This window comes from Carassius carassius, chromosome 15, assembly GCF_963082965.1.
Source record: "Carassius carassius chromosome 15, fCarCar2.1, whole genome shotgun sequence".
Lineage (NCBI taxonomy): Eukaryota > Metazoa > Chordata > Actinopteri > Cypriniformes > Cyprinidae > Carassius > Carassius carassius.
Genome location: NC_081769.1, coordinates 26,692,092 through 26,896,785, shown reverse-complemented (window position 1 = coordinate 26,896,785; position 204,694 = coordinate 26,692,092). Strand labels below are relative to the sequence as shown.

General features: G+C 38.3%; 6 protein-coding genes across 7 annotated transcripts in view; 2 read left to right on the top strand and 4 right to left on the bottom strand.

The window, feature by feature from the left end:
- The window catches only part of LOC132158730 (ER membrane protein complex subunit 2-like), a 47,679-nt gene extending 41,088 nt beyond the window's left edge, over positions 1-6,591 (bottom strand). The window contains exons 1-3 of the mRNA XM_059568274.1: positions 6,483-6,591; positions 5,250-5,363; positions 1,223-1,287 (exon numbers count right to left, since the gene is read on the bottom strand). Coding sequence (XP_059424257.1) covers positions 1,223-1,287; positions 5,250-5,363; positions 6,483-6,522 — 219 coding nt within the window. The 5' untranslated portion in view covers positions 6,523-6,591. The remainder of the gene's footprint in view (positions 1-1,222; positions 1,288-5,249; positions 5,364-6,482) is intronic.
- Positions 6,592-19,092: 12,501 nt separating this feature from the next.
- LOC132158726 (eukaryotic translation initiation factor 3 subunit E-A) lies at positions 19,093-71,508 on the top strand. The gene is made up of 13 exons (XM_059568271.1): positions 19,093-19,250; positions 19,945-20,062; positions 20,166-20,283; positions 32,238-32,280; positions 35,816-35,920; positions 46,283-46,408; positions 47,483-47,607; positions 51,725-51,851; positions 55,211-55,312; positions 63,983-64,092; positions 68,600-68,702; positions 69,444-69,578; positions 71,299-71,508. The coding sequence occupies exons 1-13, from the start codon at positions 19,161-19,163 to the stop codon at positions 71,335-71,337; spliced, it is 1,341 nt and encodes a 446-aa protein (XP_059424254.1). The 5' UTR covers positions 19,093-19,160; the 3' UTR covers positions 71,338-71,508.
- A 2,120-nt stretch (positions 71,509-73,628) lies between these two features.
- On the top strand, positions 73,629-139,863 carry LOC132158728 (R-spondin-2-like). Its single transcript, XM_059568272.1, has 6 exons — positions 73,629-74,365; positions 74,778-74,942; positions 96,817-97,005; positions 105,820-105,963; positions 106,856-107,044; positions 139,042-139,863. Exons 2-6 carry the CDS (start codon positions 74,840-74,842, stop codon positions 139,161-139,163), a joined length of 747 nt encoding a protein of 248 aa, XP_059424255.1. The 5' UTR covers positions 73,629-74,365; positions 74,778-74,839; the 3' UTR covers positions 139,164-139,863.
- Positions 139,864-170,665: 30,802 nt separating this feature from the next.
- Positions 170,666-172,533, bottom strand: LOC132157822 (uncharacterized). Its single transcript, XM_059567093.1, has 5 exons — positions 172,448-172,533; positions 172,251-172,366; positions 171,841-172,075; positions 171,433-171,542; positions 170,666-171,323 (listed from the first exon to the last, which is right to left on the bottom strand). The coding sequence occupies exons 1-5, from the start codon at positions 172,488-172,490 to the stop codon at positions 171,189-171,191; spliced, it is 639 nt and encodes a 212-aa protein (XP_059423076.1). The 5' UTR covers positions 172,491-172,533; the 3' UTR covers positions 170,666-171,188.
- Positions 172,534-174,862: 2,329 nt separating this feature from the next.
- On the bottom strand, positions 174,863-191,347 carry LOC132158725 (collagen alpha-2(XI) chain-like). Its single transcript, XM_059568270.1, has 25 exons — positions 191,162-191,347; positions 187,731-187,815; positions 187,552-187,617; positions 186,893-187,167; positions 185,774-185,827; positions 185,643-185,696; positions 185,494-185,547; positions 185,332-185,385; positions 185,141-185,194; positions 184,685-184,738; positions 181,412-181,465; positions 181,255-181,308; positions 181,097-181,141; positions 180,845-180,898; positions 180,653-180,706; positions 179,346-179,399; positions 177,848-177,919; positions 177,644-177,679; positions 177,476-177,520; positions 177,334-177,366; positions 176,895-177,041; positions 176,596-176,772; positions 176,411-176,501; positions 175,815-175,892; positions 174,863-175,738 (listed from the first exon to the last, which is right to left on the bottom strand). Exons 1-25 carry the CDS (start codon positions 191,180-191,182, stop codon positions 175,536-175,538), a joined length of 1,968 nt encoding a protein of 655 aa, XP_059424253.1. The 5' UTR covers positions 191,183-191,347; the 3' UTR covers positions 174,863-175,535.
- A 2,207-nt stretch (positions 191,348-193,554) lies between these two features.
- Positions 193,555-197,214, bottom strand: snrnp48 (small nuclear ribonucleoprotein 48 (U11/U12)). 2 transcript variants are annotated; one of them, XM_059568269.1, is made up of 9 exons: positions 196,984-197,214; positions 196,303-196,410; positions 196,160-196,220; positions 195,931-196,011; positions 195,192-195,371; positions 194,702-194,820; positions 194,418-194,518; positions 194,176-194,319; positions 193,555-193,732 (listed from the first exon to the last, which is right to left on the bottom strand). In XM_059568269.1, the coding sequence occupies exons 1-9, from the start codon at positions 197,131-197,133 to the stop codon at positions 193,669-193,671; spliced, it is 1,008 nt and encodes a 335-aa protein (XP_059424252.1). In that variant the 5' UTR covers positions 197,134-197,214; the 3' UTR covers positions 193,555-193,668. The 2 variants fall into 2 exon arrangements, with proteins under 2 accessions (XP_059424252.1, XP_059424251.1); XM_059568268.1 differs by having other exon boundaries at positions 194,702-194,823; positions 196,984-197,213.
- Positions 197,215-204,694: the final 7,480 nt, after the last annotated feature.

Below are 204,694 nucleotides of genomic sequence, written 5' to 3'. Positions count from 1 at the left end.
AATTAAAAGTTTATTTTATGAACAAATAATTTAAAGATTAGTGATTCAGAAAAAAAACATTATGATTTAAATTAAAAACATGCAAAAATAACTGAAAGAATATGTACATTTTTAATTTTAAAAGGTTAAACGAAGAATTAAATTTTGTAAAAAAAATCTACGCACTTTATAGGGAAAACATAAAAAATACTGAAACATTAAACATACAGTATGTCATAATTGTTTGCCCAAAGAAATAATTCATGTATTCTTTTGCACCACAGTTTGAGTGACTATGCAAAGCCTGCTGGATTACAGAGCACTTGAAAATTATACTACAACTCTCAAGGGTGATGAAATGTGGCTTCATACTATTTTTTTTTCATCCACAGCATTTAAAAACTTTATAGATCTACTCTAAAAAGTGTGATGTGACTAGTTTGACAAGACAATATTACAGCTAAGGTTTCTGCTGACCATAAAATGAAACAGGAACTTTCCTGCCCACGGGTGCCATGATAAACAGGTCGGCTTACAGCTGTGAGGGAAGACGTGAAAAATTGCAAGTGACGTGGGTGAGAATTCAGAGCACTACACAGCGGGATCCCACAATTCCACACTGGATACTATAAAAAGCAAAAGCAGTATGCTACTTTTACCAGTTCTTTCCCACTGAGATGAACAGGCCCCTGTTTTTTCACACACTGATGACTTGGTAAGGAATGGTTACTGTCAAATCCAATGTTTCCCTGGTTAAGATGGAAAGTTTGCTCTGTGGCTTAGCCCGGCAGACCAATCATGCTCACTGACGGTTTTTCCCGCTGTTTTCCTAGCCACTGGTAAAAACCTCTGAAACAGACTACTGTAAGTGTCTCAAGTCAACAAGGAGGATCCGGAACATCCCTGATTTTAATCTTAATCCATTTGTTGTTGTTTTTTGTTTTTTTTTATAAAACATGTGAAAAGTTGCATTTTCAACTGGCAAAAACTGCAATGATGTTTAACAACATACCGATTGTTCAGCTGGCGAAAACTCTTTTTGAAAAATAACTTTCAGTACACAAAAGCTCCATAAAACAGTTTTGAAAATTAAACAATCTAGGACATTTATACAGAGCTTACCATTGTAAAGTCTGTAAATCTATCCCTCACAGCCTTGTTTTTTTATCCACATTCAACATAGCATCTAACCTGAAAGTCTATAGACAAGAGAGAGCAAGAAAGTTACTTAAAGAAAACTCACCCAGGCCAGATCGTCACGACTGCAGTCCAGTGCCGCAATCATCACCTGCTCGTAAATTATCCAAACTGAACACAGGAGACAAACATAAAATGACACCATATTAGGAAGTCCATTTGTCATCATGGTAGCAAAGATGACAAATGAACATTGAGGCCATGTGAACTCTTTTCGAGCAAACTGTGTCATTTCTTCTCTGTATCATTAGAAAAGACAATCTTTAACATCCATCAGCAATATATTTTGTCTTCGTAAACTCCGGGTGTGGGCGAGCTGGCAGGTTTCATGGAAACGCTCAGGAAATTCACGCCACACCGCCAAACAAAACTAAGACGCCGAATTTTGACAAGAAAACCTCAGCGGATTCATCAGTTTTAAGTATTGGTTCAGTCAAACACCGCAAAGGGTGAGCGAATTTCACCCTCTATTCGTCATGACATGCGTTACGTGCTGAAGTTGCGCAGCTATCGTCGTCTCGGCCCTAGAAATGCGTCGTTACTTTGACAGATTACAGGAATTTTAAATTCCTACTATTAAATGCTTAAGTAATTTCCAAGATGGCAACGTTTAATGTTCAACTGGCAACCGTAACAAAGTGAGTGGCTTTAGCTGCTCTATTTTCAATAAAGAAAACTGATTAGGGGGCTTGGCTAATGGATCCAATTAATGAAATTAATGCTCCATGACAGACAAGTGTGTTTGGACAAGCATGCCCGAGTCTATCGGCTGAACGATTTCAAACGTGCTAATTGAGAAAGAACAATAAAATCCCACTGAACAAGAAAAAACTGATATGCCAAAACAAACAAACGCCTGGAGTTTTTTTGAGCTGTTTTTATGATTCCAAGTCTTGCTTTGATAATTACCATCTTGTTTCACAGCCAATTTCAGAGCTGGTTTCAATAAAAAACAAGCTGTGTAAAGTATTTACCCTGCTCTTTAAAGGACAGTATGAATCATAATCACAACAATATAAAATTAAAAAATAAGTTTCTGTAAAAGGACTACACACACTATGGATCTATGGACTAAATACACTTTACTATGCATCAGTAAAATACAACCCATCACACAGCAACTGCTCTTTGTCTGTGTAAAGGTGAAATTTGTGTGAAAAGTAGAAGAAGAAGAAGAAGAATTTCCCTGATCTTTGCTTCGTTTTTTCCATAATCAGATAACAGACCTAGAAATTCAAAAAAGATTTCTATAGCCATTAAAACAGTCATAATTTCTTTTGTTTGCTAGTATGAGCACGTCTTGCAGTAAATTCCTTATTGAGAGCTGTTTGGCAACTTACAGCTTGGATCTTTCATTGTTGTTTGCTAAGATTCCTCAAACAGTAGTGTTGTTCTCTTACGAAACAGCCTAAAGCTATTTAATAATAGTTATTTGAGATTACATGTGGTTTTAAAATAACAATATAAACGAAGGGGAAAAAAGGCCTAAATTCGATTTGTGTAGAAAAAGATCCCAATTTCTCCAATTGGTAAACCAAAATTGTCAACTATAGGAGTGAGTTTTAGAGCCAGTTTGAAGGATTGGATCACCTCTGAGATAATGATTTTAGCTGAAGAGAGTTTTGGCTTTAGTGGCTATGTTTGACAACACGATTGCAGAGACTTCATCTGCTTGTCTGGCTCACAAACCCATAACTGACCAAAGCAAATAAATATTAAGCCATCTGAAATGTTTCTGCTGTTACCACTATATCCTCATTTCAATGTCAAGAGAAAAGCTGAAAAGTCTTTTTGTTATCGGATCTTTAAGACTAGGGAAAGAAAAAAAGAATTGGTGCTCTTTTCCACCTTCTGCAATAGTCATATTCAAGCGGTCAGACACTCGACAAACAATACTTTTGTTAAAGAGAAAAATAAGCCATTATTCCATTAATGTATCCAAATTCTTCAGCCAAAAAAAAAAACTTTTAACGTTGAAATTTGGAATAAATTACTATTTTGAAAAGTCTTGCCTGAAGAAAAGAAGAAAAATAAAACGTTAACAGCTTCCACCACTGAAACCTATACTAGTCTTGTATTGAAGTTTATCTGTATATATTTCTGTTTAACCAAATTTTTTAGTTTTTAGTAGCAGTACTTTAAAGAGTGAATTTAGAAACAACTGCTCAGAGAGTGTTTTATCTCACATTTTAAAAGTAAACCCTTTCCGAGAAGTTCTTTAAATCACAGCCATCAAACCACTGCTTTTGTAACAAACTCAACACCTTTAATAAATTTCAAGACAATTACTGTCAGACTTCAGGGCCCGTATTCAAGTAAAATCTCAGTGTTGAGAGTTGCTCTTAGTAACAAAATTCTAAGAAAATTCATAGAAATGTGGGTGTTTCCTCTTAAAACTAAAGAAAAGATCCTAGTAAAGAAAAAGAAATTCAGAAAGCAACTTAACCCTTAAAAGAGGTCTTAAGGTCCAACATTGTTAGGAGTGTGGACGAGGACTTAGCAGTGGAGAAATTGGACTAATCATGAAGAGGGAGAAGAAATGTGTTGCACACAATGCATGACAGTGAGTTAACAAGATGCTACACATTAGTTTGTGCAGGGATCATGTCTGTGATCTTATTAGAGACAAACTAACATCTCCGATACCACGCAAAAATGCCATAACGCCAGAAACGGAAGTAAATCACTACATTAACATATTTGGCAACTTGAAAAATACAACTACGCAGCAGTGATGAATTGGGTCTGTCACAACCTTCTATAAGTGGTCACACAAACAATTATAGCACTTTCAGAACCTTATTTTGTCACTGTTGATTTCCTATAAAGTATGTTAAGTATGACAGCATGGTAAATAAAAAAAAAAGAATATACATATATAATGTGTGTGTGTGTGTGGGTGTGTGTTAGAACTTAGATTCTCTGCCCGAGCCCGAGCTCCGCCCGACCCATTTCCCGCCACCGTCCTCGGGCCGGGCCGGGTCGGGCCCTTGATAAAGCACGTCACGTTTCATGCGCAGCGTCTCGTCCACTCGCAATCTCGCATGCGTGACGCATCACACCTGCTGTGCGTGCTGTACTATTCAGTAGATTAAGTGCAACATGGAGCTTGAAGAAGCAAAGAAAAAAATTAAAACAGGAGAATTAACTTTGAGCAAGTTTGGAGGAAAATCGGAGGTATGGAAACATTTTAAACTAGTCGTGGGGAGTGACAACATATGTGTTGGCTTTGTCTCGTGCATTAAATGCGGCACGCATATATATATATATATATATATATATATATATATATATATATATATATATATATATATATTTATATATAAAACTGCGCAGCTCCCCCGTAGCCTAAATGATCTAGCACAGCAGCATCTGCGAAAAAAAAAATAATAATAATCTGGCGCCGCCCCTGGTTATAACGGCCCACATATTAAAAATGGTCGGGTTTAAATCGGGCTCGGGCTCATAATTACAGTGAACGTGTCGGGCCGGGCTCGGACACAACGTGCTCGGGTAGGGTCAGCCTTAATTTGTTGGGCCCGATCTAAGCTCTAGTGTGTGTGTGTGTGTGTGTGTGTGAGAGAGAGAGAGAGAGAGAGAGAGAGAGAGAGAGAGAGAAAGAGAGAAAGTACTGTACAACAGGAAAAATTACACCTGTAATTTCAAAATGAAGGCTTGATAGTTTACTCCTAAAAGCGCTCAGAGTTGCTTTCAGATTGGTCCTGAATCACTTTTAAGCTAAGAATCCTATTTAGAAAAATAGGAGCTCTCTGATAGGAATTCTTAGAATATAACCTCAATGTTTTGCGAGGACTATAATTGTTCCACACAATGAAATGTTATAGTTATTCAGCCTATTTATTTGTTAAATATCTGTCAGTTCTTCTACTGAAGGAATGCGCTTAGCATCCATATGTGCATAAAAAATGCATCTTATCATTGTCTGGCAGCCATCACCCCAAACCGGATCTAATTATAAAAGCCATTAAGTTTTTTAATAAACTGAGGCTAAAGGTTATTTGTGTTTTAAAACTTCTTATAACTTTGCTTTTGTGTACTGTAAATGTACTTACTGTCATCTCCCAGTTTAGATGCATGCTCATTAATCAGCTCTTCACCGACATCCACAATCTGCTCACTGTTCCTGTAATTCTCTTCTCTCCACTTACGGAGTTTGTCACGCATCTCTGAAATGCAATAAAGAAACACATTAGTCTTTGGCTGAAACTTTATCACCAATTTATTTTCATCATCAATTATTAATTGTGAATATACTTATATACGTACTTTCTATATTCATCTCCCTCATTGGTTTTAGTATCTTTAGTGCTCCATTAGATGGACATGTTTTCTGACTATCCTTAAATTAATCAAAACAAAACCTTTTAAGATAGTCTAGAGAAAATACAGCATCCTGATGATGACAGTATTTTCAAAAAAATACTTAAAACAAAAATACTACAAACAGATAAAAGGCCAAAAATATAATTTTTTTGAAAATATTTACAAAGAAAATAAATAAAAAATCACATCCAGTGGGTTTACAAATGCTTTTATGCTAAGTTAACTTTTCCCTCATTACAAATAAAATAGAAAGTAAGAAAAACAATAAGTAAAAAGTAATGTCACAATGTCATAGTATTTAAAAAAATACTACACAGCACAATTTGAGAAACGTTGTGACAAAAGAGTAAGTCATGCATCATTATATAATATATCATTGATGAATTCATCTAAATTAATTATTGACGGTTATTATATACCTCAGTGCACTGAATTAAGATGTCAGATTTATGGCAACAAAACAGTTTCATCATAAAAACAACGGGAAATGATTTTCATCTCAAGTGAACTGAATCATGATTCTTTATTGTCTGATTGATAGGTGAACAACATGATATTCAGGTGCATCAATATCACATCTGAAATGATCTTTGCAAATCCTCAAATCCACCATAAACAGATCAGAGAGTCACAATAAGATTTACATTAATAATTCGCTTACGTTTCAGCGTTACAATTTAGATAAATAACAAAATAATTAAATACAAACTGAACCTTTACATCTTATATGAACATACAATTATATTTTCTAGAATACAGGCTTTGCTACTAAGCTGTGCCTTCCTAAGCTAAATGGCTAACGTTACCAAAGATAGCATTTTGTCTTTAAAGAAAAGCGCAAAAGAATAGGGCACATATTTCGTAAATCTGTACAAAATGAATAACTCTGGTATCGGTAGTATTGCTATAGAAAGATACTTGGTATCTTAATAACCGCTGTTAACGAAAGCAAAGTAATTTACCTTCCCAGCTGACATCGTAGAGCTCCGATATAGACGACATGTTTTCCTAGTTCCGCCCCTTGTGAGCTGATTGGTGGATGACAGTGACGTCGTCAGTTAACGCTGTCAGAAGGGTCAATAAAGGGAAAAGGCAAAATCCAACCTTTTTTTTTCATACAATACCCAAAAAAGGAATTAAATTTTTTTAAAGATCTGCATTCAAGTATATAATATTTAGCCAAAATCACAAAGTAACTTAAGAGTAATTGAAACGTTTTAAGATCACTTCAACAGCAAAATATCTATGTACATACATACACTAATAAATAAATAATTAAATAAATAAAACTCAAAATATGGGGGGAATCAGTGATGTAAGTCAAACATCAGTTGCAATTAAATAATTTCATAATATCATTATCCTATTTAATTATTAATAATTAGAAAGGGTAAATAACAATAACAGTTCAATAATGTTTTTTTCTCTTGTTTTCTCGGTTTTAGCAAATAAATAATGCGGATTCAGTAGCCTAATAAAAGATACTTTATACTGAATTCATAAGGTTTAGTCTATTTTGTTATCATTGAAAGTGTTCATACTGTAGCATTTCTAAAGGTTATTGTGGTTTTATATGCTGTGTCTATTTTCTCTCTCTCTATGTGCTCAATTGGTCTCTAAGGAATTGTGGATCTGGCTCAGCGCGTGATTTACTCTGCTGTGTCTACCACACAGTGCACTCACCAAGTGGACTCAGCACATGCTTGTTTATAGTAGCACAACCTAAACTTGATGTCATTTGTGGCTGCTTGTACACTGTTTAACCAAGGTTTGTTTCCTAAAGGACACTGCTGGCATAGTGGTGTAAAAAGAGCACCTAGAAAATGCCATCCTCTCTACAAAACTTGTGCGGTTCATTGTGCTCTGACTCTGGTGACTTGTGGATTCGTAATTTCCAGGTCTCCTGGCAGTCACTTGATATGTGGATAAGGCTTTTTGCTGGAAAGCTACAACAACCGCATGAAAACAAGCCAGTGCTAGCTGTCCGGCAGTGCTGGGAAATAACTAAAAGGCAATACACTATACGGTTCAGGGGCTAAGTTAGTTAATACTTATATTATTCATTTATTCAGATAATTCATTTACAAATTCACAAAAACGATTTACCATTTCAAATCCCTAAATATTTATTGTTGTGTTTTATTCATATTTAGTATACATTTACCAGGTTTTCAAGTTTAAAACTGTCATCCTAATTGAGGTTGTTCATTCATTCAGAACCTCTCGTTGTTTTTGAATGAGCAAAAACACCTTTGTCTGACAGTTAAAGTCTCATTGTAATGCAAAAACCAACAGATCTTTCTTCCAAATTAAGGCATACAATCAAGTGAAACTGATTATCATAAAGAAAAAAATTTTAGGGTTCTTGGTTCAATCCATTGTTCACTCCAAAAGGGTGCTTTTATATGATCTCAGAACTCAGACTTGATGCACACGCAGGTTGCCAGATTGACAACTAACACTAAGAGTAACTAACAGGAACGAGTGCACTTGATGACGAATGAAATGAAATATGCTGTGTTTTCAGCCAACTGGCAACCTGGGGTGCCGAAATACAATTGTGAAATACACAATTGTGGGCGGGTTTCACAAACCAAAACATTCCGGCCTGAAACACACATTTTGAAAGGAGAAAAACTTACTGGAGCATTGTTTTTAAGATGAACAAGTATGTTAACTTATCATGTTTCTGAAATATCTGCAAACATATTGTGGTATTTTTATGCTTTAGTAGAGTCAAAATCTTACATACAGCACCTGTAAAGAAACATGCACTGTGAACAGTGCTTTTTTTTCCGACAAGTTAAAAGGGTGTTGGTTTCCACTACCATTGAGAATTTTTTTTTAGATTTGTTTTTGCCTTTTTTTGCCTTTATTATGATAGGACAGATCAGAGTTGACAGGAAGTGAAGTGGGAGAGAGACGCCCGTAGCACAACAGCGTTCTATGTCAGCACGCTGCCCACAAGACCATTGGTGCCGACACCATTGAAAATTTTTAACCAAAGTATGTTATAGACTTTTCATGAAGACCCTAAAGAGTAATGGGCATCCATTGTCCCCTTTAGGGGCCCACTGCTGACCTGCGTATAAGACCAGTTCACGTAGAAGACACTTCATGTTCACAGAGCTCTTTAAAGGCATCAGATTCATTTACAATTGGGTCTACGGGAAGTGAGGAAATATGGAAGCATATGGGTAACAATATTCAATTTGGAATGTAATATGCAAAAGGACAATGCAATATGTAAAATGGCAATGTATTTCTGTATTTACATTTACATTTTCTAATACATTTGTGCAACATTAAGTGCAAAATGAAAATGAAAATGAAATTACATAATTTTCATTTGCCATTTCATACACTAGTTTTAATATGTAAAATGAATACTAATTTTAACGCTTTGTAAGTTGCAAAATTAAAATGAAAATGTATTACAGAAATTATTAGATATGTGTAACATGTTCAAGCAAAAACTGTGGCAAAATTATCATTCAAATGCTATTTTTCTTAATTGCATTAACACTCACAGTCAAGAAACTTACGATTGCATTTTCATTCAGTGTCCCACAATGAATGTAGCAAAATTCAATGTGCACATTGAAAATGCATTCCGAGCCGATCACGTCTCTGCCCCCTCTCGCCACGTCAAAAGGAGATATAACTATTTGCACTGTATTTATCAGTGGGACAATATTCATACAATACTACAACAGCACGAATTATGTGCCCAGCTACATCTGTTTAAAATATTATGCTAATTAACAGTGAGCGGGGGTTTCAGACATTATAGTGCCGCACTGACTCTTATTCTGTCTGAAAGAATGAAAAGACCGAGCTGAAGGTGGAGCAATTCGACCAATCAGATGAAAGCAGCGTTTCAGCTCCGCCTACAAGTGCAAATGAAATATTGAAGCCACAAAACCGAAATGATCAAAAAGTACACTGAACAACTGTCTTGTCCATGTTCTCTCATGTCCTCTTCTTGAGTATTGAGTCTCTTGACCTTCTGCAAGCCCCGCCTTGTTCACGAAGTGATTGACGTGGCATGAGGGGGCGGAGATGTGATTGGCTCGGAATGCATTTTCAATGTGCACATTGAATTTTGCTACATTCATTGCGGGACACTGAATGAAAACGCAATCGTAAGTGTCTTGACTGTGAGTGTTAATGCAATTAAGAAAAATAGCATTTGAATGATAATTTTGCCACAGTTTTTGCTTGAACATGTTACACATATCTAATCATTTCTGTAATACATTTTCATTTTAATTTTGCCACTTATAAAGCGTTAAAATTAATATTAATTTTACATATAAGAACTAGTGTATGAAATGGCAAATGAAAATTATGTAATTTCATTTTCATTTTGCACCGAACGTTGCACAAATGTATTGGAAAATGTAAATGTAAATGTAAATACAGAAATGCATTGCCATTTTACATATAGCATTGTCCTTTTGCATATTACATTCCAAATTGAATATTGCTACCCATATGCTTCCATAAGGAAAAAGGTAGCACATGCTTTGTGTTTACTTTGGAGCTCGCTTTTGCCAGAAGTGTCACCATAAGGAGAGATCAATAGAAGCCATTTGAAAACCTAAATTGTGCTGCTTAACTACTGTGTACGTAGTTTTCTGTGCTTTTGTAGCACCACATGTGACATGAGGTAGACCTGTGTTTCCCCTTATATGCCTGCTTCCACAGAAAGAGGGCATTCACTGAAATACTCTGTTCAGACATTTTATTTTGATTTCTGACAAAAGTAGTCAAGGCTACTGATCTCTGACACAAGCAGTTATAAAGACGCAATTTGGAGCAATGGGTGAGGTGTTCTGTGGCTTTAAACAACCGCTGCGCTTTTCCAATCCTTTTTTCAAGGAATATCTCCCAATTACAGAAAATGAAGGCAGATGTCATTTACAACAGTATTTGCTTTGAAAGCAAATCTCGACCCCAGCCTGGCAGGATCGCTTTCAATCTTAGACAAATCATACACATGACTTCAGCTGTGTGCCTGCTTTGTTGTAATGGAGCTTCTTCCACGGCACCTTTGACCTCTAGACTCGGTCGTTGTGGCAAATTGTTGAGGCAAGTCGAATGACACACTGTTACTTAAGTAACACACTTTTAACAAATTGCTTTAAGTTATCAATTTCATAAACGTTCTACACAAATTGAATGCCTTTATTTACACGTTTCAATCAGTTTAATAATACATGCTTCATCTCATGTTTTGGTGATCATTTTACATGGCAAGCAAAGTGCAGTTCTGAAACATAAATAACATCACATTAAATTTTACAAGACAGCAAACACAGTCTTGGTACATAAAACATGACAAGGGTGACAATCATCAGATTTTTCAGTACAATTATTATTGTGACAAACTCATTAAGTGAATGAATCAATCAATCAATCAAACAAACAATCAATAATTGAGTGGTTATATTATTTATATAAATTACTCTTATATATATTTTGGGCTGACAATGATAATTATAATAACTGCTTATTTGATTTCTGAAAAGTCAGAAGGTGTTAGAAATGTTGTTAGAAATTTTTAATAATAAAAAAGAATAACATATATAAGCTTTACATTACTTTGCAAGTATTTTCTGAAATAAATACTTAAAATGTCTTTAAATGAAATTAATACTTTTACTTTACTTTTTAAATTTAAAATTTATACTTGGAAAAAAGGTTTTTAAATATTAAACATTGCGTGTGACAAGCTAGACGTATGTTAACATGAATGTGCTTGTAATCTTGGTTCGTAATATCTCCCCAGAACTTAGCGACACATTTACTGGCGATGTGATTGGAAAAAACAAAGGCCTGTTGAAAAGCTATTGCATTGTCTCTCTACACTCCAACATGTGCTCTAAAGCTGTAAAACCACAACCAAAGAGCACCTCATTTAAGCTGACAGCCTGGAAACCTTTTTCCTGTTGTGAAATACTTTTCAAGCTCACGACACTGCACATTATTCGCCGTCCTCAATTGGAACTCATTTCGTTTAGCAAAACACTTCCTGCGACCGAATGGGTCATGCCTCAGTTGTCCTCAATATGTGAGGGGCAATAGAGCATGACCCACAACTCACCCATGCACTGGCACTCCTTGGCCTCGGTTCGTAACATCTATAAAGATGTTTAGAATCTTACCATGCATCTGCTCGGCTTAGCAAATTACAGCCACATCAGACACTATACAGGACACCTACTGTAGCAACACCAATACAAAGGAATGACTGTTGTCACCAGTTCTGTAAACAGTAAGCACAATTACGAGAAACCGCTGGAAATACAGCTTGTTTTTATAGCACGTCTGTAATTTCCTCAGCTTTACTCTGGCGGTGAAGAGCAGCCGAAGCACAATGATTTCACAAGACCACTGCTTGATTCTCCACAGAAATAGGTCTTCCCAAAGCTTCAGTATCCAAAGTAGCGGTGGTCTGGCCCTTCTCTGCAATTGTTGCAATTGAAGACATCTATGTCCTCAGGGGTCAGCAATCATTTGAGGTTTTTGTTCACTAAAAAAATGCAAACTTAGCACCATTTCATTTTCATTTTTAGCTACTTCATATTTGCCTCATCCTTGCTATTTACCCAGGAAGGAAAATTTGTAACCAAATTTTGCTAAACATGTTTAATATAGATTAATCAATAGCTATCAATTTTTGCTCATTGAAAGTTTTATATATAAATAAATGAATAGCATTTTTGGTTTGGGGTGGATAAGACTTTTTAAAATGGTTTTGAAAGAAATCTCTTATGCTCACCAAGGCTCCATTGATTTCAGTTACCATGTGAAATATTGTAACTGCTTTCTATTTTAATATATTTTAAAATATTATTTATTCCTTTGATGGCAAAGCTGTATTTTCAGCTATTAATACCTAACTAATAATACCTAATAATCGGGATTAATGATATGCATGTATATTTAAGAAAAATAGGTTATGTTTATATATTGAATATATTTATTTATAATAAATAAAGTATGTGTGTGCATTTATATATACATACTAAGTATACACAGAAAACATATATAATGCAAACAAATATAATGCAAACAAAAACATTAAATTTTTATTAAATTAATCGCGATTAATCTTTTGACAGCATATATAAATATAGATAAGTGGAGGTTTCTTTCAATCACAGTTTCACACAAACACTCAAATGCATTTGCACGTCCAGAAAAACATTATTGGACACTCCACTTTCCCATTAAATCATTAAAACATTTAAAATGTAGTCTTGACTTGAATTCTCAGAGCAAGCAATTGTGTTCTGGCTGACATGTGCGATGCAGATGTTGTCTCACTGCGCTCGGTGCAATGGAAGGTTCTGTGTGAGTTTGCATTGTTTGCTCACCCCTTTGGCTCCTCAGATAACCCAAGTTCAATGGCATCAAATATGACAGTGCTGAAGTCAGCATCGGGCACGGGATAAGGGGCCTGGAATGGTAATTTATCACTAAACACGTCCAACGAGCGAGGTGATGCATATCTAAAAAACTAGGGGGGAAATCATTTGAATTCATATCACTGGTATTGAGGCCCTCAGCGAAGGTTTGACTTTGAGGTATCATGCATGGAGGCATTCATCTTTAGAGGCAATTGATTTGGATTCATTTGATATTGCAAAGAAAACCAGCTGGATGACTTGTCTGGCACTGTCTTCTACTTAATAAGGCAGCTATCAGTGGGGAATGGTTTTTCATGGAAAGTTTGGCACTGTTTTGCTATATCATCTTATTTCATTAGATAATTTTTTTTCTTCTATGAACATTATGAACTGCAGTGAGACACATTTTTTAAATAATCGTTGAGAAAAGGGCTGTCAATATTTCCTAACATGCTAATTTAGTGCAATTGAAGGAGCAATTCAAACTTGATTGAAAAGAATGACTAAAGTTGGGCTATTCAACTCCATGTTTTTAATCAATACCTTGCTTCTTTTGTGAAATTGCTTAACTTTCCCACTGACGTCTCAGACTGCAGCTTAACTCCTGACTAAAATAGTCACAAATGCAACAAAAACTTGCAAATCAGGTCACAAACAAAGAAACGAAACTACACAAAGTAACAAAAAAACGAACACATTGCAAGACTTGAGTCATGAAAAAAAATCATATGAACTTGAGTCAGCCAAAAAGGTTCACAAATTCAATCATTTCCGGTTATCCCTGATTTGAAGCGAACTTAGAACCGTTTCTGTTATATACTTTATGTATACGTTTAATTAAAGATACATATTCACACTCAGAATTATTCTCACAAAAATTCTTAAAAGTATATAACATATCATCTGGATCTAGACAGTGTTTACATTGTATTTAAAGGAATAGTTCACCCCAAAATTACTCACCCTCATGCTATTCCAAACCTGTAAGACCTTTGTTCATCTTTGGAACACAAATTATATAATTTTTGATGAAATCTGAGACATAGCTAGACAGCAAGGGTAAGTTCAAAAGTCTATGGAGGGTCAGAAAGCTCTCGGATTTCATCAAAAATATATTGTATCTTGAACACAAATTATAATCACAATATAAATTTGTGTTCCAAAGATGAACAAAGGTCTAATGGGTTTGGAACGACATGAGGGTGATTAATTAATGACATAATTTAAATTTTTAGGTGAACTATCACTTTAAATGTAGTCCAATGAGATATTTGTTAATCATCACCAGACAATTAAGAGAAACTAAAATGGCATGTTTACAGTGGATTTTATTTTTAACAAGCATCCAATCAAACTGCACTGTGTTCCTGGCATATTTTTCTTCTTATTCACAGTGTGGGCCATGGCTCCTCATTAAGACTACCTTCGTCTCTCCCAGGTTTATGTAGACTGTAGAGCGCCTGGCAGCAGCAGCCCACACAAAGGAACGGAGTAACCATCCAGACGTGGCTGTTCTGTGGACCACCCTCCAATCTTGCACCCCTTATGGAGTCAGATAAGTAACAACAGGGGGTCTCCTTGACACTGCACTTAACAATAGTTCCCTGCAGTTAATGAGATGCCTACAGTGTCCCATATTACACAAGAAAGTGGATTAAACCCAAGGCTGTTGTGTAGGCTATTTATATCACTTCCTTTATGTACTGTATCACCTATTTCTATCTATCTATCTATCTATCTATCTATCTATCTATCTATCTATCTATCTATCTATCTATCTATCTATCTATCTATCTATCTATCTATCTATCTATCTATCTATCTATCTATCTATCTATCTATTATAAAAAAGTATAATGGAATTTTTAACTTCCTTTCTTTCTTTCTTTCTTTCTTTCTTTCTTTCTTGTGAAGTTGTGTTCACTTGGTTGAACACAGTACCAGAGCTATTATACATGGCCACGTAAAACTGTAAACCTCTAGTGGTTTAAACTGTAATAGTAAAGTCTGATTCATTTAAAACAAAATGCAGAAGTCGCTTTTACTTACAATTCTTATGTAAGGTGCTGTTTTTTATTTTGAGGTTCATGATAGTTAAAGGAAGAAAGATGTACATTTGTGCGTGTGCACTTGGAGTGGAATACTTAATTTTGCAAGTTATTATTTCTGTGATCATACCCACCACTTTTCTCTGACGTGTCGTGGAGCATCCGCATAGTGTAGTTTCCAGACAGAAGAGTTGTAAAAAAGAAGCAACAACATCTGGGGCAATCAGAACTTTTCCTGCAAACATTTTACTGTCTACCACAGACATTTAAACCATTCATTTCCATCTACATAAATACTTTATGTCCAAAAACATCAAGGGAGATACTTTTGCAAATATATTAATTGAGTCCATTTTTTTTTTTTTTTTTACATCAAATTGATTTGCAGCACTTTGCAGGGAAATGTAGACCTTCATCCATGAGCTCATTCAACACTTCGTCAGTCAAATAAGGTTATAAAAATTTAGGTTAGATTTAGGCCTCCTTTTAAGAAACTGACTTTAAAGATCCAGACAGAGTTGGATTTACTAACTTCATCCAATTGCAAATGCAGAAAGGTCTCTCTTTTTCCGGAGCAATGGGTACGTTTCCCTCAAAGGAACATCAGCCATTTAATCACCTTAGCGCTCACAGTTTCCTGTGCATTAACAAAGCCACAATTTGGTATGATTCACTGTAAAACACAGTTCCTCTTTATAAATGGCTCTATTTGTGTTGAAATGACCTGTTAAGGAGGTATCAATGCCAAGAAAACTTTTTTTAGTGTCCGCTTGCGTTTGCATTGCGTAAATTATGGGTCACCAGCGTCACCTTGACTTGAAATCTGCAGCCTGCACTTCAAAGGTGTTTTGGTGGCATGTGTTAGTCACTGGTGGTTTTTTTTGTCAAGGTCTTTAACCACAAATATTAATAAGCAACGGTTTCACATGTTCTGGAGTATTAGCTAACGTGTCAATCTTCAGGAAATATTATTTCTCCATTTCCTCATGTGTCACAAATAGGTTGCTTCAAATCAGTAAGAACTCATATTATAATAGAAAGGTTTTGTATGAATTTAGCTTTTTTTCAAGTTTACCCGGACGTGCAAGAATACTAAAAAGTGAATTTTCACCTCGCTCGCTGTCTCTGACTCTTCTAGCCTCAGTCTTGTTTGGTGGAGCGGGTAAACGTGGATTTTCCAATGCTGTGCTCCAGGGTCTCCTTCATTAAAATGATTGGCTGGTTGAAACAGGAGAAACCAGAGCAATTTGGCCTCAGAATTAATTTTTCAAAAGTAGTCTTAATGTCAATTAGTATTCTATTGCGGTGTTTAACCTATTGCTCCTTCCTTTTCCAGCCGTCTTTGCCAGCATTGGACTCTTTCTGGAAGTCATTGCCTTATCAAGTTTACAAGCAAAATAAAATAAAAAAGGTTGATTTTGTTTGCTGATTTCAGCATATTGGTTGCGTTAACTCTAAAATATCTAATAAAATACTTTGCTGCAATCATCATTTTTTTAAATATAATAAAAATTTAAAACACCAAAAATGTCTCCAATTTAGAAAGACTTTATGAGCTAGCATCTTATGTTTATGTCACTTTCATATAAATAATTACACCTTGATCCCTGAAAAAGACATTGGAACACGTGTACTTTTTAAATGGGGACAGTGAGGAAAAATTATTCTACCTTAAGTGCTGAAGCATTTACAATCCCCGACATGGTGCCTATTTGCACAGTTAAACCAAACCACTTAGTAATAGCTGGTAATTTCCTTATGTTAAGCCATGGATGATAATTTCACAAGAATTTTCATGGATGCCTTCCCAAACCCGAGTGCCAGCTATAGGCTTGATGAGCCAAATTGTTGAAACAGTGAAAATAAATTTTCTCATTGAAAAATTTGAAACAAATAAGTAAAATAAGAGCATTAAATAAATGAGATCCTTGCTTTTCTTTTGGAAAAATAAATCCAAGGTTGTCACAGCGCATATGTGTGCATGCAAGAAACACATTATGAATGTTGAATTCTTTAGACAAAAGGAGTTTCTCATGAACTCTGGGAATGTATGGTGGGTGTGACTGCAAAAACTACTCAATACCAAAAATAATAAAAAATAAATAAATAATCAGATGATTAGTTTGCAGAGAAAACTATGTGCACACATAAAGACTGTAAAAATTGGCTCCTAGCTAAAGCAAGCGTGACATTTTTCCATGTTTCAAAGGGAGACATTAGAAACCATTTAAACCTTTTAACCTCAAAACCAACACAATGCCATGTCACAGAACGCTATTCAAAATCAGTGAAAAAGTTTTAAACGTTTAACTATAAAGTTCTCAAACATCTATAGGCTTGAACAAAGATGTCTTTAACTATACTTCTGTTATTTTCCTTCCAGACTCTAAGTACGCCTGGGGTGAACAGTTAAACAGAGTTGGCCAAAGTGACAGCTTTACATTTGTGACTCATTCCACAGTCAGGAGAAACGAAAGGTTCTATGCTACAAGAGGGAAATTGTTTTGGGATCCAGGACAGTGTCATGTGGTTGTCAAGTAAACATGGTGCTGGTGGAACCTATTATAGATGGACCATTTAGGAGCTGATATTGGCTCTTCTTTGCAGTGTATGGCCAACACATGGGCATCTTTATGAGACAGCTGTTGAAGTGAGGAGTAAAACCCGCTGGAAGCTCTTCTGCTCCTGTCTTCAATTTCTCAGCTGAGGTAGTCCCATATTGCATGATTATTTTGACAGTAATGTCACTGAGTGACTTTTTTCCTGTTGGACCTGTCTCTTGTTTTGATCTTGGAGTGAAGGTAGCTCTGAGTTCCAGAGAGAGGTCACTTTCGCCGGGCCCGCTGAACTCTCGCTGATACTTGTCTGCTGGAGGAATTTCAGTGGGTTCTGAAAGAGGCCCATTATTTCAGCAGGATTTTCAAAATTCAGCAAGTTTATTTGGCAAAGCATGACCTCTTTATAAATAAAATGTTTTATTGTATCAATTCTGCTGTCAGATTATAGAGTCTTGAAAGGTTTATAAGCATAGCTCCTATTTAACTTTATAAACAAATTTTAGAGTATTGCACACTTAGGAGAGACAAAGTTCTATTCTATTCTGTTCTATTCTTATTCTATTCAATTATATTCTATACATAGAGTACAGTTTAGTGAAATACCTATTTTATTATTTGTGTACAAGAATTAAACTTTTATTATATTTTTTAATGCATTCAAATGTTCAAATATTCTAGTGCAGAGTAGTCAAGTAAATGTTTTTAATAAGAATATATTTTATTCTTTACATTTTGGTCTGTTCTATTTTACAATATGTAATTATATTCAAATGTGTTCAACTTTATATTTATTAGTTTTATTTATCTTTATTCTTATATGTGCAGATTGAGTACATTTTATTATGTAAAATTGTATTCTGTTTTATTTGTTATCTTTATTATATTCTAGAGTCAGAAAATTAATTAGTGAAATTAATTTTATTTAAAAAAATATATATTTAATTCTTTACATTTATTCTGTTCTTTTCTGTTCTGCTCTATTTTACAATAGGGTACTTATTACACCTAATTATTTTCAAATTCTATTGTATTGTGTTTTATTTATCTCTATGCTATTCTATTAACACGGAGTAATAATGAATAATAAATGAATGAAGTAAATTTTATTCATTACATTACATTCTGTTTTATTACATTCTCTTTTACAATTATTGCAGTTATAAGTTATCTTTTGTTATTTATTCTATCATACTCTATTAGCAAATAGTCAGGTTTTACAAATAAAATTTTATTTTATTTAAATTTATTCTGTTCTGTTTTTCAATAGAGTATATTTTATATTATAAAACATAATTGTTTACATTACAACTTTATTTTGTTCTATTATTACTACTTATTTTAACTATTCTTTTCTAGAAATGTTGAGCACAGTTGAGTAAATGTTATAATTTAAACTATGGTATTCTGTTTTGCAAACTTTATTTTGTTACATTCTATTTGAGTAAACATCTTTCTAGAAAAAAATATTTATATTTAAAGCAGTATGTTTCCTCTGATACTGTGTGACACTTTCACGTGCACCTGCAGATACAGCCCATGGCGAGTTGGACTGTGTGAACGCACTATATTAAATAAAGTTTTTCCGGTTTTGAAGCGCGTCCTCTTCCGTTGTCAACATGGCGGAATACGATCTGACTACCAAAATCGCCCAGTTTTTGGACAGGCATCTCGTTTTCCCACTGCTGGAATTCCTCTCAGTAAAAGAGGTACAAGTGTATCTTACACTGGTATTTGAAAGCGTGCTATAACAATGTTTGAATCTAGAAGGCGGCAATGCTACTACCACGTGCGCGCGTTACTGTAATGTTAGCCACAATAGTGTTTCCGGTAGTGTGTAAATCATATAACTCATGATTTCAGTCTGTAATAAAATAATTACAGAGCCAACAAACTTTTAGCATGAATAATAGACAGTCTGTTTATAGTATAAATAACCTTTCTATTAGTTATTTGCTAGCCGTATGCTTTCTCAATACCCGGTAAGCTGCCTAACTAGACAGCATTAAAACTAAGTTAGCTAACGTTAGAGACAACTGGTCGATCTTTCACTTTGTTTGGCTTATTATTGTGTCGTTTATATTTATCTCATACATCCGTTTTTAATGGACGTGGAGCGGTTGGCTTTGTGGTGTCTTCGTTGTTTTAGGTTTCACAAAGATAAATAACGTTAATGGATTATTTCTGGCAAAGACAGACGAGGTTTTGTTGAAGTCTATAAATAACTTGGGACAGTCTTCATAGAACCAGTAATAATTGATAACAACCCAATATTTGTTATATGAGTGTGTATTTGTCAGCAAAAGTGTTCATGAATTTACATTGAAGTTACAGTATAGCCGTTACAGTTTGTTGCAACAAAGAACAGCATGTACTGATGATGTTTCTATCACTGTTTTCTAGATCTACAATGAGCACGAGCTCCTCCATGGAAAGCTGGATCTCCTCAGTGACACCAACATGGTGGACTTTGCCATGGATGTGTACAGGAATTTATTTCCTGACAAAGAAGTACCCAGCTGTGAGTGCATTAACTTCTAACGCTCTTCTGCAATTAAAGATGCCTAATGAGATGCATGGAGTTGAGATTTCATGAGATTTATTCCAATTTAAATCTTTTGCAGCCCTCAGAGGAAAGAGGACTGAAGTTGTGGCTCAGCTGAAACAACTGCAATCTGAGACTGAGCCCATTGTGAAAGTGTTTGAGGACCCAGAGACCACGAGGCAGATGCAGTCAACAAGGTAAATTTATTTAATTTTTGGTGACTAAGCCGTTAGATGTAAAATGTTACTGTGCTAATAAAACAAATGTAATCAATAAACCCTTTTTGCAAGCAATGAAATTGAGTTAAACAATGCTCTTTTGTGGCTCTTTTCTGTATCCAGACGTGTTTGACCAAACCAATAAAAGGTATTTAGTACACGCTTTAGGGTGTATCGTAGTTGTCTTGAAATTAAGCACCACCTTTCTGTACTTTATAGTAGATTATGTAGACCTTTACTAGTCTGCGGTTTTTACTGGAAGGCTGTGGATAATCTTTTAAATGTTATGACAGTAGTTTAGTCATTTTCTATTCCAAGCAACAGCTAAGATGGTACTTTACTTGTTTTCTTGTTCATCTAATGTAAGATGAACAGTGTTCAATTGCACAGTTTAGACAAGACAGTCCTCAGGGATGTGGGATGGAGCTCTGCTCGATGCTAGACGATACTCCAAACAGAACATTTGTGGCTCTTTTTCTGGAAGGTCGGGCTTAAGTGCCATTTAATTAAGTGGATGGCAGAACATCAGCGGGCATTTGTAATCACAATCGGTTTGTATTTGATTGAAATTGCCATGTGGATGAGTATATGGTTTCATTCTGCAAATTTCAGAAGAACAAAATGCTAGAGCATCCTGCGGTGAGTTTCATGGAGGCTACTTTTAGTTTTTTTTTTTCTGATGGTGACTTTGCAGTGATTCAAATATTTTGGTTAAACTCAGTCTTCATCCAGTGCTTGCTTTTCTTTGATGGATGTTCCTCATTTCTAGCCGCCGGCCAATCTAGATGTTTTAGGTTTTAATATCTGGTGTATTAGGGATTAGAGATGTTTTTATTTAATTAAAAGAATGTTGTTACACTGATCACTGTAGGCAGTAGAGATATTCTCAAATAGTCGTCTCCATTAGCAGTTGGAGGAATTTGCTGGATTAGTAACAGTGGATTCTTGTTGATTATGTTGGATTGAAAAGACATTGTTCTGCTCTCAATCAGTCGCCATCAAACCTAGACAGAAGAGACAGCATAGCATTGACTTAGTGGCCGGTTTATCCTCTGTATTTGATGTGATTTAGGCTTGATCTTGAGACTGCTATAGACTTAATGTCAAAGAGTTCAAATATTTGAAACTCTGCCGATGCTCTATGCCAGGGATTTCCAAGCTTTTTTTGTTAGCTGAACTTTGGCCTAAAATATTTACTTTAAGTACCTCTAAGATTTAAGTTAATATTTCAATCATTTAACAAGTCATCGACACATGCATGGCATGCCCGCGATTCTCTGATGTTGATTAATGGCCGCATGATATGCAGGTCAACAATTTTCATTCATTCTTCAAAATTTTTATGATTTAAGTGATTTAAATTTACATTAATTCATGAACCCAGAAAAACTAAATTAATATAATGAACAACTGAGCAAATTAAGGCATCATTCATATCCTTAGCACAAACCATATACAAAGTATACTCCAAAGTTTAACACTTGAGGTTGGGTGTTTGTTGAAATTAATTTAAAATTTGTTTGCCGTACCAATTAGTGGTCGACCGATATTGTTTTTTTTGTTGTTTTTTTTGACAGCCGATGCCGATATCTTGGAAAGCAGGGGGTCAATATATGTTTTTTTTTATTTTAAGAAATTTTAAATAATTTGATAATGGATTCAAAAATAAAAGTGTAAAATAAACAAAGTAAAAAAATAGACAAAGTATTTTTCACAAATAAATAAATATTTAATAAAAATATAATTTAAAAGGAAGGAAACACTATGACAATAACTAACAGGGCACTCAATATTCTGGGAATATTGTGTGCATTGGGAATCATATTTTTCAAATATATCCAGGGTAACATTATTTTACCTACAGCACACAAAGAAAATGACATGAATATGACAGTGGGCAAATGCATAAAGCAAAGCATAATTTGAAATCAAAAGTTCAAAGTTTAAAGCATTCAATTCACACGGACCAACCTTCACACAGAGGACATGTGATCATGCTGGATAAAAATGCACAGCTGGATTTGGCAAAGTTTACAAGTTTTGTGAAATTAAATGTTCATTAGCCATTCAAAGATTTGTTTAAATGATAAATGTGTATTTGTTTAATGCTGACAGGCAAACGAGAAAGTATTATAATGTTTGCCTCTCTATTACTAACAGTATAAAAGCAATCATTGTTGTCAATCATTGTTTTTGTATACATGAATGCCTTTGTTTAACCATTCTATCTGATTATAAGACAGACTTTTATCCATATTAGACAGAACTGTTAACTACGTCAGCGCTGCCATAATAAAAGTCCGGCATGCCGTCAAAATAAAAATCCCATCTCAAACACATTGGTCAAGCAGATAAGCTTATCGGCCGATGCCGATATTTGAAAAATGCCTGATATCAGTCTTGGCGATATATCGGTCGACCACTAGTACCAGTTGTCGCTTATTACTTGTTTTGTATCTCTGTTTTGTGTCTCTTTTCAGTGTGTGAAGATCTGTACTTAGTTATTGTTTAATTGCTCGCTTTGAGTAGCGCTAATACTGCACCGAGTTTCTATGTGTTTTATCAGGCTACCGCTGTGTGTTTGTGGTGTCTCTACAGTGAGAAATCTCAGTAGGTGGTATTGCCTTCCCTAGTAGACATTTTTAAAGACCAGTTTGCATTTCGTTTCTCCAAAACATGCTTTTATCACAGTTCAGGATTAAGTTTGTGGCGTTAGATCCAGGCGCAGTCTTAATTAACACACTCAAATGGATGTCTGCTCTTCATTAACGAGCGACTTTGAAGTTTACTTGTTCGATCTGAATATTTCGGGTTTCGGAGGGCATTTTTCTGTGTCTGGAGTTTCACAGGCCGAGACGACCACGAGGAAGTGCAGATCAGGACTAGTCTTTATTTGTTCTTTTATTTGTTAATAGCTGCTCGTGTGTGACTTGTTTCTTTTTTTTTAAACCTCGTCGTCGGATGTTTACTTGATCAGCTCTCTGACAATGACGCTCACGGAGCGGATGCTATAAGCAGGTGATCTCATGTTTGGAAATCTGTCAGGACCATTGTCCAGGAGTGTTAGGACATATGGAGTGGCGATGGATATTTTTTTTTTCCTCTAACAGACTGAGTGTGATGGATGGATGAGCTGCGCTGAATGGCTGAGGGCCGAGTTATCTCGCAGTTCCCTCAGCACCAATACATTGACCTCCATAGCAAAACCTGCCCGGTCTGTTCCTCATTTCAACCCAGACAGGAGGTGGTGAGAGCTGACGGAGTAAAGATGTAATGTCCTCTTCAGCAGACAGATAAACATGGATTGACTATTCAGGGCTCCAAACTGCGACTATAACGGTCGCATTTGCGACCATAAATTTTAAAATGCGAGTGAAGTTTTTGCTGAGGTCGCCACTGGCGACTAGGCCTATGTATTTACACTCAAAAAAATATTTAACCCCAAAAGTTAAAACTTACGTAATTCAATTAGATGTCAATTTTCAATCCAATTTAATCACATAAATCCAACGCAAAAGTTAACATTTGTTTAAGCTTCACCCTTTCATGTTCAGTTAACGTAAATGAATTAAATACATTTTATGAAAACTGATGAACTGTGATTTAAGCTTGTATAATACATAAACTTGACTCATTTTCAATAACTTATTGTTTCTTTGTTTTATAAAATCACCTTACCTTTTCTTAATTCTATTAAATAAATGGACAAAACATGTTACATTTTCAAACATTTATTGTTGTAATTGGCCCATGACGAAAGTAACATCCAATCTGGCCAAAAAAACCCAAAAAACATGAAAGCAGCACATACTGTAATGCAGTACTTAACAAATAAAAGCAACTGTTTTCTGCAGTTTCATGAATCCTTATAAACTAAATCATCCAGTGGTTATAACTCATGTTTGACTTTTTAGCTATGTGTGCCCACAACTAACAGGGATCAACAAGAAACCATTTTAACATCAAAGATTAATTTCACATTTTCAAGGTAATACTGTCATATTATTGCATTGTACAGTAAACAATGTGCTTTCTCCTGATCTATAACACGAAACAGAAATGTAAATGGTCCCTTCCCTTCCTAAATATTTGTTAAAATAATTAAATAACCAGGACCCTTTATACAATAAAATAAAATACAATAATAAAAAAAAAATTTAAACAAAAGGGAAAAAAGAAAAGCAAATATTTTACTTCACATGAATCAAGTTTTCAACACTTTTTAAATACATATAACAGGTTTCCACATTTCAGCATTTAGGCCATTACAATGTGTCCTACTCACTGCAGAGGGGTATGCTGCATACCAAAAGATCTTCTCAGCCATGCCTTCAAAAATGTCAAACCTTTGTTTTGATGGTGGAATAAGTAGCATTCCACTCTGTTTTCGCTCTCTGCAGCTGAATTTAAGCAGAACATGAAAAATTAGAAAGGACTACAACGAGGCTAAGAACTGTAACCCGAAACAGCCTCAACGCTACTGGAAAACGAGTTATCTAAAAAGTTGACTTCCTGGACTCAATAGCAATAGAAGTAACATCTCCTGTATCAAAAGTTTCAGAGCTACAGGAAGCAGGAAAGTGCAGTCTCTTGCATGCTGGAATTAGTGTCATCAGTTTGTAGAAACATTTATTTCAGGGCATTCTTGTCTAAATATTTTCAATGTTCCTCCAGTTGTTGGAAATATGTAGGCAACCAGTGAATGTCCTTTTCACAGAAACATTTTAATTTTAAGTGCTTGAACCTTTGGGGAAAGCTTGCTGCCCACAACTCCAACATCTCCAGACTCATCCTCAGCACCAGCACCTTCTTTGCAAATCACAAAAAGCCCCAGAGTGGTCTCAGAAATTTCTTTTTCTGCTTCTTCAGGGTTGCGGTCCTAAGGCCAAAAGTAAGTAAATAAATATTAAATATTTTAATAATAAATAAATAAATAAATAAAGAACACCTTTTCAGTTTCACTGAAATAATTGCAACATACAGGCTGGCAATGTAAGTTAGGTCCTTAAAAAGGGCATACGTATACAAACCTGGAATTCTTTGATGACTGGTGTCATGTCCTCACTGAGGTACACACATAGACTCTGGATGACAACCTCGTTTGATGTGTATGTCACCACACTGAAAATTTGACACAAAATTAAACAATCAGAAATGGCACTATAATAAAAACTTATTATAGTTTGATATTTTTTATTGCTTCTTAAGAAATTAAATGCAAAAAATACATGTATATAACAACACTTACTGTAATTGAGTGATTGCCCCAAACTGAAGACAATGTGGAATGATGTCACAATGATGAGGTCTCGGAAATAGTAAAGATGACATATAACTTCAGTTTTGTAATGAGAACTCTGCACTAAAAGAATGCATGATCAACTCAATGTACAAAATTAGTTGTAAATGGAAATCCTATAAACTTTTACAAAGAAATGAAACGAGTACAGTTTACAAAACGCATAAACATATTACAAAAAAAAACTATACATACCGTAAGTGAGTGATTGACTTTAATCAGATTCAATGTGGAATTATGTCACAACGAAGTCTCTGGAATATTAAAAACGACATGATTTGATTTTTATAATGAAAGTACAACTCAGCATGAAAAGAATGAATGTTCCACTTCATGGAAATTATTTTTTTTAACAGGACATCTTACAAAATGTTACATCCAACTTTCATATTATGTCGAGGATGTTTGTACAACGCTTTAGCGTAGTTGCAAAGTATATTTATAGAAAAGCAAAATGGAAGGTTACATAGAGATGGCTAATCTATTTAATATAAAGAAGAAAAAAAGAAAAGTCATAGGCAAGTAACGTTAATCTGCCTAAAAAGATGCACACAGTCGACCATATACCTTAAAATGGTCCAATTTGCATATATTTGATAACATATTACCGAGATCCTAACGTTAATGTTAACAGTCAACTTAACGTACATGTTCTAACATATTTGCAAAGTGAATGTAACTTACGTCTAACGTTAGATGACAGTTAAAAAAAACAAAAACAAAAAAAAAACACCTAATCTGCTTAAGTGCAAAAAATAAAAAGTAAAGTTAAATAAAATAAAAAAAAAACCAATGTAACGTTAGCCTTAGTAAGCCTACATAACGTTACTCAAACGGCATGGGCCGTAAGGTTTAAAATGATCAAGAAAAAGTTAGCAGTGAAGACCGAAAATATCTAACGTTAGTTCATTCGCTAAAAAGTGCAGTTGGCAGCTACGGTAAATCAAGATCGATCATATAATACAAAATTGTTTATATGTTAATGTCTACATCAATTATACATGAAGAAAATCTCTTACCTTTTATAATCTCCTCAACCGTTCTTCATTAATCTTCTCACCGCTGAATCACCGTCGTCACGCGCCCTCGCCGCCCTGGTCGAAATCCCGCCTTCAGGTTTTTTTGGGGGTTTTTTTTATGCGCATGCGCAACATTCACATTCGCGCTTTACTGCAACTAATTAGGCATTGTTTATGTAATTTGATCAGGTTGGTTTCAGATCCATTACGTTCATGTTGAGAAAGCGTAATTCAGAATAATAATTATTATTTTATACTTTTTTAAATATACTTTATTTAAATAGTTTACTTCATTTCAATTACTAGCAAGAATCATTTTTTTGAGTGTACTTGTTATATCTTAAAAAATTGCATGTAATGGCTTTTTTCTTGATTGTTTTGCATTCACATCTTTAATGTTCGCACATTGAGAGAATGCGCATCAAAGTTTTAGTGGGATAAAGAGTTTTAAACAGTCCTCATCTGCCGCGCAGCAGCGCTGACACACACCTGATAAACGCGCGAGAGAGAGAAATGATGGAGACTTGAAGAGAAAGTGCAGAAAAACAGCGTCTATTTCGTTCATAACTTGAACAAACTACAACAGGTAAAGCTGTCATCTGTGTGGATATTGCCAATATCATTAAAAGTTCTCGTTTATAATCATAAGGCTTCTTCTTAACAAGATCTCAGTCCATGCTGTGTTCTGGTAATGCATGAACTTCATTATTTGAAGTGCACTTGCCCTCCAGTAATCGCAAAAAGCTTTGTGCTTTGTTACTTTTTAATTTACAAAGTATCAGCTTTAAAATTATTCCAAATTCATAACAAAATTCAAACAATAAGTACAGTTTTGGTGCTCTTTAAGGGGCCGTTCACATATCGCGCCTAAAAACACGTGGAAAATGCTAGGCGTGCCGCTTTCTGATTTTTTTCCAAAAGCCTTCAGGCTCTTGCGCTCCTGAGGCGTCTGCCGTTGCTAAGCAACCATGACCTGCCCTCTCCATGAAGACGCGTAAATTTCAGCAAAGGATAAATGGATTTGCAGCACTAAAAATCGCTTGCAGTAGCTCTGTTACTAAATTTATTTAAAAATGGCTATCCATATACAGGTATGATCAGCTGTTCCTTCATATTGGCTAAGCTTTCAACGTTGGTACTGGAAAGGATGAAGCTTATTGGTTGGTTCTTGTCACGTGACCTGCGGTGCGCTTGCAGGATTCTGAAAAGTTGAGATGCTTTTAACTCGATGTGGTGCGGGCGCGCCCGGAAAGAAATGAGCGTGTCGCTTCCATTATGAGCGCGCACGCATACCGCGCGCCTACATTTGAAAAAACGAACTAGAGCGCGCAAAAGACGCGATATGTGAACGGAAGCGGCAGGCGCGATCGCGAGTTGTGCCTCAGTTCAAGCAGCACGTGAACCTATCATACCTTGCTCTTTAATACTAGAGTACATAATGAACATGAATTAACATCAAATGCTAGGCTATTTTATAAGAGATTCTACAGTACAACACTTTTGAACTGCGGAAAACGTGTAAAGCTTGTAAACATTGCAACGTAATATTAACCTCAGTAACCTTTCGGTGTCCATAAGCTCATCAGTCAGCTAGAAAAATAACTAAAGAGGAGCATTTTGCTATATTTATGAGCTATTGAATTTTAATATTTTTACTTAACCTGTTGGTCACATGATTCAACTCCTCCTATAAACTTTAATTTTACTAATTAAGAAAAACAGACTGAAAGTGTGAAAGACATGCACTCTTAAAAATAAAGGAGCTTAAAAGGTTCTTCACAGAACAATTTTGGTTCCACAAAGAACCATTCAGTCAAAGGCTCTTTGAAGAACAATCTCTTTCTGACCTTTTGATAATCTGTTATTGTCTTCAAATGTTTAAGGTTCTTTATGAAACCATTTAGACAGGAAAACAAGGTTCTTCTATGGTATCATGAAGCACCTTTATTTTTAAGAGAGTATGACAAAACTCTCATAGGACCCCAAACTATACTCAGAGGCCAAGTGATGCTTATGGTCCATGATATTGGTACAGATTTTGTGTAATAAACAACGCATGACTGTATATTTCAAGTTGGAAAAGACATTTAGCTCCCACTTTAAGTGAACCTTCATTCCCAGGTCATCTACAAGATGGATTAAAATGCTGATAAAGTCAAGAAAAGATGAGACATAAAAACGTCAGTATGATTAAAAAGTTAAAATGTAAAATAAATAATTTAAATAAAACGCATAAAACATGTTTATTCTGTGGCACCTAAAAAAATAATTTGGCACCTAAGTTTTTTTCTTATAGGAGCCAATGGCTCCTTACTCGATTTTTTTGTTTGGAGCCCTGCTATTAGTTTTTGGAGATACTAGGTAAGGGCTGAGGATATTGTTGGTTGAAAGCAGAAATGCTCCGTAAGGACAGTATACTGGGTCCTAATCAGGTTTGATGCAACAGTTTTTAGTGACAAGACAAGCGATTTAAAACCATCAGTGTTTTAATCAATAGGGCTGGTACGAATACCATTTTTTTTTTTTAGCTTCGAATCTTTGGTAGTTATCAAGACCGAGTATTCAAAGCATAGTAGGGAGGGGGATGAACATATTCTTCTCTCTAACACCAGCACGCCGCTGTAGAAAAATAAGTCAGAAAATTGCAGAAATGTATTGCTGCTGCTTGTAGCTAGTTAGGTCAGTAAAATCGGATTTACATGGAGAAGATAGTTTGTTGTATTGCTTATCGTTGTTAGGACACTTTTTAAGGAGGTGGCTTGTCTCCACCCAGAGTCCCAGCATCTGTCAGATGATAGTATAATGGAACAGAAGCAGTTCTGCAAGAGAACGCCTTTATAAACAGCCTTTGAACCTCCCCACAAATAAAATAAACGTGCAACCTCCTCTTTCTGTCTGGAGCACACAGTGACGCATGGCTTCGTTTGCCGAATTCTTCAGAGGCCGGCCACATTTGGCGGAGCTGGTCGTGTGGTGAGCGTGCTTACCAGCCCCCCATGCCGAGCATTTTACCAAAACTCATTGATACTTACAAGTAGAAGTAGATTCTCCATCTCACCTGGTGAGGAGACAGAATGTTTGTTTCATTTCTTCATTACCTTTCTCTCTTTCTTTAATTAGTGGCGTTTCCTAAATAATATTACTAAGGCTCATATTTAGGTTTATTGGTTTTTCTAAACCCCAGTATTAAATGTTGGTGTGTAACTTATCCCGCAAAGTTTGTGCTCCGGATATGAATGATACTTTGAATCACGAAGCTGGTTGAAAATTGTGTGGTATTACAAGTAATCAGAACAAAACAAAAAAAAAACTCGTATACTTTTATTGAAGAAGACCATTAGGCATATCCATTTTCTTTAATTTCTGGCATAAATAGAGGTGAGTTGAGATGTGTCAGGGAGTAATGGGAAGAGAGAGGGACAACGGGATAAGGAAATGTTTTGTGGCATTTTTAATCTTGTCGCCCATATGAGCACCATAGAGTGTTAGAGTAGTGCACATTACCACTAAGCCACAGCTTCAGTCTTTTTTTATATACAGGTGCTGGTCATATAATTAGAATATCATCAAAATGTTGATTTATTTCACTAATTCCTTTCAAAAAGTGAAACTTGTATATTATATTCATTCATTACACACAAACTGATATATTTCAAATGTTTATTCCTTTTAATTTAGATGATTATAACTGACAACTAAGGAAAATCCCAAATTCAGTATCTCAGAAAATTAGAATATATCTTAAGACCAATACAAAGAAAGGATCTTTAGATCCTTGACCAACTAAAAAGTATGAAAAGGAAAAGTATTCCTCTTCCCAATACCCCATAGATTTTCTATGTGGTTAAGGTCAGGAGAGATTGCTAGCCGATTAAGAACAGGGATACTATGGTCCTTAAACCAGGTACTCGAAGCTTTGGCACTGTGTGCATGTGTCCTGTTGGAAAATGAAATCTGCATCTCCATAAAGTTGGTCAGCAACAGGAAGCATGAAGTGCTCTAAAACCTTCGGGTATACGGCTGTGTTGACCTTGGACCTCAGAAAACACAGTGGACCAACACCAGCAGATGACATGGCACCCAAACCATCACTGACTGTGGAAACTTTACACTGGACCTCAAGCAACGTGGATTGTGTGCCTCTCCTCTCTTCCTCCAGACTCTGGGACCCTGATATCCAAAGGAAATGCAAAATTTACTTTCATCAGAGAACATAACTTTGGACCACTCAGCAGCAGTCCAGTCCTTTTTGAAGTGAGACGCTTCTGATGCTGTCTGTTGTTCAAGAGTGGCTTGACACAAGGAATGCGACAGCTGAAACCCATGTCTTGCATACGTGTATGCATAGTGGTTCTTGAAGCACTGACTCCAGCTGCAGTCCACTCTTTTTGAATCTCCCCCACATTTTTGAATGGGTTTTGTTTCACAATCCTCTCCAGGGTGCTGTTATCCCTATTGCTTGTAAACATTTTTTTTTTTTCTACCACATTTTCCTTTCCTTCGCCTGTCTATTAATGCACTTGGACACAGAGCCTTGTGAACAGCCAACCTCTTTTTCAATGACCTTTTGTGTCTTGCCCTCCTTGTGCAAGGTGTCAATGGTCGTCTTTTGGACAACTGTCAAGTCAGCAGTCTTCCCCATGATTGTGTAGCCTACAGAACTAGACTGAGAGACCATTTGAAGGCTTTGCAGGTGTTTTGAGTTAATTAGCTGATTAGAGTGTGGCACCAGGTGTCTTCAATATTGAACCTTTTCACAATATTCAAATTTTCTGAGATACTGAATTCGGGATTTTCCTTAGTTATAAACCTCAAAATTAAAAGAAATAAACATTTCAAATATATCAGTCTGTGTGTAATGAATGATTATAATATACAAATTTCACTTTTTGAATGTAATTAGTGAAATAAATCAACTTTGATATTCTAATTATATAACCAGGACATGTATACATACACGCACACACACACACACACACACAGAATATTTTACTGTCTGCATCAAGTTACACATCACATCAATGCAAATAGAAAGCATAATATATGTAGGTAAAGTGTCTAATGTTTCAAATAACTTTTATATAAACAAAATATGTGAAATGTTCTTTCATCATTCAATAACAGATGTATATATGTAAAAAATTTTTTATAAAAGATTAGGAAAAGGTGATCATACTATATTTTATATTTTAAATGATTAATAACTTCTTGCTGATAAATGGGTAAAACCTAGTTGTTTAAACTAGTGGCAGAGATGGTTTAAATTTAAAATGTGCAATTAGGGGCTGCTCTGTGATCCTTTAATATTTCAATGTCATGTAATGATTCTTGTTTTAATTATGTGCCAATCCAAAAATAAAATTAAAACCGTACACATTAAAATCTATGGAGAAAACAAAAAGAAAGCTGTTTAACTTTTCAATTATTTTTGAAACCCCCTTTTTGTTTTTGACCCAAATGTGTATATTTTTTAAAATAAAAAAAGGTGTTATTGAATATGATTTCCATTTTAAATAAGTTGTTCTGAAATAATTAACTATTTAAAAAAATAAGTGTTTCTTTCACTATTGTAACCTTAAGAAACCCTTGCTAACCCCAAAATGTTTGTCTTCCAGGGACGGGCGTATGCTGTTCGACTATCTGGCTGACAAGCATGGAGTAAGTACTTCTGCTGACTCTTCCACCCCTCTGAGGAGTTCTCATGACTCTTCTATGAACCCAGTGTTGTTTTGGGGGGCCAACAGGAGGGGCGGCCCTGAGCAGCAACACATTAAATGACTTCCCAAAACCTTAAGTCATTTTTGGGGATTTTATGGCTTGCAGAAATTTCTGTGGACATTTACATTCTGTGGCGAATTGTTCATAATAAACGGAACATCTCTGGACCCATGGGTATGGCCTCAAGAATGCTGGGGATTCTATATTTGAATTGACGACACTCCCACCCCAGCATTCTGAAAGTGACCTGAGGCCTGTCCTCAGTGCACCTTCACTGCATGGGCTGAGCCGTCTTTACGACACGATCCTCGCCTTAACAGCCCTCTTGTCGCCCGCCCCCAGGAAGGCACCTGTAGCCTTAATGACATCCGCACCACCACAGTTTACTGTGACCACACAGACATTTACTACACACACATACACACACAATGAGCTCTCTGTTCTGAGAAACTCTGCCAGCAAGTTTCCAAAGCGTGATCTACTGAACTGTCCATCAAACTGCTGGTACTCTCTGGTCAGTGCTTTTAGCTGAACTTGAGGATTGCAGTTTATTTTAAATGGTGAGACCATAATCTTGAGGTCACATGAGGTCATGTGTGGTCACAGTTTTCCTGACGATGTTCAGTGATAGTATATTGATCACTTTTAGGTAAAATAATACACCAAGCACCAAAATCACAGTCCATCAAAACATTTTTAATGTTTAAAATAATAGCTTATTTGATTTTTAAAGGAATAGACATGTTGTGCACAACAAGATGCGCTTTGACATACTGGATTTGAGAGCTATATTTGAGGGGAAGATTTTCAGCGAATAATAATTTAAAGATTTATTCAAAGGGAGGAATTCACTATGAATGAATTGAGGCCAGTGAAAATTAGATTAGTTATGAAAAAATACCATTAAAATATTTTAACTGGCTCCACACCCAGACATCATCTTGCAATTTATACGGTTGACTGTTGACAAGTATGATGCAAGACAACAATTCCATAAATGCAGTTATGCCCAAAATTCAAGATATTGGTGCAAAAAATGCCCCTTTATGCGAGCACTCTTTGTCCGAATATCATGAGTGCAAAGGTTTTTAATTTTTTTTTAATTTTATTTATTAATTTTTTTTTTACAGTTCAATAAGTTGATATTGCGTTATATTTTAAACACAGTATTGTGGTTTTGATGTGGTCAAAGTCATAGCAGAATTAGCGTGTCTGAGCAACACAGCAGTGTTTAGTTTCTGAATGAATCCACGTCTTGAGCAAATCAAGTGGACCAATGATTCATAAAGAGTTGTTTACATCATTCCTGAATGAATCAGCCTTGGAAGAATGACTCCTAAAGACATTTACCACCACCTGCTGGCAGATATAGTTTCTTATTTAGAGTATTATTTTATTAACAATAAATAAGTAAATAAAAACATTAAAGGGATAGTTTACCAAAAAAATTTGAATTCTGCCATTTACTCACCCTTGTTTCGTTTCAAACCTTTCTTTTGTGGAACATGAGGGTATTTTGAAGACTGTTGGTGACAAAGCTGTTTTGGTTAATGACTTTCATTGTATGAACAAAAAAAAATACTGAGATGTTTCTCAAAGTATCTTTTGTGTTCCATAGTTTGTGTTAAATGTGTAATACATTTTTATGTTGAATTAAATAATAATTTTTTTTTCTAAAGCTACAATTTGTAACAAAATATATCTTTAAAAAAAAATTTTGTGGGTATTTTCACAGTAACATTTATTTTACAATTAATTAGATTAATCGAAACATCATTTAAATAATTCGATGACAATTTTTTAATCGACTGACAGCCCTAATTAAAAAAAAAAAATTATTTTAAACTGAAATATTGTATGCATATTTGTGTATGTATTTATGTGTATTAGGGGTGTAACGGTACGTGTATTCGTACCGGACCATTTCGGTACAGGGCTTTCGGTACGGTGCACGTGTACCGAATGACCGAATGCAATATTTTGTATGCAGAACATAGGTACATTTTCGTGTTTCCAAACAAACATATTAAGTGGCGGAAGTCTCCGCGTTCAGCACAAATCCCGCCCTGCAGCTGATTCTAAGGCCGGTGACACACTGGCTGCGTGGCGTGAGCGCGGCGTTTCTGCTGCGTGTCAGTTGCGTGACGGCTGCTTCGCATTTTCTGTGTCTTTACACGCCACAATCGTGCCTGACGCGGCGCTGGCGCTGCTCCTTTTGTAGGTGACATAGAGGGAGGCCGCCGACAGACCAGGATCTTGTCTTCACGACAACAATATCTATACTTCATGTTGAGCTTAAATATAAAGCCTACTGATAAAGGACACCATCAACAGTATTGACGCCAAAATAGACTATGTTTGACAGGTGCAATATGCCAGTGTGTCACCGGCCTAAGGTTTTCAAAAGGCATCACGCGAGTGTGAACATCACTACAACTAGGAAAAAAACTATTGTAATTCAAATGCAGCTCCCGTCGGCATTTAAACAGACCTTTGCTCTTAATTCCGATAGGTCCAATGCAATAACGAAATCTGAGCAGGTCTAAAAACTGAAACTGTTGATGCTGCACTTTACACTTTGGAAAAGTTATATTTTTAAAATATGAGCAGGCCTACAAGCTGGGATTGGTAATGTAATCACAGTTATTAATTTATATTTTTCATAATATTTTATTATATGATATTGGTTTGAGACAGAGTATTTTATTTAGTGGAGAACTTTGCAGCAGTATTTTATTTTCTATTCTTTTATATATATTTATATATATATATATATGTATATATGTATTTGTTTTTTTTTTCTTTTTTTTAAAGTATTTAAAAATAAGTGTAAACAAATTGTTAAAAAAAGTTTATAGTAATAAACAACCTGCAGTTTAATGTTTGCATTTCTTTCCCTTACTGTAACGAAAATGAACCGAATCGTGACTTTAAAATCGAGGTACGCACCGAACCGTGATTTTTGCGTACCGTTACACCCTTAATGTGTATATTTATGTAAGTGTATATATTATAAATGTTTCTTTATTCACGAAGAAATAATTAAGGCCGGTGTTCATTCCATTTTATAAGTCAAAAATATAGTCACTTCGATCTTATTATTATTATTATTATTAAAATATAGTTTTCTTTTTGCATATGTATAATTGAGATGTGTATATATGTATGTATATGTATTAAAAAAAAAATTTGTAAAATATTTATCTTGTAAAATATTTAGACTATAAATTAATATTATATTTATAATACAATTTCTGGGATTATTCTCAGATTGATTATTTTCAAAAATGTTAAATTATTTTAATTGACTAATTGCTAACTTGTGTAAGCAAGTATAATGCTTCATATAAGTTTTATTTAATATATTAGAAATGTCCTTATCATGCTTCAATAACACATAAATGTGTGTTTTATTTATCACACACGTAGTGTAAACTGTTAATGTTTGCATTTTAACTTCTGGCTTTCCTTGCAGTTCCGCCAGGAGTATTTGGACACCCTGTACCGATACGCCAAGTTCCAGTACGAGTGTGGGAACTACTCAGGTGCAGCGGAGTACCTCTATTTCTTTAGAGTCCTGGTATGTGTCTTACCACACCCCTGTTTTTAACAGATGACAGAGTTGTGTTTCCTAGCATTCTCCTCTGGGACGTTCCCAGCGGGGCAATTTTCAAGAGCTTCTTTTCATCATGACACCCTTTCATTTTCTCTTTCGTAAATTGATGCCATTAAAGGCATTCTTGGTTAATAAGTTCTTGTCTAATGGAAAAACAGTTTTATTTTGATGGAGAGTTCCCCTGTGAGTGTTAATTAAGCCAAACGGTCGCCCTATTGAGAGTTTGAATTATTGTCTCTGCTTAATATGGTTCTGCAGCTTTTTTTAGTTTGAGACTCTGCCAAATCCCATGAGTTACGAGCATTACGTATGCACTTAGCATTGTTTTTCAAAATGATGCAGATGAAAAGTGGACATGACTCGCTCACAGGTAGATTTTCCCAAATTAGAATCCAAATCCTTTTATTATGAAATATTGTGTCATTTATCCATGTTATCCATCTGTTATGGCAAAACAGGCAGCTTTTTTTTTGCACTTGAGGCAATCCGAAGAACTAAAAGCTCCTGATCTGTAATTACTTCTCAAAAGTGCCATCCCATGGCTTGTTAAATTCCTTGCAAGTTTTGAATGCTGAAAAGAACCTCTTCAAGGACTTGGTTAAGAGTTGTTTCAGGACTGTGTTTAGTGGCGGCCTTCATATGCTTATGGGTTTACGGGCAGTGCTGCTCCCCATATATGATTGGTGGGCATTTTGTGGCCTAATCACTCTTGGTTTGACAGGATTCCCCAGTTTTTGCAAGGGTTAAAGGTTACACAGCTTGCTCTATATAATCCCAGTGCACCAAAAGCAGGCTTTTCAACAGAAGATGACTAAAATTTGTGTTCTTCCAACAGTCAAACCATTCTGAGTATTTTATTGAGCCAAAATCTTATTGGATAACAGGATATTAAGGCCACATACACAATGCATTTGAAAGCAGCCCTTTGAAGAATTTTTGTTTCCATTTTTTAGTCTTTAAATTACAATTTGAAAATGTAAAATATTTGATAATTTAGTTCTTATCTGTGAATAAATCAGGCATGTCATTTATTTTCATTAATCTCATTTGACATTTGTTATAATTGTCTGTTAACCAGCAGAACTGGCCAGTGACACAGAGGTTATGTTAAAATGATCAAATGACAGAAAAGTTTACTATTATTAAAACTATTATTATTATTAACAACAAATTAATTTGTATTTTTAATAATAAATGGATATAATATATCCATTTATTATTATTAACAACAAATTAATTTGTATTTTTAATAATAAATGGATATAATATATCCATATTTATGTATTTTGTATGTATTATATATTTCTGTATGTAAATTGGAAAGATTTTATGGGAAACATGCTTTTAAAATGAGCGCTTTAAATGTTAAAATTATATATATTTTTAATATTTCAATATTTTTGTTTCATTAATTGTTGACAGTTGTTGACATTTAACATGGATGAAAAATTTAAATTTAGTTTCTTTTTTGTGTGTGTGTGTGTGTGTGTGTGTGTGTGTGAGAGAGAGAGATGTATTTCAGGTATTCAGGTTGCATTTTTATTTTATTATTATTATTATTAATCGCTCATGAAATTTGTTATAAATGTACTTTAATTAACCAGCAAAAATGGCCAGTGGCACAGAAGTTTATATTACAATTATTGGATGACAAATGTTATATAGAAATATTTACAGTACGTGCAAATATACCTACATGCATTTTTATATTACAGCTAAAGCAAAACTAATCATTTTTATATATATATATATATATATATATATATATATATATATATATATATATATACATACAAAATATGGCACTTTAGACACCTTTTCTTATTTATTTTTCCTAATTTTTGTTTCATTAAGTGTTGACTGATGAATTGTTGACATTTAACATGGACGAGAAAAGTACATTTGAATTTTGGGTTTAATGTTTGTGTTTAACATCCCAAGATAGGGTTTTCCGCATGCTGGTTAGTTGTCGCCTGACGATCTCCTTGTCTGGGCAACATTTAAAAGGCTAAGTGAACAACCTTACCAAAAACAAAAAAAAAATATCCAAAATGATCTGATTTGAGCATACAAGAGTTGGTTGTTTTGTCTTGCAGTGTGAAACTAGCTAGCACTCACAAATACCTTCATCTTCCTCTAAGTTCCCTGTATCAGGATGACGACCCCTTTACCTTTTTTCTATGTTGTTGTTTGGATCAAGATGCACCGAGGACTTGGATTAAATAATTTTCACCAGTGGAATACTTTTGGAATCAGATAATACCAAAGTAGGTTTGTGGGGGAAGATAATTGCAGTTCACTGAGAGTACTGGCAGTATCCATGTTACACGTGCGTACTTCTTATTTCCTCTATAAACAAAGGGCTCATTGCTGGGACTCTGGTGTTTGTGGCTTCTCTCCCACTGCCTGTAGAAATGAGTGAAAGATGAACTTGTGGGGAAAAGCGGCCGGACGCTCAGGGCCCAGCGCAGTGCTGTCTAGCTAGTGGGGCGGGGGGCAAATGATGGCTGGGAATGAACAAATTGACCTGCTCCTTTCTCTCTGGCCGGAGTGTGTGGAGGTAGTCCAGTGTCTTAAAGAGAGGTGCCCATTGTCAAAGCTGCCCTGGGCCAAGAGTGTTGCTAGAGGCTCTATGCCTGGCTAAGTTATCAGACTCCCTTGACTGTTTCTCACGTAACCACATAGTCTGCCTTCTCACATGGAATGCACTCTCGTTTCTTCAGACCTGCTCTCACGTATGATTCACTCGGCCTACATTGTTGTTTAAAAAAAGGCTAAACATTTGCCAAGCGACAGTGAGGCGCTGTGGCGAAAAGTGACAAAAAAGAAACCCTTTATATAATTTGGAATAATCTTGGTTTTAGCATTTCAAAGGTGTGAGGAAGTCTGTGTTGTTTAGATTTGCAACATGTTTCTCATTTGCGAATGATTTGCAGCGTCAGTCACGCTGTTTGTTTGTTTGTGTCCCTGTGGTTTTCGTGGGAGCCGAGGGAAGGAACGGCCGACAAGCCTTGAATTACACCCTTCAGTTTTTGTCACACTTTTTTGCATATTCATTAGTATAGATGCTTAAAGGGATACTTTTGTATTGTCTTCATTTAGTCACCCTTATGTGGTTCCAAACCCATATGACTTCCTTTTTTTCTGCAGAACACAGAAAATATTTAGAAGAGTGTCTGTACAATGGAAGTCAGTGGGGCTTAAAACAAGACTAGACCTCATTGACTTTCATTGTGTGGCACTTGACTTTCTTAATGACACTGTGGCAATTTTCACACTACAGTTCAAAAGTTTTGGATTTTTGAACATTTTCTTTTTGAAAGTCTCTGCTCAACAAGGCTTCATTTATTTGATCAAAAATACAGCAAAACTGTAATATTGAGAAGTTATTACTATTTAAAATAGATTTTCTATTTAAATATGCATCTTTAATATTTTTCTTCAGTGTCACATGATCCTTCAGAAATCATTCTAATATGCTGATTTGGTGTAAGAAACAGTGGAAGTGGTTATAATTTTTTTCAGGATTACCTGATGAATAATAGAAAATGCTAAAGAACAGTATTTAAAAAAAAAAAAAAAAAAACTTTTGTAACATTATAAAAGTCTTTACTGTCAAATTTGATCCATTTAATGCATCCTTGCTGATGGCTTTTTTTCAGGAAATGATAAAAACAATAGTCTACTCATCATAGAAAAACCACATCATTGTTGCGAACATTTTGAGTAGATTAGAGCGTTCACGGGAACCAACCTTGTTTACGCCGTCACTGCTTGATCTAAATAAACCAAAATAGCTTCCAGAAATTCTCTCTGTCTATGTTTTGACGCAAACCGTTACCTTCTCATTTAAATTTCCAGATATTGAAACTCAATACCTTAAATTTTCATCAACATTGGAAAGGAGTTTGGAATAGCCATGATGTTAAAGTGGATTTAGTTGAGTTTTCTCACCAAATACCTGCCCCATTCTTTTCTTTTTACTTTTTGTCCACCCCGCTCAAGCCGGACCTCCCATTTCCTCAGACGGCTCCTAGCATGGGAGATGTTAGGCTCTAGAACTCCTCTAGCGTGGGAAACATAGCCATTTAACGAAGGAAGCCAGGCTTGCAAAATCCAGACTCGAGGTCCTGTTACAATGAGGGCCCGGTGCGAAAAGAGCAACTTATTCATATCATCTGTTAATGCAGGGATTGGATGTTGAGAATAAAGATTGAGTGTCCCATCGGATCCCCAGCACAGTAAATTTATTGTTGCTGGTCAGTCAGTGAAAATGTGCCCATTTCGGGAGGCAGTGGAAACTCAAGGTAACTTGTGGAAAAACCCAGGTATTGAAACTATTCTTGCATGGCCGCTGCTGAAAGCCAGTCAGTGTGCAGAAAGCTGCCATAATGACATGGAGCTTCGCCAAATGTAGGGACTTCCAGGAAAAAAAAAAAAAGGAAAATAACAAACACTTTTATAAATGAAACGTTGACCTTTATATTGGCAGAGAGGATGGCTTTTTCCCCGGTTGTCCCTCTGAGCTGATCTCTGAGAGTTTTTGGGCTTTGACTGTTATTTAGATGCATCCAACTTGGGAATTTTGATCAAAGTGCTCCAGTGTTGCAAGTGGAGATGTGGTTCCGTCTGTACAGTATGCATTATTTATTTTTTAAGTACTCCATACTACTGTGTGTCACTATGCAAATATCACAAGGGTATTTTTAACCTGCCATAAATTTACTGAGCCATTTTTTTTATTTGTTGATTTACCGGTATATAATATATACAGGTGCTGGTTATATATTTAGAATATAATCAAAAAGTTTATTTCACTAATTCCATTCAAAAAGTGAAACTTGTATATTATATCTATTTATTACACACAGAATGATATATTTCAAATGCTTATTTCTTTACATTTTGTTGATTATAACTGACAACTAAGAAAAATCCCAAATTCAGTATCTCATAAAATTAGAATATTACTTTAGACCAATACAAAGAAAGGATTTTTAGAAATCTTGGCCAACTGAAAAGTATGAACATGAAAAGTATGAGCATGTACAGCACTCAATACTTAGTTGGGGTTCCTTTTGCCTGAATAACTGCAGCAGTGCATGGAGTCGATCAGTATGTGGCACTTCTAAGGTGTTATGAGAGTTCAGGTTGCTCTGATAGTGGCCTTCAGCTCTTCTGCATTATTGGGTCTGGCATATCACATCCCAATACCCCATAGATTTTCTATGGGGTTTAGGTCAGGCGAGATTGCTAGCCGATTAAGAACAGGGATACCATGGTCCTTAAACCAGGTACTGGAAGCTTTGGCACTGTGTGCAGGTGTTAAGTCCTTTTGGAAAATGAAATCTGCATCTCCATAAATTTGGTCAGCAGCAGGAAGCATGAAGTGCTCTAAAACTTCCTGGTATACGGCTGTGTTGACCTTGGACCTCAGAAAACACAGTGGACCAACACCAGCAGATGACATTAGAGCTGAAGATCTTTGCCCGAACCCGATGGGACCCGACGGGTTCGGGCTTAATTTATATCATCTTACGCGGGCTCGGGTCGGGCTCGCGCTCCGGTTTGCGAGGTAAACGAGCGGTCATGTGATGTGTTTCGATTAGCGCGAGAAAAATGCGAAAATGTATGCCGAGTAGGTGTAACGGAGGCTTGCCTCTGGCGATTACGTTTTGGTTGCACCAGCAAATAAAGCAAAGTCTGAAGTGTGGAAAAGTTTTGACCATGTTTATAATGAGAATAATGAGTGAATAATGACACACCATCAGTGAGCGCAGGAACGAGCTGAAGACATCTACAGTGGATTCAATCATTTTGTACTTTTCGGGCTCGGGCCGAAACCTGTCGGGCTCGGGTCTTGTCGGGCCTAACTTTTAAGGCCCGATTACAGCTCTAGATGACATGGCACCCCAAACCATTACTGAATGTGGAAACTTTACACTGGACCTCAAGCAATGTGGATTGTGTGCCTCTCCTCTCTTCCTCCAGACTCTGGGACCCTGATTTCTAAAGGAAATGCAAAATTATTTTCATCAGAGAACATAACTTTGGACCACTCAGCAGCAGTCCAGTCCTTTATGTCTTTAGCCCAGGCGAGACGCTTCTGATGCTGTCTGTTGTTCAAGAGTGGCTTGACACAAGGAATCCTACAGCTGAAACCCATGTCTTGCATACGTCTGTGTGTAGTGGTTCTTGAAGCACTGACTCCAGTTGCAGTCCACTCTTTGTGAATCTCACCCACATTTTTGAATGGGTTTGGTTTCACAATTTTCCTTAGTTGTCAGTTATAATCATCCAAATTAAAAGAAATAAACATTTGAAATATATCAGTCTGTTTCTAATGAGTGAATATAATATACAAGTTTCACTTTTTGAATGGAATTAGTGAAAAAACCTTTTGATGATATTCTAATTGTATGACCAGCACCTGTGTATATGTACGTATTAGAGCCCGACCGATATGGATTTTTGGGGGCCGATGCCGATATTAACTCGAAAAGAGCCGATTTATAAGCCGATATTTTGATTTTAAAAATAATCTGGATATTAGACCCATTTCCTATAAACTGCACTTACACAACATTCAATAGCAAAATATCTGCCTGTTCTATGTATGTGGGCTGTATAAACCATTTTCCAGAAGGGATTATGTTAAAAAAAGCCTTAGATTACAGTCTCAATGACTAAACAATTGCACATCAAAAGTATATATTTTTTAATGATCAAAAAACAGTCTGGTTTTAAACATTTAACACTTTTACTTTCTTCCAGTTGAAGCTGGCTTTAACAGTCTGTGTGTGTACTGTAAATAAATTATAATACTAAAGTTAAAGTATTTGCAGAAGTAGTCCCACACTTTGCTGCTACAGCATTCACCTTTTTCAGCCATCTGTAGGCAGAAAGAGAGACAGAGAAAGAATAAGCATGTGTATTAATAATATCACCATGTATCATTACTCATGTCATCATTAGAATTATAATAATAAACTGGGATCTCCTACATAGGCAAAAATAAGAAATATATATACTTTTTTTATTTGTCAAGCAATAGGTATTACCTACTTACATTTAACAATATTATTTCAACATTTTCCTGTTATGTCTGTAAAGCTGCTTTGAAAAAATGTTTAAAAAAAAGCGCTTGTTCAGCTCACATTTATTTACATGTCCCCTCTGGTTTAATCATTTCTGACACACCTACTGTAGTTACTGTAACTACACTATATTTGCTCTCACAGAACATCGTCTTGCCTACTATTACCGGAAGATTACGGAATCAATTCGAAGTTGAATGGTTAACGTTAGTGTCATGAACACACCGCTGTCAATTTTGAGAAGAACCACCTTCAAACAAGTTAATAGCAAGCATTTAAGGGGCCTGCTTAAAAGGAAGCGTTAGCGTTAGAGTAACGTAACCAGCCTGAATTCACCAAATTGTTCTCTGGACCTGACGGTAGTCTCTTTTTTTCCTTGCTTCCCTCTTAATTCTCATCAGCAGGACTAGCGCTATCGCTCGCTTCTTACAACGGGACAGATACATGTTGGCTGCTAACCGAAAGGAGGAACAACAGACTATGAAAGAGCACCCGTTAAACGTTTTTAAAACTCCGCCTACGCCATAGCGCAGCGCAAATCGCGTTGTATCTGAAGGGCAACGCTGAACCCAGCGGCAAGCGCCGTGCATACCACGTCCTGTGTGAAAGGCCCAATTACACGGTCATTATGTGGGAAACACAACGCAATAGAATAAAAATAAGTTAAACGCTAACGTTATAGTGAGACCTCCTATTAACGTTCGCGCTCTTCCACTGATAAACATGGTATTAGCTTTGTGGCTAATCTAATATAGCAATGCATTAGCGGTTGTAAGTGATGTTACAGAATATTTAGAAGTGATAATGATAGGACCGTTAGCTAGAACTACCACACAGTTTTTATATACAGGGTATGAACTAAATCTACAATCATTTCACATGACGAACGACAGACTCACCGTCAAAACAGTATGTTACATCTCCGTGGCTTGGCTGCTCGCTTTCTTCTGTAGTGAATTTCTGGCGCTGTTGTTAACTCTGGAGCTGCAGAGCTCCCTCTGGTGGGCAAACTATGCAACACTCATAACATGAGTGAAGCATGAGACTCTGTTTCTCATGTTTCATCGGCCGTTATAAATGCCGATGCCGATTTAAATGCAATTAGCTTATATCGGCCGATAATATCGGCCAGCCGATATATCGGTCGGGCTCTAGTACGTATGAATGTATGTATATGTGTATATATATATATTTAATTATATAATAACTACTGCTATTATTATATACTAAATCTAAACTAACATATACTGCATTACAAATACTAATTGTATTGTATGTTTTTTGATACTTTATTGAATAGCCTTTTTTTAAGGTTATTTATTTAATAATGATGACAATAGCATTCTATAACATAATAATGATGACAAATAGTGGTTAATAATTAGTATAATTGTAATGTGATAATATTTTGTATTTGCAGTGCAGCAAAAAGCTGTTTTACATAAATTCTACTTTTTGTTGTATACTCTTGTATTGTTCAGGTTTCCTTGATGCTTTGCAGATAGCATCTTATTTATGGTTTTCTTTGTGGAACTTGCCAGACTTGTCATATATCCAATCATTCTCCCCATCCATATTTAATGATTAATGTACACGATGAGTGCTATGTTCGTTCACTCAGATTTTAGTGTATGCATGGCTGACTTCCTGGTTGTCTTTGTGCCGCTATGTCTGTCGTAGTTCATAATCACTCCACTTCCCATAAGCCTCTGGCTACAGCTCATCCCCCTTGTATTCATGAGCCCGCTTAGATACTTCAGTAGCTCGCTAATCTGCAACACATTATCTCCTCACTTTGTTTTTGTCTTTTTAGTCATAATTTAAAACAGCTTACTTTTCTTTGAAGCTGATTGTCTCTGCAGAGATGAACCAAATCTTGTTCATATTTCCATACAAGAAGCTGAGCGAGTATCTTTCAAGGGGTTCATAACACGATTCCGCAGGATGTTTTTCTTTTGCGCTAAATGTTCAGCAGATTATCACAATTACTAGTTAATCAAGTTATCAAAACATTATTTTCAAGGGCCTGTTTCTGCTTAGCAAGACTTAAGTTATTGGCTTCTGCTGTCAAAGGGTTTTCGTCAAGGTAGAAGTGACATTGGACCGTAGAAACTGTGTAGTCTCGTGAAAAATTAAATGCTTTTAATTATTTGTCCTTCTCAAATGGTTCTCATTAACTTCGTAAACATGGAACAATCCATCCTCACCCAGTTTTTGTGTTTAGTTTGTTCTTTGATTGGTTGAGTTTCTTTACCTAAAGTCTGGACCTCATTCTCTCACTCCTCCACGAGCAGACATTTTGATTAGCGTCCCGCCACTCCTGTCCTGTCCACATCTCGGGGCTGATCAAAGCTTACAGACATGTGTTAGGGCCAGTAACAGAGGCAGCAGCGGTAGCAGCAGCACACATCATTAAAGACCCTCACCAAAGGCAATCCACTAAGGTCAACGCAAGTTCACGTTAACTTTGGAGAGCTTCTCTTCCTCATTTTTTCGTGTTGAAGCTCCATTCCAGATATCAGAAAGACGGACTCTGTATATATAACACAAATTGTTAGACTTGAATTCATGTCTTCTGCTGTATTTCGAAAAGACATGTTCATGTTTCAGTAATTTGAAGCCTCTTGACGTGACCCTTCTTACCCTCGAGATAGCACTTAACCCCAGGCTAGTTAAACAGCACTTGTTTAACTTGCGTAATTATTTCCCAGCAATATCACAGACAAGTTGACCTTTAACCTCTAGCTCTTGTCTGAGGTCCTCTTTGACCTAACAACCCTAAAAACTTTTTTTTTTTTTTTTGTGTGTATGCGTTATAAAACATACAGACTAGAAATTTGACATGAATCATTCTGAATCATTAGTCAAATTTATGGTAGTTTTACTTAATTCTTGACATTACAAAATAGAAAATGAATGAATTGATTCATTTATTTATTGAGGTGATTTAGATGTGCCTACTAAAGTGAAATGCAGAAAGACAATGATCTCAAAAGACCAATTACCAAAGATGACATAATTTAATTTGTTTATCAGCTGTAAATAAAAAAGCTACTCCAGCCAAGAAAAGCTTAACCTTTAGCTGTGGGAAATGGTAGATGTCATAAATACAGTATTCAGAAGGTAATCAGTGTATTATTGTTATAGTGTGCAAGTTGATTCATTGTCTACCTTTGTTTACATTACAGTGGGTCAATGTGTTTTTCTCTGTTTGTCTGTGTTTGTGCAGGTCCCTGCCACGGACAGAAATGCGCTGAACTCTTTGTGGGGCAAGCTGGCCTCTGAGATCCTGATGCAGAACTGGGAAGCTGCCATGGAGGACCTCACCCGCCTGAGGGAGACTATCGATAACAATGTAATGCCCCGCCGCTCAGAATTCAATACCACACGCCGATTCCCTTACATAGGCCATAATATTGACCGCCTTGCGTTTCAGCACAGCTCCGCCGCTGTTGCTGTTCCTCCCCTCCTCTCCTCCATCTCCTCGATTCCTTCTCACCGCAACTCACAAGTCAAGCAAAACCTTAATTGCTGCGTTATGTCGGTGCAGCTTGATTTTTAATTGGAGGAACTGAGCTGGGAAAGAAGGGTTTGGCCTGGGGAGAAGTATAACATTAAAGTCTTTGGACATTGTAAATTTTTATTCTGAACTTTGATTTGTACAGAGTCTGGAAGGCAGCGGAAGCCAAGTGTTGGTTTTTTGGAGTCAGAAGTTCATCTTGTTATGATCAAGTCACGATCAAGATCAAGTCACGTTTTAAAGGGATAGTTCACACGAACATACAATATTTCATTAGTATTTACTTGTTATTATGAAATACTTTTATTCCACAAGGTTACTATTAAAAGTGACATTGCATAATGTTAGAAAAGATTTCTATTGCTGATAAATGCTGTTCTATTCATTAAAGGACCCGGGGATTTTTTTTTTTTTATCACTGTTTACGCAAAATATAAAGCAGAACTACTGGATTAATGGCTGCTTTGCTATTAAAGGAATAAATTACATTTGACTATATTAAAATAGAAAACCAGTTATTTTAAATTACAACAATAGTTCACATTAATACTTTTTTACTACATTTTTGATAAGATAAATGCGGTCTTGGTGAGCATAAGAGACTTTAATTGAATTGAATTTAAATTTTTTGCCTACAGCTATCATTCAAATTCAAAACAGCACATGAGCCGTTTGGACTGTTTTATGGCATTTTAATGGTGCCTTTAGAAACTTGAAATCTCAATTCCCAATTATTTGCAATTTCGTTAAGCACATTCAGTTCAAAATCTACTCGTTTTCCATAAAAAGTAACTCGTATAGGTTTGGAAAGACATGAGGCTTAATAAATGATGACAATCTTAATTTGGGGTTGAACTAGCCTTTTAATATTATGTTTAACACCATTTTTGTTTTTTGTTTTCTCTGCAGACTGTAAGTTCTCCTCTCCAGTCTCTCCAGCAAAGGACTTGGCTGATCCACTGGTCTCTCTTCGTGTTCTTCAACCACCCTAAAGGGAGAGACAACATCATCGAGCTTTTCCTCTACCAGCCGCAGTAAGCACCTACTGCAGCTGCTCGTTTTCCATCTGGGATTTGGTTTTGCTTTGGTTTGACCCTAATAAAAATGGATGAGGTAGGAAGAGAGCATGGGTCCAGGTTGGAAAGCCCACTGCAGTCAGCAAACAAAATTGCTGATGCTGGGCTCACCAGCCAGCCGCTCACAGACCCACTACCCCAGCGGTCAGTGCGAAAAGTGCCTGGCAGCTCGGACGAATGCTGACAATGACAAATGGGCTATTTAACTGACGGGTTCAGTGTTTTAAGTGATGGTGTCGAGTCAGGACAAGTCTGTCGATCTTTATTCAGTCATTTTCAAAACAAATTTTTCCAAACGGGAAAAAATAAGTTAATGAATTACCTCTGACCTTTATACATAATCAGGTGTAACTGTTCCATGAGGAAGAAGCAGTTTCCTTTTGAAACACCAATAGCGTGAATATAGTTTGTAGTTACAAATCCAAATTTAAATTTGATGGTCACAGAAACATGAAAATGTTATCAAACAGCATGGCAGAAGGTGTTGTGGGATTTTTTCACTTGTTTGCACGGAACATTGGATAACTTTTTTTTCTTTTCTCATTTCACCAGTTTTTACATTTTAGATTACCTTTGCAAATAACAATTAGTTTATTTAGTAATTAGTTAGTTAATCAAAATAATTAGTATTAAAAATAAATATCTATTAATCACACTCTGCATTATAACCCTATAAATTCACTTATAGCATCCTAAAAGATTGGTTTTATTTTTTTTATTTTATTTAATTTTATTAATATTTCAGTGTGTGTGTAAAAATAGTTTTAAATATAATAGTGATTATATAGGAACTATAATTTTTTTGTCATTTTCATATAATCTATTAATAATAAGTATATGTACATTTAAAAAAAAAAAATTATATAAAAATATAAATAACGAAAATAAGAGAAAAAGAAAGCGAAATGTTATTTTTAATATAATGATAATAAAATTATACATAAAAATATAACTTATATACATTGAAAGAAAAGATTAGAAAAAGAAAATAAAACTACTTGTTTGAAAATTTAAAAAATAACAGCTAATTTTGTTGCTGACCCGTCAAGGACTTTAACACATCATTAAAGGGCAACAAGGTTCAGTCCTGTAGTGAGCGCTTGAGTGCAAAGAACCTTTCAACGTTTTTTTTTTTAAGTTGGTTTACACCAGGTGCATAAGGTAGGAAACTTGATCTATTAAATAATTCTACATTCCATCTATTTTAAGGCCACACTTTTCCCCTAATGCTCTGTGGATCCTATTGCCTATACACTATTTAAAGACAAAATGGAATCTGCCTCGAAGATGTTGTTTTCCACCAGCACAGATGATTAAGGGTGACCAGACCAATAATTTCTCATTAGTACCTGACCATAGTGGGTGAAAAGACAGATTGAGGTGGCTTATTGTGCTGTCGCTAGCTGGAAAACCATATTTTGGTTTGGCTTTTTCCTTTTCATGACCACTGTGCTGTTTTAAGGGCCAATGACCTGTGGCCGTGAACCTAGTGTGAATGTTTGACCTGCCTTTGAGACAATTGGCTGGCTTAACAGCAGCCCTTTATACACCTGTAGGTGCTCATTATACAAAAACATTTGTTATGCTTCATTAAAACAGCTCCAAAAAGGTACTTGTAATTTGCGGTTGGGCTCGTCAGATCAGAGGTCTTTCGATGCTGGCAAGCCTTCGTTTCACTTCGTTTTTGTGTTGTTCTCTCACCCCTTCTGCTTTTATTTGCAGAGCTGTGGCCATGAAGAGCAATCAGACCCTATAAATCTGAATCTGAGTGTAATTTACTGCATTAGATACACTGTGTTTTCTGCACCACAACAGTATTGCGTTCTTGGAGGTTGATGCATTAATTGTCTTGTTTAAGTTGGAAAACGGCATCACGGTCTGTTTTTGACCCTGTGAAAAGACCTTTTGTCTTCTGTTCTTCTCCTTTTTGTTATTCTTGAAGTTTTGTTGGCAATTAGGCTGATGTCAATACCAGCCTGTACCAATGGCGTTCAGGTTCATTTCATAGTTGTTTGGCCATCGTTTGGAACATGGTATGTTCTCTCGGCCTGAAGATCGTTCACGATGTAGTTGTGCCATCGAGCAGACGGCCAAAACAAAAACAGAAACCAAACTTTTTTCAGTGCAGGAAAAATGATACCAAAGATTGGCTAACATATAATACGCTCCAACCAAGTCCAAGGGCAGTTCAGGAGAGAATATTGTCACAAGATGACCTATGATGTAGGTGCAAACAGGAAAGCTAATGCCGCCGAAACACTATCCCGGCCAGCACAGAGTGGATTCAAAGTTTCACTTGATTTACCTCTAATTCCCCTCCTCCCTCCAGATGCATCATGAAACTGGAACTTCACCGCTGTTCCTTCCTTTGCTTTGTTCCTAACTTTTTCTCTCCCTGCTCTCTCAGAAACCCCGAATTAGGGCTGCAACAACTAATTGATTGTAAGTTTATTGAAGAGCCTCCATTAGTGACAATACTTTAAGATGGTGAGAATTGATTTAAAAAATGTTTGGCTTTTTTTTTTTTTTTTTTACTTATACATTTACTTTAAAAAATTATTTAATTACACCGTTTAATGAATTATATTAAACAATTGTGTGATAAATTAACTAAAATGTTTTAAAAACATTTAACCCTTTAAAAATGTATTTATATCTTTTTTTTTTTTACTTGAAATAGAACAATGTTTATCAGTTATTGTTCATTTAATGAAAATAATTCAGCTAGAATTGCAATGTATTTTTTAGAAGGAGAACATTCTACTTGCTACTTATTAGCTGACAGTTACTTTGTGACGTTCCTTATTTAAAGTGCTCAAACAGAAAAGTACGCTGAGAGGGAGCGAGCGAGACATGATGCAGGCTGGACTCGAACTTGGGTCAACTGCACAATCAACACCTTAATCCATTATCAAAGTCATTTTTTAGTTGCAGCCTTATCCCAAATCCTCAGCTCCGCAAGGGGAATGTGACGCACTCAAATTAAGCTACTACTTCCTGTTTGCCCTCTTCCTCGCGAAGTCATTTAGCAACCGATTAAGCCGTAGCATGGCTTTGGTCGTAGCTGTCGGGCTAGGTTAGATAATGCCTTTTTTTTCCCCCAAAGCCCAGATATGGCATCATGACTCATGTGAGTGGTCTGGCCATTGCAGCCTCCCCGGGAGTGCGAGTAATCAGGAACACAGCATGAAGTGTTGTGGTTTGCCATGAAGTCAGACAACTACAAAGGGAGGAGAGACCGAAGGCTGCGCCAACTGGGATCATACGCTCCAAAGCCCACTGCCGTTTTTAGCTCCGACATCACAAGTGCCACAGGCCCCCTTGTCCCTTTAATTGTTTCGGCTAATTAAACCATCCGGCAGCCCTCCTCCTTTTCCTCCAAATGACATGTGTTTCTCTGTGCTGAACTGTAAGGGAGCTTAACAGCCTGGCCAAGGCAGAGCAGTGCCACTTCCTCCTTGAAATTTAATTTGGTCCTCGTATGGGGGATGAAGAGGGGGGTCAAAGATGTTTGTACAGATACCACAGGCGCGGAGGCCGTCCTCCAAATTGACTCGAAATGTTAAGTGCACTTTAACAGGAGCTCTCAGCCCTATGACAAGGCATCTGTTGTATGTTTTCTTTTTTCTTTTTTTTTGTCCGTCCAAATAAGAAAGCTCTTGCACGTCTGTAGAGAGGGAACTTTGTCTTGGGTTGCAATAGTAGTGCTATGTAGCTTTCATTCTTGCAGAAGCCCTCAGCTAGTTGACCTGAGACTGAAAAACAAGTCCCTGGTTGATAGTGTTTCACTTCTCTGCAGGCCTGTAGCTGGTGATCCGTGTCTAGAAAGGGGCTTTTCCTTTTCCCTTCCCTCCACAGTGGGACCAATGAACAGAGGAGCTTTCAACATGCTCTGTCTCTTGTTCTTCTGTTTATTGAGCATCTGCAAGTTCATTATATGAGAACTTACTGGAAATTGCTGTGAAAACCATGTCCCACCTTGACAAATTGCATCATGTGACTTTGTTTTCATGTAGAGATTGTAGCTGTCCTTCAGGCGTGTGACTATTGTTTTTGTATATTTTTCTGTTTACAGGTACCTCAATGCTATTCAGACCATGTGCCCACACATACTGCGCTACCTGACTACAGCCGTCATCACTAACAAGGATGTCCGCAAGCGTAGGCAGGTGCTAAAGGATCTGGTGAAAGTCATCCAGCAGGTATCAGACAGGACTTTGGTTCTTTATGTACTCCTTTGTTTTTCAGTCATTTTTTATTCCTCTCTTTTGAATGAATTAATCATTAACTCAAACATATGAATTGTTTTTAATTAACAAGTATAAATATTTTAATGTTTATAAAAGAAAAAACATTTATAATTATATATATATATATATTTATATATATATACAATATTTAATTTATCAAACACGCATATGTACACACACACACACACACACATATATATAAATAAATAAATTAAATAATAATAATCTATATATAACTATAAATATATTTTCTCTATTATTATTTTCATATATTAGTCTTTTTTTTATCGTTTTCATTTGATTTGACAGTATTTAGAATATTTTCAAAACCCAGCTCTAATTATATTACATTATTCTTTTATTTATATTTATTAGTTTTTTTATTAGTATTTTACAATTTATTAGTATTTTTTATTTTATTTTACAAACACAGTTAATGGAGAGTTCTTATACATGTATGCTAAATTTAAAAACATTTTATTTTTCTATTCATTCTACACGGTGTAAAATTTTAAAGGGATAGTTCACCCAGAAATGAAAATTCTGTCATTAATTACTCACCCTCGTGTCGTTTCAAACCTGTAAGCCCTTCATTCATATTTGGAACACAAATTAAGATATTTTTGATGGAATCTGAGAGCTCTCTGACCCTCCATAGATAGCAAGGATATTACCATGATCAACGCACAGAAACGTAGCAAGAACATCAGTAAAATAGCCCATGTGACATCAAGGGTTCAACCATAATTTTACGAAGCTTGATTACATTCTGTGCTACTCTTTCCTAAATGGTGGAAGACTGTAACATGGGGAGAGGAATTGCTGAATAAATTGTTGTTGTTTTTTTGCGCACAAAAAAAAAAAGTTCTTGTAGCTTCGTAAAATTAAAGTTGAACCCCTGATGTCACGTGGCTATGGAACAACATGAAGGTGAGTAATTAATGAAAGAGTTTTCCTTTTTAGGGTTGAACTATCCCTTTAAGCCTTTATCCTTTTATTTCAGTAAGAGCAATACTATTGGTCAGGTGGTGTCCTATTTCATAACTGTTTAGTTTTCTGTTGGTCTTCCCGCAGTCATCCACACTGGCCTTGCATCTACTGAAAGATGTTTTCAATGGGAGGTTACCCACACCAGACCAAACAACACTTTCTCTTGCTTGTTAAAAAAAGAGCATATTTTGATTTGAATTTAATGCATCCAGCACACTGCAGGGAATCTTATACCTCACTGCATCTGTGGAAATGAATTAATGAATGAATAAAGATGATGTGTATATTGGCCTGAAAATAAAAGCTCTGTTTATGTATGTGCCTTCTCAGGCCGTGTGAGTCTTGAACCCACTAGATTTGATGAATGGTGATGGACAGTCTGATTGTAGTGTTCCGATTTCTCCGTGCCCAACAACAGTAGCTTCTTCAGAGATCAATGACACTGAATTCCAAATAAGCGTGTCCCCACAGCCTTTGTGTAATCACTTAAACATGTGTTCTGAGGTGCTCACCATACTCCCTGCGCAAGTTTCCTCTCTCATGGTTACTTAAGCATCTGTGGTATTTAGATCCAGGGAAGACCCAGAGACTATCGCATATCCAAATCAGACTCATCCCATCAGGTCCTCTGCTAAAGGGACTATACTCAATCTTTCAGCTTTTTTGTTTACAGACATGGCGCATTAGGCTGAGGTTTTAGCTCATTATTATATGTAGCCAGGTTGTTAAAAGGATATTTGAACCAATAATTCAAGTTTTCTGATCTGCTCATTTTATATTGTTTGAAATTGAAACCAAGGGTTTCTTTCTACTTTATATTACTAAAGAATATTTTTTTTTAGAATGTAAAGGCTGTTATTTTTAATGTGAGTTAAAGGAACACTCCACTTTTTTTGAAAATAGTTTTTCATTTTTCAACTCCCCTAAAGTAAAGGTTGAGTTTGACCGTTTCCGAGTCCATTCAGCCGATCTCCGGGTCTGGTCTCCGATAGCACTTTTAGCTTAGCATATATCATTGAATTTTATTAGGCCGTTAGCATCTCGCTCAAAAATGACCAAAGAGTTTCTATATTTTTCCTATTTAAAACTTGACTTTTCTGTAGTTACATTGTGTACTAAGACCTATGGAAAATGAAAAGTAGCGATTTTCCAGGTCGATATGTGTAAAAACTAGACTCTTATTCCGGTGTAATAATCAAGGAACCAAAGCTTTTCATTTTCCGTCGGTCTTGGTATATGATGTAACTATAGAAAAGTGAAGTCATTAAATTTTGTCTTGGTTGTCCTAATTCTTTAATTACGAATTTATCCTTATTGCTAGAACGAATGAATGGTATTTCTTTTAGTGACACGATAGAATTAATCTGTTCTGAGGGAACGTTCAGCTGACAAAGGCATAGATGTCCTCATCTGTTTTTTTTTTGTTTTTTTTTTCACAATAAAGATATTAAAGTCTTTGAGAGCACTTGGGGTGATTCTCAGTTTGACAGAAATTGCCCAAAAAGGGGCGGTACTAAACACAACGTGACTCGACGCTGATTGGATTATTTAGAGGCAGCACAAACAGTCTAGAATTGTGAAAGCTAGTCTAACACTGTGGTTGAATGTAAAAGAGAAAAAAAATCCCTCTCTTTCCTTTGGTGGTGCGTTGCCCAATTGCCCTAATGCAGAAACCGCCATTGGGAAAAACATAGAAACTCATTGGTCATTTTTGAGCGAGATGCTAATGGTCTAATTAGATTCAATGATCTATGCTATGCTAAGCTAAAAGTGCTACCGCCAGACCCGGAGATCGGCTGAATGGATTCTTTTGATGCACATCTAGGAATACATTTTTTCTGTATTTTAGTTTTCATTCACATTTGTTGTTTCCATCCAGCATTTTTATTTGAAATAGCAAAATCTAAAATAAAATATGTGGATGAAATGCCAGGCTGCTGTCAGTTACAGAAAATATGCCATAAAGTTGTTTTACTGTTAAAAATAATTATCATTAAATTAGCCATATGTTACATACTTTAGGCAAATTAACTGTCTGCTTGTGCCAATTAAGAAAGTAGATGCAACAGTTTGGCAACAGCCACGTTCGCAACCACAAGATGAAAGCAGCAGTAATTTTGTTCTTGGAACAGCTAATATCAGCTCTGCGTGTAATGTTAAATTTTATTTGTTAATAAAACACTTACATGCATGTCAAGTAAATTTACAATGAGAAACAGGAACCCCAATTTAAGAACCAACAGTACAGGTGAAAAGAACATTTAATTGTATGTGAGCTTTCCCTTAAATTGCATTGTTTTTTTCTTTTATCATCTTTTTAGGAGTCGTACACCTACAAAGATCCCATCACAGAGTTTGTGGAGTGTCTATATGTGAACTTTGACTTTGATAGTGCTCAGAAGAAGCTGAGAGAGTGTGAGGCGGTAAGTTCCAGCTGTCTTTTCCTGTTACCTTTTTATTAGCTTGTTACTCAGCTTGTCCTTAAAAGCATGGCACACCCTCCTCTTTATAGGAACTTTGCAGATTGATTGTATCTTCTCTCATGTTCCTGTTTTCCCAAAAGCATAAGATTCATAACGTTTCATAACAGGTTCCATTAGCGAAAGCGTTTGAAGAGACTATCCTTCTCTTAAGACGTTGAGCTCATCCTTCACTACTTGTCTGGCCACAAAAAGCCTTTAGCTTTGTAATTTATGCAGATGATGTCTCGATTTCCCTAATGATGAGATGTGATGTCATCACAATGAGTCTCTGACCTCTGATTGGTCAGAGGCATCCTCTGAACTTTCCTAGAACTGGTGACAGTCTTAAGCGATGCTGTGTCATTTTACTCCAGCCACAAACAGCCTACCCTTCTGTTTCGGGCCCTGAAAGGGGTCTTAAAGCACAGCGGTCTCTACACGCCGCGGTGTCATGGCCAGCTATGGAAGTGGGCCCCTGAAAGAGCCTCTGACTCACCATTTGTCATGTTTTTATGAGAGCGGGTAATTGTCAGATCACTGGAATGGTTAACAAGAAGTGCTTTTGGTGAGCAGAGGCGGACAAGCACTGGAAAGAGCTTTCTGTGGTACAGACAAGCCAATGATCTGTATTTTTATTCCTGTTTATAAATGGCCTTCCATAATGGTCACTTCATCAGTTTTCACCCTTGCCCTGCTGTGTCATTCTATGTTTTCACAGTTAAACTACTGACTTTTATTGCCAACACGGCACCGACAAAAAAACAACAATAAAATGGAGTAACAAGATCTGTTTCAAAGGAATAGCTCACCTCAAAAAATTTCACTTGTCATTGTAATTGTACTTTTATTTTTGAGAGAGAGAGAGAGAGAAATTCTGAAGACTTGTAGTCGCTCTGTTCAATGCAGTATTCATTGAAATGAAACTGAAGCTTTTGAGTTTCAAAATGTCCAAGGCACTATTAAGATATCGCTCATGAGCCATATTCCAAATTTACATAATATTTACATTTATGCATTCAGCAGACAACAACTTAGTGCTTTCAGGCTATACATTTTCTATATATATGTGTGTGTGTGTGTGTGTGTGTGTGTGTGTGTGTGTGTGTGTGTGTGTGTGTGTGTGTATGTGTATGTATATATGTGTATATGTATGTATATGTGTATATGTATGTATATGTGTATATATGTATATGTATATGTATATATGTGTGTATATATGTGTGTGTATATGTGTGTGTGTGTGTGTGTGTGTGTATGTATGTATGTATGTTAGTGGTGGGACGTTATCAGCGTTAACGTGAGACTCTTATCGGGCGATAAAAAAAATATCGCCGTTAATCTATTCTCAAAGTTGGGTTGGGAGCTGGGTCTATACTAAGCAAGCTATGATGACTTCACCTTGATATTTTATATAACTGACTGGCTGAGGCCAGCCTAAAAATATGCTCAGGACAGTTGACGGGCCACTGCTGCGCATCGTCATGAAAGCTTATCTTTTTCACATGTTTTTAAGCCTTACCGCTTGTCGATTTAAACATTAGAGCATTCAAACACAAGACACGGAAAAGCTGAACAGAGTAGCTGGTTATTCGCGCGCTGTGTTCGGTGCGTACGAGAGAGATCGAGAGCCATGTATCACGGACCGCGACACTGAACCGAGCTCTCTTCTGCGAAGTTCTCCTCGAAGTCCCTCCTGCACCTGAACGAACAAATACAAATCGCAGTTTGAACAAACAAAAAGATGTGAAAGAGCCCTATTCAGTACTCGCGGTGTTCTGATGTTCAGGGCTCAAGCAGAGAAAGGAGTCTCAAAACACTTGAACATCGAATTTGCTTATTTTTGCTCTTGTGCCGACAAATACATACAAAATATGTCAAAATATCCACCTTGGAAATTATGCTCGAAAAAACTCAGTTATTTCTTAAGTGAAAGTAAACAGTTGAGGAAAAAATGGGATGTGTATTATATTGGATGCGTTCATCGTCTCTTAAAGTGACCGCGCCTAATTTAGCTACTGGCTGCTGTAATGTTAATCCAAGAAAATGAAAGTAAATCACTCACTGCTCTTGACTGAATTACTTTGTAGTTTTAACAGTCAAACCAAAAATTATTCAGACACCAGATATAATTTTTGATATATATAGCAAAACTGTAATGTGAGATGTTGAAGGTGTCTGAATAAATGTAGGTTTGATTGTATATTTCATTTTTACATTGAAGACTATCCAGTGCTATTTTACATTTAATTACTTGGTTTCTGTACCTTGACACCTACAAACTTGAAAAAAACTTAAACATTGGTCTGAAACAGGCGTAAGGTTGTTTGCACCTTGTGCAATGTGGAATTAGTTTACAGCTTTTTCAAGCACTTTGTGATGCATTTTGGAAACAGGAGATGAGCCCCGGTTTTTTTTTCTTTTTTTTTTTATATATATATTTTTTTTCACAGTACCTGTGTTCCCTGCGAATTGAACCCACAACCTTTTGCGCTGCTAACGCAATGCTCTACTACTGAGCCACAGGAACAAATATTTTTGTATTATTTTTTATTTTAATAAATCTGTGTCTGTAACCTTTCCCATAGTGAGCTGTCTGAGTCATCACTTTGGACGCATTCAGATCAGACTCACAAATTAATCTTTCAGAATAATTCACTGAAAAGATCCAACTCAAAAGAATGATTTGTTCATGAATCAGACATTCTTTTCTTGTTCTCATATATTTGGATAAGAAGGGTGGATGTGAAGATTTTATTCTATATTGCGTATTTGTATAACGATTAAAATTTTCCATCCATTTATCAGACAAAGCTATCATAACTTGGAATATGGTATATACAAGTAATAAAGACCATGCTTATGGTGCTTTTGCATGATCTTCTAATTTTAAAAGCATCAGTCTGTGCTCATCATCTTTACAATTTCTCCTTTTAAGTTCTGCATGAAGAAAAAAGCCAGACAGATTTGGAACCTAGTAATAGTAATTGTAATTTTTAATAAATTACTGTATGAAATATATATATTTTTTTTTCACAGTGTTTTTAGAAGATTTTAGAGCTGCTATTACAAAACACCAAATTCAGAATATGCTGTATATATTAAACCTTTTTTTTTTTTTTTTAAAGAGCTTTAATAAGGGTCGATGTTCTCTTTTCTTTACAATACATTGGTTTTATCATTACCATAGTCTAGGAATAGTGCAAAAACTTTTGCTACCATGTGATTACAGACGTCGTTGGCACAGCACCAAATTTTTTTTTCGCCATTCTGATCCTGGAAAACATTGCATGTTGACCTAAATGCATTTGGTACGACAAATTTGAAACGACAAAAAAATATTTTACTTTGAATGAGAACGTCTCAGTGTGATAAAAGACAGAAATGGCCTTCAGGCGCATTCTTGGTTGCAGTAAACACATTACATTACAAAGATTCATCCCAAGCGTAATTAGCTTGAGTGCCTTTAGCCTAGTGTGCACTTAAGTTGAAGCTCATTCCTGTTCTCTAAATGATTATGAATTCAAAAACCAGTTGCACTGCCCATTTTCTGCCATTGTCTTAAATAAAACAATCCAGTTTTGTTTAGCAACAAGCACCTCGTATGTTAAATAGCAGCATTTTATAAGAGAATGAAATAACCCAACTTAACATTGAAATGGGAACCTTCCTAAAATGCTGACATGATTTATAAACATTTACTTCTGTGAGCGTGCCCATTTGATCAGGCCAGCTGTTTTTCATTCTACGCGTTTATCATCAAGAAGCAGAGGAAAACGAGGCCCAAATCACCAGGAGTTGTGTTTTTTAGTGGGGGTCTCTGCAGGTCTAACTGATCGAGTCATTTGGGAGCTCTCTATTACACTTTGCATGCTTGGAGGCCAGGCTTTGTAAGGCTAACAGTAATTAGCACACCTGCATCTGTGAGATCTCGTGAGAGCCCTCCAGCTACTGGACCTCCAGAACCAGGCATATTCTACGAGAGCTTAGCCCAGACACTGCGTAAATGGTCACTAATTAGTACTGACCCTGATTATGAAAGCCTGAGGCATTATCGAGATCACAAGCTGCAAAAAAAAGTTAAACACTGTGGCATGTGAGCATAACTGGCTAGGCTCAGATGTATGTCAGCTCTAAATGCTCGCAAATTCACAGTCTGATTGAGTGGTGACTTAGAAAATCAGAGTTGCCCGTCTACAACAGCCCAAGGCTTTTCCTGTTAGACTGTTGAAGCCTTGCAAGTCATCAGTGTCTGCGCTCGACCGCCTTTACTTGTACAAAAACAAACTTCCTCTTACTGTCAAACAAATGGGAAAAAAAGACAAATGAGTGTAAATTTAAAATAAAGAAAATATTATTGAAAAGAGGTGCATGACCTCCAAAATTGTTCTCTCCCCCTCAGGAGTTCAAACAAAATATTATTTCTACAATTTATTTTTATTAATATATTTGTCTATTGACAATTTGTCACCATTTTAAATAAAAATATCACTTACGAGATTTAAATAGATCCAGAAAGAGAAATAAATTATAATTCAAGACCCCTAGAAAGCTTTTCTCTCTCATTTAACACATTTATTAGTCTTTAAATCATTCATATTTTTTTCAGTTTATATATATATATATTTATATACATATATAAATGTGTGCGTGTGTATGAACCTGATTTTTCAGCGTCCACTGCTCCAAGTATTTTGGTGTCACATGAGCCATCAAAAATTTGACGCTTAAGAAACATTTCTTATTGAGCAGTTCATACACTCTTAACAATTTGTTTTTGTGGAAACTATGATGCATATATTCTTTGATGAATAGAAAGTTCAGAATAATAGCATTTATTTGAAATGGAAATATTTTGTAACGTTATAAAAGTCTTAACTGTCACTTTTAATCGATTTAATATGGACAAAGTATTTTCTGAAAACTCATACTGACCCCAAACTAGATGTCTGAAACAACCTAAAATTACCCAAATGCAGCACCGTTGTTTACAAGCAGTTCTTTAGCATATCATCAGCACCCATGGCTCCAGAAGTTTTGCAGGCCGGTGATTTAATCTAACTGGACACGGTCCTGGATCTGTAGAGACTGACCGCATAAGTGTTCTGGGATTTTCTTCAAGCTGTGGATCATCACATTGCTTACTTTGCATCGTGATTACCTTATAATGCTTATCCAGTCAGATTTTGTAATTTTTCCTTCTTCACATGATCCATCTCAGCCATTTGAACAATGGTTTGGGCTCATAAAGTCTATGCTATGCATAAAAGACACAACCTTATATAGTCCTGTTAATTTTGTTTTTGTTTTTGAAGACTGAAAAAAAAGGTTACTCCTTTAAGATTCCAGTTAGCTGAAAGTGTTTTTTTTTTGTGCTACATTGAAATTGTCATAGACTTGTTCTTCCTCTTTTACAGGAAAACCTCGTCAGTAGTAATAGCACTTAAGCAAATAGTTATCAGCTTAAGATAAGATGTTGGCAATGATGAAATGTGTGTTAGCTGATAGGGCCATCGCCATGTAGCTGGGATTTCTTCAAGCAGAACCACAGAGATGGTAGCTTTCAAAGCCTAAGCAAACAAAGTGGGGGCTGTGAGCACCAATGCGCACACAAAGTTGCGGGAAGGGGGACAGCATGTGAACCGTGCAGGGACAGCGGGGGCTCACACATGTCTTTAGCCATGTGGAATGCACTGACTGTTTGCGTTTTGACTGCAAGGTAAAGTGCATACTATTTACAAAAATGTGCAAACAATAAAACCTGCACAAATAAGTGCAAACAAGCAAAATATGAATAAATGCAAAAGTGCAAACTATATACACAAATGTGCTAACAGACAACTTACTAAAAGATGCAAAAGTGCAAACTATATAAAGATAGTGCACAGAATTAAAAGGTGCAATGTTGTAGAAGTAGGCACAATTGTTTATTTTTTTCTGCTGCCACTCAAACAGGACCTTGGACACATCAAACATTGCCTGCGCCCTGTGCTCCTCCGGCACCCTTCGCAGCATGTCGGCAACAGTGTGCCCAAACCGGTCGCTCTCGTCATTTCCATGACTCAGTCTCTGTTGCAGCTCGACCCGCCGTTCCTCCAACTGAGCCTCCAACCGAGCAACTTGCATTTGGACCCAGTCCTCTTGTTCCTTCCTCTTCCTTTTCTGTGCCATCCTTGGACTGGGGCACTGAAGAGATGTCTGGGGGGACTGAAGCGATGTCTGGGGGGACTGAAGAGATGGCTGGGGGGACTGAAGAGATGGCTGGGGGGACTGAAGAGATGGCTGGGGGGACTGAAGAGATGGCTGGGGGGACGGTGGACATGCTAGTTGGTCGTTATTGGCTGAAGGTCTCACAACAGCCGAACCATTGGAGTTTGAGCTTGAATCGCTCCCATCCTGCGATTTATGAAAGAAATAGCAAATAGTGTAAGTTAGTCTTTTATATATAAAAGCTGATGCATCCAGTGTTAATTCACAGATAAACAGAGCTATGAATACTGCATATTCCTACATTGCAAATGCTACGTTGTTGCGTTTGTATTATCTGCAAGCCCAATATAATTACAATCTATTACATATAATATAAATACAATATAATTAAAACCCATTACACATGCTTTTTGTTTCCCAGGTATATTATTTTTGCACTAATCAATAACGTTACGGCGTGGTAGCATTGCTAGTTAAGTTAGCTAACCTAAAAACAACAGAGGTTCATAAAGGACGTGCATTATTTACCTTATCGTCAAAGTTTGACTCCGTAAGCCGGTGTTTCACATGAGGTGCCAGTCAAGACAGGAATAAATAAAACGCTGGGACTTTTTTCCCTCCTGGATCCCCGCTCCTTGTAGCGAGCTTTTTACGGAGGCGAATGTACTTGTCTCGACAGTTCTTCCATCTCTTCATACAATCCGCTACATCCAAACCGACGTTGGAGGAAATCTCTCTCCACGAATTCGCTGCCATCTGGCAGTCTTTGTATTCTGCAGAAGACGAGTCATACAGATGGCTGTATTTCCGCACTTCAACTAATCGCTCGGTCACTTGGTCCATTTCCATTTTCTTCACTGAACTTTCACATGAACTTCTGAATTTAAAAATGGCGGGCGGTGCAGAAGAACACGCCGGAAATGCGTAGCCGGAAATGCGATGCTACCAAGCCGACCAATCACAGATCTTGCGGTCCGCGTCGCCGCGACGCGTAGTTACATTTTTGAGGAGGTGCGCGTCAGTGTACGGCGAAGGGTACGACGTATGGTACACGTCAATGCGTATGCTACGCCGTACCTTCTACGCGCACCCGACGCAGAAGTATAAATTGGCCTTAAAGCACACCAGGTCTCTGCAGGATGTGGAGGTTAGTATGCGGTGATCAGAACTCAGCTGCTGAGCGTCTGAGATTGATAGTAGATGTTAGTTGAGACATTTGAAAGCAGTGGCAATGTAAATTGGTTCCACCGCACAGCCTGGTGCACCCTGCGGCAACGGGCAAGACAAATGGTGATAAGTCACAGCCAATGTGGTGAATTTGGTGGCTGGCTCTGTTCCTGCCATGTTTCATGTGGGGGCTGTGGTTTTCCAAGATCTGAGGTTAGAGTGCTGAGAATGACCCCCGTTTTTTTTTTTGCTTCCAGATACTTTTTTTTTTTTTACTGTGAGGAAATCATTAAACACCGTTGTTTATGTGTTAGCTATAGGCCTCGCCTGCATTCATTTCCATAATTTATCATATTTCTATTTTAATTTGCCTTGCTTTTGGCTTTTTCCCCATACTGTTATTCCCCAACCAGGTGCTATTACAGCGACCTCAGGATTAAGTGGAACTTTTTTTTATTTCAGTTCTGAGTTTATATAAACTTCCTGTACTGCTCATTGTCCCATTTAGCCAGACTTTTCTGTGTTCCAGCAAAGGTTGGGAACAAATGCTGCTTGTAAAACATGGACAATGAGTGCATTTACATATGTTTATGAAGAATTGGACACACGAACATTAACGTAAAAAAATCAGAATAGTCAGACATTTTATTTTATATTTTACAAATAAGATTTATATTTATGCTATTTAAGTTTGTCACAATATAAAACATGCACTACCTTTTTAAATATTATTTTATTCAGCAATGATGCATTTAACTGATCAAAAGTAACCGTAAAGACATTTACATTGTTACAAAAAAATTCAAGTACCGTAAATGCTATTCTTCTGAACTTTGTTCATCACAGAATCCTGAAAAAGTTGATCACAGAGTAATGGCTGCAGAAAATACAGATTTCTGATCACAGGAAATAAATACATTTGAAAATATTTAAAAATGTTAAAAATCACAAACAATTTTAAATTGGTAATATTTTACAATATTACTTTTAAACTTTATTTTTAATCAAATAAATGCAGTCTTGCTGAGCATAAGAAACTCATTTAAAAATATTACAAAATCATACAGTCACAACAACTTTTGAAATGAATTTTATGGAGCAAAAAGCCTTTATTTTTTTTAGCGGCTCATATTTTGGGGTCATAAAAAGTGAAAACGTTTGAAACGCAAATTTTTCCGAACTTGCATGCCTAATCAACATAGGATTGAATGCATTTTCATGCACAGTGTCTAATGTGAAGGTTTATATCTTTTAAAGGTGCTGGTGAATGATTTTTTCCTTGTGGCCTGCCTTGAGGACTTCATTGAAAATGCCCGCTTGTTCATCTTCGAGACCTTCTGCCGAATTCACCAGTGCATCAGTATAAGGTTAGCACTCTGATTTTGATGCAGTACAAAATAACTTTGCTGGATCATGTAACAAAACAGTGAAATACCATTTAAAGTGAACAAATTGATGATAAACTGTTGTCAGGAATGATCAAAAAAAAAAAAAAAAAGGTAGCAGGTCTGAAAATGTGTCCACAATGTGGGAACGCTTCCTGTTTCCTCTCTTCCATTCCCACTCCACTCTGATCAGTTTTTATTACCCAGTGTGCTGGAGGAAGCGTGTCCAGAGACCAGCTGCCAGCACCTCAATCTCACACATGGAGACACGCATTCAGAACCAGACATCCCAGGCACATCCACCCATCTGTTTTGGAGCATGTCTAAAGGGTCTACATATTGGCCCATCTTAATAGCTGCACCCCATCTGTGGATAATACAGCGGACTTTTGTCTTCCAAGCACCACTTACTCTGTTATTGTCTGTTGCGTTGTCACATCCTTGTTAGGACTGTAAAATAATGGCGCTTTGAGATTTTCATGCACGCTAATTCACTCATAGCGCAACCGAAGAGGAATATTCCTGCAGTTAAACAAATTATAGAGACTAGTTAAGGTATATTAACAGTGATTCACTTTGACCATTAATCCATATGGTTCAATTATCACTGACATAATGCATCTTCTGAATTCCTCATAGACACTCCGGTCTGCGTCCGGCTGAAATGTGGCAGGTGTTTTATTACCACTTTACTCTGGTTGCTCTTTTTTTTTTTTTATTGCCCCTTTTACGGTATTTATATGGCATCGTAGACTTCCAGGGAAGACACGCAATGGTTTCAGTCCCAAAGATTTTCCATTGGTGGAAAAGAAGTTCTCTGTATGGAAAGGGTGATTTGGGCGGGTGTCACTGGTTTCCCTCTGCCTGGTTCCTATTAGCCTTCCAGTGACGGAGTGCAGAGCAGAGAGGCCGCGTTGCCCTCCTGCCTGTTTAATGAGCTTTCATAACTAGTAGTCTTTGAGCATCTGTCCTGCATTGTTTTTCCTGCCATCACCTTTGCGCGCCAAGCAGAAAGCACTTGACGGCGAACTGGAGATATGCTAACAGGTTGCATCTACCTTGGGGGATTTATGACATCCTTTAAATCCCGAAGGGAACCATGTTCATGAATGCACACGCTCACCTGACACTATCATATACCACATTTGATGAAAGCCCTGTAATGGCCCTGTAATGTAAATTTTTTTTTTTTTTTTTTTTGCATTTTCTACAGTAGTGCACATGCATAGATGTAGCCATTCAGAATTTATTTCTCATCTAACCAGCCACCCGACGATCAAAAACCAGCCATCCCCAGGTTCTCACACTATTTCCATGCTTCATTGTACAGCCTAATTGCTTGCTTGCATTTTCTGAGCTGTATAAAACAGAGAAGGGCTGGAGTCAAGGTTGAAACATGGAATGTGATCAGGCTCTGTCCAAATCTCCAGTTGCAGATAGTCTGGAATTGATTTGGAGTCCTGGCTCTTTTTTGGCAGTCTCGTTGCAATTGAATCCATTTTCTTGTCAAAGGCGACAAAGGTAATGCTGAACTAGGAAACTCAATTGTGATTGCTGTTTATCTGTTCAAGTTAGTAGCTCAAAGGAGTCACCTGAAAGGCTGCATTTTCTCTGTTTAGGGGATTGGAAAACATCCCTTTAATTTATTAGTGCATGTCACTGGTACAGTACGCAAAAGTCCTCTGCGGCTAATTGTGGACTCGAATGAAATGAATGCCAATTTTGTAGCACTTTTGTTAAGTTTACAGTTGTTGGCATTGAATGAGGAAGCAGGATTTTTATTTCTGTTCTTGCCCTCAGCATACACCAAAAAAGACCACAACTACAAATGGCTTTATATATAAAAATGTCCGGAAAAGGCTCTATTTGAAATCCAGTTTTATGACTTTCACTTTTGATGGCCTTTGCATTTTTGTGTCTTGTCCTCAAAGACTTAAATTCCCAATTGTGCATTCATTGGCCCTGATGTGAGTAGTCTGTGAGCGCTTAATGAGAATTTTAGTTGAATGGCGTTTCCAATCTTGTCATCTGTAAATCATTGTGGTCTCTTACAGTCCACAGTAATTAATTTTGCAGTTGATTTGCAGGGCCACTGATATAGGAGGCATTGTTGTATTTCATCTGCATGTTTTTGTTTGTTTTCCTTCCTTTAAGGCCCTTTCACACAAAGAATGCTAACTATAAAGGTTAACTTTATTATCAAAAGATGTTAACATTCTGTTTATAACAAGCATTTAGGCTGTTTCATCGTCTGCTGCTTTAAAAAGTGTAGAAATGTTTTACTGTTTTTTTAAAACTTTTTAATATTAATAATCAAATCTATTAAGTGTATTTTATTTATATATTTTTATTTTACGTAATTTTATTAACATTTTTATAATAACTAATAAAAATAATAATAATAATGTTAATTCAGTTTACATCTCTACTGAAAACTCTGCATTTCTCTAAGAAAAACCAGCATGTCATTGAAACTACCAACATTTTCTTCTAAATGAAGAGAAGAGGATGTTTTAATGGGATAAGGGGAATCAGTTTTACCCCAAGCTATGAAGCAGGGGTCACTTCCAGTGATGTGAATCTCTTTGTCTTCATATGGAAATGTTTAACAGTGCATTTGTTTTGAGTCTACTGTGTTTAAAACTTCTGTAGTGCAGGTCAGCACTGTATCAATTCGCAGCTGACCTTTTAACAGTCTACGTCTCCTGGAGTGAGACCGCTTGGCCAAGTCCCACCGGCCTGGAATCAGAATTGGATAAATCACCTGCAAGGAGCTGGTACATGCAAGGGGTCGAAGTGAAAATGATCCTTACCCTCCACTCTCCACCCCCCAACCCCAGAGGACCAGGTTTAAGCCTGTGTAAAATGAGACTGCAGCGAGAGGAGTCAAGCTGCTTGGCTTAAACCGCCCTGTCAGGCACTTATGCTTGAGTGGCTCGTTCACCCAACCTCAATCTTTTCCATAATTACTTCTTTCAGCGTTTGTATATTTTTGGTTTCAGTTCAGACTTTCGTTCATATTAGTGGCAAGCTTATGAACGTACTACCTTTTCCCCCCTTTCTCATTTTAAAGCTGGATAGAATTAGATTAGCATGTGTGTAAGCCATTTCATTGCACCGAGGCTGTGGTTGACCTTGGTCTCTGGTTTAGCTTGTCCGGAGGGTCAGCTCCCTAAAGAGGAAACTCAATCTTATTTGTTTTGAGTCGATCTTTGACTTTGGCTTGACTGACATGTGTCATGATTTAATTAAACCAGTGAAATAATATTCGTTGCCTCTTGCGTCACTAGAGTAAAGCGGCACCAAGTTTGTTCAAGCTGTTTATTTATCATGCGATTCTCTCCTTAAACCAGTCATTTGGATTGATAATCAAGTCTTTGGCATTTTCATAGATTTTTCTGTGAAAGCTCGCAAGTCTGCTTCGTTTCAGACATGGTCTAGAACTCTAGGTCTGTGGGCCTGTAATGGTTGTACAGCTATCTAAACTTCCCAGTGTCTTAATTGGTTTCCTGTTCCTTTTCGGCTGTAATTGTTCATCAGCGTGCCGCATGCTTTGCGGAGTTCTTTGGGGCTGCCGAAGAGCTTGGATTTCATGTCCTTGCTTTAACCCCTGGATTCGACAGGCATTCCTTTTTCCCGTAGCGAGTGTCACCGCTTGATGTTGGACATGTGTTAACCATCACCAGCTTGGAACTCGTGATGTGACAACTAGCACATTCGTTGGCGGTTAGCTCTTAAATAATGAGCTTTATGACCAATCTAGCCTGTCACGCATCATTTTCTGAGGGTTTCATTGGGAGCAAAATGATATAAGCTGTCATCTCTGCCTGTCTCTAGACCCATGCTGTTGCCACGGTGGATGATTGAGTTAACCTTTCACTGTGAAAGCATATTCATTGTTTGGAAACCTGGTGTGTAGAACAGAACGGGACTGCACTTTCTCACTTGCATGAAATGAGCTTAGCCGAAAAGAAAGCCAGCTGCGGTAGAAGGATTGTGGATCAAAGAACAGAGCCCCTGCTGCCATCTTCCTCCCTAAAAGACACGTCTGTGAAGGAGACACCTGGCTTCATTTCTGGACAGTTTCTCTAAAATGTCAGGTGGATTGTCAGTAGAAGTCATGCAAGTCCATGCAATGTCCTTTTGTTCTTGCCTGCAAAGTTTCATCGCTACCTTGACTTCATACTAGCAAAAGCGCAATGATGTAATTGTACTCTGTTTTTATGGGTTTCTTAGTGAGATTAGAATCACAGACTTGATTACATAATGCAAGGCATTTGTCACTCTTGAACAGACATCTAAATGCTGAGCTATGACAGTAAACCCATTATCATCCAGCACTTTCGATCAGCACTTTAAACCTGCATGCACACACACACTCACTCTACAAGTTTGTTATACACCTCACAATTTTCACGTAATGCCATCAGTGTATATAATGTTCTCCCCTTACCCAAGTTTTGTCCTAATGGACTGTGTTGCCTCGCAGTATGCTGGCCGATAAGCTGAATATGACTCCCGAGGAGGCAGAAAGATGGATTGTCAACCTCATTCGTAATGCCAGGCTGGATGCCAAAATCGACTCCAAACTGGTGAGAGTCTCTCATATTTTATTTCACTCATTGTTTCTCTGCCTCCCTCCTCAGATAGCGAAACAATTGATAGGTGCTGCGTTAGTGTCCTTTAATTAGTCTGAAAATCAAATTCAGCCTCTTTTGTGCAGGGATTGTGTTCTGCTTTAAAACATAAAGGAGAGGCAATCAATTACGTCAGTTATTCTGCTCAGTGCTCGCTTACTCACCATATCCTTCATCGAGGGTAAGAGGACTGTCATTAATGTCCTGAAGGAGGGTCATTCTCAATATGGTGAAATATGTACTTTACTTTTTAGTCATGACATAGATTAATATTTAAGACCTATAGAAAGCATTCTATAATGGTTTTCTTTCTTTCTGCTTGATTAATATATATTCTTTGAAGTATAGAAATTTCAAAAGGATATTTCTTTTGTAATTTTATAAATGTTTTTTTTGTAATTTTTAATGTCGATGCTGGAAAAAAAAAAAAAAAACTTTTGAACAGTAGTGTCATTTAATATTCATGTCAAAGAAAAAATTTTTTTTGCAACTGACCCAGGACCTTGGTCATAACATCCTAACCAAGTAACATGACTTCTGATCTCAGAAATCACAGGACATTCTACTGGAGTGACAGAATTAGCTCCTTTGTGTTTGTGAGGAGGTTGTGAAAATGTGTCTGTGGCAACAGAAAAGAATTGGTATTCTCTTAAGTTTAGCTCTGAATCTCTCTTCCTCTCCTCTTTTCTTTGGCAGGGTCACGTGGTGATGGGCAACAACGCCATATCACCATATCAGCAGGTGATCGAGAAAACCAAGAGCCTTTCGTTCCGCAGCCAAATGCTGGCCATGAATATCGAGAAGAAGCAGACCCACGCAAACAGGAATGAGGTCAAAGCAGCAGAGCATCTCTCCTTTTATCTGATCTCATCTCTGTTTGTCTTGAGCCCTGTAGTTTACACACACAAATGATCTATTCAGAAGAATGTCGAGCGGCAGTCAGCCCAGAACTGTCTTTACACGGCGTAAACCAGTAAGAGCAAGTTTAACAGAGCAGGCGCTTTCATCATGTCGTTTTTCTTCAAAGGCCTAATGACAAGGTAGCAGAGCACAGCCATAAAGAAGAGGGTCTGAGTCCCATGACTCAGCGCTGCAGAGTAAATAACACTTGCACACAATCGCAGACACGTTCTGTGGAGTTCCCTGCGTTTAGGAGTCACCACAGATGTTTTGCTTGGGGTCCAGTCGGTCTTCGTTTGATCTTGGCCTTGCGCACTGATTGGCCCACGACAAACGTGACCTCGCTTTGTTTGAAATAGAGCGTTTAAAAATAACGGCCTTTAAATGTCTCGGTCCCTCAAAACACGTAATTTAACTGGCTCACTCACACAAAAACCACAATGGCAAAGGCCATAACACACAGTCCTGTATTTGGATGTGTTTGGCCAGACACAATTTAATTTAACATTTTCTCAGGAAAAACCCAAAGGAAAGGTGCGAATGTGAAATCGAACTTCTTGTACTTGCAAAATGACTGCAGTTTTTTTGTAGATCGTTTCAAGAGATTGTGGGCCAAAACCAGGCAACAAGCGCTTGCAGTTGCATTATTCCAAAGTCATTGTTTTAAAATAAATAAATAAACAGAAATGTAGCTAAATGGGACTACAGAGATTGTCAGGGAAAATAAGTGTAATCATGCTGAACACGAAAACCCATCTACTAACTAGTCTGCTTTTACAGCTTTGTTGTGTTTATAATCATGCTCTTGTAAACTAGTCTAACTCACTTTCTTTTTTTTTTTTTTTTTTTTTTTTAAATAAAGACCAAAAGAGTTTTCAGAAGAAGCTTTGTGATGGTGGTGACATTAAACTCAAAGTGTAGTTTTTTTTTATAGCTACTGTTTGTTTTGCGATTTTGTTTTTAGGCTTCAGGATTCATAATTTTTTTTTCAGTCATTGTTTTAATATTATCATGATGGACCAAACATCTAAGAATTATGAACTTTTGTTGGCCAGAGTTTATTTTATGCTATAATCCAAAGGCCAATGAAAAATCCTATTGGGTGTTTGTTGAGGGAGCCACAGTGATTATTTCTACCACTATTTATCTCACTTTTTTTTTTTTTTTTTTTTTTTTTTGTCTTGCAAAAAAAACTCAGAAACGTAAATATAGAGTGAGATCTTAATGGAGAATTACAAGATGTAAAATAAATTCTGAGAAAGAGTCAGAATTCTAAATGTTAAATGTCACAATTACGGGTCTATAACCCATAGTTCTGAGAAGAAAAGTCCCAACTGTGTGATATAAACTTGCAATTGTGAGGGAAAAGAGTCAGAATTGTGAGATGGTAAAATTCTGAATTTTTTTTTCTTTTTGTATTATTCTGTCAGAAGCAAAAAAAAAAAGACAATCAGAATTGCGAGAGAAGAAAACTTGCTATTTTTTTTTATTGCATGGTTGAAACGGGCTTCAGTAGTGATGCTAATTTCCTGGTTTGCCTACAAAAATACATCCATCACTGCACCACTCTATAGTATTCATCTGTAATGACCTCACATGCATTTGTGATGGGTAATAACATATTTTGGCTCTCTCTTTCCTCTCTATTTAGACTCCAAACTGGGCACCTCAGGATTCTGGCTTTTATTGAGTGGATCTTTGCGGAGCGTACACTTCAATCTAACCTTCCAGCATTCCCATACTGTGGCCGAACATCCTGTTTTCCCTCTCGTGTCCCTCACAGGAGCGAGACAGAGGCCTTATTTTTACACTTGGGTTTAATGCGTCTGGTATTAAATAAAGAAAAAACCTTACAAAACCATCTTCACCTCATGCATGCATTTTATTCCTGGACATTACGAATGGTGGTTGAGGGTTAAGTGTTGGTGATCTTTTGTGTAATAGATGAAGTTTTAATGTGCCCTGAGTCACTGAGTGGGATTGGGGGGTTTTGTGCTGCTGCACATGTATGCGCCGTAATGATGAATGAGTGTTTAGTCTGCTGCGTTTACGGCTCTGTTATGTAGCGGCCCACTCCGCTGCGGTGAAGAGGACACACAAAGGTGATCGTCCTCACTCTCATTGTCATTTTCGATGTTGCTCATCCTCTTTGTTGGGCATGTCAGATGTGCTAGACAATCAACATAATGCCTCCCCACCTTTCCCATCTCATCCCATCTTCTGCATGTGACACCTACAGTCTGCCGCTCAACATTTTTCTATTTCCATCCCTTGCTCGCAGATGCTGCAGGCTGGGATTCGAAGCCTTAATGTCTTAATGTCTGCTTTGGCCTCTCTATCAGCTGACATGTTTATGGGCCCTGTCTCTCTGGACGACTGAAGAGGGGGCTTGTAGCTGCCACAGCGCTCGGGCTCCCAGCCAGACATCTAAAACAACTGACGTCACCTTTACTTTCCCAGTGAGCGAGCGGCCGGGTGGGGAGGAAGGAGGGGGGTGGGCTAAAGTGATTGGTTAACCGGTCCTGTGCCATGACACATTACGAAAATAAAAACCTCCTAGCCCTTAATTATCACATTCACCTTAGGAGTGCTGTCTCAGATGTTGTTTTAGAAAGGCATCCAAACCAACAGCAGACGTGTGGCTGAAAAGGTTGTCCACCACAACGTCTGTCACTTCACTTAAAGTAAATAAACAAACACCCAAACGAAAAGGTCAACGTAGGTTTTGGTTAAAAGGGCTACATAATCTTTCCCGCTTTCACATTGTTCATTCCCTTTCCCTTACATGAAAAGGTTAAGACATTTGTTCAAAAACAGGACGCATAATTAAAATATACAGCGTATGTTCCATAATACATTTTTCTCTGGATTATTCCTCAAGTCCTGTTTTCCAAATTGCAAATGTATTTATTTTTTAGCAAGAGCAGGCCTAAATTTAGATCAGCTTTTCAGTAGTATGAAATCATTACAGTGTCTTTTCCAATGCATAAACTTCAAATTGGCAGGGAATCACTTCAGGTGCTTTAATTTTATATTCGGTTATAGTATGCACACAAATGTATCTGCAATACATGGCTATAACTAAGCTTAGACCATCAAGCAACCTGATACAGCTCAAGTATAAGGAAGGCAGGAGATTAAACACATCTTTAATAAGATTTATTTTAATGAAAAATTAAACTCTATTGTGTTTCACTGTTCGAGACAAATAGCCGTCATATAAATTAACATTGACTTTGGGAGAATTTCACTTTGATCTGAACATCAAAGAGCTCTGGAGGAGAGAGTGTCATCACTTAAGAAATGACAAATGTTTTTTTTTTTTCTTCTCTCTCTCTGAGGAGGGTAATGGACAGTCCGTGTAGACTGTATCAAACGTGTTTTTAAGGATATAAGCACTTTTCTGTGGTGTATATGAAGTGCTGTGTTTTGTAACACCTGTTTGTTATAAATTAGTGTATCTGTACCTGAATCAGGTGCTGCACACTTTGACCTCACCTGGAAGGCTTCTGGATAATTTGAGCCAAAAATAACGGGTGGAATAAGACATTTAAGACAGAGACAAAAAAAATTATATATAAATAAAAGATTAAGTGCCACACCTAGTGGTCAAGATGGGTAAAACATTTCTTGGATTTCAAGCAATTTACATCTATTTTGGCATAGAAGCTTCTAAAGGAAACTGCCTCGGCAATCATTCTTTTTGCATTTTAAATGGTTTTAAAACTTAAAATAATAGTAATGTCTTAAAAGCAAGCTGTTATGTTGGATCTGAAAAGCGACATTAAGTTGTATTAATGCTAATATATATAAAATAAATTGCAGTCTTTTTTTTTACTGAAACGTTTATTATAGCCCCAGTTATCATAAGAATACCCCTATTTTTTGCCTCTCACGTATGTATTAATGAATTTTCTGAATTTAGTTATCTGATTTTATCCCAGCTGATTAAAAAATTAAACCACTCTAAGTAGGTTTGCTGATCTTAGCAGATTTAAACTGGTATCCTGCCCGGGAAAGCTGGTGTCCAGCTGGTTTATTGAGTCACAAAGCTTGGCTTCTAGTTCCTACTAAAACCAGCAAAACCATGTTTAAGTTTTAGTACATTTTTCCCAACAGTATGAAACCAGTGAAATGCAGATTGCAGTTCAGGTACTTTATATACAGTACTTTAAGTTGTTTTTAATGTGATGCTATAATATGGTGTTGGGGTTGGGGTAAATATAAGATCAGTCCATAATACTATTATGTTTAAGCCAATGCACTAGGACCCCGGGGCTCATGAGTAGTGTATAGAGACAGAGGGAGAAATTCCATATGTCATCTTCTAAAACTTAAACAAGGAGGGAGGAAGGGGGACAAACAGCCCTCTCTTACCGAGGGGCTTCTGAAAGTGCTCCGAAAAGCCCCACAAGATCTTGGAGTCTCCACGTGACAGCAGCGCCTATATAGCATCAGCACCAGTAGAGTGATACTCCATCACCAGCCGAGCACTTCAGCATATGCCACAGTTACACACATATCCTCATGCACCTCAAGGCTTTATTCTAGAGCTTTTTCAGACTATTGCATCCATGTGTTTTCTCACTCTGTCTAGGGGACGAAGGGACTAAACTTTTCCTGCGAGAGGGATGCTGGATGTTCCAAGTCCGCTTTGGCAGTCGGAAGGAACTTGATGTATAGGCAAAGTTTCTGTCTTTTGGACTAGACCCGCGCAGGTATATTTCTTTCGCTTCTCGCATCTAACGTTACTGTTGGGGGCATCCACTGCGTCCCGTTCGCTTTTGTAGATTCGCCAATTTAAGTATATTTTATTTTCATTTTTTTATTTTAAATCTTTTTTTAATTAATTAGTTCGCTCGCAAACCACGTTGATCCATCAAGGTGTATTTGTAACTCAAAGAACCTCAAGTTATAAGCTTTCTCGCTCTCTCTCTCCATAGACAATAACGAGACACTTTTTAGAGTTTAAAAAGCGCGTTTCGCTCTCTAAAATGACATTAACCGGTGGTGAAAGATGGTGTTTTCTCTACCCCTCTAATGTGTGACACAACTGAGTCTACACTTCTCAACTCCCTGCTCCTCTGTGGAAAAATATACATATTGAAACCTCATATACGGACCTTGCAGGCTCGCGGCGAGTACCTTTGACGCTTTCTACCGTGAGTCGGGACAATCACACAGCCGCCCAGATGCAGTTTCGTCTGTTCTCATTCGCGCTGATCGTGTTGAACTGTGTGGACTACAGCCACTGTCAGACGCAGCAGTCTCACCGCTGGAGAAGAAACAAAAGAGGTGAGGAAACCCTGCATGTGACTTTGAAATATGCTTTATCAATGGTGTAATCAGTCATTTAGCTGACGCTTCCTCAAAGAGAGACTTACGGTCCGCGTATGACAGGGACTGTCCCACCTGGTGTTACGCTACCAAAGATTACCATGGTAACTGTAGTTCGCTTTCAGAACCTTTCTGTGATTTGACTATTTATTTATTTTTGATAGAAGCAATGGCAAACTTCCACTCTTTTACATCAGTATGAATTGCTAGTTATAACTCTAATACTCTGGCATAAAATGGTCTTTACCCTAGTATTTTTGTAGGATGAGGTTCGCTGTCTTGCTCAAGGATTCGGTGATGTTCCTCGGGGCACCGCAACTTCTCGAAGTTTTAGACTTCCACGTGTATGTTACCAAAATGTTAAAAATGAGATCCTTTAATGGGATTGACATAATTATGTGTTTTTAAGAATACACGCGTTGTTTTGTTAATTTTTGGCATGCATTAGTGAATCCGAGAGTGCGCTTTTCCCCTACACCTGAAGATTTTTAGGAAGTTTACCTAAATTGAAAATATCAGGGTTTGTTGTAACCTTCAAGAAGATACTTTTGCATTCGAATTGTGTTTCGGCGTCAGTTCCCGTCAGAGAATGCGCGGTGTGGTACCCTCATCCGTGAAGATTTTTATTTTAAAATTATCTTTCCTTCATTGGCATAGTGTTTAACTACATTACGCCTTTAATTTGTTATAAATAACGGCGCCTTGAACTATTCTCCAACTGAGATCGGTATAAAATGATTTAAAAACACAATTTATATTAGGAATGAAGCCTATACATGACATAAAAATGTGGACAGCTGTTTTTTCTAAAAAGTTTGTCAGTTTCCAGTCACATAGTTTCACACAGTAGGCTAATTATTTCTACATTCAAATTTAGCTAAATACAGAATTCCCGTTGGTCTGCAGATGTAACCATAGCAACAATACGCCGCACTAGTGCTTTCAGTTGAGTAGCTACGTCTGCTAAACATAGACAAAGTGTCTGCGTATAATTTTATAACTTTATCACTTTTTAATATATATTTTTTATCTTTCAAAGTTCTTAAGATATTAGACATTTGTGACCCTGGACCACAAAACAAGTCAAAAGGGTCAATTTGTCGAAAATTTAATTTATACATGATCTAAAAGCTGAATAAATAAGCTTTCCTGTGATGTAGGCTATGACCGTTTTTGGTCGAGAGACAACTATTTGAATATCTGGAATCTGAGGGTACAAAAAAGAAAAAAAAAGAAAGAAAAGAAAATCACCTTTAAAGTTGTCCAAATGAAGTTCTTAGCAATTCATAGGCTTATCACTAATCAAAAATTAGGTTTCTATATATGTATGGTAGGAAATGTACTAAATATATTAACTTAATATCTTTACTTAATATCCTTATGATTTTTGGCATACAATTAAAATCTATAATTTTAACCCAGACAAGTTTTTTTATTTATTTATTTATTTTTTATTATTTTTTTGTCTATTGCTAAAATCTACCCCAACAACTTAAAACTGGTTTTGTGGTCTAGGGTCACATTTGAATAAGTATGCTATAAAGACCTTGCGCAAATCCTGGAAAATTACTGACATTATTTTAAAAAGTCAACACCCGAAAACCCTGAAAGTCATTGAATTATTCGCACAGTTTACTAAAGCCTTGATTTTATAATGCCAGATCTCATTATGATTCGGTTAGGTTGGTGAGTTCACATGTCTTGTTTTTGAGAACATCAATGTACTGTGTGAATAATCTTAAAGATTCTGGAAAATTCATTCTCAAGTAGCTACTAACTGTTGATCAGGTGATCCTCACAGTGGGGTGCTGTCTGGTGGCCATTTGATGAATAGAGCTTTCCTTTTCCCTTTTCAAATGCACTGACCCTCCTTTTGCCCTAAGCCGCTTTTAATTGATCTCTCAGACAGAAATTGATTAAGCTTTGAACAACTGGTGCAAGTATAACAGTCCACTCTTAAGAGCAGCAGGGATTTAACCCATCAGTAAATATGAGGGTTGCCTTGCTTGGCCAATGCATGTGGACACAAGGGGGCTGAAAGTCAAACATTTCAAACTTCTCCATCCCTCCCCAAAGCCTCAAACCCTTGAACATTAGTCATTCATTGCATGTGACAGAACAACCGCCTCCCAATTGAACTTGAGCCCAAATAAAGACACTTGCTGACACCATGGCTGATATGCACTCTTAAATCCGCAGAGATGTAAATTGGGAGGCATTCATAGATTTAATCACATGCATGGTATGCCAGGGGAAACCTCTGCTCCCATCTGCAAATAATCAGCCAGAAACTGTAGTGAACCGGCACACAAGTTTTCAGCCCTAATTTTTTTCTACAAGATTTGCGATTTCAAATGCTATGTAATATAATTTTCTTAATAGGATCAAACTTGCTGGCAGAGGCAGACTAGTTAAGCATTTTCAGGGGGTTTGGGGGAGTTTAATGGGGAAAATAATGGCAAAAGTGCATCTGGAGGTGAGCGGGTCCTGTGTAGTGTATGTGTAAATGGTGATGCATTTGTAAAACATGCCTTGGAGGTGAAGTGAACTCGAACTTTCAGTTTGACCTGTGGACAGAAATGTGTGTGTGTTTTGTGTGGGCTGTTGTTGCAGAGAGTGACGTTTTGAAATGCCGCCAAGCTTTAGATTTGCTTCATTTCTATATTTATCATACTTACTGAGGGCTGCATCAGTGTTCAATTGAGTCTAAAATGCTGAAATGGTTTTCTTGCCCTCAGTATACTTGAGACAGCTTTATGTACAGTCTTTTCTGGCATGCTCATGTTCAATCTACAATCCCACATCACACCAGCGACACGGTCAATCCTCTTGAACTGTTTTACAAGACTTTGTCTTAACCGCCTCACCACTGTATTTATTCTCATCAGATACTCCATTAAAGCTGAGCAGGAACACATTAATTTTTCTTTTGTTTTTATTCATTGATGCTTACATTTCAGCCGTTTGCATTCGAACAGGCTTCCTCAGATGAATATAACAAAGCCAAAAGCAAGAAACGTATTAAATTTGCACCTCTACCCCCCATTCAGTGCTTTACAGATGGTAGTGAGTTTGCCATGATATCATTACTTAGCCTGGGGGTAATACTTTTCATTTTTATTTTCTGGCTAATGATGCCACCTGCTGACTACATAAAAACTGTTGGCACACATATACCAGCGCGGACCAGAGAACAAATTCAAACACATGACTTGCTTGTTTGACAAGCCGGAAGGGGTGTTAATGCTTTAGCCTCAGAGCTACTGCTCTGAAACATCAAAACGACTGTTTTAGTATGTATAGAAACATAGAATGTGGTCCTTTCTCAGTGCACAAGCCATTAACTTGCACTTTAAGTGAAATTCTGCATTACAGAAGGTTAAGAAGCTGCTAGCTCTGATGAATGGTCCGATTAAGCTCATGGTAATGTCTATTTCCAGAGAAACACAGTCATGGTAATCCAAGGGGAAGTCTCTTGAGGGTGAAGCGGAGGAGCTCAGTGATGGAGCTAAGCCTTTCCTCTCCTCCGCTTCACCCTCACGAGATTAGGGGGAAAGCACCTGTATTTTAACACTATCGAAACAGTTATATCTTAATCTGCTGGCAGAACACTGTGATCTGTCCCATTTTGCCTCATAAGTTGCATATAAATATTTAATAAAGTATGAAATATGAAGTATGAAATGCAAGATAATCAGTTTATATGGTTCACAACTGAGTAAACCCAAACATGTTCCTTTCTTTCCTTTCTGAAAAAAAAAAAAGAATTGGGAGGGGAAAGTAATAATTGTGATAAAGAAACACGAATATAGAATTGTGAGATGTAAACTCATAATTTAGATTAAAAAAATAATAATTGCAAGGAGAAAAGTCAGAAATCTGAGATTCTGAGTTAGCATCTCAGTTCTGACCTTTTCTACAGAATTGCGAGATATAAGCTTAGAATATATGGGACAAAATGTCACAATTACCTTTTTTATGTTATTAAAACGGGCTTCAATAGATGACAGAATTGTCATTTTTGGGTAAACTATGTCTTTGCTGCATGCCAAAAAACTGGCCTGAGTTTGAAACCGCAAGAGCAGAGTGTAGGATGTAAAAGAACTCTTTGTTTTACAGTGATTAGGTCAATAAAATTTGTTCGGGAAGACATAAAAAAAAAAGAGTAATGACAAAAAGAACTGTTTAGCTATGCTTTGTACAAATTTACCCAAGGTCCCAGGTTTATGGGTGTAAGTGTTAATGTTGGCCCTTGCCATGTTCATGCCACTTAATGTTCTGATGAAGTGTGTGACATGATGGGTGACTCCAGAGTCTCTTTATAAAAAAAAAAAAATAACAATGGCATTCTGCCTCTCTTTTTTTTTTTTTTTTTGGAAAATGTGACGTGGTTTCATTCTAATCTATAAATTAAGTGATGTTCTATGGAACTGACGTTAATTTAGTTTTGTCAAGTACATCCAGCTCTCTCACCCAGTCATTCATTCTCATAGTCAGGAGTGACTTTTTTTATTCCAGCAGGTTAGACGGAGTTGGTGGTGCTCTCTGTGTCCCTCTCCTGTCGCAACCCAGCCTTCCGTCCATCTGTGCCAAGATCGCTTTGGTGAATCTCTGAGTGTGCGTGAGAGAGGACATCATTAGAAGAAGAGTTTATACTGAGGGAGGGATGGATGGCATATTTGAGGAGATCAGTTAGAGATGGTTGGAGCACCATCACCTGAGACAGATTAAATCTTTTGGTGTTCTGAAGGAACAAATATATGATGAGACTTCCTTCTCTCTTTTTGTTTCTCACTTTCCCCTTTTCAAAATAAAAGTTATTTATTGCCATTGATGGTTCCATGAAGAGCTTTTAACATCCATTGAACCTTTTTATTGCAAGGTTGTTTTAGTGGAAATAGACTAATAGTTATAATGAATTAAGATAAAATGGTTCTTTAAGAACTATTCACTAATAGGTTCTTTGGGGAACTTAGATGGTTCTTTTATGGCATCACTGTGAAAACCCGTTTTGGAATCTTTTAAGAGTGTATCTGCACAATTTGGTGCTTGTTTATATAGATACAAGTGGGGCCACTTTTTTTCACTGGAAGTCTGATTGCATAGAAAAGTAATTAAAGACTGTCCATATCCTCTTTACGATTAACTATTCACTATTAACTCAATTAACTAATATAACATTAGTCACCAGGGTGCTGCCTCATGTTTCAAGCAGAGAACTGATGAGCACTGAATGCATGCAGCTGAGAACGGTTTTGTAACACTTTCCATGCCTTCATTCATCATGTAGCAACAGAGAAATACACATTTGTGCGTTTAAAAAAAAAGAAAAATTATTATCATTGTAACGTACACTTTTGGGATCCTCACCATTGGCCCCAATCGTTGTCATCAGAAGATCGCATATGTTGGCAAAGCTAAATGCCAAACAGATGGTTTCCTCTCGGGCTACAATTCACCACACTGTAAACGTTCATTTTCGGAAATGTGAAATAAAATAGACTTCTTATATAAATCTTATTATAATAAGCTCCATATTTCTCGATAGTGATTGAAAACTGTGGTGCCACAGACAAAAGGTCCAGTGTGCCTTTTAAATTCCAGGGAGATATTTTTTATATGTTCACCTCTGTTACTTTCTCAACAGCCAGCCCCCTGAAGTAATTTTACTTTAATGCATTTCCTATAAGGCTGCTAAATATGGAAAAGCCTGTTGAGTTTGATTATCTTGAGGTTATTAAGCAGTAAAACTGTTGAATACTGGACTTGTTTCCAAGATGTGAGCATATAACACAAGTTGTTTTAACATTAAACAAATGGTTTAAAATAGTAACTTGACTAATACAATGATACAACTAAATGGTATTGATGGTATTCCATTATATCAATTTGTCACCATTTTAGGATGGCATGTCCAGTTAAAAGTAGCCCCCTGCATTCTGTTCTGTTTCACCCTGTCTTTTTGGTTTTGAATGCAAAAACGTGTAATGTACATTTGCACATCTGTACCATATGTGTTATTCAAAAGCATTGCTTTTTACATCAAGTACTGGTTTTACTTGGTATCATCTGGACACTTGATGAAGTGAGACAAACATTGTGCATGTCATAGACATAGCCTAGTTTTGCCTGTTCTGCGACAGATATTCACTTTGTTCCAAAACCTAGTGAGCTTCCTCCATAGCCAGCATTTTAAGACATCAAAAGTACATTTCCAACTTGTCTTTTCTGAAAAATTTGGATCTTGATTATGCTTCCTTCTAATCTGACTATTTTTTTTGCCTGTTTTACATGTTTGTCCATCATGTAGAAGCCAATTTTAGAATGGATTTCAAAAAGAAAATTGATAAATATACTTGTATGGATACATTAATCCATTGTGTTGCATTAAAACGTAGTCAAATGTAGAGGTTTTTAACCAATTCCTGGCTTCTATTGAGCCTTCCAAATCACTGATCATGTGGAGGTTATGTTTTAGTTAGAATGCTGTTCTAGAACGTAGCTGCCTATGTAGATAAGTAGGCAGTGAGGAAGTACACTACATTTTGGAGCAGAGCTTGAACATAAAGAAACCTTGCTGGTCTTTTGCACTATGCACTTTCATATGAATCACCCACCCCTCCCATCCTGATCCAGCTATATGAGAAAGGACAGGAGAGCACAGACAGTGTAATGGAGTGTCAGTTGAGTGTCCCGGACATTTTGAAGAATTTAATTGGTGGTTCAAAGTGCTTTGGAAGGGTTGGAGAAATCGAACTGCCTTAAGTAGGCTCTTTGTGTTCCCAGGCCTTGCCAGGTTCTATTCTGTACTGCATTTATGTTCGTCCTTTGTGAGAACATCAGTCCGTGTGTGTGCAGTCCTTCTGTTGTACCTAGTCCGAATCGATAGCCAAGGCCTTGTTGTAACATGAGCTCTAGAGGCTTCCTCAGACAGAAACACACATACATATGCAGGCGTGTGAGGTCTGTCTCCTGCTCTGATGGATATTTACATCCACGCCTACACAAATCGTTGGAACAGCAACAAGGGGGAGCAATGGGCTGCCGTTTCCCCCTCCCCGTCCCACTAACACCCGACAGATGGACAGGCCTCCTCCATTCCCCTGCGCTTGATAGGACCTCTAATTACGCATCCACACCACATCAAAACAGCCATCCACACGCCTTGCTTTCAGTATGGTGCGGAAGTGAGCTGGTCAGGGGCAATAAAGCTACATCGCTCTCTTGTAATTTGTCCGTGAATTGAGCTTGGGTCTCGTCCCCTTTGCCCTGTCATTGTGCCCGTCTTCATTGTGGGTCTGGGTCGAGGACGTCTGGACTTTCTAAGAACTTGGAAGGGAGGTAGACACCCTGCCTGCTGCCTGCCTGCCTGTGGAACCCAGAAGCCCTGGTGTGGTTTTAATCAAGGCCAGGCATGGTAGTCATTATAATGCCCTGGCGCTAAGCTCATTGTCTTTCTTTGTCTCTCTCCCACACTTCCTCTCTTTCTATGAGGATTCAGCATGCATCTCAGATGTGAAGAGGTCCTTAAGGGTCACTAGCCATTGATGAGAAAGTGAGTGTCAGCGGTTTGTGAGCAGTAGCCAACATGTATCTGTAATCAGCGTATTTGTTTGCGTATTGAGTCATGAGTCATATGCAACCTCGCTTAATGCAACAAAACTAATCAAAAAGGTCTTCAAAAAACATTCTGTTCTCTATTATATAATAAGCTGTGTGCAATTTTTGCAATTGGAAATAGGAAATGAATGGGCGATTCTGTCAATCTTATGAATTTGTTATGGCTAGGAGTATAAAATGCTCAATTAACTTCATTACTATCATGCCGTCACTAACATGGTTTATAAGTTCTCTCTCACAGACTGAGGCATTTGTTCCCTGAAGAGAAAAAATAACCCATTACTTTTTATATATATACTTATATATATATAGAAGGTACACATTGAAATATGTCAGGAAAATATTTACTAAGCTTAGATTATACCGTTATTTTTTTATTTTATTTTTTTAACAAAGAAATTAAGTTTTAATCCTGGAAAATGTATAACAGTTCCACAAAAATATTAAGCAGCACAACTGTTCTTGAGCAGCAAATCAGCATATTAAAAAAATCCTTACCAACCCCAAATGGAGGGGTCTTATATCATTATTTTTTTTTTTAAATAAAATTTACATACTTGCAGTTAAATATGTAAGGAGTTCAATATTGACTTGAGTTAAAATCAGTGTATTATGATATACAGTTACATGGTAATATTTTATATATATATATATATATATATATATATATATATATATATATATATATATATATATGATTTCCGAATGACACATCAGAATCCAGTTTTTTTACGAACTGTGTGATAACAGGAAGATTCAGTCTAGCAGCAGTTATTGTAATCTGGTTTTTTGTGTTGTCTTTGGTGATGTTGGTTCGTGTGCACGCATGTTATGCAGTCTGGCATTGTGCCACCTAAATAGGAAACAACTGAGGGAGAAAAGCCCTGTTTTGTGCTTTGTAATCTGTTGCGCATAATTTGGGGAAATTCGCAAGCTTGAGTTATGATTTTAATGTGCATGTGGCCTTGAAACGCATTCCTCAGCCTCTTCAGTTTCAGAACACAGAGGACTTCAATTGTGGTGAGTTTATGCATTGTGCGACTTCAGTATGTCTCTATTTTTGTCCCTTTATTTTCCATTTGTCTTTAACTACCGACTGAGTAGTAGATATTTAGAGGGGGTCAGACCAGAGGCAGGAGAGAATGGTAAAGAAAAGGTTAGGGAGGAAGGGAAAGAGAAAGTATCCATGTACATTTCACAAATTCCTCCTTTTTAGATCCTCTCAGTTATCCACTTGTATTACATCTTGGCTGACTACAGCTGTGTATTATTTTATCTGAACCAGAGCCAGACCTCAGAAGCTCACCGTCTTCTCTTGTGTAAACAGCTGTCACGGAGAGGACGGTACATTGGAGGTATCCGCAGGCAGGGGTCACATGTAGTTTTCATGTTCATGTGCTAATAATGGATGTGGTGGCAACACTCCAGTAATAGACACTACTAGTTTGTCATTGTAATTAACATTCACAAGAGCCTGTTTTTGCACATTTTATTATTATTTATTTTTTATTTAGTCCGCAAATAATCTTAGAATATAGAAACATTTTGTCAAAAAAATTACTTTCTTTTAGTGAATGTTTAGGATATTTTACGAACAAAGCAATTTACTTAAATGAATTATACATTCTAAATAGCATGTCTAGTTCAAGTTCTTTTGTGTATTTGTTGAATTATCTGAATCGCCATTAAAATGTTTTGGGTTGGTAGGTTCTTTCATCATTTTTGCTAGAAGTCTCTTATCTGCTTACAAGGGCTGAAGTTACTTGAGCAAAAATACAATGAAAACAGTAATATTTTGAAATATTATTACATAACACAACTGCTTTCTATTTTAACATATTTCAAAATGTAATGTATTCTGTGATGCCAAAGCTGAATTTTCAGCGGCCATTATTCCAGTCTTCAGCATCACATGATTAATCAGAAGTCGTTTTAAATGCTTATTATTAAAACCATTATGCTGCTTAATATTTCTGTGGACACTGATCCATTTTTTCCTGGGATTTTTCTTTTTTTCTTTTTTTTTTTGATGAATAGAAAGTTCAAAGGAACATAATGTATTTGAAATAAGACATTTTGTAACATTATAAAAGTCTTTTATAAGTGACAGTGACAGATTTTTTTATCAATTCGGTATCTTAATAGAATAAAAGTACCGACTTCTTTCAAAAAAAAACAGTGTAAGTTGTAATATTATGTTAATGTTGTGTATGTAGTTCATTTATCTTTACAATGACTGCAATGTTGTCTTATCATTTTGTCAATAAACATTTTTAGCATAAAACTTTGCTGAGATCAAAACCGCTTTCTTGTCTCAAAGGAAAAGGAAGAAAGTTGCATGATGTGGCCAAGTGTTTATGGGAGTACGGGGCCGTACAGGGGCCGTATCTGAGATGTATCTGGCTGCCAGACAGGTCTGTTTTGGTAAGAGCAAGAAGAGGTTGAAGTTGAGTGATTATCATGGAGCTCTTTAGTGTAAGCTCTGCCCTGGGGAGCAGATGAGACGAGCGGCCATTACATAAAACACTGCCCTGGTGTTCATTTGTATCTGGAAGTGTTCTGGCATGTCCTCGCTTGCCAGGTTTTCACAGGGATTTGACAAATTTGTAACAATACACGCAGATTTTATACATTGTGCCACCCATGTGTGCAGGAAACCGCAACTGTAGAACCTGTTTTTGTTATTTTCAGGCTTACGCTGATCGTATACATGCCGTTTTTGAAGTCGATGGAATGGGTGTTGCGTGGTATCCTGTTGAATTTTTGCTTAATTAGCTCAGTAGAAGTTTTTGGAGGGTCTGCTGCAGCTATTTTTGGAGTAGAAGACTCAGTCTTGGGCATCAGGCTTTGAAGTCCCCTCTCAGTGGTTGGGACCATATGAGGTTCCTCTGCATGTTTCTGCCTGCCACCCCCGTGGTGCTCTCCACTTTTGACCCTATGGATCACTTCTGATCTGGCCTGGTAGGGAAGGGTTTACCCAGGGAGGTGGAGAAGAGGTCTCGTTAAAGGGTTAATGAGGTAATACCTTTCATGTTCCTAGCATAGCACAAATTCAGGCGTGAAGGCAAACAATAAAGTTTTAGAGGGAGGTCTTCTGGGTAGTGTGTCTGTATATGTATGTGTGGATGAGTTTTATGTGCATTCATAGGTTTAAACTTAGTTTAGAAGTGTTTACAGTTACTAATGCTCGAACAGAGATTCGAACAATACCTTGATTGTTAGTATTACATTTATCATGTAATTAATCTATGCTAAGAATGATTAATTGTGAATGATTCCTCAAACTATGTAGCTTAAGAAGAGGTGTGCTTTTAATTTTCCAAGCAATTCGACAATATTTTTGCTGACAGATAACAAAATGAAAGGAAACCCCAGAACTGACTTATATCTATCAGAATATAATTTAGATCGGTGGGTAGCAACCGCACAGCAAAACACCAAAACCCACCAATACCACTCATGTGCATTAGTTCTCAACATTTTTGACTCCAAGTCCAACAATATTTGAAGGAGTTTTAGAGTTTGGCATTTTTAGAACAACATATATTCTATGGTGTATTAAGAGTTTTATTACTTTTCTTTACTTATCCAAGTCTGGAAATCACTTTTAAAATTGAACTTCCTCATAAAGGTTCGGGGAACTGTGGGAATCCTGGTTCTTCAAATAATAAACAGTTACTGACAGGTACCCCTAGGGGCATCTAAGCCCTTAGTTGATAACTACTTCCTAAGTGTAGATTTTTCATCTAAAAACGAATGTTGTTCACATTCCTGTGTCAGTGGTGGTAAAATGCATCATGGGCAATGGGTTGTGGCTAGAAGGGATACAGCTCTGACCAGAAACTAACAACGAAATATAATTTTCTACCTGTTAGATTGTGTTTTATTAACATCTACACCTAGATTTTGCCCCTTTCACACTGCCAGTGATTTCCTGGAATCTGTGCGTGCGTTCACACACAACCCGTAAAGGTCCCGTCATGACACGTGACATCAGGATGTGATATGTAATGTATGAGTCGAAAACGCTAGGCATGTTAACTTTCACTTAAGCTGGCGAACAATCTCAGCTTCAGCGCGGATAGTGAGGAGCTAACTGACCTCTGCTTCATTACAGTTTGCACATATATTTTCATCACAAACGTTGATCTGCCTTCAAAACACCTGGTAAAAGAGTCGCACCATAACATGCGTCATTACTATGGCAAACCTTTTACGGCATTGGTTCTGGCTTTTGTTTACACAGAGCTCGTTCTGGGACTGAACCCGGCAATGTTACTAGGTCCCCAACCCTGGAAGGATCCTGGAATCAATCCCAGAACGTGTTTGCATTCACACAGAAGGTGATCCGGCATTTTTCCGGGACTAACGTGTAGTGTGAAAGGGGCTTAAGTCATACAGATTTGGAATGACATGAGAGTCAGTAAAAGACATAATCTATTTTTGGGTAAATCATCACTCTTGCATAACTTTGTATTGGATTGTAGGATTGCAGTGGTACTATTATAAAGTGGCATGAGATTGGATCACTGGCAGGTGTGGAAAAGGAGGGTCTTGTTAGGTCCACTAATGCTCAATGGTGTGAAAAAATCCCAAGCATGCTGATTCTCTGATCTTTGGCCGTGACGTTGCTCTTTCTCCATGCAGGGAACTCACAGCCAGCTCCTTAGCATGTGTGTAGAACAGCATGTGTGACTGAATTGCGGGATTCAGAACCCATTGTGCCACAGGTGTGAAAATTAGGTGTGAGGTTTATGTGTGATAAATTACCAACAGGTGTGCTAATTTTAACTGTTCCACTTCCCACCCTCTCCACCACCACCCTCCTGTCTTTGCTTCTGTACCACTTTCTTTACAATGCTATCTTTTGAAGCATAAATTAAAGAGTTTAATATAGATTAATTCATTTTAATAAATGTAAATATAATCATTAACTAATAATGATGCCAGTGGAAGAAGAAAATAATAAAATTTAAGTTTATATTCAAGATGCATTCTCTTTTTTTCCCGTTTTTTTTTTTTTGGTATATATCTTTTTTTTTTTCCTTTTCTCAGACCCACACCTCACCTCTTCTCTATAGGCCTGAGAACATAACAGAACATCTAACGCTGAGAAGAATTCATGGAGTGGAAAAAGTTGCCGACTTCAAATTCCATTCCAAAAAAATATTGAGCTGTGCAGAAACATACAGTACAACACATTTTCTCACACATAGCCCGTCATGACAGATTGCCTTTTGCAACTTACAGCACCTGCATATCTTTGGTCTACACATAAAGCAGTCTTTTTTTATGTTTACGAGGTGCATAACAGGCACAGTGCTATTTCATCTCTCATTCAAAACAACCATTGTTTCTTTGTGAGCTGAAGGCAGTTTCAAAGGGTGTCAGCACATGAACAACTTGTATTTTTACATTGTATTCTTTTTAACGGGAATTTTCAAATGGGATTTACAATATGGCAACTCTTTCATACTTAATTGCAGCTTACTTGAATTTAATGTGAATCACTTTTCACAACCCATTAATGTAAGTAGTAATGTAATGTAATTAATTGATTCCTTTTTTAAATCTGTTTCTTTAAACTCTTTTTCTCATGTATCATCTCTCGCAGGTTATGAACACCAAAATGTCAAGACTTTTAATCAAGTAAATGTATAAATGTTTTATCAATGAGGAAATGCTATAGCTGAGTTTAAGAGTAAGAGTTGAAATTATTGGCTACCTTAAATAACCATATTTATTACTACTTGAATGATTAAGACAAGTCAACAATAATCAGTCATGTGTGTGTGTGCTCTACAATCTATCTGCGGAATAAAAAGCCATGCCAGGGTATAAGTATACAAGTCAGCAGGTTTGCCCTCAGGTCCCCTGAATCCCTTTTCGTCCTGCACCAACTGCAAGCAAACACTAACACCAGTACCAGCTGCCCGAGCTTAAAAGGTATGTTTGGATATCAAGTCTACCAATACAATCGCAGTGATCCAATCAACAAACCAATCGGTGCTTGCCATGTCTCCCGGGCCTGTATCATTGGAACACTCTCACTAAGCTAATAAGCCAGTGCAGTGAAACAAATGTGTTTGCTCAGACACATGGTGCAGAATCATTATAAGTAATGGGATTGCCCTAAATTGTAAACATATGCATACAGTACAATCTGTTAAAGTAAACTGGAGGTGGGTGTGGGTGTGGGGGGGGGGGGGCATGGATGCCTAAATCCTGACTATTTCCAGCTGCAAAGTAGTCGGAGGTGAAGTCCAGCATATTTTCTGCTAAATTGGAAGAGAAATGTGCCTGTAGAGCAAAACGTACTCTTGCCATATACCACCATTCTGGCTCTGGTGTATTAATCTTCAGCTAAGTGTGATTTCCATACCCATGACCATGACAAATAAAGTCACATGCAACAAATGCGGGTGGATTGATGCAGTTTTCCATGTACTGTCTTCAACCATGTGGAACAATGTGGGGACTGGCACACTTTTAGTGGATGATCTGAAAGTTTTATTGCATACTCCCAGTTTCTTTTCCATTATAAGAGACAAGCGTTTCTGATTCTAAATGCATGGTTCACCCAAAAATACTTACCCTTATGTTGTTCCAGAGCCATATGGTTTTCTTCCTTCCACAAGTGGAGATTACAGTTGAATAGTGAATTGTGACTGAGACTGTCATTCAGTCTAACATCTCCTTTTGTGTTCCACTAAAGAAGGTTCATACAGGTTTGGAATGACACAATGAGTAAATAATGACAGAATTTCAAAATGAGTCAGGCGATGAAGACTGACTTCATTCCCAGTAATGTGAAGCTTATTGCTCAATAACAACTTTGAACTTTGAATGGTCTTAGTATATTGATCATATTTTATTACTTTGTGCTCTGATAGATTAGTGTGGTGGATTTTGATTGATGATTTTGATTGATTGTTAAAATATTTAATAATAATTTTTGCTAATTGAAATAAAGCTGAATTAAATAAAAATATAGATATTAGAAGAACCATAAACTGAAAATCAATTGTAGAAATTTTGTCTTGGCAACTACCTGAAGCAAAATTGAAGTTGAGTTGAAGTACTAAAATGACAACAGCTGAAAAAAAAGGAAGCTATATATATATATATAACCTAAATATTTATAGCCTAAATATTATAATATTTAGGCTATATATTTTTAATTAGTTTTATTTTTATATTTTCAGTTTTTATTTTTATTTTACTATTAATAATTGTATATGCTTTTGTATATATATATATAATATATATATAACCTAAATATTTATAGCCTAAATATTATAATATTTAGGCTATATATTTTTAATTAGTTTTATTTTTATATTTTCAGTTTTTATTTTTATTTTACTATTAATAATTGTATATGCTTTTGTCATTTATATATATATATATATATATATATATATATATATATATATATATATATATATATATATATATATATATATAAATGACAAATATATATATATATAAATATTTTGTCATTTATATATATAAAAACTGAAAATATAAAAATAAAACTAATTACAGATTTATAGCCTAAATATTATAATAATATATAAATAATACTAAAATAACACTGGTTTAAAAGTAAAGTGTGTAACTTTTTTTAAAATTACAAAAAAATAAATAAATAAAGTGCTTTCCCATGCGTTGAAGAGCATTGCGTTAGCAGTGCAAAAGGTCATGGGTTCGATTCCCGGGGAAACCACACTGGTAAAATATATATATATATATAGTACAGACCAAAAGTTTGGACACACCTTCTCATTCAAATAGTTTTCTTTATTTTCATGACTATGAAAATTGTAGGCACACTGAAGGCATCAAGGGCTATTTGACCAAGAAGGAGAGTGATGGGGTGCTGCGCCAGATGACCTGGCCTCCACAGTCACCGGACCTGAACCCAATCGAGATGGTTTAGGGATGAGCTGGACTGCAGACAGAAGGCAAAAGGGCCAACAAGTGCTAAGCATCTCTCGGGGAACTCCTTCAAGACTGTTGGAAGACCATTTCAGGTGACTACCTCTTGAAGCTCATCAAGAGAATGCCAAGAGTGTGCAAAGCAGTAATCAAAGCAAAAGGTGGCTACTATGAAGAACCTAGAATATGACATATTTTCAGTTGTTTCACACTTTTTTGTTATGTATATAATTCCACATGTGTTAATTCATAGTTTTGATGCCTTCAGTGTGAATCTACAATTTTCATAGTCATGAAAATAAAGAAAACTCTTTGAATGAGAAGGTGTGTCCAAACTTTTGGTCTATACTGTATATATATATACATATATATATATATATATATATATATATATATATATATATATATATATATATATATATATATATATATATATATATATATATATATATAACCTGAATGCACTGTAAGTCGTTTTGGGTAAAAGTGTCTGCTAAATGCATAAATGTAAGCAAGAGATTAATTCCTCTTGTTTATTTGAGTTGTCTGACATGTCAACTTATGGCTCAACAAATCATTAATTTAGCAATTTCAGTTGGTGCCTTCAACTATAAAACACCATTATAACAATGTCATGTAAATCATCTGTAAAACTTTGTGTAATATTAAGAAGAATCAGACTGTAAATGATCCCACTAATATTTAACTTAGTAGGAGTGTTATGCCATGTGCGAAGAGGTAAAGAGAATAATCTTCATATATTTGTCATACAATTCTCAATAGTTGGAAGAACATCAAATTAGCCACGATGTTGCAGATACTGTACAATGATTCTTCATGGTTTCCTCTTCCCCTTTCAGTGTTTTTTAACTTTTTACAGCTTTTGAATCTTGACAATATCATATGACGCATGATATCATCAAGATTTTAGAGACAGGGATGTCGTCATGAGATGATGTCAAAGGCTTTTGTTAGTGTGAGAAAGAGAGATCACTGGAAGTTGTTGGCAGTTTTTGTTTGAAGTGGGGGTTTGCCATTTCCTCCTGGCCCAAGGCGATGAACGTCATGGTTGTTTGAGAGTCTTTAAACATACCTTAGACAGTTTTTTTTTCCAGTTGGATCTCACTCATATTGCAATTACTGTTGATCAGGATTCAAAACAAAGCCAGCCAAAGCTGAATGAAGGCAAAAGACTCCAACAATGCCGTCATATGTTGTGTTATGAGCTTGTGATTCGCATGAATGAAGGACCAAGAATTTTGCGTTTACCTGAATGAGCCACAGTCTCCCCACAGAAACTGGGCACAGTGAAACTAGCACAGATAATTGTTGGCCAGATATTTCACTCCTTTCAAGTTACATTTCATTGCACTATTGTCCGCAGATTAATATTTGTCAGCAGATGGATGCCTTACCTGTCATTTGATGTTCTTGAGAGATGATGTCAACAGTGATGTGCTGATTATAAATGAGAGAGAAAAGTAAGTGCCCAGAAAAGTGTGGCTAACGATTAAGAGAATGAGGGAAAGAAATGAAAACACAGCTAAGAACAAAATAACATCTTCAAAAGAGGTAGACACTTCTTTTTGCTCCCCCAACAAGACAATCAAGACATTCACCTCTAATCCATTTGTACTGCTGCTTTTGTGTTCACTCATATAACCTCATGCTTGGCTGACAGAAATGGTGGAGACAGTATTACCAAACTTTTTGTTGGCTTGTTTACACAAAACAATGTCACACTATAGACAATTTGCAGAAATTGTGTTGTCTTCTAATCAGACTACAGTAAATTGGAGTTGTTTTAGTGTCGTTAGCACGGATGTTCAAAGAGGACAAGACCTTTGTGAAAACAGTTGTTTAGGTTGTAAATGGATCGTTTAATGCATGATGAAAGAAGGCACTTGCATATTTTGGTTTCATGAAACATTTGTCCTGCGCTCTCAGTGTAAACTCTTTCGCTTTGTTATGGGAAAGGGCAGTTCAAAGAGTGTACAGGTTGTCCGGTCAAATTGCATTTGCAACCTATTGTATAACTGAATATGGGTGTAAAGCTACATAATTTCATTTGATTATGAAATGTAATAGTCCATTATAATATACAATGTGTTACAAAGGCCATCTCATATTACTGTACCTACATGCACTAGCAACAGAGGTTGACAAGTGCTCCATTTAAATGAGGAAAGTTCTTGCTGCAGAGTTTGTATTTCAGCATTATTATTAATAATAATTGCATGCATCAGTTTCAGCAAAGTATGTTAACTGTTGTCATTTTCTTCCCAAGTTGTGATTTTGATTCTTATTTTTTACGTATATTGAAAATGTGCTTTTATTTAGCCTTGACCTATGATGATTATTTGTTAATTTACACATTTTAATGATCAGTTGTGTATATTAAGTTCAGTAAATTGTCTCCATCGATGTGCACATCTAATACGCATATCAACAGTCTTTTTAAATGAATAGTTCACCTAAACATTTTTTATTTACCCTTATTGTTTGAAACTTGTATGACTTTTGTTCCTCAGTGGAACACGAATTGAGATGTTTCTGCATTTTTTTGTGCGTACATTAAAAGTCAGTGAGGTCCAATGTTGTGAAAGAAAGGTTTACAGAAATGTCATTTTTTGAGTGAAGTATTCCTTTAACGTCTGTTTGTATTAGTTTGCTTAAGGGATACTATCCTTTCCTTTTATTAGATTATTAATAATGATACACAAATTGAAATTTGGATGAGAAATAGAGACTATGGGCCTGATGTATTATTTTAATTTAGGGGTTGATTTTCTGAAATGCTTAAACAAGAAATGTTCCTCTTTCTTAAAAAAAAAAAAATCAACAAGAAATAATTATTCTTTTGTTACATACATGCGTGCCAGCATAAGTTACCCCTCCGCAGGTTAACATGACAGACCTATGGTAAAGTTTAAAGCTCATGCTGATATAATTCTTGGAACAAAAAGCACTCTTAGCAGCCAAATTTGGCTTATCCACTGTAATTTACGTAGAACTCAAAATTCTGCCAAACCGACACACTTAGATAATTAGCATTCTAAAGTGTCTTAAAAACATAGCCAGAGATGTTGTTTACATGTATGAAAGCCACTGGGATCATTCCGTTTTTCTTGGATGACTTTTTTTAATTTAAACAACGAGAGCATAGATGCCACATAATAATTTTGACATAAGATTAATTTCTATTTAACTCAAGTTTAAGTATAAATAGAGTTGAATGCAGAATATGAATAGGGTCCAACTGAGGCACTGTCTCTTGTTTGTTTCCCCTCTTGGGTCCCAGTGTCTCTTTAAAACCCGATTTGATAGTGATATTGGAAAGCCATCATATTTTCTGGCTTAGAGCTTGAATTTGATCCCCTCTATGAATTGATGAAAATACGATGCGGAATGGAAGACTCCAGTCATAGCTTCAGGTATAAATCAGTTGGCGGTAAAAAGATTTCCGTAAAATGTGGAAGCACTGGGCCCTCGAGGGTGGCTCTTGGACACCCTTGCCCTAGACACACCAGATCCCAGCCTCCTTTTTGACATGCCTGTGGTCAGAGCTGGGAAAGCCGTCCTCAGACATGCTGCTGATCCAAAAATCTCAAATGAGGCAAAAAAACGTCTTGCGTCTCTTATTCTTTCCATTGATAATTGCTAGACCAGTGAGAGTGCAATCCCATCAATACAGGTCTGAATGTCATGCAATATAGTTGATAACAACCAAACACTAGGCAATGAGGGAAATGGCATGACCATGCCGGGCGATCGATGCGCTGATTTGATCATTCAAGGTCATGTTGACAGCAGTAGTTAAAGAAATCATTTAAGTGCCGCAAGGCTTTGCTGAAACAACTCCGACAGTGGGATAAAATAAATAACACCCCTATGATTAAGGAACAGGGGAAACGGTTTGTGATATTGCCATACCACCCTCAATTAGGGAAATTCAATAAGGGAAACACTGTGATCGTTCTCGGCTTTTTGAAGTTCCAACCTCACGCCAGTCCCAGTTTCCGCCCGATCTCTGCACTACGATCGCAATCAGGTCTGAAGTGTGTGGGCTGAGTCTGGGAGATTTTTACCAATTTACGGTGAATGTCATGTTTCTATAAACATGTTCAAACTGTATACCATATGTCTTTATGTGTGGTTTGGGAAAAAATGTGTCCAGATCATTTCCTCATCACAAAAACTCTGAGGTCATGTGGCATGAAATAAGCTACACAATAAAATTGTCTATTTTTTGTTACCATGAAAACAGCATGATACTACATACTATGTGTGTATATATATATTTCCTCTTGATGTACACATCCTAATCAGTTCTTGGGCTTTTTGTACAGACCAGATGATTGGCAATATTGCATTGTTACAATATAAATTTGATTGTGTGTGTAGCACAGTACTGCCTGTGTGACATATAGATAACATAAATGTTGTCTGGTGATTACAAACGTATTTTCATAATTTGTCATAACTGATTTTTTTTTTTTAAGAACTACCTTCCACTACAACAGATTAAAAAAATAAAATAATAATTCTATAAAACAGAATCAGGTTACTGCATGTCTGTCATCACATATTTAGGGCTCTGATCTTAAGCTGTCAAAACATTTTCAGGCCAGTTTGAAATAGAACATTAGCATTAAAGCATGATTAGCATTAAAGCATGATGTTGTGCATCATTATTCCCCCAAGTATATCATTAATACAGCTTAGACCACTAGGAAGGACCTCATTCACCTGAACATTGACATAAGCACGACAACATTTGAATTAAGTGAACAGGGAGCTGCCAGTGCTTACTGATTTTAAGGTGCATTCTGTGAATTTCTGGGGATCAAACTTTTTAGGACAATAAGACATTGACTAGAAATTCCTCAGTTAAGAACCAGATTGAGACAAAATGATAAAAATGAGAATGTTAAGAATAATTGTATGGAGAGTGTTTATAAATGACACTTATTACATGAAAAATCTTTTAGAAGCCATGCTATAATTGCATTCTCAATTATTTATTCAGACTGAAGAAAAAATGATGGGAAAAAAGGTAATGGGGAAAAAGGTCAGTGAAGTGCATGATATTTCATAAAGCATTGTGGTGGGTCGTCCAGTTCGGACTGTTACTCTATCTCAGTTTGTGATATTTAAAACTTGGCTTCAATCAATAGCAATGTCTTTGGTTTGCAGCTATTGTGTGCGCCCAAGGACATTTTCCTGTAAAGAGGACGCTAAGGAACTTACATTAAGAGACCTTTATTGTGAAACGGTATGGTCGTTACTGGCTCTTTTGTCTTCTACCAGCAACATGATCCCGCTCAGAGTCGATGCGGTTTTGGGCTTTCAGCGGCTGTCTGAACTACATACAGGAGTTGAGCATTGAATCAAATCACTGTGCTGCTCACATTGAAAATGGTTTCCTCTTCAAAAATGTCAGGCCTCTCTAGTGTCACAGTAATGACAGATTCTTTAGTCAGTGAAAGTTTTATGTGTCAATGAAAATGTCTGTGACAGTTCTTTAGCGGCACAAGTTTAACCGTTCAACAAAGCACTTTGCAGTTAGCTTGCTCTGTGGTGTAGTGGTTTACGGCTTAACGTAGCTGGTTTGGTTGCAAGACACAAGTCATGAGCTAATACCATGTTCCCTTGAGCAAGGCACTTAACCTCATTAAGTGTAAGTGTACAGTAAGTTGTTTTGGGGACTTACAGTACATTATGTGTATCCTTACTACAGTAGGTAAGGATTAGAGTTGACAATAGTCCTGTATTTAAGCAAACAATTTAATATTAAATTCATATGGGATGCAGTCTTCATGTATTTCAGCATCTTCCACCAAACTCTTAGAAAAGCTTCAGAATTTTTTTGCATTTGTATTGGTTTACTATTCAATACACATTTGCATACAGGTGTCAGTGTTTAACTATTGCATATTAGAATAAAAAACAGATTGCATGCAAGGGCAAATACAAACAATCTGACACTTTCTACTGTAAGTTATTAAAATGCATATATTTTACAACAAATGCGATGATGTCATTAAACTTGCATCTTAAATGCATGTTAGCACTTTATTTATTTTACGATATACACATAAATACTGCTGAATACACTATTTTATTTTTACTTTGTGATCAATTATCACCAATGTTTTACTGAAATAGCAAGTGACAAGTGGTAAAGAAATGAAGAGTGTTGGCAAGTCAAGATGTTACTTGGTGTTATTAGCTGGTAAAAGTATCTATTTTGTGTCTTGCTTCATTGCAGCTAGCTATGGAGCTTATCCCATCTGTAAAGGCTGCTCGGTGTGTTCCAAGGACAACGGGTGTATGAACTGCCAACCCAAGCTCTTCCTGTTCCTGAGGAGGGAGAGGATGAGGCAGTATGGCGAGTGTCTCCATGCCTGTCCGTCGGGCTACTATGGTGTGCGCGGGACAGAGATCAACATGTGCTCCAGTAAGATCCTACACTTTTCCTCTCACATACACACACTGGCTGTTTTGTAGATGCTAATGCACAGACATGCTGGTTTAGCATGGATTTGAGTGAGAGTTTAGCCTTATTCATGTGGTCACATACTGTGAATACTTTAAGTGAAGGAATACTGCCATGTATTTGATGTGTAAAACGCTTGTAGCTTGTAAATTTGTTTTGAGTGAACTGACAAATCTGTTAATTTGGAAAGTTATGACTTTCCATATTGACCTTTTCCCCCAGCATTTTCCATGCGCCATTAGTGGTTTAAAGGCTTTCTGACATACTTAGAGCATGTGAGTCCCTTAAAACAGCACTCTTCGCAAACTTACATTGCATTGTGAAAGCAACAATTAGGGACGTGCAAAACTACACATTTCCAAAATCAACTAGTCATTCATGCAACGGTTTCTGTTTCACAGAATCCTGATCAGACACACAAAGAGATGCCATATAACAATTAAATGTGCCAAACAACAGCATCCAGCAGTTCTAGTTGTATCATCTACGTTGTAACATTGTGTTGATGTGTAGTTTTTTTATGTGATTTCCCTAAATTAACACAGGAGGACAGATTTCATCAATTGTCTAGTTAGTTGTTGGATGTCACCCATGCTTAGAAACAATAGCAAAACAGAAAAACTAAATTCTTATATTTGTCTGCAAAGGGCAACATAATAGTCCTATTGGAATTATGTATCGCTTTCCTTCCATGCCTTGTATTTTATAACCTTATTTTAACATTTGCGCCAGGCCTGAGACACTCTGGACCTCTGAGGTTAAGTAAAAAGCCTGAGGTGTTGGCTTTGTGTTTTATGTGAAAACAAAACTCTAACTCTTGACAGACAGACTTAAAACCTCAGAGGACTGTGTCAGGACCTACAATACTAATAAACCCAGATGCTGTACAGAAACCCTTGTATAAAAATGAGTCCTTTCTCACTCAACAAACTCGATACAGATTTATCTGCCTATTTTATAAAAAGAGGAGGGGAAACATTTAAACGGCTCATTTACCATAAACTGGGTGTACCAGTCGAGGCTACTTAGCATTATGGAGTTTTCCCGTTCTCGACCGCTAATCAGATTCATCAACCTACATTTTGTAAGTTCTTCAGTGGTGGAGAAAGGAAAAAGGCATATTGTTTTCTGAGACTGTGTCCTCGAACCATTCTCTGTCCTGGGTGAATTTTGATTTTAAATTATACTGATATGTGGCCAGTTAATCTGGATTCCTTTCATGGAGAACTTCTTCCAGAACAAAACCTCACATTGTCACGTAGCATCAAATCTCAGCGCAAAGCCTACTTTGATGTGATCGCTGTTTCAGTCATGACTTTGTAATCCAGCTTCGCATTTGACCCTCCTCCTTAAGTTATGCTTTTTCTGTCGTCTTTGCTAATCTCTTCATGTCTGTCAGTCATAATGGAATGTTCTATCAGGGTTAGTGCAAGAACTAATCGTCGGGTCACTGGGAACAATTTCGAACACACGACAGCCAATAAAAGTCACTCCGTTTTCTTTCTTGTCCAGGTTTTCAGCGCAACCACACTCTTCCAAGAGCCTGGAACGGTGGATCACATTGGAGTTGACCATGTTTAAAAAAAAAAAAAAAACTGGCTCTGAAATCACTTAAGCAACAGCTGCTTATCATTAGACTTTAAGTGTGTGTTTGTGATCCTATCTTGTTTAAGAATGCTTTGCAGAATCGTTGGGCCTGAGTGAAAACAAAAGCAAAGAGGAGACAGGTTTGCACTACATCAGTGCAGACTCTTCCGCTGGAGCCGTGGGGTGGGGTCGCATGCTTTTGAAATCCTCTAACCAGATTGAATGCTCTGACCTACCTCTGGCAAGCATCATGTGCGTGACCCAAGCATCTCGAATGAGTAGAAGGAAGGCTGAACTTGTTTTTCTCTTCTTTTAGAGGATGTTCTGAACCTACATGGAGACCAAGCTTACTTTGTTGCCAAGCATACCTGCTTGTAAATTAAATTATACATTTTATATATTTAAATATATATTTATAAGTCTGTATAGTTGACTTAAAGGGATAGTTCACTCAAAAATTTACATTTTTACTCATGCTTACATTACATTACATTTACATTTATAAATTTAGCAGACACTTCTAACCAAAACAACTTTTCAACATTCAACTCTTTTTATTTTTTTTTACCTAACGTGTTCTCTTGGAAATCGAACCCACAATCTTTTGTGTTGCTAACTCAATGTGCTACCACTGAGCCACAGGAACACTGGGCTTATTTCAATGACTTTCTGTGGCCCCACTTAATATTAAGTGGCCTTAACTACTATGTACTTACATCAAAAATAAGTACAATGTACTTACTGTGTTCAGATTGTATTGCAAAACACTTTTGCTGCTATTGAGGTGGGATACAGGTAAGGTTAGGGACAGGTTTTGATGGTATGGGTAGGACTAAGGGTGGGTTAAAGTGTAAAGAATGGATCATCAGTGTAATTATAAATGTAATTACAGAAATTAATTACAGATGTTATTAGATGCAGGTATTTTTTATAATATAAAATATTTAAAGTACAATGTAAAAAACGTGTATGCACAAAATAAGTGCATTGCATCAAATGATTAATTTAAATGTAAGGATATAGTAGTTAAGGCCACTTAATATAGAATGGACCCAATGAAAGTCAATGGGGTAATTCATCACAGTATTTATTTATTTATTTATTTATTTTTTAGTTTCATAGCAGTGTTTTATTGTTAACTAAAACTATTCATATCATTTGTATAATTTAAATAAAGTTCAAATAAAATAAAATTTAAATATTACATGATAAACTTTAAAAACTAGAAATGTTGCCCTGGCAACTAACTGAAATAAGTTTTAGTGCCTAATTTTTCTAAAACTGAAATAATAAATAGAACAAATAATAAAAAAAGTAGTCGAACAATCCCTTTAAGAGCAGAATTTTTTTTAACATTTGGATATCAAGTAGTTTAACAACATCAATACAGAGTTTAGTAATACACGTAAATTTACAGTAAATTGCAATTAAATAAAACCAACTAATAAACAAGCGAAACACAATTATATAATTCATTAAAAACTGTAACAAAAAGCTGGATTATAGTTTTATTGCTACATTGAAAAAAAAATGAACATTTAAAACAGCAGGGAGTTTTAGTTTGTAAGAATGAACCATCCAAATGAAGCGACTTGCTTCATGGTGTTTTTTGAGAGAAACTTACTTGGAGAGCATGTTTAATCATTACCTGATTGTTTGACTGTTTGTGCAATTAAATATGACATAAATTAGTAGCCTCTCTGCTGTTGGTAAGTTGCTCCTAAACACTGCTGCAGCCTACCACTGAAGCTAACCAGATAAAAAGAGAGAGTGGGAAGGATGAAGGAGGAATAAATGATAGAAAAGAGACTCTGAATGTAGAGAGAAATTTTTTCCAGGTTGTCAAGTGAAAGCCCCCTTCCTCATCTATCTTGAACCCTCCTTTTCTCCTTTCAGATTTTAAGACTTTCAGTGTCACCACAAGTAAACCCCCACACTCTCTTGCTCGCAGATGCATAAGCAGATACATGAAAAGGTTCCAGACTGAGAATTAGGATAAAACTTGCAAGCAGAGACTAGTTTTAACCATAACCTTTACAGCAGCCATCAAGGTACTTACCAGCTTACTGATACTTCTCCTCATGGAGGCAGAGCTGGGAGTTTTAATGCTGACTTCATGACTTTATGAAATATCTTTCACGTGATTGATAGCCTATGTTAGTAAGCAGCCTTCTACTGAATAAAAGATATTGGCCCCAGATGACCTCCTGTTTGTCCGCATGTGAAGTTCCCTGTTCTCTCTTTACTCATATGGAAACCCTTTGTAGAGCTTTCTGATTGCCAATATCCTAGACGTGTAGTTCAAGTATCACAGTTCATCCAGGACTAGTATATGTGCCACATGAGAGCCCCCATGTCAAGGATAATTGTTTCATCCAATTTAATACTATGTTTTATCGTCCCTGGTGTTGTAAAATCTGTTCCTATTGTTCTGTTGTTGTAAGTATTCCCACTTTGTCACTATTTTAAATGGGCATTTCAGTAAGTCTGTTCGAAACCTTCCTAAGCTTCTGAGTTTTACGGGTAGTTTTGATAATCCAATGGGACTGAGGTGGACCTCAGCCACACGAAAGGACTTTAGCTGCCTAAATTGGTACCCAAATGTAGTAAAAGAATCAACGCAATTCCACAATATGTCTTTCCAATGAGGTAACGAGTCCTGTGCCGTCTGGGAAAGAATGGGCTGCAGTTAAAGCGATGTCATTTGGGACCTGCAAAAGAACAGTTGCCGTTGGCCTTTCTCTCACACCAGAGAATTCGATTTGCCAGACAGTGTAAGTGGTGCACCTATCCTTTTACCCAGAGAGTTTTATAGGTCAGTTTGGTCATCAAGAATTTAGACGGCTCTTGTAAAGTTGAATTTAATACACTGAACATTTATAGAGACTTTAATAGTTGTCATTTTTGTTATGATTATAGTGGTCTACAAAAAACAACAGTTTTTCGCCACACTTAAAATTAATGAACATCATAGCATTTAAAAACAAAACATCAAACCAAGTGACATCTGTAAGCAATTGATGTTAGACTTTTAGAATGACTTTCCAACCAATTGAACATTTAACTACTAATGTTTGTCAACCACAATATGTTTTTTTTATGTAAATGACTGTTATTTAGCCACTTAGTTTGATGGAATGACATGCTAATGCAGTAACATTTATATAAAAAAAGGTGGAATATGCCATTTTTGAGTTATCAGTGTCACTTAGCGGAACTACACAAATAAAGTTTGTTTTCAGACAACCTTTGCAAAAACACCCATTTTGCGTGAACAGGTGAATTACGCTATTTCCAAAAACATTAACAATACTTTTAACTTGAAGTATTGTTTACCTGTCGAGAAGAATCTTTGCAAGGTCAGTTGGATCAACTGAAACCCAAACATTCCATCTCATTCCTCCATCTTGTAAAAACTCTGCCATTTGTTTAGCCTTGTTTAACCCTGTTGTCTGTTACTATGTATTTTGGCAAGTCTTTGAATTTTGGCTTGCACTTCTGTAATAGAATCTGAATTTTTCACCGGCTAAACACCGGACTGAATGAAATGATTGCACAGACATTTTATGGTTCTGAGACTTCCAAAGAAGTCACACAGCTGGTGAAAACTGGTAAACTTACAGTTAAGTAAATAAATTTGTATGTAGCTTCCTCTCTTGCATGAAGCTGAAAATAGATGCTCCAAGCTCCTTAAGAAAAAACCCAGAGGGCTTGTTGTACCCACTGGCACAGCAAAATGACATTTTTGGGTGTGAGAAAGTCAACCACATGATGTGCTCACCATAAACAAAGCAGGTCAGATGGGACAGTCTCTTTCAGCGAGGCACTTTCAGTACGAGAAATGGAAAAATGTGGCCGGATTTAGCACTCCACAAGCATGGGCATCCCTTTTGCACCGCAGATGGCTGCCAAATACTATGCATTGGTTACTGTGACCTCAGGACCGGCTAACAAATTTACCCCTTGTTTACAAGGAACTGCCATACAGGATTAAAAGTAAATTTTTAGTAGAAAAAGAAGTTACCGTTACATGTTTAATTGCTTAAAAATGAAGTAAACTTTCAACAGCCCTGGCCAACGTGGTTCGCAGCCGCTTGAATATGACACAGGCTCGAATGTCCACAGTATAATTTGCTTTATTGTTTTTTTTGTTTCATCCAGACCACAGCAGAGAGGCATTCCTGCCACAAGTCTTTCAGGATTAGATCACCCCTAAAGCTTGATGATTCAACTCAACATGCACTTGACTTGAAAACCACACTGAAAGCCAAGTGGAAAAAAAGGACAAACATAAATCACAAGCAACAGTTTGCAGCAGAGTAGGCAATTTCAGCTTCCTCTAATGTCCTGTTTAGGCTTATTTTTGCCCTTCTTGCATTGGGTTTCATCAGATTCCCACCGCTTGTCCTTTTTCCCCATTTCTATACGAGAAGTGCTCTAATTATGTCCTATTAGTCTCTTGTTATCATGTAGGCCTTCAAAAGTGGCACCAAGGTTAATTCTATTGGAATAGAAGACCACCTTCATTGCATCTCACCTCAGTGGAAAAACTTTTTTTTTAGCACAGGGGTCTCAAACTGTATCTACAGATATAAAATGAATAAATTATTTTAAATAATTTCAAATTGTGTATCTTATGATTTGAAACCCCTGATCTAGACCTTCTCAATGATACAAATGAGGCTCTTGAACCCAAACTTCTATTTAGACACGTATAGCATTACTAATTTAGAGCGATTTTTGATATTGCAGCATCTGCACATGATCATGGATGACAAATGACATTTCACGACAAGTCAGTCCAGTCACTGTCTTGAGTCGTGTGCCAATAGTTGCTCTTTCACTTTTTTTCTCCTCAATTTCCTGTTGAAATAAGCGATCCAAAAGGTGATGACAGCCTTCCTTTGACTGCAATATATCAGGCGGAGGACAGAGGCGGCTTTTCTATTACAAAGCTCATTTATTAACTGTTGCTCCCTGTCATAGATTGGACATGTAGGGACACAGAGACTCTTAGAGCTCTGATTACTTTGGGAACAAAAGCGAGTGGATCCATCTGTGTGGCCTTCTTCTTCTCCTCAGACTCCACGCCAAGATCTCTACAGCACAGTGTAACTTGACCGGCCAGAGCACGTGTTTATCAAACAAAAGATGCAGTTCTGCCTTGGCTGATGTAAAGACAAGGGTGTTAAAGACAATGGCATGAAGAAGATGTACTTTTTATTTTATGTTTCAATGGCATGTTTTACATTCCTGCCCTGCAGCAAAACTACGAGACAACCTGGCTCATTTCTTTAATTTGTGTGTCTCATCAGTTCAGTCTTAGTGTGTTTTATATTTGTTGGAACCATGGCTTAGCAGTTAGAATGCGTGTGAACACGAGCAGTGGTGCTCACATGGGCACCAAAAGTTCGAGTCTAGTCTCCATATTAGGGTTAAGCAAAACAAGGCCTGTTTTTTTTTGTAAAGAAAAAAGGTATACCCTTTTAAAGAAAATCATATACATTTTCTTAGTAAAGAAAGACATTGTGAAATGTTAGTGAAGAAAAATATTAAATTTTTATTTAAAAAAAAACCAATAAAAGGAAAAATAATTAATAATAACAATGAAAACTAATAAAAATACTTAAAAAAATTAAGTGGGTCCAATTCCTGCATAATTTCTCCTGTGATTTCCTGTCATCTCTCTGCTAATAATTAAGTAATGAAATTTTACGGTTGAACCTATTGTGCATGTAATTAAGCTTAAGAAGAGTTGCTTGACATGCAGGACTAGAAATATTGGTTTTGAAATTTGCGAAAGGTAAAAAAATACCGTATCACAGTCATTGGCCTGGGAGTGATAAATGACGGTGAGTGTGGTTGTTGGACTGCGATATGTTTGTGTTATTTTCTCTTCATGAGATTGTTTGGACTGGTTAAAGAAAGCGTGAGAGACCAGAAAAAGTGGGCGGAGGCTTCAGGGGTTCAAAGTAAGAAGGACTCGTTTGTTGGGAAGGAATGTAGTTGTGGGGACAGGCTGGATTGCTGGAGATGGTCTAATTAGGGGGGTTTGATGGTGAGAACCTTCACAAAACCCAGAGAGGTTCAGAGATTAAAGCACATGCGTTATCTCTTTGTAATGTGCAAGATTTTTTCTTTTAAATGTATGCTTACCTGTTGACCGGTAAAAGTTACCAACTTTCCGCTAAAGATCCATGAACGGTGCCTTGATGTACCTGAGTGGAACCTGCAACCTGCTTCACATGGTCATAGATAGCTGTAATCTGAGTGCCTATCAGGCAATCTGGCCTCTGAAGAAGCTTTAAAGATGCGCCATAAATTAGACAGCTCTCAGTGGCTCCTTTTAATTATGCAGGCCAGCGCATCGCCCTGTTGGTGTATCTCATGTAATTTTGCTTTGCCTGACGTGCTATTTGCAGAGTCACAACTTGATGAAATGCTGGCATGCTGCCCTTGATATGCTGTGGCAAGGCGGGGCGTGGGAGGATCGGTGCGGCGGTATTGCCTCCTTCACAGTGTCCTGACCCCTCTTTTCCTTCCACCCAACTCTGATGTTAACACAGAAGAACTCCATCATGTTCCAGACTAAATCTGTTCACTTAGGCCTAGACTGTGGCCTTTTTAGATTTCAATGCCAATCGTGATTTTATGCAGAGGCTTTGCTGAAAATTTGCTCATATATCATCCTAATGATTAATGATTTTAAGGTTAGGTTTTTTTGCTGAGCAATTTCATGTTACCTTCTTGAAAAAAATTTAAAGAGTAAAGATTTTATATTAGTTATGCTTTTATGCCAATAAAGTATGCTACTGCTTGCTCAGTCAAGAGAGCGAATGAGAACAGAACTTTACTTCCAACTCTGTATTCTTGAATGCTTGGAGATTTTCTGCTTTCTTTTCTTTTCTGTGAAGGGGTCATGATGAGGTAATTTCTCATTCCGGATGTCATCACGTCTTTGGAGTTCTATGCAGCCCTAAAAACTCTCACACCCCACACTCCCTGGCTCAACATGCATGTCAGAGGAAGTTGCACTGGAATATTTCTCACTCCCTTAAAGAGAAAAGCTTCAAAAGGCATCAAAAATGCCTTTTCCCTAAACCATAAACCAAACGATCCCCTCCCCCACCTTTCAGGAGGTTTTGTCTGCTCACCCGACTGACGTCTGTCTCTCTTGTTTCTTCACAGGGTGCAGGATAGATAACTGTGAGGCCTGTTTCAGCAAAGAATTCTGCACAAAGTGCAAGCCTGGTTTTTACTTGCACAAGGGCCATTGCTTCGAAAAGTGTCCAGAGGGCTTTGCTCCTCTAGAGGACAATATGGAGTGTGGAGGTAAGTAAACCTTTTTATACAAGCCTACTAGAGAATCCAGATGAAAATGGTCATTAGTTGTTCCAAACTGGTTGTGACAAGTGGGGCGGGGCCGAGGGATGTGGGAACACGAGTGAGGCCGGTGGAGTGATTGGGAAATCGGCGACACCTGCGACCCACCACCGGTCTCGAGTCCCACATAGGAGATGGAAGGATATAAAACTGGAGCGACGACAGTGAAGGACGAGAGAGGACCAGGCCTGGGCTTTTAGTTGTGTTTTGGTTTTTATTTGAGCGCACCAGTCGTCCGCGAGGGGCTGGTGGACGGCTGGTGCGCTAAAATAATGTCCTTCACTGTCGTCGCTCCAGTTTTATATCCTTCCATCTCCTATGTGGGACTCAAGACCGGTGGTGGGTCGCAGGTGTCGCCGATTTCCCAATCACTCCACCAGCCTCACTCGTGTTCCCATATCCCTCGGCCCCGCCCCACTCGTCACACTGGTCATTATCATTAGATAGATCAACTTCACTACCAGTGACCAACTCGTCAAACCAATTAAAAAGGTAAAGCTGGCATTTGGGACATATAGTGTGTGATCAATTAGCAAATGGCTAGCTTGAAAGAGTTAATAACCTTTTCTGACCAGCTAGAACCAGTTACTAAGCTCCCAAACACAGCTATTATTTTAAGATCGATTTTAGACATTGTATGTCTCTAATATTCGGTTCTTCAGTCCACAGAAGAGATTTAAAATCTCCATTTTGTAACTTTAAACTTATCTGATTAAAGATATCGTTCATTGGGTCTAATATTACTGTATTGTATCTTATCATATCCAAACTTTCATAGCCTTTTTCAATGGTTTTCATTATCATCTATTTCTCTTAATTCTAGTTGTGTTTCATCCAATAGAGGGTTGTGAGGTGGGCCAGTGGAGTGAGTGGGGGACCTGCACCAGAAGAAACAAAACCTGTGGTTTCAAATGGGGTCTGGAAACCCGAACACGGCATATTGTGAAGAAGCCACCAAAGGACACAATACCATGTCCGACCATCGCCGAGTCCAGGAGATGCAAAATGGCTATGCGACATTGCAGAAAAGGTGAGTGTGTGTAATTGAACCAGCATATGTGCTCACGCCTTCAATACAAGCCCTTGTTTAAGAGACAAATCATCCATTCCATCTGCAAATCGTCAATTTCATGAGATTTCCAAACCTTCGCTTTAAAGAATGAAATAGCACTGCGGCCTTTTTGTCTGCGTCTCACCTGTTTAATATTGAGCTCTGTTTTTTTTTTGACTGAAAAGACGGCTGTCTAACCTCAACCCCTTGATTTGGGTTTTCAGTGTCGACTGGCATTTTCATTCATGATTTATTAGTATTTTTCCATGCTCACTTTAGCCAGCTCGCCTTAGGTTTTTTTTCTCTATATTTTCTTGAGAGCGTATGTGTTCTCTCACTTATTCTCCTCTCCTCCCAGTGGAATTCCTTAAAGTATGAAGTGCAGGTTTCCTCAATGGTACTCTGTTTCCTTTCTCTATAAGAGAGTTATTTGCGGTAGGTGGTGCATGTATTTTACCACTAAAACGAGAAGTCAAATCGGAGGGAAAATATTTTTTGAGTAAATAGAGCCAAGGAAACATATTTTATAAAGGGTTTAGTTTGAGAAGAGATGGGCCAAGTACTCGTGGAAATAATTACCGTATTCAGGTGGGCTTATCAGGGAAAACTCACCATGATAATTAATCGAGACGTTTCCTTGCAGCTTCTTTCGTTCTGCTCACCTGAATAAACTTAAATCTTTTGCGGTCACTGACTTATGATACTGTCACACCGAGTACACATGTAAATTCAATTTCGGAGGTCAGTAAAGGACAGCAAATTCACATTGAGAACGTTTTTTTGACTGATTATGGAAAGGTTCATTTTCAACACAGAGACTTGAGGCAATACAAAGTTGAACTTACTCAGTTTCCACTGTTTATTTAGGTACCTCAGTCTTGTACTATATCTACATTTCCATAAAGTCCACTTCAGTATCAGGGCACAGAAACTGAATTTTGTACTATGAGCTATTACCAGTTTTGAAAAGTGCATCGATAAAACAGAATCCATTCATCTTCACTCAAATCATTTGTAAGACTTAAAAAATGGCCTACATTTTTACATAGACACCCTGACAATTGCTTTGGAGAGGTGCTGATGGAGTGAATATGTTTCAGACATGTCACATGGCCCTTTTCCCCATCCAGTGGTTGTAGGTGGGGAAAGAAGGTTGGAAATAGTGATTTTCTGACACATCTTCCTTTTGTTCCCTATGTTGGCTCTTTCCACCGGAATTTTTCCCTCCCTAATTTAGCTCCCACTGACCTTTTCCAAGAGTATTTTATAGTCATTTTTAATTAAAAACTGGCATTGTGATTCATGGTTACTGGTCTCAGTTATCTCATCTGAGGTCAGTGAGCCATTGTTAAAGTCTTAACTGAACACTTTCAATTCAATTCAATTCAATTCAATTCAAGTTTATTTGTATAGCGCTTTTTACAATACAAATCGTTACAAGGCAACTTTACAGAAAATTATGTTTCTACAATATTTAGTAGTAGCTAGTAGTTTGTGCACGTTTGACAGGATTTTAGAAAAATAAAAATAATAATAATAATACAAGACGTAGTCAGCTAGATGATGAACTATCAATATTATTAATTAATAGTAATTATATGATGCAGTCACACATGTAGCAATAATTGTTAGTTCTGTTTGTTGATTCAAGGTTAGGATCATCTGGGGTTCTCTGAGGGTCAGCATTATCTCTTCTCAGGCGTTCTGGATCCAGACTGGAGCTTGTGTAAATCCTAGTTTGGCAAAACATAGAAACAAAATAGAGACATCATTAGCATAGCTGCTGATCCAACAAAGTAAAATTAGTTTAACCCAAGCTAAAGAATAAAAATGCAGATGCAACTACACTCACAATTTAAGAGATACATTATTCGAATGCTTGGCGAAAGAGATGCGTTTTTAATCTAGATTTAAACAGAGAGAGTGTGTCTGAACCCCGAACATTATCAGGAAGGCTATTCCAGAGTTTGGGAGCCAAATGTGAAAAAGCTCTACCTCCTTTAGTGGACTTTGCTATCCTAGGAACTACCAAAAGTCCAGCGTTTTGTGACCTTAGGGTGCGTGATGGGTTGTAGCGTGGTAGAAGGCTAGTTAGGTACGCAGGAGCTAAACCATTTAGGGCCTTATAGGTAAGTAATGATAATTTGTAACTGATACGGAACTTAATAGGTAGCCAGTGCAGAGACTGTAAAATTGGGGTAATAGGATCATATTTTCTTGACCTGGTAAGGACTCTAGCTGCTGCATTTTGGACTACCTGTAGCTTGTTAATTGACGAAGCAGGACAACCACCTAGAAGTTCATTACAATAGTCCAGTCTAGAGGTCATGAAAGCATGAACTAGCTTTTCTGCATCAGAAACAGATAACATGTTTCGTAGCTTGGCAATGTTTCTAAGATGGAAGAATGCAGTTTTTGTAACATTGGAAATATGATTTTCAAAAGACAAATTGCTGTCCAATATAACACCCAGATTTCTGACTGTAGAGGAAGTAACGATACATCCGTCTAGTTGCAGATTGTAATCTACAAGATTCTGTGTGGTGTTTTTTGGTCCAATTATTAATATCTCTGTCTTATCCGAATTTAATTGGAGAACATTATTTGTCATCCAATCTTTTACATTTTTAACACACTCTGTTAGCTTAGATAATTGAGAGGTTTCATCTGGTCTCGTTGAGATATATAGCTGAGTATCATCAGCATAACAGTGGAAGCTAATTCCGTATTTTCTAATAATATAACCAAGGGGCAACATGTATATTGAAAATAGAAGGGGACCTAGGACGGATCCTTGTGGCACTCCATATTTTACTGATGATAAATGAGATGACACCCCATTTAAGTAAACAAAATGGTAGCGATCGGACAGGTAGGATCTAAACCATCTTAGAGCCTGCCCTTGAATACCTGTACAGTTTTGTAATCGATCTATGAGTATGTCATGATCTATGGTGTCGAACGCAGCACTAAGATCAAGTAAGACTAGAAATGAGATGCAGCCTTGATCTGACGCAAGAAGCAGGTCATTTGTAATTTTAACTAGTGCACACTGAGTGAAGCTGTTCCTTTGTTATCTTTAGAAATCACTTTGCAAGTAAGCTTATGGAAGTCCTTCCTGGTAATATGGTCAGCATGAGTCACTAACAGAGTTTACCTCTTTGAGGAAATACTTACAATACATAGCATTTAAACTTACCAAGAAATGTTTAACGGCAAGTCATCACATGGTTCAATCAGTCAGTAACGATACTGACATAATACTTTCGATACAGATATCACTGAATATAATGGTAACTTGCAGTTCAGAATGTGAGTCATTTATCAGACTGATTCAAAGTGGTAGCTTATATTTTTGAACTATCGATTAAAAGAACTCCCTCTTTGATTCATTAAAAAAAACAAGCTAATGAGGATCATATATTTGTGAATTGGACTACCCTGATTGTGCATAATATTTTTTGTTCACTAAAAAGAACTGATTCATAAGAGTTCCGTGTTAGTGAATCAGGCTACTCTGGTCACACTATATGTTTTTGATTCATGAAAAAAAGCTGTTCAAAAGAATTGTTTGTTCATTAATTAAACTACACTGGTTGTGCAGCATGTTTATGATTCACTTAAACAGAATCTTAAAAGTAATTTGTTAATGAATCATGCTACCCTGGGGGCTGTTTCATAAAACGTACTCGGTTACTAAACGTAACCTCGGTTCTCTCTAGAAGAGCGAACGAGTACTGCGTCTTAGCTAAGACGCTACGGGAAAAGTCTCTTTTCACGAAATACTGAAGCAAAAAATTATCCTTAATTTTGTATTTTTGTAAAGCGCATTTGCAGCAGTACACAGCCATAGGCGAGACGGCTCGTTCGCTCATTGGCTTGTTCTGCGGCAACTGCACAGCCTATCGAGCGCGGGCTGATGCAACATCAGACCAATAAGGGCGCTTCGCGCCCTTCTTGCCACTTCCCGCCGAAACGGGTGTGGCCCAACCTATAAAAGGAGCTCGAAAAGGCTGACTCACCTGATTTATTTCATCGCCGAAGCGAACCAGAGTGAATCGTACGCACGGCAGAGAACGCAGTACTCGTTCGCTCTTCTAGAGAGAACCGAGGTTACGTTTAGTAACCGAGTACGTTCTCTTACGAGAGCTCTCTCGTACTGCGTCTTAGCTAAGACGCTACGGGAACCCGATGTAAAACGCCGTGCGCGCAGGGATCACACACCGATAAACCTGAAGCAACGCCCAGGATTTACAGTGCACAGTCACCTGAGGGACTCACAGAGAGTCCGGGACAGAAAAAAGGGGGAAAAACCCTCCGTCCCATATCTAGCAGCATCCGTAGATGCGGCAATATGACATCACACAGCCGAGGCAAGGCCTGACCAATGTGGCAATGCGGGTCTTACGCAATACTGCCCATATAACAGTCGGCAGCGCCTAGCGCTCATGAATTCAGAATTCCCCTCAGGGCCCTGATTCTTCTATACCGACAGCAGCCTTGCTTGCAAGGCGGGAACCTCCAGGTTATAGAACCTGATAAATGTAGACGGCGAGGCCCAACCCGCCGCCATACATATATCCTGCAAGGAGATCCCAGTAGACCACGCCCACGACGAGGCGACGCCTCTTGTGGAGTGTGCTCTGACGGCCAACGGGCACTGAAGGCCCCTGGAAGCGTAAGCTAACGCTATGGCGTCAACTATCCATCTGGATAGAGTCTGTCTCGAAACAGCCATTCCTTTGGAACGTCCACCGAACGAGACAAATAGCTGCTCCGTCTGCCGAGAGGCAGCAGAGCGAGACACATAAGCTCTTAAAACCCTGACAGGGCAAAGAAGACTCGAGTCTCCATCCTCCCCTGACACCGGCAGGGCAGACAGGGCAATAACCTGAGCCCGAAACGGTGTGTTGAGGGATTTCGGCACATAACCGTGCCTAGGTTTGAGTATGACCCTTGAGTCATTGGGCCCAAACTCCAAGCACGACTGGCTCACCGAGAGCGCGTGCAAATCACCCACACGCTTCACAGAAGCGAGAGCCAACAAGAATACTGTCTTGAACGACAGATGCTGAAGGCTAACCGATTGGATAGGCTCAAAAGGGGGACCCTTCAAGGCCTCCAAAACCGCCGCGAGGTCCCACATAGGGACTGACGGATGTCTGGGAGGATTCAGCCTCCTAGCTCCTCTGAGGAACCGGATGACTAAATCGTTCCTTCCTATTGACTGACCGGACGCCGTTTCAGAAAACGCCGCGATGGCCGCCACATAAACTTTGAGCGTGGATGGGGCTCTGCCCTTATCCAACAGCTCCTGTAGGAAGGAGAGGACCTCCGTCACCTCACAACTAAGGGGTGAATAACCTCGAGCTGTGCACCAGCTGGAGAACACCGACCACTTCGAGGCATACAGACGTCGTGTCGACGGAGCTCTAGCCTGAGTGATGGTATTTAGCACTCCCCCTGCGAGATCAGCGGGTAACCGTTGAGTGCCCATACATGGAGGGACCACAACTCCGGTCGAGGGTGCCAAATCGAGCCCCTGGCCTGCGAGAGGAGATCTCTCCTCAACGGTACCGGCCATGGGGCGACATCTGCTAATTGCATCAAATCTGGGAACCATGGATGGTTCTTCCAAAGAGGTGCCACAAGCAGTATTGAACATCTCGTTTCTCTCACCCGTTCTATCACCTGCGGAAGGAGGGAGACGGGAGGGAACGCATAAAGCGGGCAGCACGGCCATTTCCGTGACAGCGCGCTTTCGTTCTTGGAAAAGAATGTGGGGCAGTGAGCGTTTCCGTGGGACGCAAAGAGGTCCACCTCCGCCATGCCAAATCTCTCCCACAACAGCCGAACTGTTTGCGGGTGTAGAGACCATTCTCCCGTAGGGACATTGCCTCTGGACAGCCTGTCTGGACCCAGATTCTGCAGTCCAGGCACATGCACCGCTCTCAGCGAGCGCACGTTGCGTTGAGCCCAAATCAGGAGGCGTTCCGTCAGCCTGTACAGGTTTCGGGACCCGAGACCGCCCTGGCGATTTATGTAGGACACCACGGACATGTTGTCCGAACGGACTACGACGTGGTGATCCTTGATATGGGGACAAAAGCGCGTCAGCGCATTCTCCACTGCCAGCATTTCCAGGCAGTTGATATGATGGAGCTTTTCCCGTTCTGACCATAGGCCAAAGGACGGTCTGCCTTCGAGCAGCGCTCCCCATCCCGAAGTGGAGGCGTCCGTCGACACCATTTTCACACTCGGGGAAGTCCCCAGGCTTACACCTGATCGGTACCAGCCGTTCGCTGTCCAAGGTGCTAGAGCCGCAACACAGCTCTGATCGACCTTGAAATGCAGCCGGCCAGACGCCCACGCTCTGCGCGGCACCCGAGCCTTCAGCCAGAACTGCAGGGGGCGCATGCGGAGCAGGCCCAGCCGCAGAACCGGAGATGCTGAGGCCATGAAACCCAGCATCTTTTGACAGTGTTTGAGCGACACAGTCGCGCCACAGCGGAAAGAACTCGCTGCACGCTGAATGCCCATCGCGCGCTGTGGTGACAGCCGCGCCGTCATGGAACACGAGTTCAGAACTATACCCAGAAACAGGATCGTCTGACTGGGGTTCAGCGAACTCTTCACCCAATTGACACTGAGGCCGAGCTTCTCGAGGTGATCGAGTAAAACGGCTCTGTGGTCCATGAGCTCCGCTCATGATCGGGCCAGAACCAGCCAGTCGTCCAAATAATTCAGCACTCGTGTGCCTCTGAGTCTAAGAGGAGCGAGCGCTGCATCCATGCACCTCGTAAGCGTACGAGGAGCTACGGACAAGCCGAATGGCAGGACTGCAAACTGGTATGCCTGGCCCTCGAAGGCGAATCTCAAATATCGCCTGTGGTTTGACGCTATCTGTATTTGAAAATACGCGTCCTTCAGATCTATTGACATGAACCAGTCCCCTCTGCGAATCTGCGCGAGGAGCTTCCTGGTCGTGAACATTTTGAAACTGTGTTTCATCAATGCCCGTTCAGCTGTCTTAGATCCAGTATGGGCCGGAGACCCCCGTCTCTCTTGGGCACCAGAAAGTATCTGCTGTACAGCCCCCCCTCGCTTTGAGACACAGGCTCTACAGCCCCTTTGCTCAACAGTTTTGATATTTCGGCCCGAAGTATGTGTGCTACTTCTGTTTTGACCGTAGTTTCGACGCGCGCTGAAAAGCACGGTGGGCGTCGAGAAAACTGTAGCGAGTAGCCTCTCTTTATAATGCCTAGCACCCAATCCGAAACCCCTGGAAGCACTGACCATGCATCTGCATGAATGGCTAAGGGCTGGATGCGAAACGCGCTCTGTTGACTGGGCAACGGCGGCGCTCGAGTGTGCTGCGCATCTGAGGCGGGGAGCGCGCTGATCACAGCGGGCAGATCGCTCTTCCTCGACCCCGTTCCGGCGCTTAACCGACTGGAGGGAGGCTGAGCGGGTCCCGTGGGACTCGATATATCTGCGAGTAACCGTGGGCTGCATGTGTGCACTTTTACCACTTTCAACTCGCTGTCTGCCTGTGCAGAATGTACGTGCACGGGTCTCATTTTTACAGAAGCCCCGCGCCGTATGTGACATAGTGTATGTGGGCACTGGGAAGTGGGCACGTTTACTATGCGGCGCGCTCGACCGATCTGTGTCGATCTTATGTGCGCTAGCCCTGTGTGCAGGGCTGTGCTTACATGTGGAGATGGGCACTGGGTAGTGGGCATCGTCACTGCATTTATAGCACCATCGGCCGTGGCCGGACGAGCATGCACGGGTTTCGTTTTTACAGAAACCACATGACGTGTGTGACATAGTAATTGTGGGCACTGAGGGGTGGGCACGTTTACTATGCAGTGTGCGCGACCGACTTGAGTCGACATTATGGGCGCAGGCCCTGTGTGCAGGGCTATGCTTACATGTGGAGATGGGCACTGAGGAGTGGGCATCGTCACTACATTTATAGCACCATCGGCCGTGGCCGGACGAACGTGCACGGGTTTCGTTTTTACAGAAACCACATGACGCGTGTGACATAGTGATTGTGGGCACTGAGGAGTGGGCACGTCTACTATGTAGTGCGCGTGATCGACTTGAGTCGCTTTTATAGGCGCGAGCCCTGTGTGAAGGGCTGTGCTTATATGCGGAGATGGGCACTGAGCAGTGGGCATCGTCACTACATTTATAGCACCATCGGCCGTGGCCGGGACACCAGAAATTACACCTTTTTCGGGAAATATCTGGGTAGCCGTGATAACGGTTTTCGTGTGCAGGCAAGCGGGCAACCGTACAGGCTTGCGCATTGCAAACAACGCTGAAACAGTCACAATCTCTGGAAACTGAAACAGCGGCGCGCTTCGGTGACAGCCCGGCCGCAGCGGAACTCGTACACCGGCGCTTCGATGAAGCAGCCATCGTGTGTAGTGCCGACGCAGCGTCATGCAGCATGCGTAGATGGCTTTCCCAGGATGGCTTCGGGGCTCCCGGCCTCACCGTAATCCTCTGCCGCGGTCCCCGCGGCGCGGGGCGACGGCCAGTAGAGCGAGAACGGGGGTCTCGAGCTGCGTTGCTGAAGCTGTTGTGATAACGGCTTTTGTGTGCAGGCAAGCGGGCAACTGTGCAGGCTTGCGCATTGCAGAAAACGCTGAGACAGTCACAATTCCTGGAACTGAAACAGCGGCGCGCTTGGGTGAGAGCTCGGCCACAGCGGAACTCGTACACCTGCGCTTCGATGAAGCAGCCATCGTCAGTAGTGCCGACGCAGCGTCACACAGGAGGCTTTAGATGGCAACACCGCTTTTGCCGCCGTCCAGCAGAGGGCGGACAAAGGTGCGTCGCTATCGCCTGTTCCACCGGCGGAAGTGAGTGGTAGTTCCTGTTTTTAGCATCATCAGTGTGGAGAATGCTAGTGAGACAGACGAACGAGTTCGTGCTGAATATGGAGCGTTCCAAGCCTTCGCCACCTCTTCGTGAAGCTCAGGAAGAAATGAGGCGGGCTTTGAGAAGTACGCTCATCCGAAAGGGAAATACCATCCAGCCGGGAACGAGAGGGGGGGGCGCTGGTGCAAACCACTCGCGGCCGAGACACATCGCGGCCAACACGAGCATTCGCCCCGGCTCCTTCTCGATGTCAGCTCGTCTGCTGGGCTTCTGAGCAGAAGGCGCGAGATCCTCGGAGCTCGCCCAGCCATCACTGCCCGAAGCCAGCAGAGAGCGCGTGTCCTCTTCCCCCGACGCGGCCCTGAGATCGACTTCCTCGGACGACGCGCCGGCAAACAGCGGGCGCTGCCCACCGGGAAGCGATGCAGGGGGGGGCCGGTGAAGCAGGGCGAACCGGCGAGCTCGGTTGAGCTGAAGACGGTTCCGGAATCCGCTGGAAGCGATGCTTTTACGGCGCCTCAGCGCAGCGGAGAATGCAGGCTCAGAGAAAAAGGCCAGGCGAGTCCTCAGAGTCACCATGGCAACAGCTCGCAGTGGGGGCATCCGCCGTCAGCGAGCGAGCGCTGCATGATCTTCACCCAGGCAGGAGACACAGATGACGTACCGGTCTCCCTCGCTGAGTGGGGCTCTGACGAGCCGCAGGAAGGCATCTTAAAAAAGACGCGAGCTCTTTTACGAGTGTGTGTCGCAGGGCGAACACACACACACACATAAAGAACAGCTTGTATATAACAGGATTGAAAGGATATAGGCGCCGGATAGCGCAGCAGGAACGGCAATGGAAGGCGGCGATGCCAGCAGCTTCAGAATGGCTCGTCCTGCTGATGTGCTTTCTCAGACGGCGCTTGCTTCCTCCGTGATCCAGCGATGCGTGAGCTTCGCTGAAGAGATGAAAAATCAGGTGAGTCAGCCTTTTCGAGCTCCTTTTATAGGTTGGGCCACACCCGTTTCGGCGGGAAGTGGCAAGAAGGGCGCGAAGCGCCCTTATTGGTCTGATGTTGCATCAGCCCGCGCTCGATAGGCTGTGCAGTTGCCGCAGAACAAGCCAATGAGCGAACGAGCCGTCTCGCCTATGGCTGTGTACTGCTGCAAATGCGCTTTACAAAAATACAAAATTAAGGATAATTTTTTGCTTCAGTATTTCGTGAAAAGAGACTTTTCCCGTAGCGTCTTAGCTAAGACGCAGTACGAGAGAGCTCTCGTAAGAGAACTAGTTTACTATTTTTAATCTGACTACATTTTACCTGATAAGAGGAACACACATTTTAACTCATTTGAGACAGTAGCGCTGTATTAGCTAGCTTACACTTGATTTACAGTTACTGCTATGATAAAAAATACTCTTACGTAGGATAAAAATTCTACATGTCACATTTAATGTCCAACAAGAAATATTTTAGCAGAATGCATATTTTATTCACGCAGAAGCGCTCATTCACTCATGCCAGCTTCGCCCACTCCTGACAGCAAAATGGATATATTTGCATGACTAACATTTACAGATGAAAAATATACCTGTGACGTATCAGTTATGCACTGAGGAAAACACAATGTCTCAAATGTATTAAACAGCACAAATATTTGCTGTTTGCCATGGCCCTATACTCGACATTGAGGGCTGCTTAAGAATAGGCGTGCACATCAAATTATCTTGACTCATTGAATCTGGATCGAATTAGTGAGATTGTCGTTTATGAAACCACTTTAGTACCAATTGATTTGTTATGTTATTTCAAGTCAGGTTTTGGACTTGATTCCCTGTTTTTCTTTGCATCTTTTATGAAACAGCCCCACAGTCACCCTGTATGTTTTTGGTTCACGAAACAATCTGACTGTAAATCTGACTACACTGATCGTGTTGTATTTTGTGTTTAAGGCAGTGCACTAGAACTGGTGTTTAGGGACTACTAGTGAACTTACTAGAGAATTACTGCAAATTTCTATGGATATTGTATGATATTCTGTAGAAATAATGTTGTTGCAGTCATTCTCTTACATCTTAGTGTAGTTACTATATCAGAGAAATTACTGTGCATGATTGACCAGGAATTAGCCAAAGCCTCTAGATAAGAATAAGGGTGCTTGGTCTAGAGTCTTCATTAAACGAAAGGCCAGGATAACATAGCCCCCGACATTACACTGGATTCCAAAGACTTTGAGAATAAGTCCCTGAATGCTACCTAATATGACAGCTTTGCTCTGCAGTATAACAAATTACTTCCGTGAGACATAAATAGGATTACAGCTTGACTATAAACATGTACGCATGTGTAAGTTTATGTATGCCCTGCTGCCGTGCAAATTGTTTTACATAAGAGGAAAAATGAAGCAAAAGGTGACTGTGGGGGAGTGTGCTGGAATATGACCCAATTACCATAATGCACATAACATCAGATACTAGACACCCGCCTATGGAAATAGGTATAAGATTACGTAACAGCAGACCTTGCAGATTGCTATGGATTAGACATAGGCAGGAAATATAAAGAAGGTAAATAGAATCAGAGGAATTCTACATGTGAATGTATTTCTGGCATTGTTTATCTGATCATCCAGCTTCCATTTCTTTGAGCTTAAATGTCACTGGACATCATTTACAGACCTTTAGCCCTAGCTTGAACTTGATTCAGATGCGTCTTAAGAAAAGATGAAAACATCTGGGCACCAGTCATTTAAATTACTCACATGCACCAGTGCAACAATAAGTAGTACGCCCTTTTTTTCTGTAGATATTTACAGTTCCTTTAGATTGAGGGTTAGTATTACTTGAGAGCCTCAAGTATTACTAGGGTTGGGATAATTTGATTCATTGTGATTCTTTAATTAATGACTCTGTTAATATTCATGTTAACATTAGATAACGCAATAGCTAACATGGAATGAAAAAATATTTAACAACATTTATTAATATTATTTAATGTTAATTTTACATATACTAACACATTTTTTAACATTTCAGGTTGGTAAAAGTTACTTTAACTCAGGGCTGAAATCCTTGTGGGCAGTGCACCAACATGCAACGCTGTTGCACTACGGGCATCCCAAGTTTGAATCCCGACTTTAAGACCTTTCCCGATCCCAGCCCCCATCTCTCCCTCTGATCTGTTTAGAGGGACAAATGAAAGATCATTTGCAAAAGGCAAAAATGAAAATCTTAAAGAAAAAGTTACTTTAAAATGAAGATCATATAAATGTTTGAATTTTATGAAGGATATCATTTCAGATAAATAATTGTATATTTACATTTAGCAGACGCTTTAAATAATATTATGATAAATAATAATAATAATTATAATCATTGTTAGTTCATAATACATAATGTATTAAAACATGTTAATGAACTTGTACTATTACCAAAATAATAATATTAATTTAAAAACAGTTATTAATAAATATGATCAATAAATAGTATCATGCAGGGCACAACATTACAGATACAGTGATACAGTGTGTTTGTAACACAAACAAATTACTCTTATGAACCGGTTCTTTTAAATGAGGTTCGGGTAAATGTCTTTCAGTCATGTTCAACTCAAGAAATGTTTTGTTGAACTGAGGATAGTGAAACTTAAAGGTAGGGAAAGAGATTTTGTAGAGGCTAGTAATAGCAAGCTAGCTTTGAACGCATAAGATCTCACCCTCGCTGCAAATTACTAGTTCGGTTCATTTGGTCCGAACCAAGGGCAAACAATTATACATTGTAGCATTTTTCAGCTTTTTTGGTTCCTTTTCACACCACACTGATTGCTTTGGTCCGAATCAGTTGAAACGAACCAAAATGCAGTCATATGACAACATCCACATATCTCATTGGCCATGACGTATTTCCTAAACTGCTTTTCGATTGGTCAGAATTTACGTGCTGGAAAATTCCAACATAAGAGGAGAAGCCAGCAAACAACACGGAGACAACACAACTATGGAGAGACGACTGCGCGGGCTGGTTTTGTCCCTGGCCATAATCTATTACATTGTTTGTATACACCACAATATGCAAACAATACATTTCTATAATGAGGCGCGGATGCGGCTTGAAAACAACGTTCTAATGCACTGCAAACGGCGAGCGGGCATCGCTTGTAACTTCAAGAGGAGGCGTGCATTAATTCTTCTTCACTCTGACATGCTCATGGTCATCAGACCAAATTTCTATGAGGCTCCGCACCTCCTCACTACTCCAAGTTTGTCCACGAGCTGCCATGCTAAAGTGCAAACTGTCACAAACACTTCCTCATCCCATAATGCACAGCGCAGCTGACTACGGCAGCTGGTTTAGTCCAAAAATTATCAGTACTTTTTGCAGTTGGGTCTGTTCGAGGTCGGACCACGTTCTCACCACAAACGAACCGCTCCAGAGTTCGTTTGAAAGCGTACCGAGACCACCTCTTCAAGCAGGTCTCGGTACTTGGTTGGACCGCCTTTTGTGCGCACCCGAGTGTGATTGCTGCTTTCACACCTTCCCAAACGAACCGCACCAAAGGGGGAAACGAACTCGGGTACGTTTCAACCGAACTAAATGAGGCAGGAGTGAAAGCACCCTTAGTGAATATTATTGGAATGTTTTTTAACTAAATCACCTACACTGCCTTTAAATCAGTATTGTTGCTAACTATTGTTGATTATAACCAATGTTCACTTATCTACTTAGGATCTGAGAGTCGGTTGCCAAGCCGACGATCTCTCCCAATGCAGAACTGGAATTTACCAAGTGTGACATGTTCCTGTATCAACATCTTTGTTGATCCTGGAGCAACATTGTGATTAACCTATAAGATTTGAAGAACCATTTTATAGTTTATGTAATTACTTTTTTACTTTTAGGGATTACTTATGGTTAAGATTAGGTTTAGATGAAGGGATATGGTCAAGACTAAAATGTTTGATTAAAATGTTGATCCAGGGTCAACAAAATATGTTGACCTAGGAACACATCTAACTCAGCAAAATCAAGACGTGCCTCTCCCAGCAAGTTAGACAGCCTCTTTCTGGCAGCATGATGGGACTCCTCAGGGTGGTGTATAGAGTGGGCCATAAACACAATTTATTAATAGTCGCCCGGCTGTTTGTGAAATGAAGTGCCTGCTGAGCACCAGCTTGTACCTAACCCTGCCATGTCATCAAATCAACTGACTGACCAGGCACGCTAGAGAGAGAACAATGCTATTCTGTCATGAAAGTGCTCTGTAGAGTGATATTCCAGCAGGGAGCGTCTGTCAGTAGTATCGCTGTTCTGAGGATAGATATTTCTTCCTTCCTTGTGCAAAGGTTTTTCACAAAGCCCTCTTCCTTTCTGCAACCAAGTAGCAGCAGGTTCCTTAGTGTCAATTGTATTAAATGTTGTGTAAACAACTCAGACTATTATTGCCTCCAATCATCTCCTTAATCCTAGTAGTAATTTCCAAACATTGTATTTAGTCTGACATTAGTGTAATAATTTTGCTGTCCATGGCAAAGCAGCTTTTAGATCCTCAGACGGCTAGAAATGGTGTATTGAATGGCATATTGGCGCATTCATAACCACGTCTGTGCCACTTACAAGAGGCTCTATCAGTTAAATTGTTTTTACTTCAGGAACAAATGACACTGCTTAGCACAGTGATATGCATGCTTGACTTCTCGTAACGATTTTCTGTGGTTTCTAGATTCTATAGCTCAGGGCCAGAGAGCATTGCATAGTGTAATTGATTTCCCATTTCTGAAACAAGAGAAACATTTAGTTTTTCCTATATGCCCTTATATCTGTGACTGTTCCATGTCCTTCTTAGGTAACTGATGATCCTGTGTCATTTTTAAATGTAACACCTGCCATTTTGGCTTCTTGCAAAAGGTGAATTGAATTGAGAATGCCTTTAAATTTTTTAATTGAAGTAGCAAACAGGTGGCAAACAGTTTTGCAATTTGAACTTAAAATTAGATGTACTGTAAGCCTGTGTGATCCAAACTTTTATGACTTTCTTTTCCAGGTATCTTGAAAAATGTCTGTTTTTGTTCTCACCGTGGGGTCACTGGGGTCCAGAATTGTTTTGGACTAGAGGTCTGCATTCCCGCAGGAGTGCCGAGGCAACTGAATTGCTGAGTGTGGGGGGAAGATACTGATGTGTGAGCAGGAAGTGGGAAAATAAGTTACTTTTGGGACTCCCGATAAATATAAAGTTACCCAAATGTATTTTATGGGTCCCACTTTATATTAGGTGATCTTAACTACTTTGTACTTGTACTTAAATTAATAATTTGATACAATGCACTGCTTGTGTGCATACATGTTTTTACACTGTACTTATATTTAAAAAAATACCTGCATCTAATTAAATCTGTAATTAATTTCTGCATTTACATTTATAATTACACTGTTGTGTGATTACCATCCCTTACACTTTAACCCACCCTTAATCCTACCCATACCACCGAAACCTGTCCCTAACATTACCCATATCCCACCTCAATAGCAGCAAAAGTGTTTTGCAATACAATATGAACACAATAAGTACCTTACACTTATTTTTGATGTAAGTATATAGTAGTCAAGGTCACCAAATATAAAGTCAGACCATTTTAAGTTTTAAGGTTGAAAATTACTCATCAACTCCATAGCAAAAAAAAAGATAGTTTACAAGTGCAGGGTTGGATATTCTCAAAAGCACCTTACTTTTTCCAGCTGCGACAAATGCATCAAGATGAAGTCAGATGTTGATGTGTGTGGCTAAAAATAGCCTATGGACAGTGGTTTCAATTTCGTTTTCATACCGAAATGAAACTGAAAAAATCTGTGTCAGTCTCTACCAGCAGGATTTTGTGGGTTGGAGCAGGACAAAACAAAAAGTTTGTGAGTGGGAATGAAAAGAAATCAAATCTTTCTGGACCTGCAGACCTCTATTTTGGACCTTATTAACTTTCAATGTATGGACAAAAAGTCTAATAGGTTTGGAACGCATATGTTTTGGGTGAACTATACTTTTAATCTATTGTGTATGTTGTTTTGGTATTTGCACTGGCATCACAGGGCCTTAAAGGAACCATATTTCACCCCCTCCTGGCTTGAATCTTATACTCCCTTTAAACGTTGTGGAGAGATCAGTGACTGCAGAGGCACTGTTTGCCCTTCGGATGAGGATGGACGGACATCCAGCCACCAGTAGCACTGTGAAAGAACTCCACCCACACACCCCCCAAATCCTCTGCTTGTCAGTCCAGGCCAGTCTGGGAGCCAGATGGAGACTATGGTAAAGTGATGCCCACAGAGGAGTAATTGCCTTTAATCTGTTATTGAGGGAAGCAGGAGGAGACCCGCAGCAAGGCATGCCCCTCTGTGCCACAGAGAAAACACTGGTGGAGTATTGTTTTAATGTGTGCTCGGCTTTGCGCGGCGCTGGTGTGTTTTTGGTTAGTTAGCAGACTGAATTTGGGGGCTTGGCAGGATAACCTTGTCCTCCAAGCATTTTAATTACGCGCCATGATCTGACTCGGGGCCTGTGTTTAGTTTGGAAAATCCGAATCCATACTTGAACGTCTTTTGACTGTCAAACATTCCTGCTACAGATGCAAGCTTCCATAGACAACTAATTCACTTCTTATGTGAGTCTCTTACGCTCGTCCTGTGCCGAGTGCCCCTCCAAAACAAACAGCGGACGCCTCTCACCACTGCTGCTGAGCACGAGAGTGTGTGTTTGCACTTATTTATTTAATAACTGTCAGGCTGCTTGCGCTTCCCACTAAAACTTGGGCCTCTCACAGGAGAAAGTGATCCACAGATGACGACTCCTGATGAGATCCTGACTCGGTGTTGAAATTCAGGAATGATAAATGGTGAATTACATCTGGGTAATATTGCGGGCTATCATTGGATAGAGCAGAAGCGCAGTGTGCGCTGCTTTCCCAGGGCAAGTGGAGCTAACTAATTGGCTGGCTGTTGGGTGATTATCCGTGTCTTGCGCCCAGGTCTGTTGTGACTGGTGTGCCAATGGATTAATCTTTCTTTAATTAGCTGACTCCGCAGGACTGACACGGGAGCAGGAGGCCACTGTTTCGCAGCCAACATGCTTTTCTGCATTCATGCAGCAGCTCCATATATCCTCCCTCTATGTCCATTTGTACCCTTTTGGTCTTCTTTTTAAACCCTGCGTTGTGCCAATGCTAATGTTATTGGCTATGTATAATTAATTGCTCACTTCTTTCAGACCGTTTGTCATTTGTAGGTCACTTTGGATTGTAGTGTCTGCCTAAAGTAAATCTCCGACCGAAGATGAAGTGTTTGAGAATGAGTATCTGGTGTGAGGCCAACAGTGAATGCTATTTGTCAATAGTTATTGATCCTTAATGATTTGCATTGAATTATTTATAACAAGTTGTTGAGATATTGATATTCCAGTCTACTGATTGCAATTTTGTGTTGGCTTTTCTTATGGTGCTTGATTGCAAGAAAGAATTTTTGGCACTTTTATAATTTAAAATCACCCTTCTTTCTATTTTACCTGCCCCAAAGTGGCTTGAGCTATGATTTCATATTGATTAAGTGATAACATATAACTTTTGCATGAAAGCCAAAAAATAAAAAAATAACAGTGTCTTGACTTCTATAATATTATTATATTATTATAAATTTGACATCTACAAGGTATTACGACTTTGGAGAATAAGAAATAATCAAAGCAATCTGCCTAGCTAACTTGATAAGCACGTTTAGCTTGATTGTGAATCTCACTCTAAAATCTGCTGGATGTTTAGCACTGTGTTTACATTGAGAGGTACCCTCTTACTTGAAAGTTATATTGATTGCCCCCCTGACAGCTGAAAATTGCAGCCTTTAGAATGACAACTTTTTGTTCCCTACAGGAGAGATCAGGTCATTGAAGACTAAAAACCATGTAAAAGTAATAGCTGTCAGTCAGGGAGTGCATCAGTTGAAGCAACTTCTCACCTGCTTTACAGTGTGTGTCGCACACTCTGCCTAAATTCCTGTGGTCTCTGAGGAGTTCTGCCAGTGGTTAATCTTCCACAGGGAGCGAAAGTCATTACTAGTCCCTGGCCATCTTTTTCACTTTTTTATTTCTTCACAGTTACATTCCTTGTATGAGAATGCCCCAAAGTGCCCTACTCCCTGACCAAAATAAATATGGCCCGTCATTCTGTCAGCAACTGTCTTCAGAAAGCAATATTTGAAACACCCCAGGATCCCAACGACTTTTATATGTAGAATCCGTCGTCATACCACAGGCATGAACATTGAAAGTGGAGTCCAATAGAAGAAGGATTGGTGTGAGGGGGATCTATCCATCCATCTTTCTTTCTTTCTTTCTTTCTTTCTTTCTTTCTTTCTTTCTTTCTTTCTTTCTTTCTTTCTTTCTTTCTTTCTTTCTTTCTGTCTGTCTTTTACAGCAGTCAAAGTTAGCTTGTATTTGAAGATATTAAAAGTGTGATGTAATGATCACAAAATCACCCACCTAATATTACGGCGTCATTCTGACTTCTAAAAACTGATCAGAAATCATATTATTTATTTTGGCATAACATTCTTTCTTTTTCAAATACACGATAACTGAAAAATCACACAGTATAAATGGGCATTTCTTTCTTCCTTTCTTTCTCCTTTGAAAACCTAAGTCAGTCCATGTTTATTTTGCGATATACATTCTAGTTACCATGACTTTCAGCGGTTATTCTTTCTCATGATAGTATCATACGTTTATCATCACTCTAATTAGACTGCAATCATTCAGTGTTTGCAATTTGAATGTGGCCCTTCTGTCCTCCAGGCCTCTGCATAGCCCACTGCATGCCCTTCCGCAAGGCCCCACATATGCTTTCATCTTCACAGACACACACAACAGGCGTACACACATCACACATGACAGGCCACACACTTCCTCCACACAGCCTTCAATAAACATGTATTCATACATTCCCACACATAAGCGCTAATGTATAAGCTCCACTTTTGATAGTGTGTATGCTGAGGTTCCGTTTCATGTGCCCGCAATATCAGTGGGACCCTAGCAAGGCCTAGACCACCCCCTCTTCGGGGCTAGCTGGGAGCAGGGTATGACTTTCAACATCTGGTGCACAGTTGCACCAACTCAACCGCTAAAATCTTCTGTCCTCTCTCTCTCTCTCGGGCATTTTTATTGAGACATCACAGCTTGTAATCAGAGCCTCGCGATACTGAGGGAAGCTGTGGCTTCTGACCCGCTCACATTCAGAGGCTTGGACCAACGAAACAGACACCCAGAGAAAACAAAGTGTCGTTTGCTGCTAGATTCCTGTGTTTTTAGGTGTTTGGACATCCAAGCTTGCATACACACAGCAGGGTATAACCAAAAGAGACTGTGTCGATTTACAATTGTGTAAATGCACCAACATAAACACATGGGTTGTGCACTATTCAGAACTGAATTGAGATTCCAATTCAGTTCCAGAATTTGAATTAAAGTAACAAACTGGATGGCAAATGTATATTTAAAATGTAATGAAGTAGAGGTAATAATAATAAAAAAAGATTACATTTTTAACACAATTTTTTATTGATTGATTGATTGATTGATTGATTTGATTGGAGACTTTTACAACTTCAACTTAAATTTGTTTCAGGCAACATTTCTCATTTTTGTCTCTTAAGTTGTTTTTCAGCTGTATTTCAATAATTACAAATATTTTATTAATTTTATCTAGACTGACAGACAAACTAATCAGCTGAAAGGGAGCCAAAATGTCAACATTGAATTTCACCCAAACCTGGCTTTAAATTAAAAATCTACCCCAAATTTATAATAGTCTAAATGGTGCAGTTGCTCTTGGTAGAAACTCTAGTTTTCTTTTTGCTAAATTTATGCAGATTTTACTCGGTACTGTAATTTCAGTATAGTTGCTTTTACGACAATAAAATAAATCCTCAATGCCCCCCCCCCCCCCCCATTTTTAGCTGGTTTGTGTGCTCTCTCAATGTTTATCCAGTTCCCAAGACTCCGTGTCCCAGTGTTTATACTTAATACCTGGATGTAGAACAAATCCCTGCTACCTTCTAGTTACTTTTGGATCTTTTTCCTGACATGTTCCTGTTTTTCTTACCATTGCTGTGGTGTGAAACCCCTGACCTTGTTGGGCCTTGAAAGAGCTCAGCAGAAGTACTTTAACAGAACTGAGGGGAATTACTGACACCGGGGCATTTGAGTTGAGGAGGGCTCCGTAGGTAGATGATAAAAGCTGTCAGTTTCAGGTGAGTTGTTTTGGTTTGACAGGTACCTTTGCACCTAGATCCTCAAAATACACTTCACAGCCCCACAGGCGCAAGTACAGAACTCTTGTATGACTTTTTATAGTTAAGTCGTCTCGAAAGGATTCAAGCACCCCGTTTAGACAGATGAAAGCTCTTTGAAGGTAATTTTATGAATTGAGGACAGGCGAGCAAGTGTGATCCCCTTGACATCAAGTACTGTATTTCACAGAGGGTCTCTCCTCTCCTAAACACACGCTCACTCACTACTGTATCTAGTTTTAGGGTATAAGCCTGTCTGATTTGACACAGCCCGTTTGCCTCATGGGCATTTCCTCTTTATGTAGAAACCCACTTGGTTTCTTGAGACATGAGGCAGATTTCCTCTCTGTTCCCCATTGGAGATGGAGATTGAAGGCCTTGTTTCTGAACACATCATGCTGCCCAATTTCCTCTTACATCCTCCAGAAGGGCCCTTGGGGAACAAAAGAGTAAACAGATCTGAATGTGCCGGGTGTACAGCTCAGAAACCCATATGGCCCAGACAGAGCTACGACAAATACGTTCTCAGTTCAAGATGAAGTCTACAGGTTTGCTTTACAGTATGGATGCACCTCGGAGTGTATTTATATATGGAACAAATTATATTGTATGAGTTTAACATGGACTTAAGTTTGAAAAGTCCCAGTGGTGATGGCCCCAAATGTCTCCCATAAATTCACAAAATTCATTCATTCACATAAATTCACTCTCCTGCCAACTCAACTGCACATCATGGTGTAAAATAGTGTTACCTCTGCATCCATATGTACAGTACATGACAAAATCTGAGGCTTGGCCCCTATATAGGGAGGCTACAATGTTCTCATTTGCCATGACGCACACACTTACAGGCCATACTTCCCATCACCCAGAGCATTCACAGGAAATGCAGCTTCAGGAGTAAAATGGAAAACAAATGTTCCATCAAATAGTTTGTGTAATTGTAGTGTGACGAGGTCACATCCTTGGCAAAGCTGTTGAAATGTTTCTTCTTCCTCTCCATTTTCAGGGCAAACATGAAAATGTGCTTTTAAACATACATTAATTGTACAGTTAATCTTTGTGCCTTGCCGGAGCAAGCTCAAAGTGATGGATTCCAGGGACGAGATATTTTCCTGCTGGTTTGTAAGGCAGTGAAGACAGAAGCTTTAATCATAAGCTAATTCTAGCAACCACCTTTTTGGTACTATAAACAAAAGATGTTCTTAATACACTCCAAACATTCCGATGATGTTCATCATAAAATGCCTGAGCGTGTAATGCAACACATCAGTTATTTTCCTCTGACGATAGCTGAATTGATAAGAACCACCTCATTCCTCCGTTCTATCAGCACGAAACAGATGTTTACGTAAATCTGACAGATCAAAGTGCCGTGTTGAGGTTTAAATACACTTAAGTGTCTCCAGAAAAACTGAATACTTTTACTCTGGCTGTAGCCATCATTTGCCTTATCAGAAACTATGCATTTGAGAAATTGTAACATACGACACAAATTATGAATATGTGGTATCCCCTTGATGTTTTTTATCATCCTATTGCCATTTTCTCAGTGCTGGTTGGTAATAGAGTTGGATGCTCACTAAAATAGTGCAGAGGTTCTCTTTGATAAAGTTGTGGAAGCTTTTTATGTCACTCAACAGAAATGTAACATAACATTTAGGCAGTAATTAAATGAAACTAAAGCTAATTATGCCTCATTTACTGAGGGACACAAGACTACAGCTCTATGTACTTAGGCCCAGATGTAGGGGTGAGTCAGTCAGGCAGATAGGAGACCACAGAAGCTGTTTTGCAGCCTTCTCTATGGGTTTGTGGTGGCAGGAATATCAGCTTCTGTGTGTGGCATAGACGGCACCTGGCATCATTGGGATAACTCATAGTGGACACCACCATAGTGGACATTCATAGCTCCATGTATTAAGGTTTTTTTTTTTTTTTTTTTTGCTTTAATATTTAACAGATTTTTTTTACTTTATTCTATATATTTATTTATACGTAACACACATACACATTGGGCAATGGTTTTAGAAAATACACTTCAACATATATTCAACATATGTTCTCTGAAAAATTTTCTTCAATTGTTCCAGAATAAATTTCATCTATTTTTGGGATTCTTTGATAGTGTTACTAAAATCATCAAATAAAGGAATTGATCACACTTTTTTTTTTTTAACAGTGTATCATTTTAATAATTGTAATTTTAGTTTTATGTGTTTGTCATTTTTATTATTGTTAATAATAATATTATTGTTAGTTGTAGCAATTTTAGTATTCCGTTGTCTATTTTTTGTTTAATTTTTTCCAACTAATAGTTATATATTTTTTTATTTTATAAAATACTATTTTTAATAAAATACTATTTTAATAGGATTTAAATTACTGAAATCATCCTCATTTATTGATTAAATGCAGGCAAGATTAGAAGCCTTAACATAAATAAATAAATAATGTAAATAGAAAATACATTTTAAAATTCATCAGTCTTAACCCAGACTGAGCTTGACAACTTTGAATGCATTATTTGCATTACATTAAAAAATAATGTGTCCAGTCTATTCCAGTTCAGCTCTGGCCTATGCCCTGAAGACAGTCCAATATTAGCCACCAGATTAATCACTGCACCAGTCATGTGTGTTTGTTTTCGTGATAAAAATTATTATGTTTACGGACATCTTCAAAGAACCGACACGAGGCTCTCACCTGCTCCTGAATCTCTGTTGCTCAGAATTAAGACCGTAATGACCCGCCTAATCTCAACTTTAGCTTTGAGTTTGGAATGCATGTGTTTTAAATCATTCCTCCTGATAGTAAGCAGAGCTTCAGAGGGAGAGAGAGAGGAGGGGAGAGAGGTATGATCCAGAGTAACCTTGTTAGGCTAAGTGACACTGTGCAGAGCAGCTTCTTGTCAGCTGGTTAGCAAGATGGACTTCTACCTATAAAGTATCATCTTCTCAGGGCAGTGTTGTGGAAACTGCTTTAATTCTGTAACTTAAGCTGCATGCTAATCATAATTTAAAGTAGTTCAACTACACTTAAGTGTTTAGCTACACAATGAGCTGCTAATAAAAAGTCACTTACTGAATAAATCATTCTAGATGGAAGTATTTTTAAGTATGACATAAATTATAATTAAAATACTGTAACTGTATTTTACTTAAATTATTCTTCATGTTAATGTAACGATTTAGATGTTGGTGTTATCACCATACTATTTTATATTGAAATGGTTATTCAAATTATTATTTGTTATATGTATATGCATTTATCATTTGTTGAATTTTCATGAATTTATTCATTTATGAATGTATATGGCATTTAAGTACGTGTCTGTTGGAAAATAATAAACGAAAAGATAAAGTAAAAAAAAAAAAAAGAAAGAAAATAGCAATTTTATTTTAGATACAACAATATAGTGCAAAGAGGAAATAATATTTTGCAATAAAAAATTGCAGGAAATCATTCTGTAATTTGTTTGATATCTTTTTTATTATTTGTTTTTATATCTCCTAATATCTGATGAATAACTGCCGTTTTGATCACTATAAAACTTCTGAAAATTACAAAATTACGCCAGGAAATTAGTTCTCACCTTGGAACAAAAAGGCATAATCTATAATTACCTTCATTTATATAGAAACCAGCAGTTATTAGACCAGTAAAACTGGATTACAGCATTGATGAAAAACAGGGTTTAGCGCTGAAATGCTGTGTGTAAAACTGACTCAATGCTTTAGTGAATTCCCCTTCTGTGTTCTGCCAGGTTTCTGGATCTCCTTCCAGACACATTGTCCACGCTGTAAGTCAAGGGAAGCTGGCTGCAGCTACGCATCTCTTCACAGCATTATAAATGTGTGTGTTAGGAGGCCCTTAATGGCTGCTAATCCAATTTCTGCCACTGAAATCAAATCTTGCTGGCGCCAGTGGTCCTCTCCTTTACTCACAAATAATGACTTTGCCTTTGGTATCTTTGTGAAAATGATGGACCACCAAAACTGCAGCTTTATTTCATCTCTTACATCCATGAGTCCTCATACCCTGTTTTCCATTTTGCGTCTTTCCTCCTCATTCTCGCTTTATCTCTTGCCGCTTAGAGCAGGCGGTGGGAGGAGTGGATGAGATTAAGGAGCAGCAAAGAAGGCAATTATTAATTGTTGATCCCTTGAAAGATGAGAAGGTTCTGAACAGAAGAAGAGCCTTCGCAGAGAGGCCCATTTACCGCTCGCTTGTAATGCTTTCCTGAGGTCAGGCATCGATTTTCTTAAACCACATGCTGTGCTGATAAGATTAGGCCTTTTCGATTACTGAACTACTTGAGTCATGCAGATGAAGTCACTTTGGGTTGGATTTTAAGGCTGGATGGACATCCTTTCATTTGGTCACGCAGGTGACTGCCAGGACTAGATAGAATAGGTGGACTTTTTATGGATTTTGTCACTGTTCATTCAACTGTTCAACTGTTCATTGTTTTGGTTGGAAAGCTCTTTTATTTTTTTTAATTGTAGAAGCCTTTTACAATAACTTAAAACATAAGAGTAATGTTTTTGATAAGCTTCTACTAAATATAATGTAGAAACTTTAAAATACAAACTCAAATTTTCTATAAAGCTGCTTTGCAACAATTTGTATTGTGAAAAGCGCTATACAAATAAACTTGAATATAACTGAATATTACACAATATTTATTTATTTGTTTTATTATTATTATTTATAAGTGCATTTATTGTAAATATTTTAGTTTATTTAAATGATTATTGATTGACTGATTGATATTTTGGTATAGAATAATAAGTAATTTTACATTTATATATATATATATATATATATGTGTATATATATGTATATATGTATATATATATATGTATATGTATATATATGTATATATGTATATATATTAGTGGTGGGCCGTTATCGGCGTTAACGTGCTGCGTTAACTTGAGACTCTTATCTGGCGATAAAAACAAAATATCACCGTTAATCTATTCTCAAAGTTGGGTTGGGAGCTGGGTCTATACTAAGCAAGCTATGATGACTTCACCTTGATATTTTATATAACTGACTGGCTGAGGCCAGCCCAAAAATATGCTCAGGACAGTTGACGGGCCACTGCTGCGCATCGTCATGAAAGCTTATCTTTTTCACATGTTTTTAAGCCTTACCGCTTGTCGATTTAAACATCAAAGCATCCAAACCCAAGACGCGGAAAAGCTGAACTGAGTAGCTGGTTATTCGCGCGCTGTGTTCGGTGCGTACGAGAAAGAGAGCCGCGTATCACGGACAGCGACACTGAACCGAGCTCTCTTCTGCGAAGTTCTCCTCGAAGTCCCTCCTGCACCTGAACGAACAAATACAAATCGCAGTTTGAACAAACAAAAAGATGTGAAAGAGCCCAATTCAGTACTCGCGGTGTTCTGGTGTTCAGGGCTCACGCAGAGAAAGGCGTCTCAAAACACTTGAACATCGAATTTGCTTATTTTTGCTCTTGTGCCGACAAATACCGTACATACAAAATATGTCAAAATATCCACCTTGGAAATTATGCTCGAAAAAACTGTCAGTTATTTCTTAAGTGAAAGTAAACAGTTGAGGAAAAAAATGGGATGTGTATTATATTGGATGCGTTCATCGTCTTTTAAAGTGACCGCGCCTAATTTAGCTACTGGCTGCTGTAATGTTAATCCAAGAAAATCAAAATGAAAATCACTCACTGCTCTTGACTGAACTACTTTGTAGTTTTAACAGTCAAACCAAAAATTATTCAGACACCAGATATGATTTTTGATATATATAGCAAAACTGTAATAATGTGAGAAATGTTGAAGGTGTCTGAATAAATGTAGGTTTGATTGTATATTTCATTTTTACATTGAAGACTATCCAGTGCTGTTTTACATTTAATTATTTGGTTTCTGTACCTTGACACCTACAAACTTGAAAAAACTTAAACATTGTGTAAATAGCACAAATAAATAAAAATAAACGAACATACAAATTAAACAATTTCAAACAGGGCCCACTGGTACAACCTTCACCGGGTCCCCGCTGACCCTGCTCACGCCTGTTTCACGCATTCTCCGTCTGCAGTGCGTATGCAGTCCGTGTGCGTTACGTATGTGGTGCAGCATGGACTCGATGTGCTTTCACACAGGACGCGTTTGCAGTCCGCTACTCGGTACGTAAACGATCGCTGCGCTGCTGCAGACGCAACGCTCCTGGAACGCAACTGGAATCCGTTAACATGGGTGCGTAAAAAAATATGCAATGCATACGCACTGCAGACGGAGTATGTGTGAAACAGGCGTAAGGTTGTTTGCACCCTGTGCAATGTGGAATTAGTTTACATCTTTTTCAAGCACTTTGTGATGCATTTTGGAAACAGGAGATGAGCCCCTTTTCTAATCCACCACCTAGCTTGATAAACCCCTTCTCAGAGACTTACTGTTTGTCAATTTTATTTGGGTAGCACACATATTCTGAATGCCTTCGGCAGAATTCGAATGAGCCATTTATTTAATTAATTTAATTAACATTAATTTCAAGATCACAGTGAGATTAATCTAGATTAAAAAAATTTATCTATGCCCACCACTAGATTAACGCCCCTGACACCCCCGAAGAAGAAAAAAACACCAACTTGTATGTTTATGTTAGGCTACTCAGTCAGGCGCTCGCTCACTCAGTAGGCGCTGAAGGTGCGTTGCAAAATGGCCAATGCATTTAACAGACCAGAAATAGAAGATCCTCCAATAACCAACAGGTCTGGTGTTTGGGTGCACTTTGGATTCCCTGTAAGCTATAATGGTGATGGCAAGAGAGTGGTGGATAAAAAACAACGATAGGTCACATCTAGGGTACACCAGCGGGAATACAAAAAAAAAAAAAAAAAAACACCAGCGGGAATACTTGAAACGTCAACTCATTTACGCCGACATCACCTTAGTGTGTCAGTATCTGGGAAAAGACGGAAAATGGAGAAACATACACCCAACAAACTATCCCCGCAGCATTTAGACAGACATTTCCAACGGATTCAAACAGGGCAAAAGACATCACCACGGCGATTGGTAGGCTACATTTACATTATAGCCATGGATATGAGACCTTACTATTTACCATTCATTCTATCATCACCATTATAGCTTACAGGGAATCCAAAGTGCACCCAAACACCAGACCTGTTGGTTATTGGAGGATCTTCTATTTCTGGTCTGTTAAACGTATTAGCCATTTTGCAACGAGCCTTCAGCGCGTACTGAGTGAGCGAGCGCCTAGGTTTTAAGAACATGCTTAATGTAATTGAGCCCCGTTACAATATTCCTGCACGAGCCCATTTCAGACAGACCGTAATTCCTGCTTTGTTCCAAAAAACATAAGCCCTACAGAGAACCAATTGAGTAAAAACACACTCAATATAAAGAGTTATAGAGTTCCATATAAAAAGTTACATCTTTGTATTTGTTCATAACTAATATAACATTTTTTTTTTTTTTCTTTATAAGGAGCTGTTTTTGTTTTATACAGTATGCTGCTAAGAAAACACCATAGAGGATGGGTAAAGAATAGCTCCATCATTGTTCAATGTAAAAAAAAAAAAAATATACTTTGTTAGTTTTAATAAATAAAACGTTTTTTAAAAATCAAGGAAATTTATCTGCCAATTTTTTCTTTTTGCTGTATCTAAAACATACCGAACCGTACCGAACCGAACCGTGACACCAGTGTATTGTATCGAACCGAACCGTGAATTTTGTGAACCGTTACACCCCAAATATATATATATATAAAAATTTAATTTATCTTTTAAAATATTAATATTTACTTTACTAATTTGCACATAAAATCTTTATCCAAAGTGACTTATACTGCATTCAAGGTATATACCGGTTTGTTTTCAATTCATGCATTTCCTGGGAATTAAACCTATGGTGCTAGCTCCATAAGCACAAAATTAGAGATTTGCATTTTAAACTAACATTTATATGATATTGTACATTTATATAATAACATCGATATGTTATATTGATGGTTATTTTGATGGCACGCAGTGCAGCTAGAGCCAAGTAGAAGACTGAAAGGAGAGAATAATATGTCAAATCATGTGGTAAAGGAATTTGTGGTTGGGAGTGGAACGTCCACCCAAGCGGTATACCATGGGCTTCATTTCACATTGCCAGGTGTTTCAGCAGAAAACCAGGAGAAGAAAGAAAGTTATGAGGAAATCACGCAGACGTACAGTACAGAATGTGTTTCAACTTACACCTGTGTTCTCTTTTTCTTTGCTTTTCTTTCTTGACACTCATTCACTCAGGGGAAAACTCTCTCTTTTGTTGCCAAGGAGAGGTAATTAATTTTCCGTTCAGATATCGGAACAAGCGCACTGTTTCTGATTAGCACTAACTTGTTTATTTGTTTGAAGCTGAAAGTCATGTAAAACTGAGTGTCTTTTGGCAGATGCTTGTTTTATCTACAAAAGGAAAGCAATCAGTTTCAGAAAAATTAGTTTTTTTTTAATTCCACAAAAAAAAGAAAGAAAGAAAGAAAAATAAACCAATGTTTATAGATAAAAACCATTGCATATGGTTGCTTTCAGCTTTCCCAATCAGAGATGCTAAAAACACATCATTTTTTCCCCCCTCACGTTCCTCCGCTGTAATTCAAACTAGTGTTGTAGCACAACACAGCATAGTCTTGACCTCTGTGAACCTTGCTAATTGGACTTGGCAATTAATTTTAGATATTAGATCAAAACTGCAAACACGGACCTAATAAAAACAATCTTATGCTTGACATCAATTCAGGTTGGGACACATGACATAGTTGCAGACTTCTTGATATGATTTTCCATTTCAGGCATTGTTTTGACCTGCACAGACATAAGGCTTTCAGTTAGTTTTGGTTGCCCTCTAGCTGTTAGTTATGAAATGCAATAAAATTTCCATCAGCGATTTGAGCATCTGATGGGACGTGTAAATGAAAGCTATTACTTATAGGAACTTTTACTCGACCCTGTTTCATGAGACGGATTTCTGAAATAAAATTAGGGACATTTCTGGGTTCAACCATCAATTTTGATATGTAATCATGTATTAATTTTTTATTTTATTTTTTTAAAGGTGGACAACCATACTGTAGTACTATCACGATATATCAGTTTACGTTGTCAGACTACTTTAAATTACATTTATGAACTATAATGAGATTAATGATAATTTATTTAACTCAATGCTAGTTGAATAACAATGTTGCTAAATTGATAACGACTTCCATTTTTAAGTACACATTAAAAGCCAGGACATTCCTGAAGACACTTCCAGCCAGTAAAAGCCACCAAAAACTGGTACCCAGGTACCATCTGGTAACTTGTAACTTGCCCATTGACAAATATTTCCTACAATAGGCTTTTAAAAAAACCTGTCCTTTAATGTCATTTTGACTGATGTCTTTGGAACGATTTGATCAGCAATAGCCTGAAGTTTAGTTCTCTCCTACTTAATCACACTGCCCTCCACTACTATAAACAGAACTTAATGAGACAGGATATTGTTCTAATGGTTGGGAGGAAAACACACATGTGCTCTGGCCTGCAACACAGGTCTTTTTAATGTAGACCTCTGCTCTTTACTGCCATCAAACTGAGCCCCTAAATTGATCATATTGCAGACTATGTTTATAAAGCACACGGTCTTGAATCAAAATGGCCCTCTTGAAATGGAAAACGAAAAGAAATTGCCTGTGGTCATTATGGACTTGCATGTCGTGTCTGAGTAAATCCGTTATAGCTCACTTGAAGCAATTGGAAGCGACATTTATCGAAGAGGTTCAACGGCTTCGATGTTGCTGTTGTTTTTATGTGAGGCACATGGAGATTCGGTTCAGTGAAAACTGAGTAAAATGGACCCTAAGGGCTTTTCGAGGCGTTTCTGAAGGCATAACGAGCCGTTGTGTAAAGACAACATTTTTGCATTGTGCCAAATCGCAAGACCACAAGAAATCAGTCCTAAAATAGAACGATTGTATTAATTGCAGGAAATTGCTGGTGGAAGATTAAGCGAAATAGTTACATTTTTTTTCTCTCTCTCTCTCATGCCACCAAAAGAGAGCATTTTCTCAGGGTTGTTTCCACTTAAGAAAATCATTTTCTCAGAATTCACATCGTGGGGCTGGGAATGGCAATCGGGCAGCTGCGAGCGAGCCAAGCACTGGGACCGTGTTTGAGAGAGAGGCCCACTTGAGATAAAGTCACCACACATTATGCTGCCTTGCCTCATTTTGTGGTGCTAAATGGCCTGAACAAGTGCAATAATAAGACTGTGAGCCAGGCCTTGAAATACAACTATAGAAAGATTATTTTCTGCAGCCTGTATGTGAACCGTAGCACAGCTAGTGGAGAATGTGTGCCAGATTGGGATCCAGATACCACCCGGCATCCAAGTCTGACTCGTTTTTCCCCCTGCTGACAAATTTTCTGTGCCTCTCAGTCACACTTTCTCCTTTGAACGTTCACACACTCGCACACACACTCAATCATACGCACCTCGTTATCTTATTTGCCACTGTTGGATTTAGCAAGCCACCCTTCGTTGTGTGCGATATGCCACAATAGCTTTTCCCAGAATGCTTTGCCTGCGACACCTGGCTTGCATTAATTCTGGTCTGAGATGCCTGGCTGAGAAGTGAACGAGTGTTATGCACTTTGCTCCACTGTTTTTTGAGCTGGAGTGTGAGGAGGGGAGTAGGGGTGAGGAAAGGTTCATTTGGGTGGGGTTCTGCACGGAGAGCTACTGTCTTTTAAATCATAAAAATATCATTAACAGGCAGCTGAAGGTCTCTCTTGCTGTTTTAACCCTCTAAGAAACTCCAAGAAATGGTTAAGGGGAAGAATACATGTTCTTATTGAGTAAAGTAAAACATTATTTTACCTTACCTATTTTGTACCTCAGTCCACATCCCAATGTGCATACTGTCCATCCTAAATTCTATGTGATAGTAGTAATTTTCAATACTATTTAGGGGAGATAGGTTGGATAGTATGCACACTGAGACGCAGGGTCAGCCTCAAAAGTCTGTGGTCAGTAAGATTTTTGGATTTTTTTAAAGAAGCTAATACTTTTATTCAGCAATTTATGCATTAAATTGATCAAAAGTGACTGTAAAGACATTTCTAGGCCTAGTGTTTTTTTTTTAAAGTTCTGTTCATCATAAGAAATTTTTCTTGAGCACCAAATCAGCATATCAGAATGATTTCTGAAGGATCTTGTGACACTAAAAATTGCCATCAGAGGTATAAAGGACATTTTAAAGTATATTCAAATAGAAAACAGTTCCTTTAAATTGTAATAATGTTTTACAATATTATTGTATTTTACTGTATTTTTGATCAAATAAATACATTCTTGTTGACCATAAAGAGGCTTCTTTCAAAAACATTTAAAAACCTTACTGACCCCAAACTTGTTGTTAATGTGCATAATTTTGTTTTTAATGTAAGTTAGTTCCAATGTAAGTTTTAAGTTTAAAAGATGGTGTTTGCTTAATAATACAGAGGATGGGAATTTGATTAACCTGGCTTAATTATGTTCCTAATCGTGAATATTCTGCAACTGAAAACATATGATTTCTTAATTATTATTTCAAAATGGCTTATAGAAATGGATGTGACGTCACAATGGTTTCAGTGCTCATTACTTACAGCGTTTCTTGATTGTGTCTTGATCAGTCAAGACAAACAGTTTCAGGGAATAATTAGCTTTTTCTGTTTGTTTTGTTATAGGTGGTTCGGGGAAGGGCCCCCGGACCAAAGAACAAAAGAAGAAGTCCAACAAGCAGAGGCTGCGCTTCCGGGCTCAGAACCAACACAGTGACCACCTCGCCTCCCTTCGAGCCAGCCAGTAAAAAAGAAAAAAGAAAAAAGGAGCAAGAGACTTTTCGATGGAACAAAGACCACAAAGCTGCTAACCCATGCTCCACACACACCTACCCTGATGAAAACACACTCACGCAACCAAACGGGATTATTCATACTCATGTGGTCACACCGTGTCTCTGTGCCTCCTGCTGCTTCCCTCACCGGTGACACGTCCCCCCGACCCGTGACCCCACTGTGATATCATGGAACACTATAGCAGCTGTTCATAAAGCTCATATCTCATCCTATCTGAGGAGGAAGAAGAGAGAGACTGAGCTGGAAGCACGGAAAGCTTGGGCCTGGAGACCTGGAGGAGTAGAACGAGCACAGAGTGGCGAAAGGAGCAGATTAGAAACGTGATTGACTGATAATGATGCCCTGAAAAACAAGAGAGAGACTTATCTGTATTTATGTACAATTCCCACCATCTCCTTCCCTACGAAATCGAGGCAGAGTGTGTCATGTATTGCCTTTCTTGTCCAATAGGTATTTTGTTTTTCATAGCAATGTTGCAAACCATGCATAGTTGCAAAATTATTATTCTCAGCACAAGATGTTTACGTCCAGACCGCTTTATGCTTTGACTGTATATTGTGGGTAAGAATCTTAGTTGTTCAGCTAGCATGGCCACAAACTCATGTGTACATAGTTGGCGAGTTTATCTAATAACGGTAACATTGATGATAAATAAATTATATATATATATATATATATATATATATATATATATATATATATATATATATGTATATATATATATATATATATATATATTTAAAAAATACTGTATTTTCAGTATTGACACCTTCAGAGTTTAAATGTGTAAAGGGTTATAATACCAGCTACAGTTAAATGAATTTAAAAAGAACAAAAAGCTAAATAAAAAGCATAGCCTCCACATAGCTATTACATTTATATGGTATATATAATTGATTTATTTATTGATCTTTTTTATTATTATTATTTTTATGTTCGGTGAAAATGATGTCTCTGTACCTGATACTCCTCAGTGCTGAAGTATTTTTTCAACCACTTATAATGATACAAAATATCTCCAACAGTGGAAAGTGACTGTGTCTGATTTGCCAATAATGTCCTTCAGAAATCATTGTGTAAACCTGGTTTAGCATCTTGTACTTTGTTGATCACACATCCTGCAGCAGCTGAAGTATATCGTCAACTGATTGATAGTGTATATTGTGTGCTAATAAAACGCAGTTCATGTTGTACTTCATGGTGCCGTTGTATATTTTCAGAACTTCGCCAACCTCCCGTCAAGTCCCAAAGCTCTTTTACGTAACGTTTGTCATTTCACAGCACACCAACAGATATGGCCAATTGGCAGCAGAGAATGGGGCTCTTATTGGAATGTGACATCATTCTGAGCAGCTGTAAGTCTTTCTGACAGGTGCAAATGGCATCATTCTGTCTATCGCTACAGGCCCTGAAATCACTTCACAAAACCTCTTCGAAGGAAAATTAATAACAATTTTCTTCAGGTAGGTTCTGCCAAAATGGTTTAATTTGAGTCACGGACAATTAAACTAGTGCTATGTTCTGTATAATCATTGCCTCTAGAGAGAGAGAGAGAGAGAGAGAGAGAAAAAAGCAAACATCTTACATTTATCTTTCCATTTATCATTTATAAAATGTCAGACAGTAAACAAGATGCACCTGAAACCTAAAAAAAAGAATATTTCCAGAAGAGAATAAGCATTGCAAATGAATGAATATATAAATACATTTAGTTAATTTTAGAGTGGTTGAACTGCATAAATAAATGAATACATAAATAAATTGACTGTCTGAACATTTATATACAAAACGATCATAAAATATTTGCTAATTTTACAGGATGTAAGTGGGAGGGAAATTGGGGCATTTTATCCAACCTTGTTACATTTGCAAAAGAGAAATATGAAAGATCTTTTTGCAGTTACTTTAGGATTTTATGCTTTATCCTCTTAATTATTTTGAAAGAAAAAAAAGTGGGGAAGAAATGTTAAATGAATTATGAGACGAAAAAAAAAAAGCAGCCCATCTTTGAAGTAGTTTTATAAACCATGTAGTCAATGTACATGTAAAACTAACTATTTGAACACCCATCTGCTGTGGGTTACAAGCTAATGAACTGCACACAGATGTCACCTCAAGTATGGAATTACATTTGTTTCAATAATAATGAACGAAACTTTATAAAACTGAACGTAACTTTTTCAGAAACTATCAAAAATATGCCATTACAAAAGAAGAAAAACACTATGAAAACGAAAAAAATGAACTCAGTCGCACAAATTTAACAGGCTTTTCAAATATACTTCATTCTTTGTTAATGTTTTTCAAAGATTTGTTTTTGCTAATCGCAGATTCTGAATTCATTGCCACAGATTTCGCTTACGTTTCGCAGTTTTTCGTTTGGTGTTTTGACACAAACCTCTCGTGGGGGCGGGTTTAACAGTGATCTACTCTGATTGGATAGTGAGCTTTTGATGGACAGGTGCAAGTACAGACGCCACTCAGTGGCGCACATATTGGATAGCTCTCATGATTGTGATTTGTATTACTAAATATGTAAATAATATTTGACCTTCGATCGTCTCAGTCTGTAAAGATGAGCTCTTGTCCTTCAAGGCAGCCTGAAGTAAGCTTGTGTTACTGAATGACAATAATAACCCGCAACAAACTGTTGCACACTGTAACATGAAAAACTTGTATCGATGTTATTGGTTACTTCAGTAACACAAGCTTACTTCAAGCTGCCTTGAAGGACAAGAGGAGGAGGAAGACGATGCCGCTCCGTGTCTCCTGAGAGCTCATCTTTACTGAGACGATCGAAGGCCAGATATTATTTATATACTGTATTTAGTAACACAAGGCACGACGTATTGCATACAAATCACCGCGAGAGCTTTTTTTTCTTTTTCTATTTTTATTAATGCAGAGAACAAAAACATACAAAGGTATAAACATACATCACATAATATCCACCACAAAAAAAAAAAAAACATAAAGAATAAAAAGAGGGCCAAAATCTAAACAAAATTAAACAAGGAGATCAAAGGCAGAGCAAATCTAACTTTATAGCTTTCTTATTAGACACTGAGATTACATTCATATAGTTTTCCATTTCTTTTAGGAAAACAGAGAAGACAGAGAATTTGCATTTCTGAATGTGAAATTTGTTTAGGAAATTTCTTTAGTTAATAACAAAACGGTTATTTTCGTTTGTGGGGTCATAATACCCAAATATAATGTTTTTCATATGTACTGAGAAGCCTGGCAAAATCTTACACTTGACAAACACCAATATCATCCCAAAGTTTCTGAGTGTAGTGACATGACCAAAATAAGTGTACAGTTTCTTCAGAACTCGAACAAAAAGAGCATGTAAGATCAATGTCAAATTTAAATCTTTGTATACACTTCTTTACAGGGTAGAACCTGTGTATGAGCTTTATTAATGTCTTTCACTTTGTCTGTGAAAAAGTTTTTTTTTGCGGTAGAGACCAGATTTAATCACCGCGAGAACTTTCCAATATGCGCGCCACTGGGTGGCGTCTGTACTTCCCGGTCAGAGAGCACCTGTCCATCAAAAGCCCACTATCCAATCAGAGTAGATCACTGTTAAACCCGCCCCCACGAGAGGTTTGTGTCAAAACACCAAACGAAAAACTGCGAAACGTAAGGGAAATCTGTGGCAATGAATTTAGAAGCCATGATTAGCGAAAAAGAAACTTTGAAAAACATTAACAAAGAATGAAGCATATTTGAAGAGCCTGTTAAATTTGTGCGACTGAGTTCATTTTTTTCATTTTCATAGTGTTTTTCTTCTTTTGTAATGGCATATTTTTGATAGTTTCTGAAAAAGTTACGTTCAGTTTTATAAAGTTTCGTTCATTATTATTGAAACAAATGTAATTCCATACTCAAGGGCCACACAATCACCAGACCAAACTGTAAAATCATAGTCAAGAAAGTTGAACACTTAAGTGATTCATTAAAGATCAGGCCACCAGCAATACAACATTTTGCAACATAAGTTTCTCTGAATATTTAATGCCAACTACAGTTTATCACTCACCATCTTTCCAAATATCCGATTTGTGAGTTAGTCGTTCTTTTGAATCGAATCTTTTCAATACGAGTCAGTTCAATAGTCATTTGGCTAACAAAAGCATTATGAATGATTCACTTACTGATTGGACAGATCCAGTTGTCGAGTTCAACTCACTAACTCAAGATTCAACGTGACTAGAGCAAAATGATCATCATTAAAGGGTTAGTTCAGTCAAATATTAAAATTATGTCATTAATAACTTACCCTCATGTTGTTCCAAACCCGTAATACTTTTTTAATGTGGCTGACACTCCCTCTGAGTTCAAACAAACCAATATCCCGGAGTAATTAATTTACTCAAACAGTACACTGATTTTTTTTTTCTGATAAATGATAAAACATTGCCAACCAATCAGAATCAATCCTGCTGTAATGAGCTCGAGAATTTAAAGCAGCAGACGCGCGTCCGCTTAGAATACACAAACAATATCGTTCGCTGGTGTGGACGCTAATATCGTTATCTTTATAGTTATCTTTATAGTTATCGTTCTTGGTGTGAACGGGCCTTAAATCTAAAATATCTTAAACAGTGTTCCAAGGATAAACGGAGGTCTTACGAGTTTGGAACAACATGATGGTAAGTTATTTATGACATAATTTAGATTTTTGGGTGAACTATCCCTTTAAATAACATCTAACATCACTTTGTTCCTCACACAAACCTTTCATATGAATTTACTGGAATTAAACATGATACATACGCCATTTAGACAAATTGTATGATGCTTTTATGGAACTTTTGCGTCCTTTTTTAGGTTTGAGAAGCTCTCAACCGTAATGGGGGAAAACAGTTTCCTGTTGTGTTCCACAGAAGAAAATCCGGTTTGAAGCAACGTAAGGGTGAGTAAATTATAACTTTTTTTGGGGGGTAAACTTTTATAACCAGGACCAGAACACAAAGCACATGCTAATGTTATAGTTTCTAATGTCTGTCCACACATCAGACGTTTGTGTTGCCCTTTCCTCTTGCCAATTTGCAATTCTCTTTTCATCACAAAACCACTTCTGTAAACTATGCGGCAGCGCCTTATAGGCAGCGTATCATACTGTGGATGTCTGTATTTTCCTGGTGTGTGTCTGTGGTAAGAGGTTCTGGTTTAGTTGAGTCTGTTGCTTCCTTTTAATCTGACAGAGTGCGTTTTCATTAGCTCCATTTGGTTCTATTATTATGGCACACTTCAAAGACTGAACAAGTGGAACCACAAACAGGAAATGCTGTTTGTGAGGCCTGAGTGCTAGTGGTCCTCTCGTGCAGCACGATTTCGCTCTCATCACTCTGTCATGTACAGAGCGTTCTCAGCCTGAATGACACATTTGTTCCAAAGCAGATGCCGGAGATGGAAGTTATGAAATCGCATCGCCAGATTAATAACTTTGTCTGGGGCAATAAACCTTGAAATAATTAGCTGTTTTCAATTAACTGTGTAATGGTGCATTGGTTGCCCATCGAGGCAAAGGTAATCTGGGACCATTAGCCCTCTCAATGAAAATGACATCTCCTGTGGAGATGTATGCTACGATATTACAGGCCAACATTGTATGCCGGTGTAGAGTACAACTTTACCATATGTCAATGCCCAAAACTAAGAAAGTGAGATTTTATACAACAGTTCTTTCAGGTATTTCTTACAGTGAGTGTCGTGGCAGATGCTCAAATCCACTACAATTTTATAAATTTATTTTAAATATTTAAATAGTCTATTTTTATTTCACGGAATGTAGTTGTTTAGACTTCAAATATTGCGGTTTGTTAATAGAGATAACATTTATTTAAAAATGTGTTTAAAGAGATGTGAGAATCAGGGCGTCTCAATCTATTATTTGTTCCAGAGCAAATAGTTTTTTCTAAGGGCAAAATCTCTTAACATATTTTATATACATTTAATGCTGTATAGCAGAGCACTGCCTTGGTACTTTGGACTGAATTGTCTAGCAACTTTTTATGGTTGAAGTTTGTTGTTTAAGCAACGTTTTTGTATTAGTAACAAAGGCTTGGGCTCAGATGTTAAACTGTCTGTTTAGGGGTTTTAAAGACACTCCGTTATTGTTTCTTGTGTATTTACACACTCGTGGCGTCGAACTGTTGTTAAATTCAATATCACACTCATAGCAGTGTGATACGGATGTATATCAGCATACCGCCTATACAGCCATGCCGATATACAGCCATATTGCATGTGAGCATGTGATATTGCTCACACACACACACACACACACACACACACACACACACACACACACACACACACACATATATATATATATATATATTGCAGTGGGTGTAAATGGAACCTCAAGATTTTAAAAGTCCTTTGGGTGGGTGATGTAATATCAGGTAATGATGCCATTTTTTAGAGGCCTGAAGTTTTAAGAGGCATCATTGTGTTCATTCAGTAATGGTTTTGAAAGACTGTGTCTGTCTGTCACAGGGAAACATATAGCTCTATCTATCTATTCTGCATATTGTGCATGTGAATTATGTCATTTTGGTGTTTTGATTCATTATAGGGTTCTATCAGAATTTGAGAAATCCTCTTTTATGCTTCTGTCACTGGATGGGTCTAGCCCAATGTTCACTTTCAGCCTTTGAGTCATGAGGGAGTAAAATAATATTTATGGCCTAATTTTTGAGCCTGGTCATCTTGGTTTCATTATGGCAGGTGCAGCGGTGGAAATGGGCTTGATATGATTCCCGCTGGAAGGAGAATTTCTTGGCAGGTCTGGCATGGGATATGATATTATTATGGGGCATAGAATATTATTTTTAGCGTCTTTTCTCTCGCTGTGGCTAGTTTCCTTGCAAGTGACCAGTACACCACCACTCTAAGTCAGCTGTTTTATTTCAGTCAGACAACCGCACAAGACCTTGTGTCTTCCGCTGAAGCATTGAGGTCTCGTAATCACATGAGAGGTCAAAGCAGTGAGTCGACCGCACCGTCACCACCTTCCTCTGGACTCCAGGTCTCACCAGAAGGATCTTTAACATATGTTCTTTATCAGCGCCGCTGAGTACAGTTACATATATTTAAAAGACATTAGCTAGAGCTCTGAGCTCCCTTTATGGCCAGACAGCGGTATGTGGAGACAAAAGTCACTTTAAGCCAAGCTTCCGTGCCTGTTGCTGTGGACGAAATTAAAACCTCCATTGTGATTCTGCGTTCTCTTTTTTGTTTGGCAACAGCTCTCTATTGAATTTTATAGGGTTTTAGTAGCTACATTAGCTAACAGTTTCAAGGGAGAATTAAAACAAAACTGCCCTTTTTAAAACATAATAGAAAATCTGCTGCCTATAGAATTACCAGCAAGGACCCAGAAGGGCAATATAAATCCCATAGCTGACACAAATAACTGTGAGGAATGAGGGCTACTGTTTTGCTTTGGACATAAGGGACATAACCAGAGGCCAGTGAGGAACTGCCAAAAGTTGGTACAAATTTGTATTACTAAATTAATTTTACATAATGCTTAATATAATGAACTTTTGTAGTGGATTAAATGAAAACTGGATTGGAGTGTACAGAAAATGGATCAGATTTAGAAATAATTTGCCAATAATAATTCTAAGGTGCCAGAATGCTGTTACGGACTGTTCCAGCTTAGGGATTTTATTGAGGTGAAACTGTGTACAGGAAGTGGCTGGAAGTGTTAAACCTTTATATTTTTTCAACATAGCAGTTCTTTGAGTAGTTAGCAAAAATCACACCTCCCTCATGCACTCACACTTACAGGTGGTCTCTGATAAAAATCACCCTTAACCACAGATTACAAAAGGAAACACAAAGTACTGCACACGTAGAGTTTATAAGAATGCTTGGTTTATTAGCTGTATTATTGACAAGTTTTTTGTGCAGAAAGAAGTGGCCACTCTACGGTCTCTGCTGTTTTCACACTTTTCTGGTGCCATAATACTCAGCGTTTCAGTCTAACACCCAACTCGGCCTCCGCCAGGCCATCCTGTGCTTGTTTCTAAATGGTGTGAGGAATAATTTCTCAGTGTTCTGTCCATTTTAATACCACAAATTAGGATAATAATGTGACTTTTCAAAATAATAAAATAATGTGACTTTGTTAATACTGTGTAGTTCACCGAAAAACTTTCATTCTGTCATTATTTACATAATTCTCAATTTTGTGTAACACAATATATATATATATATATATATATATATATATAAATATTTGTTTTATCTGCTTAAAAGTACTTGGCATATGCGTCAGACCAGATTTTTTTTTTTTTTTAATTAGCATATTTGCCATTTCATTCAGAACCTCATTCAAACTCACACACAGTCATTAGCACCAAGATAAAAATATTGTGGCCAACAATTATTAAAGAGGTCATATAATGCGATTTCAAGTTTTCCTTTCTCTTCAGAGTGTTACAAGCTGTTCTTGAATAGATAAGATCCTTAAAGTTGCAAAGACTAAGTTTCAAACCCAAAGAGATATTCTTTATAAGAGTTAAGACTGGTCCACACCGAAAATACTTTGTAGAAATACTTTTAAGAGGACACGATTAGAAATCAGTTATTTTCTACACTTTTCTTGAACAATTCAACCCAAATATTCAGATGTGTGCAGCGCATTTTATAGAGGAATGTTTACTGGTCTTTGGAAAGTAGACTATAATGCTAGCTGTTCTGACTTGCAGTCTGTAAGTATGTTTTCATATTTAAAGAATTTGCCACTCATGATTCAAACGTGAGTTTTGGCCAGTGCACACTCAAAAAAAATCTGGGGTTATTTTTTTAACCCAAATGCTGGGTTGAGCCTTTTGAGTAATTTCTTTGGGTAATTTTTTCAGTGTTTGGGTAGTTTTTGTGTTACCCAACTCCTGGGTCAAACGTAACAAGCCAGTGTTTCGGTTGTTTTGTTACTTTTTTCAAGTAACTAGTAAAGTAACGCATTACTTTTTAATTTACAAGAAAATATCCGAGTTACTTTTTCAAAAAAGTAACGTCAGTTACTTTGTATTCCCATTTTTTGACTGACAAGCCTCCTGTTCCCATATTGGGAGAAATCGGAAGTATGGAGGCGTTGTGTGCACTGTGTGAATATGATGTTACTGTAGTTCTAGACTAAATGTGAATGTGCATTAATTCATCCCACTCACAAAAAAACAAAAAACAAAACAGATTTAGTATTCATCAAAATTAATCAAAACAGTGAAATGCAAACTCAGAATATGACGCAAACCTGCAATAATTAAATGTGTTAAATAACACAAATGTATCTATTCGCATTTTATTAGCAGTGTCTTTGCTGCTGACCTTTAATGATCCAGTTCAACCATACTAATAATAAAAAAATGACTTTAGATAAACTAACAATTGTGCTTCATTGTTTTTTTTTTATTGCTGAAGAGTGTTGAACCTTCTTCTCCTGTGTTCTACTGTACAGACGTGAATTTACTTTTCCTTCAGCCTGAGGTTTATTCATTACACTTTTTGGTGTGAAAGGGCTTTTACATTTGCTATAAATAGAACTTCTTATATTAAAAACAATCAAGCCCTGCCCATATTTAAAAAGTAACGTGAAAGTAACGCAAAAGTAATGTAACACATTACTTTCCATAAAAAGTAACTAAGTAGCGTATTTAGTTACTTTTTTAGGGAGTAACGCAATATTGTAAGGCATTACTTTTAAAAGTAACTTTCCCCAACACTGGGTCAGACTTAACCAGCAGTTGAGTTATTTATCACGGGGATTTGCTTCTCTTCTGGAGAGAGCAGTTCTCTTACGAGAGCTCTCTAGTACTGCGTCTTAGCTAAGACGCTACGGGAAAAGTCTCTTTTCACGAAATACTGAAGCAAAAAATTATCCTTAATTTTGTAAAGCGCATTTGCAGCAGTACACAGCCATAGGCGAGACGGCTCGTTCGCTCATTGGCTTGTTCTGCGGCAACTGCACAGCCTATCGAGCGCGGGCTTATGCAACATTAGACCAATAAGGGCGCTTCGCGCCCTTCTTGCCACTTCCCGCCGAAACGGGTGTGGCCCAACCTATAAAAGGAGCTCGAAAAGGCTGACTCACCTGATTTTCATCTCTTCAGCGAAGCTCACGCATCGCTGGATCACGGAGGAAGCAAGCGCCGTCTGAGAAAGCATATCAGCAGGACGAGCCATTCTGAAGCTGCTGGCATCGCCGCCTTCCACTGCCGTTCCTGCTGCGCTATCCGGCGCCTATATCCTTTCAATTCTGTTATATCCAGCTGTTCTTTATGTGTGTGTGTGTGTCCGCCCTGCGACACACACTCGTAAAAGAGCTCGCGTCTTTTTTAAGATGCCTTCCTGCGGCTCGTCAGAGCCCCACTCAGCGAGGGAGACCGGTACGTCATCTGTGTCTCCTGCCTGGGTGAAGATCATGCAGCGCTCGCGCTCGCTGACGGCGGATGCCCCCACTGCGAGATGTTGCCATGTTGACTCTGAGGACTCGCCTGGCCTTTTTCTCTGAGCCTGCATTCTCCGCTGCGCTGAGGCGCCGTAAAAGCATCGCTTCCAGCGGATTCCGGAACCGTCTTCAGCTCAACCGAGCTCGCCGGTTCGCCCTGCTTCACCGGCCCCCCCTGCATCGCTTCCCGGTGGGCAGCGCCCACTGTTTGCCGGCGCGTCGTCCGAGGAAGTCGATCTCAGGGCCGCATCGGGGGAAGAGGACACGCGCTCTCTGCTAGCTTCAGGCAGTGAGGGCTGGGCGAGCTCCGAGGATCTCGCGCCTTCTGCTCAGAAGCCCAGCAGACGAGCTGACATCGAGAAGGAGCCGGGGCGAATGCTCGTGTTGGCCGCGACGAGTCTCGGCCGCGAGTGGTTTGCACCAGCGCCCCCCTTCTCGTTCCTGGCTGGATGGTATTTCCCTTTCGGATGAGCGTACTTCTCAAAGCCTGCCTCATTTCTTCCTCAGCTTCACGAAGAGGTGGCGAAGGATTGGAACGCTCCATATTCAGCGCGAACTCGTTCGTCTGTCTCACTAGCATTCTCCACACTGATGATGCTAAACACAGGAACTACCAGCCTCTTCCGCCGGTGGAACAGGCGATAGCGACGCACCTTTGTCCGCCCTCTGCTGGACGGCGGCAAAAGCGGTGTTGCCATCTAAAGCCTGCTGTGTGACGCTGCGTCTGCACTACTCGCGATGGCTGCTTCATCGAAGCGCAGGTGTACGAGTTCCGCTGTGGCCGAGCTCTCACCCAAGCGCGCCGCTGTTTCAGTTCCAGGAATTGTGACTGTCTCAGCGTTTTCTGCAACGCGCAAGCCTGCACAGTTGCCCGCTTGCCTTCACACAAAAACCGTTATCATGGCTACCCAGATATTTCCCGGAAAAGGTGTAATTTCTGGTGTCCTGGCCACGGCCGATGGTGCTATAAATGTAGTGACGATGCCCACTGCTCAGTGCCCATCTCCACATATAAGCACAGCCCTTCACACAGGGCTCGCGCCCCTAAAAGCGACTCAAGTCGATCACGCGCACTACGTAGTAGACGTGCCCACTCCTCAGTACACACAATCACTATGTCACACGCGTCATGTGGTTTCTGTAAAAACGAAACTCGTGCACGTTCGTCCGGCCACGGCCGATGGTGCTATGAATGTAGGGACGATGCCCACTCCTCAGTGCCCATCTCCACATGTAAGCACAGCCCTGCACACAGGGCCTACGCCCATAAAAGCGACTCAAGTCGATCGCGCACACTGCATAGTAAGCGTGCCCACCCCTCAGTGGCCACATTTACTATGTCACACGCATCATGTGGTTTTTGTAAAAACAAAACCTGTGCACGCTCATCCGGCCACGGCCGATGGTGCTATAAATGCAGTGCCCACTCCCCAGTGCCCATCTCCACATGTAAGCACAGCCCTGCACACAGGGCTCGCGCACATAAGATCGACACAGATCGGTCAAGCGCGCCGCATAGTAAACGTGCCCACTCCCCAGTGCCCACATAAAATATGTCACATACGGCACGTGGCTTCTGTAAAAACGAGGCCCGTGCACGTACGCTCTGCACAGGCAGACAGCGAGTTGAAAGTGGTAAATGTGCACATATGCAGCCCACAGTTACTCGCAGACATATCGAGTCCCACGGGACCTGCTCAGCCTTCCCCCAGTCGGTTAAGCGCCGGGACGGGGTCGAGGAGGAGCGATCTGCCCGCTGTGATCAGCGCGCTCCCCGCCTCAAATGCGCAGCACACCCGAGCGCCGCCGTTGCCCGGTCAACAGAGCGCGCTTCGAATCCAGCCCTTAGGCATTCATGCAGATGCATGGTCAGCGCTTCCAGGGGTTTCAGATTGGGTGCTAGGCATTATAAAGAGAGGCTACTCGCTACAGTTTTTTCGACGCCCTCCGCGCTTTTCAGCGCGCGTCGAAACTACGGTCAAAACAGAAGTAGCACACATACTTCGGGCCGAAATATCAAAACTGTTGAGCAAAGGGGCTGTAGAGCCTGTGTCTCAAGCTCAAAGCGAGGGGGGGCTGTACAGCAGATACTTTCTGGTGCCCAAGAGAGACGGGGGTCTGAGGCCCATACTGGATCTAAGACAGCTGAACAAGGCATTGATGAAACGCAGTTTCAAAATGCTTACGACCAGGAAACTCCTCGCGCAGATTCGCAGAGGGGACTGGTTCATGTCAATAGATCTGAGGGATGCGTATTTTCAAATACAGATAGCGTCAAACCACAGGCGATATTTGAGATTCGCCTTCGAGGGCCAGGCATACCAGTTTACAGTCCTCCGTGGCTCCTCGTTCGTTTACGAGGTGCATGGATGCAGCGCTCGCTCCTCTCAGACTCAGAGACATGCGAGTGCTGGATTATTTGGACGACTGGATGGTTCTGGCCCGATCACGAGCGGAGCTCGTGGACCACAGGGCCGTTTTACTCGATCACCTCGAGAAGCTCTGCCTCAGTGTCAATTGGGCGAAGAGTTCGCTGAACCCCAGTCAGACGATTCTGTTTCTGGGTATAGTTCTGAACTCGTGTTCCATGACGGCACGGCTGTCACCACAGCACGTGATGGGCATTCAGCGCGCAGCGAGTTCATTCCGCTGCGGCGTGACCGTGTCACTCGAACACTGTCAGAAGATGCTGGGCCTCATGGCCTCGAAGTGGTCGGTGTTCTCCAGCTGGTGCACAGCTCGAGGATATTCACCCCTTAGTTGTGAGGTGACGGAGGTTCTCTCCTTCCTACAGGAGCTGTTGGATAAGGGCAGAGCCCCATCCATGCTCAAAGTTTATGTGGCGGCCATTGCAGCGTTTTCTGAAACAGCGCTCGGTCAGTCAATAGGAAGGAATGATTTGGTCATCCGGTTCATCAGAGGAGCTAGGAGGCTGAATTCTCCCAGACCTCCGTCAGTCCCTATGTGGGACCTCGCGGCGGTTTTGGAGGCCATGAAGGGTCCCCCTTTTGAGCCTATCCAATCGGTTAGCCTTCAGCATCTGTCGTTCAAGACAGTATTCTTGTTGGCTCTTGCTTCGGTGAAGCGTGTGGGTGATTTGCACGCACTCTCGGTGAGCCAGTCGTGCATGAAGTTTGGGCCTAATGACTCATACTCAATGAGTCTCAAATACTGTCATACTCAAACCTAGGCACGGTTATGTGCCGAAATCCCTCAACACGCCGTTTCGGGCTCAGGTTATTGCCCTGTCAGCCCTGCCGGTGTCAGGAGAGGATAGAGACTCGAGTCTTCTTTGCCCTGTCAGGGTTTTAAGAGCTTATGTGTCTCGCTCTGCTGCCTTTCGGCAGACGGAGGAGCTGTTTGTCTCGTTCGGTGGACGTCCCAAGGGAATGGCTGTTTCAAGACAGACTCTATCCAGATGGATAGTTGACGCCATAGCGTTAGCTTACGCTTCCAGGGGCCATCAGTGCCCGTTGGGCGTCAGAGCACACTCCACAAGAGGCGTCGCCTCGTCGTGGGCGTGGTCTACTGGGATCTCCTTGCAGGATATATGTATGGCGGCAGGTTGGGCCTCGCTGTCTACATTTATCAGGTTCTATAACCTGGAGGTTCCCGCCTTGCAAGCGAGGCTGCTGTCGGTATAGTCGAATCAGGGCCCTGAGGGGAATTCTGAGTTCATGAGCGCTATGCGCAGCCGACTGTTATATGGGCAGTATTGCGTAAGACCCGCATTGTCACATTGGTCAGGCTTTGCCTTTGGCTGTGTGATGTCATATTGCCGCATCTACGGATGCTGCTAGATATGGGACGGAGGGCTTTCCCCCTTTTCTGTCCTGGACTCTCTGTGAGTCCCTCAGGTGACTGTGCACTGTAAATCCTGGGCGTTGCTTCAGGTTTATTGGTGTTTGATCCCTGCGCGCATGGCGTTTTGCATTGGGTTCCCGTAGCGTCTTAGCTAAGACACAGTACGAGAGAGCTCTCGTAAGAGAATGTACTCGGTTACTAAACGTGACCTCGGTTCTCTCTAGAAGAGCGAACGAGTACTGCGTTCTCTGCCGTGCGTACGATTCACTCTGGTTTGCTTCGGCGATGAAATAAATCAGGTGAGTCAGCCTTTTCGAGCTCCTTTTATAGGTTGGACCACTACCGTTTCAGCGGGAAGTGGCAAGAAGGACGCGAAGCGCCCTTATTGGTCTGATGTTGCATCAGCCCCCGCTCGATAGGCTGTGCAGTTGCCGCAGAACAAGCCAATGAGCGAACGAGCCGTCTCGCCTATGGCTGTGTACTGCTGCAAATGCGCTTTACAAAAATACAAAATTAAGGATAATTTTTTGCTTCAGTATTTCGTGAAAAGAGACTTTTCCCGTAGCGTCTTAGCTAAGACGCAGTACTCGTTCGCTCTTCTAGAGAGAACCAAGGTTACGTTTAGTAACCGTGTACGTTCTTACCGCCATCGAATTGACACATTCATCAGTAAAATACAGGTTTGTATACATTTTATTTTATCTATAAAATCATTACTGCGCTGAATATCGTTAAATTTTATGCAGAGCAACATACAGGCGCATGGTATGTTTTTGAGTGGTGGAAAAGCCTGATGCTTTGCATAAAATAAACGATTTTACAAATATTCCCTGAGAGCTGTTTACTGTTTGTTTTTGGGCAGGTTATAAAGGCAATCACAGTATATTTCGGCTATGTATCAAACGCAGTAGGGCGGCCTCAGGCGTGAGCAGTTCCCCGCCGAACACGACTCCAGCTCGGGCACGAGAACCAGCGCAACCGCGCAGTTACGGTGGAAACAGAACAACAGAGACTGGTTAATAACACGTAAATTACTTCTGTTTAACGTTTAATTTTTAGTTTTATTGTTTGTTAAATGAGTTTAAATATGGGCAATATGTATAGACTATTAAAAACGATATAAACAATGCTGTAAATGATAATTAAAGGAAAATAAAGGAAGTTAACATGCAAACCAGTGGTTGTGTGGATTATTTTAGAAAAGTTTAGAGGATTTAAGTTAATCTGTAAACATTATTTAATATATGAAGTAAAAAATAAGCTAGTAATATAGTAAAAATGTATAAACTTTATCTGGGTTAAATCAATCCCTTATGCTGGGTTAAATAAACAACCTAATTTGCTGGGTAAAATTAACCCAAGGTGGGTTCTGTCCTATATTTACCCAGCCCTTGGGTAAATAACAACCCAACACATTTCAGAAAGTTGGGGCATAGATGAGAAACAGTAATTTACAGTATGTGGAAAATAATGTGTTTTTTGAAACTTAAACCACATAAACACATTTCATTACACCAAATAATGTTATTTTTAGCAACATCATATGACCACTTTAAAGGGATAGTTCACCCAAAAAATAAAATGATGTAATTAATAACTCACCCTCAAGTCGTTCCAAACTCGTAAGACTTTTGTTTATCTTAAGAACACAAATTAAGATATTTTTTGATGCATTCTGAGAGCTCTTTGACCCTCCATAGAAAGCAAAGGTACTACCACAATCAAGGTCCAGAAACCTAGTATGGACATCATTAAAATAGTCCATGTGGCATCGGTAATTCAACCGTAATTTTACGAAGCTACAATAATACTTTTCGTGCACAAAGAAAACAAAAATAACAACTTTGTTCAACATTTCTTCTCCTCATCTAGTCTGTTGTGGCTTGCCTCCATTTTGGGGAGTATGACGACGCAAAGTGTGCGCATTGCGATACTCTCCAAAATGGAGGCAAGCCACAGAAGACCGGATGAGGAGGAGAAGAATTGTTGAACAAAGTTGTTATTTTTGTTTTCTTTGTGCACAAAAAGTATTCTTGTAGCTTTGTAAAATTTTGGTTGAACTTCTGATCTCACATGGACTATTTTACTGATATCGTTACTACATTTCTGAACCTTGATCATGGTAGTACCCTTGCTGTGGGAGGGTCAAAGAGCTCTCAGATTCAATCAAAAATATCTTAATTTGTGTTCCAAAGATGAACAAAGGACTTAACGGGTTTGGAACGACTTGAGGGTGAGTTATTAATGCAGAATTTTCATTTTTGGGTGAACTATCACTTTAATTGTTAATGGTACGGATATTTAAAAAATATTAATTCTGCAAAATTTGCCAATAAAAGCTGATTTAAATTGGTATCTTTTAATATTGGAAGGGTTTTTTTTTAAGATAATTTTATTTACATATATTTACAAGGCAAAAAACAATATTAGATTAAATTTGAAAAAAGTCCTGTGCTGAAAAATGGAGGACAAATGTGCAAATTGCAAATAGAAAGCACTAATAGAAACCATTTGAGTTACAAGAAGACAAAATGTTTTTATGGTTCTGTTTCAAATTCCCAGAGATTCTACTAATAACATTTGCTCGATTGAACCTGTTTATCTCCTTAGTAATGTATGGAGTACAGTTTATCATTTTTAGATCCTGAGAGGTGTCATAAATATTATTCAGCCGTGTGGCATCTATGTGACTGACTGAAATAGAAAATCAGAGTCCAGGTGAGTTTATTCTGAGACGGGATCTGTTTTCATCATCAGTCTGCTCTTTATCCCCATATTACACATTCATTACGCTCTCCTCTCATCAGCATGTCTGAAGCAATGACAGGCAGTTTGTTGGAGTGGAATACCGACTGAATACATGCTATCACCGGCCTCTAAATTAATGGTTAGTGCTCTTTGCAAGCCTTTAATTCAAAACATTTGACTACAGTCGGTGTTTAGCCTTTAACCTTTTCACAGAATGTTTGTAAGCTTTGCGCAACCTCCCATGTATCTTCTGTCCATGTTTGCCTTTGTGTATGCCCATCTACCAGCTTGAGCTAGTATGAGTACTGTTTAGTTTTCTTGTTTTTCCATCTTGTGAACTGAACAAGATTTTACATTTTCTGAAAAAAACTCGCCACAACGGGTGTTATGAGTGGTTGCCAAGAAATGGGTAGGATGTTATGGGTGGTTGCTAAGGCATAGATACTGGTTGTTAGGGTGTTATAGGTGGTTGTTTGCTGCAAAGGTTAATAAATGGGTTTTAAGTTGTTATTTGTAACACTTTAGCTTTAAAAAATAACTGTTTCCTCATGAAAAATATTCTATGTATTTATATATTTATGCTGCTTGATATTGCAAACTGCCATTTGTTATCTTATTATTAATCATTAATGTTCAATCATAAGTACCCTGGTTTGGAGCATTTAAAAAAATATATTTTATTTATTTATTTAATTTTTTTTAAATGCAAAATTATTATTGTATAAGTTAGTATAATAGTATAATAATATAATCAAACCAGTATAATATAATATAATCAATATTATTACATATAGAAAGTTATTAAAACATATAGAAAGAAAAAAATGCTTCATTGCTTGTTGGATGCACTGTTTCTGTGAGAGATAAAGTGAAGCTCATGGTCTCCTCCCCTGCTATCTGTTTGTGGTTTGAGCTGTAGTGTAAAATGTGCATGAGTCTAGGCGCAAGGCATGGCATGAATCCGAGATCTACCATGCTGCTTAAAGAGACTGTTTTCTGGGGATGGCCCGCAACTCGGGGGCCTCACTGTCTGAGAGAGCGGCTACGAGGCACCAGTCTCTGCAGGGGAGACTTAAGCTCCAATCAAAACAGGATTATATAGACCATAGTTTAAACGAGAGTTGTGCCCACACACAAAGACAGTAGCGCTGAGGCAGATGACATGGTGAGGGCAGCTTTCTCTCACACCACACACTGCAGCTACAGCAAACCAGTTTAATCTTAGACTATCTCACGGAAACTGCAAAGCCATTATATAAACCTTGTCCAATATTAATCCTATTCCTCATTAACTAGCTCCCCAAAGATCCAAAAAACACAACACAAAACCTCCCATGCCAACAAGTGACGCACTCACAATTATAAAGCTAAGAGGTGCGGAAGGCTATTTGAGACTTTTGTTAGTTACACCAAACCCGCCAAAATTCCTTCCCAGTGGCACGGTGCTGAATAAAACGACATTGTGACAGGACATGGGAACTCCGCCAACGCATCTGTAGCACAGGAAGAAAATTCAACAGGAGCCTGCTGTAATTAGACTAATAAATGTTTTACCATGGATGTATTGGAAACAAAGCAGGGCTTATTGCAGTGTGCATGGCTTTCATTGTGAGACCTTGTACGCAAATGATGTCTTCTACTCAGAGTCAAAGGGCGTCTTTAGCGTAGCAATGAAACAATTTAACGGGGGCTCAAGCTCAAAAAAAAAAAAGTTTTGCTTCTAAGGAAGAAGGAAATGTGGAACTGCTTTTCTTGCTCTATAATCAACGGATGTTAGAAAATTTGTATGAGGATTTTGTTTAACTCAAACCCATTTTGTGAGCATATAAATCCTGATTAAAGATATATATGAGGCTCTGAGCTAATGTCACTGGTAAAGTATATCAGTTTGACAACGTTATGATAATGTGTGAAACATTTTGCGCAACGTTAGTTAAAACGCGGCTGCTGCTGTTGCAGAATAAACTGGTTGAGAAGGTGGTGTGTGTATTTGGTTTGATGTGGTGCTGAAAAGTCTGGCTCATTATTCGATTTGGCCGCAGAATAGGACCCGATTGGTCCTTTTTAATAGCCCTGGGCCGCCATATCGCATTCCCCCAAGCTTTGATTATTAAAGATGTGGTTATTCAAAGAGTGTTGGGGGAATAAATAGTGGCATGGAGTAGGTCAGGAATTCATACACCAGTGGTTGCTGGCAGACCAAATCATTGCCACATGAATGATGTTTACAGGTAGGTAGAGCCCCGGCGAGAGCAAATAAGATTAAACTGGAGAGCCAGACAGGTAACCTGATGTTTGCATTTGTAGTGCATTGTGGCCTCCATGTGCGTACTGTATATCCAACCTCCTACAGTAACTTACATTGCTCTGTAATTTGCACAGACTGTGTCCTGGGATGGTTAATTAATCCTGAAGACCAAACCAGAAACAACTGCCTGGTTATTTTGATTGGGATGGTTATATTTAGCTGTCTGGCATGCCACTCTGAGGTGGTTGCTTTGGAAGGAACCATGAACCTTGGCCTGCTGGGTTACTGGCTGTCAGAGCTGTAAAAATGTCAGTTTTTCAAGTGAAAATGCCCTTGAGGTGTTTCATATCACCCCAAAAGGACTTCACTTAGCCATAAGCCATAATAAGAGACAATTCCAGGATTTCTCATTAGTCAAGACCGCAAAGCCAAACATCAGTAATGCGTATTTTTGGAAAGTAACAAATATTTATTTTAAGCGTGACACACTTTTATCATGGAAAATGCGACAAATATTAATACATTTTGAATTCATAACCAGCATAATTAAATAGTCTGTGTAACAGATCAGCTGATCATTGATTTCCCTGATAAACAATTTAATTATAATGAACAGTTGATCCATCCTCATGTAATTTCTAACTTTTTTGAGCAGAAGTTTTTTTTTTCACATAAAATTAAACAATTAGTTCACTTTCAGAAAAAAAAATATAAATACAAAAATTTACTCACCCTAAACAATTCTAGGGTTTTTCTCCATGTAGTGGATTTCAGTAGTAGCCAACAGGTTGCAGATTAAAAAACAAAACAAAAAAATGGGTATACTTTTTAACCACAAATGCTCGTGGCTCCCATTGAAGTCCACTATATGAAGAATAAGCCTTCATTTCTTTTCGACTAAAGAAAAAAAGACATGAACATCTTTCTTTGAAAATATCTTCTTTTACATTCTTGTTTTAAATTACATGAGGCTGAAAATATGATGACAGCATTTTCATTTTTATGTGAATTATTTCTTTAACATGTATTTACATGAAATTGAATTCATTTGAGTAGTTTTAGATCACAAATACATTGTTTTATCTACATCTTTCTACAAGACTGTAGCTCTTCTAGCAAGTAGCTTGAAGAGACATACCTAAAATTCTGCATGTTTTATTCCATCCGGCTTGACAAACAGCTTTCATAATTTAACAGGGCACCTTTTACACATTGAGCATCTAGTATATTTGCTCAGCTGGAATACTTGAATAGCATTATGAGCTTTGTCGAAGTGTTGAGTTGCAGAGAATCCACATCCACCGCTCAGGAGGAGGTCTCTGAATAAAGAATCTATAGAGGAAATTGCATGTCCTGCCAATGAAACATTCACAAAACCCAGACTTTACCCTCTCACAGTAGAGAAATATTCATTTTTAATGCTGGGGAAAGTAGGTCTGGACAGACAATTTCATCTCTTGGTTAGTGGAAACTCGACAGCCCGTGGTCCCTACAAAACGAAGCTACAGCTGTCAAATCAACCTGTCAGCAATTCCCATAGATGAAACTGTTTGCCAGTTTATACAGATGAGACCTGCTATCCGAACACATTTATAGGTGAAGGGACCTTTCAACTGTAAATGTGCCGAGCAAACTTCTCTCCATGAATTTTGTCTTAAAATAATACGAATGTTTGACACCGGTATATTGATGATCCTATTCCTCATTTCAGATAAATGCTCTTTAGTTTAGCTCCAGACACCCCCACAATGCCTGAGTATAAATACGCAGTCACCCTTTTTTAATTTAGCACTGATCCTAGACCTACTGTATGTATTAAACATATTTTCTCTAGTGCTTAAGCTATTATGTGAAGTTGCTAAAATGCAAGGGTGACTGCAAACAGGTGAATATGCAGAACTGTCACTGACTGGGCATCCTACAAATGCTACTGTTTGCACTTATTTGTCTTAGTAAGACTTAGCACTCTTAGTTACATTATCTACATACTGATCCATATTAAATATAATGGCAGAGATGAGATGCACGCTCCATAATTCATATGATGCATAATTTTGCATCAGTCAAATGGCAAATAAATAACGATCTCTTGTTTGCTACACAGCTGATGTCTAGAAAACGTTGCTTGCCTCTGGGAAAACAAAAAAACACCTACTGTATAATATTTTGATAAGAGCCAAGCTGCTGTCCTGCTACTTAACAAAGTCACAAAAACTTAAACTAAACAAATAGGCTTTGAATTATTATTATTATTATTATTATTATTATTATTATTTTTGTAGTTTAGGCTTACTGTACCAATTAGCATATTCTGGAAACTTTGGTTGGGTTCACAAATTATGCATATGGGATTATAGTGCCACTTAAGCTTGGAAAGGTGGATCAATTATACTGCAATTGACCAAAAACTACAATAGTAACAGTGTTATTTGTTAGACGAAATTTGCTGCTTAAAATGTGAGTTCTAAAGTTTTTATTTTAATTCTGTTACATGGGTGGGTCGTATGGATTTTGAAACTCTGGAAAATGGGTTGCATGCCAAAAAGGTTGAAAAGTCTTTGTCTAATGGCTCGCACAAGAGCATTTACTATGTGATATTAAACCCATTAAACACAAGCTGACAGAAATTAGACAGTTAGCGTCAATCAAATTATATAACTAACCATCATAAGGCTCTTAATGATAAAACTTGAACACACAAGCAGACACATAATCATATTCACAGTTCTTGTTCATTTACAGAGTAGGTCGTAACATGGTCAAGCTCCACCAAGTGCAAATTACTCCAAGTTATAGACCTTAAAGTGATCCCTTCCTTTTTTTTCATTCATGGAACTGAGAGGGGGCATGAACAGATGAACTTTGAATGTATAGTGTTTTTTTTTTACATTTAAATGTTCAAGAGGACCACATTACCTTTTTTTATGATTTTGATTGTAATAGGGTCTTATCAAAACCAGATGTATGTAGTAATAATAGGCAGCTGCATAACTCTGCCTCAGGGATTTTCCTTACATTAAAAAAAAAAAAAAAATTGAGCAAAAGGAAAACTTCCACATGCTAACATTTACACAGTGATTTCTTTTAATTGCACTGTGCTTTTTAATTTGCCTCGGACTAATGCTTTCAAAAATGTGCCGAGGGTATTTTATTGAAGTCTTGCCTAACGCTGGACCATGTTTCCATGCATGTCCTTCTCTTTGGTGCATACCTGGCAACCTGCATTCCTTGTTTCATTCCCAGAGTCAAACGTGTCACACGGCATGTCGAATGAGCAGGCTTCCATCAGTTCTTTGCTTCAAAGGATTACTGTAAATTAACATTCCTTATGTTGGGCTGCATGGATAAGTCCCAGTGAATCATGTTCGAGGCTCTGGTTGCAGCCCGGATCCGAAAACAGAGGTTTGAAGCTACATGACCTGCTGTATACTGAAAGGAGCATTGTGTTGATTGCAATGTTTCTACAAACTTCTAATGATGATAAAGCAAGTCTTCAGAAACTTGACAGCATCAGAATGTTTTTACGTGTATCTTGGATGATTTTCGATACCTGGCTTGCAAAAGAAATCAGTGGTTTCATGGACCATGGTCAGAAGAGCATCATTATTATCATGTTAGATTTGTTATAGTCTTCAGTTTCAACTATTATAATATTTATTTGTTCTTTTATTAGGACTGTGTGTTTGACATAGTTTAATACCATCATTGTATTAGCATTGATTAAAAATGGGGGTGGTAAAGATTGTTCCAAATTCTCTAGGCTGCTTTCCCTGACAGAACACTGTTACCCCAACTGTCTCTTGATTTAAAAAAAACAAAAAACACACTTAAATTGATGAGCAAAGTTACAACATAAATATTGTGGGTATATTTATGGTTATGAGCTTCCAGTGGTGGTTCCTTCCAGAGGCTCTATATTTCCTGCTTTCAGCTTGTGGAAATGAGGAATTGAAAGCTTGAGGAAGAACCCGGACCGCCGACCTGCAATAAAGCAGCTTTGCAGGATGACAGCCATGGCACCGTCCACAGCCATCCTCCAAAAGGAAAAAAAAAAGTGGCCAAAGAAGTGTGCAGAGAGGAGATGGAAACCCAAGAAAAACGTTGATCTGAAGAATTATGGTGCAGGTTTATGCTGAGAGTCACAGCGCTACTGTATGTCTTTCTCAGCCCTGTTACTGAACCTCAATTTTCCATGTGAACAAAGTTCTAGTCAATGCACCAGTGGAAGCACTTATCATGCTACTGTAGGTGTGTGCACTGAATATATTGTAAAATTATTATAATTATGTGAAATCAGCTTTAATGGGTATTTGAAATTACTTAAAATGAATAATAATAATAATAATAAAGATTTACTAATTAATCTGTGAAATTTCATGTTAATATATAATATTAATGAGAAAAAATTGGTAGAAGATTGCCAAAAAAAAAAAAAAAAAGAGTAAGATAAGCGGCTGTGTACTTTTGCAATGACGTCAACAGAAGTATTTTAGTATGGAGTGTGAAAAAGTGATGCTGACATTTGTACTACTGAAATATTGTGACGGCTTTAACTGAACTCCTCATATTTTCTTTTTGGATAGAACGCTTTCTTGTTCTTGTTCTAAGATAATCGTCCATAAATTGCTGCCTCATGACAGAGAATCAAAGCTGGTGTGTTTTACTTTGTCTTGACTGTTATCAACACTGATAGCAAATGGCCTCGTTTGTTCAGTATTTCCCTGAGGGCTTGTGGTCGTCTATCTAGTCAAACTAAACAGATAGCACCATCGTGTGGTGAAAGTAAGCTCAACCTGGAGAAACGGTCTTGAAATTTGTCTTCCTGGCTCTGACACAATTTAAGGCCTGAACAGTTAATATTAAGTTATGTGAGTTTTTAAATTAAGCTTTAAATGATTTTTTAAGGAATAGTTCACCCAAAAATACAAGTTCTCACTTTCAGGCCATCCAAGATGCAGAGAACAGATTTTGAAAGATATAGCTGTATAATACCACTTGCCCACCAGTGGATCCTCAGTGAATGGATGCCCCCTGAATGAGAGTTCAAACAGCTGATAAAAACATCATAATAATACACAAGTAATCCACATAACGCCAGTCCACAAGTTAATGTCATGTGAAGCGAAAAGCCGTGTGCTTGTAAGAAACAAATCCATCAAGAAATTGCTTCACTTCACAAGACAACATGATTTAATGATTGGAGTCAACCGGTGGATTACTGTGATGTTTTTTTTTTTTTTTTTATCAGCTGTATTGAACTCTATTCTGACGGCACCCATTCAGTGCAGAGGATCAATCTGTGAGCAAGTGATGTAATGCTAAATTTCTCCAAATCGTTTTTGTTCCAATAAAGAAATAAATCCATCTATCTACATCTAGTCGCCAGAATATCATTTTTTGCCAGTTATCTGCCACCTGCCAACACTCCAGAATCACCCAGAATACATTAGCAACCACATACAAAACCCTGGCAACAACACCATAACATCCTGACATAACATTTACAAAGAACCTTAGTCTTTCGAAGAGCTATCGTAGTAATATTGTGTGAATCTAGTAATATTTCATGTCAAGGCAAGGGTTTAAAAATATTAATAGATATCCACAATCGAACGTATATCTTTGAGTCAAAGTCGTAGATGTTCAGCAGATGGACACCTTTATTCCCTCACAGTCATTGGAGCTGGAGCATTGTTGTTGGACTGTGGTCCTGCTCAAAACTCATGGTAGTTAATTAGAGGAGTCCTGTGGGAGCCTGGCAAAACCTCTGTCTGATGAATCCTCTTCAACCAAAGCCACAGTGTCTCCAGCACATTAGGCCTACAGTAGCTGACTCACAATAATGTCTCCACGTTATTATGCATTCTCAGTAAGCAGAAAACCACACTGCTGTCTTTCTCCGGTCAGTCAAACACTGCACTCTCTGTCATGGCCAAACTAAAGGACAGACGGCAGCAGTATCCAGGAATTACACCCTGACTGCTGCTCACACAATGGCGGGCTTCTTCTGGTTTAATGAAGCAGATGATGTTTAATCCTGAGATGGATGTGGAAATATCACAGAAGCTCTTTTGTCTACTTTAAGACACTTTTACGGCATGTAAAGTAATATTTTGGCCTATTTTGTTGTCTTTTAGTTGCACTTTATTACAGAAATATGTCACATTAAAGTGTGCACCAGTTTCCTACACACAACCTCGAAAAAAGCGAGCACGTTTCAAATTGGACAACAAATGACTCTGATTCGTCAGTTCTTTTGAACGAGTCCTTTAAAAAGATTCAGGAAAGTTGGCGGTTCCCTTTCATAGGTCACTTCGATGCTGCGGTGACGTCACCGTATGGGAACACCTCTCGGTGTGACGAATGTCTGAAGCACTATACCATCCCGCCAATCCTATTGGCCAAATAGCGCTTGGCACCGCCCGACGCATGCGTACGCATCGTATACCTGGGTGCCGCGCGCTATTTCGCTCAGATTTAATTTCCTTCAGGAAAGCGAATCATCTGTGCCCTAGGAATCATCTCGTGTTCTCAATGGTTTTCTCCGAGAAGTGTTAACTCCTCTTCGCGGACGCGATAAATTTTCGGAAATGTAAGGAACCGTGTACCAGGTTCATCACGAAGGGAGACTCTCATGAAAGGTGCACAGTGTGCTTAGGCTTACATCACGCACAGGCAGCACTTAGCAGCCTTTCTTCTTGCCCTCACTGTGATGGCCTGCGGCTTAGAGTACTGCGCTCGAGGGTAGAAGTGTTTTCTAAGGTCGCCCCCGTTTCTAACCCCCGCCGTGTCACTTCTGCGGCTGCCGAGGCACCGCACGAGGCGATGGCTTGGGGAGACATGTGCGACATGGATTACGAGGACAGCGCTGCGCTGGAGTTTTCTCCACGTCGCTCGCTCTCCCCTACCCTAGTGCAGGAAGTGAGCTTTGTCGAACCAGTCGTGTTCTCTAACGAGGATTTACAGCCCACCCCGGAGGCATATGATGCTATCTCCTTCGGTTGTAGACGATATGACGACAACATCTTATCCACCGCGGCCTCGGGGTCTGAGGACTTCGCGGCCGACGCTAGCCCTCTCCCTCCTAGTGGACAGGAGATGCGTGTTTCCCCCTCCTACAGCGCGCATTACTAACACTGCAGCTGCAGATTTTGCCACCATTTCTGACATGGCCAACCATGGCTATGCAGTGATGCCTCCTGTGGAAGAGACTCTCGCCGAACATCTCGCGCCTAATTCGGCCACGGCATGGAAGTCTCGCCCCCTTCTTCCTTCTAAGGCTTTTTGAGTCACGTCCAGCCCCGTCGGGAAATCCTACATGGCCGCAGGCCAGGCGGCCGCTTCGCTCCACTCTATGGACAAATCTTTTCTTATGGACGCCCCTGTTTCTAAGGACGTTTTGTTTGGAGAGGCGGTCACTTCGGTGGTGGATAAATTTAGGGCAGCGAAACAGCAATCAGCCGCCTTCCGACAGCTGATTCCTCACAAGCCCAGGGAGATTGAATGCCGGCAGGCGCCCGCGAACAAGTTGCCTCACGAGAAGAGCCTTCACCTATGGCGCCCCCTCATAAGGATTGGGGTCCAAAGGTTTTTCCACTGGCTCGCCAGTGACAACGAAAGAGGTTAGACCTGAGCTCAACGGCTAATGCCTCTCGTTCTCGGGCCCCAAATAGCAGCTCCTGATACTTTCGCTGCTTGCCAGGGACTGTGCCCTCCACTAGAGAGCGCTGTTGGACCACTTTTGCGCATCCAACCCTCTCGCTGCAGTCCCCACACTCAAACATTGACTGTCTCGCCGCAAAGGGCGCTTCGAGCAGCATTGGATCGAGTTTTCATGCCGAGCGTTCCCTCAGACACTCTGCGCAATTCAGCTTTCAGAATCCAAGGGACGGTTCAAGGGTCTGGCAAAGACGGCCCGTTTATGACGGCTCACACAGCCGCCGCTTTTTCACTAGCGGCAGAGCCCGATGTTCATCTTGTTGGATTAATTCCTGCCGTGGACATGCTTCAGGATTATACACAACGAGACACAACGACTTTGACGCATGTGCTTCCCCTGCTTACGAACGGCGTGAGCTTTTCGTCCCCGGACATTTTAACGGGTATGAAAACGTTGCAGAAGGCGGAAATCCTGAAACCGCTAATGTTGTTTCGGGCCGCGTGGGAACGCTTGCCCACCATTTCACAATGGGTGTTACGCACAATTCGTCATGGATACACCATTCAGTTTCGAAAAGGCCCGCCTCCTTTCCGCGGAATTCTTCCCACGGTTGTGAAGCCAAAGGAAATAGCAGTGCTGCAACAGGAGATGTCAGCTCTGCTGAGCAAAGGGGCTATAAAGGAATTACACCCCTCTCAGATGGAGTCAGGTTTTTACAGCCGCTATTTTGTTGTGCCAAAAAAAAAGACGGCGGGTTGCGACCCATTTTGGATTTACGCCGTTTGAATCTTGCACTCAGGACGAGCAAATTAAAGATGTTAACAGTAAAGTCTATTTTGTGTCAGATTCAACCAAACAACTGGTTTGTTACGATCGATCTGAAGGATGCATATTCCTCAGATTCGCTTTAGAGGGCAAAGCGTATCAATATCGTTCTTCCCTTTGGCTTAGCCCTGGCTCCCCGAACTTTTTCAAAATGCATGGACGCAGCTCTGGCCCCGTTGCGGCTCCAGGGCGTTCGTGTGTTGAACTACTTAGGTGATTGGCTGGTGTTAGCACATTCGCAGACTCAAGCACACTCTCACCGGGATCTTGTGCTGAATCATCTAAACAGCCTGGGCCTATGCACGAATTTCCAGAAGAGTGTTTTAATTCCCTCTCAACGGATAACCTTTCTGGGAATAGACTTGGACTCTCGCGCGATGACAGCAAGACTATCTCTCCCGCGCGCTCAGTCTATCGCGTCATGCGTGCGTCGATTTAAAGCGGGGCGCACAGTGACGGTGAGCTTATGCCTCAGACTTTTAGGTCTAATGGCAGCGGCATCCCCTGTAATCCGTCTGGGCTTACTTCATATGCGCCCTTTTCAGTGGTGGACGAAAAGTTGGAACATTTCACCCCGTTGTCTTCCGCATTGGACGATTTCGGTGACACGGAGGTGTGTTATGTCAATAAGACAGTGGATGTCAACCGAATTCCTTCTAGCCGGAGTTCGGCTGAGAATTTGTGCTTCCCGAGAGACTGTCACGACGGACGCGTCCAGGGAGCTGTTTGTCAAGGGCGCCCAGCTCACGGAGTGTGGACGGCGACACAATGCAGTAGGCATATAAACAGGTTAGAATTACTGGCAGTTTTTCTAGCTCTCCAGTACTTCTCGAGTCTGCTGATCGGCCGTCATGTACTGCTCAGGTCAGACAACATAGCGGTTGTGTCGTATCTGAATCATCAAGGAGGATTACGCTCTCGCCCCCTGTGCAGGCTGGCGAGAAATATTCTTTGTTGGTCTCGGAACAGATTTCTGTCGATCCGAGCGGTTCATGTCCCCGGACGTTTGAACTTCGGAGTGGATTTGCTATCCAGACAGACTCTGGAGCAGGGGGAATGGAGGTTTCACCCCCAAACAGTGAGCCTCCTATGGTAGATTTTTGGAGAAGCAAGAGTGGACTTATTCGCGTCGAGCATGACTACGCATTGCCCGCTGTGGTTCTCCCTATGCCCTCCATCGCCCCTGGGCTTGGATGTGTTAGCTCACAATTGGCCCAGAACCAGCTTGTATGCTATTCCCCTGATTCGTCTAATTCCAGCGGTGTTATCCAGGATACGGCTGGAAAGAGTGGAGCCGCTGCTGCTGGTGGCTCCGTGGTGGTCCACACAGCTGTGGTTTGCGGACCTGGTCAGTCTGTTAGCGGGCTCTCCATGGGAGATTCCCCTCAGACAGGATTTATTATCGCAAGCACAGGGAATGATTTGGCACCCAAGGCCAGATCTATGGAAGCTGTGGGCGTGGCCTCTGAGCGGAGTGAGTTAGTATATCCCGGTCTTTCTGTTGAAACTACATAGACTATAATGAATTCTAGAGCAGCTTCTACGAGACGCTTATATGCTTTCAAATTGAAACTGTTTACGACCTGGTGTGGAATTCATAATATGGATCCAGTTTACTGCCCAGTGGCTCATGTCTGATGCCTAAATAATTAATTCACTCGTTCATACAACAACGTATTATTAAATATATTCACAACATCATTTTGCTACCGTATTAGATTGTTACCTAATGTGTTTCTTTAAACACATTCAAATATTTTATAAAAATATTTAGGCTATTATTGGTTAGCTGTAAGGTTGAGCTACAGAATTAATTAATTAATTTAAAATACCGTATGCAGAAATATTCTTTCATAACATATTAGTTGAATAATAATAATATTAATAATAATAATAAAATCTTTAGTTAGCCATAAAAAAATCAAACAGGCAGAAATATTCTTTCAAAACAGTAAGCAATATTAATAGTTAATTATTTATTGATTAGCAAAAAGATTGTTTGGCTGACTGTATTGATTGGTACTGTAATCAACATAATTTTACTAAGTTAAGCTAATTAAGAAATTGATGCACTCATTGAAGCACTTCTGAACAACCATTTTTAAAAGACTTTTTCTATAATTTCTAAAGAAGTCAGATAAAGGAATGATGAAGGAGAAAATAATAATTTATCAACTTGTGTTTACCCGCTCCTTCACATCTGTGCTTGACTGGATAAGAATCAAATTTTTTACATAACACATACTTAATAATATCAGCCAGACCATTTGATATCATAACTGACTGGTGTGGTGAATAACTAGACAGAGCGCCAGTCATATTATCAAATCCAGTAAGTGACTCATTGACGATTATAAGTCAAGGTTTATGTAAATCATGAGGACTTCATTTAGCGCTCGCCATAGTGCCAGGTTTCCATTGGAACATTATGTAAAATGCGGTTTGGTTTGTGTTACTGTTTCATAAAAGTATGTCAGACCCAACATGAGTTTAAAAATGAAACACTCCATTTAAGCTTGAAAAAAAAAAAGATCTAGAATGCTAACTGAGTGTTTGAGGTGAAAGTCATTTCTTATGTTGTGGGTCAGTGGTTGTGGCAAAGTAGTTTGTCTTGTTTTTTCATGTTCAAGCATGCTTACTATTGCAGTCAGATGGCCGAGGAACCCCATCATCGCCACCATAAATAACATCCAGTTCTGTGTGTGCATAATTTATAATAAGGATATGTCACACAGGTTTGTGACAGACAGGACAGGACTGGTTATGCTCAAGTGCTGAAGACAGTTTCAAATGATTGAATTTACAGCCATTGTAGTTAAAACCTGAGGAGTTTGTCTATCACATGACAGTGGTTTGGTTTTGGTTCCTCACCACCTTGCATCAAGAAAAGGAAAATCAAGGGACATTAGGAAAATAAATAATGAACCTTCCAACTAATAAAAAAGAGGTGTATCAAGGGTCAAGAACTAAGAAATCAAAATTCTCTTGATCTTTTGAGGTCATTCTTATAAAACATATGCACGTTTCAGAATTGCAAAACTTTCTCGTTAGTCTAAAAACAGCTTATATTGAAGCCAGACTGCCAAAACGACTGCTTGTGGAATGTGCCACTTTATGATGTAATAGTGTGGCTAAGCCCCGCCCACTGATTTGCACACATAGTAGGTAAACAAGATTTCTGAATTTGTGGTGTTTTGAAACTACAGGGGGTTTCTAAATCGTGCAATCAAAAGTACCCACTTACCTAACCCCACCCCTATACCAATCATCACTATGACATCAGCCAATCAGGTAACCTGGTCTTAAAATGCTTCGATCTGGTAACTCCCATTACTTTCCTGCAGAGACCTATACTTGAAATGACCTGTTTTTCTAAGGACCCCCCTGATAAAGGTCTTTTACTATACAAATAATGGAGTGAAGTTTTCCTACAGCAGTGCACAGGTGACATGTGGACACAATTAACTGCTCAACTTAGTGAGTAGTGTTTGTGATTTTCCAGCCACCAGAGAGCGCCATTAAATCTTGTATCCTTTTCTGTTTTTGTTCATAGTAGTCATTTCTTCTCTTCTTGGTTGCTTTTTTCTAATTGTAGAGATATAAAAGAAGGAAACTTAGGTGATGACTGTTCTTCTAAAAGGGTTAGAATTTTAAAATTGGAACACCAAACATATACTCGTTTTTATCAACAGGAAAATATTTTATGAGGTAGTTTTTTTATTGTTTGTTTTTCTATAAGAATGATACCATTGAAAAAAGAATTTCAAAAAGAATTTTAAAGTGTTTTATTCACCTAGCTATAATCTGAGAACTATCATCTAATTTCTTTGGTGGAAAACCTGTAGGCGTGCCTGACAAACGTTGATCTACAGTATGAGCATAACTCCATCCAAACACAGTCCTCCTCCACTTACACTGTGTTCACCAACATTAATGAAGCATGCACAATTTTAACACCGAAACAAACACATTATCTTGGTCTTACTGTTCTGTGGTGTAAAACATCAGTTTTCAAAAGATATTGTTGATGATGTTGAATCCTTTGTGCATGCTTCTGTCACACTTTGCACCTTGACTCTCTTATCCAGTAGGCTGCTACATCCTTAGCTTCAGCCGATGGTGCTCTTGACTTCAGCACAAGCTCTGTGGACTTTCCATGTCCTGTGCACAATGCTTCATTTAACTTCTACTGAGCCATAATCCATGTACTCTAGTTAGCATCACACATACACTTCAGGCATAGTCTTGCAAATCAAATGTTCGGATACAATCAAGTTCTTGTCTTGATGTTGCATTTTCAGCAAAGAGTCTTTTAAAAGCTTCTTGTTGCTTTGAAATACATTCCTTAAACAAACCTGCAGGTAAACATAACTCTAGTCAGTAACTTTAAAATACATGCATAACATCTTGACTCAAAGTATTTAAATAATATCTTGACTTTAAGTATTTAAGTTGGCTACTTACATAGCTTATGCAGAACATCAGGAATGCAATAATGAGTACTAGGACAGCCAGAACTCCATAAATTGTATCACTTATATTAAATACTAGAATTTTCTCAACTGTACCATCCTCTAAAAATGATAAAGAAAAAAAAAGCACACGTGAAGATCAGATTGTTAGTTTGTGAGCTATTGCTCATAGCTGAACTATACAGTGGCCTTAAAAGTATTTGGAAGCCACACTTAAAACTGTAAGGATATTATTGTGTAGTATAACTACTAGACCACAGTTTAATGTAGACTAGATCACCCCAGTAAACTTGATCCTGATTCTAAAAGCTCCAAAAATGTCTTAAACATTTCTATATTTTAAGTGTGGCTTCAATATGTTCAAATACGTTTTGTGGCATTTATAAATCCCCATACTCACCATCAACTTTCAGAACGATTTCACCTTCTTGGTTCTGATGGCCAATGGGAGCAGACAGAAAGCATTTGTATATCCCACTGTCCTCTGCAGTTACATTAGTCAGAAGAAGGCTCATTGAGCTCTCAAGAAGCTCGACCTCTCGTTCCACACTTTTATATTTTTCCACTGTGCCATTGTTTTCAATTAGTCTCTTCCTCACAAGTCCCGATAACAGCTGGGAAGGCTCTCCAGAAACCTGCAGAACAGAAGTTTAGCTTAAAGTTGAATTAAATATTCATTTGAAACAATACATTTCTCAAAAAACATATAGGGGTATATTTCAAGATATAGTAAAAACATGACCATGTGAGGGGGTAAAACGCAAGGTTCTAGAGAGAAAAATATATATATATACAAATTTTGAACTTTACCTTGTACCATATGACGGAACGGTACTGGACGTCGGGCTTTGATTTCGCCGCACAACTTAAGACTGCGTCCTCACCACTGAAGGATCGAACCTCGCGCCGCACTCCCTCCGCCACAGCTGTAAATAAAACACCTCATGTCAACCTGGATCAGCAGAGTCTGCGTGAAATTGTTCCGAGGAATAAAGGTGGAGTCTTACCTAATATTACAAGAAAAGCGACTAATTCTGAGAAGTAATGCATGGTTCTGACTGTAGTATGCTGTCGACTCTTTGCCTTTTATATACACAGACAGATGCGTTGAGGATGTGGGGAGTTCTGTAGCACGTGCGAGCAACGGTCGGTGACGCATTAGTGTCGTGAAACCCGGAACTGCACTTCACTGAGGAAACTTTCATACACAAGACACTTCGTCACACTAGCACACGCTATGTGCTGGATACGAGAAGTTTTTGTTAATTTCATATCGCTATTAGTCTTTGTTGCACCTGGTAAGATATTGCATGCTCACATTCCTCCGATTCACTCACTTTACATATTGCATACTGTAGCTATGATGCTTGATGCTGCTCAGTATTAACGACGCAGCGGCTATTTACGTCAGAGCGGTCTAACAAGCACGAGCGCTTGTGATTATGCTGTTTTTCCCCCGCATGCTCGTTTTATTATCTGTGTGTTTTTGTTATTTGTTCATTTCTGTAAGTGTAGCTTTTTCTTGATTTTAATTCTGTCTCTGTTGTGTTTACCATTAAGCAGTTCTCGAGCTGTTTTTTTTTTTTCATTTTAACATCGCATCTTAAGGTTGTTATAAATGTATATATGCATGCAGTTAATTTGAAAAGATGTTTGGTGGGGAAACTAAACACCACTTGACAAAACTCCCTTTGGTATCTTGGGATTCCCCATTACGTAATTGTTGCTGAGCATGTTACAGTATTTACAGTAGCCCCTCACTGCGGAACACAAGATCAAGGGGGTGTGGTTGGATCCACATCTAGGGGGTGGAGATGGTAGGTTTAGTAATCGGGTTGGAGACGTTTGGGTTAAGGTATACATAAGGTGGGAGGAGTTGGATCTGGATCCAACCATGCTCCCTAGATCTTGTGTTCAAGTTGGTATTTCACAATTGTAATTTATGACGTTTGGTCCCCACAAGCATAGACAAAATACACGCACACAAACACAGACCTGGATACTCTGACATATATAAAGTTAATAACAAAAGCTTATGACTTTTCTTATATGATTCCCTTTGTAAATATTATACTAATGACAATTCTGAATGACAGACAGCTTATACTTCTCTTCCCTCAGTGTTCACTACAGTCACAGAGACGACACAAAACTACACCTGTGCGGAAGAACTGCTCCATGTACAATCTGAATATGCAATGAAGAGCCCAGACTGTGATCAGTATTGGTCGGCACAGGATCATGTGAGTAGATTGAAGAAGTTCAGTGATAGATTCGTTCCACGCTGCAGTGTACTGACTTTCATGCTTTTTCATCCTTCAGTCTATTGCAACATTTCTGCAGTCCACCCCAGAGTGTCATACTCCATGCAAAGAGGTGTTCGCTGGGAGAATCGTTCTGACTGACTGTGTCAATATCACCCTGGCTGTAATATGCACAAGAGTGAGTCATTTCCTCTGCACCACAGGTCCTGTTTGTCTTCATGAGCATTTGAATTGACCGTTAACCAGCAGTTATATCTATTCTAAAGGATTCTTTGACTGAATACCGTGTACATTTTTATGGTAAGTTCATTTTCCACCAGTGATATATTGTTTATTGTTGGGTAGCCAGTTAATTTTCAAACATTTTTTGTTTCGTTTAGGCGAAAGAGTCCCTCAACAACCACTTATCAAGCCTGTGAGCAGATGTCACACTGGTAATATAAAACAAACACTGTGTGTGTGTGTGTGTGTGTGTGTGTGTGTGTGTGTGTGAAATATATAATACTCTTCAGAACAGAATATTTTTGGTTTCATTTCTGAGGATTTTCCTATTTTATTTTTAGGTATTTTCCTGCCCATCAGCTTGGTGGTCATATCCATTGTGGTGTGTCTGCTGTGTGTTGCATATGCATACAAAAACAACAGAAGCGATGTTCAAGCCACTTACAGTAATATGGGATAAAGCGAGTGTTCAACAGATTCTTTTTAATTCTCTAGCAATAGTTTTATTACGGCAGGGCTCCATTTTATTAGTTAAGAGCATAGTACATCTTTTATGCTATATGGTTAGAAATAGAATGGCATAGAAATAGTAAGTGTACATTGAGACAAATTAAAAGATGTCATTTACATGTATTCATTTAGACCCTTTTATTGAAACGAAAGAGACTTATAATTGAGGAATACAACAAGCGATTCATCATAAAGAAGCAAATAAACAAAGGATGCCCTCGTAATACAAGTTTCAGGCATTATTCAAGTTAGTACAAGCTAGTCGGGAGGATTAAAGAAAGAAAGCAAATAATTTATAATTATTATTTTAGGATGAGGTCAAATGGTGATGAAATGCTATTTTTTAAAAAAAAAAATTTAATTTTCTATCTACCTCTGATGAATGTCAATCTAAACAATCTATTAAAATTAAAGTATTATTTGTGCAAAATTAATATATACTTAAAATAACCTCAGGCTAAATGTGTTCAAGTACTCTAAAGTCACTGTATAAAAAAGGCCTTAAGAGTCAACTCTAAAAACACCCAAACAAACATACTACTTTAATTTGTTTTTTGAACTCTTCCTTTTCTTTTAAATTATAAATGATTACGTTTCCTGACATGAATAAATATTCTCTGTCATAAACAAATTAGTTTTGTCTTTCATAATTTATTCAGAAAACAAAAACTTATTTTCTAAACTGATTTTACAGTTATTCAAAAATGTATGATAATGGTCTGAACAGTAATCATAAAATTGTGTGGTTACCATATTTTCATCCAACAAAATTAAACACAGCTTAATGTTTAAAAAAAAATTGTATCTTTAATACAGCTTGATGAGGACTATAAAACTTTATTTCAGTACACGGTGGATGTATATTTAAGATGCTTTACAAAAATATTTACATATCTGTACTGTTTTTATAATGAAACTAAAACAAAGTTGATGAATGAAACCAAAAGTTCTGGTAGTTTTGATTTGTCTAGTTTCATTTTCAGTAAACATTTCTTGGCTCCAGTCTTTCTGTGTGATGTCTTTTATTTGACAGGACTATTTTCATGGTCTCTGCTGGAGATTATCTCCTGTCGCAGGTCGCTCACATTAGTCCCTGTTTTCAGGCCTGGCTGAGAGGACCTTTGACCAATCCCATCTCTTTGCGCACTACAGGCGCATGAATGCTGCAGTCTCGTGCCTCGCACACGCCAGGTATTCCTGCATCGCCGACCATGCCAGGCTGACCCACAGGCCCGGGAAAACCAAGGGGTCCTCGCGACCCATCAATTCCGTCTTTTGGTTCTGCTGGATGGCCTGGCAGTCCTGTTTGGAGATACAAACCAGATTTAACTACATCTAATCCACAGTTATTGAAATAGCAGATAGAAAAAGATCCTACCTCTGAGGCCTTGGTGACCATCATGCCCTGGAAGACCTTTTCCAGGATCACCCCTCTGGCCTTTCAGACCTTTAGCACCTTTAGAAAAACAAAGAGCGCTCCATTTTATGTATGAACTCTTGGTTTTTCATCTGTTTTGTTTAAGGGAAAGTCCAGCCAAAAATGAAAACTCTACCAGTATACACAAAATAAGATGTTTTGAAAAATGTTGGTAGCCAAACAGTTTCGGGTTCTATGGGCAAAAATAATGTTTCAATGGGACCGGAAACAGTTTGGTTATATTTCAAAAAAACTTTTTTTTTTTTTTTCTTCTCACAAAATAAATACACATAACGAAGAGTAAATGATGACTGAGTAAATGATGATGAGAATTTTTGTTTTGGGGTGAAACAGTTTTGGATCCCATTGACTTTTATAGTTTGAGTTAAAGGGACCTTAAACTATTTGTTTAACAACATTCTTCAAAACATCATTCTTTTTTGTGTCTGTGTGTTCACAGAAGAAACCAAGTCATACTTGGTAGAGTAAATGATGACAGAATAAAAAATTTTGAGTGGATTAAAATTCTATTTTTAAAAGTAAAGTCAGAGCAGTACCTCTGTCCCCTGTAGCTCCTTTCTGGCCCTCTAAACCTTTCATTCCCTGAGGACCTCTTTCTCCTTTAGCACCTACCTTTCCTGCTTTACCCTGAATGAAAATCAGTGTGTTATTATTTATTTATTTTTTTAAAGTAAGAGTGTTTTTATATGCCAGTTTTGTGGTGACTCGTATATTGGCTCACAGGTTTGCCTGGACTTCCAGGGGGTCCTGTGGCTCCTGGGGGTCCGATTAGCGTACGGTTGTTGATCGGACAGCCCTGTACGCATTTGGCACGTATAGATGAAGCATACTGGGAGATGTGAGCGGTGACCACACCTTGACACAGCTGCAATACCTGCTCATCCGTCAGTCCTGGACCCTGCCCAGAGAGAGATGAACGAATATATTTGACAACTGAAATCAATATTTGCTTTCAAGCCTAAAACACATTCAGATACTCAAAATTAATTTCTTGCTCATAGTAAACATGATGATACGCACAGGTTCACCTGGTATTCCTTTTGGCCCACTCTGTCCTTTCACTCCCTGGTCTCCTATTGGGCCTTTGTCCCCTCTGGGACCTGGAAGACCTGGAGGTCCAATGGGACCAGGAAGCCCATCACGACCAAAATGACCTTTCACCCCACGCTACATCACATAAGAAAAAAATCTCAGTTACTTAAAGTGATGAACAACAGTTACAGAAATAAAACATACTAGTTTTAAACATACTTTTACTACATAAAACAGATCACTTGATCATGTTACAATGATTTCTAAAGGATCACGTGACACTGAATTAATAGAGTGATTGAGGGTAAAATGGGGAAACAGTGTAGTCCAGGTTCACATCTGTGTCGTTCTATGTCATGAGCTTGTGGACTACCGCTGTGCTACACTCTGACGTAAAATATTGTTCAAACCCATCAGTGCGACTAACCTGCCCTTTGTCACCACGAGATCCAGTGTCTCCCTGTGAAGTGAAAAGATGACGAAACTGTGGTTAAAATAAAAACCATGGCTAGTGTAATGGAAAGAGGAAGAGAAATTGTGATGGCTAGTTCAGATTCTAGCAGACGTACTTTATCTCCTTTAACACCCTTTCCTCCTTTTCGCCCTACTGCCCCCTGAGAGAGTAAAAAAAATTAATTAAATAACAATAGTTCATAGGTCATAGAATTGTTTTATGTAATGTCTATACAAATATTTGTGGCTTATATTATACGGATATTATGTGCTTTTGATGTCACCTTTTCACCATCTGATCCTGTTTCTCCTTTGGCACCCTATAGATCAGAACATTGTAACATAATTTCGGATTAAAAAAACAAAACAAAAACAATTCACTGTCTAATTGATGACACAATTGAAACGATACTGGAATAGAACAATCAATATTTGTTTAATAAATCAATCAAAATCAACAAAGAGTGAGACTAAAATCAGTTGCATACTGTTGGGCCAGGCAAGCCTTTTGGTCCAGGTTTTCCCGGAACTCCTGCATCCCCACTGTCTCCTTGTGGACCCTATGAAATAAAAGTCCAAGTGTATGCTCTTGATATTGCAAAACAAACCGTATTAAACAATGTTTACAGTTCTGCTTTAAAGGGCACCTATTAGGCCCATTTTTGCAGTTTTGAAGTTTCAGCTCAAAATAACCCAAAGATCATTTATTATATCATTTTGAAAATCCCTATTTTGAGTAGAATCAGAAACACGCTGCTTTCATGCATGTCTCTTTAAATGTAAATGAGCTGCTGCTCCCAGCTCCCTTTGCCATATTAGGGCTGTGCCTCAGACAGTCTGTCAAAATACACATCTGTTATGTCTATCTCACTGAACTCATGAGTCACTCATCAGTTTAAACATCTGATATACAGTTTTCTGAGAGCACACATTTGAAGCAAGCACATAGAAAGAGGCTGTCACATGGCACGTGAGTAAACTAAGTTCTCTTTCATGTCTTATTGCACACAAAGGGATAGTCCACCCAAAAATGAAAATACTTTCATTAATTACTCACAAAAAAGAATAATTTTTTGTGTTGAACCACTGATGTGTATTATTTTAAACATGTCCTCCTTACTATGTTTCCGGACCTTGATTGTGTTAGGATCCCTGCTGTCAGTGAGCTCTCGGAATTCAATCTAGCTTGAAGATAAACATGGAGGGTTGTGTGTGGCTCACTCAGGGTGGGGTCACTGCTAATATGGCAGTGTCCGTCAACTGTTGTGGGCATTTTACAGATTCTGTGAACGACTTGTTCTGAGACACTGCTTATTATTTTGGGGGATTAACAGGAGCGGGTGAAGTTTTTGCATTATAAGGTGATAGTGTTCACAAACTGCCAACACACATTTATGTTCAAACAATTTGAATGAAATGAATTTTACATAATAGGTACCCTTCAAGTATTTAAGTTGGACCCATTTAAATAAATAAATATTGCCTTTAATAAACTAAACTACTTATTTATGCTATGGTCATACTATGCTATACTTGGTATAGTACAGTATTCATTTCCTTTAGGGGGAAAATTAAGGGAAAATCCAAATAATTTAGTAAGTAAACTGATCTAAACTACTGTTTCAGGAAACAGCTTAAATGTAGTGAAACTGCCTTAACTATAAATAGAAGTTGCAGTTTCACTTTCAGTTTTGGGTCTGGCTACAGTCTGGTAATTCCCCCAACATTTAGGTACTTTCCCCTCTGGAATAATATAGCCAAAACAAACAAAACATCTGGTATATATATTTTTGGGGACTTCCAAACTAATAAACATGTAACAATGACTCCCCAAAGAGTAATAATATTGCTTTTGTTTTGATCTCAAAAAGGTGTCATGTCATGACATGTCAGTCAAAAGAACAACCTTGTTTGGCTTCACATGCTATCACAAGTGTGTCACGCACTTCTGAAATATATTGGGGAAGTGTAATATTCACAGCTTACCACAGTTCCTACTCTTCCATGTCGCCCCCTCTCACCACGATCACCTTTGACACCCTACAGAAAAGAGGAAGAGGGAAATTTATAAACTTTCTGCTAATTTTAAAGAAAAAAAATCCTTTGAAAGGAATATTTATTTACACACACACACACACACACACACACACACACACACACACACACACACATAAATATGTATTAGGGCTGGTAATTTAACGGGTTAATTAGATTAATTAATAATGGAGAAAAATAACGCGTTAAAATTATAAACGCATTTGACGCACTTGCCCCGCCCCAGACCTATGTGGATAATCATTTCATACATACGATTGATGACTAATATGAGGCAGAGCAACAACTGACTGCATGATGGAGCCTAGAAAATGTCCCTAAAATTTCAGAATATGGGGCAAAACGCCCGTTTGAGATTGTCTCTCAGATTTACACCACATAGTTAAGAAATATCACGAGCTGTAGGCTAAGTGCAATATCACACCAGCACAAATGTGATACTCCTACAAGTTCATTAAGAAGTTAATATTGTGTTATTTTAGACACAATGTTGTCCGTTTTGCTAAATTTTGCCAACCAAAATATGAAGACAAATCAAAACTGTTCATCCCCGAGCAACCCACGGCGGCATTTAATTTCTTAATCCACATTTTGAACGAATTTGCTGTGCCATTTGGCGCACTGAACCATTGGCCATAGTCGCGTTGGCTTTAAACTGGCGCTCAACAGACAGATCGACATCAAAGTACCGCGAGAGCGATCCTGCGGTACTTTGATGTCGAACAAGCCTAATGATTCAATTAACCACTCATAAAGAACCATTTACTTCACTCCTAAATGAATCAGCCATTTGAACAAATCAAACGATTGAATAAATGACTCGATGACTTAATCATTAAGACATTTACCACCACCTACTGGCAGTTTTAGTTTATTATTTAGAGTATCATTTCATTAAAGAAATAATTTATTTTTCTCATAGTAATAATAATACAATTAAGAAAATAAATTATTAAAGTTATAGTTCACCTAACCAAAAAATAACAATTCTGTCATAATTTACTCACATGGTCTAAAAGAGTAAATGAAATACATTTTATCAAACAAAATATTTCTTGCTGAACCTACTTTTTGTAATCTCTTTTTGATGCTTTGCATAACGACTTTAAATGATCTTTCTCCAAATTTGATGTCCGATTAATTAGATTAATCACCACATCATTTAATTAATTAAATTACAAATTTTAATCGCTCACCAGCCCTAACGTACATACATACATAAATACATATTCTCTTACCTTAGGTCCAAAAGGCCCAGGCACCCCCATAACTCCTGGAACACCCAGGGGACCCTGGAAATAGGAATATTTTCATTATATAAATGTATTAATATTTATAAAAAAATAATAATAATAATAAAAAAAAAAAGTACTACAGTTTTTTTTTTCTTTTCTGAATAAATATTGCATTAGAAACAATTTGTTACTCACATCCTCTCCCGGCTCCCCGTCACTTCCTGGAAAGCCATCTGTACCTTTAGAACCCTGAACATGAAAGCAAAAAGAAAGAGAATTTTTTTTTTTCATAAGTTAGTCACAAAGTGTTGATTCAAGGCAAGGCTTTTAATGGGAATTATGTAAAATATTATGTGTTTGTAGAACATTATGAGTAAAGGGGGATCCACTTTGCCAATCTCTCAATTTTAGTTACTGAAAACCATAAGTGATTTTATGAGAACAGACCTTTGGTCCCATCACCCCACGATCTCCTGGAACTCCTGGATAACCCTTATAGCACGACAGGTGAAAAAGATAGTAGTGAGATTACTACAAGGATTTTTCTGGTGGTACAATATGAGTAAGAGAAATGGAAAGAGAAGGTTTATGAGTGATTTAATCACCAAGTAACCCTGCTCTCCACGGTCTCCTGTGAATCCAGGTGCTCCTGTCTGACCCTAATTATGCAGAAAATAAAGGTTTAGTCAGCAGCAGATGTAAAAAAAAAAAAAAAAAAAGTCAAACTAATAATTATTTATGTCTATAAGTCTTGGTGCCAACCTTCTGTCCCTGTCGACCCTCAGGACCTTGTTTTCCTGTTTTGCCTATGGAACCCTGTTGAAAGACGGGGATATTTCTCAGAATTTTTCTTTTTTAGTTCAAAGTTTTAGACAAGTCTGGACAAATTATGACTCAGCTGGAAATTTATCAGCTAAATGAGAAGATGACAAATAAAATGGATTTCACCATAAATTATAAATATTTAGGTTTCTTTGTGAATGTATTACAGAAAGTCTATGTATGTGCTGTAACTGGTAAGCTATGAAGCTATTTTCTTCAGCATTTTAATCACTTTCAGCTTGTTTGCAAATCAGTTCAAGGGATAGTTCATCCAAAAATATAAATTCTTTATGCATCCTCAAGTTGTTTCAACACCTACAGGTCCTTCTCAAAAAATTAGCATATTGTGATAAAGTTCATTATTTTCCATAATGTAATGATAAAAATTAAACTTTCATATATTTTAGATTCATTGCACACCAACTGAAATATTTCAGGTCTTTTAGGCCCTGTCCACACGGACACGGGTATTTTTATAACCGTGACTTTTTTTACACGGTTCAGCCTTTCGTCCACACGAAAACGCAGTTTCAGGGCACCGAGACCGAACATTTTTGAAAACTACGGCCAGGGTGAGCATTTTCAGAAACGCCGGTTGCAGTGTTGTCGTGTGGACAGTATAACCGGGGTTTTTGCCTTGCGACGTCAGAGTGTGCGCCGTTATCCGCTGTGTTTGACGTCAGATTGTGCGCCACTGACTGCTTCTGATTGGCCAAGGTGACTTTACAATTTGGGTTATATCGCCACCTGCTGGTGTGGCATGCTCTTGACAGCGCTTGATAGCATGTTTTTGCGTTTTCATGTGGACGGGATTTTTTTTTAAACGCAGGAGGAAAAACTCCTCCTATAATAATAATTATAAAAATACCCGTGTCCGTGTGGAGTAGGCCTTATTGTTTTAATAGTGATGATTTTGGCATACAGCTCATGAAAACCCAAAATTCCTATCTCAAAAAATTAGCATATCATGAAAAGGTTCTCTAAACGAGCTATTAACCTAATCATCTGAATCAACTAATTAACTCTAAACACCTGCAAAAGATTCCTGAGGCTTTTAAAAACTCCCAGCCTGGTTCATTACTCAAAACCGCAATCATGGGTAAGACTGCTGACCAGAAGGCCATCATTGACACCCTCAAGCAAGAGGGTAAGACACAGAAAGAAATTTCTGAACGAATAGGCTGTTCCCAGAGTGCTGTATCAAGGCACCTCAGTGGGAAGTCTGTGGGAAGGAAAAAGTATGGCAAAAAACGCTGCACAATGAGAAGAGGTGACCGGACCCTGAGGAAGATTGTGGAGAAGGACCGATTCCAGACCTTGGGGGACCTGCGGAAGCAGTGGACTGAGTCTGGAGTAGAAACATCCAGAGCCACCGTGCACAGGCGTGTGCAGGAAATGGGCTATAGGTGCCGCATTCCCCAGGTCAAGCCACTTTTGAACCAGAAACAGCGGCAGAAGTGCCTGACCTGGGCTACAGAGAAGCAGCACTGGACTTTTGGACAAATTTTGCATGTCATTCGGAAATCAAGGTGCCAGAGTCTGGAGGAAGACTGGGGAGAAGGAAATGCCAAAATGCCTGAAGTCCAGTGTCAAGTACCCACAGTCAGTGATGGTCTGGGGTGCCATGTCAGCTGCTGATGTTGGTCCACTGTGTTTTATCAAGGGCAGGGTCAATGCAGCTAGCTATCAGGAGATTTTGGAGCACTTCATGCTTCCATCTGCTGAAAAGCTTTATGGAGATGAAGATTTCATTTTTCAGCACGACCTGGCACCTGCTCACAGTGCCAAAACCACTGGTAAATGGTTTACTGACCATGGTATTACTGTGCTCAATTGGCCTGCCAACTCTCCTGACCTGAACCCCATAGAGAATCTGTGGGATATTGTGAAGAGAAAGTTGAGAGACGCAAGACCCAACACTCTGGATGAGCTTAAGGCCGCTATCGAAGCATCCTGGGCCTCCATAACACCTCAGCAGTGCCACAGGCTGATTGCCTTCATGCCACGCCGCATTGAAGCAGTCATTTCTGCAAAAGGATTCCCGACCAAGTATTGAGTGCATAACTGAACATAATTATTTGAAGGTTGACTTTTTTTATATTAAAAACACTTTTCTTTTATTGGTCGGATGAAATATGCTAATTTTTTGAGACAGGCATTTTGGGTTTTCATGAGCTGTATGCCAAAATCATCAGTATTAAAACAATAAAAGACCTGAAATATTTCAGTTGGTGTGCAATGAATCTAAAATATATGAAAGTTTAATTTTTATCATTACATTATGGAAAATAATGAACTTTATCACAATATGCTAATTTTTTTGAGAAGGACCTGTATATGAATTTATTTCTTCTACCAAACCAAACCATCTTCCCTAGTAATTTTTTCCATACTATGTAAGTCAAAGGCAACCCATTAACGGTTCAGTTATATAACTTATTTTGTGTTCAGCAGAAGGAACTAATACAGGTTTGTATTATATGAACAACTTAAGTATGAGTAAGATGGCAGAATTTCATTTTTGGGTGAACTAACCTTGAAAAATGTATGATAGCACATGATCCTCTCTGTAAAATCCAGGCAAATGTCTCAAAATTATGAGATAACAAGCATCAAAGTTTGATTATATAATTGCACTATAATTTCAGTCTTTGACATGCATGGCATATAATCTCTCAAAGCAATGACGTTCATAAAAGCAGTGACTGCTGGTCACTGCTGTCTCCACTTGAAAGGTTGTATCAGATTATATTACCAATTAAAAGAAATAGAAGAGATCAAATCAGAAAAAAAAAAAGGAACAGAAAAACTCCCCCTCACATGCCAACAGGAAATGAAACTCATGACATTTAATCAAAATGGGGAAACATTTGACATTAAAAGACAGATATTTATGCAGATAATTGATATCTATTTTTCTTTTCTTGTGAATGTGTGCTAATGTCTATATGTAAATATAGCTGTTTAACAGAACTTTATTGAAGGGACAGTCCCCTTGGAGGCAAACACTAGATTAAGTGTTTTTCTCAAGGCCACAATGTTGAGATCTGTAGACTTTTATTGGTAGCTCAAATTGGCTAGCTAGCTAGCTAAATAATTAAAGTAATTAAGTAAACCTGTTGACCAGCCGTAAACCAGCAACCTTTTGTTCATTACATTTCAGCAAGTACACCACACAACAATTGTAAACATTTGTAGAGTAAAGCAACTTACCTTAATACCTTTAATGCCTGGTTTTCCAGGTTTACCTTTGGCACCAACATGACCCTGTAGCCAGTCAGAAAATTAGCACCTTAGATGAATTTCATAGACAAATCAGAAATTTTGCCAGGAATTTATTAGAACTAGAGAAGTCAGCATGACTGTACAGATGCTGCTTTGAAACATCAGATGGAGCTACCATACGTGACCTATTTTATTGGCTGAATTGATGATTGAATGGGAATGAAAAAACATTCAAAGACGAGGAAATGCTGGTGGTGATATGTGTTACTCAAGACAGGGGCGCTGCACAAGATCCCGGGCCCTATGCATTGCCCCCCCCCCCCCCCCCCTGAAAATATATATTCCAGACTTTTCAAGGGCCCTCTCTTCTTTTGGGGCCCTGGTAATCAGTACTGGTTTTACCCCCAGTCCGACGCCCCTGACTCAAGATGCTGTTTTGCTCACAGTCTTTCCAGTGACACCCACTCCTCCACGAGGGCCTTCAATTCCGACATCACCCTGCATGACACAAATAAATAGTAATGAATTATAAATTCAAGCTGAATATAATTCTGGATAAACTTTATACACATTTAAAAATAACACCATATAGATCTGCCTCAACAAAGATCTTTTTTTTTTGGTAAGTCCATTACCTTTAATCCAGATTGGCCAGTTTCACCGGGGTCCCCTGGTAACCCAGGAAGGCCCTATGAAGAAGAGCAAGAAAAATACACATTAGAGACTTTTCCGGGAATTAGCTATTAAACACAAAACAATATAGGTAATAATAAAGTTTTCCAAAATTCTTTGCTCACAATTGCACCAGAGAAACCAGATGCACCATCCTCTCCATCAGGCCCAGAATCGCCCTAAACAGAAGAAGTGATGTTAGTAAGGTGAACAAGTGAAGTCCTGGTGGTCTGAACAGCATGTGCAAGTTTAACAATTGTTTCCTGTCAACTACCTCAGGTCCGGTGTATCCACCTCTTCCTCTCACTCCTTTGGTTCCTTTGTAACCCTAATAAAGTAACAGTCAGTTTGATCTTGTGAACTGTTTAACACTATGAACATTAAAAGCCAATGCTTTGCTTATACCTCCCTTCCTTGAACCCCAGGAAACCCCTGTTTGCCTTGGAGACCCTTAGAACCCTATGAACAAACATAAAAATGCAATAATCAAACTGAAGAATGCATTAAACTTTAAAGACGCCATAGAACGCAAAACTTACTTATATAAGATGTTTGGACACAGTTGTGTGGCCGCAATGTGTGAAAACAACCAACCTTTAATGGTAAAAATCCACTCATTGTTTTATAATTCCGAAAAATCATAAACTGTCTCTCCACACAAGCAGTTCCAGACTATGACGACATAGTCGGTGAAAGCCCCACCCATTTGTTATGCTCTCTGCCCTTTTAGCATATACACATCCCTGAGTGAGAAGCAGCAGTCCGTCATTACTGTTTTCTTGCTGTAGCTGCTGGAGGTACAATGTCAGCGGGAAAGAGCTATTAGTCAGTTCAGCACCAGAGTTGTGAATAGATTGTTTCAGATAGAGGGATTGATACCAACGCTACGTGCACAAAAGTCCAGACTCCAGACAAAGCTAACATCATGCATCATATTTTATTTATCAAAAGAGTTTCTTGGCTCTCTGTAAGGCTAATGTTGCTAAAGCTACCATTGCCTCTGCCTGTTTTCAGCAATGCTGCCTTTGCGTGCTACCAGAATGATCGGGAAAAGGAATGTGGTAGTTAAAAATTTAGTTTTGAAGCAATTTGTGAGGTCAGTAACACGGTCACCGTAACACCGGTATTCCCGCGAGCATATAAGCTCTTGAAGCTTTGCACTCTTCTGAGAAGGGAGCAGGGTTGCCAGATTTTTGCAAAAAAAACCTCCCGCAGACATGAAAAGCAACCTGTGGCAACATTGTTGAAGTAGCCCAATTCCGCTGGAGAACCATGGAGGCGGGAGCGCCGGTTTATTTTCATTTAAAGGGAACATACACATAAACAGAGCGTTTTGGCTCATACCCTAAAAGTGGCAATTTCGAGAAGCTGTAAAAAATGATCTGTGGGGTATTTTGAGATAAACCTTTGCATACACACTCTGGGGACAACTGAGAACAAATAAAAAAATTGTAGCAATGCATTCTATGGCTCCTTTAAAAGAACGCAAATTTTACATAGTTTGAAGGCATGGCAATAATCAACCTTGGGTCCAGCAAAGCCTCCAAATCCTGGCTCTCCTGCTTCACAGTCGCATTCGGTGGGTCCCTCCTGCCCCAGCTCAGCGTCCCCTCCATAAGGGACCTGTGTTATCAAGGTTTTATCCTTTTTGGCATAATCAAAAGACTCCACGGCTGGATTATATGGGTAAGTATCCTCAGTGATCATGGTGACTACGGTGGCCGCAGGTGCATAGGGGTCAAAGCCGGATGCTGAGTGCTCATCTTCACTGCCTCGTTTGGCCTCTGCAGGATACTCAACTGAGGAAGCAGATGAAAAAAACACTAAGGCCCCCACTGATCCTGACTGGATACTAATATAAAGGACATGGTGACTAATAGTCTGAAATATGAAAAAACAAATCTGTGAAATTATGTAATGTATTGTTATATAACATAATATAATATTTCAGAAAACAAAACTGTGTTCGGTGCTGTAAGAGTAGATACAATGAGAAATGTATATTTAAAAATTTGTAAATCTTTGAAAAATATCTGAGTTTATTGAAGTCCAAAATCATCTAAATGATCAATAGATCAGAAATATATATATATATTTCAACACCAGTAGTTAATGTTTCACTAATAGTAGAGGGTTGAACATTTGTTTTAAAGCAGTAGTAGTAGCAATGATATCTCAGTTACTGCTGTGAGTGTTTCCAGATTGTTCATGTCGATCGACTAAGGAGCCTTCATAGATGTGTTCTTCTCCTGTGATTGTAAAAGAGAGGAGGGAAAGGCTAATTAAAAATGTTTTATTTGCCAATTATACATATCTAATGTATTCATGTTGGACAAACATGATGGACACGTGATCGTCTCACCTGATTGTAAGCCAGAATAATCGTGCTGGGCTTGAGAGGGCAAGACACACATGAGGAACACAGAGCTGAGGGACACAGCCCACACCTGACATCAGCACAAACACAAACGCCATCAAACACACACAGAGGAACTTATTTCAGTAACGTCATGGTGGAAACTCTACATCTGTCAGGTAAAGTTCAGAAAAACTTCAATTTAAATGGTACTGATGATCTGTTTACAGTCTTTTTAGCTGTCATTTCACCAACTGGACAGTGCAAGGGGTCTCCCCTTTATGATGTGGCTTTTCAAAAAGTTCCTTTTTTAAACTAGGTTTTCCCCACTGGGTTTTTGATAGATATCACTATCACCTAATTTACAAGTGTCTCTCTCTCTCTATCTCTCTCTCTCTCTCTTAAAGATAAGGTTGATTAAAAAATAAATAATTACATTACTTCAGTTTCTTGTTCAGTTGTTATTTTGTTGGAACAAATAAATATGCAGTAATTGAAACTGGTGTTCTTTCTTTACAGCCTCAGCTAAAATTAACCCTCTTCCTGTTTCACATCTCCTCATGTGATTATCTCAAATGTCACCAATGAGGTAATGGAACATGTTTTATATATATATATATATATATATATATATATATATATATATATATATATATATATATATATATATATATATATATATTATAAAGCTTGAACGATGTAGAGAAATCAAGTCCAATTTATAATTTGGCTACAATAAACTTATTTTTTTTTACTATGAGAGAAATAATTTATTTTTTACACAGTGATGTGTTAAAATGTAGACTAATTAAATTATGTTGACAGAATGGTTTATTAAAAATGCAAGGCGAAAAATTTTGTGTATGTGACCCCCCAACACCCCCCCCCCCCCCTTTCGTCAGGAAATGGCGTCATAATGGTAAAAAATGTAGATCTCCCTCTAGTGGTCATTATTAAACAGAGCCGCACATTGCTGAGCAGTTCAGTACAAACAGCCCTAGAAAATCACCTCACGTTACAGAAATAAAACAGACTATATCAGTCAGTATCAGTTTTACTGAAGGGTTCTGTATTGTCACTGCTGAAGACTTTATCACTGTGTCTCAGCAGAGGACTTCGCCATAGTTGGGTTCACTTGAAGAGCATTGAATGGGAGAGTGCCACAAATATATTTTTTGCATTCCCATTTGCTCAAATAGCAAAATAAAATCTCACCGATAGTTCTTTTCATGACTTTCAATAAAAGGAAAAAAATTGAGAGCGACTGTTAACGGCAGTTAGAAGAGAGAATGATGTCAAATTTACCATCCCTCCCATAGACTTAGAAACACCCTTGCATTAGCGTTAACCGTCGTTTTTTTTATTTTGTTTTGTTTTTTTATTTGATGAAAAGGTTATATAATAAAAATAACTGTGTTATAAAATGTACATACATTTAAAATATATGAAAAACTTTCAAGCATTTACGATGCTGTTGACCTTTAAACGCGTCATCTCAGTCTATGGGGATATGTCTTTGATCACTTTGTATCAAAGTTAATTTGTTTGGTAAAATAGCCAACCAAGAATATACATGTAAATGAGTTCTTTCAGTCAGGGCATCTGAATGCTGCACTGCATTCCAGTTATCAGGCTGCTCTCACATTCTAGACTAGACTGCTGGAAGCTGGTTTTCTTTTCACCCTTAATAGTTTGTAAAATCTCCGTCTCTCTGTGAGACATGTTCACACAGTACACTTTTCACAGCATGTGACCTTTAACCTTTCCAACAAATACAAAATTTGTCCGAAAGCTCTAAAATGCTGCCTTCGGAAGCAACATTCCAAGGCATGAAGGCATCAAGGCACGTCCAAATCTAAATTCTGCTTTACTTCCTGTCTCTCTTCCTATATCCTTCACTGCCTTTGATATCCCACAATCCTGGGAGTTCCATTATGTGACTGCTGAGCTAAAAAATAAAGATGACACCTGAAAGTTGCGTTTGGTGGACAGTTTGTAAATGTATATTTTTGACTAACTATTTGCACTTTTGATGTTATTTCTAGCAGGTAATCAGTATTACAGTAATTAAATATTTGTTTAGTTATCACCAAAACTCATTTTTTGTTGTAGATCAATAAACCATTATGCTGCCTTAGAAGCCTGTCCATAATTAAGGTGCCTTCATGCAAAAATGCTGCCTGCAAAGTCATTGCCTCATAAATCCGCTGCCAAAAAGTCATCTGACTTTATGTCACTTGTTTAATGTCTTAAGTTACAGGCAAAAAAATAAAAAATAAAATAAGTTTTAAGCATAATTATTATACACTACCTTTTAAAATTTTAGGGTCAGTAAGATTCACATTTGATAGACCAAATGTGCCAGTAAATACTACATTTACAAATTCATTTTTGTTAAATGGTGTTCTTTTGAACTCTCTCTCATCAAATAATCTTGGAAAGAGAGAGAGAACTTGCATGTATAATATGGACATGTATATGTTTCCCCCAGATCTTTATATACATTGTGATGTTAGTTATGTCAATAAAGATCATTTGAATTGAATTGAGCGAGCGAGAGAGATTAGCACAACTGTTTTCAGCTGTCATATTAATATTCTATATTAAATTAATAATAAATATTTCTTGATCACCAAAAATACATTTAAGTAGCAAACAGTTACTTTAAATTGTAATAATTAAATAAACAAACAAATAAATATTATACTACTTTTTTATAAGATAAATGCAGCCCTGGTGAAATATATATATATATATACACATACAGACACACACACACACACACATACAAAGCATCGGATCCTCACCAACCCACAGGTTCCCTGGGACACTGAGGTGCAGCATGAGCAATGCACACATTTCCATAATCTCCATCAGCTTCAGATCTTGAACTGGCCTTTAGAGGCTCCTGTAAATTATTTTTGTACTAAAATCTGGCTAGTTTAACCCACATTTTTTTTACAAGTGCCTTATAATTACATAAACACAATAAAAAAAAAGTGTATTTATGTAACATGATTTCTAATGGTCTTTTAGGCCAAGTAACAAACATAGCAGGTCATTAAATTTCATAAAGGCCTCCATCATGTCAAACTATTTTTATAAATGGTAATAACTTTACTATGAATAAGGTACCATTTGACATTCTTACATAAAAATAGTAAGTGCATCATGCCTAACAACAAACATAAAATGTTTGAGATTAACAGTTCATTGGTTGAAAACATAATTGAATTCCCCTCAGTGACCCACAGTTGGTTTGCTTTTTGTAAGAAGACAACTTAACCCATATAAAACTGACAACACTGTACATGACCAATGCAAACCTCCTGAGAAATTACACAAACATAATGTTGATTTGATTCCTGCTTTGCATATATGAATATAATGCTCTTCTGAATTCCCCTTAAATTTCAGTTACCCATCCTGCATCTTACCTTCACCCCAGAGGCTCCCATGGCCAGTGGCCTCCTGCTCGAACACACAACTCTGAGCCCTTGAATCAGAACAATCAGGGAGTCTGTGAGAACACAGGCAGCACTGCTTCAATGAGGGGCTGCAGAGGTCCTCAAAGCATTCTCCTTCCTATGCGATGCTGGTCCCCCTGTGCTGAGACAGATGAACTGACCCTCACCAGAATCTCTCACCTCTCCTCAGCTGGGTGAGAAATACCTGAGCCTTCAGTATACAAACACACTCCTCTACTGGACTGAGAGTAAAGAAGAATAAAGGAACTGCAAAAATAATATAAGACACTGTTCTTTACTCAAAACAATATTTTGTATTGCAAAATAATTAATTATAATTCATTATATTCATTCTTCTGTAGTGAACATGGTTCCCTACAACAATTAGTTAAGGAAAACCTGAATTGCAAGCTTTGAGATATTTAATGACCTTTTGAGCTCCTTGGAAAAATGTGCCATTGATGTAACAGATTTCTCAAAATCCATTTTAGGTGGTTCTTCTCTCTCAGCAATAGAAGGTAGGGCTGGACATATCCACTGAACAGCTAGACTTTGAATAACAATCAGGTTAAAACGGTGTGGAAAAACTGTAAACCTGCAGAGTTCTCCCTAATTATATACAGTCGTGGCCAAAAGTTTTGAGAATTACATAAATATTAGTTTTCAAAAAGCTTTCTGCGAAACTGCTTTTAGATCTTTGTTTCAGTTGTTTCTGTGATGTACTGAAATATAATTACAAGAACTTCATATATTTCAAAGGCTTTTATCAACAATTACATGACATTTATGCAAAGAGTCAGTATTTGCAGTGTTGGACCTTCTTTTTCTGGACCTCTGCAATTCGACTGGGAATGCTCTCAATCAACTTCTGGGCCAAATCCTGACTGATAGCAACCCATTCTTTCATAATCACTTCTTGGAGTTTGTCAGAATTAGTGGGTTTTTGTTTGTCCACCCACCTCTTGAGGATTGACCACAAGTTCTCAATGGGATTAAGATCTGGGGAGTTTCCAGGCCATGGACCCAAAATTTCAACATTCTGGTCCCTGAGCCACTTAGTTATCACTTTTGCCTTATGGCACTGTGCTCCATTGTGCTGGAAAATGCATTGTTCTTCACCAAACTGTTGTTGGATTGTTGGAAGAAGTTGCTGTTGGAGGGTGTTTTGGTACCATTCTTTATTCATGGCTGTGTTTTTGGGCAGAATTGTGAGTGAGCCCACTCCCTTGGATGAGAAGCAACCCCACACATGAATGGTGTCAGGATGCTTTACTGTTGGCATGACACAGGACTGATGGTAGCGCTCACCTTTTCTTTTCCGGACAAGCCTTTTTCCAGATGCCCCAAACAATTGGAAAGGGGCTTCATCGGAGAATATGACTTTGCCCCAGTCCTCAGCAGTCCATTCACTATACTTTCTGCAGAAGATCAATCTGTCCCTGATGTTTTTTTTGGAGAGAAGAGGCTTCTTTGCTGCCCTTCTTGACACCAGGCCATCTTACAAAAGTCTTCACCTCACGGTGCGTGCAGATGCGCTCACACCTGCCTGCTGCCATTCCTGAGCAAGCTCTGCACTGGTGGCACTCCGATCCCGCAGCTGAATCCTCTTTAGGAGACGATCCTGGCGCTTGCTGGACTTTCTTGGACGCCCTGAAGCCTTCTTTACAAAAATTGAACCTCTTTCCTTGAAGTTCTTGATGATCCTATAAATTGTTGATTTAGGTGCAATCTTAGTAGCCACAATATCCTTGCCTGTGAAGCCATTTTTATGCAACGCAATGATGGCTGCACGCGTTTCTTTGCAGGTCACCATGGTTAACAATGGAAGAACAATGATTTCAAGCATCACCCTCCTTTTAACATGTCAAGTCTGCCATTCTAACCAAATCAGCCTGACATTATGATCTCCAGCCTTGTGCTCATCAACATTCTCACCTGAGTTAACAAGACGATTACTGAAATGATCTCAGGTCCTTTAATGACAGCAATGAAATGCAGTGGAAAGGTTTTTTTGGGATTAAGTTAATTTTCATGGCAAAGAAGGACTATGCAATTCATCTGATCACTCTTCATAACATTCTGGAGTATGCAAATTGCTATTATAAAAACTTAAGCAGCAACTTTTCCAATTTCCAATATTTATGTATTTCTCAAAACTTTTGGCCACTACTGTAGATACATCACTCACCTTGAACTAGAATATGACATACAGGGTGCCAGTAATATAATGGACACGTCTATCTAGCATTTTTCCAGTCCCAAACTTTTCAAAAGCAAAGTACATGAACATATATGATGGCATGGAATAATGATATTCCATAAGTAATGCAATAAAAGCACATAAACCAAATATTTGTTACATTTTATTATAGCAATCTTAAATGTAGCATACCATCCAAAATACAAAACACAAACAGGAGAAAGCTCAGAATGTCTGAAATCTACACACATTAATTCCCGATTTGTTAAATTAGGCTTCAAGACTTCTTTTTCTTCTTCTTTTTCTTATGATGTCTCTCCACGTCTGAAGAGTGTGAATCTCTGAGGACAAAACAAAAGGAGAAAACAATATATAGTCAGTCTATAACAAATGGTCATAAAATGATAAAACCACAAAATCACAAACTGTCATAAAATGTTAACCACAAAGTACCGATATTATTTTGGCAGTAAAGTAAGTTTAGTGAGAAGAGTGAAAATTAACAAAAGACATGATCATGTTAATAACAGTATAATAGACACAGATAGCACAAGATGACTTTAAAACAACGGTCAAACTCATTACATTAGCTTCTGATGAATTTGTAAAATATAAAATTTTACTTTCAAGTTGTTTAGGTCAGTGCTAGTGTGAAGAGGCATTGATATGAAATACCTTTTCATTAATTTATAATTAGAAATGGGCCAACTAACAGTTGATTAGTGAACATCAAATAATAAACATGAGTCTAAACTAACTTATAATGAGTGGTTCATAGCAATACCTGCTACTTTTGTTTTTCCTCTCCCGACTACGCTTGCGGCTACGGCTGTGCTTGCGGTGCCGTTTGTGCCCATGCTCGTCTCGGGAGCTGACACGAGACTCACAAGACTCGACGGATGCAGAGCGACCTCTCTCAGATGCCCCACTACAACAACAAAAAACCCCCAAAATAAATATCAGTCATTCCGTGCTGCTCCTGTCAGTGAGGAAAGAGATTCACTACACTGAAATCCGACTTGTGACCTGTGAGATGACTGGTGTGATGCTTTGAACTCCACATCCTTCACTTCCTGCCAAATCCTGCCTAGTTCTCCAGAGTGGATGTCAATCACCTCCCGAATTACCTGAAAGAGAAAGGAAAATGCATACAATTATTCAGAATATTCTCTATGGCTCTCAAACCATCAACAGTGTAGAGACAATATAAATCCAAATCACAGGCAACCAAGAGAAAGACCAGACAGAGTGTCCTGAGACATAAATGGTGTTTTGTTGGTAAATGGATAAGATTACCACAAATCACATACCTCAGTGTAAGACTTCTTGGTGATGTGAACATTTTTCGCTCTGTAAGACTGTCTACGCCTCCTGTAGTCCCTCATCTCAGCCAAGACCTCTAGATGAGACTTTGGCCCACTCTGTTCTTCTTCTATACAAAACATCATTCTTTACTTATAGCAATCAGGTACTATCAGTTCATTGGTACTCAGTATCTGGTCTTTATATGTGAGGTCAAAAAAATCAGAAGATGGATCAAATTGATACTGAAGCCCCTTGAAAGTGAAGTCATTCATAGTATTTTAAAATTTTAGAGCAACTTATGTCTTATGTGAATTAGCTGCTATTGGGGCCTTGGCACAGCTCTGCCTCATGGCTCAGTGGGCTCCATGGTGCAGCTCTGCCTCAGGGCTCAGTGGGCTCTATTGTGCAGCTCTGCCTCAGGGCTCAGTTCCCTTTAAGTTAATCCATTATCAATGATCAGGGCTAACGTGTTGTCTGTGAATGTATTTCACATACCTTTTTTAAGCTTTGCAACAAGATCTACATAAAGATCCTCATTGGATTCTCTCTTTGCACTCTGCTGACTGGATTGTTGTATCACATGATCATAGATGGCCAATCGGTCTGCCACAGTGAGGTCACATAATGCCCTCTTATGATTCTGAGGTATGTCAGGGAGATCGGTAGATGTGTCACCTTAAATTAAAACAAATTTTACACAAAACCACAATTATTAGTAAAACAGCTAGACAAAAAAAACATATTTGAATTAAAAATTCATTATCAAAGTGTTTTTCAAAAATGTCTCCCCAAATAAAATATTAATTGACCGGTCAGCAAAAACTAAATGCATTGCATGGGACAAATTGACCTTGAGGTTCCTGGAGTTATTTTTCTTTGGATATTTTAGTTACGACTATTATGAATGTATGCAACTAATGTGTGAGATCAAATCTTTTATCAAACGATATTAAGGACCAAGCCTTTAAAAGGATATTGAGCCAAAGGATACAGAAAGTATATGTGGAAAATTTGTTTAGACCAGACTTCCTTTAATACTCACCCCTGTTACTGAAAAAACAAAACAAAAGAACATATAAATGTTGAAGACATTTGGAAAATTTAAATCAAGACATGTATATCACTGATACACACAATCTGGCACACACCATTTTAAATGTGCCATATTGCTTGTTTTCCTGATAAATGCTGACATGTCCCAATCACTGGCTAGAGAAAGAATCTTAAAACTTACCTGGTGTGTGAAGTCCTGTAGATTTCATATGAAGGGCATTTTCCCGGGTCTGCAGAATCACTTGATGAAATGTATCTTTGTCTGTAAGTGATAGAAGTTACTGTCACACAACTGCACCCAGTTTCAAAATTAGGGCCACAGAAACCTTATTACAAGAGACGGAAATGTAGGAAAGGTGTTCCACAAAGTAAAAAATAAATAAAAATAATAATAAAATAAAAAACCTCACCCATGTTAATTGAAGGAATATTAGCTTTCTCATAGTACAATGAAGGATCAAACATTTCAGCCTGGAAACATATGGCAGAAAAAAAATTAATAAATCACAAGACCTTTTTCTGTCATTGGCATTTATGTGGTGTGGTGCCTTACCTGTTCCTCTTTTGAGTATCCCATCTTACTGAGCTGACAGGAGGCTTTGTGTTTCTCCATCCTGTCCCTTGGGACTGTGTGGCTTGGATCATATGGACACACTTCCATCTGTCAAATCAGAAGAGAATACAGGGATTTTTTCTTTCAACTTTCAAAGCAAAAGAGAAGGTGCCAAATATCTTTTGAGATTTAGAGTAAAGCTTTTAATCTATACAAAGTATAAAGACTTGTTTTTAGCACTTGTATATAACGGTTCTTTTGTTGCTTCCATTGCCTCACCTGTAAATAGCTTTGGATAAAAGCGTATGACTGTCAAAATGTAAATACAGGCGATTTTACTTCTTAGTGAATATGATCGTTTTTATAAAACAAAAATAAAATAAAATCGATTGGTACATTCTAGCTCTATTTTACTCAGTGACCTGACCAGTTTACAATTATTAATACAATAAATTGGTATCATAAACCACGGTTAAAACAAACAAACAAACAACAACAAAAGAAAAAATATGAAAAATACAAAACAAAAACTCTCAAAGATTCTGCCACTATTTAAATGACACTTCATATTAACTTAGTTCATTATGAATATACAGTACTACACTAATTAATTCACAGCTAAATAACCCATTCTCATTATAGTTGTATTTGTTTGGCTGTTGTTTTTAACGTTAACGTTACCTGAATTGCGTGTGAATCTAATTCCTGACTCCATCCCAGCGCCTCAAACAAACCCTTTAGGTCTGCTTGACAAGTCTCTGTGAAATCTGTGAGCTCCTGCAAACGCTGCATGCGCTCCTGGAGACCCAACGAGAAAGAGCTTTCACACATTTTGTATTTAGAGTGCTCATAAGCAAGCTTTTTGTTTCGCGATGGTCTTCGTGTATTTGTTGGCGCTTCGTGATGACGTAACATGACGTAGCCTCGAACTATGGTTGCCACAACCGTGAAAAATAAAACTTTCATGCGAAAATGATTAACCGGTGGATGGGAAATATTTTATTTTCCCAAACAAGGTAACGTTACTTATATAAAATTCTATGAATATACTTTTTTTTTTTTTTATTAGTGGTCAATTTTCGATCTTCAGTTGTTGATACTTTGAAAACACATAATAACTAGTGAAAAAAATCTACAGTCATAAAATAGTAAATAATATTAAACAATATAAAGTAAAATAAGGCAAATAATATGCTGAAATGCTAACTGAATCCAATTCAACACTGTAAGTGTAATCTTGGAGTTGACACCACCAGATGGCAGCACATCTTCATTAAGTGAGCAAACACGTTCCACGTTGTTTACAGTAGCTTATTGATGGAGACGGACTCCATTTTCAAGGCTATCAGACTGCCTACGTTGTTAGTCCAAAATAACTCTCATTGAAGTCTTTTGGTTTAACAAAATGACTCACTTTATGACTCTAGATTCAACAGCATATCGACTTCATTATGCCAAACTGAATGAATCACTGTTTTTTGTTTTGCTTTTGTTTAATAACCTTGAGATGTACATGTGGCAATTAAATAACTTCCTTTGAAAGATTTCTTCAGAATCAGATGCTTGACGTGGCATTACAACACCTGACTGCATACTGAGTCAAGAATGAGCCAAAAGACCCTCCTTTGTTTCTCTAGAAATAGAGATGTTGGTATGGTAATAATGATGTGCTCTCATATAGTTTTTTTTTTTCTGTTTCCATATTCACTTCCTAACCAGTTTGGGTGTTCTACACTGATGCCATGTTAACACACAATGACGATAGTATAACTTTGCATCTCCCACGCAGGAACAAGTCGGCACTGACGTCTGCTGGCTGAGCGCTAACACCTGCATTAAGAATACCTGCAGAGAAAAAGATAATTGGTATCTAGAAAATTCAAATGAGATATCTATAAATACACTGTATAGAATTAATTGAGCCTTGGCTCTCTGTTGGCAGAAATACGTCTGTAAAAGAAATCTTAGATGTCACATTACAATGTTTCTAATACTATATGTTTATCATATAACAGCTGGGCATTATTTTTAGCATTTGAAACAGATATTTTTCTTTAATTTTTTTGTATTTTTAGGCACATTTTCCATCTTGGACTAGGGTTGACATTTAGCTACTTAGGAAAGTGATTCCTGAAGCACAATATCATTGGCTTTTGTTTCTAGGCTTTTGTATTTTGCCTCTTTATTACTGCTAATAGTCACTACAGCACATGGTTGGTCTTTCAGTGTTTTTTTTTTTTTTTTTTCAACGTTTAAGATTTTTGTCCCAAAAGTCATCCCAGGTTTGTATATTTTTTTGTTTCTGTAGCAACACCTCTGATAGCCCTTTACTGAGATGCAATCAAGTTTGTCATGAAAAAGGAAGCAATTTTCTCAACCCAGACATTGCAGACAGACATCACTGGACAGCAGAGGCTGAAGCGGAAAAGATTTTTGGCAATAAAAGCATGTCCCACTCAAAGACCCTTACAGTTCACTCGATTTTCTTTTTCAAACAGATGCCTTATTGCTTTTCCCTCTTCTAGTTCTCTTCGTCTCACTCAGCGGACTCTGCCATTGAATGTATTTCAGTCTGAAAGCACAAAAGAATGCCCTCTTCGATTAGTTCCAGCCCTTGAACTATCAAAATTACCACCTCGTGGACGAAAATGATCACAAAACAGCACTGGGGTGAAAAAAAAGAGGTGTCTCTGGATTTCACTCAAATGTCTCAGTATGTTCAGCTCATGTCTGCAGTATGGAGCTCATAGTCGGCTGGATTAGCGCTGCCCGCTGTTGGAAATAAACGTGTGGCCTGTGGCATACCAAACACGGCCTATTAGTGTGCAGCCCACGTGGCCAACTACACTCTTAAGCGCTCCCTCTGCCTCGCTCTCTGCCCTCACCCCTCCCAAACTCTCTCTCTTGCTTGTGTCTCCTCTGGCTCAGTGGTGTGTTTCTAATAGATAAGACCCTTGCTCATTTCACACATGAACAGAATGGGGGGTGCTGGTGGAGGAAGAGAAAACAGGACTCTGAGGGCAGAAGAAATGGCTTATCCGGTAACTCCGCTCCCAGCTGTGGCACTTGATTGGTCTGTCCCAAAGGTGGGTGTGTTTACAAAATGCAAGAACTGACTAGTTGCAGAACTTCCACCGAGGCTGTGTTTAATGTGTTGGTCGCAGGGGGTCTCGTGTAAATAAAACATTTGTTGTGAGGTCATATTAGTTCAAATGAAGTTTATTCCACAGTTTTACCTCAGTCTAATAAAATAGCAAAATAATGTCAAAAGTAATTTTGTTATATAATAATTAACACGTAATCATGTTTGACAGACGTGTTCATGTTTTTTTCTGTATTCATAACTCTCATTTGCCATAATAATATAAAGTCTTTAAATACTATTTAAATACTGATATATTTTTCAGTTCAATAAATTCCGAAGAAAAAACTGCTTGCAGTTGTGACTTGTTTTCTCAGAATCATGAGATAAAAACTCACAATTGCGAATAATAATGTCAGAACTGTACCCTAGAGGTACCCTAAAGGTAAAGGTAAAGGTACCCGAGCCACTGCATAGCATAAACTTTCAATTCTGACTTTATTTATTTTTTTCAAAACTACGAAACACAATTGTGTTACATAATCAGAATTGTAAGATATAAACTCATAATTGCGAATAATCAGTATATGAAACTTTCCAACAACTACGAGTTATAAAGTCAGAATTATAATATATAAACTCACAATTGTGAAAAAAATGTCAGAATTGTCAATATGACTCTCTTTCCTCAAAACTAAACTGTTCATATCTCACAATTCTGACTTTATAACTCATAATTACTAGTATATATATCACACTATTCTGAGAAGAAAAAATCTGAAATATTATGTAAATTTGCAATTGCAAGAAAGAATTCAGAATTGTCAGATAAAAAAATACATAATTAATTAGATAGTAAAGTTTGTAGACAACCTTTAAGTTGGCTTGTAAAAGCCTAGCTAGAATGCTTGAAGTAGTGTTATAAGCTTTAAGAATGAAGGTTTTTCTTTTGCAACTAGCCAAACCAAACTAGCAACCACCCTGAGTACCCTAGCAACCGCATAGCAACACCCTAGCAACCATCCCGGCAACCACATAGCAACACCCTGGCAACCTCACCAGGTATCTTAGCAACTGCATAGCAACAGCCTAGCAAACGCTCCAGGTACCCTAGCCACTGCATAGCAACACCTTAGTAAACACCCGTATAGAATAATCCTAGCAACCGCCCCAGTTAACCTAGCAACAGCATAGCAACACCCTAGCAACCATCCTGGGTATTCTAACAAATCCTTGAGTATCTTAGCAACCACAAAGCAACACCCTACCAACCATATCAGGTACCCTAGCAACCCCATAGCAACACCCTGGCAACAATCAAGGGTACATTAGCAACCACATAGCAACACCCTAGCAACCGCCCTGCGTACCCTAGCAACTACATAGCAACACCTTAACAACCACATGGGTATCCCTACATCCATCCATCCATCCATCCATCCATCCATCCATCCATCCATCCATCCATCTATCCATCTATCTATCTATCTATCTATCTATCTATCTATCTATCTATCTATCTATCTATCTATCTATCTATCTATCTATCTATCTATCTATCTATCCCATCTAATCCCATCTGGATTTCTAATAGACTTCATTGCCTTCAGAACATTCAGACTTTAATCATTCAAACCATTTCAGACTGAAAACCATCAAACTTTTTGTAAACTAAATTTTGTAAAAACTTTTCAGACTTTCTGGTCTGGCTTTCTCAAGCCAACTTCAAAGTTTATCTCAACACAATGTTTTATCGCAATTACCTTTATTTTACATTTTATTCAGTGGCAGAAACAAGCTTCCAAAGCATTGGCCAGTTCTTATGTAATGATTTTAATATGTTTATTTCAAGAAGCCTTGTCAATTTAAAGGCCATTTCTTGAGGAGACTCCTCCTCTGATGTCTCTGGGGCTTTATGGAAAGTAATTGTGAGGAATGAACTGCCTACAGTCTGTTGGCCTTGTGACAATCAGACGGCACATGAAAGGAGTTAGTCATGCAAATCCAAGTTAATGAAGTGTTTTTAGTCCTTTAAGAAGGACCTATTCTGGTCCCTTTGTCTCTATTGAACACCCTGTTCGTAACACTGGTTGCAGGCAGTAAAAGAAACTCAATTTGAGCAGCATTTGTACATTAAAAGCCTTGCACATAAAAAGAGTTGCTGAGCTTTGCTTGCGAATTAAACCGCACAAAAAATGTTGTATTTTTACAGCAGAACCAACACTCTGAATTCATGTTTACTCGAAATGCTGGAATACATTTTATCTGACATAGAGCACATTGTGTGTTGGTTATTCCCAGAGTTGAATGAAGCAGTATTATTGATGACTTTTGCAGAGCTGTAGCTCTTGAAAACTCGTTCAGTGCACTCCAATTACATCTGAAGCCTGGGTTTTTCTTTAATTAATTCAAAATCAAAATCATTGATGACTCTATTACAGAGTGTGAACAGCTAGTGTTGACAGAAATCGTCTTCAGTCTGTTGCATGGAGTTTGTTCATGATGTAAATTCACTCTCTGTTCAACTCATCCCCAGTGGTAAATTAACAGAGCCAAGGTCGATATGCCTGCAGCACATCACTGGATTCAATGCAAAATTGCATTGCTGCCACTTTCTTAGCAGAGCAACGACAGAACATAGTGGATCGATGAATGAAGAGAACATCAGCTAGTCCATCAGAAATGAGCAATCTGTTCAGATGCTAAGTTAAAAGAAATACAGACAAAAAGAATATGCTTTTAGCACAGCCTAGGGCAGGATTCGCATAATTAAAGTTACCATTCAGAGCTCTTGCTCAGTCATGAAAGCACAGGAGCACAGGAACTGATTTCAGTGAAGAATGATCCCAGAAATGGCCCATCTGAAGAACTTCCCCTGGTTATCAACTGCAGGTAATCATCAGAGGGTAAAACCATTATCCACTGGATACATGACATCTGTTTTTAAAATCAGCTGAGCTGCTGTGAATAAGTATCTACGTGCATTTTTATTTTTAGTATTTTTAATTAAAGGAATAGTTCATCCCAAAATTAAATTTTACTCACTCTCAGGCCATACATGATGTGTTTGTTTGTTTGTTTGCTTGAACAATATGAGCAGATTTAATGTAATTTAACATTACATCACTTACTTACCCCCTGCAGTGAATGGGTGCCATCAGAATGAGAGTCCAAACAGCTGATAAAAACATCACAATGATCCGGAAGTAATCCACATGACTCCAGTCCACCAATCAATGTATTGTGAAAAAACTGTTTATATCTTCAAGCCATTGCTTAAATGTAAAAATCCATAATATTGCTTTCTTCACTAATAAAGTTGTCTTGCCTCAATCAGGAGAGAAATATGTGTAGATCTACCATCATTTAGAGTAAAGCTGTCAAAAACAATTCTAAAAAAATATGTAGGTTGATTTTGAGGTGAGAAGAAAAAAGGGGATGGACTTTTTCACTGGAGGAAGCTATTTTATTGATTTTGACCAGAAGCAATGGTTTAAAGTACAAAGATTAACTCATCAACATGTTGGATGACATGAGGATAATTAAAGTTTAAGAAATTTTCATTTTTGGTTGAATTATTCCTTTAAATGTAGAAGAAGAAGAATTAGAAGAAGAAGAAAAAAAGGCTTCAAACTCTTAAAACACACACAGACATGCACGTTTTCTTTCTTTCTAATCTCCCACTAATTATCATTTTGGGTTGAACTACCCTTTAAATGTTCCTGTCTGTCCTGAGCTTAACACACTTGTACTGACTTTCATGTGTTTGACAATACAATTAGTCATCACTGGAGTAGTTAAACCTCAGGCTTTGTGAAGTGCACTTTGACACGGGTGAAGCAGACTTGCTGTAAGCTTTCCTGAGTACACGAACATGTAGAACCCCCCCCCCCCCCCCCCACCCGACATTAAGAAGAGACATTGATATTCCTATTTTGAGGCACATGCTCATAATATGTTCTCATTTGGCAGCTTCACCAAGGTTATTTTGAAGAACTGGATATACAGTAACAGGACAAAGAAATACAGATCATTAAACTCTTACATAACCAGATTTTCTTATATAGATCATTCCTACATTTTTATACTAAATTGAACGACTGTCTTTCGTATTCTTCTTTTACTGATTTAAAGGTACTACATTACGTAAATATGCTAATTTGTGTAATAAAAGTACAGAGGAGTTGAATATGAGTGCTGTTTTTAATTAGAATATTTATTTGCATAAGCAGAATTCAAATTTAAGTATGTGCCCACTATTAAAGTGAGCATTTTTGCATAAATGTCTGGTTACTGCACTGTATTTCAATGCAACCCAACACAAGCAATTGGGTAAAACTGTTTTGTGTCACAACAACTCATTGTAAAAATCATAAATTCACAAAATCATTATTTTCAGTCTCTTGCAATGGAGATATATCAAATGCTGAGATTAAACTGTCACAGTCAACAGTTATTCAGTGCAGCAGCAACTAATTTCTCTGTCAAGCCACTGCTGGGGGCCGACAGAGACTCGGGGCACAGGATTAGCTGAATGACAGAGCAGTTATTACATCTACAAATCTACTTTCACAATTAAAGGTACTGGAAAGAGTGTGCCGCCTTATTTGAAGACTTTTTTTTCCTGCGGTTTGACCCCCATCACCCTCTGGAAATTGCTAGAGGACATTCTACAATAATGTGGATGATTAGGAGATATTTATTTAAGATGATGTTGTAAACAGGAAAGTTGCCTTTGTCAAGGACATGCAGATGCAGCACCGGATGCCAAATGAGTCTGGACCTCCCTTTTCTTTGAGGGAACACCCTCAGGCGAGAGCATGCCATTAACATCGGAGCAATAATGAAAGTGGAGAGGAAATAATTAGACTTGTAGAATGTAAATTATGGAGCCATTCATCATTAAACTGGGTCAGTATTAGCACTCTACGAAAGTGCCAAACAAACAATGCTTTAATTATCGGCCAATTAGGTGGTTAATAACGCTTTTCAGTGGAAAGATGGCCCTTGCTGCCATCAAATACATATTTTAATTATTTGTTTATTTATTTGTTTATTTACTGTTCACTTGCAGCAGGTAACTGAGGTTACCTTTTACACCAGATAAATGTGCACATTTTTACAGTACTTTTTGGTTTGTTCATAATCATAGTTTCTAGTCCTTTTAAATCTGGCTAATATAATATTATATATATACTGTATATATTTAAAAATGTATAAATATTAATTTGAATGTGTCTCCTTGATCTCCTGGAATAATAGCATATAATATATTTTATTTATGAATTGTTTGTGTTTTATAGATTTAAG

Bases quoted from the DNA above. Each gene is read 5' to 3' on its own strand.
- LOC132158726 (XM_059568271.1), top strand. From the start codon at position 19,161: ATGGCGGAATACGATCTGACTACCAAAATCGCCCAGTTTTTGGACAGG. The intron at 20,063-20,165 runs GTGAGTGCATTA...AATCTTTTGCAG, and splicing joins TGACAAAGAAGTACCCAGCT to CCCTCAGAGGAAAGAGGACT. The intron at 55,313-63,982 runs GTAAGTTCCAGC...TATCTTTTAAAG, and splicing joins AGCTGAGAGAGTGTGAGGCG to GTGCTGGTGAATGATTTTTT.
- LOC132158728 (XM_059568272.1), top strand. From the start codon at position 74,840: ATGCAGTTTCGTCTGTTCTCATTCGCGCTGATCGTGTTGAACTGTGTG. The intron at 97,006-105,819 runs GTAAGATCCTAC...GTTTCTTCACAG, and splicing joins AGAGATCAACATGTGCTCCA to GGTGCAGGATAGATAACTGT. The intron at 105,964-106,855 runs GTAAGTAAACCT...TTCATCCAATAG, and splicing joins GGACAATATGGAGTGTGGAG to AGGGTTGTGAGGTGGGCCAG.
- LOC132157822 (XM_059567093.1), bottom strand. From the start codon at position 172,490: ATGCATTACTTCTCAGAATTAGTCGCTTTTCTTGTAATATTAG. The intron at 172,076-172,250 runs GTAAAGTTCAAA...TCTGTTCTGCAG, and splicing joins GTTCCGTCATATGGTACAAG to GTTTCTGGAGAGCCTTCCCA. The intron at 171,543-171,840 runs GTGAGTATGGGG...TATCATTTTTAG, and splicing joins AATCGTTCTGAAAGTTGATG to AGGATGGTACAGTTGAGAAA.
- LOC132158725 (XM_059568270.1), bottom strand. From the start codon at position 191,182: ATGGGAGCCTCTGGGGTGAAG. The intron at 187,618-187,730 runs GTGAGACGATCA...TTACAATCACAG, and splicing joins TTATTCTGGCTTACAATCAG to GAGAAGAACACATCTATGAA. The intron at 177,521-177,643 runs GTGACATCAAAA...TTACTCTCTCAG, and splicing joins CAGGATCAGATGGTGAAAAG to GGGGCAGTAGGGCGAAAAGG.
- snrnp48 (XM_059568268.1), bottom strand. From the start codon at position 197,133: ATGTGTGAAAGCTCTTTCTCGTTGGGTCTCCAGGAGCGCATGCAGCGT. The intron at 196,221-196,302 runs GTAAGGCACCAC...ATATGTTTCCAG, and splicing joins GATACTCAAAAGAGGAACAG to GCTGAAATGTTTGATCCTTC. The intron at 196,012-196,159 runs GTGAGGTTTTTT...TATCACTTACAG, and splicing joins TATTCCTTCAATTAACATGG to ACAAAGATACATTTCATCAA.